The following is a 272,647-nucleotide window of genomic DNA, read 5'->3' as shown; positions in this document are numbered from 1 at the left end:
TCTAGCATAAAATAACTAGAAGAATAGATGTGGAAGAAAATGTAGTCTTGAGACGGAATACACGCAGAAAGCTGTGCGGTTTATACCTCCCTTGTCCAGTAGTGGACGTCATTTGGCTAAAACGAACGACCGAATCATACGCTATGATGAGGGTAAAGAGCTCTTTCTCTCCATAAGATCTCCAGGATCTACAGCTAGACCGCCAATAAACACCCAACCTACGAAAGGTCAATTTTGTTCCGGGTATAGGTATCTACGGTTCTGTTCCCACCTCTCGTTCCCACCGCTGCAACTCCTGTGTAGCCAGGATCTACAGCTTGACCGCCAATAACCCAACCAGTGATAGCCAAGTTTGTCCCGGGGTACCTATATATATTGCATGATCTATGGTGACCTAACTATAGGTCATCCGTCAGATTATCCTTGGCTTCGCCCTTTCTTCCACCCACAAAATTCGCGGCGCCCACACTCTAATAAAAATAGTCTCAAATTACACGTCATCGGTTTACAGCAAATATTTTATCGCCATTGGCAGCGTATGGTGATTCTATTATGTTCAGCAACGAGTATATAAAATTTACAATTGGCTCGATTTCAAGTTATTATTTCTCATTATTTCTTTCTGTTCTCCTTGCGATAAACATCTGACGTAGAGAGACTTACGCTTAAAACGTACGAAACCAAAATCGCATGCATCAGACTCCGTGAAAATACGTTACAGTTTTCTAGATCCGTATTTTTTGGCTCTAAGACTGCGTTTCCACCAGAGATGTGCGAGGATGCGTAGCGAGGGATGTGTTTGTAAAGAACCAATAGAATCGCTTCATTTACCTCGCTTCAGCCTAACTCCTGAAAAGCAGTATTCAAAAGTCATTCCATGACCAAGCGGTCGAAAGAACTAATCCCCCGCCAAGTCAAGCACAGAAGCGGCACGGGTCGTAGTTCGTGCCATCCTTTTCTCGAAACAGTTCAGGTCATTATTGACCCCCTTAAAACTTCGTTGTGGATAGACAATAAGCCTGAAGTTTGGTAACAAAGCAGGTGTTCACAAGAACATCACTACGCCGCGTGCCCCACCGCCCGCGCCCGCGGGGCCCCGCGCGCGCCTGTCACATCTCTTTTGTTTTTACATCGTTCACATCAGAGCAACTACGCAATTTTAATGTATTTCCTTGTAACAAGATATTCTTGGTAGTAAACCGTTTGAAACACGAAACAGCGTCTCCTTCATCCATGAGAATCCCGAACAATTTTTGGCGACCGTGACAGGACTCCGCAAAAAGGAGAAATTCGAGGCGATGCACGGACTCGACGTGGAAGGCTTGGACAAAATGGCGGCATAGAAGAAAATGAGAAAAAACGGCGGAGGCTTGGCGTTTGGAGCGTTGAACTCGAGGATAGTGCTCGTTCCAATCCTATCATTTCATCCAAGATCCGTGTAGCTTTTTTCTGCGCAATTTTCACCGTTAATTTGCTCATAACGTGTATTTCCCAAAACATTTCTATGTAACATTGGATTCATATAATTTATTTCTTTTGCATTTGTCTTCAACATCTTTTAAACCCTAGTCAACTAGCAGTGCTGCTAAGTCAAAGTGCTTATCCACCCGGCTGAAATTTTCAGAACCGGTGCGCGCGCTCGCACCCAACGCTTTGGCTCGGACCCCACGCTTGGGAACCCCTTGTGTATGCTACGGCACCCAGCAATTATCCTCAACCTTCGCTACTTCACAGCTGCTTCAAGGGTTTGCTTCAAACAGAGGTATTTATAGTGCCTTTTATTATTTTGTTGTGCAAAGTGCGGTGAAGCGTTTTTGTTCATTTCATTTTCAAGTGCAAGTAATTACCAAAGTTTGAGTTGTTGTTTAATTTGTTGCAATGGCTGACGCTAAGGAGCTTAGGATAAAGAGAGGGTCGATAAAGGGCAGGTTGACAAATTTCAAAGGTTATTTGCAATTGTTAAAAGGTTTGACAACGTTGACTGCGCTGCAGACTAAAGAGTTACAAAATAGACTAGCAAAGATAGAAGAGTTATTCTCTGAATATGACACAGTGCAGTCTAATCTAGAGCTTAAAGAACATACTAGTGAAACTCCTTCAGAGTCTATTTTTGCTGAAAGATATGAGACAGAAAATATATTTTATTCAGTTATTGCAGAAGCCCAAGAATTAATTGAGAGAAATATTGTAGATTGTTCAGGAAACTCAGCGACTGAAACTATAAATAATGCAAATTTTCAAAATTCAATGGTAAACAATGTTAAATTACCCATTGTTCAGTTGCCTACATTTAGTGGTGATTTAAACAAGTGGTTGGAATTTCATGACGTTTTTGCTTCTCTAATTCACGAAAATGTTACTTTGTCAAAAATTATTAAATTTCAATATTTAAAGGGCTCATTGATAGGAAATGCTGCTTCAGTAATTGAGTCACTGGAGCTTTCCGATGCGAACTATGATATTGCATGGAACTTGATTTGTGATCGCTTTAACAATAAACATCAATTGGTTCACTCACATCTTAGGTCATTATTTGATATTCCCATAAACAACAAGGAATGTGAGCAATCATTGAGGTTTCTAGTTGACCATATTTCTAAAAATCTAAGAGCATTGAGTAGTTTGGGGGAGAACACAGACAATTGGGATTCTTTAATAATTTTTATGTACTCTGCCAAGTTAAATAGTGTTACTTGTAGCAAATGGGAGGAACACAAAATTAACATGACAAACAAGCCAACATTAGAAGATTTTTATCAATTTTTAAGGAAAAGAGCAGATCTAGTTGAATTGCTCTCAGCGGGAGGTAGTGACAAAGGTTTCAAGCCACCCAACAAATTTCAAAGGGCTTTTGTTGCTGCGTCTTCTGATAGGGCCATGGCAGGCCAACAACAGAGGTCATGTATGGTTTGTGATGGTGAGCATTTGGTTTACTATTGCAAAAAGTTTCTAAATATGTCACCGGAGAACAGACTTCAACAAATTCTCAAGTTAAAAGCATGCATTAACTGTCTCCGTAGCGGGCATTTTGTTCACCAGTGCAAATCAGGGCCATGCAATATATGTAAAAGAAAGCATAACTCTCTTTTGCACTCAGATAAGTCCAATGAACCTGTACAGGGTGCAGAAGAGAGGTCAACAGTTACTAAATCTACTTCACTATCAACATGTATTTCAAATCAAGTATTGTTGTGTACAGCTAATGTCATATTAACAAACAATGAGACAAATCAAAGCCATCAGGCTCGTTGTCTACTAGACTCGGGGAGTCAGTCATCATTTGTTAGCAAGGATCTGAAAGACAAATTAGGTATAAAAGGTGATTTCATGAATTCAGTATGTGTCACTGGTATCCCAACTAATATTATAAATGCGAAAGTAACTCTGTCTGTCTGTCTGTCTGTCTGTCTGTCTGTCTGTCTGTCTGTCTGTTACGCTTTCCCGCTTAAACCTCGCAACCGATTTTGATGAAATTTGGCATAGATATAGTTTGAGTCCCAGGAAAGAACATAGGATAGTTTTTATCCCGGTTTTTGAAACAGGGACGCGCGCGATAAAGTTTTTCTGTGACAGACAAAATTCCACGCGGGCGAAGCCGCGGGCGGAAAGCTAGTAAATAATATGTCATTTGAAGCTTTGCAGCGCTGTCAGTTACAGGTACAATCTTGCACAGGCAAGTTTAAAATTCAAGTTAATGCATTTGTTCTTAATGAAATAACTAGTGCGCTGCCAAGTCAGGAAATTGATGTATCAAGTATTAACATTCCAAATAACATACAGTTAGCAGATCCTAACTATTATCAACCTTCCAAAATAGACATGCTGTTGGGAGCAGATGTGTTTTGGGATGTCATAAGTACAGAACAAATAAAGTTAGGAAAGGACAAGCCAGTTTTACAAAATTCTATATTTGGCTGGTTAATAGCAGGGCCAGTCATGTGCAATGCAAATTCTAACAGTAGGATTGCATGTAATTTCAGTCAAGATATNGTTCACATCAGAGCAACTACGCAATTTTAATGTATTTCCTTGTAACAAGATATTCTTGGTAGTAAACCGTTTGAAACACGAAACAGCGTCTCCTTCATCCATGAGAATCCCGAACAGCAGGCATTGTATAAAAACGGTATACCTATTTCAAATTTCATTTAGTTTGAAAATAGTTCGGCAACCGTCGTTTCATTATGCTTAATTTTGTCTTAAAATTAAAACTTTGGTTCGTCTGGATCTTTAAAGTCCGAGAAATCAAGTACAATCTCGACTGTTTCAAAAATACACCATCCGATCGTACGTCGATGACCTTATATTTTTTCTGCGGTCACACCACTCCGCGTCATGTGTAAATAGTCTCACTCTTTGCCAAAACCACACCCTCTTATATACCTATGTATCTATGTAATGTACACTTGCGAGCAAAAGTATGGAATCACTTACATGAAGTTGTTTCCACGCGATCTTGTGTACAAACCAATTTGTTAATAACAAAAAAAGTAGCACCATTTTAAAGATTAAACTTTTAACTTTAAATTGATACCAAATTCATTTAAATCACACCAGTATTTAAAAAGATATCCCGGCTGATGTAAAGAAGTAGGGAAAAAGACATGTATCAACTGTTTGATACGTCGCGAGTTGCGGCCTANCTGCACAAATCGCTCCCCAGGCCGTCTATAGACCCGACCTCTTCGACTGCTGCACTGCAAAAACAGTCTGCATTCATCGGAGAACAAAACTCGCCTCCATTACTCGCCTTCCGAGTGCGAGCTAATTGAAAGCGTGCTTGTCGGCGACCTGCCGTCAGTTTCCAGCCTGTGGCAGGCCTTTTTGGAGTCAAATTTTATTGCTCATATCTTAGACGAACTGTCCACTCGCTAACAGCTATCCTACGAACATTTCTGAGCTCTTGCTGGACGTCGATACCAGTCAAATGACGATTTCGTAGAGAAGTTGACATGAAAAAACGGTTTTCCCTCTGCGATGTGCACCGGCAATGTTCAGAACTTGGTCTCGGGATAAAGCCACCAGTCTCCCGAAAGCGTCTTAAAACTTTTGAAACCCAGGACTGGCTTATGTGGAGCTGACGTGCTACAGCCCGCTGGCTTAGCCCTTCTTGCAATAGTGCAACGATTTGTGCTGATTCTGAAGGTGTAGAATCCCAGGTAAAGTGTCAAAAGAAGCCGAGATGTGTATGGATCAACGTGTGAACGCAAAAATCCGAAAACACGTGCTTTTATAGGGGGTAAATAGGCCGCAACTCGCGACGTATCAAACAGTTGGTACATGTCTTTTTTCTTACTTCTTCACATCAGCCGGGATATCTTTTTAAATACCGGTGTGATTTAAATGAATTTGGTATCAATTTAAAGTTAAAAGTTTAATCTTTAAAATGGTGCTACTTTTTTAGTTACTAACAAATTCGTTAGTACACAAGATCGCGTGGAAACAACTTCATGTAAGTGATTCCATACTTTTGCTCGCGAGTGTAGAAGAAAAGGCTTGTCTTACTGATGTATGATTCATCAACTAACGCTCAGCTTTCTTCATCATCATCATTTTAGCCACTGGACGTCCACTGCTGAACATAGGCCTCCCCCAATGACTTCCACATCGCACGGTTGGTAGCGGCCTGCATCCAGCGTCTTCCTGCTACCTTTAATCTTTATGAGGTCGTAGGTCCACCTTGTGGGTGGACGTCTTTCCGGTACGTGGCCTCCAATCCAGAACCTTGCTGCCCCATCGGCCGTCAGTTCTGCGTACTATGTGCCCTGCCACTTCAGCTTGCTAATCCGTCGGGATGTCAGCGACTTCTGTTCGTTTACGGGTCTCCTCATTTCTGATTCGATCTCGCAAAGAAACACCGAGCATAGCCCTTTCCATAGCACGCTCTGCAACTTTGAGCGTCTTTATGAGCTTTCACGGTTCAAATTCAATTTATTTTTGCAAGTAGGCTTTTAAAAAACTCTTTTACACGTCCCAGTGTCACTTTAACTCTACCACTGCTTCGGAACAACAAATAGGCCGGAGTAGCTCAAGAAAATCAGTCACTATTGTCAGCAGGTGTTATTTTCAGGATATGAATTTTCAGATTCATAAGTGTAGAAGGTGAAAGAGGAGCTGAAAGTTTGTACGGAAGTCCGTAATTATTAAAGCTACAAGAGATAGAGAGGAGAACACAAGATAGAGAAATAAAGAAAGGGGTGGAACGGTGGTTCAATCAAAGTTTCTTTGAAATAAGATAGGATTCTCCCACTAAGTGGAAAGACGATGGACTGGAGAAAGTCACGGGAAGTAAACTGATACGGGCAGCGTAGCACCGATCGTTGTGGAATTCCATCGGAAAGGCCTTTATCCAGCTGTGGACGTCATTTGGCTGAAATTAACGAACAAACTCTAAGGCTGGGTTGCACCATCTTACTTTAACTTTGACAAACGTCAAAAAAGTGTCAAACTCCATACAAAAAACACCGGTGTCAAAGTTAGGTGGTGCAACTCAGTCTAAGAAAGTTGTCAATTTAACGCGAGTGAAGGAGCGAACATAGCTTGATAAGAACTATAGTCTACATAAATAGAAGGTATATAAAATATTGATATATGAACGGAAAGGTTTGCCCTCCACATAATCTGTAACATTACATCATTCTACTTTATCCAAACAAAAGTCAAATTAGCACGTACGCCAGTCACGTTTGCTATCTTAAAATAGCTTTCTAACCTGTAACCTGTCACCAGGAGTGTCAAAAGTGCTGACCTGGCGACCTCTTATCAGTCATATGTTCTGTGCGTGAATCACATTCAGGAAAACAATATATTACAATATAACTGATAACAGACACGGTGCAGATGTGTGTGAGCAAAGTGCTTATTACAATCATGTTTGTACTCTTTTTACTAGAGTGGGAACCCGTGTGATCACGCGTCCTCTTTTGAAACAAATCTGGCTAGATTTGGTCATATTTGGCACAGTTGTTATCAGACGTGGACATAACCACAAGTCCACGAGGGACAGTGTGGATTCGTTGACCTGAGGGCAAGAATTGCAAGTAAGATCGTGATGCAATTACATCGGTCCAGTACCTACCCATCAGTATTTTCTTTATCTTTTAGAGATAGGGTAAGGTGGAATTTTACAGCATTGTTGTTTTCCGGCAGTTAGAAGTAAGATAGCCAGTTCCTCTGCGGTTGAGGATTCCGGGTGAAGCTCGCTTCCACCTTCGGCCTGATCAACACGTTCCGGTGAGAATCAAGCCAAGAGCTTTATCGTTGAGGATAAAAAAAACAGATTCGCTGATCCTATATGATTAGGACTGCAGAATATTGATCATCATCATCATCATTTCAGCCATAGGACGTCCACTGCTGAACATAGGCCTCTCTTGATCAACAGAATATTGGCTTAGGAAAATTAATAACCTTAATTGACCTACGCTTGTTGCTTACGGAACACTTCGTAATGTTGCGTATTACTTTATAGTAAACAGGAAGCATATAATACCTACACATGGACTGATTATTATCATCATCCTCTTTCACATTCTGATATGTATTTCTTACGTGAGATGACATACGTGCGTATTCACAAACATTACTATGAGGTCTCCCAGTGCGCGTGAACGCACAGAGTGACACAATGAACCAATCACAGAGCTCTATTCAACGCTGTGCGTTTGATCTGCTGCTTCACTTAAGTGTGCTTAAGCAAGCATCGCTTGTGAATAAGATGTTTAGTTCCTTCCGCCACTTCTCAGCACCAGCCCATAATGTTGTTCCGAAGTGGTGGTAGGGCAAGCTATATTTGGGACGTTTATAAGCACCCTTACAGGGCCTGAGTACGTAGGGAGTAAAAGCTTTTGACTTTGACTGATATTTTAGCGTGGGGAGTGTAAGTGTAAGTCGATTCCTCCATTTGCCTCTGGTATAACGGGACTATTCCCACCTCTCGTTCCCACCGCTGCAACTCCTGTGTAGCCAGGATCTACAGCTTGGCCGCCAATAACCCAACCAGTGAAGGTCAAGTTTGTCCCGGGGGAAAGTTTTAAACTGTCATTGGACCCGCAACGAAATTAATCAGAAGAACATAGGAGTTCGAAATTAAGGTTCGGCTTCCCTCCATTGCAAAGCGGATGACAGGTGACAAACAAAGGTTGCCTCTGGTATAGTAAAGAGCTCGTGCTCTGGCAGTGGAGACTAACTGACCTGATGTAAACTCCACGCACTCTGTCATTCAAAGGTTAATTAATTAATTCTGAAAGGTCTAAAGTCTATCTTCTATCTGAGACAAATATTTACAAACACCCAAAAAAAAGTGTTTATAAATAGTTTAACATTGATATACTCCAGACAAGGTTATTCCAATTTAAAAATACTTTGTTTGTACACTCGCCCGATTGCAATCATTGTAGGTGTCAGCTGATGTTTCTAGTTGGAAATAATCAACGCAATACTATCAGTTATTACGAAATACACACAGAATTTACCTTCTTATGTACATATTTCGTCATCATCAGATCATTTTAATCTCCACTCCAAGAGCATGCCTCTCTCTACTATACCAAAGGCAACCTTTGTTTGTCACCTGTCATCCGCTTTGCAATTTTTATGGCGGTCAAGCTGTAGATCTTGGCTACACAGGAGTTGCAGTGGTGGGAACGAGAGGTGGGAATAGTCACGTTTTACCAGAGGCAAATGGAGGACTTGGCCTACACTCCCCACGCTGCTGCGCTGGTCAGATTGATCTATTTCATCATCATCATCAGTTCAATTAATCTTTACTGAAGGTACCTACTGAGGAAAATGGAGGATTTTACACTCCTCAGTCCTCACGCTGGTCAAACCGATTAACCTATTTCATTATCATCAGATGAATTAGTCTCCAGTTTCCACTGCTGGAGAACCACGCTTTCTATCTAATTTAGAGGCAAATGGAGGATTTGCCTACACTCCCCACGCTGGCCAGACGGGTTGGGGAGACCTGATGTTCGCATTTTTGTCCTTTAATCGCCTCTTATCTCATTTCATCCAGGGTAAAAGTCTATTTTATTATGCCACGCTTCGAATGTACACTAAAACTCACATAAAATTATGTTTGTAGCTATTGATAAATAAAAAGACGCGACGATATTAAAGTTGTAGATACATTACGTATGTGACTTCCTTAACTTTGACTCCCTTTCCGTCTGGCCAGCATGGGGAATGAATATTATTATCATCATCATCATTATCACCTCAGCCATAGGATGTCCACTGCTGAACATAGGCCTCCCCCAATGCTTTCCATGTTGCCCAGTTGGTAGTGGCCTGCGTCCAGCGCCTTCCTGCTTCCTTTAAGATGTCGTCGGTCCTCCATATGCCTCTGGTAAATAGGAAGTCGTGCTACTGCAGTGGAGACTAAATGACCTGACGATGCTGATCTTTATAGAACATCGATTTTTGTTAATACAACAGATAAGTATAGACACGATGCAATTAATAATTGATAAGTATAGCTACATGCCAATACACTGCGCCGCGCGTGATTGCAAAGAGAGCTGCATTACGTGTGTGTTGCAGTCAAAACTCATAATCGGTCAAAACCACTTTTGACTGCAAAAATCAGTCAAAAGTGGTTTTGACTGATGCCCTTGGTCATTAACACTTTTGACAGATTTTTCCAGTCAAAAGTGGTTTTGACCAAGCGCGTTAGTCAAAACCACTTTTTAGTGCAAAGATTTTATTTATCCGACCGAACAAATTGATAATCTACTTATATTTTACCTGACGAATACCCAGATATCTTAAAAGTAGTAGGTACCTAAAGTAGGTGTGATCATTTTGTATGCACAAATCACAAAAATGTTACACTGTAAAGTGGTTTTTTAACACATTTTTATGATTTCCGAGTAATTTTCACTAATCACAAGCAAGACTTTGTATGAATTTTGACTGATTGTTAAAATTGTTTAAATCAGATGAAACCGCTTTTCATTCGTTTTTTGCACTCAAAAATGATTTTGACTGACGCCCTTGGTAAAAACCACTTTTGACTGGAAAATCAGTCGAAAGTGATGACCAAGGGCATTTCAGTTAAAACCACTTTTGACTGATTTTTGCAGTCAAAAGTGGTTTTGACCGATTATGAGTTTTGACTGCAATATTATGTGTATTATCACATTATGCGCAGTGGTCATCGCGTGCGGACAATCTAGGACGTAGCTGCTTGAAATAGTTTTAAATCGTCATCAGGTCATTTAGTCGCTGCAGGAGCACGACCCTCTCCAATTTTAAGAGGCAAATGGATTTGGCCTAGAAGAGTAAGCCAGAGATGGCCTAAAAACTAGTTTAGTCTTCAATCAACTGTGGATTTGGATTTTTAGATGGTTTGACATTAATAAATACTAAGGCTGGGTTGTACCATTTTACTAAACCGTAACTATAACCTTATCTGCCCCCCTAGACAAAACGCACTTTTTGATCGAATCGAAAATCGAATCCGTCAAAACTCCATACAAAAAAGGGGCTTTTCGACCAATTTTTGACTGGTTTGCGATTAATGTGTTTTTTGTATGGAGTTTGACAAACTTTTGACGTTTGCCTATTTGAATTGGAGAAATGAAAATTGGTCACCCAAAATCTCGGTCACTTTTCAACAGCTAATAAAAAGTAAGTACGTATTGACGTACAGTCGACAGCACATCAAGCTATACATTTTCGTTGCAAACTCGCCCCTATCGCAACTACGTAAGATACCGCAGTGTTTACGTTGACGTGCTGTCGACCGTACATAAAGTCTTTGTTCCGGAATTCTAAATAACTAGGTACCTATACCTAATTCAACTAACTACATAAAATAAATCCACATGTTCACCTATGTTTTTACAAATTTAAAATGATTTGATTTTGATTGATTTGAAATCACAAAAATATGTTAATTAAGACAGCAAGAAGAACAAAAAGTATAGTTCTGTCGCCAACACAATCATCATATAAAAAGGTCACGTTAGCCCAAAGAGTTGCAGTCACGAATACCGCCCACTTTCTCTTACGACAGCGTTTCGTGCTACGTTTTTCAGCTCTTATTTTGTAACACTTTGTCGGCTAATTGATGTTATTAGCGAATAGTGATGGAACATCCAGCACAACGTCATCATCGTCATCATTTCAGCCACAGGACGTCCATTGTGGAACAATGCCTCCCCAATGACTTTCATATCGCCCGGTTGATACCGGCCTGCATTCAGCGGAAGGCGCTACGATTATGAGGTCGTCGGTCCACCAGCACATTGTAACAGAGAAGAAATGACCGTAAAAATACACAGGTCTTTGCCAAAAATAACGTTAAGTATGTTTCGGCAGTTGGAGATGAGTGAGCCAGATTTTCTAAGTTGAGGATTCCGGGTGAATCTCGCTTCCACATTCGGCCTGATCGTCACTTACCAACAGGTGAGATACAGGCCAAGAGCTTTTCCGTTGTGGTTAATATACTTGTATTTAACAACTTCTGGAAGGACTTGCGGATAAAAAGATTTCTGTATCCTCGTTCATCTCTACATTATTTTCTTCCACTCTTCTATAATTCTCCACATCGCTTAGAAAACAATGTCTTTACTTTCTGAAATAGTAAGACACGGGTTTTACTTTCTGAGTCCATAGGTCATTGATTATTATGTAAATGTTAACTTGACTTCACTTTCGATCGATCGATTGACTTTCGAATAATATATTCTACACGTCATACATCTGTATGTGCTGTGGTAGTCACATCACTATCGTTTTTTGTCCATTTTTTCAGTCTTATACACTTCACTAAACCAATACTGTTCGAGTCATGTGAAGCCTTTCATAATTACTAAGTACTTTGTATGATAAATATCGAGTGTAACGGCTACTTTTAATAATTTCAGTAGATTAATAATCCCACCAAAAACATTCTGTAAAAAACTAGCCAAGTCTCGATGGAGCTGCTTGTTTATCTCTAAAAAGTAATGAAATCTAGACAAAGTCGTGCCAAGTCTATGGTTCCTTACTGCGATTTCTTTATTATTATAGTTAATGTATTGTGACTTGGCCGTTGAAGGGTGACAAAACCAGGTGCTCCATAACACCATTGCACCAATCTGTCGCCAGAACCGCTACCCATTGACGATGGAAAATTGCCACTTGGAAAACGTTGATTTAACAATAACCAGTCAATTGTAGGTTCAGTAAAGCTGCGTATTTATAATGTATGACGGCCATTCTCAGATGAGCTAGTTTTTGCGTGTCCGGGCTGTTAAATCGTTGAAAATGACAAATTAGAGACATGCAAGTATTTTTATATGTTACTTAACAACCCTATCCAGTTGTGCATTAAATCATAGGCCTCTATTTTAAGTATTTGTGTCTAAATTAATTTCATGAAACCCTGTTCTCTAATTACCGTTACGCGTCCGCACACCGACTTAATGTTAAAAGTTGGCTGTAATTTTTATGTCGTAAAGATTTGGTTTACTCCATTCAACATTTTAAAGAGTATAAAAGATTGTCTTATGCATGGCAAAATATCTATTCAATAGAACCATTCTGTAAATAATTAGAATTAAAAAACTGCTTGTCCGAGCGAAAATCCTAATTCCCGTGACGTTTTTTGTTTTTGGGCACACAAGCCTAAATAATAATATTTGACACATCATTTACGCGAAATGCAAATTACACAACATTCAACTTAATCGACGGGGGGCTCTAGGAAGGAAAAAAATCTGGACACCGCTTGCTAGTGCCATCTAGCGGTGAGCGATACAGGCGAACACCACGCGGTGCCGGAGTAGTAATGATTATGAATGTGGTGTTACCCCAGATCTTCGATTTTCCTAGTTTTTATAGTTTTCCCTTTATGTGGCCATTAAACCCTAACTCTGTACCAAATTTCAGCTCTCTGAGTTTATGGGAAGTACTAGTTCTATTTTGATGATCATCAGTGAGTGAGTGAGTGTCGTAAATGCGAAACTTTGCTTTCGCTTAACTTCGAAACTAAATTACCTACAGACTTGAAATTTTGGATTTTAAGTATGTGATTATAGCTTACTAGATGACGAAAATTTCTGCGTTCTGGTCTTATCCAGAGGTTCTCAAATAGGGGCCTGAAAATGCGGCGAAATGGTTCCAGTAAAGGATGGTACGGCAGTGTTTGCTTCGCGCTCGACTTGGCGGGGGCACTGCCGTGCCCCCAGATGGATGTTAAAAAAATTACTTGACGTAAAACCTAACGGCTTAGGCATTGGACTGGCTGATGCCTGATTCGAGATTACGTTAGTAGCGCGTACTTACGTCATCCGTGCCATGGTATGTCAATGTCAAGGGCCAAGCCACCCCTGGAAAAGAACCCTAGATACGCCAATGTTCATCCCGGTACACCCATTCCCAACACTAGCTTTTAATCTGATTAATTTCGAATGTGAAAGATTCTTCTGATTAATTTCGTTCCGGGTCCAATGACAGTTTAGCTTTCCCCGGGACAAACTTGACCTTCACTGGTTGCGTTATTGGCGGTCAAGCTGTAGATCCTGGCTGCACAGGAGTTGCAGCGGTGGGAACGAGAGGTGGGAATAGTCCCGTTAATGCCAAATGCCAAATGAAGGATTTGGCCTATACTCCCCACGCTGGCTGGACTGTTGGGGACATTATAGTGTTGAAATAAAATATTGAGTAGGTATAGATCTCAGATCATAGAAGGGAATAGATGTGAAATGGGGGCGTGGCGCGTGTCTCCGCGATATGCCCAGAAACGAACATCGCCCGCGACGCCAGGTTAGTCGCGATTCATTCGTACTGAGGAAATGTTCTCCGATATTGTTGGATAATGCGTCGTAACGTGCAATAACATAAGTGAAACGAAGAACTACAGGAACAATGAAGTCATTTACCACATGTAAGTATTGCAAATCCATTGGTATTTTGCTTATAAATAAAAAAAACTAAACATTTTTACGAACGAATTCAGTGCCGTGACATTTACTGCGATATCGAAATTAGTGGTGATAAAAATTCAAACACGTTGTACATTGACGATTTAGTTAGCAACCACTTTATGTCATGCGTAACTACTGCGCAATGTATTTTATTTCTTCCGATATCCACTGACGCGTGAAAATACACAGTACGGCCGCATGTGCCGGTCGTAACATAGTGCAGGGCTCGTGTTTCCTATTATCGATAAATAGAAGTAAATTATTATTTTCTATTTTCTAATTTTGAATGAAAAAATCATGAGTTGCTTGCGATTTTTAAGTTTTTACAAAAACAATAACAATAGTAGAAGGGATTAGTAACTGTCAACTATGTAATTACTATAAGAGCTAGTTGAAAGCCTAATATAGGCATTATTTTTGATAAACATAGGCGGTACGAATTTCGCCATAATTAAAAAGTTAATGCGCGATAGTAGTTAATAATAATTACAGTGATCCTGTTATTATTATTAAAGTAAATAATAATATATTACCAATATTGTAAATACTGGTAAAAATCGCAAGTACCTACTTAACCCATGACTTTTCATACAAACTTTGTCAGTCTATAACTTCTATACTCCATCGATAACGACATTGAGCTTTGGTTGGGGTAAATTAATATAAGGTAACTTCATTTAGTCCCAATAATTGATTCTGAGTTTTTCGTCCATACAAAATGGAACTGACTCCTTTATGCAAAAATCGTTAAAGAACATAATAATAACGTATAATAATAAAAAGGTTTTCATACAAGCATTTTTTAAACCAATTTCGAGCCTTGCCCCCAGGATTTAAAGTATCGATATCTTATCGACTCCATTTTATCTTTCTTCTCTCTAATTGCTTTTTTCAAAGTGTGCGTCACGTCACGCGGCCATTGATTGGCCATAAGGCACGCCTTCTGGCCAATCACAGCACTTTTAAGCCGGTTGCACATGTTGTCGTAGACTCCCAGTCGCTTTGTTTTTACACAGTTGAATGTGTGTGTGGGAGCTGTGGTGGGGGAAATGTGGGGACACTGGTTCTCGTTGTAGTTACGCGCGACTTCATATCTATTCTCTTTCTATGATCTGAGGTATAGATCGTTTCATCCACAAAGACGCGCCCCCCAATCTTTGGTCTCGGTCGCGTGGTGTGCGGGGAGTTTGATCCGTGCAATCCGAGCGTCATTATTGTGGTGTGGGTTTGCTCTCATGGATAATAGCGTGTACCGATAACACTCAAACATTAGCGGAAGAATGGTGGGGCGCGTCTTCGTGGATGAAACGATCTAGATCAGTCTTTCCCAAAGTGGGCGATAACGCCCCCTTGTGGGCGCTGCAGGCTTAAAGGGGGGCGGTAAGAGACCCAGAAAAAAAATCGGGACGTTGTGTAGAGGCTTGGGAGGCGTCATCTACTAGGAGGACTCTTAGACATCGACTGAGCTCGACTCTTGACTACAAAAATGGGGGGCGCTAAAAATAATTAACTCCCAAAGTGGGCAGTAGACTAAATAAGTTTGGGAACCACTGATCTAGATATTGAGTCGTTCTTGAGTTCCTTCGCACTCAATTTTAAATGTAACTCACTATCGCTTGAGCTCATTAATATTCTTTATGGGCACATTATACTTGTCCTATATTCAGTATCCGAGCACGTTGTATCGCACTGATAAGAACACGCCATTGTTGGTATTAAAATGATAACAGCGTGCATTTCTTCAAACAGAAAGCATGAGGTTAATTCTTATTGTTCGAGGATAGTTCTTAGAGCCTCTGCTGTAGAATTGCAATATGGCTGCGATGTAACTTTTTTAATCTATACTTCATGATCATCATCATCATCACTTCAGCCATACGACGTCCACTGCTGAACATAGGCCTCCCCCAACGATTTCCACAAAAGCCGGTTGGTAGCGGCCTGCATCCAGCGCCTTCCTGCTACCTTTATTACGGTCGTCGGTCCACTTAGTAGGAGGCCCACACGACGTCTTCCGGCCCGTGGTCGCCACTCGAGAACTGCCCCAACGGCCATCGTCTCTACGAGCTGCGCCGTAACTTTTATATTTTCTATACTCATCTTTTTAATCGACAACGAGGAAAGCCTGCATCTCAACTGATGTTCAGGCCGAAGGTGTAAGCGAGCTTCACCCGAAATCCTCAACCATGGAGGAACTGGCTATCTTCTTACCTCTAACTGCCGGAACACAACAATGCTGTTAACATTGTTGTTATGGCGGCCGACTTATGTAAGATGGTGGTAGCTAGCCAGGCGGACTTAGAACAAGCCCTACCCTACTTTGACTTTGACTTTTACTTAACTCATTCTTGTAAAAGTGGTAAAAGTAAAGGTTATCACTTATCACCTCATTAGAGAAAATCACTTGTTTTTAATTTAAGAATATCAGACAGTCAATTGACTCAAATCGTTGAACTGTTAAATCGCTGCACAGCTCAAACAAAATTGAACTTTAGTGTCGAAAACGCACGTGTGGTTATTGCTTGTTTCAATCTATGGACATTATCGAACGAAGAAAAATGGCGCCTGAAAGTTAAATAAAGAACCTTGACATTCAATTTTTAAATGTGGAATTTTAGATAAAAGTTCGTTCAACTGGTTATCTTATCATCACGATATTATTCATGGTATTTTCTTGTTTTTTTATTATTATGTTTGTACCTCAGATCATAGAAAGAGAATAGATATGAAGTCGCGCGTAACTACAACGAGAACCAGTGTCCCCACATTTCCCCCACCACAGCTCCCACACACACATTCAACTGTGTAAAAACAAAGCGACTGAGAGTCTACGACAACATGTGCAACCGGCTTAAAAGTGCTGTGATTGGCCAGAAGGCGTGCCTTATGGCCAATCAATGGCCGCGTGACGTGACGCACACTTTGAAAAAAGCAATTAGAGAGAAGAAAGATAAAATGGAGTCGATAAGATATCGATACTTTAAATCCTGGGGGCAAGGCTCGAAATTGGTTTAAAAAATGCTTGTATGAAAACCTTTTTATTATTATACGTTATTATTATGTTCTTTAACGATTTTTGCATAAAGGAGTCAGTTCCATTTTGTATGGACGAAAAACTCAGAATCAATTATTGGGACTAAATGAAGTTACCTTATATTAATTTACCCCAACCAAAGCTCAATGTCGTTATCGATGGAGTATAGAAGTTATAGACTGACAAAGTTTGTATGAAAAGTCATGGGTTAAGTAGGTACTTGCGATTTTTACCAGTATTTACAATATTGGTAATATATTATTATTTACTTTAATAATAATAACAGGATCACTGTAATTATTATTAACTACTATCGCGCATTAACTTTTTAATTATGGCGAAATTCGTACCGCCTATGTTTATCAAAAATAATGCCTATATTAGGCTTTCAACTAGCTCTTATAGTAATTACATAGTTGACAGTTACTAATCCCTTCTACTATTGTTATTGTTTTTGTAAAAACTTAAAAATCGCAAGCAACTCATGATTTTTTCATTCAAAATTAGAAAATAGAAAATAATAATTTACTTCTATTTATCGATAATAGGAAACCGTATTAGAACACGAGCCCTGCACTATGTTACGACCGGCACATGCGGCCGTACTGTGTATTTTCACGCGTCAGTGGATATCGGAAGAAATAAAATACATTGCGCAGTAGTTACGCATGACATAAAGTGGTTGCTAACTAAATCGTCAATGTACAACGTGTTTGAATTTTTATCACCACTAATTTCGATATCGCAGTAAATGTCACGGCACTGAATTCGTTCGTAAAAATGTTTAGTTTTTTTTATTTATAAGCAAAATACCAATGGATTTGCAATACTTACATGTGGTAAATGACTTCATTGTTCCTGTAGTTCTTCGTTTCACTTATGTTATTGCACGTTACGACGCATTATCCAACAATATCGGAGAACATTTCCTCAGTACGACTGAATCGCGACTAACCTGGCGTCGCGGGCGATGTTCGTTTCTGGGCATATCGCGGAGACACGCGCCACGCCCCCATTTCACATCTATTCCCTTCTATGATCTGAGGTTTGTACGCTTTGGAGCTCACGGGTCAAGAGTGGCCCGGTCCTTTATAAGGCTTGCGTGGGGATACAGATCCAACACGTAGAGGCCGTTTTAAGCGAAAAATAATCAACAAAAGTGAAAGTGGTGCACATGCTGGATCTAGTCTCTGACTATATCATGGGATGTAGCCAGAGACCATCCCCAGCCTGTGCACAGGCAGGAGCTATTGCAGTTATTGGAGAATGGACTAGGGTTATGGGTGAAAGGTGGTGGACTGGTTACTGGGCTATGGATGGAGACTACGGGACACCTGCCTGGTTCATAGTTACTATTAATCACTCAATATTTACAGTAGCAAATAAAATATATAGATAAATAAATAAATAGTTTAAATATTACAATTCATAATAATATTTTGTCACATACATAACATCAGGCGGGAATAGGTCAAATACCTGCCATGTTCTGCATACATTTTTTTAAGTATCCGACTTTATATTGGCGGTAATATAATTTATAATAAAAACAAGTATTTTGTATTTTTATTATTGATAAACATTTTTTATTTTATGCAATATGTTTTTTGCAAGGAAAAACTTGTTGTACATTTTTATTATTTGTAAAGTACATGAAACTCTCGTTTTTTATGTTAATTACTGTTAATGAACACAAAAGTAACTTAATTTCGTTTTTTTATGTATTGAGGACATAAAAAAACGATCACAAACAAATAACGCACTTAAAAATAATAAAAAAAGAAATAAAAATAATAAAGGAAGAAATAAAAATAAAGCAGGCTCGTCAAAACGTTTATTTATATTTTAAAACCTTATCTTTTATTATACCTACGTTAAACACTCGACATACACATCAATAAAGTTATTTATTATTAAGATAACTGGCCACTTGTTTTTAGTTGCTGGGCGCCATTTTTAATCTGAAGACACCGTAAGGTCATATTTTGCTGTATACTTTATTATTTTTTATTGAGGGGTAACGCGTGAGGTTTGATTAGTAGACTATCGTATTCCATCGTTGGATACACTATGCCACTCACTCGTTGGTACACACACTTGCATCAAAAGCCAAAAGTCAATAACTCACTCATCACGAAATCTCAGAAACTACAAGTGCTAGGAGTCTCAAATTTTGCATGGGGGTTCCTATTAAAACGTAGGTGCTCACTAAGACGGGATTTTGCAAAATTCAACCCCTAAGGGTAAAACGAGATCCACGTATACAAAGTCGCTGGCGGCCGCTAGTTCAAATATACCTAAATAAAAAAATAGTTTGCGATGTGGATGTAGAATTTGACTGGACAAAGATGAACGTAAATGAAACGCTACGCCTCCAACGCTCCTCATTTTAACGTATTTTAATTCCATTTTACTCCTCAAAAATTGAAGGGGTAATTGGACAAAGGTATTATCAGACAAAACAGAAGAATACACTTTTTAGTGATGATAAAATCGACTAATGAGCTCAAAACACGCAAATTTTAAAAATGCAGACCTTAACAAAGGTGTTGTCTGACAAGCATTCATACATTTCAGGATTCAAATGTGGTATGAGCAGATTAACATTTTCAAACACTCATAACTCATTTTGTTAGTTAAGACCTTTGTCCACTCAACCCTTCAATTATTATAGTTTTTAACTATGATTTTATGTAGTTTCTACCTATATTTAACCCTTCCAAGGTCTATCGTAGATTTAGACACAATCATATCGAAACACGCACTTGACCGATTTTGATTAGGTACTCAATACAATATTAACACGGAATGCGTGCGTGATACCCGCGTGTTGTCTAGACGTGATAACGTATCGGCGTATTTTTCTGCGTGTTTTTTTTTAATCTCACCTGTATTTTTCACTCTCTTTTTGAGTTGGATCATCATTATCATCATTTCAGCCATAGGACGTCCACTGCTGAACATAGGCCTCCCCCAATGACTTCCATATCGCCCGGTTGGTAGCGGCCTGCATCCAGTCCCTTCTATAATCTGAGATCCAGTGCCTTACTGCAGCTAAAGTGGCATTGGGCAGGGCACATAGTACGCAGAACTGACGGCCGATGGGGCAGCTAGGTTCTGGAGTGGAGGCCGCGTACCGGAAAGCGCAGCGTGGGACGTCTACGAGATGACCTGATAAAGGGTGCAGGAAGGCGCTGGATGCAGACCGCTACCAACCATGCAATGTGGAAGTCATTGGGGGAGGCCTATGTTCAGCAGTGGACGTCCTATGACTGAAATGATGATGATGATAAAAGGTAAATCTTACCCACCAGTGAGATACTTTGTATTACAATGACTAACCCAGTTATCAGTGTTAACAAAAACACAACTTGGGGGAATTTGTCCAATAAAATATTTAATCTTTTTCTCATAATAATAATGTAATTGATAAGTGATAAGAACTACATGTAGGTACAACTCGAAGTGCCTAAAATTGTTGTCATATTGATAAAAAAAATCGGCTAAGTGTGAGCCGGATATATTTACCAAGATCCCGTATCCGTACATACATGTCATAAACGATCTAACTTTAATTCGGGCCTTTTTTAAGGCGAGAGTGAATAGGCACTTACAGGGCAGATAAATGTACAATCCTAGACTGCATCTCACTTAACACCAGGTGCGATTGCGGTCAAATACCTGCCTTTATGCAAGGTTCGACACACTAGAGCGTGTGTCATAATGACTTCTGACGTGTCACATAATGTATGAAACCTATTCCGTTCTGATGCGTCACGAGTCGTGACTCACGTGACGACACTACACGGTTCGATACACTAGACTGGAGTGTTGTGTAGTGTCAAGTTGACTTTTGACGTGTCGCATAATGTATGAAACTGATTCCGTTCTGATGTGTCACGTTGTGTGTTTAGTAGTATACGTGTTTTATTTATTTTTAACGTTGACGTTCACCGAACATTCCGCTTGCAGTGTCCCGCATGTTCACAGGACAGTCCAGTTTTGCGGGATGTTGCATTACTGTATCCCAGCAAAATTTAAACTGGATTGCCATTGGAACGAGCCCTAACCTGCATGTACGGAATCCTAAAAAGCCTAAAATGTTCACATTGATAAATACGGCATATCGGCACGTATATGCAGATTATCACCTGTTTCGTTAAAAACACTGTTATTTTATGCATGACAATAAAACGTGATAATCATGTTTGTATACAGGCATATCAAGCTTTCCACTGTAGATCTTATTTAATTGTAATAGATGCGTCTTTTCAATAAAAATGTAACTCTTGACGTGCTGTCACTCTAATTCGATGTTTTATATGCTATCATGGGCCATTGCACCGTCAATCGACTGATCTTGTAAACGATTGCAACTTTTGACACCACTATTGTTCATGTTGTAATTTATTTTAATCTAAATACAGTATGAAACACTCATTCATGAAATGCATTAATCACATTTAGACTTTGATTGAGTTTGTTGATTCGTAGTTAAAATAACCAATGGTCAAATATTATTAAAAACTATAAACCTATAGTTTATTTTATTTCTCGTAAATGCACCAATGTTGGCAGTTTGGCAGAACGTCAATTTTTCAGCGCCAAATGTAGGTACCTACCTAATTCATAAATCACGCTTTTCTATAAATCTATTTAATTACGCAATAGTACGTCTACCCCGTGTTCGTACAACATCACATACATGCTAAATAATATTAGCATCTTATGTACCTTGTAATAGGTAATATTTTATAGGTATTATATGTAGGTATACTGTACGGACAAAGAAACTATTTTGGTGAGGCATGCAACGTGAATCATCATCATTGATGATGAAAATCGGGTGATATACCCATCACCATTATGGCGATCTTACCTGGGTATTATTAGGTAATTGATTGTAATGTATTGTGTGTGTGATATTTTTTCTCGCTTCATTACTCGCGTGAATTTCTATAACAAAATTGAACAAAATTCTTCTCAGCCATAGGACGTCCACTGCTGAACATAGGCCTCCCCCAATGCCCGATTGGTAGGGGCCTGCGTCCAGCGCCTTCCTGCTACCTTTGGTCCACCTTTTGCGTGGACGTCCCACGCTGCGTTTTCTGGTAGGTGGCCTCCACTCCAGAACCTTGCTGCCCCATCGGCCAACAGTTCTGGGTACTATGTGCCCTGCCCATTGCCACTTCCGTCGGGCTATGTCAGCGACTTTAGTTCGTTTACGGATCTCCTCATTTCTGATATAAAATCAATTAGTCAACGATGATTATACCTACACACTTTTCAGAATGTTAGGTTTACTAACATACTTGTATAATTTTCAGAAACACTAATCCATAAATAAATCATACGGATACAATACGAGTACTTACCTAAGTAGGGAAATCAATCAATATTAACTATTTTCCTTTACGTTCGGGTATTTTATGTTTTTATGTATTATTTGTTGACGCAAATAAATTGTTGACATATTTGTTAAAATCATTGATGAGTATGTTCTAATGAAAGAATGTAAACGAGAGTGAAATAAATATCTTTTATACTTCAGTTACTAGATTTTGCTCGCGACTTCGCCTGCGAATTTCGATGTCACTGACAGCTTCACGCTGATCCGTTTTAGATTAAATCTACACTAATATTATAAAGGGGAAAGATTTGATCGTTTGTTTCTATTGAATAGGCTCCAAAACTACTGGATTTATTAGAAAAAAATATTTTACTAGTAGAATCCTACGACATTATTTCCAATGGACATAACTTAGGTACGACGGGTAATATAAATTCAATAATTCCTCAAATAATGGCTCTCAAAATGCATATTTATTCCTTTAGTAACAAATCAAGATTGTTTCAATACAATTTACATCACGACCTTGTTTTATCGCGCGATACAGACTTTCTGTGGCACAGAAAGAAGTCAGTAACTCCATAATTTATTCGATGACATTTATTGAATCAAGTTACAATAGCCCAACAGTGTGGGCATCGGACTGCCAATTCGAGGATGCTAGTTCGATTCCTACCCTACGCTGGACTATTGTGAGCCCATTCCTGACACAAGGGTGTTAAGGTTTAATACCTTTTCTTTCAGTCATATACTCGTATATCTCCTACTTTGCATCGAAGAAAAGTCGATTTTATATTTAAAACTTCTATATTCATCTGATTAAATTCTTTGCGGATACCAAGAATATCCCCCGGGAGTATTCAACCTTCGTTGGTTAGGTTTAATTGGAGGCCAAGGCTATACCTACAGGAGTTGCTGGGATGGGAAAGAGAGGGGATTAATTCCGTAAATTATTTTGAATATTTTGAAAATATTTTGATAGGTCCTTTTCAGGGCACATCCCAAATATAAATTGCCCTACAAACACTTCGGGGCAACATCAGCTGGTGCTGAAAATAAATGTCCGCCATTTCTCTTTCATTCATTCTTTCAGAAACCCAGTCATCTTTGTTTATTAATTTCCTTCACTTGCTGTATAACGGGACTATTCCCACCTCTCGTTCCCACCGCTGCAACTCCTGTATAGCCAGGATCTACAGCTTGACCGCCAATAACCCAACCAGTGAAGGTCAAGTTTGTCCCGGGGAAAAGTTAAACTGTCATTGGGCCCGCAACGAAATTAATCAGAACAACATACGAGGAGTTTGCTGCATAGTAACAATTTAAAATATTATCGAGTTATCAACATTAAAAATCTGCGGCCTATCAGCCTACGAAAACGTCTAAAACATGTGGACAGACGGCGTCTGTCAAACTTGTTATCGGCTTCCGAAATCCGACTTCCTAGTGATCATGCGCGTGCGCCGCTCGCTCAGCTGATGGCCGCGTGTTCGGTAGGGCGACCATGGGGTAGGCGAGAGTCGGGACTGGTCCTGCTTCTAGTAGTACTGTAATTGAATATTATTTTCGTTAAAGAAAAAATTGAGACGTTTACAGCTGAAGGCCGCGTGCTCGGTAGAGCGACCAAACCAAGCGGCAGGCGAGAGATGATTTTTACGATAGTTATTACTAATGAATGAAATTCTTTTTTACTGTTCAAAGTTACCCATGACTGTGTTCGTAAATATAGATTTAAAAAGCCAGCTCTGCCTAGTTTGGGGCTTGGTGCCACTGCCACCGTGTTAAAACGTCCTAAGATGAACCTATTAAAAAACAACTAAATCACGCAAAATTATCCCTTGGACAGTTTCGTCTAAATTGATAAATCTTTTACTGCGCAAAGATAAAATACTCGTAGTGAGGAAATGCAGCCAGAAACCTCGCCTCATGCCTCGTGGACACGCATTTTGTTTTTGAATCAGTAGGATAGATTTAATTTATTTTATTGTTCTGTTGTAGTTGTTTGTACATTATGTTTAAACAGTATTTATTCACCGTCATGTCTCCTCATTATTAAACATGTCACAGATCGTAAAATCCCAAAATACCTCTCCCAAAACTGAACAAGGGCAACGCAATAACGTCCACGCTAACAAAGGACACGCCCCTGACCCGTTTCCACCCAGTCAATAAACTCCCTCTTTATCCCACACATTCCTCCAGCATGGTCGCCCCAAGTTTATTCATATCAGCGTATAACATGCGCGCGCGTCTATATAAGCCGTGCGCGCGCTGTTCGAGGTTTAGTTCGCGCGATTGCCGCAGTAACATACGCGTTCTTACAGATATGGCCGCAATCGACATGCTGGCCTCGGAACAAATGTTTTACGGCCACAGCCCGCCAGCTGGCTTCCTCGCCGACTACACACCACCAGTCAGAAGACCAACGAAGCTGACGTCTCGAGGATATTCGGCGCCATGTCTGACAGCTGCAGCTCTCAAACCAGTCCAGTTGAGCCTTAAAACAGCTACGCGGTCTTGCATCAGAATGCCGACGGAGAAGAAGAAGAAAAAAGTGGTTTTTGCTGATGATCGAGGGTTAGCGTTGGAACAAGTGAAATTCATGACGGAGCCGTCGCATGTGCCGCCGTATTGGGCTCTAAAAGTGGTAGCGAGTCCTCCACAGGAACGAAAACCGCCTCCTCAACCGGCGGTGGATCTATGGGAAGCCAGGTTTGTTCAGCCAGCGTCAGATTATGTGGAATTCCGGAGGAGGATCACGGAAGACTGTGTTGCTTTGGAGAATGTGATAGTGAAACAGAATGAATGTGCCGTAGACGGGACAGTGAAAGTTAAGAACTTGGATTTTCTCAAAGAAGTGTTTGTCAGAACCACCTCTGATGGGTGGACGACGAGTGAGGACACTTTCTGTGCGTTCGTGGAATCAGGGCCTCTGAACAAGAACGGCGCGTCTCTGTATGATACTTTTGGGTTCAGATTGCAGCTGCCAATCCATTCGAGACGGCTGGATTTCTGCGTGTGCTTCAAATGCAAAGGGGAGGAGTACTGGGACAACAATAAGGGACAGAACTACACGATAGAGAAGTCTTCAGTCAGGAACTTGCCAGCCGTTTCTACTGCTAGAATAAAGTTTGGAAACTCTTGGATCGCGCGGTCGGATGGAAATGGAACTGTGCCGTACTGGTGAAATTAATTTGTCCAATGTTGGTCCAGAATTCCAAATATGTTGGTTTATTTGTGATTGTTAGTGCCATACCGTTGTGTGTGCCAAAGGATACACTTCAGTAAGTCGGGACTTGGAATTTATTTCTTACATTCGAGCCGAGTGCTCAAACGGTGCTGATTCGATCAGGTTCTGATACAACCTGATAAAAACGGTAGCTAGATTAATTTGCATGGTAACTAATGTAGGTATGTATAAAAACAGCATGCGAATACTAGCATTGAGAATACGAAAGTCTATCTTATGTATGTTCATTTAAGGGTCATACTCGAGTACGAAAACAACGCTGTTTGCCAAAATCGAGAAGTTATTTTGAAGTTACGAGTTTTCTCGAATATAACTTTAATGTTATTTATTTCTGAGATATAACTACTAATGTCAGTTAACTGTGAGACAGTGATAGATAAAATATACGTTCACTGACTCAACTCATTGTCATTTTAATTTATTTGTTAACTATACACATTAGCTACATGATAATGTACCTACTTTATATTATAAGTTGCTAATTCACTTACAGGGACTATTATACTTATCTAATTAACAATCGGAACAAACGTTTCAATGTCGTTAACAAATTTATTACTTATTACCCGACTACGCCATAAGGGTTCTGTTTTTATTATTCTCAATTTTGGCAAACATACCGTTTGTTAGTGAGAAAAATATGTAAATAATATTAAGACTGAGATTAATTTCTGTTAATTTGGTTAAATGTAAAGGTGATCGCAATCTATAGGTCTGCTATTATTAATTATATTTGATTATACATGCCGTCGATAAATTAAGTCGAATATATAAATATAATTATTATTTATAAATCAATTATAATTGTAATATATTTCACTTAATATGCATAAATGAATTTATCTGATAATGAAGGAAGTAAAAGTATACAAGCCATATTGTCCTAATTTAGGCAATATTGCCACTATATTGTCCTACTAATTTAGGAGATATTGACACTATATTGTCTTCTTGTATATGTTTACTTATTGTCCAATATGTCTTTGATATTAAAATTTGTACGTGAGAATGAACAAGTGTGTGTAGGTATATGACGTTTATATACCTACGTCATGTTGCGTCACGTCATATTATTGTCTATACGTCAATATGTGTCATCGTCAATACACATTATTTCACGTATGTGACTGGTGTCTGACGTTTAGTACTCTAATTGTACCTTACTACGGTTAACTATGATTATTTTTGACGGTTTGAAACGTCAAATTCCTAATGTGCCAAACGATGGAGATTATTTTGAGAAAATATTAATTTAATCTAGTCATTTACTGAAATTATAGTCATATTTCCACTTCGAATAATAATAGTGATATAACTATACATGATGTAAGGGGATGGCTAATATTGTGACTTTTATGAAATAAAAATCACTATGTTATACAGTGTGTCCGGGCATGTAGTGATCAAACTTTAAGGGCGTAATCTATGGACAATTTTATCGGTGAAAATACTTTAAATTTGGGGCTTGACCCATTTCTCGCATATTTACAAGGATTTAAGTTTTTAATTTTAAGTTTTCACCTCTTTCTTCAAAAACAAGTGATAGTGTGGGTAGTTTAACATTAATAAGCAAAAATTTTATATCATGCGATAGCCAATAAAATTATCTATTAGTAGAAGTAGAAAACAGATACAAGTTTCATACATTTTAAGGGTGTAAGAATGGATTTAATTAGAAATAAACATGACTTTTTTCACATCTTTTTCAGTTATTTCCCAACACAAGAAAAACCAGGTCGTTAAGGTATGTTTTATTTGCATTGTATTATTAGTATTTGAGCCATTCTACAAAACGAATGTAAATTTATTAGTCTACGTCTATTAGTTTCGACGTAATTGTTGAACAAAGATACCCCTTCCCAGCGGTTTCCATAGTAATCGGAATAGGTTGTGTGATTCTTTCAGGCAGTGCATTTTCGTATGTCGCGTGCGCTATGGAAACCGCTGGGAAGGGGTATCTTTGTTCAACAATTACGTCGAAACTAATAGACGTAGACTAATAAATTTACATTCGTTTTGTAGAATGGCTCAAATACTAATAATACAATGCAAATAAAACATACCTTAACGACCTGGTTTTTCTTGTGTTGGGAAATAACTGAAAAAGATGTGAAAAAAATCGTGTTTATTTCTAATTAAATTCATTCTTACTCCCTTAAAATGTATGAAACTTGTGTCTGTTTTCTACTTCTACTAGTAGATAATTTTATTGGCTATCGCATGATATAAAATATTTGCTTATTAATGTTAAGTTACCCACGCTATCACTTGTTTTTGAAGGAAGAGGTGAAAACTTAAAATTAAAAACTTAAATCCTTGTAAATATGCGAGAAATGGGTCAAGCCCCAAATTTAAAGTATTTTCACCGATAAAATTGTCAATAGATTACGCCCTTAAAGTTTGATCACTACATGCCCGGACACACTGTATAAAGTTCCTAAGAAAATGACAGGTTTTAAAAACTTTGTCATAAATTGAACTATATTTGAGACACTATTCAGACATGTTCCTAATGAACTTAATTACTTTTTTTCTTAATCTAAAGTAGTATTTTTGTGTCTATTTCACGCTTATTTTGATATAACTAATGATAAATTGGACCAAGCGTAAAAACCCAGATGTTTGAAAAATAGGTCTTTTGGTGGCAAATAAAATTCACGATAAAATCATCTGTGATAACCCAAAATTAGCAAAGGCCAAGCCACGTGCTTAAAGTATGTAGTAACGAGAGATAAGACAAATTGCCTATTTGTTTGGTAATTATGAAGGTATTCATCTCCTTATCTCCGGAAAGATAACAGAGTTGCAAATACTGACTTTGTAATTGTGTTACCATGAATATTAATTTTAATAAGATCATGTTCAGACTATAAACTATTGCAAATATTTATAAACAATCAGAGAAGAGGCAGGGGCATGTATTACATAGTTGCTGGCTGTTTATCAGGTTATTGGGGTCAAGTAGATCCTGGCTATCAACAGAAGCAGCAGTAGGAACAGTTTTTCATCTAAAAGTTACTTAATTTTATTAAAATAAATAAAATAATAATAATAATAATGTTTTCTCCAAATGATCTCCTATTAATTTGAGATTAGAATATTGCTCAAGAATGTAAAAAAAATCAGTAAGAGTTAATTAAATTGAAGAGATAGCTAGCTAATGTGAAAGATGAACGAACATTCTTATGTTGTACATAATTATTAATATTGTTTCTGTATTAAAATTCTTATTTTACTAAACTTTCTGCTCTATACGCAGCAAATCACAGTTTCAAATATTGTTTTTTAAATAAATATTTATTTAACTATTATCTTTTGATTCTTTTTGAGGCTTATAGCGATGCTCTTAGCAATTTAATTAACTCTTACTGGAACACTATACTCTGTATCTGTGCTATTTCAATGTAAACATTTCTGTGCCAATATAGTGTAAGGCTACTACTTTAAACCGAGTCTGAATATAGTGTACACCGCATTTTTGTCATAATATACAAAATTGTGCTAGTGTATTATTTATATTCTATAACAATAATCACGCTACAGTGAAATGTCATTATAGCGATGGATTTATTTGATAAATATACAAATAAACAGCGAAATTATCTTAAATAACTTATTATTATAATTAGTGTATAAGTAATAATGATTGTATATTTCCAATAATTGCGTTCCGTTGTTTTTTATACGAATTATTTGAAAAAGATGATGAATGGAAGTAAATTATTTTTGTCGCGAAAGTTTATATTTAAACGAATTATCATTATTTGTAAAGAGGGTTGTATAATGATTTTAATGAAAGAACTGATTAAATGTAAAACATTTATTTTGTAGATAATGATTATGTTTAAGTAAGTATGTTGAGTTGTAATTATTTTCTACGTGAATCAGTTATGACAGATCCCATATTTTTAAATACATTTTTTATTAATTAATGCTTTTGTTTCATTATAAAAAGTTTACCCATACCACAGAATAAATATTGGCAAGCTACTGCCCTATACATACACACATGTTAACAGCTGATCAGTCAGTAAAAAAACTAAAAAAAATCCCCATACAAAGTACTTTTTTTAGTTTTCCCATATAAAAAGCACTAAAATCACACACAACTTTTTATACTATCGCTGCCTCACCGCCTCTGTGGTCTAGTGGAAAGATCACCTGCTTTAGATGTCCCGCCCAAGGGTTCGATTCCCAGTGGGGGCAGATATTTCTTTTCAGTTTGGTTGATGGAAGGGCTTGTTTAAGTCCGCCTGGCTAGCTATTCTCAGGTTTGACGTGAAAAATCCTTTTTTTGTATTAGATAGTCCATTTATCGAGGAAAACTATACCTACCTACCTAGGCTATAACATCACGTTGCGACCAATAGAATAGAGACAGAGCATCTCTGAAAAAATTTGCAAATATGAGAAAAAGTATTCAAACAATTCAGACAGTGGTGACTGAGTTTGTTGCGGCGCTTCTTCTCAGAACTTACAAATGTTTGTCTCGAAGCGCTGGTAGGGCAAAAAAAAATGAGACATGTATAGGCTCCTTAAGAGAATTTGATGATTTGTTTACTAATTTAATTAGACTACACAAATAAAGATAATTTTGATTTTAAACCTATTTTCACGCGTTTCGCACAGCAGTTGATTAATAAGTATGTTAACTGCCTTTGTATAAAATTTACGATGCGAGCTTACTCGAGGAAGCTCAAAATAAGCCCGTTATTTATTAACTATGCAGTAAGGTTCACAATCTGGCCTTAATACTGACCCTACGGCCACGGAAGGGCCTTGCGCTATTTCGGTGCGGATCGACTCACGCGCATGTAACGTGTCTCGTGTGCTAGTGTTGCCGAGATATCGATGATTTATATCGACAGGTCATCGATAGTTCTGCTGTCATGACAGCGTAGTTCACGGTAGTGTGAAAAGCAAAATATCGATAAAATTTTACAATACCAAAAATAGTGATTTAACCCTTCAAGTATCAGCGAATCACGACACGATAGAAATCAATTACTGCGGTCTCATGCGGATGCGACGATACGACCACTTAGGGTGAGTTGCACCACCTAACTTTAACCGTAACTATGACGATAACCGGTGTTACTGTATGGAGTTCGACAGATTTTTGACGTTTGTCAAAGTTAAAGTAAGATGGTGCAATCCAGCCGGGGTTCATGTGTTAAAGAGCATAAGAGTCCTAATTTAACAATAGGTTTTTTTTTTACTTACTGAGTCAATGTTGCAGTTTTGTTTTGTCTTCAATATCGTGCACTTTCACGAACCCTTCTTAATTACACATTAATATTCACTTCACTGCACTTTAGAACACAAATTAACACCAGATTTGAACGTAACTGAAGTTTATCAAATAATAAAACAGTTCGAACATGCTTTCTGTTCAACTACCCTCCATGGCGACATAGTTAGACAGTTAAACTATAGTTGTTTTGTTCGTTACTGAACCGTCCCAGCTATGACATTGACAGATCAATACAGGGTTCTTCTTCTTCATTTGTTGATGGCGATGGACTTGTGTTTTTTAGCCACTGGGGGCACACAGTTCCGCCAATGTCACGTGCGCAGCTTTTACACAATGTTATGAATAAAATAAAAAAAAAGATAATAATTCAACTGCAAAACTAAGCGGACATATCGTACCTAAAACAAAAAAGACATCACACACAATCGAATACAGGGTTATTAAAGTTCCGATTTTTTTCCATTTGACATTTCAGAATTGACATGACATGGATTAATTTGTTAAGTTTTTATAAGTAAATGGTTTTAATGGTGCACACTATATTCGCCAATGATGGTGTTGAAAAATATTGTGATATTCTGAGATATCGATACTATTCAACAGGCAACACTAGCGAGTGTGAACTGCGACAGGTTTGTTACGTCGTTACGTCTCGTCAGCTCAGTAAAATTAAAATTGAATACCTACCTACTTACAGATGTTATGACATGGTATGCTGATTACCTAAAGGTAGGTAGGTACTACCCGTTTGCTTTAAGTTTTGCCGCTGGCGATATGACGTCACTCGAAGAGAAGCGTCTATAACTATAAAAAACTATATTTAAATCATTTTTTATTCATTATTATTGATAAAAATTGTGTATTTGCGTAAAATAAGACACATTAATTGCATTTAATCACAAACTAATTGCGTTTAATCGCGGTTGGGGGAGAGGACGCGCATTCCACGGACCGGCAAACTTAGCGCGGACGGCTAGTACAGGGTGCTTTTGAATATTTGTATTTTAAACTTTCGCAGAGTTTTACAAAACGAATGATGCTCGCAAAATGAATGAATGAGCACTCGACTGAAATATTAATATTAATTTGAATATGTCGGCCTCAAGCTATCTAATATTGTGCAGCAAGGACATTTATTTCTGAGTTTGTGGTCACGAAAGTAATTTAATACAAAAGTTACAAATGACAGATGAATTATTAGAAGACAAATAAATATGACAAGTTCGATGCTTCCGGACACGAAAGTTACAGGTTTGGTTCCCAGATGTGACATATAGTTTGAAATAAAACACTGCATAAAAAAATAACGTGATTTCAAATTTTAAAAGGCTGCCCTGAGATTCGAACCCACTCTCATGTGCTGGCGACTGCTATAATAACCACTGGGCCACAGACATTGGTCACCCTAAAAAGCGGTTTGATACACTGTAAGCCAGTCGTGTAGTGTAAATAGGATGATAGCATCCCACCAAAAACATAAATATAAAAAAGGAGAGCCAAGTTCAATACAAAAATTATGCTTGGCTGTGGGCTTCGGCGCAAAAAAAAAATGGGAGGTCTAAATGAGTGCCAAGTTCTATACAAAATCCATATTGTTTTTAAGGAACAAAATAACTTTAACAAGGTTAGATTCGACTTGGCCAGTTTTCATTACATCAGTCATTTTATAAAGCTATTCAAAATTACATATTTTTTAATTCTGATAAAAACTGGCCAAATCTGCAGCTTCCACCATTAAGTCTGCAGCATCCATCCATCCTTTCGTGTTTAGCGCCAAAGATTTCTACGATACTTACGAGTAGGTAAGTATTGAATTCAGAGTAAGTATCATAGTGGACCGACGACCTCTTATAGGTAGCAGGAAGGCGCTGGATGCAGGCTACCAACCGGGCGATGTGGACATCATTGGCCTATGTTCAGCAGTGGACGCCCTGTGGCTGAAATGATGATGATGATTGAATCTCACCCGCAACTCACAGGTCGGTCTGTGATCTGTGAGCCAGTATCAGTAATTCATACAAATATAGTCTGCCATTGAATCCGCGGTCCTCGGCCTCACGTGTTCCCACAACGCTTCTATTGATGTGCGATAACAAGCCACGTGGCATGCGTTTGCGCATGGAACGCACGCACGGGCGAAAGTCAGAATGGGTTAGGTCTGAATTACAAAAAAACGGTCAAAACTCGGGCTTATTCCACTATTCCCCATTGACAATCCCCGTCAACGGGGAATAGTGAACTTTTTGTTCACTAATCCCCGTTAACGCCAATTGGAGCTTAATGGGGAATAATGAACAAACAAGTTCATTAATACCCGTTATATTAGGATTTTATTTTTAACATAATGGGGATTAACCCACTTGTTACGTGAACTTTTTAGTTCATTATTCCCCATTATAAGTTTAATAAGTTCCAATTGGCGTTAACGGGGATTGTCAACGGGGAATAGTGGAAAGCCAAAACTCGCTAGAATTAAAAATGTCAATTCAGAAACGGGGGAAATTTCGATTATAGATGACCCACGCTGAACTGTCCCACCAAACTCAATGACAGGAGGGCGCTACCATCGTTCAACTATATGGTTTCCAACATGGCAAAAATCGGAACCAGCGATTCGGTATTGACGGTGGCGCCCCGCTGTCAATGTCATCGATAGGACAGTTCAGTATTTTGGAACTATAATTTCAAGTCCAATGACAGTTTAACTTTCCCTCGGGATAAACTGACCTTCACTGGTTGAGTTTTTATTGGCGGTCAAGCTGTAGATCCTGGCTACACAGGAGTTGCAGCGGTGGGATTTGGGAATGAGTGGTGTGAGTCCCGAACCTTTTGAACCTTACCAGACAATCATTTTAGGGTAGCTGCTAAAGCCATATGACCCAAACTTCATGATACACCAACGTTCTTACCTATGTTGGGAGCATGCGCTGACAGACTTTCAGCTTTTAAAAATAACGTAGGTCTGGCGTTCACTAGCTCTTAGTCTATAAGTAAAGTGCACACAAAAAATAATTTTAAATTTTATTTTATTTATAAAAGTATCAAATCATTTTTATCATTACACAATAAAACAGTTCTTTTCATTCTATAGGATTTAGCTTTTAGTCAACTTTTGGGAATTTTAGTCCAAGACATGGGATTGGGGACATTCTAGCCTAGGAGAGGGGGGCATTCTAGCTTAGGAGAGGGGGGCATTCAAGCTTAAGAGAAAGGGGCGTTCTAGCTTAGGAGAGGGGGCATTCTAGCTTAGGAGAGGGGGGCATTCTAACCTAGAAGAGGGGGGCATTCTAGCCTAGGAGAGGGGGGCATCCTAGTCTAGGAGAGGGGGGCATTTAGCTTAGGATAGGGGGCATTCTAACCTGGGAAAGGGGGCATTCTAGCTTAGGAGAGGGGGGCATTCTAACCTAGGAGAGGGGGGCATTCTAACCTAGGAGAGAGGGGCATTATAGCCTAAGAGAGGGGGGCATTCTGATGCAAGGGGTGCAAATCAGTTTAAAACTTCGGGAGAGAGGCATGGTGGGGGGATGATCAGTTTTTAGACACTTAAAGACAAAAACAAGGAAGATTATCAGCATTTTATTTTCCAGGAGGGGGCTACCCTCCCTCCGTCTAGTTACATTCCTCCCCTGATCCCCTTAGTTGGGCCACACGATCCCCTCGATCCAGTCCACGTAGTGCGCCACGCGCGTGTAGATCCCCGGCTCGCCCTTGTTCCCGCACTGCTTCCCGAATGACGTCACTCCCGTCACCACGTACATGCAGTGCAGCTTCTTGCTCTTGAGCTGGATGAGCCATTCTAGTCCAGGAGAGGGGTAATTATAGTGCAGGGGTAAGCCACACTCTGACACTGAGGACAAATCAAAGGCGTACAATGAGGGCTATCGTTTTAGCGCTCACCAGTTTGCGCCACTGTAGAGTAAGGTCCTGTCACTTGCTAGTAGCGAAGACAGTGGCACCATCTGGTGAGTGCTAAAGTGGTAGGAGGACTATCGCATTTGCACTCATCAAGATGGCGCCACTGTAGAGTAAGGTCCTGTCAATCGCCAGGGGTGCCAACTGTTAAGTATAAAAACGATAGCCCTCATTGTCCAAGGGGAGCTACTGTCTTACTCTTTACGCTCATCCTCGCCNGGGGGTTCCTAGTCTAGGATAGGAACAAGGGGGGGTCAATGTTTGGTTAAGGTCATTGTTTTAGTCAAGATACTTAGACTGTGTAGCATCATCTTACTTTAACTGGTCTGCTAAAAATAAAAAAAAATAAAAAATGTATTTATTGCCTAATTGCTAGTAGTCTAATAAGTATTTCTTTCTTTTTTATCTATTGTATGGTATAAATGGTATTCTTTCTTTTCTGACAATGAAACATAATCTAGTTTTTTTTATTTTACTTTACTTATTAAGGCTGTTAGTAATTAAAGTTTTGAGCTCCGTTCTCTGGGTCCTTAGTTGGGCCACACGATCCCCTCGATCCAGCCCACGTAGTGCGCCACGCGCGTGTAGATCCCCGGCTCGCCCTTGTTCCCGCACTGCTTCCCGAATGACGTCACTCCCGTCACCACGTACATGCAGTGGAGTTTCTTGCTTTTGAGCTGGATGGGGCCTCCTAGTCTAGGAGAGGGGGCATTCTAGCTTAGGCGAGGGGGCATCTTAACCTAGGAGAGAGGGAGTCTAGCTTAAGAGAGGGGGGCATTCTAGCTTGAGAAGGGGGCATTCTAGCCTAAGATGTGGGGCATTTTAGCCTAGGAGAGAGGGGAAGTCTAGCTTAGAAGAGGGGGCATTCTAACCTAGGAGAGGGGGGCATTCTAGCCTAGGAGAGGGGGCATTCTAGCTTAGGAGAGGGGGAATTCTAACCTGGGAAAGGGGGGCATTCTAGCCTAAGATAGGAGATTTTTTAGACAAGAATACCCATGCTTAGACACTAAAATGACTTAGATAAAGAAGATTAGTGGCATACTATTTATTTACGAGGATGAAGCTATAGGTTGAAGCGGCACGGAAGGGTGTTTTTGGATTCAAATGTCAGCGAGTCTTCAATGCGTTGTCACATTATAAATGTCAATGTCACCCCTCCCCTCCCTCTCGTTACACCCATGACCCCCTTAGTTGGGCCACACGATCCCCTCGATCCAGTCCACGTAGTGCGCCACGCGCGTGTAGATCCCCGGCTCGCCCTTGTTCCCGCACTGCTTCCCGAATGACGTCACTCCTGTCACCACATACATGCAGTGGAGTTTCTTGCTCTTGAGCTGGATGGGGCCGCCGCTGTCGCCCTGGGTGAAGAAAATAAATTTATCATTATCAGATTAAGTATCAAAGTCAAGAGTCATCAGTCCAATTTTTTTTTTTAATTCTTTTTATTTTGACTAATTTTAATTTATAATTATTTAATGCAATTTTTTTTTATTTTGTATATTTGAATGCCCCTACGTACAAAAAGGCGCCCACTGAAAATCAGTGTCTTGGTCAACGGGCCAAGACGTTACTGAGTGGGTGGCCTTTATGACAACTTTATTATTATTTTTTCCTTTTTGATGTTTGTGTTCTAAAATGAATGTATCTATTTTCTACTATTGTTGTTGTCAAATAAAGATTTTTCTTTCTTTCTTTCTTTCTTCAGAGCGAAATGGTCCACATTGTATAACTGCCTAAATTGTAAGACCTAATGTGAATGCTAATGTGGTAATAGCAATAAACGATTGAGATAGCAATAAACGATTGAGTATTGAGGATTTTCCTACACTATCCACGCGCGCCAAAGTGGGAGTAATATATTTCTGAACATTGTTTTCAAATCGGTTTCTTATATAACGGAATTCTGAGGAAACAAACACAAAAAACATACCGAATTACTTGAGAAGAAATATATTTTTTAAATTGGTTTTGAGAAAGATTCTACTGCTGGAAAAGGCCTCCCTAAAGATTTTCACAATGATCAATTCTGTGCAGCCTGCATTAAGGTGCTCCCGCGACCTTCGCTAGGTCGCTAGGTAAGTAGGTCCATAGTGTTTACGACATTTTTTAAAAGCTTTTTCATGCCCTTTTTGCCTGTGCCCCAATTCTGAAAAAGCGCCGAACTATACGCGAATAAGTCCTACTTGGCGACACAAATTGCGAAAGCGTGAATCTCGGTTATCGCGATGTGTCTGGCCCTCCACTAGAAATATGAGTTGACAGGTCGCGGGACCTGTCATTGGTCGCGCGTCCTGTCATTGGCTAATGATCGCGCCGGCGATAGCAATCTGCACGCTTTTTTTGGTTGAAGCTTTACGTTTTGACAGATTTGTCATCCATCAACTGACCTGGCAGGTATCCTTGCGCTCCATCTTGTCCCCGTAGCAGGTCTGCGTGTTGGGGTCGAAGCCCTGCTTCATGTGGCGGTGAACGGGGAACTTGACTGAGCACTCCTCAGTCGTGAACTGGTTCAGAATCACCTGGAAGACACAAGGGTTTGGTTTTACAGCAGGATTCAAAAATTCAAGGTCTGTGAACAAAATTATGGTCGCTCTTATGTCCCAATAGATTCTAACTTCATTGTCGATTTGTTGTAATAGTGTCAAGACTGCCTACAGAACTATTGATCGATACAATAGCGCACAGTAATGGAAATTACTATTGATAAGTAGGTAATTTACAATATAGTATCAATACAAGGTGACACAATTACATTTTTGTTTCCTGATGAGTTAGCTATAAATGTCGTTAAAACAAAACGAACGATAGTGCGATGTAAAATGGGACAGCGCCATCTCTTGATAGCCGTCGTAACCAAATCTATAAGTAGGTACAATCCGCTATCTAATTAATATGCTACTCATCATCATCGTCATTTCAGCCACGGACATCCACTGCTGAACATAGGCCTCCCCAATGACTTCCACATCGCCCGGTTGGTAGCGACCTGCGTCCAACGCCTTCCTGCTACCTTTATCAGGTCGTCGGTCCACCTACACCCTATACCTATGCATCTACTGCAAGTATATCTTTTAGCGGACTGCATATCTGTCATGATCCTTTATCGCCTTATGGCTAAAATGATGATGAGAACCTACCTTCTGTAAGACATCAGACGTGGACCCCCTATGCTCGGTGAGGCCCCATCCCGTGGCCAGCACTCGGTCCTCAGGCGAGTCCCCGGCGTGAACGCACGCGGGCACCAGGAACTGGGAGAGCTTGACCCTGGAAAGATACGTCATCAGGTCATTTAGAGTGGCCGCACACCGTTGATTTTTAGTTGGCCGATAGTTGTGACTTTTGCCCGATTTCAAATTGTATGAAGAATCGGCCAAATTCAATCGGCGTAGTGTGCGCACTCCCATACATGCCCATACTGATCAACAGCCCGACTTAACTATCGGCCGACGAAAAATCAACGGTGTGCGCATACTCTTAGTCGCCACCGCTTAGTTACATCACGGATAGAGAAACAGTAATACTGTTCAACGCTAGATGGCGTTGTACGTTTGTTAACTCGTGTTGGTAAAGTTTTTGTTGACTCTCTCTTTTTTTCTCAGTATACACCAGTGACAGTTTAATTACTCAACGCTAGATGGCGTTGTACGTTTGTTAACTCGTGTTGGTAAAGTTTTTGTTGACCCTCTCATTCGCAGAATACCAGTAGCCGTAACGTGCTCATAGGTGTTACGTTTTTGTTGGTAGTACATTTTTTTTACTGAGTCCACAGCTCTTCATCCTCTTCTGCTCCGCTGCCGCGCCGCTGTTTTCGAGGGCGGTCTATTTTGATTATTTACGCAAAACATTTTGCCGCCGCCGCGCCGGTGCACGCAAAATTCGAGTTCAAAAGTGTTTTCTAAGTTGTAATTATTGCCCTGCGTGCGCAAACAACTGCACGCAGGAAGATTTAATGAATGCTGTTGACAACGACACTCCTGTAGCCGAGTTTTGGGCTGACATTGTAGGTTTGTTGTCGACACGACAAGAAGAAGACTCGACTAAGTAGTCGGTATAGAAAGTATTTAGTCGCTCGGCTAGCGGTAGGTATAGCTACACTCTTATTTAGGGTTTAAATCTGCTTTATGGGTCGTCTTAACTCCGTCTTGTTGGTTTCCTTAAGGACTGTGCCCTTTTTTACTTACCATTGTCTTGGAGGATATCTTCAAGATATTTTAAGTGCGATTATTATTATTAGCCAAGACAACGATTGGAATTATTCTACTAGTCTTCAAGATATCTTCAATGCCTTTTTAAGAGAATGTGTTGCTACTTGAGTCGACTAGTAGATATAAAGATGCAGATTATCATTACAAATATTACAATAAAGAATACTTACGGGGATTCCAACTCAACCAGCGCTATGTCGTTGTACCTATGGGGCGGCTTGTAGTCATCATGGGGGATGTATCGCTTGACGCGCCGCAGCAGGTCGTTGTTGATGGGGTCCGACCGCTTGAGGGCGCCCATGAGCGCATATGTTACTGGACCGCTGGAAAAATAATTAAAATGGTGATTTTAGGGTTAAAAATTATAAAATAAATAGAGTTGGACACTCTTGTAAGTGTCATTTCAACCTATCACATTTTCATGTACAGACGTATAACGTTACGGTAAAGTCAAAAAGTGCCACAAAATACGGTCTCCCTTTCATTGGCGATCACTGCTAGCAATTTCCTTAATGACAGTGACAGTGAACAGGTAGAAATGATGGCGTTCAGTATCATGCGTGATTTTCTCTCTAATCTATAACAGCCTTTGGGGTTCGTCTTTGAGCATAGACCTCCTCTTCAACCTTCCACCGACTTCTGTCCCTGGCCACTTGCATTACGTTTATTTCAGCTTGTTTCCCGATATCATCTGTCCCTCTTTTAGAAACGTAGAGAAAAGACTGGGGTCAGCGACGTGGTGGAAGAGATTGAGAGCCGTATTTAAATAGAGATAGGGCAGGGCACATTGCACGGATGAACCACGATCGAAGGGCCAGAAAGACCTTGGAGTAAAGACCCCACAATAACACCCGTGGCAGAGGTAAACATGAGTGAGTACTATAAATAAACTATCACCTTCAAATCAGCAGCCCAAAATCCTGGAGCGGGCACCAGCCAGAATCCTGGGGTGGGCACCAGACCATTCTGGGGTAGGCACGGCCCAAACCCCACAGGGTGAAAACGATTAAAAAAATTGTATGGTTGGCATACATTTAGTATGGAAGCTGAAAACATTTAATTTTCGGATAGATTCAGCTTATTCTGTACCCTATTACATATAGATACCCTTTGATAGATCTCATAAACCACTTTAGGATCAGTAACTAGTTTTTCGTTATCTTGTATAGTTTAGAAATAATCGAGTGAGATCACTTTACGTTTCCACTCTGTATACGCACATGAGCCTCATGTCATGACATCGTCCTTTGGCTGAACCAAATAGTACGAGAGCCCACGACCAAAATTTTTGTCTCATAGCAATACGGCCAAAACCACATCAAATCGATAGATACGATTATCCTGAACTCGAAAATACCAATATCAGACATTTTCCGCGTAGCGTTTGATCTGACCGAATTTTCAAAATTGTCAAAGAATTTTACCGAACTGCATCATAGCAATATGTCTGATTTGCAGACTGTAGTTGAATGATAGTTCTGAGATACCGGAAACATTATTTTCAGACGTTAGTGGTGTAGCGCAAACCCGTAAAATCACTTAAAAAAATTAAAAATGAGACAAAAAAAATGTCTCATAGCAATACGTCTGAAAATCTTTTTTATTAGTAAATTTTGGTTATTTGATGCTAACAAAACAATTTTCAGACGGAAATGTGAACGCATTAAATTTTGAGACCATTTTGAAAATGTTAACAAATTTTACCGATCGGTATCATAGCAATATGTCTGAAAATTGTTGGACATGATAAAATAAGTTGTCCACATGTGCAAAAAATTTATATCAGACAAATTAAGTGTAGCACCTTCTCTATCATACAACTTTTTGATACACTTAAAGTGTCTGAAAACAGGTTTTTGGTAATCATGGCAGCAATACGAAAAGTTCAAAATAAAATTTATCCGTATTGCTATGATACAGGTCGGCTAAATTTGTTGACATTTTCAAAAATGCGCACAGGCTATATGCTACGCGCAAAATGTCTGAAAACAAACTTTTTCGTAATACAATTATAAAATCTATGTACATTTTCACTATCAGACGTATTGCTATAATACCGACTGTCTTTTTTTTTTGACACGGCAGAAATGGCCTCCCACGCAGTTGCTACACTTTCGACCGTTACTACACACCTATTCGGGTTCAGAATCATACAATCTAACGATTTTATAGGGTTTTTGCCGTATTTCTATGAGACATGGTTTTGGTCGTGGGCTCTCGTACTAAAAGTATTATTTAGTCATGGAAAACAGCATGCGCTCACCCTTCCCTGCTGACGGTGCAGTGTCCCGCGGTGAGCACAAACTGTTCGCTGATGAGGGAGCCGCCGCATTGGAACTGGACGGTGGCTATGTCGTTGCCGAAGCCGAGGAGGACCTGAAAAATAAAGTATAGCTCTAAATCTGTTTTAAAAGATTGGTGGTTGTAGGACTCGTTTATGTTTTTCAAATAAAGAAAATACTTAGGCCCGATTAGACTAAACTTTTTCCGAAAAATAACTCCTGGTATAACTGGCACATTGACAGTTTCAGTATGGGAAATATGTCAAAACTGACGATTTATTCTGAGATTAATAATTACAATTACTCTTGTTTGGTCGAAGACTTAAAAATTATATCTTCCATTGAAATATGGTGAATCACCAATCCAATGATTGTTTAGGCCTTAGGAGGTAAGTATTACTTAATTGGTTAAATCATCAAAAGCCAATCAAATAATGTAATAAACAATTATTCATTAACCCAAAAAACCGATCAAGGACATTATGGGCAATCATGGGTAGGTACGCGGCGTGGGACGTCCACCTACAAGGTGGACCGACGACATCGTAAAGGTAGCAGGGAAGCGCTGGACGCAGACCGCTGCCAATCGATCAACATGGAAAGCATTGGGGGAGGCCTATGTTCAGCAGTGGACGTCCTATGGCTGAAATGATGATGATGATGATGATGGGTAGGTACAGTCAGCGTCAAATAGTTCGTGACACGCGAAGTGGCCAAAAAGCTGATAACTAACACAACGTTATTCCAATTTGGGTGTCAAGAACTATTTGATGCTGAATGTACCGAATTTGACCAAGTTCCTTTAGATTCTAGAAACCCTCTCTTATTTAGGTACCAGAGGCAAATTGACCTACTATGTACCATGAGTAGTTTTAGTTTAAAAGGATGCCAACGATTTTTATGTCATTCTGTATAGTCTGTGGGGACGTTTAAAAAACATTATTCCCAAAAGTCTTAAGTGTTCTTACCATGTGCGGGAACTCGTCCTTCTTCGCCGGGTCCCCGCCGATGATCAGGTCTTCGGCGTTGTGGTGGCACTGGTGAGCCCTGGTGAAGTCGCCGATCAGCGCCACTCCCTTCTTGCACGGGTAGATGAGAGACTGCTGGTACTCCACGCATTCTGGGGAAGGTTTGGTTAATAAACATTAAATTCTAGTTTTAAAATAAACTGCGTGGATGGCTTAAAAGTAAAAACTATTAGCCTATGCGCAGACCATTGATTTTTCGTCGGTCGATAGTTAAGTCAGGCAGTTGATCAAATCCCACCACCACCCATGGCCATACCAACCTCGCGATTATTGTGGCCGAATCTTGAGAGATGCGCGCGGAATTGCGGCTGCCTACGGCAGATTGCACTCCACCGCGCGCAATTCTTGACTCTCTACAAGTTCTTTAATCTTTGTCCATTTGTCCCTTGCCACTCTCCCCCTTCTGGGGCATGGACTCTACTAGCACGTTGGCACCATCCGGTGCCTGGCCGCTAGGCGTCTGTCCGTTCCGCCTCCTGTGCCACGCGTGCGCGAAACATCGCAGCCGCGCGAAGTTCGCCTCCGAGCTGACAAGATCGGGGTACCACGCAGGACCGTAGCCCTCCGAGAGCGCTATCCCACTCAGCATCTCACACCGCAGGTCTTCATACAGGGGACAGTACCACAGAACGTGGTGCCTGTCCTCCTCACTCTCGCCGCACTCACACATACTCCCCTCTCGCAGCTTCATGTCGCTCAGCCTTTTATTGAAGCACCCGTGTCCAGTGAGTATCTGCGAGGTCACATAGTCCGGTTGGACCCAGCGCATGCTGAGCCTACCAGCCACCTCCGGGAAGAACTGATAGAGCTCAGAGACAGAGTGACAGAGTCAGGCAGTTGATCAGTATGGCCATGTATGGAAGTGCGCACATTACGCCGATTCAATTTGGCCGATTCTTCATACAATTTAAAATCGGGCACAACTATCGGCCAACTAAAAATCGGTGCTCTGCGCCTAGTCTTAGGGATATAATTTCACCGGGATACCATGGCGGCGCAACCAGTCGCCGGCTACCAACATGAGCCCTTACTCATGAGCTATGAGCCCTATGATACTACCTAATCGCAAGACTAAATGACTAATTAATTTTCCTTTAAAAATGGATAAATACTACCTTAATTTGTAACATAAAGAAATGTAGAGAAAAACGTCGTGTTGTTTTTCTCTCCTCGGCTTAGTGTCCAGCTGTGGACTTGTCACACTGCAAGCTGTCTGCATTCAGGTCACAATAAACACAGCCCGTATCATGCATCCAGTGTGACCGTCCCGATTAATTTCGTTGCGGGTCCAATGACAGTTTAACTTTCCCCGGGACAAACTTGACCTTCACTGGTTGGGTTATTGGCGGTCAAGCTGTAGATCCTGGCTACACAGGAGTTGCAGCGGTGGGAACGAGAGGTGGGAATCATCATCATCATCAACAACCCTTTACAGTTTACTGCTGGACTATGAGCCTCCTCCACTATAGTGGAGGGTTTTGCCATAATCCCCACGCTTGTCAGGCGGGTTGGAGATCGCAGTTTAAAATATTGATGTTTTTCAGAGAGCGCTGCTGCCCGTTCTCTGTTTGATGTGTAGTCCCTAAGTCGCCTCTTACGACACCCGCGGGAAGAGTAGGGGTTGGTGACAAATGTGTTCTACTCTGCCGTCACCACACGGCTAGGGATAATAGTGTTTAACTAATGTAGAATGAGTACTTACTGTCAAAGGCCTTCTGTCCAATCTTGGGGGAGGTCAGCTTGGGTGACAGCGGCTCACAACCGGACGGGGAGCCGTCGTTGTTGACGTAGTCATACACGGGGATGTAGGGGGTCGAGGGGCCGTTGTTTGGGGGTCTGTAAGTAAAATAGTTATTTAATTCAATTTATTTATTCCAAGACAACAATGATCCACTAAAATAGAAAGACACGGGTCTTAACGCGACATTACTTACGAATGAGTTTTAAATTCGCTGTCAAGTTCAAATTGTAATTGTATTTTTAACTGTGGAAACTTCGCTGATTTCTGTCCTATTTTTTTGTGTGATTATTTGTCTGTATATCAAAATTGTTTGTTTCCCTAATATAAATAAATAAATAAATAAATAAATTGTAGCAAATTCAATAGGATTTCGTTAGTAACTTTGGGTACGGAACCCTTTAAAAATTAGAAAATTCACAAACATTACTATTAAGTAAGTCTTACAGTGCGCGTAGACGCACAGGGTGTCACACGAACCAATCACAGAGCTCTATTCAACGCTGTACGTTCGATTTGTGAATATGGGCGTATACCCATTTTTTCCAGGCGGTAAAAAAGTTAACCAGATTAATTAAATTAATAAATTAATCTAACTTGCTCTTGTCTTGCGTGTTAAGGAAAACAATCATATAGGAAAACGAGACAAACCGGTAGAAATCGATTAACTATCATATACATAGTAGGTATGCATGTAGGCAGTAATAAATGGGTATACAGGGTGGAAACGATAAGTGATCTCACGCGATTGAATTTTCGGAAAGATCCAGTTTATTTTGTAACCTATTTATTGATACCGTTGGATAGAGCTCGTGAAGCACTTTCAGGATCAGTAACCAATTTTTGGATATCTTGTATAGTTTAGAAATAATCCAGTGAGATCACTTATCGTTTCCACCCTGTATAATGTTATGTATTTTGCTTATGTCATATCTAGGATATAAAAGTAATATGTTTTCCTTAATTTATCTTATTAATTAATAATGGTTCTAATTAATTAATTTAAAGTTATGTTTTCCTCTATAAATTAATTACTTATCACAGTTCTCTTCATTATGCTTAGGCTGAGTTACACCATCTTATTTTAACTTTAACAAACGTCAAAAGTCTGTCAAACTCCATACAAAAGCACCGGTTATGATTACTTAAGTCATGGTTAAAATAAAGTGGTGCAACAGTCTTAGTAATGCCAGTTATGATTAGTAATGTACACATTAAAATTTGTGGGTTGGGATTTCCTAAAATGCTTGTCTTACATCGCCAAGTGAGTCACGCCTCTAAGATAATTGCTTGAGTCAATTAATTGCTGTGGGAAATATAGGTACTAATACCAAGTATTTTTAAATAACCTTGTTATGAGACCAACGGAAAACCATAAGGGCTAGGAAAACTTATAAAATAACTAAGTAGCGGCTACGTAGGGTAGACCGGGTACAATAGTACCACGGGTCAATAGTACCATCGGCGATATTTCTTCATACAAGCGACGTTAGATTGTGTGCATAGCGTCAGAATATGCGCTTTTTGTGTTTCCATCCGCTCACCAGTCGGCGGCGCTTGTGCTGAAAAACGAAGGTGTACAGGAAGGATTTTCGTTTTTTGCCCAGCCGCAGTAAGTTTTATGTCAAATATATGAGCCCATAAGTTACCTAATATGCTATTTATTACCAAAGTATTGTTGTCAATAGTTTATCCAGGCTCTAAACTTTGTATCGACAGCGAATTATTGGCATTCACTGTGAAAATGACTGAATTTTAGGTGAAGTTCTCTTGACTACCTACTTGGAACAAATGTACCAGTCTCCATGGGGTCAATTGTAGCGGTACAATCAACCCCGTGGTACAATTAACCCCCGGAACCTTATTTTATACTTAATATTTTAAATTGGTTTTAAAGTACCTATACTTATAATAAAATAGGTTATTATAAAACATTCACGTGGTTATTTTACATTTTTACAATTATATTTTTATAATTATAGGCATACCTACCTACTGAAAAAATAGTTAATGTGTTTTATTAAATAAGTAGGTAGATGTCGATAAAAAGGTGATATAAGTACCTAAATGCCTACTTAAAATATTTTAATATATGTTTCTAAAACCCTTCTGAATATGTACATTTTAGCTTAATTCAGTTAGTAACTAAGTATTTGAACGTTTGGTTTTAGATGCCTCGACGTAGAGTTAAAAGTACTGATCACGGATCAACGGATCTATTCCTTTATGAACAGGCTTATGATTTTTTTTTAAAAGGGCGAAGCATTAGTAGGTATAAATAAATCAGGGTCAATTGTACCAGGGGTCAATTGTACCCTCATACAAAAATAGATTTTTAAGTTTTGATTATTCTATCATTGTTATTATGCTTATTGTTGTTTCAGGAGCAATATCCGAGCCAAATAAATGACATATTATGTAGAAACAGTTAGCTTTTTCGTTTTTATGGAAGAAAAGTTATTATTTTGTTTTTAAACTTTAGTGTTGATTTTTCATACTTGTTCCTAAATATTTTCGATCTCAATTAATAAAGAATAATGATTGTGGGAGATTAAGAGTACAGAATACCAATAAAGGTGATGATTAGATAAACATAACGACTTTTATAGCCTCATATATTATTGGTACAATTGACCCGTTGTAGGGGTCAATTGTAACATGAGACATCGTACAGTTCAAACTCGTTTTTCATTAAGTATTCGAAAGAATAGTTCAACTCTGCATGCTTAAAAAATTTGTAGCTTAGGAGTCTAGTTTTTACAGCATACTAACAGAATAAGTTATATTTCATTAGATTTCTCAATATTAAACAATTTCCAAAAAATGGTACTATTGTCCCCGGTCTACCCTACGCGTGAAAATAGTTTGAACAGTATTTCCCGTTTTTGCAACATTTTTCTTTACTGCTCCGCCCCTATTGGCTGTAGCTATTTAAGTAATTGGTCATGTCATATAGCCTAAAGCCTCGGTAAATGGGCTATCCAATGCAAAACTGGGTGTCCACGGAAGACCAGCATCGTGGCATTGTCTACTGCAGTGGTTCCCAAAGTTGTCTGGGCTACGACGCCTACGACTCACCTAATACAAGTTCCCAAACTCGGGACCCCCACCTAAGTATAGGAAATTTCGCCCGCTGCCCAGCGGTTGTATCGGCAGAGTGGTAGGTGTCGTTTTACAGGCAGGGCCCACTCAATGTTCGCTCGCGACCCACCACTGGGTCGTGACCCATAGTTTGGGAAACCCTGGTCTACTGTAATGCTTACGACACCATGCTGAGTAGATAGGTACCTTTTCAGTATCATTGTAATTACCTTGTAAGTAAGTAAGTTGTGTATTGTCGATGATACTGAATAAACATTTCTTCTTTCTTTCTTCCTTTCAGTTAGTAAAAGTGCTTTTTTCAAGCCTATTTACAGAAATAAATGACTTTTATGAGTGTTTATGAGTTTTCTTTCAAAAATAATTTTTCAAACCGGACTAGTAAGTAATTCCTGAGATTAACGTGTTCAAGCAAACAACAAAACTCTTCAGCTTTATAATACCTGTTAGTGGTGATGACTGGTGGTCGACTAGTGGTGGTTGTGGTGGTGGTGGTGGTGGTGGTTGGTGGTGGAGGAGGAGGAGCATTGTCGACGCAGCACACCACTGGGTCAGACCCGATGTAAGAACAGATCTGGGAAAAGAAAGAAAGAAAGAAAGAAAGAAAGAAAGACACATTTATTACAATGGACATCACACAAATACAGGCAATTACATAGACATGACAGTGGCACATAATAATGGAAGAAGAAAAAATAAAAACAAGAGTAAACTGAGCAGTGCCACCCATCCACCAACAAGATGCCCACTGCAACGGGACCCCACTCAGCATATGCCGTGGCCCACGGTGACGAAGGCCACGGCGCTGGTTTTCAGTGTGCCCCACAAGAATAGGCAACAGTTAAGTAGGAAATCAGTATGAAATGTAGGCTTATGTATGTAATCTTTACTTCATTCATCATCATCATCATTTCAGCCACAGGACGTCCACTGCTGAACATAGGCCTCGCCCAATGATTTCCATAATGACCGGTTGGTAGCGGCCTGCATCCAGCGCCTTCTTGCTACCTTTATGAGGTTGTCGGTCCACCTTGTGGGTGGACGTCCTTACTTCAGAATATTTTAATCCATGTGGTGGTTTTAGCAGAATAATAGAATAGAATCGCGAGAGTCGGCTAAGGAAGGGATAAACGTGCGAACATCAGCAATGGAGACTGAATCACCTGACGATCATCATTTCAGCCACAAGATGTCTACTGCTGGACAAAAGCATCCCCCAAGGATTTCTACAATGTTTGGTCCTGCGCTGCCTGCACTTCCCGCGATCTTCACCAGATCATCGATCCGTCTAGTGATTCTAGTGGGAGGCCCACCCTCACTACGTTAGCCAGTCCGTGGTTGTCACTCGATAACTTTGTCCAAGTGGCCATCAGCTCTACGAGCTATGTGCCTCGCCCACTGCCACTTAATTTGGCAAATGGGTAGTTAATAAGCCAGCTATATTTAGGCGGGTTTTAGAATCGCGCTGACCGCTCGCTGATCGTCGGCGCTGACAGATCAATATGTAAGTATGTAAGTAATTAAAGGGAACGTTCCTGAGTGACGCTGATAGCTCGGCGCCGACGCTTCATACATTTCGGCTGTCAGCGCTGACGGTCAGCGTGCGTCAGCGTGACTCTAAAACCAGCCTTACTGTCATGTTCCACCTTCGTAGGTCATTACTCCGTATAACAAGCTCACCGACAGGCCCTCGGTCAGGTATTTTTAAAACCTGTTACATTTTCTTTTTATTTTGATGAATAAAATCAAATTGCATACTTCTGTTGATTTGCAAAACCTGATCGGTACATCTCATTTATTTTGCCCATTTGCTTAAAAATCAACCAGTTTTTTAAGACTTATTATTTCGTAATGATTCTTACACGAATTTAAAATCTATACTAATATAAATGCGAAAATAACTCTGTCTGTCTGTCTTGCTTTCACGCCTAAACCACTGAAGTGATTTTGATGAAATTTAGCACAGAGATAGTTTGAGTCCCGGGAAAGGACATAGAGGATAGTTTTTATCACGGTTTTTGAAACAGGGACGCGCGCGATAAGGTTTTTCTGTGACAGACAATATTGCACGCGGGCGGAAAGCTAGTTTATGATAATCTTAAGGTTTAGGGAGGTTTGATGTTCGCATTTAGTCCCTTAGTCACCTTTTACGACATCGTCAGGAAGAGTGGGGGGATCCTATTCTACTCTGATGAAATCACACGGCTAGTGCTAGAAATCTAGAATCAAATTATAAACAAATACGAGGCGAACTTAATGCCATGTGGTATTCTCTTCTAGTTAACCTTTGGGCCGAATAGAGAGTAGCTGGGGTAGGAATACTGTGAATTATATCATTATTTACTAACCTGAGGGAATTTCTTGTTCCTCAAGTCTTCCCTGGCAGATTTGCAGTCCTTGATGTTAATGCACACTCCTGGAGTCCCATTCTTGTTGCAAACTTCGCCTGGACAATAATAGATGGGTATTAGACCAAAATTATAATCCCTCCAGACTACAAACTTTCTACTTACTTAATTTGAAAAACTTATGCCCGTTTTCACCATCATTCCCTAATTTTAAGTGACCCCTATGGTAACACATAACAGGAACTTTGTTTTCATGACTTACTTGACTTAAGCACAGAATAAGTAATAGTACCAAGGTACTCAAGGTCCTATGTCCCCTAGATGGGGCAGAGGGCGTTCACAACAGTCCTCCATCGCGTTCGGTCTTGAGCTTCGCGCTTGATCTCGCTCCAGGTCTTGCCGATTTTCTTCGCCTCGTCTGCTTTTTTTCTTTGTTTGCTACTTTGTTTTGATAGGGGTCACTTAAAATTTAGGGATTGATGGTGAAAACGGGCATTAGTCTACGGAGGCATAAGGAGACCCTATCGTTGTAATTATTTAAGTCCGTGCGCATTCTTTTTACTGATTTGAAGTACCTAATTATTATTTTTGAACAGCTTTTCTAGTAGTTAGTTCTAGTAGTTAGAAGACTGATAAGTTATGTAGCTAGTAGTAGGGGATCAAGGATGTACTTAACAGTCGAACGGGTTAATTCAAACCGTTATCTGTAGTAAACAATTTGATTTCTAACTTTTTTAAATGTTATGCATCATGTTAAAAGATGTATTTGTCTCATGAAAAAACCCATCTACTTAACTTACATGGTAGAAAAATACCATGACTAATACAAAAATTAAGCTCGTATGGAACTTATATCTATCTTAATAAGAAATAATTAAATAAAATAACATTTAACTTACCCTCGTCTGCTCCGTTCGAAAAAACACACAACAACAAACAAAATGCAATTTTATAAATCATTTTTACTTTAAAACTAAACTTATCTCATTTCACAGTATAAAATCTGTTTTAGGCGGTAGTTAATAATCTTTTTTGGTGGGTAATTTAAAAACTAAACCAGTTAGCGACCGGTCTACACGCCTTTACGAGCGTGACTGAGAAAATGTAAGAAACACAGCTGATTGTATAGAACAATGATGATACGTAAACATGGTACGAATGTTGTGGAGTTTTAGCTCTTCTAGAGTTAAACTTCTACTCACCGTTTTGTTTTAAATCGTATCCTGAAATTCAATTCTCAATTCGTTTGCATTCGAATTCAAAAAATGATTAAGTTTGTTAGACATTTTTTTTATACTTCAATGTTTTTTTTTCTTTGTTTATAGTTAAGTTAGCGTTAAATAGTAAGAAACATAGTAACTTTAAAACATGAAAAAGAGCTTAAAAATTTGGTACTCACAAAAAAAACGTTTTATTAAATATTAATAAGCTTTTATCATCATCATCATCATTTCAGCCAAAGGACGTCCACTGCTGAACATAGGCCTCCCCCAATGCTTTCCATGTTGATCGATTGGTAGCTGCCTGCGTCCAGCGCTTCCCTGCTACCTTTACGATGTCGTCGGTCCACCTTGTGGATGGACGCTTAGTCGGTATCCACAAATATTGTACCGCGCTATAGTCCGCAGTGTTTACGCGCGCTCTTTTCCTCAAGCAATGACCTCAACCGGTCGAGATATTATATTGAGCAAAAATACGTCTGTATACATTATAATATAATAGTCTGGGCGCCTTCTGGCTTAATTTAATTACTTATAAAACGAGTTTTTAATTGGAGATTTAGCTTTACTAAGATTTAACTGTAGGGTAAGCGTAGGCTTGAGCTCGGCATCCATCCCATACTTTGTCGACAACAGTTATGCATTATCTTGGCTCCCATTTTTAGTGGACTTCAAAAAGCTTTGGTACAATTAATTAAGGTGTAAAGAATTTGTTCCCATAAAAGATTACAAAAATCCACTTACGTGGGAAATCTTATTCTTTTCTTTTTATGTTGATTTGTATCGCTCTATTTTTGGTATAAGAAAAAAGCATTTTTTCTTTCTTTCAAAAGGGATATAAAACATTTTATACACAAAGCTATCTAGTCTCAAACTAACCAAAACTCGACCTGGTAAGTTTGTTCTCATAAAAGATTACAAAAATCCACTTACGTGGGAAATCTTATTCTTTTCTTTTTATGTTGATTTGTATGGCTCTATTTTTGGTATAAGAAATAGGGGAACCTGTTGTACTTACTTAGGCCAGTTTTTCGAATTTTGATTTTTTGAAAAATAATGGTGATAGTTAAACTTGTCTAGTGCAGTTATATTTAAAGATCATTTAATTAACTACATAATTCATTCATAAAATTGTGTATAATTTTAAAAATTTGGGCATACTAGCTGCTAGAAAAAAAAAGGGAAAACTGTCCTAGGTACAACAAACCAGATGTACCTTGAACCGTGTACGTTGTACCTATTTAAATTTAAATAAATGCTTATATTCGCTTCAATTTGTTAATTTTCTGTTAAATTATTATTTGAAATACCAATTATTACAGTTATTAGCAACAATATCTAAGTAAAAGTATTTTTTAAAAAAGATCCTCATCCATATTTTTTGTACTAATTATTTTTCACAATTTTTTGGCAACAAATCACTTAAGTTTAAGCCGGCTCTCCAGTCCATGTTTAGCCTTACACAATCAACAAAAATATGACAATATTCAACATTTTTTCTAGAAAATTTTGTTGAATGTTGATATGTTATGTCGTGTAGGACAAAATACGCGCTGGAGTGGCTTTAACTTGCAATCTAGTTTTTTTTATTTCTTATCATTTAACATAAATTCTNAAATAACTAAACTATACAACGTGGTAGTACAAAAATGAGTCACAGTAGTTGTTGTGCACAGATGTTTGCCTTATGATGAGAGCGTGAATTATTGAACTCTGCCCTTGTTTTGTTCTTAATTCTTCTACATCTCGGACTTGTCCAGCCAATACCAACAACTTTCCTTTAAATACGGTTTGTGGTTGGAATTTGATATTGTAACTCTCACAAACCCGGTCTTCAAAACGATACTCATTTCGATCTGAAAACGATATTTAATTTATTACTAGCGATACAGAAACATTTAAATATATTTACTGTTATATAATGAAACCGTTAAAGTAGCTTTTTCTTTTTGTTTTACTGTAAAACTACAACTATAAATGAAGTAAACAAACCCTGACACAATCAAAATTAAACACACTTTTTGGACTTACCTCATTTGATTTGAATGACCAAAATGATTTCAAAACCTTTTTTCCACCCAAATCGTGGTATCACAACAATTTATTAGTGGAAAATATTTGTTATTTTTTCATTTCGATATTTTTTCACAAATATACGACCTAAATGTCAATGTGACAGAACCCACAAAGTTGTGGACGCTAGTTGGCGCTGTAATCGTGTACGGAGCCAATAACCGTTTTGTCAAACATGCAACATTTTTCATAAATTGACATGAAGTAAACCTCCAAAAACTCACTGCGTCAGTGTAAAATATTAAATTACCATTTTTTCTTGTACTTGCACGGCGTCGGCGAATCTTAGCTAACTTCACGTTAATGTTGACAAATAACGTATGTAATACCCTAGACAACTTTTCATAAAACCGCATAATTTAAAAAATATATACAATTGTTTTAGGTACAACTCTGTCCAAGGTTCAACAGGTTCCCCTAAGCATTTTTTCATCTTTCAAAAGGGATAAAACATTTTATACACAAAGCTATCTAGTCTCAAACTAACCAAAACTCGACCAGGTAGGTACACCAGACGGATCAAATACATTTTTTAAATGCATAACTACATCGTAGAATAAAACCCAGACAAATACAAACAGATGTGTTCAAGTACACCTCAATTATTGCGCGAAAATCGAACCTGCGATCTCTGCCATAGTCCAAACGCGAACTACTAGGCTAAGAAGTAACTAAATTTTTCATGGGATTGGATGTTACCATCTTCCTTTAACTCGTATTCGGGTTTCACCTTCATTTAACCAATTTTGCCTGTATAAAAACAAAATATGGTAATACATAAAAATAATCACGATAATAACTTAAGAACACATATTTTCCTTATGGCCCAAATTAGAGATTTTTTACCTCCATTTTGCAATTCGATTTTCTGAACTTTATTTTCGTGACCAATTTTTCCTCTAATATTTTTGGTATGGTGTGTTATTAAAAATGTACATTTGGAGTTTTGAGAGCTAACGCCCGTATCCACAAACGATGCTTGCTCAACCGAAACAGCAAATCGAACGCACAGCGTTGAATAGAGCTCTGTGATTGGTTCGTGTGATATTTAACTTACGGAATACCTACCAGTATTTTTCTTAATAATCCTGGGGTAGCCGTCTTAGTCATTAAAGACAGGAAAGAGAACCGCTAAGAAATAATTACAATTTTCTTGCTAAATAGTAATAGAAGGTAAAAACTTGGGGTAAAACAAACAAACTATAATTTCTCGAAACATTTATTTATCCTTATTAATAAAACAATGTACGGAATAAAAATAAACAACACAAAATGCAAAAACATACATGTATGTATACAAAATGTACATAAGGCTCTATTGCGCTCTTCTATGTATAGAATAATAGTAAATACAAAGATACTAGTTAAAAGAGCTGTCAATTTGATTGAGCTGACAATGTAAGCAATATTACACAGCAGCACTACTGGCAATATTGCCCATAATATAGGCAATATTGCCAAGTACAACTGGCAAGCAATATCTTCCAACAGCACTGGCCATATTGCCTCATTAACATAGGCAATATTGCCAAGGCTATAATATTGCCCAGAAAATGTGGCAGTATGTCCCAGAAATATTGCGTCGAAATGTCAGGCATATCAGACACCAATGGCAGCTCAAAAAGTCTGATATTTGTGGTTTTAATTGTATGTGTGTTAAAATCAAGTGATTCTATAACATAGAAGAACGCTATAGCAACGAAATAATCGTCAAACAATTTGAAAATAGTATTATTTCATTCGAATAAATATTTATATGTACACTCATAGTATAGGTATATACCGATGTATTATAAAACATCAATTGATTTAGAACCTTGAAGTAAAAGCATCCAATTCAAAATTAAATGGCTAATAATTCTCTGTTAAAAATAAAAAATACACGTGAAAGAATTATTTCGATACGTCAATTAGTTTCCAAGATATTGAATTTTAAAAGTGCGGGCGGCGGCCGGCCCGCCATTATATGCGCGTGACGTCATATTACAGTGACTGGCTCATATTTGTATGGGTGGAATCTTGCAAGCTGAATTAAGACCCACTTCCAGGCAACCGATTAAGCTGAAATTTCGCAAACACATGTGATTTGGATGACCATGCAATATTATGATGACATGGAGCTGATCTGATGATGGAGCTGGAAGGTGGCCATAGGAACTCTATAATAAAACGACTTAAATCCATCGAGTTTGGGCTCGTTCGTTTTGTATTGATGAGTACTTTAATTCTATATAGTAATCAGGGTCTAATGATGGAGCTGGAAGGTAATTCGCAATAAAACGACACAATCGCATTATGTTTGGGTTTGATTCAATTTTAATTTCTGTGATGGGTCTGGGTGTTAATATGTATAATAAGTTTGTATTTACAAAAAAAATGTATTTAAGTATGTTTATATCCGTTTTCTAGTGAGCGACCACTGTGAATGTACGTCACGCGGGGTCACGTGACCGTCGGCGGGACTCAATATTTAAGCGAACTTTGAATGCCTATAAAATCATAACTACTGGGTATTTTTGAATGAAATAAAAACTAATGTATTTGTAAATGTAAAAGCCTAACTGTAACATAGATTTCAAGTGATTTTGCATACCTAGTAACATTCTCAATTAGTAACTCAAAATATACAACTAATACAATTTTTTAATATTACGATCTTCTCAATGCCTTAGGCTGGTTTTAGTGTCACGCGGACCGTCCGGTGCGGACCCGCTCCGCACGGCCAATCTGTATGAACTTCTAGGGAGCGTTTTAGAGTAATGCGGTCCGCTCCGCTCCCTAGCAGTTCATACAGATCGGCTGTGCGGAGCGATCCGCACTGGCAGTCCGCGTGACACTAAAACCAGCCTCTTAATAAAACAGGACGTTCATACGAAAATTTTAAACCAAGCTGTCTATCGCCGGTTTTCTATATTCAATCCAAATTCAAATCCGTCCGTCAACTGTAATATTTCAAGATGTTTTCGGTCAAATATCTACGGTTTTCGATGTTTTTACATTTCCATATTGTTTACAAGACTATTTAAACAATATTTAAGTGTAACAGCATCGAAAATTATTGATATTTGATCAAAAACAGATTGAAAGACAGTTTAAGGACGGATTTGGATTAGGCTAGATTTTATAGCAACCCGGCCTATGTATGTTCTATCTATCTATGATTTATTTTTAATTAAAATGCATTTACTAAATTATCATATTCTTTTGGCGTATACTGTAGTAGGTATTTGTAGCTGATATAATTTAAATAAATGATTTCCATCAGTCTAAAGAAAAAAAAATAGTCACAAACACAATTTTGAGCGATACTTTGTTGTATTTATTAATATGTTGGTCCAAACATACGTATTTAAGTTAATAGGCCATTATAGTAAACAAATCCAAGTACTAATAGAGTACTAATTTATACAGACTGTGCACTAAATCCAAACCAACAATCAACACGACGTGTCGTGTAATTGAAAACCGGTACCACTGAGAAACGGTACCACTAAGAACCGGTTAAAGTACCGGTATCACTGAGAACCGGTTAAAGTACCGGTATCACTGAGAACCGGTTTATGTACCGGTATCACTGAGAACCGGTTAAAGTACCGGTATCACTGAGAACCGGTTAAAGTACCGGTATCACTGAGAACCGGTGTAAGTACCGGTATCACTGACAACCGGTTTATGTACCGGTATCACTGATAACCGGTACTTAAAATAAATGGATCTATGAGAACCGCTATTAACAGTACAGGTATTTTGAGGATCGATTCCGAAAGAATAGGCACCATGTTACTTTGCTAGTATTATCCGTTTTGGTAACTTATTAGGAGCACATTACCCAGTTGTACCCAGCGTTGTATATTTGTATTGGCCTGGCACATAATCGGTATACAATGTTGTATATTAGGCAAGGTGAGCACAAACTAAAGTCTGGTCCGTGAGCACGTAGAATTTTGTCCAATGACCCCAAGCTACCCATCCTTATCGCTCGTGCGTTATTATGTTCCTATCGCGCTCGCACACTCACTACGGGCGCCCGTCGCACAGTCGCGACAGCAATATAATTACGCGCGAGCGATAAGGATGGGTAGCTTGGGGTCATTGGACAAAATTCTACGTGCTTGCAGACCAGACTATAGGGCTTGGTCATTGCCCTATCTACAACATCAATTGTCATATAAATTCGTTACAAATACATAATACCTTTCTTCTAATCAAGATGGCAAAGGTGTAGTTCTTACACTACTTTTCACGCATATTTGTGTACTATGTTTTCATACTGAATAGGGAAACTACGCAAAGGGCGCTACTAGCACAAATAGTGAATAACGCCCGTATTCACAAACGATGCTTGCTTAAGTGAAGCAGCAAATCGAACGCACAGCGTTGAATAGGGCTCTGTAATTGGTTCGTGTCAACCTGTGCGTCCACGCGCACTGTGAGACCTCATAGTAATGTTTGTGAATGCGAGCGTAAACCACGATGTGTCATGTTGTATTTATCAAATCAAAATAATATAAAGCAGTCATTAAAACACATATTTTCCATTTAAATTATTAGTGCTATTAAAAAGAAACCATTTTCCGCTAAAATTATTTGTGCTATTTTCTGTATAATTCAGAAAACACGTCTCCGCTCCGCTAAGACTTAAATAAATCGGGCTTTAGCGTAAACGCGATTTCGTATTAGAATTACGCCATCTAGTGACGAGAAACTAAACTATCACTAATTGTGCTAGTACCGCATTGCACTGTAACGCGTCTTACGTCTATACGAATAAGGTCGACAATCGCCACTAGCGGCACCTACAGCTTGCAATGCGCCCCCTTACGAGGCAGGTTTGTGAAGGGAATAGGGTGGGGGTAGAGAGGCCTTCGGGACTTGAACTCCACCAGATCTGTGATTATCACCGGCTGGAACAAAAACAGGTACTTATATTCATTTATAAGGCACAGCTTCAGAGAACAAACTAAAATAAAATACATTTGACTCAATAATATAAAGCAGGTTGTTACAAATAATTGATGACACTCCGCAGATAACAGACTTAGTTGGCCGATAGTTTGGTCGGCTTCGGATTTGTATGAAGAATCGGCCGATTATAAAAATGGTGTAATGTGGGCACTTCCATACATGTCCACACTGATTAACAGCCCGACCCAACTATCGGCCAACTAAAAATCGGGGGTTTGTGGGGTCTAAAGGGCCAAAAACGTTCATAGCTTATAGATAAAAAAAAACTGTTTTCTACCGTAACACTTAGAGCGGTTTCACACTTCGTCCGTTCAAAGTCATCAAAATACAGATGTAGAAAACTAAAGCCCGGTCTCTGAGCACGTAGAATTTTGTCCAATGACCCCAAGCTACCCATCCTTATCGCTCGCGCGTAATTATGTTGCTGTTGCGCTCGCACACTCACTGTGGCCGCCCGTCGCACAGTCGCGACAGCAATAAGTAATTACGCGCGAGCGATAAGGATGGGTAGCTTGGGGTCAATGGACAAAATTCTACGTACTCAGCGACCAGACTATAACTAGAGAAAGCCTAGTGCGTAAACCATATCAATAGTTCTAAGAGTAGTTCAATTCTTCACGGATATAGATTTGAACGTAGTGCCAAACCGCTCTTTTACAGCGTCTCAAAAAGAATGAATTTGAGACATTGAGATGTTTTCTGACTGCTGTTAGGTTACAAAATGTAAACATTTAAATATTTTCTTGATCTGTATTTTGACGGAATCGCTCGGACGTAGAGATACATAGCTCTTATCAGTCTAGCTAGGGGATACCTACTTAAGGGAACGGGTATGATTTTTATTTTTGTTGACAGGCCAAATAGCTTTGAAGTAATAACGTTAAGAAAGTGTCTATTAACCGATTGGTTGTAGAACAACACGCTAGCCAGTATTTGTGTGGCGAGCGGCCGCAGTCTCGGCGAGTAAAGTCGCAGCAGCGGCGACACGAAAATGGCAGCCAGACCGAAGCCCTACACACCGAGCACGAATGTTCACAACAATAAAGAGGATAGGCTAGTTTCCTAAAAAAAATTTTTTAGTCCGTCATGTTTAATATCAAAAAATATTGGACACACATATTTTTATTTGTCAATCTAACAAATAATTACATAGTTATGGTGCGTTGAAGTTCCGCACGACGTCACAACGTGCGGCACTTTTATGCACGCATTGACGTCACGGGCCTCTTCTTATGAACTTTGGCGTGCTTTATCTCTTTAAATTTTCATTAGTTTGAAAAAGTGAAAAATACGTGTAGTAGTGTAGTATTTTTTGATAAGTTAACTGACGGACTAATTAAAACTCTTGCTTTTTGACCCAGGAAACATCCCTATTATAGGTCGCAGGTTATGGCGCGAGAGAGCCGATCTCCCCTGCCCTTTTGTCCCTGTGTCTGAGAGTCCTCCACCTGGACATGAGCTCCCTGGCTTACCTGGAAGTCTTTAAATAGACTTCGGACGCAGGTTGGCCGTAGAAAGGACAATCTGCTCAGGTGGGGATTCTTGGATGGCTTGAACATGGAGTGCAGGTGCGGTTTTGTTCCCCAGTCGACGAAGCACCTGATGTCGTGCCCAAGCAACTGCACTCAGGAGGATTTGATGAGTGCTGCTGACAACGCCACTCTTGTGGCGGAGTTTTGGGCTGACACTTAGGTTTGTTGTCGACACAAAAAGAAGAAGAAGATAGGTTGCTCAGCGAAAGTTGAGACACACACGTATGAGGGGCGTCTTAGGCTTAGACTACGTATGCGAAAGTAAGTTTTCTGCTGCCCCACTGGAAATTGTAAGCCTCTACATATTGCCAGACTAAAAAAGACCTTAAACGTTATAAATTGGGAAACTTACATCACTATAGTAACTTAACTGATTGAACTTAGCCTTTAAACGGACAAGCTGTAGATCCTGGCTACACAGGAGTTGCAGCGGTGGACACGAGAGGTGGGAATAGTCCCGTATATTGCCAAACTACCCCCCCTGGCCCAAAAGCTGGACACGCCCAAAACCATAGACTACTGACCTCCTTTCCCAGCCTCCTTCTCTTCTTTGTCGTTGGCTCCTACCTTCTCCTTACAGGCCTTCTCCGGTTGGGTTGTTCACCTCAGCCATAGGACGTCCACTGCAGAACATAGGCCTCCCCTAATGCTTTCCATGTTGCTCGATTGGTAGCGGCCTGCGCCCAGCGCCTTCCTGCTACCTTTACGATGTCGTCGGTCCACCTTGTGGGTGGACGTCCCACGCTGCATTTTTCGGTACGCGGCCTCCACTCCAGAACCTAGCTGCCCCATCGGCCGTCAGTAACGACCATAGACCACTGACCTGCTTCCCAGCCTTCTTCTCTTCCTTGTCGTAAGTGCTAGACCTGTACGCCTTCACTGGTTTTATTGGCGGTCAAGCTGTAGATCCTGGCTACGCAGCAGTTGTAGCGGTGGGAACGAGAGGTGGGAATAGTCCCGTATGTTACCAGAATACCCCCCCTGTGACTATATTAAAGCTGGACACGCCCACAACCATAGACTACTGACCTTCTTCCCAGTCTTCTTCTTTGTCGTTGGCTCCTACCTAACAGGCCTTCTCTGGTTGGGTTTTTATTGACGGTCAAGCTGTAGATCCTGGCTGCACAGGAGTTGCAGCGGTGGGAATAGGCCCATATTTTGCTAGACTACCACCTTTGACCTTAAAGCTAGGTTAAACCATGACACGCCCTAGATACGCCTGTTGGATTCGATGGATCGACCACAATAAGGAAAGCTAAGGTGTTAGTTCTTCCATCCGAGCGGGTGTTGTGCTCGATGACCAAGGTCCAATTTACTTATCTTGGTTTTCCTACACAGGGTGGAATTTTGTAATGCCACCTGGAGGAAAAGCACTCTTAATAATGTAGATAGAAAATTCTACTCAAAGAAAACATTCCTTTATTTTTGAAAAGAAATAGAACCGCATTTAAAGATTTCCGAAATTTTTTCGAAAATTCTCTACCATGCCATACAATTTACTGTAAATAGTTAAAATAATGTAAGATTTCATGGTTTTCCTTTCACTTGATTAATCGAGTTTGTTAGAGAGATTTCATCCTTATACCTCACTCTAACGATCGATGCAATAAAAATACAGGGTGTAATTTTTAACAGATTTTAGTTGGTTCGATTCTTGGATATGGAAAGCAAATTTTTGAAAATCTTTGAATGCAGTACTATTTTTTTTAAAAAAAAAAAAAAGGAATGTTTCCTTTGAGTAAAATTTTCTATCTACAGTATTAAGAGTACTTTCCCTCCAGGTGGCATTACAAAATTCCACCCTGTATCGTCAGTTGCAGGTTCACTTGGGGTAACTGACAAAATACGGTTTTTGAGTTAAATATACAGTTTTTCTTAGTTTTTTCTGCTCTTTCGAATGGTATATGTAAAAAAATTCTAGCTTTAAAAAAAATACAATTACACGGACATTTTCAGGTGTGAACTTTTCAGATTTCCTTCACAATTTTGGTGTAACTGACATTGTAATAATTTTACCAGGTTGAATTGGTGTATCTGTATTAATGTAAAAATTTTGCTACAAAACTTTGCAATTACACTGATTTGCTAAGGTTTATAACATGAAATAAAATAGGAATTTAGAAAGTTTTAAGGCATATTACATTATTATTATACCAGCAGTATCAGTTAAAGAAGTTAAAGTTAGCTCAACAATTTTTTTTATTGAAATTGAGCAAACTATCCAGCCAACTAGGCGTCACTGCGCGTTGCTAACATTAACCTATTGTTACTCTGTTACTTTTACTGTTGTAGTACTCATGACCTTAATTCAACATTGCTATAAAGAGGTGGGAAATTAAATCCATTTTGTTTTCAGTTTAAGTTGCCCCGTAGAGCTAAATACGGTATTGGTAAGTCAAAGCTTAAAAAAAAACTCAAATTACTTAGTTTCACAGTAATGCTTTAGTTATTTCAATATTTCTGTCTTAAAAAAAATAATTACACATATTTTCTTGAGTTTCGTGGCTTTTTTAACATTTGTAATGAATAAAATAAAAGTAACTCTCAAAATGTTATTTTTTTCATGAATTCTCTTATTTTTTAATACTTTTACATAAATTATACAGCAATTAAGTAAACAAAACCCAGCAAATACATCAAATTATTGTAACTTTGGGCATACTTACACCAATTTGACCTATACTTTTTCCAAAAGTTTGGTGTAAAATTAGTGTAAGTGTCAAAAGTACAAAAATACATTGGTGTAACTGCAATTTATTTCCTTAACTAAGACATATTAGATAATTCTTTTTATTTAATCTAAAACCGCGTAGAATTCTAAGCATTTCTGTAAAAACAGATCCAAAAAAGGTTAAATAGGAAAAAAGTTATGTCCGATTTAAGACGAAAAAAAACTTTAAACGGCTCTACTGAAAAACTGTATTTTGTCAGTTACCCCAAGTGAACCTGCAACTGACGGTATATGCTGGGCAGGGTAAAAAACCACCGCGATGCAGGATTGTACGCGCGGTGGTGTATGCCATAGTGAAGTCGTAACAGCGCCATCTGTTGGTGCACTAGTTTGTAGTGGCGTATCGTAGATGTCGCTACACGCCACAACCATAGACCACTGACCTCCTTCCCAGTCTTCTTCTCTTCCTTGTCGTTGGCTCCGTCGCGGCCGGCGCCGCCTTCCGCTGTTGATACCACGTGCACTGACAACTTCTGGCGGTCGGCCGAGTTTTCGCTGATGTGTTTCTGGAATTATATTCGACATTGAAGTATGTAAGAACTATTTGTGAAAACTCTTTTGGCAAATGTGAAGTTTAATTGGTAACTCTATATGTGTTATAATATGTTGTTTGTTTTCCTAACAATAAAATAAATAAATAAATAAATTATACCCTGACGCTAATAGTTATAATATTCTTCTGTTTGAATAAAATTTGTTGCGGTTTCCAAGACATTTAGATATACCTCGGGACTACTCAACCTTCACTGATTGGACTTCATTGTAGTTGCAGTGTTGGCAAAGGGTAATAGCTTCGTTTAAATATTTTTAAACAGTATAAGGCTACCAAACCTAGACACTTGTCTTGTATTACATGCAAGCCACCAGTCTGATTAATTACGTTGCGGGTCCAATGACAGTTTAACTTTCCCCGGGAAAACGAGCTGTAGATCCTGGTTACACAGGAGTCGCAGCGGTGGGAATAATCCAGAGAAAGCCGCCAGTGGATATCTAATTTTTATATGTATAAATAATCAATACCAAATCAGCCAGTTTTAAACACTTTTTTGTGTCCAATCGCTTCCACTTGAAACATACTTGTTTCCGATTAAATTGTTCGGTGTAGATAACTAGAAACTGATTCGTCAGTAAAAGACACAAGCAACAATAATACATTTCTGTGCCGTGTCGACAACAAATAATATCTACATTTATGCAGCTCGTATAAGTAGGAGAACCAACTATAATCTATATCATACTCCAGCCAGATGCCATGAACCAACTAATCTGTTGATGATAACAATGAAATGTCTTTCTTCTTCTTCTTACCTTATAGAACTGTATCAGCTCTTCTTTTGTGATCGTATTCAACTGCTCCACTTCCACTCGCGGCCTGTCAAAGTTGTACACCTGAGGAATAAAATGCATTATTATTATCTATAATTATAATTTATTGTTTTAATGTAGACTTTTTGTAATCTGCTTTGTGCAGAACTGATAAACAATATAAACTGACCTGTGTACAACTGATATAGATCATTCGTTTCATCCACTCGGCCGTGTTTGGTCCCGGTCGCGCGGGGTGCGGGGAGTGTGGTCCGAGCAAGCCGTAAGGCATTACTGTAGTGTGCGTGTGCACTCATGGATCACTTAGCGTGTACCGATAACACTCAAACATTAGGAAGAATGGTGGGGCGCGTCCGAGTGGATGAAACGATCTATATTAACTGACCTGTGCCGTAATCTCGCTCCATAGCTGCGAAGCGCGGGTAGACATGCGCTTAGGCTTCTCTAACTTGTGCGCCGCGAGCGCGGCCCTGTGCTTTAGGAATTCCTCATCCGTCATCTTTTCTAAGTATTCCTGTGAAACATAAAGTATGTAAAAACAATTTGGGAAGGTTTTGGTGCTTAGGTGAATCAATTTTAAATGGACTAATGATACGGACGTTTACTTTTCAAAAAATCTATTAATTTCTCCATATACAGAATGTTGATTTCAATCCTCGCCTTATTTATTTAGGTGATCTATTATGACTTATATAAACGTATTATCCACCAAAAAATACATTACAAACGAAAGTGGAATTTTTTGCGAATATTTTCCGTGCGACAATATCACTGTACTGTGGCTCGCAATATGCAATACGTTTACACTGCGGCACCTCTCAAGCTCCGCAGATCGCTCGCTTATCATGTCGGATAGCCTACTGACTTACTTTCGCATTTATAATATTAGTATAGATTGTCGTAATAATAACACATTTTAAGGCCTTCTGTAAAATTTATTTAACTATATGATTTTTTTTATGTGACAGGAGGCAAACGAGCAGACGGATCACCTGATTGTAAGTGATTACCGTCGCCCATAGACACCCGCAGACCCAAGGGCGTTACAGGTGCGTTGCCGGCCTTTAAGGTGAATGAATTACTGTAGCTAGATAGAAATGTAATTAAAAACATCGTAGCTCATTGTAGCTTATACGTCAGCTCATAATAGCTACAGTGAGATTTCAGCTCACTGTATATTATTGTAGCTCCAGGGATGTTATGGATATCCGTAACCGTAACCGAAGCCGGTCTAATATTATTCCTATATCCGTAACCGTATCCATAACCGAAACTACATATCCATAACATCCCTATGTAGCTCCCTTAACATGATTGTTTCTCACCAGTGAGCCCTGCAGGAAGGCTTCGATCCTCTCCTCCACGAAGGCGGGGTGGCGGTCGCTCTGCAGCTCTCTATACATTACAATAACTCATCATACGTTACCGTGGCTGACCATACGTCACCGCAGCTCACTATATGTCACCGTAGCTCACAATACATCACCCGTAGCTCACTATACGTCACCGTAGCTCACCATGTGTTACCGTAGCTCACTATACGTTACCGTATCACACTATGCGTCACCGCACCTCACTATACGTCACTCGTAACTCACTATACGCCGTAGCTTACTTACCAGTGAGCCCTGCAGAAAGGCCTCGATCCTCTCTTCCACAAATGACGTCACTCTACAGTTCTCTGTACTTCACCGTAGCTCACTATACGTCACGGTAGCTCACTATACGTCATCGCAGCTCCTTCCTGCAGGGCTCACTGGTAAGCTATGTCACGTACGGTGACGTGACATAGCTTACCAGTGAGCCCTGCAGGAAGGCATCGATCCCCTATTCCACAAATGAGGTCACTCTACAGTTCTCTGCACGTCACTGTAGCTCACTATACGTCACGGTAGCTCACTATACGTCACCGTAGCTCACCGTACGTGACATAGCTTACCAGTGAGCCCTGCAGGAAGGCATCGATCCCCTATTCCACAAATGACGTCACTCTACAGCTCTCTGTACTTCACCGTAGCTCACTATACGTCACGGTAGCTCACTATACGTCACCGTAGCTCACCGTACGTGCCATAGCTTACCAGTGAGCCCTGCAGAAAGGCTTCGATCCTCTCCTCCACGAAGGCGGGGTGACGGTCACTCTACAGCTCTATACGTCACCGCAGCTCACTTACCAGTGAGCCTAGCAATGGAGGGAAGTCGAACTTTAACTTCGAACTCCTCCTATGTTCTTCAGATTAATTTCGTTGCGGGTCCAATGACAGTTTAACTTTCCCCCGGGACAAACTTGACCTTTATTGGTTGGGTTTTTGGCGGTCAAGCTGTAGATCCTGGCTGCACAGGAGTTGCAGCGGTGGGAACGAGAGGTGGGAATAGTCCCGTTACCAGTGAGCCCTGCAGGAAGGCTTCGATCCTCTCCTCCACGAAGGCAGGGTGGCGGTCGCTCTGCACGATCACCCTTAGTCCTTGCACGCCGTTGGAGCGACGTACGCCGCTGAACACGATGTAGCCGAGTTGCTCCTGGAGAAAAATGAGGGTAGTTTAGTATTAATAAATAATAAAAGTTATAAATATCCTTGGACATTTTACATTGCACCATCTAGTCCAAACTATGCAAAGTTGATATGCCTTCTGGACATGAGGAGGGGAGTGGAGGGTAGCTCACGCATCTAGAAACTCTTTCTTAATAGTCTAAAAGCGGGTTACACCTGGGGATGGCTGCTACACCCTGGAAACCCTTCTTCAAGTGTCTAAACGAGCGAGCGAGCGCGGGTTCTACCTATTACCAATCTGATTCACCTCCTCTGGACCAGACGGGAGTAGTCTGGTCAGACTGATCCCCTGAGGGGGGGCAGGGGAAGGCAGATGCTCCTCCTGGATACTTTACCTTAAGTGTCTATAAACCGCAGGTCCTCCCAAGGTTCAGACTGTCCCCCCTTGGTCAGACAGGCGCCCTTTGCTCCATAAGTAGGTTACGCCCATGCTTCTAGATATTGTTGCTCGTGGTTACGTGGACAGTTTCACTCTCTCTCTCTGTCTCTGTCACTCCTAGCGCAAGAGACATCTCTTCGGACCCTGACGATGCTGCTGTCTCACCTTGGTCCTCAGCACGCTGAAGGCCGGTTCGGATAAGGTCTGCGCGAGCAACTCCAGCGCGGCGTTGGGGCGCGTCGCGCGCACGCCGCACGAGTAGTACAGCGACGCGCACGACGACTTGTGCACGCTGTTTGAGGACCATGTACCACGGGCATGCCTTCTAGACATGAGGAAGGGAGATCAGCTGATCACCTGGAAACCCTTCCTTAAGTGTCTAAAAGCGGGAGACCCTGCCTAAAAGTGTGATTATCCCCCCCTTTCCAAACTGCTATATACTACACGCCTAGCCTTCTAGACATGGGGGGGGGGGGGAAGGGGAGCATAGGAAAGCTCACGCATCTAGAAACTCTTTCTTAAGTGTCAAATAGCGGGTCGTACCTGGGGAGAGCTGCTGAACCCTGGAAATGGTACTTAGAAACCTGCCTAATATTACACATTTTTACGTGTCTAAAAGCGGGGACCTAAAAAGACACATTTTCACTGACCTCTGCTCATCAGAAGAACGCAGCTGCTCTCTCTTGAAGCTCTAAGTGTCTAAAAGCGGCCTCTACCTAGTACAAATCTGATACTAGCCAAACTACCAGTCTGCTTGCTGGGTCAAGGGAGCGGAGCTCCCCCTTGAAAACTATTCTCTACACACATCTGATTTCCTCCCTCTGGATCAGACCGTCCACCCCTCTAGGTTGATCTTGATGATGATGATGGATGGTGTTCCGGGTGGCTTCCTTGGTAGCTTCTCATAGCATCTGCCTCTATTTAAGTTCCTTAGTCTCTCTAGGAACCATCAGCAGCTCTCACAGTAGACTAAATGACCTCTGTCTTCTGTCTTCAGACCTGATGATGATCTGATGGCCTCACCTTGGTCCTCAGCACGCTGAAGGCCGGTTCGGATAAGGTCTGCGCGAGCAACTCCAGCGCGGCGTTGGGGCGCGTCGCGCGCACGCCGCACGAGTAGTACAGCGACGCGCACGACGACTTGTGCACGCTGTTTGAAGTCTATGTACCACGGGCCTACCTTAAGGATATGAGGAGAGGCAGTTGCCTCTTAGGTAGAAACTCTTCCTTAAGTGTCTAAATACGGGGGATCCTGTCTAAAATACGGGGGATCCTGTCTAAAAATCTAACTATCTCCCCCATTTCTAGACAGCCCCCAGTAGGTAGTCTTCCCTCCCCAGGGGTAGTCCATACCCCATTTGGGGAGGGAAGGTGCCCCCTGGAATTATTCTTAAGTGTCTAACTGCGTCTTCCTCTCACTGGCCAGACTGATCCCTCCTCCTGGTGTCATCTCCCCTCCAATGGCCAAACTCCCCTCCTTCTCCGCTAGACTGCTCCCTGCTAAGCAAGACTGACCAACAAATGAGTCATACTCTTTCTCCCCGCCACTGTACACCGTTGCTCCATCACGTATTGGCGGGTATTGACACATGGTCATGAGGACAAATGTTTTCTTTCTCTCTGTCTCTGTCACTCCTAGCGCAAGAGACATCGCTTCAGACACTGATGATGATGCTATTCTCACTTTGGTGGCTCAAGGAAGGCTCTAAAAGCCCCCTATCCCAATCAAAAAATCACCAATACCTTGGTCTGCGTCTATTTTGGTTCCTGAGTCTATCTTAAAGCCATCAGTGAGTCACCAAGCCAGATTGGGCTGCCTTTTTGGGACTTTCAGTTGTCCTTTGTCAATCAATCCCTGCTGAATATGGTGTCAGTCTCACCTTGGTCCTCAGCACGCTGAAGGCCGGTTCGGATAAGGTCTGCGCGAGCAACTCCAGCGCGGCGTTGGGGCGCGTCGCGCGCACGCCGCACGAGTAGTACAGCGACGCGCACGACGACTTGTGCACGCTGTTTGAAGTCCATGTTCCACGGGCCTACCTTTAGGATATGAGGAAGGGAGATCAGCTGATCACCTGGAAACCCTTCCTTAAGTGTCTAAAAGCGGGGGACCCTGCTTAAAAAGTGTGATTATCCCCCCCTTTCCAAACTGCTATGTACTACACGCCTAGCCTTCTAGACATGGGGGGGAAGGGGAGCATAGGAAAGCTCACGCATCTAGAAACTCTTTCTTAAGTGTCAAATAGCGGGTCGTACCTGGGGAGAGCTGCTGCACCCTGGAAATGGTACTTAGAAACCTGCCTAATATTACACATTTTTACGTGTCTAAGAGCGGGGACCTAAAAAGACACATTTTCACTGACCTCTGCTCATCAGAAGAACGCAGCTGCTCTCTCTTGAAGCTCTAAGTGTCTAAAAGCGGCCTCTACCTAGTACAAATCTGATACTAGCCAAACTACCAGTCTGCTTGCTGGGTCAAGGGAGCGGAGCTCCCCCTTGAAAACTATTCTCTACACACATCTGATTTCCCCCCTCTGGATCAGACCGTCCACCCCTCTGGGTTGATGATGATGATGGATGGTGTTCTGGGTGGCTTCCTTGGTAGCTTCTCATAGCATCTGCCTCTATTTAAGTTCCTTAGTCTCTCTAGGAACCATCAGCAGCTCTCACAGTAGACTAAATGGCCTCTGTCTTCTGTCTTCGGACCTGATGATGATCTGATGGCCTCACCTTGGTCCTCAGCACGCTGAAGGCCGGTTCGGATAAGGTCTGCGCGAGCAACTCCAGCGCGGCGTTGGGGCGCGTCGCGCGCACGCCGCACGAGTAGTACAGCGACGCGCACGACGACTTGTGCACGCTGTTGGAGGTCTATGTACTATACGCCTAGCCTTCCAGATATGAGATGGGAGGATGAGTAAGGCAGCTGCCCCATCTGGAAACTCATTCTTAAGTGTCTAAAAGCGGGGGACCCTGCTTAAAAAGTGTTATTTTCCCCCCCTTTCCAAACTGCTATGTACTACACGCCTAGCCTTCTAGACATGGGGGGGAAGGGGAGCATAGGAAAGCTCACGCATCTAGAAACTCTTTCTTAAGTGTCTAAAAGCGGGTTACACCTGGGGATGGCTGCTGCACCCTGGAAACCCTTCTTCAAGTGTCTAAACGCGAGCGCGGGTTCTACCTATTACCAATCTGATTCACCCCCCCTAGGCCAAATTACTCTCTCCTTTTGTTCAGACTGAGCCCCTGACAGGGGGGGGGGGGGGGGGAAACAGAGGAGCTACTCCTCCTGGAAAACTAAAATGTCTATAAAGCGCGGGTTCTATCAAGGGTCAGACTGTCCTCCTCCAGGATAGACTGTCCCCCCATGAGCCAGATTCCCCCTTCCTTTGGTCTAGACTCTCCCGTCCCTGGTCCAGACTCCCCTTTCCTCCACTGCACACAGTTACTCCGCCGCGTATTGCCATATTATGGCTATGAGGACAAAACTTTTCTCTCTCTGTCTCTGTCAGTTCCAGGTCATGAGAAATCGCTTGAGGTCCTGATGCTGCTGCTGTCTCACCTTGGTCCTCAGCACGCTGAAGGCCGGTTCGGATAAGGTCTGCGCGAGCAACTCCAGCGCGGCGTTGGGGCGCGTCGCGCGCACGCCGCACGAGTAGTACAGCGACGCGCACGAAGACTTGTGCACGCTGTTTGAGGACCATGTACCACGGGCATGCCTTCTGGACATGAGGGGGAAGAGGAAGGCAGCTGCCCGGTCCCTGGAAACTTGCCTTATGTGTCGCTTTTAAGTTTCTAAGCGCAGAGGACCTAAAAAACTGAAAGAATGCAGCTCCCAAGGAAACTTGTCTTGAAGTGTCTAAATGGGGTCACCCTGCCTGAAAAGTGTGATTATCCCCCCCTTTTTTAGACACCCTATGGGTTATCTCATTTGATGCCCTCCCTGGGCTAGATTGCCCCCCCCCCTGGTTGCCTCAGAAGCTGGGTTCACCCTTTCTCCTGGATATCTATTGCCACATAGACATGAGTGATAAAGACGGTGCTTTTCTCTCAGTCTCTGTCACTCCTAGCGCAAGAGGCATCTCTTCGGACACTGATGATGATGCTATTCTCACTTTGCTGGCTCAAGGAAGGCTCTAAAAGCCCCCTATCCCCATGCTGGCTGGAGGCTGAAGACCACATTCTGCGTTTGCCTGTGGTAACTAAGAGAGGGTCGTACTCCTGCATTGCACTCTAAATGACCCCTTGATGATGCTCTTACCTTGGTCTGCGTCTATTTTAGTTCCTGAGTCTATCTTAAAGCCATCAGTGAGTCACCAAGCCAGATTGGGCTGCCTTTTTGGGACTTTCAGTAGTTCTTTGTAGGTATCAATCCCTGATGATTATCTGATGGTCTCACTTTGGTCCTCAGCACGCTGAAGGCCGGTTCGGATAAGGTCTGCGCGAGCAACTCCAGCGCGGCGTTGGGGCGCGTCGCGCGCACGCCGCACGAGTAGTACAGCGACGCGCACGACGACTTGTGCACGCTGTTTGAGGACCATGTACCACGGGCATGCCTTCTGGACATGAGGAAGGGAGATCAGCTGATCACCTGGAAACCCTTCCTTAAGTGTCTAAAAGCGGGGGACCCTGCTTAAAAAGTGTGATTATCCCCCCCTTTCCAAACTGCTATGTACTACACGCCTAGCCTTCTAGACATGGGGGGAAGGGGAGCATAGGAAAGCTCACGCATCTAGAAACTCTTTCTTAAGTGTCAAATAGCGGGTCGTACCTGGGGAGAGCTGCTGCACCCTGGAAATGGTACTTAAAAACCTGCCTAATACTACAAATTTTTACGTGTCTAAGAGCGGGGACCTAAAAAGACATTTTCACTGACCTCTGCTCATCAGAAGAACGCAGCTGCTCTCTCTTGAAGCTCTAAGTGTCTAAAAGCGACCTCTACCTAGTACAAATCTGATACTAGCCAAACTACCAGTCTGCTTGCTGGGTCAAGGGAGCGGAGCTCCCCTTGAAAACTATTCTATGCACATCTGATTTGCCCCCCTCTCTGGGTCAGATCGTCCCCTCTAGATTGATGATGATGATGGATGGTGTTCCGGGTGGCTTCCTTGGTAGCTTCTCATAGCATCTGCCTCTATTTAAGTTCCTTAGTCTCTCTAGGAACCATCAGCAGCTCTCACAGTAGACTAAATGGCCTCTGTCTTCTGTCTTCGGACCTGATGATGATCTGATGGCCTCACCTTGGTCCTCAGCACGCTGAAGGCCGGTTCGGATAAGGTCTGCGCGAGCAACTCCAGCGCGGCGTTGGGGCGCGTCGCGCGCACGCCGCACGAGTAGTACAGCGACGCGCACGACGACTTGTGCACGCTGTTTGAGGGCCATGTACCACGGGCATGCCTTCTGGACATGAGTGGGGGAGATCAGCTGATCACCTGGAAACCCTTCCTTAAGTGTCTAAAAGCGGGGGACCCTGCTTAAAAAGTGTGATTATCCCCCCTTTCCAAACTGCTATGTACTACACGCCTAGCCTTCTAGACATGGGGAGGAAGGGGAGCATAGGAAAGCTCACGCATCTAGAAACTCTTTCTTAAGTGTCAAATAGCGGGTCGTACCTGGGGAGAGCTGCTGCACCCTGGAAATGGTACTTAGAAACCTGCCTAATATTACACATTTTTACGTGTCTAAGAGCGGGGACCTAAAAAGACACATTTTCACTGACCTCTGCTCATCAGAAGAACGCAGGTGCTCTCCCTGGAAGCTCTTCTTAAGTGTCTAAAAGCGGGTTATACCTCGGGAGGGCTGCTGCACCCTGGAAATCTTTCTTCCAAGTGTCTAAACGCGAGCGCGGGTTCTACCTATTACGAATCTGATTCGCCCCCCAACCCCCTGGGCCAAACTGTTTTCCCCCCTTCTGGTCAGATTTCTCCCCCCTTCTGATTAGACTAAGTCCCTGAGGGGGGGCTCATCAGAGGAGTTACCCCTCCTGGAAACTATAAAGTGTCTATAAAGAGCGAGTCCTACCAAGGGTCAGACTGTCCCCTCGAGGCTTGACTGTCCTCCCAGGCTAGACTGTCCCCCCATGAGCCAGATTCCCCCTTCCTTTGGTCTAGACTCTCCTGTCCCTGGTACAGACTCCCCTTTCCTCCACTGCACACAGTTACTCCGCCGCGTATTGCCATATGGCCATGAGGACAGAGGTTTTTTCTCTTTTTCTGTGTCATTTCCAGGTCATGAGGAATCGCTTGAGGTTCTGATGCTGCTGCTGTCTCACCTTGGTCCTCAGCACGCTGAAGGCTGGTTCAGACAAGGTCTGCGCGAGCAACTCCAGCGCGGCGTTGGGGCGCGTCGCGCGCACGCCGCACGAGTAGTACAGCGACGCGCACGACGACTTGTGCACGCTGTTTGAGGTCTATGTACTATACGCCTAGCCTTCCAGATATTATGAGATGGGAGGATGAGTAAGGCAGCTGCCCCATCTGGAAATTCTTCCATAAGTGTCTAAAAGCGGGAGACCCTGCCTAAAAACGGATTATCCCCCTTTCTCTGGCTGCCCCCCCTAAACCAACTGATTTGCCCCCTATCCTGGGTCAGACTGACAAATGTTGGTCTCGAAGCGCTGGTAGGGTAAAAAGATTATGAGACATGTAGAGGCTCCTTAAGAGCAAAATGACGATTTGTAAGAACTATTTATTAGTCTAAACAAATAAAGAAATTTTGACTTTGACTTAGACTACCCCCCTGTACCGTCTGACTTTCTCCCCCCCTCTGGACTATCTGATTTGCCTCTCTCCCTGGTCTAGACTACCCCCTTGGACCATCTAATTTACCACTTCCCTGGGCTAGATTGATGATTGCCCTAGAAGCTGGGTACACCCTTTCTCCTGCCATGTGGCAATCTCATGGCTCATGGATATGTAGCCATGAGTGATGAAGACGGTGCTTTTGTCTCTCTCTCTCTATCACTCCAATCACAAGGCAAGGCTCGGCCAGCGACAGCGCGATCAGTTTCTGATCAGTGGAACCATCCCAAGATGTCTGTCTACACCTAGCTTAGATTGGGCTTTCTCCTTGGGATCTTCCAGTCGTCCTTTGTCAATCAATCCCTGATGATGTTGCTGTCTCACCTTGGTCCTCAGCACGCTGAAGGCCGGTTCGGATAAGGTCTGCGCGAGCAACTCCAGCGCGGCGTTGGGGCGCGTCGCGCGCACGCCGCACGAGTAGTACAGCGACGCGCACGAAGACTTGTGCACGCTGTTTGAGGACCATGTACCACGGGCATGCCTTCTAGACATGAGGAAGGGAGATCAGCTGATCACCTGGAAACCCTTCCTTAAGTGTCTAAAAGCGGGGGACCCTGCTTAAAAAGTGTGATTATCCCCCCCTTTCCAAACTGCTATGTACTACACGCCTAGCCTTCTAGACATGGGGGGGAAGGGGAGCATAGGAAAGCTCACGCATCTAGAAACTCTTTCTTAAGTGTCAAATAGCGGGTCGTACCTGGGGAGAGCTGCTGCACCCTGGAAATGGTACTTAGAAACCTGCCTAATATTACATATTTTTACGTGTCTAAGAGCGGGGACCTAAAAAGACACATTTTCACTGACCTCTGCTCATCAGAAGAACGCAGCTGCTCTCTCTTGAAGCTCTAAGTGTCTAAAAGCGGCCCCTACCTAGTACAAATCTGATACTAGCCAAACTACCAGTCTGCTTGCTGGGTCAAGGGAGCGGAGCTCCCCCTTGAAAACTATTCTCTACACACATCTGATTTCCCCCCTCTGGATCAGACCGTCCACCCCTCTGGCTTCCTTGGTAGCTTCTCATAGCATATGCCTCTATTAAAGTTCCTTAGTCTCTCTAGGAACCATCAGCAGCTCTCACAGTAGACTAAATGGCCTCTGTCTTCTGTCTTCGGACCTGATGATGATCTGATGGTCTCACCTTGGTCCTGAGCACGCTGAAGGCCGGTTCGGATAAGGTCTGCGCGAGCAACTCCAGCGCGGCGTTGGGGCGCGTCGCGCGCACGCCGCACGAGTAGTACAGCGACGCGCACGACGACTTGTGCACGCTGTTCGAAGTCTCGCGCATGTACCATACACCTGTGATTTTTTACCTAGATTTAGCGATAGGCTAGTTTCGTAAAAAATGCGTTATGTTTGACAGCACTTTCACATTTAGGTAGCTTTAGCAGCGCGACAAACGCGCTGCCGAAAATTCATACTATGTGACAGCGGATATATGCCTTCACATTATAAAAACGCCGCTGCTGCGCTGCTGTCGCGCTTCAAACGCCCTAATGTGAAAGCGCTCTAATCTCAAGAAATATTGGACACGTATATTTTTAACTAGCGGCCGGCCGCGACTTCATACGCGTGGATCCCTTTTTTACCCACTTAGGCCCAGTTTTTTGATTCATAGTTAAAATAACAAATTGTTAAATTTTGCTACTAATGGTTAAATATTAACAAAACGTTAGCTAATAGTTAAAAAATTTACTAAAAGTCAAGCTAACCATTGTTCGAAAAACATTTTTTTCTGATTCTTAACCACTTGTCATTTGACATTGTCAAATTTGACCATTGGTTATTTTAACTACGAATCAAAAAACCGGGCCTTAAAGGTTGAATTTTGCAAAATCCCGTCTTAATGAGCACCTACATTCTAAAAGGAACTTCCCCATGCAAAATTTGAAACTCCTAGTTGTAGTTTCTGAGATTTGGTGATGAGTGCGTCAGTCAATCAGTGACTTTTCAATGAAACAAATAATTTCAAAGATGTGGTGCGTCCGCGCGACGTCACAAAGTGTTGCACTTTTGAACACTAATTGACGTCACGGGCCTCTTCTTTTGAACCCTTTAAATTTTCATTATTTGGAAAAAGTGAAAAATACGTGTCGAGTATTTTTGATAAGTTAACTGACGGACTATGCCCGTTTTCGCCATCAATCCCTAATTTGAAGTGACATTGCATGACAAGGATTTTGTTTTCATAGGGGTCACTTAAAAATTAGGGATTGATGGTGAAAACGGTCATAATTCTCTTGCTTTTTTACCCAGGAAACATCTTAAGCTCAAATTCGTGTCAAAGGACAGTGCCAATCCATGTATGGAAGTTGGACCAAGTGCTGCCCAGAATGAAACCATAGTGCATTTTGTTTCTCAGACCAATACTAATGTGTAAACCGAAGCGCACTGAAATCTATCCCTGGAGTTAAGAGAAAAAAAGAGTTTTGTTTTGAATAATTTACATACCAAATATCATCGATGTATACGTACTACGCATAAGATTTTGCGATTTTGGCATTAAATAACACTCGATATGTTGAACTAAACCATACTGCATCCGTACACCTTACTTTAGTGCGACTTAGACATTCTTTATAAGCGATCTAGCGCTGTTGCAGTAGTTTGGTTAGTTGACAGAAATCATTATTTCCAAAATGAAGCAAGAAGTTTTAGCTTACAATAACTTCAATAATCGATTGTAATACACCAATAAATTGATTTTTCGCAAGGATAGAGAACTAAGGACAAAACAGGACACAGTATGTAAATAATCAAATATCTCACCTTTTTCTAGTTCAATTTCTCTATGCAGCAACAGTTGTTGTGCTAGCAAGGGTGTAGCATCCTTCGGTAACCTGAAAGTTAAATAATTACAAGGATAAAAACATCCCCAAGGATAAAAACTGTAGTTAATTTATAGTACACAAAATCCTGAAAATATTTGACTGGCATAACAAAAGAGAAGGTTCTTATACCAGGATAAAAAATATCCCCAAGGATGAGTGTAGTTAGTCCACAGTAAACAAAATCCTGAAAATACAGACAGAAGCAGAAGAATACCAGGATAAAAAATATCGCCAAGGATAGAAAGAAATGTGAAGTTCATCTACAGTATTACACAAAATCCTGAAAATATCATACGCCTTGTTGACAGGCAGACCAAACAGAAGGTACTTATACCGGGATAAAATTTATCCCCAAGGATATAATGTATCCCTAAGGATAAAAAGTTTAATTATTTAATCGACAGTTATACTTCTTCCCAGCACTTGCCAAATGTTTGTCTCGAAGCGCTGGTAGGGCAAAAAAAGAATGAGACATGTATAGGCTCCTTAAGAGCACTTGACGATTTGCAAGTACTAATTTAATTAATCTAAACATTTTTTTTTTACTTTATTAGGGTAAAAAAACAATGTTGAATACAATGTTGCTTAAGAAATCGAATTGCAAAAAATCAGTAAATTCAACATCAGCATCATTTACCACAGCTTACTTACTTTATATTATAACACTAGCTGACCCGGCGAACTTCGTACCGCCTTAGCGTAGAGATTTTCTTAATATTTTTTTCCGTAAGAACCATCCTTGGCCTTCCACAAACATTTAAAAAAAAGAATTATCGAAATCGGTTCAGCCGTTCACACGTGATGCCGTGACAACGCGAAACGGGTTTCATTTTTATATATATAGATAAGTCATTGAGAGTGATAAAATGTGCAACAGACTTTACTTAGAAGGATCACACATTAGGATGATATTATTTATTAACCTAAATATACAGTGGCCTGCAAAACCAAGCATCACACCTTAAAAAAACCCTTCAAATGCTTTACTCGCATATTACAAAAGTACTACAAATAAAGATAATTTTGATTGATTGATTACTCACTTGCCCTCCAACATGTCAGCTACCTTCAGCGCCCTCTCGCGGTTGATGTTTCCATACATCATACCCTCGATGTGGACTTTCTTCATCATACGTGCCGCGAAGTCATCTAGCATTTCTGGAGTCATGCCTATGGAGGATAAAGATAGAATAAATAAATATCTTTGGACAATTTCACACAGCACCATCTAGACCCAAAGTAAGCAATTAATATGCTTGTTAGGCCTCAGCCTCGAACTTAGCGGGCAGCGGGGCGGCGGCGGCGGCGCGGGAGCGGCAAGATCTTATGCGTAAAATCAAATAGACCGGTTCTCGAAAACAGCGGCGCGGGAGCGGGGCGGGAGCGGGCAACGAGCGGGCAGCGGCGAGGGAGCGGGCAACGAGCGGGCAGCGCACTCCTTCTTTTGCCCACAATAAATCGAGCGTTAGGAATAAATTTGAATCGAAATAAAATTGTCGCCGTTGTTCAGACATTTCGTTTGCGAATAAAAACAAATATCTCGACAACACAACCCCGAACACAACACTTCGCCGCTAAAGCGCCGCGCGAGCTGCCCGCTTGTTTCGAGAACGGGTCTGCGTTGCCCGCCCCGCTCCCGCGCCGCCGCCGCTCCCGCCCCGCTGCCCGCTAAGTTCGAGGCTGAGGCCTTATGGGTGCTACCTTAACGGATATCCTACTAATATAATAAATGCGAAAGTTTGTATGGATGTCTGGATGTCAACATGTTTGTTACTCTTCACGCAAAAAGTACTGAACGGATTTTGATGAAACTTTGCAGTATTATACTTTATAACCCAGAATAACATATAGACTATAATTTATGACAATCTGTGACAAACTAAATTTCAGGCAGGTTAAGCCGCGGGCAAAAGCTAGTACTACATACAGGGTGAACACGATAAGTGATCTCACTCGATTATTTCTAAACTATACAAGCTTACTGATCCTGACAGTGAAGTGGTTCACGAGCTCTTTCAAACGATACCAACAATATGTTACAGAATAAATTGTAACTATTTTTTTTTTTTATGTGATAGGAGGCAAACGAGCAGACGGATCACCTGATGGTAAGTGATTACCATCGCCCATAGACACCCGCAGACTCAGGGGCGTTACAGGTGCGTTGCCGGCCTTTAAGGTAAAGATACGCTTTTAACTAACCGAAAATGCAATTTTTCCAGCTTATATTGATGTTACTGACAGTGTCTAAAATTTAAAACTTACGCTCAGCTGCTTCCATGAGTTGACAGCGGGTCCATACCACGTCTGATAAGCAGAGAGCCTGTTGGTACACCGCGTGCTGTAACAAAATGGAAATATTATTAGTATGTTGGCACTTTCCAGGGCGCTTATTATACAGTGTGAGTCACGTTAAAGTGTACATATGAAAATAGATGAAACTAGACCTATTTTTATCGACAAAAAAGAGGTCAAAATTTTTTTGAGATTTTTTTTAATTTTTTATAGAATTTTCTTTCTTCCAATTACTTATTGCAAAGAAAACGTANAGAACTAAGGACAAAACAGGACACAGTATGTAAATAATCAAATATCTCACCTTTTTCTAGTTCAATTTCTCTATGCAGCAACAGTTGTTGTGCTAGCAAGGGTGTAGCATCCTTCGGTAACCTGAAAGTTAAATAATTACAAGGATAAAAACATCCCCAAGGATAAAAACTGTAGTTAATTTATAGTACACAAAATCCTGAAAATATTTGACTGGCATAACAAAAGAGAAGGTTCTTATACCAGGATAAAAAATATCCCCAAGGATGAGTGTAGTTAGTCCACAGTAAACAAAATCCTGAAAATACAGACAGAAGCAGAAGAATACCAGGATAAAAAATATCGCCAAGGATAGAAAGAAATGTGAAGTTCATCTACAGTATTACACAAAATCCTGAAAATATCATACGCCTTGTTGACAGGCAGACCAAACAGAAGGTACTTATACCGGGATAAAATTTATCCCCAAGGATATAATGTATCCCTAAGGATAAAAAGTTTAATTATTTAATCGACAGTTATACTTCTTCCCAGCACTTGCCAAATGTTTGTCTCGAAGCGCTGGTAGGGCAAAAAAAGAATGAGACATGTATAGGCTCCTTAAGAGCACTTGACGATTTGCAAGTACTAATTTAATTAATCTAAACATTTTTTTTTTACTTTATTAGGGTAAAAAAACAATGTTGAATACAATGTTGCTTAAGAAATCGAATTGCAAAAAATCAGTAAATTCAACATCAGCATCATTTACCACAGCTTACTTACTTTATATTATAACACTAGCTGACCCGGCGAACTTCGTACCGCCTTAGCGTAGAGATTTTCTTAATATTTTTTTCCGTAAGAACCATCCTTGGCCTTCCACAAACATTTAAAAAAAAGAATTATCGAAATCGGTTCAGCCGTTCACACGTGATGCCGTGACAACGCGAAACGGGTTTCATTTTTATATATATAGATAAGTCATTGAGAGTGATAAAATGTGCAACAGACTTTACTTAGAAGGATCACACATTAGGATGATATTATTTATTAACCTAAATATACAGTGGCCTGCAAAACCAAGCATCACACCTTAAAAAAACCCTTCAAATGCTTTACTCGCATATTACAAAAGTACTACAAATAAAGATAATTTTGATTGATTGATTACTCACTTGCCCTCCAACATGTCAGCTACCTTCAGCGCCCTCTCGCGGTTGATGTTTCCATACATCATACCCTCGATGTGGACTTTCTTCATCATACGTGCCGCGAAGTCATCTAGCATTTCTGGAGTCATGCCTATGGAGGATAAAGATAGAATAAATAAATATCTTTGGACAATTTCACACAGCACCATCTAGACCCAAAGTAAGCAATTAATATGCTTGTTAGGCCTCAGCCTCGAACTTAGCGGGCAGCGGGGCGGCGGCGGCGGCGCGGGAGCGGCAAGATCTTATGCGTAAAATCAAATAGACCGGTTCTCGAAAACAGCGGCGCGGGAGCGGGGCGGGAGCGGGCAACGAGCGGGCAGCGGCGAGGGAGCGGGCAACGAGCGGGCAGCGCACTCCTTCTTTTGCCCACAATAAATCGAGCGTTAGGAATAAATTTGAATCGAAATAAAATTGTCGCCGTTGTTCAGACATTTCGTTTGCGAATAAAAACAAATATCTCGACAACACAACCCCGAACACAACACTTCGCCGCTAAAGCGCCGCGCGAGCTGCCCGCTTGTTTCGAGAACGGGTCTGCGTTGCCCGCCCCGCTCCCGCGCCGCCGCCGCTCCCGCCCCGCTGCCCGCTAAGTTCGAGGCTGAGGCCTTATGGGTGCTACCTTAACGGATATCCTACTAATATAATAAATGCGAAAGTTTGTATGGATGTCTGGATGTCAACATGTTTGTTACTCTTCACGCAAAAAGTACTGAACGGATTTTGATGAAACTTTGCAGTATTATACTTTATAACCCAGAATAACATATAGACTATAATTTATGACAATCTGTGACAAACTAAATTTCAGGCAGGTTAAGCCGCGGGCAAAAGCTAGTACTACATACAGGGTGAACACGATAAGTGATCTCACTCGATTATTTCTAAACTATACAAGCTTACTGATCCTGACAGTGAAGTGGTTCACGAGCTCTTTCAAACGATACCAACAATATGTTACAGAATAAATTGTAACTATTTTTTTTTTTTATGTGATAGGAGGCAAACGAGCAGACGGATCACCTGATGGTAAGTGATTACCATCGCCCATAGACACCCGCAGACTCAGGGGCGTTACAGGTGCGTTGCCGGCCTTTAAGGTAAAGATACGCTTTTAACTAACCGAAAATGCAATTTTTCCAGCTTATATTGATGTTACTGACAGTGTCTAAAATTTAAAACTTACGCTCAGCTGCTTCCATGAGTTGACAGCGGGTCCATACCACGTCTGATAAGCAGAGAGCCTGTTGGTACACCGCGTGCTGTAACAAAATGGAAATATTATTAGTATGTTGGCACTTTCCAGGGCGCTTATTATACAGTGTGAGTCACGTTAAAGTGTACATATGAAAATAGATGAAACTAGACCTATTTTTATCGACAAAAAAGAGGTCAAAATTTTTTTGAGATTTTTTTTAATTTTTTATAGAATTTTCTTTCTTCCAATTACTTATTGCAAAGAAAACGTAATAACTTTTAAACTAAGCGGTATATCCTGATAAAATAAAAACAGTAATAATGCTAAATAATAGGCAATACTAAAACAATACAAAAAATACACAAAAAATGCCAAAAAATAATAAAAAATGATGCTTTTTGAAAAAAATCTGCTTAAAAATTCGTATTTTTTTGGTTATTTGATAAATTTCTCCAAAAAATGCCCCTATAACAGATGGTTTTTATTACTTTTTATTATTCTCTATCGTATTACTTTTGTAAAACCAAAAATCACATGGTCTCTATCCCTATCACAACATTTGCTATGATCGTTTGAACAAAGGCCTGCCACCACATTTTTCTCCGCTACAGGTAGAGACAATTTTAATTTTAACTTAAATGCTTATTTTACTTCGAAATCTTTTGTTTTTATTTGAAATCTAACTTGTCTTTATCAAAATTACAAATCTAGAGCCATTTTCAGTTTCGTTGTTAACGAAGCGTTGAATGGCGTGCCCGGAGAGGCTTAGTTCAAACGATCATTGCAAACGTTGTGATAGGGATAGAGACATGCGATTTTTGGTTTTACAAAAGTAATACGATAGAGAATAATAAAAAGTAATAAAAACCACCTGTTATAGGGGCATTTTTTGGAGAAATTTATCAAATAACCAAAAAAATACGAATTTTTAAGCAATTTTTTTTCAAAAAGTATCATTTTTTATTATTTTTTGGCATTTTCTAGGTATGTCATGTATTTTTTTAGTATCGCCTGTTATTTTGCGTTATTACTGTTTTTATTTTATCAGGATATACCGCTTAGTTTAAAAGTTATTACGTTTTCTTTACAATAAGTAATTGGAAGAAAAAAAATTCTATAAAAAATTTTAAAAAAAATCTCAAAAATTTTTTGACCTCTTTTTTATCGATAAAAATAGGTCTAGTTTCATATATTTTCATATGTACACTTTAACGTGACTCACACTGTATACACGTCCCAAATAGCTTGCCCTACCACCACTTCGGGACAATATGACCAGGTGCTGAGAAGTGGCACAAGAAACTCATGCCCGTTTTCACCATCAATCCCTAATTTTTAAATGACCCCTATGGTAACACATAACAGGCATTTTGTTTTCATAGAGGTAACTTAAAAATTGGGGATTAATGGTGAAAACGGGTATCAGTCACCTTTTTCAGTCCATATTTAAATTCATTTATATTGTTTATGTAGGCTTTTAAAGAGTACTTTTAATAAGAAAACTTGCCATTTTCGCGAAATCGCAGCGCGGGTCGTCCATTCACAAGGTGGACAATACTTAAAGGTAGTAGGAAAACCGCTACCAACCGGTCAATCTGGAAGTCATTGGGGGAGGCCTATGTTCAGCAGTGGACGTCCTGTGGCTGAAATGATGAAGATGATGAAACTATGTTATACTATACTAGCGGCCGCCCGCGACTTCGTACGCGTGGATCCCGTTTTACCCCCTTAGCGGTTGAATTATCTATCTTAGTCAGCACCTACGTTCTAAAAAGAACCCCCATGCAAAATTTGAGACTCCTAGCACTTGCAGTTTCTGAGATTTCTTGATGAGTGATTGAGTCAGTCAGTCAGTGACCTTTCGCTTTTATAGATATAAATTAAACTCCTCCAATGATTCCCATATTACGTCGGCAGCGGTCTGCATCCTATCACCTTTACGAGGTCGTCGGTCCACCTTGTGGTAACTGACCTGGTAAGGCTGTTCCGCCTCGAAGTTCTTGATGGCGCGCACGTAGTTCTCCTTCATTATGTCGAAGCGCTGAGGATCAGCCTTGAAGTGCACCATCTGGTCTTGATGAGGTCGTCGGTCCTCCTTGTGGTAACTGACCTGGTAAGGCTGTTCCGCCTGGCATCTCTATGGTACTTTTACTGACCTGGTAAGGCTGTTACGCCTGGCATCTCTATGGTACTTTTACTGACCTGATAAGGCTATTCCGCCTGGCATCTCTATGTTACTTTTACTGACCTGGTAAGGCTGTTCCGCCTGGCATCTCTATGGTACTTTTACTGACCTGATAAGGCTGTTCCGCCTGGCATCTCTATGGTACTTTTACTGACCTGATAAGGCTATTCCGCCTGGCATCTCTATGTTACTTTTACTGACCTGGTAAGGCTGTTCCGCCTGGCATCTCTATGGTACTTTTACTGACCTGATAAGGCTGTTCCGCCTGGCATCTCTATGGTACTTTTACTGACCTGATAAGGCTATTCCGCCTGGCATCTCTATGTTACTTTTACTGACCTGGTAAGGCTGTTCCGCCTGGCATCTCTATGGTACTTTTACTGACCTGATAAGGCTGTTCCGCCTGGCATCTCTATGGTACTTTTACTGACCTGATAAGGCTATTCCGCCTGGCATCTCTATGTTACTTTTACTGACCTGGTAAGGCTGTTCCGCCTGGCATCTCTATGGTACTTTTACTGACCTGATAAGGCTGTTCCGCCTGGCATCTCTATGGTACTTTTACTGACCTGATAAGGCTATTCCGCCTGGCATCTCTATGTTACTTTTACTGACCTGGTAAGGCTGTTCCGCCTGGCATCTCTATGGTACTTTTACTGACCTGATAAGGCTGTTCCGCCTGGCATCTCTATGGTACTTTTACTGACCTGATAAGGCTATTCCGCCTGGCATCTCTATGTTACTTTTACTGACCTGGTAAGGCTGTTCCGCCTGGCATCTCTATGGTACTTTTACTGACCTGGTAAGGCTGTTCCGCCTCGAAGTTCTTGATGGCGCGGACGTGGTTCTCCTTCATGATCTCGAAGCGCTGCGGATCAGCCTTGAAGTGCACCATCTGGTCGATTATTTTCTCGAGAAGCACGTGCTGCTTGTCGTCGTAGCCGTCTATGGTTACCTGCGGAAGTAAACCAAATAGGAAAAATGAAATATGTACACATCTTGAAAAAAAATCTGAGCAATATTTCCAAAGTTTCCGGGAAATATTCACAAAATTCTGAGCAGCATTGCCAAAATACGCAGCGTGGGACGTCCACCTACAAGGTGGACCGACAACATCGTAAAGGTAGCAGGGAAGCGCTGGACGCAGGCCGCTACCAATCGATCAACATGGAAAGCATTGGGGGAGGCCTATGTTCAGCAGTGGACGTCCTGTGGCTGAAATGATGATGATGATGATAGTTTTCGGGCAATATTGCCAAAATTTCCCGGACAATATTCCCTCTTTTCCCAAGCAATATTGCCAAAGTTCTCGGGCAACGTTTCCTCTTTTCCCATGCAATATTCTATCTTTTCTCGGGCAATATTGCCAAACTCGGCCGATATTGCCAATATTTTCGGGCAATATTCCTTATTTTCCCAGGCAACATTGCCAAATTTCCCAAACAATATTGCCAAAGGACATTGTCAGAAACCGCCTTAGATTCCTGGGCACAGCAGTAAAGTATCAAAATTAATCTCTTACTTTTTGAATACTTAAATATTAATTAGATTGTAACGGACACTTGAGGATTAGAAAATGAAATAATAAAAGTCTTTTATATGTATTCCATAATACTATGACGACATCCGGACATTTTAGGGCGTGGCCTGCTCCATATCCTATGAAGTTCCATAATTTGTGTCGATAAAATCTATGTAAAATCGGCACAAGGCAATGCCGTACTTCATTGTTAGGAATCCATGTAATAGTGATGTTGACTGCGGTCATCATAGACAATATGATACCGATCTTGTAAATAAAATAAATCGTCCAAATTGCTACAGTATAACTAGATTTTAATTAAAAGTTAAAAATATATTGCACGATACTACAAGAAGCTATCTAATGTGTCCAAATGGTCGAAGGTCATGAATAAAATAAAAAGAATTGTGATCATAAAACACTGATATAGACAATGACAACAATATGGGATCATCTTTAATATATCTGTAACAGTTTCAAAATCCGATGAAAAATCCAATGCCGCTTAATATGTTACTTTTACTGACCTGGTAAGGCTGTTCCGCCTGGCATCTCTATGGTACTTTTACTGACCTGGTAAGGCTGTTCCGCCTCGAAGTTCTTGATGGCGCGGACGTGGTTCTCCTTCATGATCTCGAAGCGCTGCGGATCAGCCTTGAAGTGCACCATCTGGTCGATTATTTTCTCGAGAAGCACGTGCTGCTTGTCGTCGTAGCCGTCTATGGTTACCTGCGGAAGTAAACCAAATAGGAAAAATGAAATATGTACACATCTTGAAAAAAAATCTGAGCAATATTTCCAAAGTTTCCGGGAAATATTCACAAAATTCTGAGCAGCATTGCCAAAATACGCAGCGTGGGACGTCCACCTACAAGGTGGACCGACAACATCGTAAAGGTAGCAGGGAAGCGCTGGACGCAGGCCGCTACCAATCGATCAACATGGAAAGCATTGGGGGAGGCCTATGTTCAGCAGTGGACGTCCTGTGGCTGAAATGATGATGATGATGATAGTTTTCGGGCAATATTGCCAAAATTTCCCGGACAATATTCCCTCTTTTCCCAAGCAATATTGCCAAAGTTCTCGGGCAACGTTTCCTCTTTTCCCATGCAATATTCTATCTTTTCTCGGGCAATATTGCCAAACTCGGCCGATATTGCCAATATTTTCGGGCAATATTCCTTATTTTCCCAGGCAACATTGCCAAATTTCCCAAACAATATTGCCAAAGGACATTGTCAGAAACCGCCTTAGATTCCTGGGCACAGCAGTAAAGTATCAAAATTAATCTCTTACTTTTTGAATACTTAAATATTAATTAGATTGTAACGGACACTTGAGGATTAGAAAATGAAATAATAAAAGTCTTTTATATGTATTCCATAATACTATGACGACATCCGGACATTTTAGGGCGTGGCCTGCTCCATATCCTATGAAGTTCCATAATTTGTGTCGATAAAATCTATGTAAAATCGGCACAAGGCAATGCCGTACTTCATTGTTAGGAATCCATGTAATAGTGATGTTGACTGCGGTCATCATAGACAATATGATACCGATCTTGTAAATAAAATAAATCGTCCAAATTGCTACAGTATAACTAGATTTTAATTAAAAGTTAAAAATATATTGCACGATACTACAAGAAGCTATCTAATGTGTCCAAATGGTCGAAGGTCATGAATAAAATAAAAAGAATTGTGATCATAAAACACTGATATAGACAATGACAACAATATGGGATCATCTTTAATATATCTGTAACAGTTTCAAAATCCGATGAAAAATCCAATGCCGCTTAACCTCGTAAGACCGAAGAGCAAATTTTGTCGACTTCTAAGTATCGCCGAATGTGCTTTCGGAAGAACGAATAATTTGAAGTCGTAAACGCCGAGCACTTCGAGTAAAAAAATTTCTATGTTAGAAATTTTCTTTTGCACCCATATTTTCAGGGACCCTATATAATACTGCATAGAGCTTATTTTAGGTAAAAAATAATAAAAAAATGGTTTNCTAACGGCGAACAATGTATGGAGAACGAACATTGTCCTTTCCGAGGAAAATTGGCCAAAGATCCTGGGAAATATTCTTAAGATACCCAAAGTTCCCGGGCGATAATACCTCCACTACTTACGCTAAGACCACACTTGGCGTTTCCCACGCTCCACCGTAGGCCCGCCAACTCTGCGGCATATGCGAATTGCTGCAAGGCATCACGGAGGAGCAACACCCATACTGATGTCAGATTGCAGTTTAGAGGATCCGCGTAGGCTAGCTGATATCAGACACCAGCAACTAAGGCAGTGTCTACTCAGTCAGAAGTAACTAGCTCATTTGTCACTTACGGTGTCAGACACCAGTGCAGTGGTTAGACGGGAAGGCTGTGTCTATATCAGACGTCAATATATACGGTACATGTCAGTATCTGATGATGTCAGACACACGCCTCAGTCTCTACAGTGGTGTCAGACATTAATATAGAGAGCATCCGCTTCGTTGTCTTGACAATGTCAGATACCAGTAGACCAATAGGTACACGATGAGCCTGTATATTCAGCACCGATCTCAGTATCCTGTGATGTCAGACACTGTTACTTACGCTGAGCCCACACTTGGCGTTTCCCACGCTCCACCGAAGGCCCGCCAACTCTGCGGCATATGCGAATTGCTGCAAGGCGTCCCGAAGGAGCAACACCCATACTGATGTCAGATTGCAGTTGAGAGGATCCGCGTATGCTAGGGGGCTGGAAATAAATAACTATAAATAAATAGTCTAAAAAACTATAAACACACTTTTAATTACTGCACTAAAGTACTCGAAAAGACAAATACAATGAACCCAAACTCGATGCGATTCTGCCGATTCGTTTAGGAGTTCCTATGGTCACCTTCCAGTCACATCAGCAGACCAGCTCGATGGTACCATAATATTGTATTGTCATCTGATCTACATAATATAATTGCCAAGTTTCATGATGATACAAGAATTAGAAGTGCGTGTAATTCAGATTCTTAGATTCCATTTCATAGTTACATACACGACGACCTAATGAAAGCGTGTTAAAAATATTCATCGTCATCGTTTCAGTCAAATGACGCGGCGAGCCATGCGACAAAAAAAGGACACAAAAGAAAAAACTACACGTTATCTATGCTTCTTAAACTTCATTCAAAATTTAAGATTTTAGACTTTCGCGTTCCATTTCAACTAAAATAGTAAGACACGGGTCTTAACGCATCCGCACGTCAAGCCGTGAGTACATAATGTAATTGTACATTAATAAACGTCGCGTTAAGACCCGTGTCTTACTGTTTTAGTTCATTCAAAATTGACTAAAGCTTCAGTCAAAATAACGCGTTCAAATTGCGGCCACGATAGCGTGCACGGTGGCGATCATTGCGCGTGCAAGAGTTGATTATTGTTGCGTTTGCGTTCGTCTAAATAGCAAACGCGATCTGACCGCAGCTGCATGGGACGCCGCGGCTAATGACAGCTAAAGCCCGGCTCGCACACTCACTGCGGGCGCCCGTCGCACAGTCGCGACAGCAATATAATTACGCGCGAGCGATAAGGATGGGTAGCTTGAGGTCATTGGACAAAATTCTACGTGCTCATGGACCAGACTATAACGAATTCATCATCATCATCATTTCAGCCATAGGACGTCCACTGCTGAACATAGGCCTCCCCCAATGATTTCCTCCCACAATGGCCGGTTGGTGGAAGGCGCTGGATGCAGGCCGCCACCAACCGGCCATTGTAGAACGAATTCATTTAAAAGATTTCTGGAACTACTGAGGTGAGCCAACTTTTATGGCTATAAAACTGTTAAGTTGGGATTAATCGCTATCCATCTGATAAAGAGACACGTGAGATTATTATTTGGTTTTATAACCATAAAAATTGGCCTAATTGATCCCAGAGGTGAGCCCAAAGTGAGGTCTTTTTTCAAGTTTTTCAAGTCACATTTATTGTATATGTTAATCGTTTATTAGGAAATTAAATGTGTTTTTCTTTAAGGATATTTATTGGGCTTTCAAATAACACCAATATTGTTGGGGTACCAAGATTGTGTCAGTAGAAACGAGTTTTCCTGTAAAACGTAGGTGGGCCGATTTTTGTGATGACCAGTGTATTTATGTTGTAACTTATAATATAATGTACTCACCTAACCAGATCGAACGTGAGGATGGCTTTGGGCAGGTGGAATTCGTTGTCCCTCTTGAACCATATCCTCATCATAGGCGTATCCTGAAAACATTGTTTGATGTAATATAATGAACACAGATACAGGGTGACCTGTAATTAGCGAAAATCTTTGTACAGCAGGTAATTTGCAACTCTAGTTTCAACATTTACAAGATTTTTTGATTTTAATGAGGTTAAAAAGTCGTGGAAATTAACAGATAGTTTTTTTGTTTTATTCATCAAACCTAAAGTTGACTTCTTTTAATTTTTACAAAAACAAAATTTCTCTTATATGGTTGACTTTTGCCTAAGTAAATACAAAACTAAATTGGCTGCAAATGACCTGTATTATAATTCGTTACAAGTCACCTGTATACATGCTTGAATCATAGGCTAGTAGTATGTGAGGGAGGATGTGAAAATACTTAAGGTCGGATCCCAGTTATGCGGCGCTACGCGTCATTCATTGCACTGCGAGTCTAAATATTCTGTCGTAAGCATCTGTACTGAGACGCGCAGCGACGCTCATTGCAGCGCCGCCATAATAATTTGACGCTTTGTGTCGCGCTTTACAGTGCCGCGCTGCGCTGTGCAAATGCGGTCCGACCTTTAAGTGACATACCTTGATGATGGCGGGCGCTATGACGTCCAGTGTCGGATCGTCACCGGTCTCCAGCTGTAGACGTGACGGTATGAACTCGTTGGGAGGCGGCATTCGTAGGTCCGGATTCAGTTTCACGGACTTCCACTCCTACGGTAGAGAGAAATCATTTAGCATGAAATCAAATCAAAAACATTTATTTCTTAGAAAGTGGTAACAAGATATTAAATAAGAACGGGTTCAGCACCTTCTGCCACTTGTGGCGTGGAAATATTTACATTATAGCATTAAGTATTTACGAGTCAAAGTCAGTCAGTACATGTCAAAGTCTTTACGAGATCCGTAAACAAACGTAAGTCGCTGACCTAGCAAGACGGATTAGCAAGCTGAAGTGGCAATGGGCAGAGCACATAGTACGCAGAACTGACGGCCGATGGGGCAGCAAGGTTCTGGAGTGGAGGCCGCGTACCGGAAAACGCAGCGTGGGACGTCCACCCACAAGGTGGACCGACGACATCATAAAGGTAGCAGGGAAGCGCTGGACGCAGGCCGCTACCAATCGATTAACATGGAAACATTGGGGGAGACCTATGTTTAACAGTGGACGTCCTATGGCTGAAATGATGATGATGTCAAAGTCAAAGCTTTTATTAGTACATAGGCTCTTTCCAGGGCGCTTATACACGTCCCAAATACAGCTCGCTCTACCACCACTTCGGGACAACATATGGGCTGGTGCTGAGAAGAAGTGGCGGAAGAAACTCGGTCACCTTTTTCATGAATAGGGTTCAATTGCTTTAACTAAGAACGTCCATTGCTGAACAAAGGCCGCCCCCAAGGTTTAACATAATAAGCGGTCGCGCTGCCCGCATCCAGGTAATCTTCACCAGATCATCAGTCAACTGCCAACACTCGCCACTAAAAACTTTTCTGCCCCAATGCAGCAATGGCCATCAGTTTTACAAGCTATGTGCACCGCCCAGTTAATTTTTAATAGGTTACGAACTCACATGGACATACCTAACTTAACTAAATAACCTATATTTCTACTTTTTCTTCTGTTTCCCTTCACCCCGTTTTGCGAGGTGGGCTTCTAATCTAGCCATTTAATTATATTTCAAAAGTATTGTTAGTGGAATCCCAAAGATTTCATGTCCTTATTAACCAACTAAATTTCCTTAATAAAGAAAAATAAAATAAAATAAAATAAAATAAACTATTCATATTTAGGATAACATAAACCTATTTCAGAATTAAAATAATTATTTTGATAAACTCACATTGATTTTGGATTCTTCGATGTCCTCCTGCAGATATTTGGTCCCGTACCACGGTTCTGTCTGTGTGCATTTATCGCCGAAGCATCTGGAATAGAAGAGGCTGTTTTAGAGAAAGAAAGAAATAAGGAAAAAGTGTTTATTTGGCACTAAAGGCTAAGGACAAAGTTCTAACAATTTTCTGGACAATTATAAGATGAATGCAGAATAATTTGCCCAAATTCAGCTCAAGGATTGTGATGCAGTATGGTGATGTCAGACAACATCAGTGCCCCGTAATTATCGATCTCTCAGTGATAGGGGAACGGACGGTGTCATGTCAAATGTTAATGGGTATCAGACATCATCAATTATTCCGTGACCTTGCCTTAGTGTACGGTGTCCAATGGTGTCAGATGAGTGGCTTCATAACGCGCTGGATGTCAGACACCAAACAATTTGATGTCCGGCTTTAATATGCGCTGTACTATGCGCTTAGAACGTCTAGCTCAGTGTATTGATGTTAGACATACGCTAACTTACTATACACGATGTCAGACACAGGACACTAGCAGTACTACTAGCACTACCATTTTAATGCTCGGGAAAGGTGATGACAGACATCAGCAGTTATTAAGCCTGGCTCAGTGTACAGTGTCCAATGGTGTCAGACACCAACACGCCTTAATATAAGTGTCCGGTGGTGGCAGACGTCCACAATTTGACTTGTGTGGTGTCAGGTCTGCATCCGTGCCCGTCTACGTCCAGCGATGTCAGACAATGTAGCATTTGCCATACAGTGTCAGACACTAGTTGCTATCAGCACAGAATAGAAGAAGGGTCAACCATTTTGTTGACAAACGTCAGTGATCGGCATTGCGCCGAAGCTATAGGGCTGACTTCGGTAAAATGATGTGACGTGAGATGCCAAACTGCAGAAAATGGCGGAGGAAATACATGATTTAGCATGAATTATAATGAACTAGCTTTCCGGCCGCGGCTTCGCCCGCGTGGAATTTTGTCTGTCACAGAAAAACTTTATCGCGCGCGTCCCTGTTTCAAAAACCGGGATAAAAACTATCCTATGTTCTTTCCCGGGACTCAAACTATCTCTATGCCAAATTTCATCAAAATCGGTTGCGAGGTTTAAGCGGGAAAGCGTAACAGACAGACAGACAGACAGACAGACAGACAGACAGACAGACAGAGTTACTTTCGCATTTATAATATTAGTTGGGATAATATTAACTACTTCAGTCAGCTACTATCTATTAACTTCTCTGCCCAGTGTCCAGTCGTGTCAGACACGAGCTCACTTGACTAGCGCGGTATCAGACACCAATATCACTTGCATCCCTCCCTATCAGTGTCCAATGGTGTCAGACATCAGCAGCACCCGGCTTAGCATTTTTTTGCAAAAGGGTGTCAGACACCAGAATCGCGAGCTCAGGTCGACTCAGTGTATAGTGTCCCTCAGTGTACAGTGGTGTAAAGCCCGGTCCGTGAGCACGTAGAATTTTGTCCAATGACCCCAAGCTACCCATCCTTATCGCTCGCGCTTAATTATATTGCTGTCGCGACTGTGCGACTGGCACCCGCAGTGAGTGTGCGAGCGCGATAGCAACATAATTACGCGCGAGCGATAAGGATGGGTAGCTTGGGGTCATTGGACAAAATTCTACGTGCTCACGGACCAGACTATAGTGACGTGTGCTCATTTTCATTGGTTGGTGTCAGATATCACTTACTTGGCCACGACGCCCACTCTAACGTTTTCAGGCACTAACAACGCTAGTAATTCTTCAATCAGTTCCGGACGCCATTCCGTCATCAAGTAGTACGCGCTTAGTACGTCTTCCATTGGGAACTCCTGGAGAAGAGAAAAATCTATGGTTTTTAGGATTTCAAGATGATTAACTACATCATATCATCAGCAGTTGGCCTAAAATGCTCGCCTCGATAAACTTTTATCGACTTTTCACGATAATCCCATACATTTGTCGTCTAAAATCATAGATAAAATATTATAGCATGCATCCTTGCCCTGAAAATTGAGTTGGCTCTATAATTCAATCAACAAACAACACTTTTTAGAACAAAAATAGTCACCTCAATGGCAAAATGTGACGTCATTCTTAGAATTCCAATACAATACGTGGGATTAGTGCTTATTGACAGCTCATAAAGGTATGTCAATTAGTGTGTTAACTACCCTATTGTGGGATGATTTTTCAATAGTCAGACGTCTTCTAACTAAAGTAATTTATGATTAATTTTAAACTTTCGCGTTGCATAATTGAACTAATTTAATTCAATTTCAATGTTACCTATCCGCGTATCGCGTTAAAAGCAGTTCTTTCTTCTTCTTCCGAGTTGAAATGTCGCGTGACGTCACTTTTGACTAAAAAATCTACTCAAACGTGACTTAACGCGCCGTTTCAACTCGATGTAGCACAGTTATTATTTAATTATGAAAGAAAATAAGAAATATGAGTCTAATATTTTCGAATTATGTGTCTGATGGACAAATAATTGAAATTTTGTTATCTAGCCTCCATTTTGCAACGGACAAAATCTTTTCAAAGTAAACATAGACAATACAAGCTAAGCTATACCATTAACTAACAATGTTGCCAATGTAAATGTACAGTCGACAGCACATCAAGCTATACATTTTCGTTGCAAAGTCGCCCCTATCGCAACTACGTAAGATACCACAGTGTTTACGTTGACGTGCTGTTGACCGTACAATATACTATAATATAATAACATTATCCGACGTTGAAAAATCAGCCCTTAATAAATTAGAGCAGCGGTTCCCGAAAGGTGGTCCGCGGAACCCTGGGGTTCCGTGGAACGGCCGCAAGGGTTCCGTAAAAAATATTATCCCACGTTTCGTGACTGCCGTTGTTCGCGCGCACCGACTTGTTTACGCACAAGGGAGGGGCAGGGCGTGCGGGCGGAGTAGTACGGGGGTTCCGCTAGGAAAAGTATAATCAATTAGGGTTCCACGGCAAAAAAAAAATTGGGAAACCCTGAATTAGAGAGTCATGTTCCTCAGTGGAGCCTAAATGACCTGATGGCGTGTACATACCTGCAATAAATGCACGTGTCCCGTCACCAAGCTTCTGGGTTCCAGCGCGTCTTTAAACCGGAACTCCATGGCCATCAGGTCACGTTGCTCCTCCCACACCCAGCGCTGCGGGCCAGCCGCTCGCACCATTGAGATGTACTGGAAAAAGAACAGGGGATCACTAAAGCCCGGTCTGCGAGCACGTAGAATTTTGTCCAATGACCCCAAGCTACCCATCCTTATCGCTCGCGCGTAATTATGTTGCTGTCGCGCTCGCACACTCACTGCGGGCGCCCGTCGCACAGTCGCGACAGCAATATAATTACGCGCGAGCATCAAAAGGCATCTGGGATCACTGGGGGAATAAGGGATCGCCAGGGGAACATGGCATTTTTAATTGAGTGGGAATGGGGGACTAATTTCCCAGATTCAGCGCTGCGGGCCTGCCGCGCGAACCATTGAGATGTACTAGAAAAAGAACAGAGGATTATTAGGGGTACGGTGGATCATTAGGGGTACGGTGGATCAATAGTGGCGAGAGGATCAGGGATCACAGGGGATTTGGAATACTAGGGGACAAGGTATCAGTAGGGAAACAAGTTATCTGTAGGGGAACAAGGTATCACTAGAGGTACAGCCTGGGTGTTACTAGGGGGTACATGGATTATTAGGGGTACAGAGGATCACAAGGGTACATGTATCATTAGGGGTACAGGGGATCGCTAGTAGGTAACGGATCGGGGCAAATTTTATTGTGACAAAGACGTGTTGCGGACTTTATGGCTACTTTGAGTGTCACAAACTATTTGACTAGACGCTGACTGTACTTCAACTATCTGATGATTGATGATGTCTCACCTGGAATACCATAGTGATGATGTCATCGATATGCTCCACGCCGTCTTCAGTCAGGTCCACTTGCACCCCGAAGAAACCGAACCCGCGCGCGCCGATACGCGTACCACCTACTAAGCTGTTGGGTAAATAATAAGGTTGAGTTGGATCACTTTAACCGTAACTATTACCATAACCGTTATTATGTTGTGTTTTTTTGTATGGTGTTTGACATACTTTTATTATCATCATTTCGGCCACAGGACGTCCACTGCTGAACATAGGCCTCCCCCAATGACTCCCACATCGCACCGACATTCTTTTGACGTTTGTTCAAGTTAAAATAAGATGGTGCAAGCTAGCCTTAGATTTCAGTAAAATTCCGATTTCTTTTATTATAGAGTCGTGACACCCAATGTAGCCAATAAGTTCGCAGCACGTCTTTGTTACAATAGGGATGATGACTGGGTAATGAAATCGAAATTCTGTTTAATCCGTCAGACAGATAATAACAAAATTTTGAAAAATTTGGTTCTTTTTCATAATCGAATAATTACAGTATTATATTGAGTTAAAATGTCGCGGGACGTCACTTTTCAGTAAAAATTCTACTCAAGCGTGACGTAACGCGCCATTTCAACTCGATGTAGCATTGTTATTATTTAATTATGAAAGAAAATAAAAAATATGAGTCTAATATTTTCTAATAAAATTATCTGTCTGACGGGCAAATAATTGAAATTTTGTCATCTAGCTTTTTCCCCACTTTGGGTGTCACGAACTATTTGACGCTGACTATACAGGGTGGAAACGATATGTGATCTCACTCTATTATTTCTAAAGTATACAAGATATACAAAAACTGGTTACTGATCCGGAAAGTACTTCACGAGCTCTTTCTAATGGTACCAATAATAGATTAAAGAATAAAGTGAATCTATCCGAAAATGCAATACTTCCATCTTCACATTACATTTTCAGTCACCCTGTGCGTCCACGCGCATTGTGAGACCAGTAATGTTTGTGAATACGGGCGTGAATGACCTTTTTTATGCTAGACAAGGCAGGTATTTGACCGCAATCGCACCTGGTGTTAAGTGAGATGCAGTCTAGGATGGTACATATCTGCCCTGTAAATGCCTATTCACTCTCGCCTTGATAAGGCTCGGATTATAGTCTTTGGGAAAGACAGCAGCAGACAGCGAATCCAGATGACTTACCTGTTACACCAACCTTTAGCCTTGAGCGCTGCCAGCAGACTGCCGGGGCCCTCGTGACCCAGCAGGTGAGACAGGTAGTGGCCTGGCTATGGACAAAACGAACTCATAAATTACATTCTATGGCTACATTCGAAACGAAAGAAGAACGGTCACGCCCCATACAAAAAAAACCCAGACCCGACAGAAACGAGACATACCTCAGTTTTTTTGTCATGTCTTAATTAGTTATATTACATATTTTTTACATTCGAAATCTATGTTTAAGACCAAAATATTGCCCTATGTTTTTGTTCCGGCGTTACACAAAACCTAATACAAAATGCCTATTTATCTACAATGTATCCTAAATGTCTACTACAGATGCTATGGATTGTATCTAGGTGACCTGTAGGCCTAAGATGCGCGCCGCGATAAGCGGTTATCACGCCATTTTATCGATTTTGCCCATACATTTTGACGTCGATAAAAGTTATCACGGCGCGCATCTTAGGCCTACAGGTCAAGTTAACCACGCACTTGGTCGCCGTGACGTCACATCGCCGCTCTGGTACAGACGGGGCGAACACGGGGAGCGAGGTAAGCAGTTAGCTCGATCGATCGTATATTTTTATAAATTTATTTTGGCACAAACAGTCAAAACCTAATCAGTTGGAATTTACAATTTATGAATACGTTAAAAAGACAATGCCGGAAATTGGCGTCTTTTTTTTTTCGAGCGGCCATCGACCAAATCATGTTTTTTAGATACAAAATAGTGTAATAAACCAAACTTACTATGACATGTATACCTCTAAACTCAGTCTGAACTGAGTTACGAGCATTAGAAGTTTGATGATTTACATACTAGATTTGCTTTTTGCGCGCAAGTTTTGTAAGAAATTGCAACAAAATAGTGACATTTGAAATGAAACACTCTTGTAGGTTGTTTAACTTGTATTTCAGCACCACTGATTTACACAATTCCGACATTATGACGTCAACCTAATAGTACCTCTCGCTTCGAACGCTCAAATCGAACTGACTGTCCAGCGGCATGCCAGCGATAAGGTAACTTCCCCTTCCATCAGTGAAAGTCGACCGGTTCAAAACGACTTATCGACGGCATGCCCCGGAACTAGTCAAATGCAATACTTATTTCATAATTAGCTGTTTTTTAATTTTTAAAATACTAAAATGTATACAATAAAAATCTAAAATAATTAAATTAAATAATAAATATACAGGGTGTCCCGTAATGTAACGTCAAGCCGGAACTGGGTGTTGAGGCAAGTTATGCTGGTTATCAGAAAAATATAAAAAAAAATCTATGTGGCATATTTTCAAAATAATGGGCATTTAAAAAAAATCAAAAATTTCTACTCCAGGTGACGGTCTTTTTACTCGTGTTGCCACAAATCTTCACTTTTTCCAAATTTTTTTTTTGTTATGTAACCCTGAATAATGCTTCTCTAAATTGTTATCAAAATTACAAAACCAGCTGCTCCAGCTTGGATAAAAAAAATACATTATTCCCAAAAAAATTTTCAAAATAAAAATTTTGTCTAGTTTAAACTGACTCCAAGCTGGAGCAGCTGGTTTTGTAATTTTGATAACAATTTGGAGAAGCATTATTCAGGGTTACATAACAAAAAAAAAATTTGGAAAAAGTGAAGATTTGTGGCAACACGAGTAAAAAGACCGTCACCTGGAGTAGAATTTTTTGATTTTTTTTAAATGCCCATTATTTTGAAAATATGCCACATAGATTTTTGTTTATATTTTTCTGATAACCAGCATAACTTGCCTCAACACCCAGTTCCGGCTTGACGTTACATTACGGGACACCCTGTATAATAATTGGATGTAATACAAAATAAATTCTAAAATCATTCTAATGTCTGCAAAATGCCTAGGAAGTAATCAAATAAAGTATTTTAATTTAATAATGGGTTTTTGGGTTCTTCTAAAATACAATACAAATACTAAAATTGTTACAATAACTATTTAAAAGTAACCAATAATCGTATAAAATACAATATAAATTCTAAAATCATTACACATTGTATGTGTAAACAAGCAATACCATCCATTAAAGGCTCCAGACATCAGTGTGGAGCAGAATCAGCGCAATAAAAAATTTGCGCAATATTTTGTTGTAATTTCTTACAAAACTTGCGCGCAAAAAGCAAATCTAGTATGTAAATCATCAAACTTCTAACGCTCGTAACTCAGTTCAGACTGAGTTTAGAGGTATACATGTCATAGTAAGTTTGGTTTATTACACTATTTTGTAATCAAAAAACAAAGTTTGGTCGATGGCCGCGCGAAAAAAAAGACGCCACCTTCCATACAAAATCTGGCATTGCCATTTGGATCTAGAACAAGTTTATAGACACCCCGTAGACTGCAGACTTTTTGTCGACCGATAGTTCAATCGGTCTGTTAATCAATCAGTAAAAAAGTACACACATTACACCGATCCTGAATATAAGCCGACCCAACTACCGACGAACTAAGTCTTTATTCTGCGGGGTCTTAGGCCCAAAACACACGGTGAAACGCAACTGCAACGAAACTGCAACTGCTAGTTACTTTTGAGTTGCATCTAAGTTTCTGCCATAGCGTCCGTTGAGAGACCACACATGACGCGACCAGTTTGAAACTTTCAGCTTCAGTTTCATTCATAAGAATCATCAGAAAGTTGCAGTTTCGTTGCAGTTGCGTTTCACCGTGTGTTCTGGGCCTTAAAGTTAGTAACCTACCAACAAATTGATGTTAAGTACTGTCACAAAAACCACACTCACCCCGCTCTTATAATGCTTCCTCGTATCCGGGATCGGGAAGTCAATGGACAAAGACCTCAGGTCCTTAACCGGAAGGCAGTAGGCGCGCTTCCGGCGCAGTTCCGGCGGAAACGGATGCTCGGGCCAGGTGGGCGCGTCGACGGAAGTGTTTTCGACCGCCGAGAAGAGAGGCACCACCATGGACTCTAGGTCGTCTAAGGATTCTGAGGATGGTATACAAGAGTATATTATTATATGCTTAATTGTTTTAAACTTTCATGGTGACTGACTGACTGACATAGTGATCAACGCACAGCCCAAACGACTGGACGGATCGGGCTGAAATTTGGCATGCACGTAGATGTTATGACGTAGGCATCCGCTAAGAAATAAACAGTGCCTAAATATTTGCTATGATCGTTTGAACAAAGGCCTGCCACAACATTATTCTCCGCTACAGGTAGAAACAATTTTAATTTTAACTAAAATGCTTATTTTCCTTCGAAATCTTTTGTTTTTATTTGAAATCTAACTTGTCTTTATCAAAATTACAAATCTAGAGCCATTTTCAGTTTCGTTGTTAACGAAGCGTTGAATGGCGCGCCCGGAAAGGCTTAGTTCAAACGATCATTGCAAACGTTGTGATAGGGATAGAGACATGCGATTTTTGGTTTTACGAAGGTAATACGAGAGAAAATAATACGAAGTAATAAAAACCACCGGTTATAGGGGCATTTTTTGGAGAAAATTATCAAATAACAAAAAAAAACACGAATTTAAAAGCATATTTTTTTCAAAAAGTATAATTTTTTATTATTTTTTGGCCTTTTTTGTGAATGTTATTATTTTATGTATTTTTTTTAGTATCGCCTGTTATTTAGCATTATTACTAAATAACTATATTTTATCAGGATATACCGCTTAGTTTAAAAGTTATTACGTTTTCTTTACAATAAGTAATTGGAAGAAAAAAAAATCTATAAAAAAATAAAAAAAAAACTCAAAAATTTTTTGGCCTCTTTTTTGTCGATAAAAATTTTGAGTTAGGAATGGTGTAACTAAAGGCAGAGTAGAGTATTTACTCTGCTAAAGGTCTAGGGTTAAGCAACGGCAAGGGAGTGTTTTTGTAACGTCAAATGTCAGCGAAACTTCAGATCTTCATTTTTATATGATCTGTCACAATAAATATAAATTTCACCCCTCACCCTCTCGTGCCGCTTCCACACCTCAGGCACTGACTGAATGAAGCTTTAGAACAATATTTTGTTAATTATTTCAATTAGTAAGCAATTCCTACCTTTCCCCATAACGACGAGGGTCATGATGTTGGCGGAGTACCACTGGTCGTGGAACTTCAGCAACTCTGTTCGCACGTCGATGCCTTTCGTCTTCGGAATGGTCTCCAGGGTCTCCCGGTTGCCTGGGGAAAAGAAAAATACATAATATACAGGGTTACGGTATAAAAATTTCAGTGTTCTGAAAAAAAGGACTAGGTGGACCGACGATCTGGTGAAGGTCACGGGAAGAGCCTGGATGCGGGCAGCGTAGAACTGTTCATTGTGGAAAACCTTGGAAAAGGCCTTTGTCCAGCAGTGGACGGCATTCGGCTGAAACGAACGAACGACCGAAAAAAAAAAACTATTACAACTGCTTTTTTTTTTATTTAGATTAGATGATGTTTTCTGATGATATACTCAGTAGCCAATAGGCATTTGGGCAAATAGTTATCGATGTAAAAAATGGGGACCATCAGATATAGGGGGAGCAATCTGATCAGGGAGGGGGATGTCTAACTAAAAGGGCCTAGTCTGACTCAGGGGGTGTTCAAATTCAGGGATTGTCTCATTCGGGAAGGGAATCTGATCCCTGGACTTCTGATCCAGTGAGGGATCCGGGAGAAGGGGTCTTTTCGAGTGGATGGGGGCAACCCACCACCACCCATGGCCGTACCAACCTTGCATTTATACTGGCCGAATCGCGGGAGGTGTGCGCGGAATTGCGGCTGCCTAGGGCAGATTGCATGTGGAGGGGGGCAGTTTGAGATTTAATCCGGATGGTATTATCTGATTCGAAAGGGGGGCCCAGTCTGAAGCTTGGAGGGCTGATATCCCACTCACCGGTGCCGAACTTATGTAAGGGATACGTAGGAAACGCTGTAACATTTGTTCAACTGGTCCAGCCTCTGAAGATGTGTTCTTCTCATGTCCCAAGTTGACGACTCACATAGGTATAAGTAGGGGGAGGGAAGTCTATCCAAGGGCGTTATCTGCTCCAGAGGGAATAAGTCTGATCAGGGTAGGTTGTCTGATTAAGAACGGACCGTCTGATTTGGAGGGTAGTGTAGTGCCATGGGGAACGTTAATCATGGAGAGGGTCTGATATAGGGAAGTTTTCCGATTCGTGGAGGGGGGTCTTTTGGGATAAGGGAAGTAGTCTTATCCAGAGGCGTAGTCTAATTTAGGGGGGGGGGCGTCTGAACCATTGGGGGGCAGTCTAATTGGGGAGTGGGTGGGTGTATAAACTGTGGGGGATAGTCTGACTCAGGGGGCTAATCTAGGGGGAGGTATTGTTTGATCCGAAGGGAGAGAGGGGGGGGAGCAGGGTCTGATCCAGGGGAGGGGGGTGTCTGATTTAATCTGATCCAGGGAAAGCAGCTTAATATAACCACTCACCAGTGCCAAACTTGTGGAACGGATGCGTAGGCAGCGCTGTACTCTTATTGAGCTGGTCCAGTCGCCACGTGTCGGAAGAAGTGTTCTTCTCATGTTCAGAGTTGACATCTGACAGTTCCCGACAGGCAATAGGTAGAGGGGGGATAATCCAGGGGAGAGGGTGCAGGACTCTAGGGGAGGCTGTCTGATCAGAGGAGGGAACTAGTCCGAGGGAGTGGTTAATTAGGAAGAGTGGAGATCCAGGGAGGCTGTCTAAACTGGAATAGGGGGTCAAAGGGGACTGTTTGATTCAGACTCAGGGGGGTCTAATCCTGGGAAAGATGTTGTCTGATCCGAAGGAAGTATTATGATGGAGGACTTCCGGTCCGAGGGAGGCAGTATAATCTAAGGAGGGCAGACTGAACCAGGCGGGTCTAATCTTGGGGATGTGTTGTCTTATCCGAAGGGAGGGGGGAGTCTTATCCTATGGTGGGCAGTCCAATCCAAGAAGGGGGGTGGCATCTTACTCACCAGTGCCGAACTTGTGGAAAGGATGCGTAGGCAGCGCTGTACTCTTATTGAGCTGGTCCAGTCGCCACGTGTCAGAAGAAGTGTTCTTCTCATGTTCAGAGTTGACAGCTGACAGCTCGCGACCGGTGGCCGACTCCGTGAAAAGAGGCGCGATAAAGAACTGGGCGAAACTGCGGGTGTAAGGATAATCATCAGCATCAAATCAAATTTCTTTATTTGCGTAATTCCAGGTACATAAGTGGTCTTACATAGATTTGGTAGGTTTCACTGAAATTTGCTCAAACTAGGAAGCGTGCAAATATTAAAAAGAGTAGTAGACTTTATATCGAAAATAATACTAACATGTCATATTACATTAATTGATTAAAAACAGAAAACTAATACATTATCATTAATTAAATTATAAACTAATACAGAATGTCATATTGAATAATTATTGTCATATCATAATGAAAATGTCACCTCAGGATAATAATGTACTTATTGTATGTCACTTAACATTACAATTAAAATATTCATTTAATGAGTAGAACGACCTCTCCACAAGCCATGCATGCAGTTTGGTTTGAAACTGAGATCCGCTAAGCCCTCTTAATTCCGCGGGCAATGAGTTAAAAACTTTAATGGCCATATAATAACAATTTTTCTGGACCATTGTCAACAATCAGGTCATATGGCAGATTAACTGGCTTTTCTACAGTGGGTTTTCTGCAATAACTGAATCATAGACCATTTAGCCTAGGCGCAGACCACCAACTTTTAGTTGGCTGATAGTTGGGCCCGATTTTGATTTGTATGAAGATTTGGAATCGGCCGTCCAAATCGGTGTAACATGCGCACTTTCATACATCTCCGTACTGATTAACACCCGAAAACTATCGGCCAACCTCAGAATACAGAACAAACCAGAAGGAGTGTTCGATAACATTTCTACGCGGCAACTTGTGTCCAAAATACTTCCCCTCCCGCGCCCCTCTACCCCCTTTAGTGTTACTAGTGCTGTGTGACACCCCCATTTTTGGGGTAAAATTATGTAATTTTTTAAAGAGATGTTAAACAAGTAAAAAATAAGTAAGTGAAATAAGTACATACACGGCCAGTGTTAACTATCCATTTCCGTTTTTGCTCTCGCTCTTATCAAATGGTGATTCTTTGCGATAGAACTAGACGACATGACTGGCCATAGGCATAGATAGTACCTACCTACCTATGAATTTAACTTGTACTCCTAAGTAACTAAGTAGATGATTATTTATTTCTATTAAATAGTGTAATATACTACATGTAGGTATAATAATATGTTATTTAAAAGTCAATTACAAAAGTCGAATATTAATTTTAGAATGCCAAGTAAAACAAAAAAGAAACTTAAGGTTCTTTATTATGTAAACATATCGACAACAAAACATTTGTTTACGGCGCAGTAGTGCTTTTAGTTTAACTTTTCTTGAAGTCAAAAACAGAATCCAAATCAAAAACATCACCAATACTTAAATTTGATTGCGAGGCAACTCTGGTTGTGTATTCTGAAAGAAAATCAGAGTAAGTATGTAAGCAATAATTAATTACTTAAAATTATTATTAAATATACAAATATTGCTGCTGCTGATCTGTTGATACCAATGCCTTACTTTTGAATAAATGGGAAAGTATGAAATTCACGATAGTAATTTATTATCTCCTCATTATTAGGGAGTAATATTATAAATTAATTCAATATATTGAAATCAAATCAAAATCAAAAATATTTATTCAGTTTAGACCACAAGTGGCACTTATAATTTAATTAATCAGGTTGTCATGTCATGGATGAAATTACACTAAAAACTAATTAAAACAAAAAGGATGGGGAAAATATTCCATTATTCTGTGGTAACGCTAACAAAATTAACGCGTGAATTTTTTATAAGTAGACAAATGTAATTCAATATAAAAAAGTAGGGTAAAATATTCCGTTGACCTGTGGCAACACTTACAAAATACAACCGTGATTTTTTTTGAAAATTATTATTTAATTAAAATGAATTGGAAATGTGCTACTTACGGATAAAACATGATCCCATGCACTTTCTTCGTAATTCCAGTAGCATTCTTACATGTTGGAACGGCACAAGACGGCATAATTTAATTATAAAGTGTCAATCTGACGGATATGTAAACAATGCGCGTGCCGGCCATTGACTGATTGCTCTAAAGTCAAATTAGTGCGATTTGGAGTACTTTATATGAATACACATTTACGCCCGTTGACGGTTTCTGGTTTGTTCCGTATTCTGAGCGGCCAACTAAAACTCGGTGGTCTGTGCTTAGGCTGAGTCTCATACCACTGTTGTACACTAATAGCTTGTAATAATTGCTACCTGTTTTGGGAATAATAAATTCTAGCATCCTAGACTGTCTAATCTTTTCTTAAAGGTTTTAAACCTTTTTTTTGTCACCTGTCATCCGCTTTGCAATGGAGGGAAGTCGAACCTTAATTTCGAACTCTTCCTATGTTCTTCTGATTAATTTCGTTGCGGGTCCAATGACAGTTTAACTTTCCCCCGGGACAAACTTGACCTTCATTGGTAGGGTTTTTGTGGCGGTCAAGCTGTCGATCCTGGCTACACAGGAGTTGCAGAGGTGGGAACGAGAGGTGGGAATATTCCCGTACTACTCACATGTCCAAAGCGCCGGCCAGATGTGCTGGTAGTACGTCGAAGTAGTAGGTGGTGTGGTCGGATGATGTAGAAGCGTTGGATGAGCCCCCGTGTTCTGATAGGAACTTGTTGTACTCGTTTTCCTGTAAATAACAGCAATTTTGTTAAGGTTTTGTACCCCAAGGGTGCCAACGGGACGCTTTTAATACTACTACAGTTCGCGAGGCCTAAGCTGAACTGAGCGAAAGCAAAGCTAAGCTTCATCATCATCAACAGCCCTTTACAGTCCACTGCTGGACTATGAGCCTCCTCCACTATAGTGGAGGGTTTTGCCATAATCTCCACGCTTGGCAGGCGGGTTGGAGATCGCAGTTTAAAAGATTGATGTTTGTCAGAGAGCGCTGCTGCCCGTTCTCTGTTTGATGTGTAGTCCCTAAGTCGCCTCCCGCGGGAAGAGTAGGGTTGGTGACAAATGTATTCTACTCTGCCGTCACCACACGGCAAGCTAAGCTTACCCCTCGGGAAATGGGGGCGTAGTGTGAGTTTACGTCAAACGTATTTGATGTCGACTGCATAAAACAGTGACATTAAATGTATGACGGATTGTACAGCGCCCCTAGCGGAAACTTTCAAGAACTAAAATCTTCATATATTTATTTAACGCTATTATTAGTGACGACGTTTGATGTTAATTCGCACTAAACCCTATGTACGCGCCTAGACAGGTTGCTCGCTTTTTAGGGTCGCTTTGAGTAAGAAGATAAACCACATATCACCCACAATGACCTATTCGTGAGGCTACAACGCGATCTAGCTAACTGCGCACCTCACACGTTAATATTGGGACGTGTAAAAGTGCTTTTTAGAAGCCTATTTGCAAAAATAAATGAATTTTATTTTATGAATGCGACTCTCCCTCGCACTCACCCGCACACCTCATGCTCGCCCCGTCCGTACCAGAACAGCGATGTGACGTCACGGCGGCCAGATGCGCAGCAGACNCCCCCCCCCCCCCCCCAAGCATTAGGCAGCCAGGTCGCTGTCTCGCTCATAAAGATAGCAGGAAGGCGCTGGATGCAGGCCGCTGCCAACCGGGCGATATGGAAATCATTGGAGGCCTATATTCAGCAGTGGACGTCCTGTGGCTGAAATGATGATGACGATGATGACTAACCTCTGGATACTTCTCAGTGCCCAAAAAGAGCATGTGCTCGCAGAAATGCGCCAGCCCTGGTAGCTCGGCGGGGTCGCTCAAATAGCCTGCAACAATGTGGCTTATTATCAACACACTAAGGTTCATTATAGAACGAAGCTCACTTGGTAGAATCAGAACCGTCTTTGACTTACTGAGAGCCCACGTTATGCATTTATTAAAACAAAAGGAATATTAGATAAGAAAAATTACAGCACAAAACTTCAGGTTACAGCTGAGTTAGTACCTGAGGTACGGGAAGAAGTAGTTGTGACGATAAGTAATGAATTATATTAAAAATAGGCGATATAATATGAATTTAATTATTATTACTGACGGGATTGCTACCATGTACCTTAATTTTGAGTTTCCGATATTTCGGCACTTTTGCAAGCGCCATGGTCACGGAGTAACTGAAGAAACTTGCGGGTGAGATGTTATGGGCATTGGGCAGACATATCGGTACATGGTAGCAATCGTGTCAGTAATAAAAAAAAAATGTATTTATTGCCTTCGAACCATTAGACAGGTACAGGTAGTTAGACTTACAACTATAATAATATGAAGTACACCGAAGGCAATTGGACCTGGCTCAGTCTACGTTGTAAGGAGAGATCCTTGCAACACTGGTTTTCAGCCATGCCCAATTCTCTAGGATGTTGAGCGAGAATAAAGTAATAATTATTATGTTATGGCGTGTCCACACATGCCGCCGGTTTTCAAAATGCCTTGCCAGTGTGCCGTCTTGGCCGCCGCGTTGATGAGATGATATCTACCGGCCTCTAGGGCCCTCGCCCACAGCGACTTTTTGTAGCGCTGCAGTCGCGTTGCTGTAGCGCGTTAGTAGCGCGTTGGCATCACTTCTGTAGTGCGTTGCAAATGCGACTAACGCGCGTTAGTAGCGAAACGCGCGACAAAAAGTCGCCGTGGGCGAGGGCCCTTATACTACTTGTGTAATCAACTGATAGTATTTACAGGCAGGTTTATCAAACATTTTTTTGAGCAGACGGGATGATTCTAAGTAAAGCATAAAGTAAAGGCATTCGATTTTTTAACAAAAATTGTATTGAACAACACGTTATCTTCTCAGAATTAAAGTGTTTTGATAACATAGATAAATACACTAATTTATAAAATTATGATTATTTGGTTAGTCGTCACTTACGACACTTACTCGTAATGATCTTATGCCGGGACAATCGGACGTCTGTAGTGTATTTCAGTATTCCATTTGTATCAACTTAAATTGAATGTATTCCGGGAAATTTTTAACATTGTCAGTATATTCAAGTGGCGTATTCAAGTCAGAGGAGATAACCTCACAAAACAATCGTTTTATATAATGAACAGTGTTTTTGTCCATCTATTCGTTTAAGGCCCAGAACAGACGGTGAAACGCAACTGCAACGAAACTGCAACTGCTAGTTACTTTTGAGTTGCATCTAAGTTTCTGCCATAGCGTCCGTTGAGAGACCACACATGACGCAACCATTTCAAACCGGTTTCAAAGTGGTCGCGTCATGTGTGGTCTCTCAACGGAATCTATGGCAGCAAGTTAGATGCAACTCAAAAGTAACTAGAAGTTGCAGTTTCGTTGCAACTGCGTTTGACCGTGTGTTCTGGGCCTGAGAAATAATTTTATAGACGATAAAAATAGGCGTTGTATGAAGAAGAATCCTTCATTTTAGATATGTACCATCCTAGACTGCATCCCACTAACATCAAGTGCGATTGTGGTCAAATATCTGCCTTGTTATGCATAAAAAAAAGATATTGATATGAAAGTTTGTTTTATACTATAGGTACTTGTCCAATAAAAACAACAAACAATGGTAGGTACATTGTTCTAAAGACAGTAAACTTCAGACAAAACGATCTGCCTTTATAACTCTAAGGGGCACTGTGAATGCTTCACTTGTGCGAGGTAACTTAGCACAGCGCCATCTGTTGGCAGGTTTAGGAACTTATAAACACTCGTACAGTCAGCGTCCAATAGTTCGTGACACCGAAAGTGGCCAAAAAGTTGACAACACAACCTTATTCTAATAGGGATGATGTCTGGGTAATTAAATTGAAATTCTATTTAGTCCGTCAGACAGATAATTAGAAAATATTAAGACTCATATTTTCGTACTCATATATCGTAAAGGTAGCAGGGAAGCGCTGGATGCAGGCTGCTACCAATCGATCAACGTGGAAAGCATTAGGGGAGGCCTATGTTCAGCAGTGGACGTCCTGTGGCTGAAATGATGATGATGATGATGATGAGACTCATATCTTTTAATTTTTTCCATAATCCAATAATTACAGTATTATATTGAGTAAAAATGTCGCGAGACGTCACTTTTGAGTAAAAATTTTACTCAAGCGTGACGTATCATTTTTTTCAACTCGATGTAGCACTGTTATTATTTAATTATGAAAGAAAATAAAAAATATGAGTCTAATATTTTCTAATTAGGTATCTGTCTGACGGACAAATAATTGAAATTTTGTCATCTAGCCTATTGTAACAAAGACGTGTTGCGAACTTTTTGGCTACTTTGGGTGTCACGAGCTATTTGACGCTGACTACATTAATGATGATGATGACTCACCAACGTTGACGTCCAGCGCCGCAGCCGACTTGTCTGTGGTCGGGTCGCTGACCAGCAGGACTTTGAGGTGGTTTGACAGCACCAGGCCTCTGGAGAAAGAACATTCATATTACAACAAGTCAACTATACATCTTCTTATTCGTTTCGCTATTGGCAGAGCGGTCGTGGTCACGTTGAGGCGTTGTTCACATCGGTTGTAGAAGCGGATACAACTCTCCGCACAATCTCCCGCTATCTCTCTCTATTGGCAGACTGTCTGGTGCAGTCATATACGCCGTCTCCCACTGCCGATTTCACTTGGTCGGTCCAGCGCATAGGTGACCTGCCACGCGATCGGGTTCCACTATAGATAGTGTAGACAGCAATAACTTTATAAATAGTGCGTTGAGTTATGTACGAGTATTTATAGTATTCTTCATGAGTGGAAACCTGTTGAAACCCATCAGGTTTCGTTCTCTGAAAATTATATGCTCCTAAATACCTACCTTTTGTTTCTTCTTCAGGATATATGCATGGAGGATATCTAAAATACTGATTTGATTTGATAATGATGAACAATCTTTGTAGAAACGGACCTACAACCAAACGGCTAGTTTTTAAAATCAGATTATAGTAACAAGAACATCATGTTCGAAGTGTGGTCCGTTTAAATCGAGAACATTCACTGGTTTTACAAATGCTCCTAGGTCTAGTTCATCATCATAGCGACTGAGTTTCTTGCGCTGCTTCTTCTCAGCACTGGCCCATTTATTGTTCCGAAGCAGTAGTAGGGCTAATACTGGGACGTGTAGGTGCTTTTTAAAAGCCAACTTGCAAAAATAAATGAGCCTGCTGCCTAGGAGCCCCCCAATGATTTCCACATCGCCCGGTTGGCCTATGTCAGGGATGGCGAACCTTTATGTAGCAACGTGCCACTTTTCAAAAACAATTTTGATGTAGTCGTAGACGTGCCACTTAAAATGCTATCAATGAGGGACCATCGTACAAGTGGCTCCTGGCGAATGACAGCATTATAGCACCTTACTTTACAATAGCGCCAACTGATGTGGCACAATACAATAGATGAGGGAGGGTTCAAAACAATTATTTGCTATTTTATTTCATAGTGAATTTTGGGGTCATTGGTGGAGTGCCCTAAATATTGTGGCGCGTGCCATCAATGGCACGCGTGCCATTGGTTCGCCATTCCTGGCCTATGTTATGAAACTTTCAATATTTTATTTTATTTTATTTTATTTATTTTATTTTATTTTTCTTTATTCAGAAAACCACAGCTCTTTATAATAATAATACAAACAGGTATTTTTGTTCTTACAGCCAATAATGGATTCTATATATTATTACAATCTCGTAAAAAACAGTCAAAGGGGCAAAAAAAAAGAAACATAGGCTTGCATGCAGGTTGTGTGTGTGTGTGTGTGTGTGTGTGTGTGTGTGTGTGTGTGTGCGTGAGTTTTCATTTACCTAATAAGTCGCAAATCTCCCTCTTGAAAGAGTGCCTGGACGTGCAAAACGAATCGACTTGACTAAACTTTTACCAATGACGTACCTGTATTCCCGCTTATCCTCCTGCGACTTGACGATGTCGTCGTATCTCTTCAGGACCGCGGGCGCGGCGGGCGGGGGGCGAGGTTCGCTCCGCCCCGGCGGGTGCCGCGGCGAGCATTGCGGTGACGTCATGTTGGAGTGCCAGCGACGGTTGAGACTGGGGACAACGGGCGTTTGAAGTACTAAATTGAATATTGCACTGCTAAAGAAATGATACAACACATGATTTTAGTACAGGCAGTGGCACTGTGGTGATGTCATGTTGAAGTGCCAGCTGGTCTAAGCAGGGGACAGTGAGCGGGACTCTATTCATCATCATCATCATCATCTCAGCCACAGGACGCCCACTGCTGAATGTAGGCCTCCCCCAATGTTTTCCATGTTACCCGGTTGGTAGCGACCTGCGTCCAGCGCTTTCCTGCTACCTTTATGATGTCGTCGGTCCACCTTGTGGGTGGACGTCCAACGCTGAGTTTTCCGATACGCGGCCTCCATTCCAGAACCTTGCTGCCTCATCGGCCGTCTGTTCTGCGTACTATGTGCCCTGCCCATTGCCATTTCAGCTTGCTAATCCGTCGGGCTATATCAGCGACTTTAGTTTGTTTACGGATCTCCTCATTTCTGTTTCGATCTCGTAAAGAAACACCGAGCATAGCCCTCTCCATAGCACGCTGTGCAACTTTGGAGCTTTGGGACTCTATTACGCTAGCTGATTTTGATTTTGAAATGTTTGTCATGGTGAGAAAGTTTAGGTGAGAAAATAGTCTGTAAAAGAGAAAAATCAGAGGTGTAGCACTAGACTTTTAACTTTGTTTTTTCATTTCAGTGTTATCCACAATAGCTATGGTAGTTTATAGACAGTACCCACTTTTTAAGATCTTTCTGAGTCCAAGTCTTTGAATAGCTTTCATTTAACAATAAGGACCTATGATGTTATTTATTTTTCAACTCGAATTAATAAATGAATAATTCCTGATTATAATGTAACTTACTAAAATCCTATTTCTTTGATTAACTGAAACCCATATGGTCTTTCAGGAATAATATTAAGTGTATTCAAAAGAGTTCAACCTTGGAACTAGAAGCAACGCAGTTAATATTAGAACCATATTTGATATTTCATTACTTTGATGGAAAAATCAATACTTGATAGAAAATTTATGGTTTACTCACTGAAAACTACTAAAGCTTTCATTCAGAAGGACATACAAGCTTTAACACTTAATTTAAAAGGACATAAAAGCTTTTTAATTTGGTACAGAGACAAAAACAATGAAATAAAAATGTTTACCGTTTTATTGATAATGGCTCTCAACAGGTGAACACTGATAGTGTATTGATTTGGAATAGAAGATGGTGACTGAACCAAAATCAAGTGCATGCAACTGTCAAAGTGAATCTTGAATATGATGTATCAGCATTTAACTGAAGTGAGCCACAAACATGTTTAGTTAAAGTTAACTATTTTACAATGTTAACACAAACGTTTTTTGGTTAATATTTGCCTTAGAGACCTATAATATCTTGCGTGAGTTTAACAAAGGAAATTAAGTGAGTTTATTCTTAAAATTTAAGAGAACATAGAATATTGTAAATGTTAGACATAGATGATGTTAGATGTTATTACTGCAGTTGTAGGAATAGAAATAGGAAAGGGTTGGCCTTACCTCAAATTTTAAACACTAGGGTAAATAGTCTACGAGCACAGAACGCACTAAAGTACTAAAAGCACACAAAAGATTTAAAAAGTTATACTTTTTCAAACTTGAAACATAAATCCTAACCTATTAAATGGAGCGCGATACGACAAGGTCGGAGAAAAGCTGTGGATGCCCACGAAAAGAATCCTTCTTGATGCCAGCTTGGATAATTTATTATCTAGTTACAATTTTAAATTATCTAATTTGGATTGAATTTTGTAAATGAATGACGAATTAATTCTGACGAATTGACGTTTCATTGACAGACTGACAGTGACAATAAGTTAACAAAATGTATTGATCATTGCGTTCCTATAGAAATGAATGAATGGTGCTACTTTTAAATTCGGTAGCATTATACGTGTCCGTCGTGTCGTTCAACGCATGTTACGTTTCGAAATCTTTATGGCCTTGGAGATGTTACTTATCGTAATCTTCATTTCCCACCGTGTTTTTTCTTTGTTTCTTGTATGTACGCACAAGCTAAAAATCACAATTATTATAATTTTTAATAAGCAAATAATAATGAAAATCATTTTCAATTTATAAACTAGGGTCTGTACATATTTGTAGCTTCATGGTATCCATATCTGTGTTCATGGTACTTATGGACGACTCACTATGGAGCGAAATTGAGATTTATGGACATAGCGATTTTTTTCACAATTTCTATTTGAAAAAAATACCTATCGATAGGTTACGTTATTCTGATGAATAAATGCTGCACAAGTTTTTCTCTAAAACCAATAGTTTGACTGGAAAAAAATATTTTCCATTTTCGTTGTATGGAATGAAACATAAAGTGGTCGATTTCGACTAAGCCTTGACAGATCTTGCTTTGAAACTACTTGAGCCTTGTTCTATGGCTTGTTGACTGTAATCCTACGCTATCAGCGCGCATCCAAAGTTGCCCGTTCACAAGTTATGAGGTTCTGAAAAATTAAAAAAAAGTAAGTAAAAGTGACTTTTTTTTGGAATATCTTTAAAGATTTAACAAAAATATAAAGATTTTATACGTTAATAATGTAAATTAACCTTAAATTACTGCTAAAAACACATTTTAATAAACTTAAAAGGAATTAAATCAGCGATTTTTTTTTCACAATTTCTGTTTAAAAAAAATACCTATCGATAGGGTATGTTATTCTGATGAATAAATATTATGAACGTTTTTCTCTAAAACCAATAGTTTGGCTGGAAAAAAATATTTTCCATTTTCGTTGTATGGAATGAAACATAAAGTGGTCGATTTCGACTAAGCCTTGACAGATTTTGCTTTGAAACTACTTGAGCCTTGTTCTATGGCTTGTTGACTATAATCCTAGACTAACAGCGCGCGCACAAAGTTGCCCGTTCAGAAGTTATGAGGTTCCGAAAAATGAAAATTAAAGTAAGTAAAATTGACTTTTCTTTAGATAAGACGACAAGAGAAAGGTTAATTACATTACTAAAGTATATAATTTTCATGTTTTAGTTGAATCTTTAAAGATTTATACCCAAAAAAAGATACTTTTACTTACTTTAATTTTCATTTTTTGGAACCTCATAACTTCTGAACGGGCAACTTTGGGCGCGCGCTGTTTTTGCAGGATTATAGTCAACAAGCCATAGAACAAGGCTCAAGTAGTTTCAAAGCAAAATCTGTCAAGGCTTAGTCGAAATCGACCACTTTATGTTTCATTCCATACAACGAAAATGGAAAATATTTTTTTCCAGCCAAACTATTGGTTTTAGAGAAAAACGTTCATAATATTTATTCATCAGAATAACATACCCTATCGACAGGTATTTTTTTTAAACAGAAATTGTGAAAAAAAAATCGCTGATTTAATTCCTTTTAAGTTTATTAAAATGTGTTTTTAGCAGTAATTTAAGGTTAATTTACATTATTAACGTATAAAATCTTTATATTTTTGTTAAATCTTTAAAGATATTCCAAAAAAAAGTCACTTTTACTTACTTTTTTTTAATTTTTCAGAACCTCATAACTTGTGAACGGGCAACTTTGGATGCGCGCTGATAGCGTAAGATTACAGTCAAAAAGCCATAGAACAAGGCTCAAGTAGTTTCAAAGCAAGATCTGTCAAGGCTTAGTCGAAATCGACCACTTTATGTTTCATTCCATACAACGAAAATGGAAAATATTTTTTTCCAGTCAAACTATTGGTTTTAGAGAAAAACTTGTGCAGCATTTATTCATCAGAATAACGTAACCTATCGATAGGTATTTTTTTCAAATAGAAATTGTGAAAAAAATCGCTATGTCCATAAATCTCAATTTCGCTCCATAGTGCGACTTGTCCAAATCTATAACTTTCATTTAAAAAAATGCAACTGTCAAATTTGTGATTGCAAATGACCGGTGTTTTGTTTGTTTGTGCAAAATAATTTGAATTTACAATAATTTTTGCGCTAAGTTTTCACTTGTATTTGTGCTCCATAAAAAGCGTTGATTTTAAAACATTATTACCCATGTGAGTAGTTAAGGAAACATGTTTCAACCTGTTTCAACTAACATGAAAATATTTTAAACTTCTAACACAAGTTTCAACTTGTTCTTAGCATTAAAATTACTTGTATTACCGAGTAATTAAGTTATCCAGCACTTAATGATATTATTATGCGGGTAGGTAAAATTAAAAGATAACTTTTTTAATTCGCACCATTGAAGCCATTAGACAGAATAATAATAATACATTAGACATTTAAAAAAGTATGTAAGGTAGGTTACTATTTGTTTTTAAATCTGTAATACTGGTCTCAATGTTATTTTAAATTTTTATCCTTTAGAAATAGGCGCTCCGTAGTTCCAAAATATGGAGGAGTGGGAACGACTAGTAGACGGGTATCCGAAGAACCCAGACGTTAAGCTCTTCATCAAAGTGCTGAAGACTGCAGAGGTTGCGTTGAAAGAAGACCTGGCTCCGTTTGAATTGGGTTTGTATGAATATGTTTTTTAAATAGTTTATTTGACCCTTAACCACTTGGGAGTCTCTCAGACTCCGGTGAATTTGTTTCTTGTTGTAATTAGTTGCATTGCTGTAAGAGATTTAGTTTTTATTGTTTTATATATTTTTTAAATAGTTGTTGTTAGAAAGAATTACATTTTTTAACTTAATTTACCTTTTGACAACTTAGTTTTTTATCTAGAGTCCTGAGAAGAGAGGAGTCTGAGAGACTCCAGGTAAGAGTTAGGTGGTTAAGGGTTAAGGATGGATGAACACTGTCAACCAAACATCCAACAAGACATTTTTGCTGTAAAATCCTATCTTTTAATTACTAGGCCATACAATACAATTTGTATAAATATATGTAAAATATATATTTTGTTTTCAGATTGGGTAACCAGCACACTATTCTTCAAGCCAGTGTCTCTGTTCGATACCATATCTGCTAAACGTAACGATGCAGCTTGGAGCAAGCCTATAAGTGATGCCTTCAAGCTAATTGGTGAAATTGTTGACAAATGTCAGCCAGAGCATCTGTTTGAAAACATTGTCACGGTAAGTGTACAGGTTCAATGATGATGATGATGATCCATCCGACCGATTTCGGCCATGGCGACCACTCCGACTCCTAGCTGTCTTGGCGGCGCTGGTGTGCCCGAAGATGGCTTACGTAGCCTATTTTCGCGGTAAAATCCCTCGCGCATTGAGGGCATCTGAGCACGCCGCCAACATAGTTATAGTGAATGGCGGCAGATGGACGGGCCTTCAAGTCATCGCGCTTCGCGTCGAGTTCAGTCGTACGCTGCACCTCGAACTCGTGGACTTGCCTTTTCACAATCTCCCGCCATTCTGGACGCTGTACTGCCAAACCTTCCCACTGAGAGGGCTCAATGTTGCATCTTTTCATGTGCCGCTTCTGTACATCTTTGTACCTGAGGAGTTGACCGCCATGTTTCCGCTTACCCTCCTCATCTCTCTAAACATTATGCTTGGTGAGGATGTACTGAAACAGGTGGATAAGTTCCGATATCTGGGGAGTACTATAACATCCAAATGTGACCTTGATGCCGAGATCAGCAGCAGGATCAGTGCTGCAGCTGCAGCATTTGGGAAGCTGCGTTCCAAGGTTTTCTGCTCGCATGACCTAAAGCTGGCTACAAAAATTTCAATATACATGGCGGTTGTGCTGCCAAACCTACTGTACTCCTCCGAGGCGTGGTGCGTGTATCGCCACCATATACGCACACTGGATCGTTTCCACCTCAAATACAGGTTCAAATAATGTATTTGAAATAAAACACTCAAATGCATAATTATAAATCACATAATTCACACTGGCGCCATTCCGTGCAGTGCATGTTGTGTCCTTGTGTTACAGACGTGTCTCCTTATGTTACAGCTGTGTTAACTTGTGTTACAGCTGTGTGTCTCTTGTGTTACAGCTCTGCCTCCTCTCCTACACGCCAAACATCCGCAAGGACGCGCTGTCGTGTTTGGCGCGCGTTGCACGACAGTCGGCGGAGGGAGCGCGTGACGCGCAACGACTTATCACAGAACTGCAAGACTCGAGCACTAGCAAGACACAGCTGGCTGTGCTTGTGGGTACGTAATGCCTGTTTTCACCATCAATCCTTTTAAGCGACCCCAATTGTAACACATAACAGGAATTTTGTTTCCATAGGGGTCACTTAAAAATTAGGGATTGATGGTGAAAACGGGCATAAGACTAGCTATCCATACTTTAGCTAAGTGATTTTCCAATGACAGTTTAACTTTCCCCTGGGACAAACTTGATCTTCACTGGTTGGATTGAGCGGTCAAGCTGTAGATCCTGGCTACACAGGAGTGCAGCGGTGGGAACAAGAGGTGGGAATAGTCCCGTTTCCTCTATAATGTTAAGATTTTTGTAGGAGGATGCTAACTGCATACAGTATAACGTAGTATGTTAATTACAGGTGTAATAGCAGAATTCCACCCTGAGCTGGTGACAGAGTCAGCAACGAGGATATGGAGGATATATCTAAACTTACTGGAGTCCAACAAGAACACGGTACGTTACATCATTATCATATCGACCGAATCTATACTCTATACTCTATACTTACTAATATTATAAATGCGAAAGTAACTCTGTCTGTCTGTCTCTCTTTCACGCCTAAACCACTGAACCGATTTTGATGAAATATGGCATAGAGATAGTTTGAGTCCCGGGAAAGGACATAGGATAGTTTTTATTCCGGTTTTTGAAACAGGGACGCGCGCGATAACGTTTTTCTGTGACGGACAAAATTCCACGCGGGCGAAGCCGCGGGCGGAAAGCTAGTTGATAAATAATCGATTAATTTGTTATTTTAGGTCCCTTGGAAGCCGACCAAACTATCGGACTAAAGCATTCGTCACATTGGCTGCATTCTTCGGTCTGCAGTCAGGTCAAGTGAACGCAGCCCGCAATTATCAGTTTGCGTTCTTTGATCGTGCCCGCACGGTCAGATCGCATCAATAAAAATGTATAGAGACCGACCTGACTGCAGACCGCAGACCGCAAAACACATCCAGTGTGGCAAATCCTTATCAGTCTTTAGTCTACGGTCTTACGCACCACCTGAATTTAACCGTCACTATAACCACAACCGGTGATTTTTGTGTGGAATTTGACAGAATTTTGAGATTTGTTAATTTGAAGAATAAGATGGCACAACCCAGCCATAAGTCTATACAAATAAAGGTATTTTTGACTTTAAAGATATACGTAATTTTATTACAGGACACAGTAATAAACTCGGTGCTGCAAGGCCTGTTAGGCCTCTTCAAACACTTTGGGGTGGACCTACCCATCATGGAGTTTAGAGATCTCTATGAAAGGATCTCGAAAGAATACATTTTCAAGAGCAAATGTGAGGAAGGTGGGTACATCTCTCTCTACTCTTAGCTTTCTCATGCGGATTTGCCTTCGTGAAAATCAGTTTGTTTGAAAATTATAAAAAACTTGAAAAAATCGAACTGCCTAAGGCGGGAATTGAACCCACGACCTTCCGCTTGCCGGGCGCCTGCTCTTTCAACTTAGCTACTTATGCCTGTTTTCACCATCAATCCCTAATTTTTAAGTGACCCCTATGGTAACAAATAACAAGAATTTTGCTGTCATAAGGGTCACTTAAAAATTAGGGATTGATGGTGAAAACGGGCATGAGACACTGGATGAACCCATCGAAATTTTCAAGTGTAATACGCTGTTACGGCCAGCTTCATTTTGTTATTGAAAAGTACGACTTACTTGACACTTAATGTTGTAGTTTGGCTAATTAACTCATAGGCTATAAAATAATTATTTTGATGTAAATGATAATATGGTAGGTATAGCAGAGGTTCCAACATTTTATTAACTACCGAACGCTATGTGAAAATTAAAAATCGTTGAACTTGATTTATATTCCCAGTGTGCCTATCAATATTGGAGCATCACGCCGACCTATTCAAGGAGCTACTGGCCAAAGACCCTCGGCTAAGACTACAGTTGTGGGCCTCACAGGCCTCAGCGGCCTTACGGGCTGTTTACGCTGCTATAGCCACCGCAGTCTCTAGAGAACAGATGATGGTAAGTCTTTATCATTATTCAAAGAGTTATTGGCTAAAGAGACTCTGCTAAGACTACAGCTGTGGGCCTCACAGGCCTCAGCGGCTTTGCGGTCCGTATACGCTGCTACTGCCACCGCAGTCACTAAGGAACATATAATGGTTAGTTTTATTATCATTATTTAAGAGTTACTGGCCTCTTTCTGACACTTCGACTTTAAGGGCTGATTTTTCAATCGTCGGATAACTTTTAACTGAAGAATAAACTTGTCATTTTGACATATTTTCCATACTGAAACTATCAATATGCCTTTATTGTTAAGTTATAAGTTATCTGACGATTGAAAAATCAGCCCTAAGTCTCTTGTCTGAGGCTGCAGCTGTGGGCCTCACTGGCCTGGTGTCCTTACGGACTAAAACTATTACTACTAACTAAATTAACCTATAAATATTTCTTTCCAGAAAATTCTATCATCCGAAGTCTACCCACGCGTGCAATCAGTGCAGATCCGCACGAAATACATCGCTCTTCGTGTACTAAAGTACTGTTCTGTAACTAGTGGGACTAGTAGTGACGTCGTAGCTGGGACTAGTAGTGACGTCACAGCTGGGACTAGTGACAGTGCGGCTTCTGAATGCGACTGCTGCGCGTTGGCGTATGAAGTGAAGCGAGGCGGAGTGTCTATTGATAAAGCTGATGCGGTGAGTCATATACCTACTTAAGAACTAGTTATCTACATAAGTGTGTGGGACTAAGGGGGACTAGTTATAGGTGTACCAGAATCTCATGGCAAATAGGGAAAATAAACTTTGTTGAGAGCAATACTGGGGAAATTGGAATAAACGATCTTGATACTGTGGCGGCCATCCGCCACATTCCTAACTTGGACCACCGCCTTAGATTTCGGAGCGATCCGCTTCCGCCTATGAGATTGGGCCAACCCCGACTTGACGGAACGTGAACGAATCGTTGGCGCATGCGTGCTGCGGCCGTCACAATACATCTGCGTCACTCGCACACCCGTGAAGACGTATGCTGCCGTCTCGCTTCAACGCCGGTCACCGATCTCCGCTCACTCATCGCCGTTGAAGAGATTTGAAAGATGTCGTCGTGACACTTCTTTCGCGATCGCTTTGCTCTCAACATTTAAATAATTTTATTGCTATTGTATCCTAATCAATCCCTTGCTATTCCTGTTGTTAAATATAATTTCCAATCCGCTAATAACATTCTTCCTTCCACCGTGTTCTTCCTACCTTTATTTCCTGACTCGAACTGCCTAACAATAATCTTAACGATTAAGAATCGGAATAGGATTCCGAGGAAAACATATGGTGGGTTGTTGGCAAGTAACCCCCATATCTGGTGACCCCGACGACGGAGAAGGAGAATTTTCAAAACAGTCGAAGTTTGGAAAAAATCTACAAAAGGATAAGGCCGCGGTGTGGTCATAAGCGGTGAGCGATTTTTCGAATTTGTAACAATGGGCAATGAAGAAATTTTAAAAGTCAGCGTAAGAGTCCCGCAAGTCGCCAGCACTTCCTCTGCTGCAGTTCCCTACAGCGACATGAAACACCGGATTGCAGAGTTGACCAAGCAAGTGGCTATGCTGACTAGCAGGATTGAGGAGTCGGAGAACCGATCGCGTGCGAGATCTCAAATTAACAACCGGTACAATCGCTATTTAATTTTTTACTTTTATTACTTTAATATTAATGAACATGAAGTACGAATATACATTTTAGGTAGGTATGTGTATGAAGAGTGTTGTTAGACATCAGATTTTTAACATAGATAAATGTTTTGGAAATTGAATAAATCGTATATTACTTTAAGTAACTAATTTTATTATGCATCATACTTCTAATACGTCGGGCTATGTCAGCGACTTTGGTTCGTTTACGGATCTCCTCATTTCTGATTCGATCTCGCAAAGAAACACCAAGCATAGCCCTCTCCATAGCACGCTGTGCAACTTTGAGCTTCTGTATAAGGCCTATAGTGAGAGGCCACGTTTCCGAGCCATAAGTTATCACTGGTAACACACATTGGTTATACACTCTAGTCTTCAGGCATTGAGGTAATTTGGACGAAAAGATGTTGTGTAGTTTCCCGAACGCTGCCCAGCCGAGTTGGATTCGACGATTGACCTCCTTCTCGAAGTTGGACCTACCTAGCTGAATCGTTTGTCCGAGGTAGACATACTTGTCGACAATCTCGAGAATTGAGCTCCCAACTGAAACTGGGTAGGGCGTAACATGGAAACTGGGTAGGGCGTAACAGGTCTTCGAGCATTGGGGACGTCCACCTACAAGGTGGACCGACGACATCGTAAAGGTAGCAGGGAAGCGCTGGACGCAGGCCGCTACCAATCGATCAACATGGAAAGCATTGGGGGAGGCCTATGTTCAGCAGTGGACGTCCTGTGGCTGAAATGATGATGATGATGATGATGATCATACTTCTAACTTATCACTTCATTCAGAACTAGAAAACGATTCCTTAAACTCCACTTGCATTTCTTGTTTTTCAATAAACAGATGATCAAGATAAAGAGGTACTGTAAATAAATTGCTCTTCCAGCATTTCAATGGAGAAGTTCCTGATGTTAAAACACAATATTTCTCTGAATGGGATTAAAATATATACCAAAACTAAAAAGACGGTGAAGTTTTTATTTAAATCGATCAAGAAATGTCTGAGAAATAAATTATTTATATTACCTACATATTTTCGCGTGGAACTGAAACATAGGCGGTGCCGTTCTTTTTGTATATGGCCAGGTCTGGGATATTTTAAAAAAAGGTTACAAAATTTTACTAAGAAAGAATCTTGAGTGACCCTAGCTGAAAAATTAAAAACTGCTAGATTTAAAAAAAATAACCTGTCAACAGCACTGGCTGGATCAGGGGTGATTTACTGTTTGTACTCCGAATGACTGTCGTGAATACACCGATCAAAATGGCGTGAATAGTTATGCGCAACTTTAGGGCCCTGTAACTTATTTATTTGTAGAGATATTTTCATGATTATTTTACAATTATTATTAGTTTTACTTATATTTATTTCAAGTTTATTTAAAAGAAAAAAATTGGAAACTTCTTCATTATTCAATCTTGCTTTGATGAAATCTTTTTCAATTTTCTTTACATGGTCATAACATCTGCACCAATTTGTGAGATATACCTGAAAACCCCGATAAAGCAGCTATTAAGTAAGAATAATATAAAAAAACCCAACCCTCCTTCTGACGCAGTTGGGTAATAAACTAAATGTATCAAAACATTTCAGTCCAACTTACTGTCAACTCGACGACGCGCTTTAGAATCAAAGATTGACTTTGAATTATGCCTTATTTTACAATTCACATTGAAAACAATATGCTTTGCTTGAACTTTTTCGACTTTTTCAGAAAAATAACAAATAGTCAAGAAGAGATTACAAAAATTTTGCAGCGGCTGACAGATTTCATAATTTTCTTTGACAGGTGACAGTTAAACCATATACAATTGCCATATGAAAAACACGCTTTTCCAATATTTTTGTTTGCCATGAGATTCTGGTACACCTATAGTACTATTATTGTGACACTAGTGGCACTAGTTGTAGTGTCTAAAGACATAGTTGATGAGCGGGATTACTACTGTGACTTGTGGGACTAGCACTACTAGTTAGTTAGTTAGCACTGACTAGTGGCACTAGTACTGAGTACGTGTCTAGTGGGACTAGTAGTGACGTCACAGCTGGGACTAGTGGTGACAGTGCGGCTTCTGAATGCGACTGCTGCGCGTTGGCGTATGAAGTGAAACGGGGCGGCGTGTCCATAGACAAGGCTGAAGCGGTAAGTTCGTTAGTTGCTGTGACTATAGTCCGGTCGCCGAGCGCGACTGCAATATAATTACGCGCGAGCGATAGGGATGGGTAGCTTGGGGTCATTGGACGAAATTCTACGTGCTCGGCGACCGGACTTTAGTAGGACTAGTTGGATTTAAGATGAAGGCTTGTGAGTTATAAACTACTTCGGTCTTACGTAAAGAAATCTGTCTATAAAAAAATGTATATAAAAACTGAATTTTTGAAGATCTTTGGGCGTAGTGTGAGTTTACATCAAACGCATTATACATCGACTGCGTTTAAAATATGCATGAAAATTTTAGTTCTTCAATGTTTCCGCTAGGGGCGCTGTACAATCTGTCATACATTTAATGTCACTTTTTTACGCAGTCACTAGTGAAGATCTATGATGTAAGTAAACTCACACTAAGCCCTCTGGAAAAATAATATTACTAGTCAATGTTTTAGTAATAATGAAGCATGTATACTTCTTCTGCTCTGTGTTTATCAAATAATAAATATTTATTCAATTTTGTCCAATATTTTGGCACTTAGGAATGTCAAACAATAAAAAAGTAGTTAATTTTAAATTAGTTAAGCCGTGAAGCATCTTCATCAACCTTTTTGGTAATACCTTCAGTCAGGTGTGGTGCTGTATCATAAAGTAGGCGTTTTTGGATGCACACTATTCTAAGACTTGGTGATTTCAGATCCACTGGTGCCTAGAGTCATCAGCTCCCGGCAGCGACAAGCTCCTCCAGACTTGTCTGCTATTCCACCACAACATACCCTCGTCCAAGAGAAGAGACATCTCCGTGCATGGACTGCTGAACGCTCACGAGGATGTTAGGACTGTACGTATAACTACGGCACTATTCCCACCTCTTGTTTCCACCGCTGCAACTCCTGTGTAGCCAGGATCTACAGCTTGACCGCCAATAACCCAACCAGTGAAGGTCAAGTTTGTCCCGGGGGAAAGTTAAACTGTCATTGGACCCGCAACGAAATTAATCAGAACAACATAGGAGGATTTCGAAGTTAAGCTTTGTATGGTCTGTCACGTCATAATATATCAATGCTCCAATACAACATACCCTCGTCCAAGAGGCGATATATCCGTGCATGGACTGCTGAACGCTCACGAGGATGTTAGAACTGTACGTATAAATAATATCGTCCAAAGGACGTCCATTGCTGGGCAAAGTCCTTCCCCAAAAAAATATGTACAAAAATATACAATATTTCCATAACGACTGGTCCTGCGTTACCCGCATCCAGATACTTCCCATGACAATAAAACTATTTTATTTAATGAAATGCAAGAAAAACTGATTCTTTATTCCGTCTCTAATCTCAATCACATTCTTTTTTCGTTCGTTCTAACCGAATAACGTCCACTGCTGGACAAAGGCCTCCCCCAAGGATTTCCACCACGACCGTTTCATCTTTAGTCCAATAAAAATGTATTATTAACTCCTAACTTAGTACTTTTTTCAGACGGCAGTATCACTTCTAATAAACGAATCGACGTCATCACCCATAGAGGAATCCATAGACAAGTTCTTGCCTCTTTGGAAGGAGATTTTTGACTCTAAGAATGGCACAGACTCCATCGTCTTGATGAAATCTAAGCTGGTATTTGAAGATATAATGGAATATTTGTTCGTGGTTATGGAAGCCGTGATAGAGGAAGATTTGGAGGTATGTGTAATGTTCTTTTTTATTGGATTGTCGCCATTTTATATTGCAGTGAATTTTCGTTAGTTTGTGCAGTAATAACGCCATCTACATCCATTTAGGTGGACATATTAAAAAAAATTAGACAATTTGTAAGTGAGTATTAATTCTTATCATCAGGTAATTTAGTTTCCACTGCAGGGGCTCATTTACATTTATGGAGGATTTGACCAGACGGGTTGGGGAGGCCTGATGTTCGGATATTTGTCCCTTAGGCCCAGTGTCAACCAAGGCGGAGAAGAGCGGAGAAGTGTCTGGCCGTCTTTTTCTATATAATTTGACAACCTAAAAAAACTGGCAAGGAGTTGGAGCTGTCAAAACTATCTGGCTTATGTGGAAACAACCTCTAATCATTGCCCAAATATCATGCATAAACATCATATTTTTTGGTATAACCAGGCCTGTTCATCTCCGCGAGTTTACATCGAAAACAAAAAACGCACGATGGCCCACCTACAGGATACTATTCGACAAGGCCTCACATACGAGCGAGCATTGACTCACGCACGCGTATTCTTGTGTATGATGGAAGAAAATAAAGAAAATGGTGTACTAAATACTGTGCAGTATTTAACTGCCTAAATAATAATAAAAACACAGAATGTACTTTTTTAAGTTGCCTCAAGACACTGAAAGGTAAATAAGTAGTTAATATTATTCATGATAATTCATGCTAAATCATATAATTTCTTNGCCGGCGGCCGGCGCGGCCCTGGTTCAGAGGCACGCGATAGAAAGAGACAAAACTTGTAGGTGAATAAAATTGTAGGTACGTAGTGCTGTGCGAGCTGAATTCCACTGTATCGCGTCGTAGCAAGACTCGCATTTATTTAAATCGTCTTGCGGAGTAATCCTTCTGTACCTGTACTATTACTTATTCTGTGCTGACGCGTGAAAATACACAGTACGGCCGCATGTGCCGGTCGTAACATAGTGCAGGGCTCGTGTTCTAATACGGTTTCCTATTATCGATAAATAGAAGTAAATTATTATTTTCTATTTTCTAATTTTTAATGAAAAAATCATGAGTTGCTTGCAATTTTTAAGTTTTTACAAAAACAATAACAATAGTAGAAGGGATTAGTAATAAGTCAACTATGTAATTACTATAAGAGCTAGTTGAAAGCCTAATATAGGCATTATTTTTGATAAACATAGGCGGTACGAATTTCGCCATAATTAAAAAGTTAATGCGCGATAGTAGTTAATAATAATTACAGTGATCCTGTTATTATTATTAAAGTAAATAATAATATATTACCAATATTGTAAATACTGGTAAAAATCGCAAGTACCTATCTCATGGCAAACAAAAATATTGGAAAAGTGTGTTTTTCATATGGCATTTGTCTATGGCTTTATTGTCACCTGTCAAAGAAAATCATGAAATCTGTCAGCCGCTGCAGAAATTTTGTAATCTCTTCTTGACTATTTGTTATTTTTGTGAAAAAATCGAAAAAGCTCAAGCAAGTCGTATTGTTTTCAATGTGAATTGTAAAATAAGGCATAATTCAAAGTCAATCTTTGATTTTAAAGCACGTCGTCGAGTTGACAGTAAGTTGGACTGAAATTTTTTGATACATTTAGTTTATTACCCAACTGCGTCAGAAGGAGGGTTGTGTTTTTTTATATTATTCTTACTTAATAGCTGCTTTATCGGGATTTTCAGGTGTATCTCACAAGTTGGTGCAGAGAAATGGTGAAAATTTTATGACCATGTAAAGAAAATTGAAAAAGATTTCATCAAGCAAGATTGAATAGGAGAAGTTTCAAATTTTTTTCTTTTTATAAATCTTGAAAATGTAAGTAAAACTGATAATAATTGTGAAATAATCATGAAAATATCTCTACAAATAAAGAAGTTACAGGGCCCTAAAGTTGTGCATAACAAATATTCGCACCATTTTGATCGGTGTAGTCACGACAGTCAATCGGAGTACAAACAGTAAATCACCCCAGTGCCCCGATTACGCTAATTTTTAACGTCTCCAATACATACGCGCTTCTTCGCCAGTTGCGCTCCGTTTTTCATTCCAGCTGAGGTGCAAATTCGGTATCACGATAATGGACGTACCTAACGTACCTTCCTAGTATTTTCATTGTCACATGAGATATTTAGCTTTACGTTTACGTCTATGCTTCGTTTCAACTATAGGTGTACCAGAATCTCATGGCAAATAGGGAAAATAAACTTTGTTGAGAGCAATACTGGGGAAATTGGAATAAACGATCTTGATACTGTCACAAATACTGTTTAATTTTTTACTTTTATTACTTTAATATTAATGAACATGAAGTACGAATATACATTTTAGGTAGGTATGTGTATGAAGAATGTTGTTAGACATCAGATTTTTAACATAGGTAAATGTCTTGGAAATTAAATCGTATATTACTTTAAGTAACTAATTTTATTATGCATCATACTTTTAACTTATCACTTCATTCAGAACTAGAAAACGATTCTAAGAACTCCACTTGCATTTCTTGTTCTTCAATAGACAGATGATCAAGATAAAGAGGTACTGTAAATAAATTGCTCTTCCAANAGAATATTAATAAATAATGCAGTTATACCGACCTAGGTTGTTTCAAGTCACGATCTAGCAGGTCTTCGGAGAAAATTAGCACTTTATGTCTCGTTTCATACAAAAAAAACACAAATTATTTTTTTTAAGCTAAAGTATCAGGTTTAGAGAAAAATGTGATATGACATGTCGTGATGAGTGAGCAAAGGACTATCGACTGGCAATTTTTAAAATTCGATTTTCCGGAAAAAATCCCTATGTCCACTTTAATGCCATTTCGATCCACCGTGCGCCAGGGCCTATTCCCTATCCCTTGCGAGTGCAAAATAGCAAAATATGTATTCCCTATCCCTTGCGAGTGTTACTGTATTAAACTATTTAATATATTAATAAAGAAACTCATTTATATGGCTTTATTAACTATCCCTTGTTCTGTGAATGTGAGTATCATAATGGGGAAGTTATTATTTCAAAAGTTATGAAGCAAAAACGAGTAAATTCTGGAAACCGGACACTCCTTTTTAGGCCAAATTTCCCCCTTTTTTGATCTTTCGGATTTTTTTACGGCGAGATGTAAAACCTGGCGGTCTTCTAAATATGCTCTCCATCAAGTCAAGAGTCCTATAAATATGTGTGATTTTTTTCAAGTCCGTATTTCAATTTTAAAGGTACTTTTTTCGCCCCAGTAGGTCGATCGGTCGTCCCCGTAGAAATGCCCAAAACAACTAAAACGAGCTAAGTTGCACCATTTTACTTTAACTTTTAGCTTATTTTTTTTCCTTAATTTGTGCTATAAGACGTTGCTTCGTAGGTACCCAAGATTCTGCATGACTTCACGGGAAGTCCTACCCTGTAGGTTTTTTTGATTCCCTATCCCTTGCGAGTGTCGAAAAATATGCGGAAATTAATAATAGTAAGTTTAAAAATATCTATACTTATAATAAATCTGTAGAGAGGCCAATTCTGTACATGAAATATATTTTCAAAATAACTATCAGGGGGTGATTAGTGATCGATACTGATGCCAAAAATGCAATCAGTAAAATTTTTGTCTGTCTGTCTGTCTGTCTGTCCGTCTGTATGTTCCTTATAGAAACAAAAACTACTCGACGGATTTTAACGAAATTTGGTACAATTATTCTTCGTACTCCTGGGCAGGTTATAGGATACTTAGGAATTCCCACGGAAACGGGAATTAGCGGGAAAATCCTTTTGTATGAAAAATCTAAACCGCTTAAGTTAGACACTTTAAATTTGGCATGCAGGTAGCTTAGTAAACTTAAAGCTTAGTTACAACAGGATATTGCAAAATTCCCAAAGGAACGGGAATTAGCGGGAAAATCCTTTTGTGTGAAAAATCTAAACCGCTTAAGTTAGACGCTTGAAAATTGGCATGCAGGTATCTTAGTAAACTTAAAGCTTAGTTACAACAGGATATTACAAAATTCCCACGGGAACGGGAGTTAACGGGAAAAAACATTTGTATGAATAAATCTAAACCGCGTAAGATAGATGAAGGGGGTAAAACGGGATCCACGCGTACGAAGTCGCGGGCGGCCGCTAGTTAAAAATATTTTTTTATATAATGGAACTAACAATATTTACGGTTTTGGCAAGGGCTATCTATCTATACAGGGTGTTAGGTAAATGGGTATATGAGCCGACACTAGCCCATGTTAACATGGACATATAAATGGTATGGTGAAGTCAGAAATTTGATATCATCATTTTAATTTTTTTAATTTTCATGCAAAATAAATTTTATAAAATTCGATTAATATGAAAATTAAAATAATTAAAATGAAGATATCGAATTTCTGACTTCACTATACCATTTATATGCCCATGTTAACATGGGCTAGTGTCGGCTCATATACCCATTTACCTAACACCCTGTATATATAAAAGAAAGTCGTGTTAGTTACACCACTTATAACTCAAGAACGGCTGAACCGATTTAGCTGAAAATTGTCAGGGAGGTAGTTTAGAGCCATGAGAAGGACATAGGACTTTTTATCCCGTTCGAAATTAAAAAAAAAGTCTGCTTNATTAGCGGGAAAATCCTTTTGTGTGAAAAATCTAAACCGCTTAAGTTAGACGCTTGAAAATTGGCATGCAGGTATCTTAGTAAACTTAAAGCTTAGTTACAACAGGATATTACAAAATTCCCACGGGAACGGGAGTTAACGGGAAAAAACATTTGTATGAATAAATCTAAACCGCGTAAGATAGATGAAGGGGGTAAAACGGGATCCACGCGTACGAAGTCGCGGGCGGCCGCTAGTTAAAAATATTTTTTTATATAATGGAACTAACAATATTTACGGTTTTGGCAAGGGCTATCTATCTATACAGGGTGTTAGGTAAATGGGTATATGAGCCGACACTAGCCCATGTTAACATGGACATATAAATGGTATGGTGAAGTCAGAAATTTGATATCATCATTTTAATTTTTTTAATTTTCATGCAAAATAAATTTTATAAAATTCGATTAATATGAAAATTAAAATAATTAAAATGAAGATATCGAATTTCTGACTTCACTATACCATTTATATGCCCATGTTAACATGGGCTAGTGTCGGCTCATATACCCATTTACCTAACACCCTGTATATATAAAAGAAAGTCGTGTTAGTTACACCACTTATAACTCAAGAACGGCTGAACCGATTTAGCTGAAAATTGTCAGGGAGGTAGTTTAGAGCCATGAGAAGGACATAGGACTTTTTATCCCGTTCGAAATTAAAAAAAAAGTCTGCTTAAGTATTTATTGCCATTAAGGCGGAACAAAGTTCGCCGGGTCAGCTAGTAGTATCTATTATATAAAAGAAAGTCGTGTTAGTTACTCCACTTATAACTCAAGAACGGCTGAACTGATTTAGCTGAAAATTGTCAGGGAGGTAGTTTAGAGCCAGGAGAAGGACATAGGATACTTTTTATCCCGTTATTTATTGCCATTAAGGCGGAACAAAGTTCGCCGGGTCAGCTAGTTTTTAACTAAAGTTATGCGGTCGTCAAGTCCTTGAATAAAACAAATTGCTTACACAAAAATTCAGGTACTTACTCGTACCATTACCGAAGTATTTGAGAGCTTCTGCTGTTTCTTCCGGTCCTAATTCTTTGATTTCATAAGGATATTCTTCCGTTGACATTTTTGATTTAAAAAGAAAACGAGTAAAGTACAATAAATAAAACTTTTCCGCGTAGCTCCGTTTACCGCACAAACGTCTCTTACTGTTTTGATTACGACCTAAGTTATCACTCAGCATTTTAATAAATGGTATCGTTTGAATGTAGGTATGATAACAAACGTCAGCACATAAGTACATAATCAGTAATGTAGATAAAATTTGAAACTGACTGACATATCAGAATGTAGCCCTATTTGGATTACAAGCTTGGAATTTACAGATCCTAGGATTTTCTAAAATAAGTATTGAGAAAATAGGTACTTGTTTCCAATTATCATGATCCATTATCATGCGACAGTAACTGATGGTGTCGAAGTCGATGTCGAACTGCGACTGGTAGAATCCAAATCCGAGGAGCTCGGTTCGAACCCCGGCGCGGTGCGCCGCTGGCCTTTGTGGTAACCCACTCAAAGCATGCCTACGCATATTTAGAAGAATGAAAGTAATTAACTAGTTTTTTAAATTAATTTAACTACCTACTTGTGCGTTAATTTCGATCATTTCTTAAAAATTTACCAAGATTCAAACAAGAATGAATTTTCTTATATTGCTTTAAAGTTTCCAATTAAATCCTAATTTAGGTGGTGGAGATCTAAATACAAGAAAAAACTCGGTGAAATATTATAGTATTTTTACTTACTAAAATAATGTACAATATAAGTTACGATGGCATGGATATGGGAATAAATTAACTAGAACTAAACGTAGAGATCAGGAGTTACGATGAGGCTGGGACGACTTCGGGCGTTGCGGCGGGTTGTTCCGGTTCGGTCTGCGCTTCGGAGTCGGCGTCCTGGGCGGGCGAGGCGCGCGCGCGGCACACCAGCGTGACCGGGTCGCGCTCGCGGTCCGGGCCGCACTGCTCCGTGGCGCCCAGCAGCTTCATCTCGTCGTCCTCGGCCGCCGGGCCGGGCCCGGGCCGCCGCCGGCCCGCGATCACCACCTCCACGGCGCGCCCGCTCTCCGCGCCGATCTCCACGTGGTAGGGCGTGCTGGGCTCCACGAACGCCTCCATCACGTGCACGTCGGCGCGCTCCTGCACCTCCGCCTCGCGCGCCGGCTTGGCGCTCTTCAGCCAGCCGTCGAGGATGCTGGAGGGAAACGGCGTCTTCTGCGGCAGCGCGACCAGCAGCACCACATTCTGGACGTCGGCGCGCACGTTGAACTCGCCGTCCTGCCGCTCGTCGTAGGTGGCGGGCGCGGCGGCGGCGGCCGCGAGGATCGACAGGGCCAGGGGCAGCAGCATGGCGCGTGCGGTCAGGACTCCTGTAGCTCGGCGACTGCGCGCCGCATACTCCGGCGACGCTTTTACCGAGCACCCGCCAACCAGTCGGCCGGCCGAATCGGGCACACTGTAACGGTTAACACGACACCACGGGTCAAGCTTCACATACGGGACCTGATAACACCCATTATCATTTAAATTTAATGCCATCGACCAACATACGAGTATCATATCGGTAAAGCTCGATAGAACTTTCTGAAAGTTCGCCGTGATACAAATTAAGTCAGCATTTTGTATTTCATGTAAATGGTCGTGTTGTTATAGGTGTGTACTTTTTGCATCGCCGTCGCTGTCACAATGGAACCGAGTCTTCGGGCCCAGTCAAGTCCGATGGCTTATGACAGTGACCGCGGGTCACCGGGCCGATAACCGAGTTTCGCTTTTTGCGTATTAAGTGCTATAAATAGAGACTAACTAAGTAGGTGTGCCTACATATGCGTGCATGTAAAGATGCAGCAGTCGGATGCATGGCTCGCGTTCCGTTACTCAATCAGCATATGACCGTTGCTTCCATAAACGAACGAACTAACCAGATTGTTCCATGATTTACGTCAAAGATTTTGCTTAGTCATCAATTTCTAATTTTCTTAAAAACGCTTTTATCAGATGTCAGATAATATGATATGAACACGTAGTGACGTAGGTGGTGAACTACCTACTGTTGGCGAAAATGGACTGATATAGAACCAAAACACTATAGGCATAATCTGACAGATAATTTACTGTTGGGGTTTCATAGTCAACAAGGAATTATTGTAATAGTTTCATTCAGTCCGCAGCCAGCTCCAGAGACTCTTGGTTATTTGATTAGGAAGCTGTAATTTGGTATATACCTAGCATTGCACAGTAAAAATACACCTTGATAACAATATTGTCCTGTACTTTCGTCTCCGGTTGCTAACCAGCGGAAGGAACCGTTTTTAACCGACTTCAACAAAAGGAGGAGGTTCTCAATTCGGATGGTTTTTTTATGTATGTATAATTATCAAGAAAGATCACTAACAAGGCTACATAGATACAAACTAAATTGCGAACAATAACATCACCGTAATACGTTGAGTGCGTTGATATAATATTGAATTTAAAATGAAAACTTTACCAAAGAGACTTACGAGTAAAACCACAGGTAAAACGTATAAAAATTGATTAAGTAGGAAGTTTTTTTTAATTTACTACGAAATTCTAATGCACTCCTAGTTTATATCAAGGTATTTTTCTACCTACCCTGGTAAACGTAACCATGGGTTCACATTTCAGTACCCTATCCACGTACCAGGACCTGTTGAGGGTAGGTAGAGTAGGTAGGTACAGAATACCTACTTACGTAATGAACCCAAAATGATTTGACTATTCACATAGGGACACATTAAAAACATTGTCTTAACACATCTACACTAATTATAAAGAGGAAAACTTTGTTTGGTTGTAATGTATAGGCTCAAAAACTACTGGACCGTTTTTAAAAATTCTTTCACCATTCGAAAGCTACATTATCCACAAGTAACATAGGCTAAATTTTATTTTGGAAAAAATAGGGTTCCGTAAAATATGTAGTAGATAATGTAGTCCACGCGCGCGAAGCCGCGGGCGGAAAGGTAGTGTAAGAATTTAACCCATCATGATAAGCTACAATGTATTATAATTATTAGCAAATTGTTAATTTATTTAATTACTATTTAACGTGTGAGCTTTTTTCGCCTGAAACACAGGTTTTTAACCTAGCTCAGCTACAAAAGACTAAGAACTATATGTAAACTCTAGCATAATAAGTTCTTATAATGCTCTTATTTTAATGAATAAATTATTTATTTATTTATAAGCTTGTATTACGAGGAGGATTCGCCACAAGGGATTCGAACCCGTGTTCCTCAGATCTCGATTGGGCCTGTCCGACACTGACACCATTAGATCTGTGCCATTAGGCCACTGTATGTCGCTCAGAGTAGTAGATAAAATTAAACAAAGTTGTAGGGATTTTTCAATAAAAATTCTTATATTTTATTTTCAACGAAACAATACATTATTTTACAACCTTACGTCTATAACTTAAAATTAAATAAATACATCTACGTAAATGCGATTTTATCACCCATGGTCACATAATATTTATCTTTCTTTAAGTGTTTACTTTTTACTTACATCTCCTTACTTATACAATAGGTACAGATTAATAAACTTGTGTTATACAAACACTCTTTATGGGCTCAATTATATTGACATATTTATTTGCCTTATCAAGAACTATTTTATGTACCTAAGCACAATAAAACTTTCTACTTCTACATAAGATGAGAACAATTCGTTTGTCTTAGTAATGGCAGTGCCGTTGGTCTAGTGATGCCGATTTCTTCGCAGCAGCGGTAGTAAAAGATGTGCGATCTTGTTTTTCAGTCTGCGGACAAAAAAACAGAAATAATTTATTACAAGAATCGCATACATTTATCACTTTTAATTATTACAGCTAATGATTACTAATAATCGTGTCTATTAATGAAATTGTGTTACAAAATGACAAACTTAACAATGAACTGTTAATCAGAACTTTTAACTACCTTTGAGCTTTTTCTTGTTTTCTAGTCGTTGCGTCCTTTTTCTGGCTTTTGAGATTGGGGGTGAGGCTGACGTCACTGAGCGGCGCCTCGGCGGGCGCGTCGGGCTTCGCGGGCGCTTCGGGCTTCGCGTCCTCGGGCTTCGGTTCGATGTGGGGTTTCGGCGGGGAGGTGGTACTGGGCGGCTTCGGCTTGACCTCGTTGAAGTCGTCGAGGTCGAGAAGGTCGCTGATGTCGATGTCGGAGGCGGCTGCGAGCAGCGAGTCGGCGGGCGCGACGGCGATGACCACGCCGTCGATATTGAGCCGGTAGTTCTCGGAGCCGTTCTGCCGCTGGTCGTAGTGGCGATCGCAGTCGGCGGGCGCGGCCGCGGCGATCACCACCAGCGCCGCCAGTAGCGCCACCTCGCACACCACTCTCTTGTAGTTGACCATCGTGGGAGCTGATCGACGCCGCACTGAGCCTCGCCCGGTTTGAGCCCGCTATGTACCCGTTCTCCGCTGCATCTTTTATTTATTCGCGGAGATAGCGGTACAGCCGCCGCAGCGCCTAACCGCGCACTCGTCCCGGCTAAACTGGAATTAACACAACATCGGCGCACAATAAATACAACTATTCTCCACGTTTCGATGCTAATGCTAGCAATTACGAATTAATGAATATTCCGGCTTCGTCTATTCTAGAGAGGATTCTATTACCTACCAGAAATCAAGTTTAATGTTACTTAGATGCATAAGTAAATAAAGCATATTCAAATGAAAGTTTGCTGAAAGCTATGTTGTAAAGGGTAAAATTATAATTACTTACCTACTTACTTACTTAAATATTTTGGTCAAATTCAATCACGACTCTACCATCTAATAAAATATTCTGAATTTGAATCCTCTCAATTAAACTTTTGTTCATCATCTTCTTTGGGTTAATGGCGTGAACTTGCGTTTTTTCGCCACTGAGGGCACACTGTTCTAATAAACTTTTGTTATAAACAACACCATCATTTTTTCTGTTCATAAGTCCGCTGAAACAGGTTTTCTCTTAATTTGCGAACTGGTTTCACCTAAATACATATCTAATGACTTACCTAGACCCGTAAACTAGGTAAGCTTTCGTTCGGATAATTAAATTTGTTTTCTCTAAAGCTTTCCGTAGCATAAATACACTTGGTATGATTGAGACTCCACCTACACTACGTAGTGTAGGTAGAGTCTCAATCATACCAAGTGCTCCCAAAGAGAAACGGTGCTTCATACTTACCTATTTAATGTTTCAGAACAACGAGTCCTTAAAATTTACCGTACCAATCCTTTTTCGGTTAGTAAAATTCGTTCTTAACAACTGTAAAAACAAGTTAAAAAAGCTCTGGAAACTTGAAACGCTATATTTTGTCAGTCATTGCGCCATATCATATAAAGCTAACGGGTGTTTTCAAAAGCTCTCACTCATATTCCAACACCGTAACCTAAACACGATGCGTAAAGTTGAAATATGAGTAAGTACTTATACTGCTTATACTAAGTCTAGCTAGATATTCGATTTAACGAGCATCCTTTCACATAGGTTTACGCCCGTATTCACAAACATTACTACGTGGTCTCACAGTGCGCGTGGACGCACAGGGTCACACAAGAACCAACCACAGAGCTCTATTTAACGCTGTGCGTTCGGTTTGCTGCTTCACTAATGCAAGCATCGTTTGTGAATACGGGCGTTACTTAGTTCTCATAGAAAAACCCGCACGAAGGCCGTCGTCTGGCACAGTTGTAGACTTGTAGCACCAAAACAACCTGCCGCCCCGTCCGGGCTTTCGACTAACTGTACCGCCCACTCGGAAGGTAAACGGTACGCCGATTACTTTTCGTTTTATTTGCCCTTATCTACGGATTGGGCCAGAAACGCAGAAATTCGTAACGGGAAATATGGTTCTTGTTTATACTTAAGGCACGTGGAAGGAATTGATAACTTTGTCACAAAGATATAAGATTAGATACAAAATAAATTAGCTAAGTAGTTAGGTGTAGTGTAGGTATTGTCTTAGTTACAATTCGATAAATTTAATCACGATAACGATTTTAAGTTTGGTTGCCAACAACTTGTAATGATGAATGGATGATTTATTTATACCTATCTAGAGAAATAAAGAAAATCGCTTGATTTACACCACTGTTTGTTATTCAGTCATACATACCTACTCAATAATTGACTGCGTATTGATAATAATCATCCATCAACATAAACACCGAAAAGAAAAAAATGTAAAAACAAATCGTAAGTCAGTTAAGCGCGTTCTGAAAGCACAGAATTCGTAAGTCTCTTATTTATACACTTTTTAGTGGGTATTTTTGAGTATGTAAAACTTTCGGAAACGCAGTTGGTACCTACTGCTAGGCTTGGACATTGATGAGACGTGCAAAAGAAAAGAGCTTTTGAGAGGTCAAAGGAAAAGAAATAACTTTTCGATAAATCTATTTAAGTACGTTGGGACAGAAAAGTTCTCGAGTGGCGACCACGGGCTGGAAGACGTAGCGTGGGCAGACCACCTACTAGGTGGACCGAGGATTTGGTAAAGGTCGCGGTAAGAGCCTGGATGCGGGCAGCGCAGGACCGTTCATTGTGGAAAACCTTGGGGGAGGCCTTTGTCCATCAAGAGACGTCATTTGGCAGAAACGAACGAACATCTATTTAACTACAAAGTATAGAACTGTCACTGAACCCTACCTGCCACTTAACCAGATGATCGGTCCCGATAAAATACACATCAAATTAAAGCCCGAGTGGCATTAGCAGTTTATGTTAATAGTGGTCTCGACGAGCCGAGAACAGGAAGCGAACGGGACCGCAGAGGCCGCGCGCCTTTCTAAAGCGGGCCCGACCAGTCGCTGATCTGCCCTAATTTGGAACTAGTCTGATAATGATAACCATCCTCAGAACATCTAGAAGTGTTAAAGATAAAAAAAATGATAGCACAGTGGCCAATGACTTTTAGGATACGAGGACTTTTAAGCCTCGTCTAGAATAATTTTATTTAATAAGGAAGGCACAACGAATTGGGGTTATTTAAGGAGGGTAGTGAATTTTATACTCTTCATTACAAGGACTCTTAAATTTTCGTATTTAAAGGCAGCATAATAGACAATTATATTGTGTGGGAATAGAAAATGCTTTTTATAAAGAAGTTTATATTTAATAATACTGTAGGAAAACTACATTGTTTGTTAACACGACTTAAATCTAATTTAACACTTATTTATTATTCTAGTTCATTAAACATAATGCAACTTCTAACCGCTTTAAAACCAAAACAAGTGCAATAACAATGAATGATTGATCACTGCTGTTGATGGAAAAAATAAAATGTTGTTTGTTTAGTGAAAAAAGAAACCGTTTTACTTTCTATGAATAAATTATGTTGTAATAATAATAATATCATCATTTCATTAAAAGGAATACTATTTCTGCGAAAACAATAATTAAGAAATAACATTAAAATTTGTAACCAATTTTTCATTTTATAGCCATGTGTAATGTGCGTTCCGACTATCTCAACAATAGTAAGTTTAAACAAATGTAAATTACTAATAAAAACATTAATAGATCAAACACATAATAAATTGTATTGAACAACCGCATAAGGCACTCGGGAAGACACAAGTCTAAAATATCTATTGTCTAAGGCACTTTTTCATTAGGCTTAAAAACTATAAAACGTATTGCTATACTTTATTAATATCGTTAAATAAAAGAAATATCATTTAAGCAATTCTTTTGCGCCTGAGTGTGGAAAGCCGTATCAACTCCCGTAGTGGCATTCCGTCATCATAATACTAGCAGGCGTTAGTGACAATACGCCAAGTAAGATTAAAAATTCCTCACTGTCCTTCTAAGTAAGCTGCAAAGAGTGTAAGAAGGCGTCTGCAGTTTCGGAATCATTCAGCATCAAGGTAGCGCTGCTCTATGCCCAAGATTTCCATTATTTTCTATTGTCTCATTCTGAACTGGCACTAAATGGGTTAACAAAAGTATATTACGCTCACGCTACGTCACTATACCACAAACTATACTCGTCGCAGTTATAGAGTGCCGCCATGAGGTTTAGGAGCCCTCTGTAGCATTCACCGCGGCTTACAAGAAACAGTGCCGCGTCGAGGTAGCGTTGAACTGCGCCCAAACTATTTTCGCATTCGGCACTGGCACTAGATGAATTAACAAAAGTATATTCTCACGCGCCGTCACTATACTCGTCGCACTCTTTATAATGAGCAGCCACGAGGTTCAAAAGACCCCTATAACATCCACCGCGGCTTACACGGAACAGAGCCGCATCGAGATAGCGTTGAACAGCGCCCAAACTATTGTCGCATTTGGCACTGGCACTACATTATTAACGAAAGTATACTCTCACGCGCCGTCACTAGATGAATTAACAAAAGTATATTCTCACGCGCCGTCACTATACTCGTCACAATCCTTGTAGTAAGCTGCCACTAGGTTTAAAAGACCCCTATAACATCCACCGCGGCTTACACGGAACAGAGCCGCATCGAGGTAGCGTTGAACTGCGCCCAAACTATTTTCGCATTCGGCACTGGCACTAGATGAATTAACAAAAGTATACCCACCAAAAACATTCTGTAAAAAACTAGCCAAGTCTCGATGGAGCTGCTTGTTTATCTCTAAAAAGAATCAACGAAATGCAAATTACACAACATTCAACTTAATCGACGACTTTCTCTAGAAAGGAAAAAAATCTGGACACCGCTTGCTAGTGCTAGCGCCATCTAGCGGTGAGCGATACAGGCGAACACCACGGGGCCGGAGTAGTATTGATTATGAATGTGGTTACTCCAGATCTTCGATTTTCCTAGTTTTTATAGTTTTCCCTTTATGTGGCCATTAAACCCTAACTCTGTACCAAATTTCAGCCCTCTGAGTTAATGGGAAGTACTAGTTCTATTTTGATGATCATCAGTGAGTGAGTGAGTGAGTGAGTGTCGTAAATGCGAAACTTTGCTTTCGCTTAACTTCGGAACTAAATGACCTACAGACTTGAAATTTTGGATTTAAAGTATGTGATTATAGCTTACTAGATGACGAAAATTTCTGCGTTCTGGTCTTATCCAGAGGTTCTCAAATAGGGGCCTGAAAATGCGGCGAAATGGTTCCAGTAAAGGATGGTACGGCAGTGTTTGCTTCGCGCTCGACTTGGCGGGGGCACTGCCGTGCCCCCAGATTCTCACGCGCCGTCACTATACTCGTCACAGTCCTTGTAGTAAGCTGCCACGAGGTTCAAAAGACCCCTATAACATCCACCGCGGCTTACACGGAACAAAGCCGCATCGAGGTAGCGTTGAACTGCGCCCGCGCACGCACCGGGCCCGGCGCCGGAGCAGAGGTCACGTGATGCGTTACATAGCGTCACCGCCTGCCGCCATATACGTGTGGTCACTGTTGACAATTAAAACTAATATTAGACGAACATTCTCAAGGGGCATTGACCTTATTTTCTAGTTAGCCTCAAGTCATTTTAGTCTCAACTGAAGGAGCAAGACCTTCTCTATACATATTATTAGAGGCATAAGGAGCACTTAGGGAACACTTCTTGTTCTGGTTGGATTGGGGCGGCCTGATATCCACATATTGTCGTCTTACATCTACGGAAAGAATGCGAGTGGTCCTATTCTATGCTGCTGAAATTATATTTCTCTTAAGGCCGCTTTCACATTAGGACGTGAGAAGTGCGACAGCAGCGCGGCACCGGCGTTTTTATAATGTAAAGGCAGGCATCCGCTGTCATATAGTATGAAATTAACAGCAGCTCGTCTGTTGCGCGTTTGTCGCGCTGCTAAAGTCGCCTAAATGTGAAAGCGCTATAATGAACTTCTGAGGTCTGAAAGTCGTCGTGACTGTCATTTAGCTCCCGTATTTGGAAATCAATCTTCAAGCTCTTGTTGCTTTCTCTTAATGTTATTTGCTACAGCCTCAGCTCCACCACCACCTACAAATACTCACAGAAGTGCTGCATATCGAGGTCACAGTGCTGCGTGAGCTGCTGCAGGCAGGCGGCGTCAGGCAGCGCCACGCCCTCACCGGCCACCAGCAGCGAACCCGGCGCCGTCGCGCTCAACACCAACTCGGCGATCTCCGCTTGGAGGGACTGGCCAAAGAATATTATGTCAAATGTAGGGTAAAATAAAATAGACTTCACATTCAAGAGTTTAAAACCATAAAAGAGCGCACAACGGCTCAATCGAGGAATAAGTGAGCTGCCACACTAGCGGATTGCAAGCGTTTTCTAAGCGGAGTGGCGACCCGGCAAACACGAGGCGGAAACGTTGCACATTCACGACATGTTCGCCGCGGACATGCGGCGTGTTCGCTGCGTTGCCGCTCCGCTTTGAAAACGCTTGTAATCGCCAGTGTGGCAAAGCCTTATGTGCGACCTGATTGCCCTGCAAAACTAACAAACCATAATACATAGTTCAAAAAGCTATTTTATTATTACTATTGCCAAGGCCCGGGTACCAAGTTTATTTATGTAATAAATTTTACATCTATCAATTTGCTGTAAAAAGACTCATTATTTACCTGATGGTTATGTGGACCTGTTGACTGCTTCTTCAAGTCATCTCGTATCACATGAAGTTTGTATGCTGTTGGGATATGCTAAAACAAAACAAAAGAAAATTATATTAATTATTTTTGTGTAAAATGTAAATGCAGTACTAGCTCTACTTAGTTCAAGGGAACTTGGTAATTAGTGTGAATTCTAGAAGATATTTTAAAATAATTATAGATCACTAGGAAAAAGACTCACATTTGTGTCAGCAAGCATCAGTATTCTGTGGACATGGGCTTGATCTGTTGTATCTGGCGACAGGCGGTTCAAGCAATCCGGGTACATTTCTGCCAGGACTACACTGTTTTCTCCACCGAGGAGCGATTTGCTTTGTTCCTTCACAGCTAACTCATCCAGTTTGTCATAAATCATAGTAGCTACTTTCTGTTTTACACCTGAAACAGTTAATACACAATATAAATAAAAGATAATAGAAGATGGAAGAAAGAACATTTGTTATCCAACTCACCTTACTATTGTGACAATGTTAGCATGAAAAACAGTAAAATATTAGGAAGTTGTTTAATTACAGCCTAAATAATACTAATTTAGCAGACCTAACTGAAATAATAAACTATTTTGTTGTGAATTAGGCCTTGTCCAGGAGGGCGAATTGGCCGCGAATGTCTTCGCGCGAACGCGAGCGTATGTTGCGTCAATTCGCGCGTGTCTTGTGGACGCAATGAAGGTATTGGCTGCTAGTACTCGTATCTCGCTAACGCGCATAGGATTCGCGGCGATTGGCCTTCCTGGACAAGGCCTTAAACCTTATTGCCGAGTTTTATTTTTATTTTACTTACCAAAATACTCAGCTGCATGATAGCAATCAGCATCCTCGCACCAGGCCAGCATCATCTGCAGGGCCTGCTGCAAGGAGCATTGCAAGCGCAGGAAAAAGGAGGATATTCGGACTGGCTGCCTCTTGCCACAGCCTTCGCAGTGCCATTGCACTCTGGAATCAATGTCAAATATAATGAGTGAATAATAGAGTAATATTGTAGCTCAATAGAAGATAATATATCTTGTGTAATAATACCTCCAAATTAATTTTGTTATTTAAAAATGGCCAGCTTTCGGCCAGGGTTGCCATGTGTATTTATTTATTTATTTTATTTTATTTATTATTCATTATTGAGCAATTACATATTTGATCCAAATAGCTATTTCTAATAATAATCTATCTCTCTATTCATTACTCTCAAAGATACCAGGTTGCTGTTTAAATAAATTATTAAATGGTATTAAGTTTGCCATTTGTACCACTTTTTTGTGTGTGCAATAAAGATTTTAAATAAATAAATAAATGTGTCAAACAATATAGTTCAAAATAGTTTTTCAGTTACCTGTCTATAACCCTTGCTGCTTTACACACTATTTGGCAGTCTGGCTTGTTCGAAGGACACCTGACTGAACTGGGTAGAAGCCCAAAAGTTTGAAGTCTCTCAACTATCTGACTCTCAAGGTTTTTATTTCCAGACGAACCAGTCAGCTCAGTGAAGAGTTGCAAATTCCTAAAATAATAAATGCACCAGTTTTAATCAAGTCTTCTTATGAAGTGTAAGTTACATAATTATGCTGTTAATATTAAACAAAATAAATTATTCACTAACCCCTTGCTAGTTGGAAATGGCACGATATCAATATCATTTATCTTTGAGCTGCCATCATTCGTAGTTGAATCAGCTTCCATTGTACCTTTTTCATTAGAACTTTAAAAAATTACTAAAATTTGTTTGATGAGGCTAACCAAAGCAGAGATGGGCAATAACTTTTTGTTTTTATTATATACTAGCTGACCCGGCGAACTTTGTTCCGCCTTAATGGCAATAAATAAGCAGACTTTTTTTTAATTTCGAACGGGATAAAAAGTATCCTATGTCCTTCTCCTGGCTCTAAACTACCTCCCTGACAATTTTCAGCTAAATCGGTTCAGCCGTTCTTGAGTTATAAGTGGTGTAACTAACACGACTTTCTTTTATATATATAGAACTAGCTGACCCGGCGAACTTTGTTCCGCCTTAATGGCAATAAATAAGCAGGCTTTTTTTTAAATTTCAACGGGATAAAAAGTATCCTATGTCCTTCTCCTGGCTCTAAACTACCTCCCTGGCAATTTTCAGCTAAATCGGTTCAGCCGTTCTTGAGTTATAAGTGGAGTAACTAACACGACTTTCTTTTATATATATAGATATACAATTGCACGCAATTTATAATTAAGTGCCAAAACTACGAATTCTATCAATAACTTTCATTTACTTTTAACTTGTGTAACTTTTATTTTGAAAGAAAAATTGGAAAACTTGCAAAAAACAACATCCGAGAACAATCAACAACGTTTTTTGACATTTTTTGTCATTTTTTTGCCTGGCCTGACATGACAGATGTAGGGATGTTGATCCAATCCGATACATTATATGTCGATACAATGGAAAATCATGATCCACTCAATATTTTTTTCGTTTCATCAACATAAAATAGTATTCGCCCCGTTGGTAGATAGAGATGGGTAGTGGGTAAAAACCCATTTCACCCGATTGGGTTAAAACTGGGTGATTTGGGTAAAAACCCGGTTTTTACCCATTATCACCCATTCTGGTGGGTGAAAACAAAAATAGAGTTTTTTAAAGTGAGAAGTGGTATTTGTTGCTAAGGGGGCGTTCTAGTGTTACGTAATGCAATCTGGGGGGAGAGGAGGTCTTGAAAAACGTTACAATGCCTTACAGTGGCGGAAGGGCGGTTCGATTTCAAGTTTTTAAGCAGAAGTACTTTGTAGTTGGTGTTGTTATTTGTAACTTTATACCGTAATGTCATTAAAGAGAGAGTTTGGCATCTTTGGCATCCTCCCCCCCTCCCCCTCTATGTCCTTGCCATGATCACAAATTATGGTGTTCCTACTAAATTTCTTCTAAATCGGTTCAACGATTCTTGAAATAACACCATTTTATAAAATAATTGGTCACATCATCATAACGTGTTCAATTTTACGATTTGGCCACGATGTAAATGCATATTAGTGTTAAATTTGACTTATTACTTATTAATCAATAAACTTAAATGAGAAAAATTCAATAAAAATAAAGAAAAGATACCAATTGAAATAATTATAAAGTTATTTGTTTTCACCCGGTGTAAACACCCACGGGTGGAATGAAACGGGTTTTTATTGGGTTTTTACCCTCATGTGGGTTTTTACCCGGGTGGAAACCCATCTCTATTGGTAGATCGATACACATACATAGATATTTTTTTGTAATATAACTAATGTTAATTTAGTTTAATGTAGATTTTGTATGATCTGAATGATCATACAAAATCTACCGTCTTTTACGCATCCGGCATCATTACACATATTTTAAAGCTCTTACTCTTAACAGATTAGGTTGAGGTTATAACACTTTGTGTAAAGTGTGTTTGATATTAAAATTCGAATTTCACCGTCTTTTATTTATTCCTACTTACACTATCTACTCGATTCGATAGTAAATCAATCAAGTATCGTTACACTAATCATGTGGTTCAACTCAGAATCGATTCAGAGTATCGATACATAGTATCCGAATCGAACATCCGTTTTTAGATCCGTACAATCGAGCGTACAGAGCATTTTTTTTATTCATCTGGTGTGGAATAAGCTATGGTCAACGACTAAGTATGTATTCTGCCTAATAATTGTTTGACTTCCTTCCTACTCTACTCTATCGATATCGATATCTTCTTTCAATTAATTGTTTGTAAAATTAATCCATTCCCAGATTAACATAATTTACTACATAAATTGCATTGCTGAAAGACCACATCCTAATACAAATTAATTATTTAAATAAAAGCACCTATATTCATTAATGCCGTTGCCTATAATTATTGTTGACTTGACATTTGTTATTTGACATTCTTTTTTTTTTAAGTGTCAAAAGTTGATTGGCGTGGTAGTAGCAGGTTGAGTGTAGCGTAGTGTGTAAAATTGATTTCTTTTATTTGTTATGAATTGATAAGAGTATTATTTATTGATGATTTTCATCCCTAAAAAACAATTAAATAATATCATAGTGAAATATATTTGACACTTTAGTTCTTGTTGTTCAACTCTTCGATTTCTACAACTGGCGGTGTTAGCAGGTGTGTATTTTTCGCTGTAATTTCTTTAATTATTACCGCTAATTACCGATAATTAAACACTTGAGTTTTATTATTTGTGAAGTTTATTCATTAATCATTTAGGTTGAAAGTATTAAATTTTTTTAAGTGACACATGTATCCTATAGTCTTTTTCACCTAAGATGATCCGTATGACGTTTCGAGTTTGAAAGATTTAGAGATGTCACATAACTAAACCATAGCGATTTATCTATCGATTTTTTTCGGAGAGTTAGTAAAACCTACTTTTAGAGAAATATTTTGTATAGGTGTTATTTAGCAAAAAGCATGTTTTTTTTTAATTACAAATATTATTGTAACAATTTTTTATTGATAATGTTCAAATTTCATGGTTCGTGTTCAAAAAAACGATTCCTAAAAAGTACTGGTTCTGTTTCTTTAAATTAAAAACTATTAATTTATTTTCAATGCGTTTATTAAAGTCAATAATCGAAAAGTATAGTTGATTTTTGTGATGTTTTTAATAACTAAGTATTCACTGCCATCGATTAATGAACCGCGGAAATAATCGATTTTATTATACAAGAAATACCCCAGCACTAAATCTATTCCGTTTCACACATTGCGTACATTAAATAAAAAATGTTTTTACATCGTATTTAATTAAAATATAACCAATAGACTCACATTTTACTATATATTTCAAGACAAGTAGTTAATTTTTTTTTATTATATTGCTAATAAAATACAAATATTTTTTCAAAAATATTCTGCATATGTAGTATGCGTAATATGGATAACCTTGAAGTGTCATACGGATCATCTTACGTGAAAAAGACTATAGTAATTTGGTTAAAGGTAGGTGATTGTAGGAAGGTAGGTCCATAACATTAGTGTACAATTACATTCTTGGAAAGTCTGCATTTATAATATCATTTCACATGTTTCAATTTTGTTGGAATGAACAGTAAGTACGAACTATGAATTTTAGATTATTTATTTTAAAAAACTTACTTACTCTGGCAAACTTCAATATCTAACAGGTTGGAATCAAACACTAGTGGTGCCTAACACACAATGTTTATTTAGTTACGAGAATCATTACTAATTTTTACAATTTTCCTTTTATGCTGTATGCCGATATTCCAGACAACATGCGAAAGTCATGTCTCGCACTGATCAGCTCTCACAGCATACAAAGAAAGAAAGATTTTATTTTATTTAGTCCTTACACTACAACATTACTTTATGTACTTATACATATAGTTTGTTTAATTTGAACCAAAATATACAAGAGGTTAATACAATGCTTTTTCACAACACATTCTTCCTACACATAAATCAATTCAAAGACCACTTGAATTCCATTTTCACATTAATTTGACTAAAAACAATTTATTTACACATTTTTTAATTGATTTTTGAAGTATATAAATTCACCATGTCCTTATTACTTGTGTAGGGGAACCTGTTGAACCTTGGACAGAGTTGTACCTAAAACAATTGTATATATTTTTTAAATTATGCGGTTTTATGAAAAGTTGTCTAGGGTATTACATACGTCATTTGTCAACGTTAACGTGAAGTTAGCTAAGATTCGCCGACGCCGTGCAAGTACAAGAAAAAATGGTAATTTAATATTTTACACTGACGCAGTGAGATTTTGGAGGTTTACTTCATGTCAATTTATGAAAAATGTTGCATGTTTGACAAAACGGTTATAGTTAGAACATAATCTTTATATATCTAGCTACTAGACGATATGAGTTTCAGATCCTAAGCTCAAATGGAAGTGGGTTTATTATGCTTATTAAGTGAAGTAGTCGTAATGTTGTACCTTGACCACCCAACTAGCGATGTACCTTGGTCACTGATTTTCATTATGTTTTAATGAGAATTTTATTGTAATAAAAAAAACATATTATACTGTTATAGAAACAATGCCCCGAAGACCTCAAAATAGCAATTTAAAGTCTGTTTTTGATATATATATTTTTAATTTCTAATGTTTTTTAAATTTACGTTTAATGTATCTTCATATGACTTTTTTAACATTATTTTTGTTGATAAAGCGGTTTTAATAGATATTTTGCTAGAATTTATGTTAAATGATAAGAAATAAAAAAAACTAGATTGCAAGTTAAAGCCACTCCAGCGCGTATTTTGTCCTACACGACATAACATATCAACATTCACCAAAATTTTCTAGAAAAAATGTTGAATATTGTCATATTTTTGTTGATTGTGTAAGGCTAAACATGGACTGGAGAGCCGGCTTAAACTTAAGTGATTTGTTGCCAAAAATTTGTGAAAAATAATTAGTACAAAAAATATGGATGAGGATCTTTTTTAAAAAATACTTTTACCTAGATATTGTTGCTAATAACTGTAATAATTGGTATTTCAAATAATAATTTAACAGAAAATTAACATATTGAAGCGAATATAAGCATTTATTTAAATTTAAATAGGTACAACGTACACGGTCCAAGGTACATCTGGTTTGTTGTACCTAGGACAGTTTTCCCTTTTTTTTTCTAGCAGCTAGTATGCCCAAATTTTTAAAATTATACACAATTTTATGAATGAATTATGTAGCTAATTAAATGATCTTTAAATATAACTGCACTAGACAAGTTTAACTATCACCATTATTTTTCAAAAAATCAAAATTCGAAAAACTGGCCTAAGTACAACAGGTTCCCCTACTCTTCTGAGGAATCATATTCACAGGAACAAATTATCATAAAAATTGAAGTGATTGTTAACAATTGCAGTTATTTTTCCTAGTCCTCTTGCTACTCAGCAATAATGTAGTTTAACATCTGTTTTTATTAACTTCAAAGATTTTTCATAGTATTTTAGAAGGGTTTTTAAGTGGCCTTTGTAGTAGTCCCTTGCCCTTAGTAGTGGTCTTTAGTCCAATGAGGTAACTGTAAATAATAAAGTGCATTTGCAACCAAATTCCTTAATAATGTTTATCAGATTTTGATGCAGTCATGAGCGTCAGCTATGCTGACTAGGAAGTCGTAACGCTCGTAACCGGGCGGCTTCGGCGGCGAAGTGCTACTGGAGCGTTGGTAAAATATTAAGTTTAAAATACATACACATTTCTCGTGTAATTTCCGCGTGGCGTGCGTGATTAAGGGCAATAGTTTGGCCAGTGACGCAACATACGTATTTTAGGCGCAAAAGAACGCATTTCGACCGTAACGGTCGCGCTGAAATGCAAAACGGCTCTGTAATGGCGCCGAAGTTTAAATTTGATTTATAACTGCTCGGCATTCGTATAAGTCAGACGTTAATTGGTCACGTGTATCCTTTTTTCATGCGCGAGCAGTATTGCTGAAAGACTGAAGGAAATATGTGTCTTATACCTATATGATAAATGAATGAGATGGACAAAATGTGTCGAAATTGCACATAATTCAGTTGAACTATTGATATCCTATGTTACCGAGCCGCCAGTCAAGGTATAGCAACAGCATAGGTACTAGAAGAAGTAAGAAGAAATACCTAGTTACATACCTACCTTTCAAAGCCATCAACAGGACGTCTAAACGGCAAAAGTTAAGGTTTTCTTCAAGTTTCTAAAATTTTACCACCATTGTTTCTAAATTAGGCTTGATTGCATCTTAAGACAGTTGCGTGGGTGACCAAACTGTTCATGAAGTGACTCAACTGTGGGCCATTACGGCGAGATGTAGTACGTACGCGAGAGATATTTCAATTTTACTGCAAAATCGTTGTCTGTCCTCACTTTCCCCTAAAATGGAACGATGCAATTAATTCGGTGTTCACAAATCAACCGTAAATATACGCGCGCCTCCCTACACACACATAAAGTTGTTGTCAATTTTTTCGCTACTAAAAGGGGCACATTCTTGTTTATACTAGGACCATACCGGCCTGGTGCGTCTTCTACTTTTAGAAACAAGTAAATTGGTCGGTTTTTCAATTGACCAGAGGTGGAATTGTGTAAAGTAATCGTAATCATTTGACAAGAATCGAACCCGGGAATGAGTCGCTTATTGATTAACTGTGCTACTATTATAATTTATGAATAACGAAATTTTGATTCTTGTCAGCATAAGAGAATGACTCGACTCGCCTTTTTGTGTGGATAGCAACACATTTATTGATCAAACATAATAAAGAACTTACTTCAGTAATACATTATTATTCGCCCAAAAGATAGATTTTATTACGAAACATATTGATTTTAATATTTTCTGTAATCTTTTGTTTTGATTTAGCAGTCTATAATGGCTATGTTGTAAAACAAACGCTGTTCTGTTTTATTTTTCAATGGTCTCATCTAATTTACTGTTGCTAATTCGGATGTTATAATTAACATCACGTGACGTCTCGTGTCCTTTCTGTGCCATTTAAATGGCCATTAGAAACTTGGTTCAGCTTCAACCGGTCTTATTTTAATGGTAAATATCCTTATTTTCCTCTGACCTTGGTACGCTAATGCGAAAAACGAGTCAAACAACACGCCATCCGACTTTGAAACAATTTTACCTGAAAGAATTGTATCGTGTCTTCTAGTCATCAGTGAAGCTTTATGACAAATATTTTTACTTCGGTCCCATTTTGCACGTAAAACAATCAAGAATAGTACAATACGTAAGTTTATTTATCTTTCTCTGTCGCCAAAATGCTAAAATAATGCACATAATACTACTTAATTTGGTAAAATACAATTTTGTCCGAAATAATGATTGGTGCTCTAGATTTTATCGAAAGTAGCAATGAACTTATTACATGAGTTGGTTACATAATTGTTGTAAGTATTTTTTGGTTCATTAATTTGGCCTACCTATACCATTGGGTGTTACAGATAAACCCAGCAAAATGACATAAATTATGCCACTCTCAGTATTGTTTTATAATTACTAAATGAAGGGAAACCGGAATATATTAAGATTTTATAAGACTTTTCAAGCAATTTTCGCCTTTCTCGGCCCAACATTTCCTGCTAATGTCCCACATCAGCCCGACGCCTCACGGCTGTCGACCTGGATTTATGACTTATTGTTAGAAACTGTAATATTTATAGGGCCTTCGCTCTTAATCAACGCCTACCGCGACATTTCCCTACGCGGAACACTCAAGACAGCTTTCTATTGTTTCTTAGTAAACTTTACAACATACAGTCGGTTCGAATTTAACTTTATTTATTTTGACCGCGATTCTTCGTGTATTTTCAGAGCCAAAGTTGTTTTTCTCGTTTACGTTTCGAGTAGTACGTTTTATGCGGGTTATAATTTCGTGTAAATTTTGTTTGTTGGCCTTGATTACATAGTTGTACTCAAATAATCGTTTTAATACAGTAGCAACAATCAGCATTGAATCGCACAAATCACGCACGTTAACATTGTGTGTGCAACTTACGAATTCTTAGCCGAAATCCGTCACGAAATGCTTTAGAGCACTTTTTGTGTCAAGTTAAATTTAATCCATCAGTTTTTAATTGAAAATTAATTTATCTAATTGCTTTTAAGTAACGGGCTGCTAAGATTGTTAAAAACATTCGCTCTCTCGAGATAGACAGGCGATCGTTCATAGGAAATGCTGAGTGCTCGAACGTAAATAGACTTGTGTTTTGTCGATTTGTTCGGCTGTCCTGTCGCCTGAAAGCAGGGTTGCTAAGGCTCTCATTGAACGAAACGAAGCTCAAAAATGTAATTATGTATTCAAAGTCAAGCTTAGATTCAAACACAATTGGCTGAACTTAAATTATTATAATAGACTCAATCTCGTTTTTAATGAAAACTCTTTATGAGTGGTCTTGTAATGTATCTGTTGGTAGATATTATGTTGCCTTACAAACAAAGCTCAAAGACCAACTTTGTATTGGAGAGTGTAGACACATAGAGTGCTATCTGAGCTGTCAACCCTCGCTGGAAGCGTAGCTATGTGCGGAACGCGGAGTCGGTCGCCGATGTTATAATTAGCGGAGCCCTTTCTGTCTTGTTTCGGGCCTGAAGTTCCTTCTGCAGCGCGTTTCGCGGAACTAATGTTCGCATATACCTACCTATCTACCGAAGAATTTATAAGATGAATTTGTAATCTCACCTATAAAAGTTTTGTAGTAGTCCTTTACTTTAGGACTCTACATAGGTTATTTTGAGATATCTAGCAATGTAGCAAGAATATTCACCTTAAACATCGCATTTCCTATAAAACCTCTAACTGTGTGATTTCACTTTTAGGGATTTGTTTCACCAAGAGCTTTCAGTTAAAGATTCGACTTGCATTTTAGAACACAAAGCCACACAGAAATTTAGATATTTTTAGCGTAGTGACAAACTTGGGCGGTGAAGTGTTAAATGTTAATTAACTGCAAACATTTTAATAGGATATTTCCCAAAACCTGTGTATGTAAATAGATGTTATATTTTTGGTCATGTACACATTAATTTATACGCTTTTGTTTATCTTTGGCATTAGATGAGTCTATGAAGTAATGTTTCTAAAATAATGAAATGTGTAGGATAAGATGTAAAAAAAAGAAAAGCCATTCAATTAAATGTACACTATTGTTCCAGAAATCTTAGCGATGCGTGTGTTGACAAACTGCGATGAATAAACCAGTGTTCATGAATAAATGTAAACACACAACAAATGGCCAATACTAATTAATGAGCCAAATGCTGAAATAAACAACGAGGTGAATGCACTTTGCTAATATTCCTGTGGCTGGTGTTTACTAATCCATCTGTTTGACATTGGCAATGACAAATGTCCATGGACGCAATAGCCGCATGAACATGTTAGTTGAATAATAAAATTGTTTACTCTAATTCACACTCAAATAGACAGAGAAGAGACCCAAACTGCAAAAAAACTACGGTTTTTCCTTTTTTATACACATTCTAGGAGAGGATCATAACAGTTTTTCTATCCTTTTTGAAGATCTTGAAATTGGCTTAAAAAGTTTGTTAACACCAATAAAGTGTAAACTATCATTAAAATTTTATTTGAGCATCGTGTTTGTAAATTGAAACTCAATATACCTACGTAAATTGAACGTAACTCTTAGAGAAAGTCGAAGACCTCATCCAAACGTCTTCGTAACGTCTATTATTTTGATTGGTACAAATACGTCTTTATCAATTTGTCTATAGGGGGTAGGGCAAGAGCACCGTGGCGAAAGGGCATGACAATCGATTAAATTCACTTTCCATCTAACTGGCTTGAGCAAGTGAAGACACTGAAGGCCACTTGCGTAAACAATATGTCCTCCGAAAGGGTATTAAGTAAAAGAATGCTAAAATTGCGATTTCGGCTTAGGAAGATGTAGAGACCCTACGTCATATTATAATTCCTCAAGGAATAACCTATTATTCCTTGAGGAATTATAATATGACTAAAATGCATTCAGTAAATATTGTCAGGAATAAAGGAGAATAAACTATTTCCTTTGATACCTAAATAGACTGTTACAGAAATAAAGAGGACCGATCAATTTAAATAAATATTAGATTGCAAATAGCTCTCGCCCGCATGAATTAGGTCATCTTCTACCCAGCTGTTGACGCTTAGGAAGTGTGAAACAAGATCTGACTAATAAAATCTTGAGTAGTTCCAAATGTCTATAGAAACTAAAGTAAATAAAGCGTTCAAACAATTTTTTCTATATGTCATATTTTAACGGCGTTACATGAAACTTTTAGCATTTGTAAACTTCATGAAAATAAAAAAGCTTCCATTATATGAAACGGTGGTTATTATTTTAATGCATTGAGAAATGACCAATATTTTTTATATTAATTAAATAATTATGCACTGTGTTTAATCGCTACTTCACTTATTATGATTATTTCATATTTATTTATGTAAAGTGAGTGACTTTAGTTTCCTGTAAAATGAATGTAGGCCTAATAAAAATAAATAAGTAAATACTTTAGTTAATAAAAATAAAAGAACCAGTATGCATGTATGCATAATTTTTAAATATAGAGAAAGCGACTTGGCAACCGTTTAGTCAAGACATGATCATACCCGGTTCTATTAATCATAGGCCCAAGTTTATAAAACACCTAAGTAGACTGTAATATATGGATCTAGAGATCTAGACTTCGAGCAATGATATAACTTTGTTTTGTACGTACAGTAAGCACATGAGGATTTACATATTTGTTTTGTTGCAAAATCGCATCTAATACAACGACATTAGATACCAGTGTTTAACTTGAAGTACTAGAGTCAGTAATTTCCTCTACGACAGGAAGATGCGCCGGCGCAAATATATCCGCGTTCGCTAATTGCTCCACTATTCGCTCCACAATAACCGCGCATTAAATTGCATGTTGGAGAAAGTGTGGCAAAAATATCAAATTATAAATCAATGACGTGCCTTCAAATGTAAAAAGTTGGTCCACTTTTAGATGCGACCAGACGAAGATCGGCGTCTCGTAAATAATTGTAATTGTAAATTAAATGTCTAGTTTGACCGGGTTTAAATAAAATATCGTAGAACCTCAAATATAGTCCATCACACAAATAATATTTTATATAAATAATATAATATGCACTTACTGGGTTTAGATAGATTTCTACGAATGCCGTTTGAAAGTCTCTAAAATTTTCTTGAAGATGAGCCTGGTAGAGCGTAAGGCTTTTTAACTTAAGTGCTTTCATGCAAAGGCAACACTACATACAGGGTGGAAACGATAAGTGATCTCACTCGATTATTTCTAAACTATACAAGATATCCAAAAACTGGTTACTGATCCTGAAAGTGCTTTACGAGCTCTATCCAACGGTACCAAAAATAGGTAACAAAATAAACCGGATCTATCCGAAAATTCAATGTTTCCAGCTTCCATAGTCCATACATTTAGTAAAACCACATAATATTAAAAAGTATACAAGATATTCAAAAGCTGGTTACTGATCTTAAAAGTGCTTCACGAGCTCTATCCAACGATACCAATAATAGGTTACAAAATAAACTGGATCTATCCGAAAATTCCATGTTTCCAGTTTCCATAGGTACATTTAGTACTGCCGTAGTCATGGCACTCATGTCTTGATAATATTATAGCAAGTAAAGCCTAAAATCAATGTTTTCCATGAATAATTTTAAATAAGAATGCACAACAAGTACTCTTTAGGAGTTTATTATTTAATAAAAAAATTAACACTTCTAATATTGTGCGGCTGGCATACATTTAGTAGGAGGCTAAAAACATTGAATTTTCGGATAGATCCAGTTAATTCTGTAACCTATTACTGATACCGTTTGAAAGAGCTCGTGAAGCACTTTCAGGATCAGTAACCAGTTTTTGGATATCTTGTATAGTTTAGAAATAATTGAGTGAGATCACTTATCGTTTCCACCCTGTATATCAAAATGAGTAACATTGTGACATGAAAAATTTATGAAGATTAAAATAAAGCTGGACTACTTTTTTGGAATAGTGACAGACTGACAGTATTATCCCAATGAGGGTTTTCGCGTATGAAAGATCCGCTAGATGGCGGGACGTGGATGTGGGGTCTGACTGCTGCGTGATTGGTGGATTTTGACATATCTGTCAATGTCATGTCAAAAATAACCAATCATGCAGCATTTGGACCTCGCGTCTACGTATTGCCATCTGGCGGATTTTTCATACGCGAAAACCCTCATTAGGAAGATTACCTAGAGGTTGTTGTCTTGGAGCAGACAAACCAGCACCGTTATGGGTATTTTGTTTTGATTTCATAAGACGTGTTAACGTAGATCATAAAATGTTACCTTCCATTAGGCACGTCTCTAAACAGGTCGTGCGCAATGTAATCGCTGCGGCTGTGACGTTTACGAAACATTAATTAATGTAGGAACAAGAACGATCTCATTTGAACTTTCACCCGTACAATAGGCGCTGGCACTAAATTGATTTTCTAATGCACCACCGGAGTAATCAATTATGTCATCAGTAATTATCGTATATAATTTCGCGGAAATGTTGTATGGGAACCAATTCTGCAATGTTACGCGATTTGTTCTTTTCATATCGCTTACGAAACGACATTACATGTGTCGTATGTACGACATCGTGTACGTGTGGTGCATATAATGTGCGAAAGTCGATAGATTGAGATCATGTAGATAGAGCAGGATTAATCCATAGCTAACTAGACTAAGAAGGTGTTTACATAATCCATGAAATGGGTCAAACGTTTAATGTGGGTAGGTACTTTATGCAAACTATGGTCAACTTGTGAAAAAGGCATCTATCGGCATCTATCGATCGATAGAGACTGCCTGAAAAGTATTAACATAAGAAATAAACTCTGCATTACACACCCGCATAATCCAACCTTCGTGTCTTGTAAGTTTTTATTCATTAACGAAACAACTAACACATTACGAGAGTTAACTAGACTGATAAATGCGTCTGTGACTTCGTCTACCATCTTTACATTTATAAATAATAAACCAGTGTACGAAATTGGCTCGGGCGGTAATGAGATAAAATTGTATATTATTTATTTGGTTAATCAGTGTCATTACATTCTTTCTCACGTGCTGGTAGCGCTTGCCTTGGTACCTAATTATCAAAATTGCAGAGTGCAAGTGTTATTTGGGCGTTTTTAAAGAGTTTACGCATTTCGTGTCACGGTCCCCAGCGTAACTTGCTGACCTCTGTCGCAGGGTTGTCAATATTCTACGTACCTTATGTATTGTTTAGGATAGAAAGATATGTCATTTTCTCTTCTAGAATCATGTATTGTTGAAGTATGAGTAATTAACTCTAAGTAGAATTTTTGTTTTAAGAATCTGAGGGTTAAAAGTTAAAACAACTTAGAATACTTATTTTTCAGGCGTTTTGTGAGCGTCTGACATGGCTCAATCGGATCGACATCACGCGGTGATTGTTTAATATCACATTGATTCATGCCAGCAGTGTCCCAACCATTTAACCTTCGTATTTTGTTCCTTATCAGACTTACAATAGGTTACCATTTGCGCTAAATCTTTTCTCACAAAGGTAATACGAATATTTGAGAATTGGCCTGCTCAGAGCAGCCCTAAAGTAGGTTCTCACTGCGGCGTACGCAGGCTCCACAAAAGACTCAATTCTCAATCCCAATTTATTTATTTGAATAAATAAATAAAAAGGAAAATTTGAGAATTGGCCTGCTCAGAGCAGCCCTAAAGTAGGCTCTCACTGCGGCGTACGCAGGCTCCGCAGGCCGGATCTGGGTCACACGGGCGCCACCCGAAAACGGCTCAATTCTCACTCAATCCCAACCGCATTTTCGCATTTTGAATACCTTCACAAAACAGTTCCGAACAAGCCCAATCAATTAATTTCTGTAATAACCAATTTACCACAGTTTAATTAACATGTAATAGCGCTTTATATCACGTAAACAGTTGTTGCCTTTTTGCAGGTTGTAAAGTTGTAATTTTTTTTATTGTTTTCATCAGAAAATCAAACGAGCGGCCTGCTGCAATCGATTTTCTATTGTGACTCTACTATTGTGCAAAAAAATCTTAGCTTAAAATTAAATTGTACGCTTAACATTTAGGCCAATTATTATATTTCCTAGTATCATCGTGAATTTAAGCAATATCTAAATCAAAATGGCACGTGTCGTGAATTAGCAATTTGTGAGATCGGAAAGCAATCATGAAGCACAGGCTAAATATAGATGGGATAAATTCGAAAACAATCATCTGTGAGCCAGTAACATTCACAAGATCCCGAATGTTTGATGCCTACCATTTCGCGATTCCTGGGAATCGTGACATATTCGCTCCAACGCGAAACTACTAACGGTCGAGCGATTTCCTGCAGTTGCTGCACCGCGTGTGCGAAATGAACGCTTTTGTTCATTACTCATACGAGTACACAATCACATTCACTCATCTCTCTTCTTTCTGACGTGCATCGATTTGACATTACCAAGTACAATAATTTTATGACACACACCGATTCATCAGTCCAAAAAGAGATATTCAATTAATATTAATTGAATATTACTTATTGTTACACATTTGTGCTTATTACCTGTTGAAATTTTCAGAAGATATTTTTGCTTTGTTCAATTAACATGTGTTTTAATGAAATTTATTTTCTGTTCAAAGAATTTCTTAATCAGTTTACTAAAAATGTCGGCTTCAAATTACAGTTTATGACCGAGTAGAAAGATTGGTGCGGATTGATTAATTGTAGATGCTAGATAGAGCTGGCTCACGACGCGCGGGCTGACGTGTAATCTGGACACGGCTGTCAAGTGTCCCGAGTAAAATTAGCCAGGGGCCTGCTCCTTGCTCTTTTCCTATTGATTTGCGCCGATAATACGTTGGAGCCACTCCAGACTCATTTATCTTATGAACTAAAACACCCGCAAACCTTTTCGCTATAATGAAAGACTGTACTTACGACGAAATGAGTCGACTGAACGGTGTGTCAATTTTAGTGTTTTATGTATCGTAATATCGATTTAACGAACTTAATATATCTAATATCATTAATACACAATAGTTTATTCCATTTTTCTTTGAGTATTTCCCGTATTTACCAAAATAACTAATTATTTAACGTTTAAATGTATTTTGATGCACGTTTTCCTGTTTTTTTAACAGTTATAATGCATAAATTCATTCAGCTATAATGCAAAAATATTCAGTTGATTTCGAATTTCGATTAATATTTACGTAGGAAACAATTTGTAATTTAAATAAAATACAGGGACAGTATTGAAAATAATTTATCGTAATTCCTTTCAAATCAACGCTCTGTGCTAGAATGGTTTTGTTTGGCATGTATAGAACAGTGTAGAGTTCTTACGCGTCCATAAATATGTGATTACAACGTTTGTTGTAGTCATTTACGGCAAACGTAATCACATACAATTAGTAGCGTTTTTACTACTAAATTAATATTCCATATCAACCAACGTAGTTTAATCAAAGCTTCAGATAATGTTTTCATTGCGTAGGCAGTAGCGACAAGCAGGGCGGCCTTTCAGCGGTAGTTTCGCCCGCGACGGAGTAAGCGCCGCACGCGCCCGCCCCGCTCGAGTGCTCGCATCGTGTGAACACCCCTCAGTTCAGCCCTTGGACTTTTCTATACCCAATACCACGTTTTTGAAGTGCATTCGGATATTTTGGAACTAAAACGCCAGTGATTATTTGTGCTTAGAGCATGTGAGTACGTAATTAGAATTAATATCGAACCATTTTGTTATCATAGATAAATACTTTGCAGATATCGGTATCGGTAATAACATGATAATTTTGAAAGTTTAAGCCATAATGCAAATAAATTAAAAAGAGAAAATTGTTGAATGACAAAATACTAATAGACTTTACTTAGATGATTTCTTAGTTATCTTTATCATTGGAAAGTGGTTAAGTTTACGATGAAAATTATCTAGATACAGTTTAAAAATGTGTCTTTGAAATGCCAGTGTCTATTTAAATATGTACTATGAAACTAGTTTTGTCCTTCTTAAACATTTAAGTGCTGTAACCAGACACGTCAATTAATAGAACTGAACATGAGCTTGATAATCCTGTCCTCGTCTGATTGCAGTCTTCACTATTATACATATTATAAAACAAAGTCTCATTGCTGTCTGTCTGTCCCTGTGTATGCTTAGATCTTTAAAACTACGCAACGGATTTTGATGCGGAGATAGAGTGATTCAAGAAGGTTTATATGTATAAAACATGCATATTGTAGAAGAGAAAAGCCGGGAAATTCCATTGCAACCGTGTGAAGCCGGAGCGGGTCGCTAGTGTCCAATAAAACATTCATGATAGTAATAATTTATTTGTATTGATTTCATATTACTGTAAATTATATGCATAAGTGCATCGTCGTGGGTATATTAGCAATATATTTGTAGCCAGCGAATGCGGCTAGTCTGGACCGGTTTGAAAGTGAGGGTTTTTGTCGACGAACCGGATCACTAAATAATGCCAGTTTATTACATGCTAATATAGCGCTAGATCTATTTTTGGATCTCAATGAGTTGACAAGAGAAAATACCAACCGAATTCAGACCCTCCTCCTTTTGTTGAAGTCCATTAAAAATATACGAAAAGCCTTTATTGCAAGGTTTAAAATATAGTTTCAATAAATATCCCACTGAAACTGCCGACGTATTCATACACGGTGCTAAATTGATCGTTTTATTCCGAACTTCGGAGTATCGAAAAGCGCCACAAAACAAATGTTTTTCCGCTCACGGCGCTTTTATAAAGTGCTAGCGATAGCCGCTGTTCACGTGAAATTAATTGACCCTTGTTCTATTTTGCCTAATAAAACATCCAAATAATTAATAATAATAAATAATAATAATAAATCCAAATAATTCCTTATCGCAATAATTGTTCTGTTAAAATCTATCTTTTCTTCACATCTTTGATGCGAGACGAGCTCTGTCTGGCACATTTACTCTACATATAAAATATTTGAAAACGAAAAATGACCGAAATCGTAATGCCTACGGCTAATAGATCACTGCGGTCTTTTAATTGGCTTTCATAAAATAACAATAATAATGCGTCTGCAGTTGATTCGCGCAGCGCAATTAGCTGTTTTATTTATTAAAAACAATGCTATCAAATCAGTTTAGCAATCGGCAAGTCTAAATAGAAGATATTTTTTTATTATTATGAATTTATTAAAAACTTCCATCTCTCAGACGTTTCTGGTACGTTTTACTTGAAGATATTTTATGTAGAGTTGGGTCACAACAATCAAGTGGTACCCAGAACAGAACCATCAGTCCATCACACATGTAGAATGAATCTATTATCTTAGCCGGAAACGAAAGCATTTATCTCTCCAATTATCAAATTCGATATTGCCTGCTTTCTATTGAGGTAGAGCACAGTAATACGTCCATTACGCGTCGCATCGGCTGTATACATTTTGTTATGTATAATTATTGTTGGCGCTATCAATCTTATCTTATTAATAATGTTCGAAGAGACTATTTGTAGCCGTTTTATTTTTGTTAACTTGTTTTATTCAACGAGAACATAAAATAGTGCTATAATTTTACGATTTGTCTATTGTTAAAAAGCATTTTGTTATAATTAATCAGTTTTATTTAGTTTGAAAAAACTTTCAATGATAAAGTGACTCAAAAGTTTTATTATACTGTATGTCAACGTTACAATTTGTGCTTCACTCTTATTTAATGCATTGATGAAAAGCCGAAAAGTAGGTTTGCTAGATTTCTATATTGTTGCCTATTTATTTTTAGTTCATCCTACGCACACTAAAATCCGTTTCATCCGAATCGATGTCATCTATAGAGATCCGCTAGCCCGTTGATAAACGCATCATTTGGTGTGTAATGCAAAAACTTGGTAATTGAATAGTCGGAAATCCAGCATTAGCGGCGGGCGACGAACCCGTTACCTCGTTTTTAGAACGACGACCTTGCACTGGTGAAGACTCAGCTTAGTTTGGACGTTATAATATGTACATTCATCAACACATCAGACTGTAATATGACACTTATTAAAAGTTCATAAGAATACGAGTAAACAGAATTAAACATGCCGGCGTCTGTACATAATAATTGTTGGAATAAGAGTATTTGAAGAATTGTTGCTGGAACTTGTAGCTTTGTGAATACTCATGTCTTATTCTGAAAATTTCGTGAAGGTTCAGAAAACGCGAAGAATTTCTATTTTATTACGACAGCATACCTGCCCTGTAATAAAATTTCTGAGCTTGAGGGCCTGTGTTTCGGATGTATGAGTAATTTAGTCAAGTCTCTGTCCATCAAGATAAAATGCTACATGGCATCTTATGTATGTATGATTTTGCAACCAAAATTTATCGACTGTCTGTGTGCTGTACAAGATACCTACAAATTACTTATGATGTAAACCCGGAGACGTTCATACATCACATTATGTTACTTAATATTAGACCACTATTTTTATTATCATAACAATACGATTACTTAATAGTTTCCTAGTCGCAAATGATCCCATCCCATATATCCCAACTAATATTATAAATGCGAAAGTAACTCTGTCTGTCTGTCTGTCTGTCTGTCTGTCTGTCTGTCTGTCTGTTACGCTTTCCCGCTTAAACCTCGCAACCGATTTTGATGAAATTTGGCATAGAGATAGTTTGAGTCCCGGGAAAGAACATAGGATAGTTTTTATCCCGGTTTTTGAAACAGGGACGCGCGCGATAAAGTTTTTCTGTGACAGACAAAATTCCACGCGGGCGAAGCCGCGGGCGGTAAGTCTGTAATAAAACTAAAATTAATTTCGTTGTAACTATTTAATTGATGCCATTTTGCTGTGTTTATCTATGACGAATTTGCGTGCATCTCTCTGACACAATGTCAAGGTATATCGCTTACTTTTTGCATAATAAATCAATTAGTGGGTTCACAAACTATGGTTTTGTGTCGCCATTTCATGGTAAATTATTTTCACGGTAAGTTGGCCAGCAATAGTCAAACTCGTTAGATCCAGTTGTACAGTCCATTCAAGCCTTTTAACTCTACCTTTGCTGCCAGTCTTTTAAAGTTTATCAAGATAATGCCACTATAATCCAGATCACAAAACTATGATATAATTTTTAAAATGCCAAGTGTTAATCTTCATTCTTCTACTAAACTCGTAGATTATGCAAATAGGACTTTAGATACTTAACTTAAAGTTAAGTTTTCATTCTATTTTTTTCTTTTATAATATCTCAAATTTAGCACACATTGGCAATTCTAAAAGATGAGCCTCGTTGCCGGCGATTCATCAACGTTACCTACAATAATGGCCACAAAAAAATGCCGTTCTGAGCGATGACGCCATCCAGTGCCGCAAGTCCGATTTTAATTTTTTTGCTATTCAGCAACAAAGCGAAATTATCATCAAACTGTAAAATCGTAATTCTGCAATTCAAGACTGTCAGTTTTGATGCAATATTATATTTTTCTTTGGATGACCAAATTCAATGTTTAGGTTTAATAAAATGCTACAGTGCGTGTTAAATAACGAAGGTCGTTTTCAAGCACAGATAAGAGGCTTTAGATTGTTGAATTCCATAACAATCATAGGATTCATAGGTCAGAATCTGACAGCATTTTAGCGTTGTTTTCTAATGCAAACCTACGTGTTCCTATTACAGTCTCAAGACAGATTGTTTTCATAAATACTTAGTAACCTACTTGTGTAAATGACATCTTGAATCTCCACAAGCGAACACACCTTTCTCAGCGATTCTCTACATAGCTGCAACCTTCCTCGGTCCTTGTCCTATTTCCCATTCGAGCACATTCAAGCTAGGCTTCCGTCGCCTCTCTGTCTGCGGTTCTATTTACCCTTTCATCTCCACACACTATTATACTTAGTTGTTTCAGTTCTTGCGAATTTCGGACAGGACATTTAGAAGTTGTTATTGAGTTAGCCCCGATCTGAAATATGATTTATCTTACTAGTACTACTTTATAAGCCTTGGTGTGACTGAGCGAACAATCGATAGCAAGTATAGCAACACAGACAGACAAGTTAAACTTATAACCTCCCTCTTTTTACGTCGGGGTTAAAAAGGGAACTACTTAGGCTATTTAGGTTCGGCTACCACAGTCAATTTAAGTAACTAAGTACTAAAAATATGGACACAAACAAAAACTCGCACGCATTCCACCTGCATATTAATTATTCCAAAATCTAGTTAATTAAGTTGCCGTTATAATTATGAGATTTTATAGCGCGGTAATTAAATATGATATTTACTGCAAGTCTTAGCATCTTCTTGGACTCTGTACAAGTGTAATGGGGTTTATTATCTTTTTATTTCCTTCTTAACCTTTAATTTCCTAAGAAGTTATCCTGCATGCCTGCATGCTAAATGCATTGACTGATCTTAAAAAAACTCTTGGTATAACTGGCACATTGACAGTTTCAGTATGGAAAATATGTCAAAATGTCGAATAACTGACGATTTATTCTGAGGTTAATATTTACTAACTACTGTTTGGTCGAATTTTTTATACATGTACAGTTTGTACAGCATTGATGGCTGCAAACCGGGCCAAAACAATCTATGCTAACAAATTCCATTCGCAAATTACCATATTTCAGGGTTTCGAACTGCTAAGTGGATTTTGAAACTGGTGGAACAATTATTTTTGTTGAGCAAAAGCTTAACTTTTGGGGCTTTTGCCCTAAATTGATTTGTATTGTTAATACATATAATAACACAAACGCATGTTTATTTTATTTTATTCAATTTTACATGTCATATACTTGGTAGGTAAATGTAAAATATAGAAACTTGAACCACCGTGACTCTACTAGCTCATTCTACAATACATGTAACATAATAAAAGCATTTATAAAAACAGTTATTACCCGACTGCGCCAGAAGGAAGGTTATGTTTTTCAAATAAGCATCCATTGCATGCCTATAAGTTATAGAAACACGTGCGATGGTTGCCCTTTCCTCCTTCCGTTATGGAACCCATGACCCAATGCCCCGTTCATCTCACGAGACACGCTCTCTACCGAACCGTTAGATTATGATAATTTTGTTATTTATCACCACGTAAATATTTTTTAGTATTTTTAGTATTAAACTGATTTCTTTAAAATGGTACTGAATACTGGTAATGAAAGTAAAAGTTGATACGTAACTAATAATTGTTGGTTAATATTAATTTATGAACTTTTCTTACGGAGGTTTTCTTTTAATAGGGAAGTATCATTAGTGAAAACGTATAATTTTATTCACACCGAACTGCAGTATCTATTACACAAGCATCGTTTGATGAATGCGGCTTTTCATTCTGCACTGGACTTTTGCCAATGCTAGAAAAGTCCACGATTTCTTTAATACTTTTTTTTGTCTGGATATTCTCAATGTAACTGTTTCCAGGAGTTAGTTTATTTAAGGACTGTTATTTCGGGCGTTTTGTTGTTGAGTCCGTGTTTATGGTTCAAAACTGATGTGTGTAGTTTCAGCTAGTTTCAGTCGTGCAACTTTCCAATCTGGGAGAACTTGCAGCCTCAGGATTAGTTTCCAACTGCGGAGGTTAATTTGGCTCTACCAGACTCACTTTTACCAAACATGCTTTATTTTATTATACCACAAACAACTTGAAACGATGCCAGCTTACTTTGATAACTTATGTTGAGAAGTATTCTGTAGTTAATCGTAGTTTTGCGGAGTTCAACTTTTTAATTAAGGCTAGAGTTCTTATGGTTGTGTTGTCGTGCGAATCCGAATTTATTTTACAATTTTTTTCTGAAATAAATTGTATACCTACTTAATTTTCGTTTAGTACTTTTATTTTGAGGTAGGCCTGCAGTATCTGCAGTGTCTTTGCAGTGCTGCTTTCTCTCTAGAGTCTAGCTAGTGTGTATCTAACTATCTACTAACTGCAGAAAATTACTACTATGGACGTCTTACACGCGACTAAGTGCTAAGTTGCTAACTGAAACGAGAGACTAAGCCAACACACGAAAGTCTAGAAGAAGCTTTACATGTCCCAAGAGTCAATTTAGTCTAATGTTACAATGACATTCTATAGTGACAACGTCGGCGCCGGATTGTCGCGACCGCGGTGTTGCGAAACTGCCCCGCGATATAGGTTATATTGTGCTCGACCTTTGCCTAAACCTCTCGGGACGAATATTTCCGAGCCTAGCCTGGCAACAAAGGCTGTCCCTACAACGGCTTCAGTAGATTTATGACACTATTAAACTCTATCAACAATATAATAAATCGTTATGGATACCGTTGCGTGTGCTCAAGATATAATTTCACGGAACTTAAGAGGGCTTCGCTTATTTTTGCTTGAAAGTTGATCGTGAATTGGTAGGTATATTCTTGAGTTGATTTTTCTCAACGTATTGGACCACCATTTTCCTGGCATCTTTTTCTAACACGTCTATAAACATGTCTCATTTTTCTTCTTGCGGTGTGTTTTAGTGGATAGCATATGACGTGATTTATGAAGTGCACAACGCGAAAGAAGGCTTTTCTTGCTGGACCAATATCGAAAACTTTCCCAGGAGTTTTGTTTTTTTACTTCAAGTTCAGAGAATCTATCTCATAGATATTGTAATTGATTGCCCCTTTTCGTTTGTGCTTTTTATAAATCATTTGTAGTGTAGCAAGCACTATCTTGGGCATTCCTCCACTATACCCAAATAGCGTCATTCTTTTACATCCATCGTGAGTAATGGATGCGATTGAATCGTTGGCCGCTTTCCCGGATGTCGGCGGCGATTTTGCGCCTTCAGCGCGGTCATTGTATGCAGCCCTCGTAACCAATCTGTGATCGCTCGTGACGTAACTAACGAGCCTAACTCACTCGAATATATTGCCTTTGCCACCGTTTGGTTACGAAAAATTCAGAACGTTTCAACGACACTCAAGGAAAGCTCGGAGGGAGAGCACAGAAATAAGCAGTGGTTACATAAAATAAAACATATTTATTAACAAATTCGAATAGTACTAAATATACCTACTTTTGTTTATTTATTAAATTAAATTGATTATACAAGTGATTTTGATATGGTAAAACAAAAAAAACATGCGTGACATAGCACACAAACAGTCCCGCAATTTCATAATGTTGTACAGTCATTCTGGGGACGTATTTTTGAATCATTCGAATTCCGTTTAGCATACGAATCAGCACCAATAATCGTACGTGTCCTAAGCGTATACCTTCCACTTAAAATATTTCTGAAACATCTCTGTATAATTTGCTTAATAGATTTTTATGCTTAGCATTAGAAGCCGGCGTCGAGCTAATGGTTTAGTTTCCGGACGCTAAGTGACGCGTCTAAAAGACTAATCGAATTGTTTTGAAAGAGGAAAAACCTCTTATTATTTTCTGTGGTTTGTTTGTTTATGTCGTTATACAGTGTCCCAAAATAGCACTGTACATTTTATTCTTGTACACGCACAGACAAAAGATGACTCCAAAACAGGCGACATCTTGAAAACCATGATATTTTGAAGTGTAATTTATCTGCCAAGTTAATCTTCTCTTAGTTTTGGCACATTATTTTTGGGACATTTAACAAACATACGCTTTTGGCTGCAAGACAAGTTTAAGTAAACATCTTCACTAAAATGATAGAACAACCAAGTCTAGATGTCGAGGTTATCTCGCACTTACGTCAGCGTCGTCAGCCAGCATAAAACTAGTAGTTAGGGGGCGTCCATAAATTACGTGAGACTTTTAGGGGGGGGGGGGAGGGGGTCAACAAAAACCTCACTAAATCTCACGTGGGGGAGAGGGGGGGTCTCAGGAAATATCACGTATTTTTTTCCACAAGAAAAAGAGAAATAGAGTTTGCCAGAAAAATGGATTTAAATCTTAAGTAAAAAAATTGGCCAAGTGCGTGTCGTGCCACGCGCAGTGTAGGGTTCCGTAGTTGTCCTTCGTTAGCAAAATATATTTCAGAAGCAAGCAATTAATTCATCTAAAGTCGCTTTTAATATTTTCTTCTAATGATTTTTTATTAGATAATTATGAAATTTTATAATACATGAGTTAAATGACTATTACTCTTACTAACTGACCTACCCTAACCGTTATAGTTTTCTTGAAAGTTCATAAAAAGCAGTATTATGAATTTATCCAGATTTTTCAAGCCAACAGTCTAGTTTTTAGAGGGGGGGGACACGCCCTGCTCGAGCAAAAATTGGCACTTTAAACTTTAATAGTTTGCAAACGGATCCCTAAATCGAAAAATAGTCTTTGAAACCCCCAAGTCATCCAACGATATCCTACACGATGAATGGTGTAGAAGATGAAAAAAAATTCATCCACACTTTACATGTAGGGGAGCTACCCTAAAAAAATGTTTTTTCAAAATTTTATTCTACCGTTTTGTCGGCGTTATTAATATACATACATACATACCTCCACAAAATTACAGCTCTCTAGTGCCAATAGTTTCCAAGCAAAACCTCGGACAGACAGACATATCAAAACTATAAGGGTTCCTTGTCAGCACTACGGGACCCTAAAAAATTATATTATCTATGATGATAATGACATTTATTCTATATCGTCTAAACAAATAAAACTAACAATGCTTCCGTCTGCATGTGTGAATACTAAAATGCAGAATAAATGACGAAATTAAGAAAATTATAAAACAAGATTTTTTTTATCAAAATCGATTTTGCTAGATTATGTAGAAAGGAACAATAATTAGACTAGGTACTTCTGTAAAAAAAATAATAATGAGACCCTAGTACTAACCGCTGTCACTACACGTATTTTCTGGATCTATTCGTAATCAGTGGGCTTAGTGCGACTTTATATAGATCGTCATCCGCTAGCGACTGCGTAAAAAATGATATGCACTGCGATACAAGCTTTCTAGCTTAGTGCAGAGACCGCCAGAATAAATTGTACATGTGAAATCTTTGAGAAATAAATTATACTAATTAAATTAAATTAAAAATGTACAGCAGCGGCCCTAGCAGATACTTTCAAGAACTAAAATCTTAAACTTTATAGATCTTTTTGATGCACTCGTTAGCGACAACGGTAAATGCAAACTCGCACTTAGCACTCAAAAAAACTTTCTCAGTTAAATTACTCCAAAACTATTAAATTTCGGATTTTTTTAAATATCACGTGAGATTAGGGGGTGGGGGAGGGGGTCAGGCAAAATCTCACCAAATCTCACCNTAGCGACAACGGTAAATGCAAACTCGCACTTAGCACTCAAAAAAACTTTCTCAGTTAAATTACTCCAAAACTATTAAATTTCGGATTTTTTTAAATATCACGTGAGATTAGGGGGTGGGGGAGGGGGTCAGGCAAAATCTCACCAAATCTCACCAAGGGGGGCGGGGGGGTTGAAAAATAGCCAAAATTGTCTCACGTAATTTATGGACGCCCCCTTATTTAAAATGTGCATATTCAGGAATCACAATTACATAGATTTTGCAGACAGTGTGGGACACAAGTCGAGTTCGATCAGTATGCAGACAACGCGGCGGGACAATGCAAAACAACGGACAACGAACTTTAAGGAACAGTCCCTGCCATAATCGATTCTCTAGTACCATATTCGATCAATCGGAAAGTGATTCACTCGTTAGATATTCTATTTTAATCACCAACACTAACCGATCTCGTTACTTAAACCAATAAATAGAAATGATGCAATCATCCATACCGCATCATAATTAATTACAGCTTTTTTACTGCAATAATAAAATTTAACTTGTTAATTTAATGAACAATGCCATTTTCATGCTTAACACTTTCATAAAAATAAATTAAGCAATCATTAACCCGTCAAACGAAACGAACATACAAGAAATTAAATTTTAACGTATAACGTATCGTTCCATTCCCACATAAAGATAACCGCAATGTCGATAAAACCAACATTTTCCCTAGAAAACAACTGTGTTTCGTAACTCTACCTACAATGGGACAGGCCTTGCCTTGATATGTTCACAAAAGAAACAAAAATAGCCGGGCCGTTATTAGGAGTCGGTTGTATGCCTTATCTAGTTCGGAACACGTGGGGGCATGGCTTGTGTATAGAGTACAGACAAACCAGATACCACGTGCAGCTGGCGAAGGAGCTTCGGCAGTTTAAATGATGAAATTGGTTTTGCTTTGTAAATAATTTACAATATTGGCCCTTGCTTAGCCATTTGAACAAGCGAACATTTCAGAAATACGTTACCAAGTAATATGGGACGTGATTTCGTAATAATAGAACTTGTGTGATCGTTGCGGAATACATAAGGAAAGTTAACAGAAAAGGAAAATAAATGTGATTTTTATCCGGTGATGGGTTTCCCAAAATTTGTAAAAAGAACTCCAAAGTTTTATGATCGATCAAACGTAGTCCACGTTCACAACGTGTGATGATTTAGTTAAACATTGAACTCTTGCCTATTGATTAGTCTTGAGTCTGATTCAACATTCAATCAAGCGATTGCAAGTTAATATTTTTCACATTATTCATAAGTGAAATGGCAATATTTGTTTTATCAACAGTCGCGCTCGTTACTCGTTATAATAAACCGACGTTCGTTTCCTGTTTTAACATTGTAATAATATAATGTTGACGTAATAATCCCCGCGGATTGTAGCTTATCGCAAACAATAAACTCATAAAAATGGCAACGGTTGGATTTGAATAAAGGACGTAAAGTTCAAGAGATCTATAAAGCTAATTGGTATTTAAAGAGCCTTATAAACTTATCGAAATTTCCAAAGTCCTTTGGAAAAGCGATCTGGCATTAGGTGGTTGTTTACCTCTTGAAGCGTACGCTTTATCAGGATATGGCGTGTTGTATATCTGCCAAGTGCGTCTAATCAACGTTTATTACAGTCGCGCTTGCCGCATCGGACCACCACATCGCGCGGAAGTTCGCTATTAGCGATTCAACTCCAACTGGATACGCTAGACATCACTTTGACTTCAGCTTACCTACTTCCACAAAAAGACTCTTCTCGCTCAGTAATAAGGCTCATAATGTTCCACTCCACTCTCCTGTGTCGACTGTGCTCGACAGTACGGCCTTCACCTGACCGTGCACAATGACAGCAGCGTCTATTATCCTATTACTACCATGTCCAGAGCTGTATTTTATCTGTAAGAGATCCTATTGATGTCAGCTAGTGTTGGTGTCACGATATTATGTCTAGCTCTCAATTGATCCAATTTTAGATCACACATCCTTCCATTAAAGTGACCTAATTTAGATTCGTTCACCTAATCTGTGGTTAGTGAAATCGATCTGACCTTCATATTTCAGCTAATATTAAAAGCTCGTGTTGTGAAATGGCACAAATTCGATTCAAACTTAAGTACGAGTAATAGCTAGCCTGTGGTTATTGGTATTCCAATATTTAACTTGAGGTTCGTTTTATATCATGATACGGGCTTAAAACAACTTCAGACATTCAAAAAGCTGCTGTCTTTTTAGGTCAGAAGAACTTTATCTACACAACTCTATCGCTGCCTCTGTTTAGCTAAGATTGCTTCTTAGTTTACTTTACCCAAGTCTACCAGTTCAGCATCCTTCAACAGTGTTGACGCGGAAATGCACCGCTCCCGAAACGATGTTTGTTAAACTTCTAAAAGTCCAGGCCAAACACCCGAAATGAAATATCGGCCGACGGAATACCCGCTTCCGACGGCGAACACGTAATATTCATATTTTATTAGTTCCCTAGCTTGTCTGTAAAAGCTTCCTTTAGTGGTGCATGGAGATTGGAGATCTTGAAACGCTTTTACGGTTACAGTATTAAATTAATTTATCAACTTACTAAATCATTTACTGGTTTTAAAACATCTGGAAATTAAGTTAAAAGTAAACCTTTATCTGGTAGGTTCGATTAAGCTGGACCTGATTTTATGACCTGAGGTAGTAGTGAATTAAGAGGTATGCGTTATTTTAAGAAATATTTTAACTAGAAATTGATTTACTAGTGTGTCTGTTTGGATTTACTTTCATAAGATTCATTCACTAGTCTCGCTGGGCTATAATCGCACAACACACTGCAGGCATCGCCACGAATAATCCGGCAATTCATTGCTGTCTTAGTTTTATTGTGTCTGCTTGGGGAAATTACCTTAAATAGATGGTCGGGATCTTTATTCAACCCAGAAAAAAACCATTAAACGCGCGTTCCGTAGAGTTCGGAGTCAAAGCTTTTTGTCTGTTGTTTCGTGACAGAAAAAAATACACAAATACGAAATTTGTTACAGTTAACAGGCCACAGCCTATTTAATATCATACAATTTGAAATGCCATCTAAAACTAAGGCATGGAATCTGTTAGCGTAACTAATTCTATTCCATTACATCTTACGAGAACGTGCAAGTAATGGGCTATGAAAAAGCCGCGATATCTAACTAGACAGACAATTACGCTGATAATAAGCGTTCTTTCCAGCCTCGGTACCCTCTAACACAGGGGCATAATAACTCCTCTGCGTCGTTTATTTATCTTGATGATATTTTATGGTAGCATATTCCTCGCAAGTGTCTCAGAATCGCAAGCACGCTAGGCACGCGACGGGGGACGAGAGGGCAGATATAATTAGAACATGCTAGCTTGATGTAAACCCAACATCTTTTAGTTACTTGCCCTAAATAATTTGATTTGTTGATCAACGCTCCATGATATACTAAAGTTGCTCTCGTTTTTAATTATCGACAGCATGTGTTTTATTACCGAGAAAAACCACTTAAACCACAGTTTTATAATTTCCTGATAATTACGAAAAATAGGAACACAAGATCCAATGCGGTTTCAGATTACAATGATCACAACTACTGACATTAATCTTGTTAAAAGTACGTTTTGCATATCATGCACAACTGCACACTCTAACAAAGTTAGCAACTCGTATGTGGTATTCATATCATGTAATAGGATTATTAATCCCATTGCATACATTACACATTACGTGTGTGATAAAAACGGAGCTGTTCTTATTAGACGAGCAATAAAAACAATATTTGAATAGTTTTCAACAGCTATGTTACCTTGTGCAATATTGCATGCTGCAGGCTTCTTTTACGTAAGTCGCTCGTCTGGGGAAACTCATTAGATGATGATGTAGTGGCGTTCTTTGCAAAAGGGCTGGTTAATATGTATGTTGGAAATGTGGCTTTTATTGTTTGGAATCTTTTCAAGATATGTTCACAATTTGACCCGCTTCTCAACTGACGTAATTTTCCTTTAATTTAACTATCTTATCATCCAACTATCAATACCAGCATGTCTAGTGATTATATTTTATTAAGCTTATCATCATCAAAATATCACTACTTTCCCTACTTTTTATTGTAACATTATTTTTATTTTCATTAGTTTCACCGATGGTGGAACGCCTAATTGAAGTTTATTAGTTTATCTCGAAAACCAATTTAGTTTTGGGTGTACGTTTATTGTTTACTTACAAACAACCCCGCATGTCGGCCTTCCCTTCGTATTGTTTACATTTTACCTAAAATAGATTAACCAACTTTAATTACCTACTTAAGTATAGATTTTTCGCAGACTTTATATTATCTACATGTATGAATAAATTTGCTAAAAATCACTCAAGATCTTTTTTCTAAGGTCTGAATTTTCATCTATATTTACATCGCCCACATCCAATAAGCTGTATCGCATTTCCTTTGACATTAAAGCAATTTTATCTAAGCATGAATATTGAAAATTTTCCAGATCGCTCGCCAGGGAAATTCTCACGTGAAGTGGCCGCTTCTTGTAAAAATCTATTAAGTAGACGTAAATCTAATCCGATATCCGTGGAGCGAGTCCAGTGGTCACGCTATCGTGCGCCGAGGATCTGATTGCAGTGCCAATGGCTCGGTCAGGTCACCACACGCAATGACACGGATGCAGTCTCGTTCGACTCCACTGTCCGCGTATCGCATTTGCGCTTGTAAATAAAACTAGTGATTAAAAGGTACGCATGAGCCGGTACGACTGTCACGCCTCCGTGCGCGCGAGTGACTCACTCAGCTCGTTTGATCGGGTGCTCAATGCTCATAAACAAAATCTAATTATTTATGTCGTCAGAAAACAATTAACTGTTAAAACATGGCAACGAATTATTCATGACGGTAGTATATTTGTGAAATATTCAAGTTTTTTCGTTAGTTACCAAAGTGGAAGCATGTAGTGTCAGAAATGCTCGTCAAATAGTAGTCTACTTTTAAAATTCTTCGCGCAAAATACAAAACGCTCTATTGACACAGATGTTCAGCGTTATGTAAGGTCGTGGTAGTTTAATTAGGTTTTCTGGTCTTTGTAATTATTTTCGACGCGTTGCAATAGCGCCAATGGAAATTCTAATGTTTGTTTGACCTCAAAACTGTAAGGTTCCAGCTACTCCGTATTTGTGTCCTCAATTTTGATCCGGTTCTACGGATTTCATGCAAGGGCGTGCTGGATGGTCACGAGGCGAGCCTTGTACGGTACTCGCTTCGCCGGTCGAGAATCAAAGCTCACCATATGGTCACTCCAGCACCGGTCAAGGCCGTGCGCCGACCATACTGGGTCGACCACTATTTGAGAAAATATACCGTGCAACAAACAACTCCATATTTTTCGAGACCCTTTTTCTTCTAGAACCAAGAAAAATCTGATTGTTTGTTATTTCCCATTGTCTTACAAAACATTTTCCTTAATATTTTTATGTAAACGGACAAAACGTTCGTTTTATAACATTATTCTTACGAGCATATCGTTCTTTTTTCTGATAGTCTGCACCTTCTAACTAATAAATATACCTAATTGTTTTGTTTATTGCTGCCAGGAAAGGCAATTGGAAAGGGTTTGGTTTCAATCAACTACCGCCTTTTCAACGGCGGCATTCAGTTTTCCCGTTCATTAGCGCAATATAAACACGGAACCGTGCTGCCAGTCGACAAATTCTCACCACTACTAGCCTCTCTGATAGCCAGAGAAAATAAATTGTACCCGGCCCTCTCATTATATTAGATCGACTGGACGGGAAATTGACTGTCTGGATACTCTGATTGCAATTTTGGAAATTGCTTGGTGATTCGATTCCAAACGCTTTAATGGATTCGGCAAAAATTTGAAGTATGAGATTTGGAGGTAGCGTGAAAGTCAGAAGATTTTTAACAAAACAAATACTTTTAAAACAATGATGAAATTCAAAGCATACAAAACTAGACCTATAAAAACAGGCCAAAATTTCACGCATTAACAAGATTAAACTTTCAAACATGTTCATGGTACTTGACTTAATATGTAAAACAATTTACATTTCCACACAGCCGAAACTCAATTGTGCTTCTCCGTACCATTTCCCACGGCCAAAAACTTATTGAGGCAATATGCTTTTGTCTTGCAGCTACTGTTTTGCATAAAAACAAATGTTCAGATACTTTCTTACTCTTCCCACTGCAGTCCCTTTAGGGTCAACGCTCCATCTGTTTCGTTAATCACCATAACAATCTTATACTCACTGGTTCTTTGACCTTTGGTGTAGGCAGATATACATAGTAGGTAGTAAGTTACTACTATGTTACTACTAGTAACAATTTGGATCATTATACCTACAAAGTTACAGCTTGAAAAACTGTATCGCATAAAAGGAATGGCATGCCAAAACCAATATAGCCACATCGAAAATTCAACATAACGGGCGTCGCCGTTTTATTGATGATTGTATCCGACGAACCAGATAATGTTGTAACAACCGACACGTAACATGCAAATAGGAGATCTAGCGGCAAATCTGTTATTGCAACCTCCTCCATAGTAAATGCAGGCCGATTCTGCGCGTCGGATCAATCTCCGCTCATTGCACGCAATATGGAATCATCCAAGCAAAACAGATCAACAATTTATGGATCATTATTGATCGAAATGAATCCCACTTACTCGTGCCCACAGACAAACGTATACTTAAATGGAAATTCAAAATTATAGTTCAGATAGCAACGAAAGATAAGTTGAATAGATGCAGTAAACCGATAATGACACGTTACAGGACATAATCAAATTTCACTTCATAAGAGTTTAATTAAGTGTGAAATGTCTCAGATGCAAATGTTAAGCACAAGCATGAAATTAACGTAGCGTAATCGCACATCGATATTCATGAATGGAACTGCCATTTAGTAATTGGTACCAAAAACCGAAGTTGTTATTTGCTACAACAATTCGAAAAGAACACAAGTAAGTGGAACCAATTGCAAGACATCGCGGCCTCGAGTCCTCGCTATCTTGATAGAATTCTTGTTTTTGCCTTCAGTGTCCACAGCTGCAAGGATGATAATCAAGCTTGGGGCGTGCGCATATAACCTTGCCACATGAAATACGCACGACATTCGTATGAAATTGCTAATAGAGAAATGAACATGTGAATCGACGGCTGTGTGGTGTGGCACACACATGGTGGCGCGCGCTCCCCTCGGGTCGTCGCCTTCAGTGGTCTTTTATTTGGTTGGTGTTGGTAGTTTCATCCGCGCCCGCTACGGTTACTGACGCGTCTTCTGTAATTTCGTTATCTATTTCAGTACGTACTAGAACTAGAATTGTTGGAACTTTTAGTGAAGAAACCAGTGCTTTTGGATTGCTCCGAAATATACCATCAGCTGATATTGGGTAATTTTTGCACACATTCCAGTTTTTAGATAGTATCTCAAAGTTTTCCTAAATTCTTATTAAATATTTGTGTGTATTTAATGAGAATGTAAGATTATGTTTGATCTTAATTACTTTCAAATTGCTAACCAACTAACCTTATTTATAATACATATTCTTCAAGATGAACAACTTTATATTGTTGTTGTGAAATCAGTAAAGTTTCAGGATTTACTGTACTGCGTTGTCCTTTATGGTAAATTGATAGATATTCTGTGCGGTACAAAGTGGTTCGGAAACGTTTAGGCCAATGTTACCTCTTAGGCTGCATTTAGATATTAATTTAAGATCATGAAGTTATAGAACTCGAAGTTATAAATAATAACTGAAACGGTTTAATAGAAATCCGTTCCTAAAGATAATAGCAGGAAATAGTTTCCTTCATGTTTCAATCAGAAAACGCTTGTTTTGGGTTATTTCGCTGAACGTGGCAAAATCAATGGTGACGAAGTAGTCGAGTATTCCCATAACGTGCACAGAAAAATGAGGGTGGGTTAGGGAGGGTGCCTTATTGGAATAATAAGAATGTACACTGTGACAGTTCAAGTTGTGGTTCAAGTCCGGTCAGTAAACAAAATGTTATCCAGATTTATTGCTTTACGAATTGTTCAGAAATGTTTACACTTACCACTGACATGCCGCAGATGGATTTAGGTACATGGGCAGCTGGACACATGAACATATTGCAAAACATGTTTACAACCTGTCGTTTCAAATAATTATACTCGCTTATTTCAAACCTGTTGTCAATACTAAATATTACTGAACAGTTAAAAGCTGACTATTTACCAAATTAAATGGCATTTAAAAATCGCTTGCGATTCTTGACCTATTTTATTGACATAACACTTTTTGCTGACTGTCAAGGTAGATTAAAATTGCGACTTCTTTCACGCAACCTTTATCCTTGGTTTTAGTCGCAATGGGTCAAGGAATAAGGGTCATCATCAATTTATTGCAGTCATCATTGTATACTGATTTATTCGTGTAACAATGTCATTGGGGTCGTTAAAATGGCGCGGGCCGTATTTAAGGGCAGGGGTGCGACGGGCGACCCGGGTCTTATACACAACAGTTTCATATTATACTCGTACCATATTTTATGAGAGTTCGCGTGTGGCTACTCAATCAACATATTCGGGCGTTTTCAGTGTAATTAGCGTACATTAATTGTAGCGAATCAGCATAAAGTCGATATTTTATTGCAAGTCTTCAACTTTAAAACCAGAAGTTGTACATAGGTCATGTTAATTTGTATTACCCTTGCGCTGCCTCCCCATCAATTATTTTACACATTTTTATAAGTGCTGACATTTGACGACCGGCTTGGTGGCATCTTTAACCGTCTCAAATGCTATCGACCTTCAGACCCTTGCGGAGTCCCGTTTTAGTAACGCCGACTGAATTAATTCAAAGTGCACCTACGTGCCTACTGTGTACCATAGACTTTTAATACGGTTACAGTCCGGCCGCCCCTTCATATCCGGTCGCGCCCTGTCTGTTCCGCTAATGGCAAGCAAGGGTTACTGCTACAAAAGAGTTTTTGTTGCCTCAGATAATAAATATCCCCACGGCACTTGTCTTTTGACAGGTTCACACACAGGTTACAACCTTACAACAGCACGTAGTGTGGTGTAGTTTTTGCTATGATGCTGCTATAGAAACCATAAGTTAACAAAATTGTAAAGGTCTAATATTGAAAGCTCTATCAACAATGTAAATCTTCAAGTTTATGATTAGAAAGATATACTATGTTACGAGAAATATACGAGTTGGCGGAAACTGAGCAGAATGGCAATCACCCTTTCCTTTCCTCTTCCGTCTTGGAGCTTATCGGTATTGTACATTTATATTTCCAAGCAGAACAGACAATTTTCACACGTCCTTTACTTGAATACGTCATGGAATACATTACAGAAAAGGAAACTGTCTTATATGACGTATCTTCAGTAGAAATGACAAAATTGAATTGGACACCTACTTTAGGTGAGAAGGGTGAAGCTCGAGAGAGATAGATGTGATAGAAAAGACTTGACAGGTCTGAAAGCCGAATAACGGTTTTCCTTCGTTTTTTATTTCAATCGGTATAAGTGTTCGAAGAAGTTAGATGAACTGAAAAAGAGTTGACAGGTCTGAATCCTTATACGGTTTTTCTTCGTGTTTCATTTCACTCGATATGAGCGTATACTCAGTGGTTATAAAGAAGTTGATACCGATGTGAGTTGCAAAAAGTATTCCATGGGCATAATTTCCTTTTATGAGTTAGACACCGATGTAGGCTGCAAAAAATGTTTTATAGCTCGCGAGCATGTTCCCAGCGCGAGTTTGCCTGTATTAGTAATTGGTGCCAGGCCCCGCGGGACGCACCGTCACGACCAGGTCCTGTTAGCCACGATGGACTGGAGGCATGCCTTATACGCACAGGCTACTTACCTATTATAAGCCAGCATGCTGTAATTACTATAATTTTGCCTGAGTGTAGAAAATCGGAGTGATTCCTCGCAAAGTTACAGGGTGAGGTCTTCCAATTCTTTTCGCGATTGTTGATTAAAATATTGAGAAGCTTATATTATTAGTGATATAGACAAGAAGGCTTGATAAGAAGGATAAGAAGAGTGCACCTATGTTTGTAGAGTAAACATATTGAGTTAAGGTAGTTGGATTTACCAATTGTCGGTAATAAAAGTGATGTTGTTGTAGTAGCCTGTTCCTTTGGAACATTCTTAAGTCCAGGCATGTTTATGATAAATGGTTGACTTCGAGATTCCTTTATAAAAACAGAGAACAGAAGTCTAATGAGGACAACTAGCCATTTAACTCCGAAGGTTGAAAACCCTGAGTTTTAACGCACGATAATTGGAATCCAATTATACAATTTAATAACGATTACGCTGTAGGCTATTTTAGCTCTAACGTTTATAAACATTGTAGAAGCAGGCCGAATCACACATCCGGCAGGCGTCGAACCCGTTCCTTTAACAGACCGCGGTGCAACAACCTTGAGATGTTAGGACATGGAACTCTATGAAAGATGAATGGACATGATTGATTTCGATGTGACAGAAATGCCGTTGAGGACAGATGTTATCGAGCAATCAAGTAGGGCAAAGCTTTTGATTGCGACATTCAGCTCCTAAAATGCATACGATTACAAAATACATAACGACTAACGAGTAAATTACATTCCCATTCGATTAACCAACATCAACATAGAATTTTAATCTCCAATAAAGTTGTCGATGAACACAACCCCTCTAATAACATTGTCGGATAGAGACGTGATGCCGAATGTAGACGCAATGCCAGTTTATTCGACAGAACCCTCGTGTTACATAAATTAAAGTGATCGTGTGCAGAGTTCACAATTTATGAGCTAAACAAGGTTGCCCTAACATTAAATAATGTTGTATATTGAATGTGCATGAGTTCCTTGTAGCGTACGGATTACATCAGGTTAAACGAAGGTTAATTGCATTCAGAATAGCCATTTGTGGTTGGCAAAAAACTAGACGTTAACTCCTTGTAATTACAACTGGTTTAACATTTTAAGCTATCCTTAGATCTAAATCCAGCGATGACGCGGGTTCATGATGAATCTCTACTGTGGTTACTTTTTGCTGAATACAAGTTTTTATTGCAGCTATACGAAGCTTCTTTGTCTCACACAAATCACTGCACTACCCATAAAACTCTCGTATGAGCGAATAATAACAGGTTGCTCTACACCTTAATAAAATTGGTCTTCAACATACCTATCTGCTGTTTTGCTGAGGAAAGATTCAAAATACAAAAACCATTCAACGTAAAAGGTTAAGTCCCTCCAGCGCTACAAAGTTGACCTTTCCCATAGACTCACATGTTTATAAATGTTTTACCGTTGAAAAGCCTATTTTATAATAGCTGTTTACTTTAGGAGCAATCTGCGGGCCAGTGGAACTGACAACCTGGGATGTCAGCGGCGGACACTGTTTGTTTAGTCTCTGGTGACACAGCTTGTTAGTGCTGGCTAACTGAATTTAATACTAGCCACATAAAACAAACGTTTACGTGACGGAGGGTGTGAGGAGGATATTTGAATCCTGCGGTAGATAAAACCACAAATAAATCAAATCACCTAAATTTGATAGTAAGCAAGCAAGCGATAATAGCTCTCAATTATGTGTCTGGACGCATGTGTCGAAATATTTTCAAGAAAATCTGGTTAGGACCAAAAAAACAGTACTCGATGACGTTATCAAAATACAGACTTATACAATTTTAACAGCAACTCGACTTACTTTCGAAAATGTAGAGTATTTTGATTAATCTCACTCACCCCATAAGGAAACTTGATTTAATAATGGGGTTTTCTCTTACCCGTTAGAATCGATAATTTGTTTACATTATCGTCTGATGTTAGATAATCATGAGCTTCATTATTTTCTTGCCCCTTGAATAGACAGCTTGTCGGCGAAGTGGAAGCAGGCATACGAGTTAACCTTAACTTACGGTTCATCAAACTATGATTAAGCAACTAATCATGGAATGTTCTAAAGATGCTAATATAATCAGGAAAAATTGACTAATTTTATTCAATACTCTTATATCTCCTAGAAGAAAATAATAATGTTGTGTTCTGTTGTTTTGGTTTAACGCAGGACACCTTTCTAGAAACTGAATAATTTATAAACTAGAAAACAAGTATTGGAAGACGACAGTCTTGAATTTGTCATTAGCTCTCACTATTTTATTCAATCGGTTCAGGTAGCTAAATAAATTTAAGATGAAATCTTTTCTTTTTACTATTGGGATCAAACGTAAACGGAGTTGAAGAAACTCCAGATAAAAATAAAAACAGAAGATAATGTAAATATTTAGATGTACGAGGCTCACAGCTGCCTTTTGAAGTGAATAAATTTCGTTTAATATTAGCTACGGCACAGTTGAGCAGACAAACCGATTAGTTTTATGGACAAAACTAAATAAATGAGTTCGTCTAGTGAAAACCATACTGGGTAAGAATAAACATTAAATATAGCGTCGACGGTCGATGAAAACCTAGCGAAAACAATATATTTCAAGATTTTATTTCTCAAGTAGGTAATTAGTTTTGACTTTGAGTCCCTGAGTAGAGCTAAACAGTAGATAGACCCTACAGCTTGTATTACCTACTTACAGGAATTTTTGAAAAGCTCTTAACAACTCTGCTATGTGTTGTCCAACGACATTAATCGGCCGATGCATGAATTGTATCTTTATTTGGAACATAAAACGCTGAGGTTTAAACGTTTCAATGCATTGAAAGCGTTAACCCACTTAACTCGGCAATATTTCTCTTGCGATACGGTAGATGCCATCGCCAAATCGGAATCCGAGCCGTATTCGATGGAGACCAGCCAAATACCTATTCTTCGGCATAATAACCAACTTGTTGTTTGGCCTTTACCCCTATTTTGTTAATACATGGCATACAAAATAACATCCTTCATCTGTGTCCTCGAATACTACGGAACAGTTGAATGCGGTCAAATAAACTGCTTTGGTTGGAAATATCCCATTTTCTAATATTCTTTATTACTTAAAAGTTCAAACAATTGTACCTACTCTCTTAAGATTATTTAGTATATCGCTTACTAAAGAGAATACCGATAAATTGTGCCCTACCAAATTTTGCATTTCTTATTGTCAGTTTTTGTGTGATGGTAATAAAGAGTTTAAATAGGCTGGTAATTTGACCAGGCTCGTCTAACGTTAAGTTTAGATTCACTAACTATACTTACGTGTATAGATTCACCTATTTATCTCGCCATAAACTTATTTTGGTCATTTATGACTTGGATGTCCGTCGTTCTATATTTACGGATTTACGATAGTGCGGTTGAACGGCCCAATAAATGTCGTTTCGTTGCCTTTATAAATAAGGAAAACTTCTAAAACTGAAGATGATCAGCTAATGACACTTGCCTTGACCCGATAAACCCATAAAATAACAAACAATAACAACATTGGCACCAATGTGAAAACATAGTTCCAATTGTTTCCAATGTGTGAACAGATCTAGTTGATCCATTTATTGAATTTTCATCAGCGAAACCGCAGCAAACGTGCCTCTCACCAACCGCAGCTTATTCAGAATACCAAACAAAGGCTTATTCTTATTTGTATTTTCAATGTCGCCTCTGGTAGAAACTTACTCAATTGGGAAATGGCGTACACTCGCACACTTACAATGCCGCGGAGTCAAACGTGTACAATACAAACTTGTTATTTCGACCAAGATGCTACAGATCGGCAGAATATTCAAGTAGCTGCTTACTTGCGCAATTTGAAGGCAGTGCACGATGAGACTCTCATACAAATTGTCTTGTAAAACTGACTTAATTAAGGCTTGATCAGTATTCAATTCAATTAGTGAAGTTTAACTTCTTTAGGTACTGCGTCTTTTGATTGTAGGTAATAATTACCCGGATAAAAACTTTTTTTTCAGGCATTTTATTTTGCAACATCATAAGAGATGGAAATCTAGTCATTTTAGCTGTGGTGTTTTATGTGGCCATTAAGCTTTCTTTGCTATACGTATAAATCTTTCTTATAGCTCAGTCATAAAATTTAAGTGTATTTAAACCATAGCATGATATCTTTCGATTTGTTTATATGGCTGTGTTGATACTTATATCTATTGACGAACTTTCTTCTTGCACTCTATTGTTCGTTCGTTTCTTTTTATAAATTAAATCGCTTCCATTTAGCCTTTCATAAATATAATCGTCACTCGTTAAACTTTGATTTCAAAGTCTTTCCCTCATTTATTCAAGTTGAAACGCACTTAAGAAACTTTCTTCGCTTTGTTGTTGCGTTCTGTTTCTGATTGATGGTGATTGTTTGGGCAACGTCAAGAGCATCTGATACATCGATACTTTAACTCGATGAAGCCGACCGGCTCGCAACTCGAGTGGCTCACGAGAGTCCGAGACCTTCGCCATGGCCTTTCTAATTTGTTTAATTTATCGGCTGGCCCGTTGTTCGGTAAAAATAAACCGTGTGATTAATACGCGGTGGGTGCGCAGACGGCGCGTCGCGGCTCCATACCATGACAAATTGAACGCTAACTAAGCCTTCATACAATATGTCTACGCCTACGTGCCATACACGAATAGATCGGATGTTATGCCCCCTAGCGAATCTCGGGCCGATGACCCCGTATCGCGGATCCCTCAGCAGGGAATCGCAGACGATATTTTAAGCAGTGTTCTCGTTTTGCACACGTTATTCGGCTTTCTTCAGCGCCAGCGCCACTTTCCCCACATTCGATTGCTTATCGTAAAACAATAAATGAACACCGATAAAGCTATCGGTGACCCACGATTCGTGTCCATACAATCAGTATTATCTGTCCTGATATCTTTGAAAGCATTGTAAATACGAAATACGTACTTAGTTACGAAATTGTTTATTATTTTCCTTTATTGTCCCATCCTAATCATTAATATTCAATGCCATTGTTTGGTTTTTATCGATTTCAAAATACAGCGGATAGCTGGGAAGGTGACGTGGGTGCATAGTTTTTATCATAGGCCACATTAAATCAAGTGTTTGATTGCGGCATGAATGGCGAGGCCGGCGGGACGCCAGCGAGCCATGGGAACGGCGCATTGTGCCATTCTCCACTCATCAGAGAAACGTTGCCTTGCAATAAAGTCTATAGGTTTTTTCTCATTGTTACTAGTTTCACTACTTGTTATTCTAAAGAGCAGCTTTTTATTGGTACTGCGATTAAACCGGTTTTATGTTGCGGAATGCTTTCTGCGAAGAATTTACGTTTCAACATGCAGTTCCAGAGAAGCGAATGCAAATAGACATGCTTATTTATGTAACTTACAGTTATACGGACTACATTTTATAATTGAACATGAATATAATGATAGGCGACATCCGGCACAATAGAAGTTAACTCCCTGGAGATTGCAGCGAGCCTCGCGGTCCGAGGACTGCTCGCTCACAATGAACATTTTGCGAACAATGGAACTGCATCGCCCTGATTATTTAGCTCCAAGCCGTTAATTTATTATTAACTCTACCATTTTATTGTTCCAGAACATGTGACGCAAAAACGCAAGATGGAAGAGGAAAGTACTACTTGCGCCGGAGACACCTGCGACTCACCCCCGGTTGAATCCCAGGTTAACGAGACTGAGCCTGATGTGCAACAGCCAGATGAAATTAAAAAAGAAGATCCAGTTGCTAGCGATAACGTAAACGTAAATGATAAGAATGAAAGTGGAAATAGCAAAGATGAAAGTGGCGTAGTACTCGACGGTTCAGAAGAGAAAAATGTAACCATAGATGTAAAGGAATCTTTTGTTGAACATGAGCCATGTGAAGGAAATGATGACGTGCGCTCACTCGGTGATCTGGACAGCCTGCCCGCGGGTGACGAGATGGCGCTGGGCGCTGCGGGCAGCGACAGTGGAGTAGAGGGGTGCGGTCGCGCTCTCAGCAGCGGCGGAGGGTCGCGATCATGCGCCTCCAGTGTCGTCTCCTGCGGGTCCGGCTGTGGCTCCGAGAGCTCGTCCATAGCCGGCGCCCCGCCGCGGCCACGACGCCGCGTCAACGTTACCGTAGCAGAACCAAAACGCAGTTCCCCCTTAGGATCGTCGACTCCGCGCCCGGTCACCGCGCCGCGAGGTCCCAACCTAGCCACCAGAGAACGAGCCCGAAGTCGAGAGAAACCCACACCGCCTGAAAAGCCCCGACCCCTAACTCCGAAGCCGCGAATCCGTCCTACCGGCGACTTGCCCAATCTCGTCCGCGAGAGCCCCGCGTTACGTGCCAAACCGACCAAAACCTCCACAGCCAGATGCCGCACCCCGAATTCGCCAAGCGAAGAGAAGAGGTGGCCGGCGAACGGGCCGCGGTTGACGACTGTCACGGACGCGAGTGCAGCGCGAGTGGCGGCAGACAAGTACGCGACTCTTCCTCGGCGGAGAAAAGAGGCTGACACAGATGGGTCGCCTAAGCACGAGAGCACTCCGCCTACTTCCAGGAGGCCGACGGTGACGCGGTCGGCGTCCTCGCGGTCGACAATCAAGACTCGCGTGCGAATTTACGCCGAGAAAACCTCACAGACTGTGCTGCTCGGGACCGATGTTGAATCGGCTCTAGCGGGAATAGTGCCAAATATTGAAAAGTGAGTATTTAAAGAGAGGGTCTAATATTGTCGATATCATCATCATTTCTTCTTGAACATATCAACCTTATTAAATGCACGATGTCTGTTAGAGGTAAGATCTAGCCAGATCCTCAGTGGTTGACTTGAGAATTCCGGGTGAAGCTCGCTTCTTAACGCTAACTTTCCTTCTTCTGCCTGATCATCACTTACCATCATGTGTTGCTTCCTCGTTGTGGATAAAAAAAAATGTCCATTCAAGAATCTACGCTTCTCTGTGACTTGTCAATTTCCTTCTTCGTGGCCCCATAGCAATGGCGAATGTTGCCTTGCTGATTCGAAATCCATCACACATTGTAAATATTTCTCCAGCCACGTAGAAGTAACCCGGTGCCATCGAGGCGTGCAGGCGAGCGCGCGAGACGTGGAGGCGGCGCGGCTGGCGGCGGCGGCGGCGGCGGCGGAGGCGGCGGCGGCGGCGGAGCGAGAGCGCCGGGAACACGCGGAGGCGCAGTTGGCTGCTGAGCGAGCCGCGCGTCTTGCCGCCATTGCTGAGCTGGAGCGCAACTCGCAACGGCTGCTGGAATTGGCTGGCGCTGGTAAGTTAAAAAAAACCTATAATTTCAAGACAACACTTTTTTTTCCCTTAAAACCACAACTTTTCTATTACCGTAATTTTACAGTATGCTATGCATAGAGATATAGAGAGATGCCAACTAATGCGCTGAGATCGATACTCAGTGTCGAATTCACACACACAAAGTAATTAAAATATGTGTTCATTATCGTTCGAATAATCTTTAGTACTACGCAAGCAATGTAAACTGTTTACATTATTATGACGTCGCTGCTGTCAAGATTGCTGTCACGAGCAATGTGTTCAGCACCCCTAGACAAAACGCACTTTTTGATCGAATCGAAAATCGAATCCGTCAAAACTCCATACAAAAAAGGGGCTTTTCGACCACTTTTCGACTGGTTTGCGATTATAATTTGCACTTTGTCTAGACCCACTGTTTTTGGGCATATTGCTGAGACATCGGCCCCGCCCCCTTGTCACATCTCCCTTTAGTTTCTGTGATCTGTGATGCTATGGAAGCCGCGCAAAGTGAAATGATCCTTCGGTCAAAAGTTTAGTTTCACGGCAGGCAATGGAAGTTCCAAAGCATTTGCCAATAGGGACTGCCTAATTATCCAACTTGTTTTGCTAAAAATCTTTTACCAAAAATAGAAATACCGCGAGCACCGGAAATAAACAGTTATTGCCTTATTGCGCACAGGCAACCATAAAAAGTCCATAAAAACTTACATTTTGTGAACAAAAAAGTTTGCAAATATCAAGTGTTTGAGTTGCGTTACATTGCGTGAGACTACATTAGTGACAGTATTATTATTATTAGAGATGGGTTATACTAGGTAAATTTGATACTAGGTGCACCTATTCCAAGTATTTATTAATACTTGATCCAAATACCTATTCCACCTAGTACGTAGTAATTATACCATACTTGACGCGACTAGTGCGGACTAATCCACGTATTATGACTTTAAAATACAATTTTCTTTGAAAAGATACAACCGTAGTAGCTATTAATAATGCAATTTGAAATTGAATAATAATGTTTTTGCTGGCTGTTGATTTATTGATATCCTCCCTTCATACTTCAACAGGCTATTCCTATCTCACACCTGCCTGCGCTCAAATTTGTTTGTCAGACAGAGACGGAATGAATCTCTACGTTCGCACATAAGTTTAGCGAGAAATACGCGGTGCGCGTAATACACGACTACGGATTATGCAATAATAACCTCTATTACTTTGATGGTAGGGTCGGAAATCGTGTAATTTAAAAAATACTAGGTGGACGACTACGGATTATGCAATAATAACCTCTATTACTTTGATGGTAGGGTCGGAAATCGTGTAATTTAAAAAATACTAGGTGGATCAAGTATTTTAAAAATTGGAATAGGTGCAACTTAGTACTGTAAAATACCTAGTGTGTGGATCTGTTCTAGTAAATACGTCTCATGTCTAATTATTATTATTTGACTTAGGGTGGATTCGACCAAACAAGAGTAAATATTATCTCAGAATAAATCGTCACTATGGGCGGGGCACATAGCTCGTAGAGACGATGGCCGTTGGGGCAGAAAAGTTCTTGAGTGGCGACCACGGGCTGGAAGACTTAGCGTGGGCAGGCCTCCTACCAGGTGGACCGACGATCTGATAAAGGTCGCGGGAAGAGCCTGGATGCGGGCAGCGCAGGACCGTGCATTGTGGAAAACCTTCGAGGAGGCCTTTGTCCAGCAGTGGACGTCATTTGGCTGAAACGAACGAACGAACGAAATCGTCACTATGACATATTTCCCATACTGAAATTGTCAACGTGCCAGTTATACCAGGAGTTATTCTCGGCTTATACTAAAAGTTTGGTCGAATCGGGCCTTAAAAGTTTGTGTTTTGTTTCCAGGTGCAGGCGCCGGCGCCGACGGCTGCTTGCGAGCGCTGGAGGAGCAGCTGCGGTCGGCCGGCGAGCTGTCCGCGCGGCAACGCTCCGAGATCGACTCCTTAAGGGCGCTTTGTGATAAATTACATGTAGTAAGTACCAGTTGTAATCAGTCATAATAACGTACGAAACGGAGACGTGTCCCCTTGCTATGGACCTCATAAGATGGTTCAAGGTCACCCAATAGGTGACCTTTAGACTTTTTTCTTTTTAGGGTAGTGTGATCGAATCAGAAATTAAGAAATCCGTAAAGCTTCAGCCAAACCAACGGGTGCAGAATCTAATCGCGTCGGCGATGGCGATTGGTTTGGCTGAAGCTTAGGTCAATCAAAATAACTGACACAGTCGGGACAGAGCTCATAATACTGATGGACGTTGGGACAGAAAAGTTCTCGAGTGGCGACTACGGACTGAAAATCATAACGTGGAAACCCAGGTTCTTGTGACGGTCGCAGGAATACTTGCTTTACTTTAGGGGAGAGGTGTCCTTTCTTCAGCAGTGGACGTCCTTGAGCTAAAATCAGGATGACTCACGTTGAAATAGATGATAATTTTTTCATGATTTTTTTTCTTTTCTTGCGTAGGAAGCTCGCGGTGCGCGCGAATCGGCTAGATCTCTAGAGGCGCGCTTAGCGGAGGCCGAGCGCGAGGCAGCCGAGATGCAGGACTTCCTAGCGGCCGAGACCGCGGCCTTAGGAGACTCGCTGCGGGAGGCTGATGCGGAGATAGCGCGCCTCTCCGCAGACCTGGACAGAAGGTAACTACTTATCCTTGTAGTAGGTAATACTTAGCGGAGGCCGAGCGCGAGGCAGCCGAGATGCAGGACTTCCTCGCGGCCGAGACCGCGGCCTTAGGGGATTCACTGCGGGAGGCTGATGCGGAGATAGCGCGCCTCTCCGCAGACCTGGACAGAAGATAACTGTTGCTTGTAGTTGGTACTGCTAGCGGAGGCCGAGCGCGAGGCAGCCGAGATGCAGGACTTCCTCGCGGCCGAGACCGCGGCCTTAGGAGACTCGCTGCGGGAAGCCGACGCGGAGATAGCGCGCCTCTCCGCAGACCTGGACAGAAGGTAACTGTTACTTGTAGTTTGTATTGCTGGCAAATATTGTCTACTGTTGGCATTTGGTAGAGCATGCTTCTTGGAAGTGAACACACAAAGCACGAATTCCCGTTTCCCCATTTTATACAGCCAACCGCTGCTATAGTCCGATAGTCGAGCACGTAGAATTTCGTCCAATGTCCCCAAGCTACCCATCCTTATCGCTCGCGCGTAGTTATATTGCTGTCGCGCTCGCACACTCACTGGAGCCACCCGTCGCTCAGTCGCGACAGCAATATTGGCAAAATAATCACGCGAGAGCGATAAGGACGGGTAGTGTACGAGCACGATCGTACATCCTGCTGCACCGTCAGCATCGACCGCCGGGCGACCCATGAACCCTCAACGTGCACCGTCGGCACTCTACACCGACGGCACACTAGCAAATACGTTTCATTGTGTACAGTAAATAACTTATGTATAAATAGCAATAGAATCATAACAATAAACAGATATCAACCGTCCGTCGTTGTGTCTCATTTCCCCCCGCTGCGGCCAAGACACCCTTAGCCGTTGCTATGATCAGTCCGGTGAGTCTGCCGGGCTGGCAGCGGGTCCCCGCCGCCTACCTGCCGTCCTAATGCTGCTGCCCTGGGCGACCTGGGCACAGCTTCCTTCCTATCAAACCTTATTATATCTATGTATCTATTGTTAGGCAGGGCTAGGGCTCTAGGGACTTAGTGTCTTAGGGAATAGGGACTCTAGGCTCACTAGGGAGTTAGTTCCCTTCCTGACCGCTTATCCCGGGCACGGGAGCGGTGCCTTACAACCACTGCCTCCCGCCCGTACAGGTAGATTGGGGTCATTGGACGAAATTCTACGTGCTCGGCGACCGGACTCTAGCTGTCTTATTACGATTTCTAATAAAATTGAGTTAAAGGATTTTTACTCATAATTTCAAATTATACAAGATTCATTTCCCCGTGTCCATTCCAGACGAGCGGAATGCCGGCAGCTGGTCCGCATGTGCGAGCAGCGTCTCCAGCGCCTCCTGGCGACGCTGCTCTAATCTAATCTTATGATACATGTTACGTTTAAGGATTTGTAGTCATAATTACATTACACAAGACTCATTTTCCCGTGTCCTTTCCAGACGAGCGTAGTAACATAAGAGTCATTTTCCCTTGCAGACGAGCGGAATGCCGGCAGTTGGTCCGCATGTGCGAGCAGCGGCGGCAGGAGGCGCTGGCGGCGGCGGCGCGCGCGCGCTCGGGCGGCGGCGCGGCGCACGCGCTGGACGCGCTGGCCCGCCGCCTGCGCGCGCTCACACACGCCGTGCGCGCCGCCTACAGCCTGCCGCGCGACGCGCTGCAGCCGCCCGTCTACCACAACGACGCCTACAGGTACATGTAGGAGCTTTAACATGTTATGCTATCCAGCCGGGTTAGGATGCTCGCCGTGATATACTCTTATCGATGTCAAAATGTATGGACAAATCGATAAAATGGCGTGATAACCGCTAGGTCTGCTCCTACAAGTTGCACTCACGCGTCGATTACACGCGCTCACTACTGTCGTTCGTATATCACAACAATATCGAATACAGTAAGTACCCTCAGAATGTTGTTGGCATTAAAATATTGCTTCAATTAATCCATAGGTTCCTGGTTCATACCCGGCTCGAAGGACCAATAAAAAGAATGGGGACAATTTGACAATTTTTATAAAATAAATGTTAAAAATAAAATCGTATTTAATGTTACCAACACCCTTCAGTACTCTATCGGAAGTGGAATATCTGTAACAACAGCCATTTTATTTCCAGCCGCAGCGACAGCGGCGAGGCTCTCTCGCCAGAGGACGAAGGCCGCGGAGGCCTACTGGCGGCGGTGGCGCGTGCACTCAGGGCCGCACCTCTCGCCCCCGCGCCCGCAACCCCCGCTGCCCCCGCTGACGACGAGCGCTCGCGAGTGTCTGATGACAATGACTCTGCAGACTTGCTTGACTCAGAAACGGAGCCGTGTCTTGTTACCGACCCTGGTGAGTGATTACGCATAACAATGTATTGTTAGCGGTAATATGACGTCACAAGCCGCGCCCGCCACCCCCGCTGCCCCCGTTGAAGACGAGCGCTCTCGAGTGTCTGATGATAATGACTCCGCTGATCTACTGGACTCGGAGACGGAGCCTTGCTTGGTTACCGATCCTGGTAAGAGATTGAACGAAGCAAATTATTGTTAGCGGTAGTATGACGTCACCAGCTGCGTTTGCTACCCCTGCCGCTCTCGCTGACGACGAGCGCTCGCGAGTGTCTGATGACAATGACTCCGCTGATCTACTGGACTCGGAGACTGAGCCGTGTCTTGTTACCGATAGGGATATTACGATACTAATAAATACGAGTAGGTACTCGATACTTTTGATTCGATACCAAGTATTTATTGTATCGAATCAATTTTGCGATACATAATCGGTATCGAGACAAAAATACTTGGTATCGAATCAGCAAAACAACCGAAAACAATAAAAAAAACCGAGAACGCATCATACAGAACTGAGAGAGCAAAAACAGTCAGCTAATCAGCTTTAATCGGTTACCGAGTTACCGGTATTCGTCGCGTGGCGGTGTGAGTGACGCGTTGTTTCGCGCTGGGCCAGCCGAATTCATCCGACTTCAGCCGAGCCCGAGCCGAAAGCTGATTGAGATGAAAGAGATGTTTTCTTCTCAATTTTGTTTAAATTATTGTCCTTCAACGTTCATTGATATCACCCTCAAAATAATAAAACAAAATAAAAGTTCCAAAAAGTATCGATATCAGTAACTATCGATACTTTAGGAGTACTTATTTAAGTAGTATCGAAAAAAGATTTGAGTATTATCGAAATGAGTAGGTATCGATACTTAGGTGGTATCGGAACATCCCTAGTTACCGACCCTGGTGAGTGGATTACTTAAACACAAATTACATAAAAAAACACAGCAACTGTTAGCGGTTGTGTGACGTCACGAGCTACAAGCGCCCCCGCCGCGCCTGCTTGACAACGACTCTGCAGACTTGCTTGACTCAGAGACGGAGCCTTGCCTTGTTACCGATCCTGGTAAGTGGTTGAATGGTAGCTGTTAGCAGTTGTATGACGTCACGCGCTACGAGCTGCGCCTCTCGCCCCCGCTTCCGCCGTGCCTGCCGTCGGCGCGCGCTCGCGAGTGTCTGACGATAATGACTCCGCTGATCTACTGGACTCTGAGACCGAGCCGTGCCTTGTCACTGACCCTGGTAAGATTTTAGACATAGTATGACGTCACAAGTTAAGCCTTACGAGCCTTACCCGTTTTACTCAGAAGCCCTTTAGATACATGTTTATAGCAGGGTTGCATGATTTAAATCAAGTTGATTTAAATCATGATTTAAATCACGATTTTTATTACATGATTTTTTAAATAAAAATCATTGATTTAAATCAATGACCGAAAATGGAATTAATGAAAGGCTGGGAGTTAATATTAATCAACTGTAATGTTCGAAAACAATGTTAATATTAGGTGTTAATGTATGAAATTGTCGTTTTGTATGGAGAATCTGAAAAATTTAATTTTTCCATACAATCACATTTGCGATTTTTCAGATAACCACATAATAAATTTTTTTTGGCGGTGTTGCCTGCTCCATACATCAATTCTACGTAAATAAAAATGTATTCCGTAAGAAAAACTAAAGAAATGATCGCAGAACCTAATAAAAATCAAAAAAATCAAATTAATCAAAAAAATCGTGATTTTTTTAAAAAAATCTGATTTTTTTGATTAAAATAAAAAAATCGTGATTTTTATCCACCCTGGTTTATAGTCATACTGCCTCCCCAACCCGTCTGGCCAGAGCGTGGGGAGGGTAGGCCAAATCTTCCATTGGCCTCTGGTAAATTAGAGAGGGTCGTTCTGCTGCAGTGGAGACTAAATGACCTGATAATGATGATGATGATGCCCTCTAGATCAGCGGTTCCCGAAAGGTGGTCCGCGGAACCCTGGGGTTCCGTGGAAAGGCCGCAAGGGTTCCGTAAAAAATATTATCCCACGTTTCGTGACCGACGTTGTTCGCGCGCACCGACCTGTTTACGCACAAGGGAGGGTTAGGGCGTGCGGGCGGAGTAGTACGGGGGTTCCGCTAGGAAAAGTATAATCAATTAGGATTCCTTGGCAAAAAAAAATTGGGAAATCCTGCTCTAGATATTAATCATTATTTGTTTTGTGCCAGAATGCGCGGAGGAGTGGTGGTCGGGCGCGGAAGGTGCCGAGGGCCCGGCGTGGAGCGGCGACGAGCTGTCGCCCGAGCGCGAGTCCGTCGACATCGACGCCGACAAAGGTGAGCCATGTTCATTCATCGAGCACGTGTAAAGATGGGAGTAGTGCTCGACTCTGTGACGTCACATTACAGGCCAATGAGGGTTTTCGCGTATGAAAGATCCGCTAGATGGCGGGACGTGGATGTGGGGTCTGACTGCTGCGTGATTGGTGGATTTTGACATATCTGTCAATGTCATGTCAAAAATAACCAATCATGCAGCATTTGGACCTCGCGTCTACGTATTGCCATCTGGCGGATTTTTCATACGCGAAAACCCTCATTTAGAAGCCACGATAGCCGAACGGTGAAGGGGACGGACTGGCCGATTCGAGATCCAAGTAACGCGGGTTCGAATCCTGCTCGGCTATTGTGGTGAGCCCACTCGTAACACAAGCATATTTAGCTTACCACGAGGGGCTAGGAGTAATTTGTGCAAAAAACAAATTAAAAACAAATTACTAATAATCTTTTAAAAAATGCTCGAGATGAAGGAGTTCGTAACTCGCAATACTACCTCTCCACTTGCTAAGCTAACGTGCTTCTGTTACGATAGTTAATTTCACCATAATAGTCCAGCGGTGACGATATTTTAACTACTGTTACTGTACTGTACTGCCATATGTTTGTCTCGAAGCGCTGGTAGGGCCCAAAAGATAAGGAGACATGTAAAGTGCCCCATAAGGGCTACCTTTTCTTTTTTATATTTGACGTTCATAAGTGCCACTTGTGGTCTAAACTGAATAAATAATTTTGATTTTGATTTTTTTGACTGATCCTCCCAAGTCCGGAATTGGGCTGACAACCGAGTTCAACCGACACCATTAGGCTTTTGGCGCCTCCAATATTGTCATCTTACTGTTACATTCTGCTAAAAAAAAAGAAGAAGTTCCTACTGTTCGAATCTAATAACATCCTGTTGTGCCTTAGACCCAGAATCAGCGTCAGCATCTGAGCGCGATTCCCTGCGCAATCTATCAGCGGCCATCGCGCAGCGGCACCGCTCCGAGGCCGAGGACCTGGAGCGCGGCTCACTACTCGAGCGCGTGCTCACACTCGACAACCGTCTGTCCGACTTGCTGCGGGCTTTGCAACTCGCCGCCGCCGCCGCTGCTACCAGTGACGACGCCGCCTCTGCCAAGCTCGCCGCCGCGCTCAAGTGAGTGTCATGACGTCACACAACCGCCTCTCCAACCTTCTGCGCGCGTTATAGCTCGCCGCCGGTGACGACGCTGCAACCGCCAAGCTCGCTGCCGCGCTCAAGTGAGTCCCCTTACTCCTCGTGACGTCATACAGCGTGGCTCGCTGCTCGAGCGCGTGCTCACACTCGACTACCGCCTGTCTGACTTGCTACGGGCTTTGCAACTCGCCGCCGTCGCCGCTGCTACCAGTGACGACGCCGCAAGCGCCAAGCTCGCCGCCGCGCTCAAGTGAGTATCCGACACTTCGCCGTGACGTCATACAGCGTGGCTCGCACACTCGACAACGTCTCTCCGACCTCTACCAGTGACGCCGCAAGCTCCAAACTCGCCTCCGCGCTCAAGTGAGTTCCCCTTACTAGCCGTGGCGTCATACAGCTTGCCGCTGCCGCCGCTGCGACCAGTGACGACGCTGCGCGTGACGTCACACAACTGCCCCTCCAACCTCTTGCGCGCGTTATAACTCGCCGCCGCTGACGACGCTGTAAGCGCCAAGCTCGACGCCGCGCTCAAGTGAGTCCCCTTACTCCTCGTGACGTCATACAGCGCGCCTCGCTGCTCGAGCGCGTGCTCACGCTTGACAACCGCCTGTCTGACCTGCTACGGGCTTTGCAACTCGCCGCCGCCGCCGCTGCGACTAGTGATGACGCTGCAAGCGCCAAGCTCGCCGCTGCGCTCAAGTGAGTATCCGACACTCGCCGTGACGTCATACAGCGTGGCTCGCACACTCGACAACGTCTCTCCGACCTCTACCAGTGACGCCGCAAGCGCCAAACTCGCCGCCACGCTCAAGTGAGTGTATACAGCTCGCCACCGCTGCCGCTGCGCGTGACGTCACACAATTGCCTCTCCAACTTCCTGCGCACGTTATAGCTGGCCGCCGCTGACGACGCTGCAAGCGCCAAGCTCGACGCCGCGCTCAAGTGAGTCCCCTTACTCCTCGTGACGTCATACAGCGCGCCTCGCTGCTCGAGCGCGTGCTCACGCTCGACAACCGTCTGTCCGACTTGCTGCGGGCCTTGCAGCTTGCAGCCGCCGCTGCTACCAGTGACGACGCCGCAAGCGCCAAGCTCGCCGCCGCGCTCAAGTGAGTGTCATGACGTCACACAACCGCCTCTCCAACCTTCTGCGCGCGTTATAGCTCGCCGCCGGTGACGACGCTGCAAGCGCCAAGCTCGCTGCCGCGCTCAAGTGAGTCCCCTTACTCCTCGTGACGTCATACAGCGCGGCTCGCTGCTCGAGCGCGTGCTCACGCTCGACAACCGCCTGTCTGACCTGCTACGGGCTTTGCAATTCGCCGCCGCCGCCGCTGCTACCAGTGACGACGCCGCAAGCGCCAAGCTCGCCGCCGCGCTCAAGTGAGTCCCCTTACTCCTCGTGACGTCATACAGCGCGGCTCACTGCTCGAGCGCGTGCTCACACTCGACTACCGCCTGTCTGACTTGCTACGGGCTTTGCAACTCGCCGCCGCCGCCGCTGCTACCAGTGACGACGCCGCAAGCGCCAAGCTCGCTACTCTATTTATGGTTTTTAGATATACTGGGATTAGGCCTCATAGCCAGATAACCCATTTTTTAATCAACTGAGACCACTGTCAGATACTGAAAAGCTTGAACAATGTCCCTCAGTAGTACTTTCTAGAGTATGTCTAATGTATCGATGCTAACATCCCCTCCCGCTAACTTCCAGAGACAAACTAGACCTGACAGAAAAGAACGTAGCAGACGTGGTGGTCAAGAAACTGGCGGAACTCGATGCCAGCAAGAACCTCATGGAGCAGTACCGACAGTCGATCGAAGTGAGTCACCCTAATGCTATATTTGCTTACCATAAGTCTAACTGAGCCACACTATAAAACTGCGTGACTTATTTAATCTGTATTAAGATCCGATTCTAATAGTTGCAGTGTTGCCAGAAATAAAAATAAAAAATTGTTACTATTTTTTTTTATAGATTATTAGAGTATCAACGAAACTGGCCTTGCGCAGCTTGTCAAACTGCTAAGTAGGCCGCAACGCATCGCAAGACCTTAAGCTACGTTATAACCCAACGAGCCGTTACAACTTCCAAAAACACACACTAAAGCGCACTATGAGTGTCGGATCAGGACTGCTAATATTGCATAACATAATTGTAATAATAACCATGATATTATTTATATTATTGACATTAATTTACAGCATTGTATTTTTATATCTGTGTATTTTATAAGTATTTTTCTGTTGTTTATTTAATTACAATAAAATAAATTATTACAAAATTGACATTTAGCGTCAGTTTTGTTAGTGCCGTTAACTGATTTAATGTGAAACAGGTATTTACACAATTCAGGCCCTGCTTGGCGATCTCGAGTCAAGAGTGAGGCGCGCAGGTTACTCCTTCTTATTGCTCGCACGCTTCTAGGCGCACCAGGCTGTGTTCTCTCTGCGCAATGCGCATTTAATGACTCTTATATTTAGTACCAAACGTCAATCGTTAGTACATTACGTAGAATAACTTTTTAATTATGGCCAAGCCAAGTTTTATGCGTTACGAAAACTGCATAATGTTTATTCTACACCAAAATTAATAATATTACCGACACTGATAATGTGACCAGTATTACATATCGTTTTCCATATCAAAAACAGAAAAGATGTAGGTACCATTATTTATGATATAACATTTTGTAGTCAGGCCGATTACTGTTATAAATTATATTGAAAATATAAAAGCATTTTAAATTGATAAATATATGATACCATGCCATTTTACTTATTTACATTTTCGTTACCCCTAATTAACTATTTAACCGTATTTACTAACGCTTTTATATAACTAATTGCTTAATATTAACCCAGTTACATCAGAGAGAACACAGCGGTTCCGTTTCAATGCTGGTTGCATTGACTCGCGACGTTTGGCACAAATGTTAAAACACTGACGAACCTGTACATACGAACGAATTGGCACAGTTTTATCAATACTTTAAACATACACTATGTACATTTATAGGTGAAATATTATAAACTTTTTGCTGGCTTATATTGTTATCGCTTCTTTGGTTATTTGTGGATTGTTTTACAAACAAATTGTTATCTTTATAGGCGCTCAAAAAGCAAGTGGCTCAATCCGGTGAGGAGGAAGAATTAGAATTTATTGAAGAGGTAAGCTGAAAAGCCTTTATTTGTTTAGTATTAAAATATACAGATGTAAATTATGACTTTTTAATGCCAGTATTAAAACTCGTATGTAGAATTGTTTTTGTCAAAAATCTATTTATTTTTATGTTGAGTTGTTCTCAATTTACTTAAGGGTCCCTAATTTTATGCTTCACTTTACTGTATGTAACAAATCCTGCGAGCTGATTGTGATTCTAGTATTTAAATACAATATCTCTTTATGGTTTTTCTTTATTTGCCGACTGTCGTCAAATAGGTCGTGACACCCAAAGTAGTCAAAAACTTCGCACACGTCTTTGTTACAATTGGAATAAGGTTGTGTTGTAAACTTTTGACCTTTTGGGTGTCACGAACTATTTGACGCTTACTGTACCAATTTCAAGAACTTAAAAAACACTTCCCCAAATTGCAACGGTTATAGTCTGGTCTCCGAGCACGTAGAATTTTGTCCAATGACCCCAAGCTACCTATCCTTATCGCTCGCGCGTAATGAGGGCTATCGTTTTTATACTTAACAGTTGGCACCCCTGGCGATTGACAGGACCTTACTCTACAGTGGCGCCATCTTGATGAGTGCAAATGCGATAGTCCTCCTACCACTTTCGCGCTCACCAGTTGGTGCCACTGTCTTCGCTACTAGCAAGTGACAGGACCTTACTCTACAGTGGCGCTAAAACGATAGCCCTCATTACGCGCGAGCGATAAGGATGGGCAGCTTGGGGTTATTGGACAAAATTCTACGTGCTCAGCGACGACTTTAGTTCTGTATAAAATTTTCTGAAGCTTCAATATTGCGTGCAGGAACTAGCGTCATGCAGCGAGAGCGAGCGTCGGGTTCGGTACGAGGCTCTCGACGCCGCGTTGCAAGCGCTGCACGCGCGACCTCGCGCCATCCGCTCGTGGCCGCGCCTGCGCCGGCTGCAGCGCGACCTGGAGCTACTTGCCTTCGCCGTAGTCGCGCCCGCGCCGCCCGCGCGTCCGCAGCCGGGTCCGCCGCCGCCGCAGCTTCCCTCCACCGCATAGCGGACACAATAGTTCAGCGGTTCCCGAAAGGTGGTCTGCCGAACCCTGGGATTCCGTGGAAAGGCCGCAAGGGTTCCGTAAAAAATATCATCCCACGTTTCAAAAAAATTGGGAAACCCTGCAATAATTACTACCCGTTCGCGATAAGTTTGCCGCTGGCGATATGACGTCACTCGAAGGAATGCATCTATAACTTTAGCAAACTATATTGAAAATATTTTTTATTTATTAATATTGATAAAAATTTTATATTTGCGTAAAATAAAACACTTAATTGCGTTTAATCACTAACAAATTGCGTTTAATCGTGGTTGGAGGAGGGGACGCGCATTCCACGGACCGGCCAACTTAGCGCGAACTCGTAGTAATAGACTGGAGTGGAAGGTCTATGCCAAGGCTGGCCGAATAGATTTTCCAAATGAGCAAATTTTCTTAGACTGTGGCTACGCCAGGCTACAGCTTTTTGAAAATCAAAGCAAAAGCAAAACAATACAAATTCATAAGGCCGTTTAACTCGCTGGCGGGCAAATTCAAATGCTTTGGCGCCCCCACTTCGTGGCCAGCCTTGGTCTATGCAATTGATGTGGTCTATTGATTCCATCTAGACAGAGACTAACAACTAAACTAGCTTCATATTGACGTGGAAGGTCTACTCGAGCGCGTCACAAGGGTCAGGGAATCACAGTTAATATCAGTATCAGCGTCATAGACCATGGACTAGCCTAGCTTCATACTTTCATAGACTGTTGATGTGGAAGTCAATGCGATTGATGTGGTCTTGATTCCATCTCCACAGGAACTAACAGGTTCATAGAATACGTTAAAGGAAGGTCTACGCGATCGTGTCACAGGGAACCACGAACTAACTATAAACTATCACTCATCTTCATACTTACATAACCTATGGTGACGTAGAAGGTTAATAGTACAGAAATTGCGCCAGTCTTTTGACTATAATGAAGAGGATTTATATGTCAGACGCGACTGTTATGACACCCACAACTAACCCTACCCGTCGCTAGCGTAAGACCACACCCCCAGTGCCCCCACTTTCGTCTACCGCTTAACGACTTTAAGAAATGAAACTACCCAGTGTCATAGAGATTGCTACTTAGTGGACAACTTACGAGGCCAAAAAACTCATTGAAAATTGCAATCGTTGTTCAAATATAGTCTAAAAATTTGATAATTACAATGTTCTGAAAAATAGTGACACCTATTTACTAATTCCATTTAAATAAGTGTAAAAATAATGAATTTATTAATAATATTAGATATGACATCATTTGCTTCTCGCAACTTGCATAATGCATTCTGTTTTTACTAAATAAAAGTTTTTTATTATATTTAAATTATACTTTTTGAAAAGTCTTTATCTGGCATATTATGCTTTTCAATGAATTACTTATAAGTACATAGAATTTCACGCTTGATCACCATGCAAGTTGTATGTACAGTCGCGGAATGAAAAGGTTCGTCACCTTAGTGTCGGTTTTCGCTTGCACTAGGTACTGTAAGAGTCAAATCTGCCAACATAACCGTGCAAGAAACAATGCTGCTAACATTTAAATAAATATGACGTTTGCTAACGAATGAGGTTTTGCTTGTTTATTTTTCTATCCCATCAGTGCAATATTGTTACAAAAATGTAGATTTTTTTTTCAATAGATAATGGCAGGTTGAACCAACAAGAAGGTTTTAGTTTATCAATCTTAATAATCTTCTTGACCAAAAAAAAAAAAAGTTAAATCGTCAAACAACTTTGATCTGAATAATTTTGAACTTTATTGACGAACAGTTAAAGATTATTTTCTCTAACTCGAGATTATTCTGTAACATAGTTTCAAAAGGTAATATGTGCTCGCGATTCGTTGAAGGAATCAATTTGAAAACTGACGAACCTTTTCATTCCGTGACTGTACTACCAATATAAAGTTCTTTCCTCTTTTACTGTCTATATTACATTATTAATTAAAAGAAAAATACTAGCGAATTCAATTCAAAGCATAGAACATGACAAATCTTAATGAAATCGTAATTTAAAAAAACTAGTTACTAAAGCCCGTCAAATTATTAAGCCTTTAATCTCCGTCCTGGAACCTCCATGACAGCTTGCCAATAGAATTTATGTATATTAGAAGTAAATGAATTTAGAAATAGCTTCATGCGCAAAATGATGAGATAAATGAGAAGTATCATCTGATGTGCCGAAAATGTGCATTTCTATTACTGTAGCGCAACGTCAACAAAAGATAGTTCGATTGTTAATATTGTTTAAACTGTGTAATATTGCATTAAAGTCACAATGTAGGTAGTAGTTGATAAGGATGTTATGTATATTGTAGGCGCGCATCGGATGGTAAAATAAATAATTATTGATTGATCTCAGCATGCGTGGAAAGTACAAAACAATAAATTATTAAATTTGTCCTTTCCCTATTGCGTTTGATGGTCCTATGAAAGATTTAAAAACAATGAATTCAATTTGTCAGAGAGAATAATAAATAAAAACAACTAAATATATTTTATTAAAATTAACTATTATTTAGGAATTTGCTTTGTAATATAGACTTATTTTTTCATTCCTAAACGCATTTAAAATGTCTTATTCATATCACTAGGAATCTTGGAAGGTCAAAATTTATTAGAGAATATGGGTTGTATAAAAATCTAATATGTATCTATAAATCTAAAGTATTTTAAGTGCCATTAGCGCATAGGACGTCTAGTAGATAATTTTATCGCTGGTTTTCGGTGTAATACTTTTTCTTATCCTTCAACCAAGTATAAACTATTTCAAATTTAAATTTATTAAACTACTATTGTGTGAAACTTCTAATCAAGTGTATTATCATCTAGTCAATATCATTCGATATTTTGTTAAAATCACTATACCTACCTATTTCCTGTAGCTCGTCTGCCTCAAGATGAAAATCAATAAATTATATTTTTATTAAAGTAAAAGAACAGAATTAAAAGAGATCCTTGCCTTTTCTAATAAATATCAATTAAGGTTATTTGGTCACTGAAATTATTAAAAATCCAATCACTTGTATAATGATTAGAAACACGAATTAAAAAGGTTACATGATTAAAAATTGTAACAAAACGAGACTGATATTGTATTTATGTTGAATGTTGTTATTGGTCGTGTTGAAGTTTGTTAAATTGAATGGATTTTGGATTGTTTGAGATGTACACAAAAGATAACGAAATACATTTGTAAACGTAAGCTGAAATGTTTAAACGCTTTTTATAATAGTAGTACAAACCGATAGAAGTGCTTTAATCAACCATAACATCGGTTATTGCTTACTAATGCTACTTATATTCTCGTAAGAAATCGAGAAAATCATTATGTATTGCCCAAGTCAGTTGATATTCAAGAAGATCCATTTGTTAATAAATCGCAAAATCGTGTGTTGTATATAATATGAATGTGTAAATAAATATATTGTGAATCATCTATGTCTTTTCTTTAGTCGACACCTTAACCTATCTTCTACCATAAGATATCCAAGTTAGCGCAATAATACACCCAGAATCTTGTTTGAGACATTTATTTGACATACTTCATTAAAATAATATTACATTTTGATGTGCGAGACTTTCGTCTTGCACCTTAGGATTTTTATAATCTTGACCTAAGCTTTAAATTTTGACATTGAACAATAAAACATTAATTGAACATCCATCTATTTAATCTACTTACAACATCAATATTGTAATTAATATGAAGTTAAGACTCCAATCAGGGAAACTATAGTAAATGTATGATGAATTACAATAATTCTATGTAATCTAACTTCAACTTGGAGTCATCGGGAGAAGATTGAATTTACTGTTAAATAACAAAAATAATATTCGGTTCAGTTTCATTATAAAAAGTGTGTACATGGTGAAAATTAAGATTAGATACACCTTATTTACCAACAATATTTAAATATTAAATCGCTTATATTTATGGTCAAATCGCAAAGATTTGCGGAATCAGACATTGTGTTTTGAAATAATTTCATATTTACTAGTTCTCATACTGAAAGTCAAAAGGACTCGCTTACATTGCCAAAAGCTGATTAAGCCTTGCAAGGCCACGCCACTACAATATGGCTGATAGAAGTCACAATGTTGTTTATTTTTTTTCTGTAACTGAATTAATTTGTCAATTCTTAATCAGCTTCTGGAAAGAGCGAGTAACCAACCTCCGCTCAAATAAACAAGAGCCACACGCCCAATGAAAATGTTTAACCTAAAATATATAAATATATCAGTCAGTGGGCTGTTAGTTATTCTATTTTCCTAACTACAAATAATTACAGCGAAGTAGCGCAATCCATAGTGGTCCATACACACAGGCTCGTCTCATTTAATACCTATACAATATAATTCTTAAATAAACAATCTATATCCACTTGTTCGATTTCATGATACTCTTAAATATTATACAACATCAATATAATATCTGATATACAAGATTAGCGAAATGCATTGTCTAATGCAATTGCGTGAACAATGTAATTCATATTTAAATACATGGAAAGCTATTATGAATAAGGAATGAATAAAACATCGTCTTAACCCGGATTAACTTATCAACCGTATCAGTTATTTACCATTACATTTATACATGTAGTAAATTCAAAGTTACACACCGCTGCAATCACTAGGCTTATCCACTAGCCAGCAACGGAGACATAATTTTAATTTAAAAGGTTTAAATAGCTTCGTCTTTAGAAGCTATTGAGTTGTCAATTTTATCCGGATTTCTCAAGATACTATCGCTTTCATACATAGCCAGTCGTCATTTTCCAACAAATATGCACAAAAAATAGAAAATTCAGACTCAATGATATTTTACTTTATTATTTACACAAAAAAAATCAAGAAAAACTTCTAAGTTGTCAAACCATTTTTCGTCAATAGAGAACAGAGTTCCCAAACCAACTTGCATAATTTAAATGTACAGTTTATGAAACGCATAATTTCGCTGTCCCATATTGTTGTTTTATATTTTTACAGAACTTGTTAAATTAAAATCACATCATTGCACATTTACATCGCATACTTTTGTTCAATGCTACAATTAACTTACGAACGGATTATGCAGTGTATTTTCTCATTGTCACTATGACACCTTGTAAGAACGAAAGCTTAGAGGACAATAACGATGACACAGATATACGAAAAGGGACAGCGATATTTTTGAAAAAATTTACTTCAAATAAAGATTACATTAATTAATGTAAGTAATTTAATTAATAATAATTTCAGTGCATATTCCACATCTTGGAATAACACAAGTTTGTGTCATGTGCTAAATACATAAATAGTGTTTTTACATTCTTGATCACTTGATAATAATCAAATCAATTGGCGTTCAAATAACATGAGATTAGAGATAATTATTTACCTACTTAACTAGCTAAGAAATATTACGAGATAATATTACATGTCAACAAAGAAGAGTTTACTTGCACTCAGGTTCATTGTTCATTTTATTTATTTTATCGAACCTGCAGCAAAGTTTTTGGGGATATTTATGACTGATTTGTCACATAAATTATTACAACTTACCAGACTTCACCGAGTCTATACTATGTTAAGGATTTATGTTAGTAGTCGTACACATAACATTAAATACAAAATTAGCACGAAACACTGACACTGGAGGTATCTGGGCCTAAGAAGCATCGAACAAACCTAATAAGTCCATAGAAAAGTTACATAAGGTTTAAGAAATGAACAATATAGTTATTAATATCCATAGAAAAGTTTGATTAGTTTTGAGATATTACCAATTTTAGTTATTAATGTCCAGAGAAAAGTTCGATAAGTTTTGAAATATGACCTATATTAGTTAGGTATTTTTTTAAATAGCCTTTTAATAGACATAGGTGTCAGTGTGACGTGCTAATTTTAGGACACCTTGTATATCAATGGTACATTTTAAGTTGTTTGACATTCACATTCAATAAATTAAAACGTGATCAAATCGAGAGTGCGTTATTGAATAAGTGTGGTCGCCAAGAAAGCGACATTTACTCGATCATGCAACACAATAAATTCACCAAAGGTTCTAAAGTGTTTTATCACTACATGCAAACAACTGAGTAGGTTCCTGCGTAGTTTCGTTACGGGAGGAGTGTTTTTGTTTAAAAACCGTTAAACTTCAGATGTGATTACAGTGACAATAGACAACTCTGATACATCACATGACATCCCTCCGTCACCACTCCACTGTCGCAGAAACTAACTTAGTTAAAGGTAGACGCTGCGTCTGTGACGCTTAGTTCGAAACGCTACCTTAAGTGCTATCCCTCTCTGTTAAGAACAGGTCACGTGTCACGTAGCCAATTGGAGCTTTCACCCTCTTACACCACGCGTCACCTCAGGAGTGACCTTACGAACTGAAGAATGTGTCTGGGTCTTCAAAACTATCCCAGAAACGTGAACTCATTGGCTAATACAGGCGCACGTAAATCGCTTTTATTATTCACTAAATCGTTAATACCTAATTTTAATAACATATTTTTTTCATTGCACACAAATGTAGTAAGACTTGAAGCCTTTAGGCGTTTTATTTTGTCAACTATTTGAAGTAAAAAATAATAATATACAATGTGTGTTTTCTCCATAATTCTAAATGTAGTACTCGCCCTTAATATTTATACCGCGTGAGACCATAATGAAAAGAAAGAAAATTCTGGATCTCCTGTATCTTTCGCTTTCGCACTTTCTGTTAAACCACGAGAGTCAACTTTACACCATTAGCTGGTTATCTTTATCAAAATCTTACATTGTAAAATATGTGATATTTTTATAAGAAGTGCATACTCGTAAACTTTGATATAAAAAGGGTGGCTCAAACGAGCAGTCAATTCAAACGATGGGAAGTGTTTTTCAAAGACGTTTTTGGAGATACTGAGGCTCTTTCGCCAGTCATGGCGCAAATAATACCCCCATCTATCGTTTTTCAGGACATTAAAACGCACAGGAATATAACACGGTTAGCATACTTTACGACGCTTGACATTGTTAATCTTAATACGGGTTTCATTTTTCATTAAAAAACTTGGGATGTATTTCAATTAAAGAGAATATTAAATATGGTTAGAAGGTTGCGTAATATACAGACATCGTGCGACACATATACGACATTCAAATGTAATATTGTTACTTATTTAACACATCTCACACAAACCGTGTGTACAACCATGTCATGTTTACATAAATCTTCTAGCTAATAAATCGGTGCGCGAGCAGTTACATTATATTGTTACCAAGGTAGCGTATGATACGTGCGTTACGTTATCACCCTGGCGTTGTGATGGTGTCTAAAGACAGCTCGAACCCCGTAACAGTACTATTACGGGGTTCGGGCCCTGTAAGAGAATATAAACGTATCGATTCAATGAAGCGTGTTACATTACCGGTCGTTTCGCCCTTTGTGATGATTTGTCCGTGTTCCGGGGTCCAGGCCCCGTATGGCCCCGTAGACCGGGCGCTTAGGTGGAGAGGTACAGGCGATGGTAGTCGTTGGCGCCGAAGGCCGCGTTGCACTTGGGGCACTTGCGCTGGCGGGTCTCGTAGCGCGTGCGGAGGCAGTCCCAGCAGAACACGTGGAAACACTTCGTCAGGACTGCGTCCTTGCGTTTCACCTGAGGAACGAACGATGAACACTTAGTTGCATGCCGCAAATCTACTTCAATGCCAATGTCAAGTCCAGTCATGTCACTTTTATTTATTTAAACTTTTTGCACAAATGTAAACAGAAGCTAAGGCGGCGCAAAAATTTACATACCTACTTACATATGAATACATAAAATAAATAACTTTTATGATGCAGTGTGGTGGGACCTGCTTGAATGGTTGAACAGTGTGAGTAACAGAGTTAACCACCTGTCTCGTCGAGTGTATACATACTCTACGTGACTGAATTTCTTCCACCACTTCATCTCAGCATTAACATTAGCAATGTTGTAAGTGGTCGTAGGACAGGTCTCGGCTCGAGGATAAGCGCTCGAAGGCATGTCTAAAGTCCTTAAAAATATATTGCTGTCGCGTTCACACACACACTGCGGCCGCCCGTCGCACAGTCGTGACAGCAATATAATTACGTGCGAGCGATAAGGATGGGTAGCTTGAGTTCATTGGACGAAATTTTATCTGCTCGGTGACCGGACTTTACATATTATGTTAACAGACATACAGTCGTGGTCAACTAATTAGGGACAGATAGAATACTAAGCAATACTAAGTGTTCATATCCTATTATTGTGAGCTTTATTCGATATTACTGACTGTTACTTTGTAAACATATTGACTATCAAGGACTCTATTTAACAGAATACAATAACAACAAAAAAAACTTACTAACTTAATAAAAAATCTTAATCAAATCACATGAATCGGTAATTATGGTACGGACGGTCTGGCCACCTACAGTCTAATTTTTTAGAAATCAGCAGAAATGTCATCAAACATGGCCAACTGACATAAAAATATTTTTAGTCTGTGAACTAGTGACGCGACAAAACCTCTCGTTAATCGCGAAGTGAAATTATTGTAGTACTTGCGTATCATCACCGGGTGATCGTCAAAATACTAAAAATATGCAACAAAGTCGCAACATTGAATGTGAACTAATTATGAAATTTTCGAGAACAGGAAACAAACTGTATGCACAGATGTAATCAAAAAACACACTGGACAGTAAAACAATCAATGATATCCGTAAAGTTATTAAACTTCAAATAGTTGCAAAAAGTTCTGTTTGACAGTGTTTCTACTAGTGACATCTCGCTCGCTCAGTTCGTTGTTGCTCTATTCCGCTAGGGAAGTAATTTAAGATGCTATCAATGAGGGTTTTCGCGATTGAAAAATCCGCCAGATGGCAATACGTAGACGCGAGGTCTAAATGCTGTATGATTGGTTATTTTTGACATGACATTGACAGATATGTCAAAATCCACCAATCACGCAGCATTTTGACCTGGCGTCTACGTATTGCCATCTGGCGGATTTTTCAATCGCGAAAACCCTCATTGATAATATCGATTAAATTTACAGATTATTGTCTATGACTCACAGGTTACAGCACTGATGTGTCAGAGACAAGTCATAGACAATATGGAGATAACACATGATTTTAAACGTCAAGTCAATTTGACAAGTCTCACAAATTTTCATCGTCACGTATTTTGCTAAAATAATTTGTTTCAAAGATTGATTTCAAACTTGTATAAACGTGAAAAGAAAGTTGGTTTCATGGGCTTGTTAAATAATGAGTATGATATTATGAACACGTAAGTGATTATGGTGTAATTGTGTATGAAAGTGTTTGTTTACATCTCTGCTGGATTCTAAAAAATCAAGGTATAATTAGGGACGCTTAAGTTTTTCCTTCTAAATTAAAAAAAATAAAAAGTAATAACTTTTATTCTGTTCATTTGTAATTTCGGCGTCAATTTGAAAAGCGATATTCTTAACTTGCGAGTTAAAAACTCATCAAATTATTAAAGGTAATGGGCTGAAAGAAAAGCAACAATGCGCTAAGTTGTAATCAATCTTTATCAGTGTGGATGGCCATACCGGTAAATTGCAGATGATCTGAAATGTTCCAAAAACATGAATCTACGATGCAGTGGCTTATTTCAAAATCATGAAGCCACAGAAAGTATGCCTAGAAGAAAGAGGCCAATAAAAACAACCCCACAAGATGATCGCAGCATGGTCACTCTCGCAAAGAGAGACCCCTTTAAGGGTTTCGTTCTAATCAAGAGCGAGATTTTTGGACCAGAACCGACTGCTGGAGTGTCTGCGAGGACCGTCAGAAGGCGACTGGTGGAGGCAAAGCTTGTAGGAAGAGTTCCTCGAAAAGTTCCACTACTGAAGATGGAACACAAAGAAGCAAGATTGGCGTTTGCAAGAAAGTATGGACATTAGGCTTTTGCTCAATGGATAAATGTGCTGTTTTCTGATGAGATCAAGATAAATCTTATTCCATCCGACGACAGACAATACGTGCGACGACCTGTAAAGTCCGAAATGATACCAAAGTAAACGAAGAAGCAGGTGAAACATACAGGCGGCAATATAAAAATCTGAGGCTGTTTTTCTGGACATAGAGTGTAACCTATAAAAAGAACTGAAGTTAAACCTGAGCAATTCCAATACCAATAAATATTGGAGAAAACGATGCTATCGTATGCTGAAGAAGTCTTACCAGTCTCATGAACATTTCAACACGATAACGACTTTGGAATAATATTTCTTTAGAAACCTGTAATGATTTGATTGCATCCATGCCGCGCCGATGTCAAATGGTTATAACCAACAAAACCAACCATGTTGGTTATAAAAATACGTTTGATGATTTTGTTTTGTATTCTATATTTATTAATGAAAACTTTTTATGTAATAAACACTTAAATAATTTCCAATTTATTTACATTTACAGTGAAAGTGTTACGTGTCCCTAATTAGTTGTCCATCCCTAGGTCAATAAATGTGTAGGTGGCAATTATTTATTTATTTTTAAAATATTGATCGCAACTAGCTAGTTTCTTTTCTGGCCTTTAAATATTTAGAATACTAGCCAAATTACTTGTTATTAATAGGCACAAGCTACAATGCCTCGTGAAGATTTTTTTTTCGGACTGGAGAGACGGTCTTGTGTTTTAGTCATATAACGTCCCTAATTAGTTGACCACGACTGTATATCATCGGATATTTTACGTAGCGCTTTCTAGACGCAAACTGAGAAAAACATGATCTTAGATAATGATTTGGCGTTTGCCTGGTAACTAAACTACCAGACCAGGCGGGCATAAAACGCAAGGAAGCACTGACCTTGCACGAGGGGCAGGTGAGCGTCTCCTTGTACTCGCGGATCTCCTCGAGCAGCACCTCGTCCATGCTGCTGCCGGCCTGCTCCATTTTCTTCATGCGCTCCGCCTTGCGCCGCAGGATCGCCAGCTCCTCCTGTTATAAAACGAATCATTAATCATTGTTTTTTAGGCAAGAAACCGCCACTAATCTGAGTGAGTGCAAGGAGTTTTAAAAATTATCACCGATTTCTTGATATTAATCGAATAGTGCACCGATGGGCCTGCCCATCCATCGGCCGTCAGTTCTGCGTACTATGTGCCCTGGCACATAATACGCAGAACTGACGGCCGATGGGGCAGCAAGGTTCTGGAGTGAAGGCCGCGTACCGGAAAACGCAGCGTGAGACGTCCACCCACAAGGTGGACCGACGATATCATAAAGGTAGCAGGGAAACGCTGGACGCAGGCCGCTACCAATCGATCAACATGGAAAACATTGGGGGAGGCCTATGTTCAGCAGTTGACATCCTGTGGCTGAAATGATGAGTGCACCGATGATAGTCACGTGTAGCGCCTGGATGGGGTCAGCACAAGATTGGTCGTTGAAGAAATCCGCGGAGGAAGCCTTTTTCCAGCAGTAGACGGCATTAGGTGGAAATAAATAAACGAACGAACAAATGATCGAATGATCTAGAAGCAAGGAAGGTAAGTTAAGTTAAGACCTAAATGCTAATGTGGTAAAGCAATAAAGTATTGAGTATTGATTGTATAGGAAAATTGAACTCACGTGTAGTCTTTTTGTTTTGTACGCTTCAGCTTCGAGCGCGCTCGTCTTCTCAGCGACGACCTGTTGCGCCTCCTTCATCTGCGCGTGGTATTTTTCTGTAACAATATCATCGATAATAAGAAATCATGGAAGCATAAAAGAAGACCGTTTGGGTTTGATTCTCTATTGGTTAAACTTACTCGGTTCTGAGGTTACTTAAATAACAAAAAGCGACTTAGTTACGGTTCCGTCGAACTTTCACGTTTTAAGTCACGCGCGCTATTTTCGCGACAGTTCCAGCTTCTTCTTATCGTGTCGACAACAAACTTACAGTGTCCAAAACTTCGCTACAAGAGTGGCGTTGTCAGCAGCATTCATTAAATCCTCCTACGTGCAGTTGTTTGGGCACGCAGGGCACGACATCATGTGCTTCATCGACTGGGGAACAAAACCTTCCAGCTAAGCAAAATGTATATGTTGGGAGTGGGTTCATAGTCCAGCGAGACATGGGGGTCTTTCCTACAGTCGGCGGCGGACTGCGCCGACTCGATGGCCTCGCGCTTGTCGTCTCCATGGCCTGTGGGCAGCAGCAGCTCCTGTTTACCTAGAAGGAGTGCTCCGAAGAATTATCCGGACTTATTCCTCCGCCACTTTTCGCCACCGATCTACCCGACAGCACTTCCACCCCCATCACTTAGATGGTTGGCAGTCCACAACAGTACGTTTCTCTAGAAACTTCCTGCCCCGTACAACCAAACTGTGGAATGGACTGTCGTCTGCGGTGTTTCCGGACGGATACGACCTGCAAGCTTTCAAGAGGAGAGCGTATCTTTACCTTAAAGGCCGGCAACGCACCTGTAACGCCCCTGGGTCTGCGGGTGTCTATGGGCGACGGTAATCACTTACCATCAGGTGATCCGTCTGCTCGTTTGCCTCCTGTCATAAAAAAATAAAAAGACTGCGCCGACTCGATGGCCTTGCGCTTGTGCATTTCCATGGCCTGTGGGCAGCAGCAGCTCCTGTTTATTTAGATCAGCGGTTCCCAAACTTATTTTGTCTACTTCCCACTTTGAGAATAAATTCTTTTTAGCGCCCCCATTTGTAGTAAAGTGCTCAGTCGGTGTCTAAGAGACCTCCTAGTAAATGACGCCTCCCAAGCCTACACAACGTCCCGATTTTTTTCTGGGTCTCTTACCGCCCTTTAAGCCTGCAGCGCCCACAAGGGGGCGATATCGCCCACTTTGGGAAAGACTGGAAAGGAGTGCTCCGAAGAATTATCCGGACTTATTCCTGCCACCACTTTTCGCCACCGATCTACCCGACAGCACTTCCACCCCCATCACTTAGATGGTTGGCAGTCCACAACAGTACGTTTCTCTAGAAACTTCCTGCCCCGTACAAACAAACTGTGGAATGGACTGTCGTCTGCGGTGTTTCCGGACGGATACGACCTGCAAGCTTTCAAGAGGAGAGCGTATCTTTACCTTAAAGGCCGGCAACGCACCTGTAACGCCCCTGGGTCTGCGGGTGTCTATGGGCGACGGTAATCACTTACCATCAGGTGATCCGTCTGCTCGTTTGCCTCCTGTCACATAAAAAAAAAATAATAAGACTGACCTAGATGCAGCTTAAGGTCGGCGGCGGACTGCGCCGACTCGATGGCCTCGCGCTTGTCGTCTCCATGGCCTGTGGGCAGCAGCAGCTCCTGTTTACCTAGATCAGCGGTTCCCAAACTTATTTTGTCTGCTGCCCACTTTGAGAATAAACTCTTTTTAGCGCCCCCATTGTGCTCAGTCGGTGTTTAAGAGACCTCCTAGTAAATGACGCCTCCCAAGCCTCTACACAACGTCCCGATTTTTTTTCTGGGTCTCTTATCGCCTCCCTTTAAGCCTGCAGCGCCCACAAGGCCCCCTGCTGCCGGACTTGTGGACTCCTTTCTCCTCTTGCATCTCCGTCAGCAGGGGTACGCCGTGACAACAGAGGGCCCCCGCTGAAAATCAGTTTCAAGACAAGCCCTGGCGGTCTTGATGTACGCTGAGCCGGGTGCCTTTTTGTCAGAGGGGCACAAGCAGTTAATTGTCCACTTGTTTATTTCTCTCTGTTTTTAATCTATGTCTTACCTGCTTGTATACCTTTCTTGCAAATAAAAAGTTTTCTATTCTATTCTATTCTACAAGGGGGCGTTATCGCCCACTTTGGGAAAGACTGACCTAGATGCAGCTTGAGGTCGGCGGCGGACTGCGCCGACTCGATGGCCTTCCGCTTGTGCATCTCCATGGCCTGCTGCCGCAGTAACAGTTCCTTCTCGACGGCGGAGAGCGTGGCCTGCAGCAGCCGCTCCTTCTCCTCCAGCCGCCGCGCCACCAGGCCCATGGACTCGATCTGCTGGTCGCGGGTTATGACCTGGAAGGAGAGATATACACTTGATCGGTAACAGGTAGGAAACGGTCAGTCCTCCTGCGTCATATTTTATTTATTTATTTATTACTAGCTGACCCGGCGAACTCTGTTCCGCCTTAAAGGCAGTAAATCAGCAAATTTTGACCATTTAGACCTACCCTGGACTACAACAAACATTTCAAAACCAAAATCAGCTCAATCGGCCCAGCCGTTCTCGGGTTTTAATCAGACTAACGAACAGCAATTCATTTTTATTTATATAGAAGATAACATTGTTTATCAATTATATCTTTGATTTAAATAGTGTCTTAAATCCTCTTGAGGTTTGTCTAGACACTATTGTTCTCTAATCTATACAAAATAAAAATAAACGTATTTATTTGTATGTGTACTACAGAAGGAACAGTGAGAGCGCCTTCAAATTGGAGGCGTGAGGAAGCGTTGCAGTAACGCCATTACTAGTTTTCATACAATTTCTAAAAGTAGTAGCTTCCTCACGCCTCTAATTTGAAGACACCCTAAATGACACGTGTCGTATACACGGCTGACGATGCAACATTATGAAATTGGCATCATGGATTGGTGTAAGCAGATTGAAATGTCAGACAGATATAAAGGTAGTAGCATCGTGTTACGCCCGGTTTCCACCAAAGAGGAGACGAGACGAGACGAGAAATGTGCGACGAAACTGGCAGGTTATTTCAACCAAAGCGTAGTGGAGACGATAGAAGATGTGAGCTATGCGTAGCTGTTAGCTGTCAATCTACTGCTGTCTACGAATCAAGATTTCCACTGCTGAACATAAGCCTCCCCCAATGATTTCCATAATGACCGGTTGGTAGCGGCCTCTATCGCGTCTTCCTGCTAATTTTATAAGATCGTCGGGCCGAAACATCGCTGGATCCATTTCCGCTGAAACTGAGCGGAAAGAAAGTATGGAAATAGCGAAATCTGCTTATCTTCAGCTAAAGTCTGTTCGCCGAGAGATGATAAAAAAAAAAATATCAGAGGTTCTAAACTCATTATAAATTGCGGCCCGCTAATTATTTTTGTCGATATAATGAAAAAGTTGGTAGATTATCGTTATCAGGGTGTCCACTGCAAATGTTCGAAAAAATTCCCTGACTTTTCCCTGACTTTCCCTGACAATTTTCTCAAAATTCCCTGACCAACTATGTATACAACGTGTCCCAAAATTCAAGGATAAGCCGACGCCACAGGATGGACATAGTCATGATTACTTTAGGAAAAATAAGGAAAAAAATATATCTCAATTATTTTTTAACTTACACAATAAATTATGAAATTCAACGAAAATTGACACCCCTTATGATATTTTACAATACCATGACCACAATTTTTCAATTATTCCTGGTTTTCTGTTTATATCGGCAACTTAAGTAGTGCTGCTGTTCACCCCAACTCTTAAAACCCCCAGAATCCTTGCAGTTTTTACACAAAAATTAATCAAAATATTTTATTTCCTTAAAATTTTGAACGATTTTTACTTTCACGTCCATCCTGCGGCGCCGGCTTATCCTTGAATTTTGGGACACGTTGACTTTTCGGATAGATCCAGTTAATTCTGTAACCTATTACTGATATCGTTTGAAAGAGCTCGTGAAGCACTTTCAAGATCAGTTTAGAAATAATCGAATGAGATCACTTATCGTTTCCACCCTGTATTAATAGCACTCACAGTGAACTGCTCACTAGTCTGCACTCAATAATCAAATCAATAAATAATTATAAAAAATATTATATAAATAAACATAAGTTATAAGTTGCACTTCCACATCGACAATAGAAAATATAATAATATCATTTTACTGAAACAAAAAAGTACAACTATTAAAACAAAAAGGAGTAATCTAGTTATGACAAAAAAAAATCATAACAGAGTGATCTATCACTCTAATCCTGAAAAAAAAAACTATATGAAAGTAATCTAATTATGAACAAAATTGTGTCATAATTTAGATCAATCCACTTCATTAGATAAAAAACTAAAAAGGAGTAATATAATTATGACTAAAAACAAAGTCATAATGTAGATCACTCCAAACCTGAAAAAAAAATGCTTCGATAGTCAATTAAATCCCTCATTTTACAATCACTGGGAAATTTCGGGAGACAAACAGTGTTTTGGTAGACAAAATCTCAATGTTTCCCTGACTTTCCAGGTGACCCCTCTATTTCACTGACTTTCCCTGACTGCTATGAGCTTCCCTGACTTTTCCCTGACTTTCCAGAATGTGGACACCCTGGTTATTATCTCTTTTAAATTTACGGGAATTATTCCGGTTAGGGCATACGTGGGGATACGGATCAAACACGTGGCGTCCATGTGTTGGACAAAAAGTATTTCATTATTATCAAGTGGCTTATAGTGTATCCCAATGTTGGGCAAAGCCCTACCCACTGTCATACCATTCATTTCGGTCTTATGTAAAATAAATCTATTCCGTTTCACACATTGCGGCCCGCCGGCCGGGGCGCTTGACGACAGCTGCGTGGCTCGTACCATGGTACTCAGTGCGCGTTGTGACAAACGACGCCCGCCATACAGAATGCGATAATTAAGCGACAGTCGCTATTGCAAGACATTTCATAATATTTATCAACTCTCGGCGAACAGACTTTACCTGTTCCTGCAGCAGCTGCTTCTCCTCGCGCAGCAGCTTGTGCAGCGAGTTGGCCTTGATCCGCTCCGACATCAGCTTGAAGTTGGCGTCGTCTTTCTCACGTAATTGCTGAATCAGCCGCGAGTTCTGCTCCTGCATGTCCTCGAAGGCCTGCCCGGTCACTTCCATCTCGTTCAGCAGGGCTTCTTCTTCCTGGGAACGAAAAAGCATATGTAATTAGATAGATAGATAAAGTCCGGTCGCCGAGCACATAGAATTTCGTCCAATGACCCCAAGCTACCCATCCTCGCGCGTAATTATATTGCTGTCGCGCTCGCAAACTCACTGAGGCCGCCCGTCGCACAGTTGCGACAACTCGGCGACCGGACTTTAGATAGAAAATACTCGTATTTATTTGTCTCAAACATTTAAAGTTTATTTAAAATTTAATAAGGGGAGAAATGATGTTCAAATATTGATGAAAGCCTAAAGGCGCTCTCAAACAAGAGGCGTGAGGAAGCGCTGCAGTGGTGCCACTGCACAGTGACACATGCGACTGCGCCTCAAGAAATTGTATGAAAACTAGTAATGGCGCGACAAACACGCCACGGTGAGCGCCACTGCAGCGTTCTTCGCGCCTCTAATTGGAAGGCATCCTAATGCCCTAATCATCCAACTATCGATTACAAAGATCACCAAAAAAATATGAACTTAAAGACTACTTGTTAGCCATAATACCTGAGATCCAGCAAACGGCCTAGAGAAGGCATGCAACGGGTCGGCGTTGGGCCGCGCACAAGACAACTGCTTCTGCAGCTCGTACTTCTGTTCCTCTAGTTGCTTGATCTTGCGCAACGCGTCTTCATCTGCTAAGCGCCGCTCACGCTTACTTTCCTGCAAATAAAATGAAATAAAGCATGAAATAAAGGTAAGAATACATTGCAAATAAGTAGATGGCGCTGTCAATCGTTTTAACATTTTTTTTATTACTACTCTTTTTCGAACTCCCATGTTCTTCTGATTAATTAATTTAGTTGCTGGTCTAGTGACTACACACACATGGTCATCTCTTTTGAACTGGAGGAACTTCGAACTGCTCCTATGTTCTTCTGATTAATTTCGTTGCAGGTGTAAATGACAGTTTAACTTTCGCTTTGACCTTCACTGGTTGGGTTTTTCTTGACGGTCAAGCTGTAGATTCTGGTTACACGCGAGTTGCAAGTGTTGCAACGGTGGGAACGAGAGATGGGGACAGTTCCAAAAGGACCTTATGATATGCGAATAGAGTTATTTCCCTCTGACTTAGGTACAGATTCACTTGTCTCGACATACCTGCGCCATCTTGGCCTTCTGGCGGTGGTCCTCGAGCTCCTGGCGCGCCTTGCGCTCGGCGGCCATAAGCTGCACCTTGTCGCGTTGTTCTTTGCTCACTCCTTGGACCTTACTACATGCGAATAGAGTACATTTCCCTTTGACTTGGGTACACATTCACTTGTTCCAACATACCTGCGCCATCTTGGCCTTCTGGCGGTGGTCCTCGAGCTCCTGGCGCCTCGGCGGCCATAAGCTGCACCTTGTCGCGTTGCTCTTTGCTCACCCCTTGACCTTACTACATGGGAATAAAGTACATTTCCCTTTGACTTGGGTACACATTCACTTGTCTCGACATACTCTGCGCCATCTTGGCCTTCTGACGTGGTCCTCGAGCTCCTGGCGCGACGAGCTGCTTCTGTCCATGCTTTTGCTCATCCCTCGACCTTACTACATACGAATAGAGTACATTTTCCTTTGACTTGGGTACACATTCACTTGTACCAACATACCTGCGCCATCTTGGCCTTCTGGCGGTGGTCCTCGAGCTCCTGGCGCGCCTTGCACTCGGCGGCCATAAGCTGCTTCTGTCGCGTGCTCTTTGCTCACCCCTCGACCTTACTACATGGGAATAGAGTACGTTTTCCTTTGACTTGGGTACACATTGACTTGTACCAACATACCTGCGCCATCTTGGCCTTCTGGCGGTGGTCCTCGAGCTCCTGGCGCGCCTTACGCTCGGCGGCCATAAGCTGCACCTTGTCGCGTTGTTCTTTGCTCACTCCCTTGTACATGTCCAGAAGGAGTTTCAACTCCTTCTGTTCATTCACCGCTTTCCTGTAGAGTGGAGATGGTGTGGTAAGTATGGGCAGAGTAAATACAAATGAGTAAATTTTGTCAGTGTGTGCGTGCGCGCCGCATACGTATTGGCGCGCTCACATACAAACCGCGCCCGGTGCGTTTCTATGAAGATAACCTACTCATTTGTATTTACTCTAGTATGGGCGTCAAATAACGCTCAGTTCACAGGAAAATCAAATAAGGGCCTCCGTTAAAACTTGCGCGGTTGTCAGCTCCAGTTATCCTACACGAAAATACAAGCCCACTCGCCGCGTTTGTGGCTGTCACACGAATGCGGGCGATCTCGCGACTTTTAGCGGAGGCTCTAAAAGTTCATTATCATAAAATAAAGCTACCATAGTATGATAATGATGTTTATGATAGCTTTGAACACCAAAGCACTGGTACACTCCAATGAAAAGGGCTATTATAAGTAAAAGACTGTATATTACATCAAATAAAAATATTATGTGAACAATTATTATTGTCGACCACTGTCTAATGTTGTATACTTTTGAACTTTTAAAAAGAAGGCAGATGGAACTGACCTCTGGTAAATTACAGGTCGTGTTCCTACAGTGAATACCTACTGAATGAGCCGACGATGAACATTAAAATGACAATCTAAAAGTATTTGATGCAAAAGTTAAAAGAGTGAAACCTTTATTCCAGTAACATTTGGGTTCCAGCCGTTTGCACAGTTGCAAAATTTCGAGGGTATACGTAAAACTATAAAACTCATTTATTTATGCAAACAAGCTTTGAAAAAACACTTTTACACGTCCCAGTATTAACCCTACCTCTGCTTCGGGGCAATAAATGGGCCAGTGCTGAGAAGAAGCAGCGCACGAAACTCAGTCACTATTGTCAGCCTCCTTTTCAAGGGTTTACAGTCTTTATAGTTTATAGTTTACAGTTTTTTAAGGGTTTCAAAGTGACCGACATAGCTTGCAGAATTGCTAAAATCAAGTGGCAGTGGGCGGGGCACATAGCTCGTAGAGACGATGGCCGTTGGGGCAGAAAAGTTCTTGAGTAGCGACCACGGGCTGGAAGACGTAGCGTGGGCAGGCCTCCTACTAGGTGGACCGACGATCTGCTAAAGGTCGCGGGAAGAGCCTGGATGCATTGCGCAGGACCGTGCATTGTGGAAAACCTTGGAGGAGGCCTTTGTCCAGCAGTGGACGTCATTTGGCTGAAACGAACAGTCATTATAAATACCGAAGTGCTGGGTACGAAATATAGAGCTTGGTACCAACTTGAGCTGCTGCTTGAGCTCCTTGATGATCTGGTCCTGCTCCTGCAGCTTGGCGCGCGCGTGCTCCTTGCCCTTGGCCTCCGCGCCCGCGCCGCTGCTGCCCTCCGACCCCTGCCGAACATACCCGAGGAGTTACGACCTTTATGTGTACAGGCGACAGCACACCAGGCGTTAGTACGTATTTCCATGGCAAGGATCCAACCCACAACTTCACTCATATTGGGTTGAATCCTTTTCATGGATATACAGTACAGGGTGTTAGAAATTTCCGACTTCACCATACCATTTATATGACCATGTTAACATCATGTTAACATGGGCTAGTGTCGGCTCATATACCCATTTACCTAACACCCTGTATATACGTCTGTACTTATAAAGGTTTGACCAAAATAAAGCGTGCAGCCTAAAGGCTGCACGCCTTGATTTGGTCGAACCTTAACAGTCAGCGTCAAATAGCTCGTGACGCACAAAGTGGGCAAACCAGCCTTACTCCGATAGGCTAGTTTCTTAAAAAAATATATGCCAGATTTCACCTTAAATTCCAAATTTTTAAGTGACCCCTATGGTAACACATAACAGGAATTTTGTTTTCATAGGGGTCACTTAAAAATGAGGGATTCATGGTGAAAACTGGTACTAGGGAGTTTTGAAGTTCCACGTGACGTCACAAAGTGCTACACTCACGACGTCACGTGCCTCTTCATCTCCTTCCATTTTCATTACTTTGAAAAAGTGAAAAATACACGTTGATTATTTTTTTCATAAGTTAAATTGCTAATTCAAATTCTTACTTTTTAACAAAGGCTTTTTATACCCAGGAAAGATCACTATTGTTGGCAACTTATTGGCTACTTTGGGTGTCACGAAATATTTGACGCTGACTGTACAACCACGTAAATGCCCCAGTGTTTGCTTTGATGTGCTGTCGTCTGTACTAGGGAGGGTGATATGGGTGATGATGACCGGGATACGTCAAGCAGTTCTTTGGAGATGAAACCTAACAGCTAACACGTTCACATTGCGACATTGATACTAGGTCACGGAGGTCAGGGCATGCACTGGCCTTTCTAAATAATGGGATTTGAATTAGGCGTAGTTTTAGTAAAACGTTTACGATTCCTTGCGTTGTCCTGGTATTCCTAATAATTCTAGCCGAAACTTTAGTGGATTAAAAACTCTTAAAGAATGTTACAAGAGAATTACCACCACCACCAATACTTAAAGCACAAAACAACTTTTGGGAATCGAATAAGGCTAGCTAGGTTATTAAGTTAGTAGTTTTAATTATCACACCAATGAACTTTACCCCAAATCAATCGTACTTGTTAGATGCAACTAGGAAGTACAGGGCTGGCGCATATGTGAGTCAGTGGCTCAGTTATGGGAGCGACACGTGAGTGTTTTTGTGACGTCAAATGTCAGCGAGACTTCAGCTTTAGATTTGTATGCTCTGTCACATCTTATATCACCTCTCCCGTGCCGCTTCCATATCTCAGACACTGATTCATTTATGCGCTAGACTTGTAGTTACTAATTATATAGGTATTAGTAATGTATGTTTGCATGTATATTGAGATCTAATAACTAAGACCAATACAACAGACCATTCACCATGAATTCTAACAAAATAACTACATTAAAATGTGATAGTAAATTGTTAATAATCTGTGGTAAATGACTGATAGATAGATGTCAGAACTAGTTTTATGTCATTAGATACCACTTGCCCACGACTTTCTGAAAAGCGGCAAGAAAATAAGCAGAAACGAAACGCGGCGTTGCTCATGTTCAAATTGTATATTAAATATAGAAAGACAAAACAAGCGTAACGTTTAGTTACTGCTGGTAGCGGTAAGTTCGCGGCCAAGCGGTAATTAGCGATGCCAAATCTGCACTCCTCCAGTTGGAGTCAGTAAAAAAACAATTTAGTAATTTGCATTTTGTGACAAAATTACAAATTTCAAATTACTGATTCTTATTATAAACTGGAGTACCGCACTCGCACGATTTCTATGCCGCAAGTGTCGCCACTTACACAACGTATGTTAACGTGACAAACGAGTCTAAGCACTATTGACGGTACACTAAATATAATTTCCCAGTACTCACTACAGACTACTCGTGCCACTCTGGCTTACCTCGGGATCGGGTTCTTCCTTTTTAACGGCCAACGGTTTTTCCTCAGTGGCTTCAGTCCCCGCCACGCGGCCGGCCGAGTCTTCCATCTCTTTCCGCAACTAGGCAAAACATCAAAATCCAAATCTAACTTTATCATGCTGCCGTTCTCTCGGTGTTCCACCGTACAACGTCTGTTCTTATACAAATCTTCACATAATTTTCGCGTACGACAGCAATATTGTCAACTCGACGGTTCGCAAACGACGGCGACGTATGACAGATGTCTGTTTCGTGGCATCCCTTGATGAGTGACAGAGATGGATAGTGCATACATCGACATCGTTTGGCGCCGGAGGACGTCTCATATTGTCCGCGCCTGTGGTGACAGGGGACTGGTAATTCGCACAGGTGTAGGGATGTTGCGGATGTGGACTTTTGTGGACGATTGACCGTAACATCCCTGCTGCCGACTGATCAATATAATATCGGCACGTGACAGCACGCCGATTGTCATGGTCCTCAAACTAATATCCTCGTGCTAGGAAGTACCAGACGATGGAATTTTGTCTGAGCTACTTCTACACCGCCGCGGGTCAATGTAGAAAACGTCGTTTCCCAAATTGACCCGAGGGAATAGTCGCATCACTACCTCGAGACGAGTACATGCTAACTCGCCCGATACTACTGTACTACACAGACATGAATTACCTTCGAGCCTGGAGTCTCCGCTGGTCCAGTGAACTATAAAAACCTGTGTGGAATCAATAGTCAATAATATTTCACGCAAGAGTAGCGTGTAATACCTTGTTGAGTTCTTGGCTGGAGTCCTTATACTTCCGCTTATACCGGTGCACTTCGCCTTTTAGTTGCTGGTTGTGGTTCTGCAGCGAGGTGATGAGGTGTCGCATCTCGCGGTTGATGGGCCCGGTCTGCTCGTTGGCGGCGAGATTCTGCTCGAACTCGATGCGCAGCATTTCGTACTCCTTCCTCAGCTGGCCGAGCACGTCTTCCAGCTGGATCATCTCGGCGCGGAGAGCCTTTTGGCGCGCTAGCTCCTCGCTCTGAAATGGTTTTGAAATTTTGTTATTAAATAGCAACAACAGTAATAGGCCAGTAGAATTAAACACAAAAATTGATTAAATCGGAAATAATTCCTATAAAAGTTTTTTTTGCTTTAATTGCTTCATTGGTTGCCCATTAAGACTCTCCTAAGTTTTCGACTTCGAAGGAGTTGTGCTTAAGTGGTGGGGGCCCCCGAAAGCGGCGTTTTTTCGGTTTTCCGGTTATACCGCGTAAAGGACTTACCCTATCGAAAAGTGGTCTTCATGACGGTTAAAGGGCACTTAATCCTGCATTGAATAAGACCAAATTCATATGTTTTGGACAAACCGTTCTCGCGCTAAAGTTCGGCAAAGTAGAAAATATACGTATAATTAATGACCCTCTCCACGTCCAATGGCTTGTTACCCACATGCTTCCAAGCCTTGTAAAGGGTCGCCTTAACCAGTGTAACCCTAACAAGGCTCACGAGTTTGATTCGCTTATCCTTGTTCGTCCCAGCCGTTCCTTAACTGCGGTTGCTGCACCTCTTCCTGACACTCTCCTGAACGACTCTGTGTTACCTAATGTGGCTGCATCTCTTCCTTGTACCCTCCTGTACGATTAAAAACTGCAAGGATTCTGGGGGTTTTAAGAGTTGGGGTGGACAGCAACGCTACTTAAGTTGCCGATACAAACAAAAAAACAGAAATATTTGAAAAATGGTGGTCGTGGTAATGCAAAATATCATAAGGGGTGTCAATATTCGAAGAATTTCGTAATTTATTGTGTAAATTAAAAAATAATTGAGATAGATTTTTTTCCTTATTTTTCCTAAAGTAGTCATGACCATGTCCATCCTGCGGCGCCGGCTTATCCTTGAATTTGGGGACACGTTGACTTTTCAGATAGATCCAGTTAATTCTGTAACCTATTACTGATATCGTTTGAAAGAGCTCGTGAAGCACTTTCAAGATCAGTAAGCAGTTTTTCGATATCTTGTGTAGTTTAGAAATAATCGAATGAGATCACTTATCGTTTCCACCCTGTATTAATAGCACTCACAGTGAACTGCTCACTAGTCTGCACTCAATAATCAAATCAATAAATAATTGTAAAAAAAATATAAATAAACAAAAGTTATAAGTTGCCATTACACATCGACAATAGAAAATATATCATTTTACTGAAACAAAAACGTACAACTATTAAAACAAAAAAGTGTAATCTCGTTATGACAAAAAAAAATCATAACAGTCTATTAATCTATCACTCTAATCCTGAAAAAAAAACTATATGAAAGTAATCTAATTATGAACAAAATTGTGTCATAATTTAGATCAATCCACTTCATTAGATAAAAAACTAAAAAGGAGTAATATATCCTATAGCCTTCCTCAATGTATGAGCTATTCAACACAAAAATAATGATTTCAATCAAACTAGTAATTCTTAAGATTAGCGCGTTCAAACAAACAAACAAAAAACTCTTCAGCGTTTTAATATGAACTTGTTGTTGTTGATTTTTGGCGTCGAACCTTAGACCAGGCATACGGCTAGGCAACGTAGTCATGCAGGAGGATACAAGGAAGAGGGGCAGCCACAGTAGGTAACACAGAGTCGTTCAGGTGAGTGCCAGGAAGAGGTGCAGCAACCGCAGTTAAGGAACGGCTGGGACGAACAAGGATAGGCGCATCAAGCTCGTAAGCCTTGATAGGGTTACACTGGTTGAGGTGGCCCTTTTCAAGACTTGGAAGCCTGTGGGTAACAAACCATTGGACGTGGAGAGGGTCATTAATTATACGTATATTTTCTACTTTGCCGAACTTTAGCGCGAGAACGGTTTGTCCAAAACATATGAATTTGGTCTTATTCAATGCAGGATTAAGTGCCCTTCAACAGTCATGAAGACCACTTTTTGATAGGGTAAGTCCTTTACGCGGTATAACCGGAAAACCGAAAAAATGCCTCTTTCGGGGGCCCCCACCACTTAAGCACAACTCCGTCGAAGTCGAAAACTTAGGAGAATCTTAATGGGCAACCAATGAAGCCATTAAAACAATAAAATCTTTTGTAGGAATTATTTCCGATTTAAAAGCTAATTCTACTGGACTATAACAGACTCAGGTCGTCCGTGGTAAGGACAATCTGTTCAGGTGGGGATTCTTGGATGGCTCAAACTTGGGAGTGCAAGTGTGGTTTTGTTCCCCAGTCGACGAAGCACATGATGTCGTGCCCAAACAACTGCACGCAGGAAGATTTAATGAAAGCTACTGACAACACCACTCTCGTGGCGGAGTTTTGGGCTGAAACTGTGTGTGTAGGTTTGTTGTCGACACGACAAGAAGAAATAACAACAAATTATTGAAAAAATATCACATCAACAACTATCTTCTGGTACAAAAATATCCAAGAAATTTGTGTTGGGACCTTAGGTATAAACAACACTATGTAGATTAGTGTTGTATGTATAGAGTGGTTGTAATATGAAATACAAATCATACAAGTGCACGTTAAGTTGAGATATGTTTCCTCTTTCCACTCTCCCAGTGGCGCCTGTATTGTAGTATTGAAGACAATCGTATATGTAATGCTAAGCAAGTGGCTTAGTTCTCAACTAAGACAGGCCACATAACTTAGTAAACAGTTACATTTAAAAATATAGCCCTAATTCTGACGCGTAAAAAATTTCCAGTAGAGTAAAAAACCCGTAACTAACATAATATGGTTGTGCAAAAAAGAACTGAATTTTTACTTCGAATAATAAATAAATAATTTAAGAGCAGCCATGCGATACGATATCTCCGTTTAGCATAAGAGGTCACCTTGCGCAAATCTGTCTACTTAAGATGGGCATATGATTTGAATAATTGCACCTTTCTTACGACGCATATCCTGTCACAATAACGAGACAGTAGGGATCTGCATTTCAGTTCAGCAAACAAAGACAAATTATACTTTTGAAATACTGTTCAATAATGTAGTAATGTAAAGATATTGACGGCATTTTAAATGCATAATATGTTGTGTATTTCTTCACCACTAAATTCAAAACGAACTTTTGACTAAAATTCATCATCAGCCTATACCAGTCTTTCCCAAAGTGGGCGATAACGCCCCCTTGTGGGCCCTGCAGACTTAAAGGGGGGCGGTAAGAGACCCAGAAAAAAAAATTGGGACGTTGTGTATAGTGTCCGACCGAATATGGATTTTCAGCCGAAAACGGAAACGAAAACGAAGCTTCGGCTGCAGTCTCATTTTCGGCCGAAAACGAAAACGAAAATGACCTTCAACTCTCAAATTTTAATCTGAAATTATGTAAAAACTTTAAAAACCGTTATTGTTTTGACCAAAAACATAATGACGTTTGACAGTTGATTTTGATAAGGATTGATTAAAGAAAACCGGCATTAAAACACAAAAAATTTAATCATGAATTCTTAGTAGAATATTATATCCGGTGTATATTGAAATATTGGGAAGTGAAGAAGAAATAAAGGGTGTCCAGTGGGAATTTTTCAACTTCAAAAATGAATACAAATAAATTAATGATTGTAACGGCCCTCCAAACACTAGTATTGTATAATCTGTGCTCTGACGCTCGGATTCGCATTTGGCGGGCTTGAGTTTCGCGGGTTCGCGCGCTCACCAGGCGCGCTCTTTTCAACGGCCGCCGCGCTTTGTGGTCCGCGAAACTCGACCTTATTGGCCGGTCGCGCCCATTTGCCTCGACGCGTGCGAACGAGCTATCGGTTTAATGGTTATAAATAAATTATAAATGTAAATCCGCCATTACAATTGCGCCCAACGAGTGGCCTCGCGTTCTAACTTCGAGAACGTTCGAGAGAAACCACAAGTACCGCGACCCCAGTGAGTCGTGTTGATTGAAAATTGTGTTGAAGTGAGAAAATGCCACCGAAGACACGCCGAGGCACGGCGCTGCCATCAGGTTCGCGATGAATTCCGCTGTAACGGCGAGTACTGGACATTCACCAGCTTACCTCACCTTCGGGAGAGAGCTGCGAGCCCCGTCTGACGCGGTGGCTGATATGAAGGCCATCGCGGAGAGCGACAACTTCGTGGCGAGCATCACACCCTACCTGCGGAAGCTGTCCACCGCGCTGCTGGAGGCCCGCGACGTGCACGAGCGCGCGCAGGCCACCCAGAAGGCGTGCGCAGACGAAGGTAGGCGCGCACCCCCGGATTATAAGGTGAGTGACCTTGTTTTGTTAAAGACCCAAGGGCCCAACGACGCCGCACCTGGCCAGACCGCTAAGTTCATACCCCGCAGGGATGGACCCTATCGCATTCGCGAGGTTGTTAGTCCTACGACTTACCTGCTGGAGGGGATTAGGAACAGCGAACTCATAGGTCGCTATCACGCATCCAACCTAAGCCCATTCATCGGTGACGTAGAGGCCCCTGTTAGGGAGAAGCGTAGGCGCGGACGCCCACGCAGGTATAGTCCTAGTCCGAACGCGAGGACGCTGTGTTCGAACTAGAGGGGGAGTATGTAACGGCCCTCCAAACACTAGTATTGTATAATCTGTGCTCTGACGCTCGGATTCGCATTTGGCGGGCTTGAGTTTCGCGGGTTCGCGCGCTCACCAGGCGCGCTCTTTTCAACGGCCGCCGCGCTTTGTGGTCCGCGAAACTCGACCTTATTGGCCGGTCGCGCCCATTTGCCTCGACGCGTGCGAACGAGCTATCGGTTTAATGGTTATAAATAAATTATAAATGTAAATCCGCCATTACATGATTTTTTATTATTTATTACAAATTAATGCAAACTGGAGTTTAACAATGCGAACTTAATTTTTTATAGGCAATGTCTTAGATGATTCCCGTTTTACTATAGGCACTCTCACAGCCGGACCCTTACATTCACAACTATGCGAGAGCCAATCGCGCTAATAATTTTCCTGCAACTTCACGGCGGATATTTTCTTACAGAACCTGAATTATTTAAGGATTGTTTGCTGTAAACTATTGACTTGAGATATCCCCACAAGAAAAAGTCGCATGCATGGTGTGAGATCTGGTGACCGAGGCTACTAGGGCATGTACCCCTGTACTTGCTAATCATTTATTTGAAAAAAAAAATAGTCCTAAGTGTCTCCATCGAGGTAATCTCCGTGTGTGGTGAGACACCTTCTTGCTAAAATAGAGCTACGTAGTTGACCGGGATGCAGTTGCAGTTGTGGTATCAGACATTCATCGATCATTCGACAATACATTTCAAATACTTATTGCTCAACTGCGAACGCTCTGTAGGCTCCCGCCCGACCAGTGACTCATGGCGTATTTCAAATCCGCATTAGACTCTATTTTGAAACAATTAAACTTAATGAAAACTCTTTGGTTTTATTTGTATTCAATTTTGAACTTGGAAAATTCTCACTGGACACCCTTTACAACGTAACCTCACTTCACAACTTCAAAAGAGTGTGACAATACCACGTCCGTTCAAGTCTGATTGGAACCATGAGTGCACCAAATTCACTCCCGAAGATATCGGAACGATAAACGTCACCATCTTATTCAAGTATTTCTGATATTCGGTTTGGCCGAAGCTTCGGCTGGTTTTTGGCCGAAAACGAAAATAGGCCGAATGTCCATTTTTTGGCCGAAAATGGCCGAAAACGAAAACGAAAACGAATATTCGGTCGGTCACTAGTTGTGTAGAGGCTTGGGAGGCGTCATCTACTAGGAGTCATCTTAGACACCGACTGAGCTCGACTCTTGACTACAAAAATGGGGGGCGCTAAAAAATTTTTTATTCTCAAAGTGGGCAGTAGACTAAATAAGTTTGGGAACCGCTGGCCTATACCAACGTCCTTTTGCAAGCAGTCCTTCACTACGCATGTGAAGTCGAAATCTCTCCTCATGAACTCATATACGTTTTTTAATTCGGTCCAGTCAATAATATACAGGGTGTAAAAAAGTATTGACCAAATTCTTGGGGGTGGTTCAGAGTCGAGTCTAGAATACTGGAATTTCGAATAGGATTATTATAGGTCACGCACTTAACTCAGCCTGAGGTATTGGAGCAGCACGGGAGTAGTGACATTGACATATTATAACGTGCCAGAGCATATAAATCTGACTGAAGGGGATCTGAAGTCTCGCTGACATTTGATGTCTCAAAAACAGCCTCCCATGCCGCTCCCATACTAGGCACTAACCTATAATATTTCGTTCGTTCGTTTCAGCCAAATGACATCGACTGCTGGACAAAGGCCTCCCCCAAGGTTTTCCATAATGAGTTTTCTATAATATTTACCTCCATCATTTCAATCTGCCTCATATGCAGGTTCTTGGCGTTCTGAAGCTGCAGCCTCGTCTCGTCGAGCGCCGTCTTCATCTGCATGGACTCGTTGTACAGCACCGAGAACTGACTCTGCAGGCATTTGTACTCCGTCGTCTCCACTATCACAGACTCTGGCAGCTGGCGGATCTGGAAAATAAACATACATGGCATATATTTTATTGGGGGCGCACGCGCTACTCTGGAAGGCTTGAAGGAGCAATTACGTTTGTAAATACAGGGTGCGCGACTAGCTCAAGGGCGAGCTAGTTCACGAACGAGCTAAATCACTGGCGAACTAGTTTACAAACGAGCTAACTCACTGGCGAACTAGTTCACAAACGAGCTAACTCACTGGCGAACTAGCTCAAGGGCGAGCTAATTCACGGACGAGTCAACTCACTAGCGAGCTAGTTCAAGGGCGAGCTAGTTCATGAACGAGCTAACTCACTGGCGAGCTATCTTAAGGGCGAGCTAATTCAGGAACAAGCTAATTAACTGGCGAGCTAGTTCACGACCGAGCTAACTCACTGGCGAACTAGTTCACGAACGAGCTAACTCACTGGCAAGCTAGTTCAAGGGCGAGCTAGTTCACGAATGAACTAACTCACTGGCGAGCTAGTCTATGAACGAGCTAACTCACTGGCGAGCTACTTCAAAGGCGAGTTAGTTCAGGCACGAACTAACTCACTGGCGAGCTGCTCCTTGGCGCTGACGACGGAGTGCGGGCGGGTCACTACTCACGTCCATCTTCAGCTTCTCGAGCTCCTTGAGCGTGTCGCGGTGCTGGCGGTGCAGGCGGTCGAGCTCGGCCAGGCGGTTGGTGGCCAGCTCGCGCTGCTCCTCCAGCTCGGCCGCCACGTCCTCCAGCTTGGCGCTGGCGGCGGAGTGCGGCGCGGGCCCGGCGGCCGGCGCGGCGCTGATCGTGGCGCCCGACTGGTGGTAGCTCTTCAACTTCTCGATGGCCTCGGCGAGGTGGTTCTCCAGCTTGTCGTTCCGCGACCGCACCTGTGGAAATTGGAGATGTGAGTCCTGGAGGTCGTCACTTGTTTCGCCTAAAGTTTCGTGCCGCAATTAATACGCACATAGACAATGGTTGGTAATAGCTTTCAAAGAATACAAAGGGGAGAGAGACTACAGAGGGGTTAAGTTTAAACCAAGTAATTCTTCATGACCCACATTAGAGGAGACTGACTGATCTGAGACCACAGAAGCGTTTAGTTCAAATCATTCATTTCATACCTTCATGAGCTCGCTGCAGGTCATGGATCTGATTCTTCAGCTCAGCGTTCTCTGTGTCCCGGCTGTTGACGGAGTCTTGGAGCCGCGCCACACGCAGCGTCATTGGCATGTTCTTACCACAAGGTTAGTCTTAGTCTAAATCAAGCCATACCTTCATGAGCTCGTACTGCAGGTCATCAATCTGGTTCTTCAGCTCAGCGTTCTCATGTCCCGGCTGTTGAGGGCATCTTGAAGCCGCGCCACACGCAGCGTCATGGCATGTTCTTACCACAACATTAGCTTAGTCTAAATCAAGCCATACCTTCATGAGCTCATACTACAGGTTCTTGAGCTCATCGTTCTCCGTTTCACACCTGTTGATGGCATCCTGTAGGCGCGCCACACGCAGCGTCATGACGTAGTCTTACCACTAGATTACAAGACGGTTAGTTTTAGTCAAGTTAGTCCAAGCCAAGCCATACCTTCATGAGCTCATACTGCAGATCGTCAATCTGGTTCTTCAGCTCAGCGTTCTCCGTGTCCCGGCTGTTGACGGCGTCTTGAAGCCGCGCCACACGCAGCGTCATGGCATGTTCTTACCACAAGATTAGTCTTAGTCTAAATCAAGCCATACCTTCATTAGCTCATACTGCAGGTCGTCAATCTGGTTCTTCAGCTCAGCGTTCTCCGTGTCCCGGCTGTTGACGGCGTCCTGGTAACTGACTGATCCAAGACGTAGTCTTAACTAAACCAAAGAGCGATGCCATACCTTCATGAGCTCATACTGCAGGTCGTCAATCTGGTTCTTGAGCTCAGCGTTCTCCGTGTCCCGGCTGTTGACGGCGTCTTGAAGCCGCGCCACGTGCAGTTGACTGACCTGAAACGTCTTAACTACTAAACCACAAAGCACTTAATACCTTCATAAGCTCGTACTGCAGGTCATCGATCTGGTTCTTCAACTCTGCGTTCTCCGTGTCCCGGCTGTTGACGGCGTCTTGAAGCCGCGCCACACGCAGCGTCATGGCGTGGTGTCCTTCGTGCAGCGCCGTGCACAGCGCCTGCAGCCGGCGCGACTCCGCCGTGACCTCCGCGTTGGTCGCACGCACCACCTCATCGAGAGCCGGCGCGGGCGCACCCTCTGTGGCAAAGATCATCAAGGCTGCTCAACCTTTTGAGTGGATACAGTCGTTAACGACGGGCCACTTACATAACATTTCCTATTTCAGTTAAGTACTCTTAGGACATGTATAGGCTCCTTAAGAGCATTTAACGATTTGCAAGAACTAATTTAATTAGTCTAAACAAATAAAGATAATTTTGATTTTGATTTGATTGATTTTTGAATTTGGACAATCGCAATAAAAACTCAATGAGGGCTATCGTTTTAGCGCTCACCAGTTAGCGCCACTGTAGAGTAAGGTCCTGTCACTTGCTAGTAGCGAAGACAGTGGCACCAACTGGTGAGCGCGAAAGTGGTAGGAGGACTATCGTATTTGCACTCATGAAGATGGCGCCACTGTAGAGTAAGGTCCTGTCAATCGCCAGGGGTGCCAACTGTTAAGTATAAAAACGATAGCCCTCATTATTAAGATCAAACCATACCTTGTGCAGGGCACTTAAAATTCTTTCTGGGGGCCTGGGGTTGAGCAGACTTACAGCAGATTAGACAGCTCTAGCGCTCAACTAAGAGAGTGCCTGATGTATGGGAGCAGCACGGGAGGGGTGATTTTGACATATTATAATGTGACACTGACAGAGCATACAAATTTTGACGTAATAAATATCATTCTCTGCACTAAGGTAAGCGCTAGAGCTATGTTATATAATACTTTTGTTTAATGGCTTCAGAAATAACTAGCGTCTAGCCTGGGAGAGGAAAAGTGGAATGAAATGGAAAAGGCTTTCATTCAATCAGGGATCCCACAACTTTATGTCATTGGCAAACTTTGTAAGCCATTCAATGGGGTGTATTTGAAGAACAGTTGTTTTGCTTATGTCTAGTGTTTCAAGAGACACAGTGGAGTTTGAATAATTGCCCCAAATATTGAAATTACTATTCCTGCTTGAATATTATTATTCCAGTTATCTTTGCGTAAATGTTGCTGCATGTGTTGTCTGAGATACATTATTACGGATTCTATGCGACATAAGTTCATCTCAATAACAAAATGGGCAACATTGTATCGTCATGCATTATGTAAATAAAGAGCATTGAGTGAGTTTTTATTGTTGGAGAATATCTTGTATCCAAATGTTTAGGTTTAGCATTATTTTACATGACATGTTTATTTTGTGTGTAACTGATTTATACTTTTTTGCTATAGGAGCATTCCACGCGAAGCGGACAGGTAAAAAAAGTCGATGTTTCCGATTTCAGTAATATTTGAGTATGTTCTACCTATACATATTATTGATACGTGTACCAAATATTTTTGTAATATAATGACTAGTTTAAGAGTTATGGGTCTTCGAAGTTTTCGGCAACCGGTTGGCATGCAGTAATTCAAAGCCGATTATGGAGTCATAAAATTACATATTAAAATAATTAAACCACGGGATTTATTACTTCATTTACCGTGCTTTTTAACTGTATTTTTGGAAACGAAAAAAAAATTATTTTTTCCTAAAAAAAATGCAAATTAATTTTTTTTCCTTGATTTTCACAAAGTTCGACCCTTTCGATTTTTTTAATTTTTTTTTATTTAAATAGCTAATATTGTGTAGAACATTCATGCCAACTTTCAAAGTGGGCGTGGAAGTGGATTCGGAACTAGACTGAAAATACTGCCGAAGGGTGGCGTCCAGCGCCGCGCCGTCGCGCTGCCGCGCCTGAAGCCCGCCGCCTGTGCGCGTTTAGTGGAACTGACAAGCAAATAAAATCACTTTTGACGAAATGTTTTTTAGATTTTTAATAACACCAATACATTTTTAGTACCTATTAAATACTAAAAAATTCGTTATGGCCAGGCTTGTTCTTACTCGGACACTGAAAGGATCGCTCCGAACTCCGAAAATCGGTCAAATGAACTAGTTCGGTCTTCTAGTACTATTAACTAGCACATTTTAGTACACTGATTCTATTAGGTAGATCGAACGAAAAAAGTCTTTATTCATATGCATTTATGGTCCGATATCGAAAAATACTCGCTACACACTCACAGAGCCGAATCCATCTCGCTCGCGCGCGGTTGTCACCAATTTCACGTCTCGTTCACACCTATTCATTAGTGATCGGCTGTACTAAAGTGAACTAAAAGACCGATTTGAACGACCAAGACGGAATAGTTCGTTCTCGTTCACTTAATTAAAGGAATTGCTTCCTATTAGTACATAGTACATGTACTACACAAGCCTAGTTATGGCGTATCCGCACATGCCGGGCGGCACGGCCGGTTCGGTTCGGTTCTGGGTATTAGTCCTGACCTAAATTAACTGGTGGATCTATTAATCCGGTCCACAATATCTTCTAATTACCAATAATTTACGACCTTTCAAAAGACTAGATAGAATGAAAGGTCTAGTATTCATTATATCTAAAAATTATTATGAGCCACTTAATTTCATAGGAATAGGATGAAAGCACTGACGACCGTCTGCCTCCCACATAATCGCCTTTTGTAACTCGAAAGGTATAAAAATAACAGCTCATTCTATTTTTGTTAGGAAATATTCACAGTTACGAGTAATGTAATTTATTTTTCACGATACGGAAAAACGCAACTTTATTTACTACTACTACTTTATTTTATAACGTATTTTAGTATTTAATAGGTATTAAAAATGTCTTGGTGTTATTAAAAATCTACAAAACATTCCGTCAAAAGTGATTTTATTTGCTTGTCAGTTTCACTAAACGCGCACAGGCGGCGGGCTTCAGGCGCGGCAGCGCGACGGCGCGGCGCTGGACGCCACCCTTCGGCAGTATTTTCAGTCTAGCTCCGAATCCACTTCCACGCCCACTTTGAAAGTTGGCATGAATGTTCTACACAATATTAGCTATTTAAATAAAAAAAATTAAAAAAATCGAAAGGGTCGAACTTTGTGAAAATCGAGGAAAAAAAATTAATTTGCATTTTTTTTAGGAAAAAATATTTTTTTTTCGTTTCCAAAAATACAGTTAAAAAGCACGGTAAATGAAGTAATTAATCCCGTGGTTTAATTATTTTAATATATAATTTTATGACTCCATAATCAGCTTTGAAGTACTGCATGCCAACCGGTTGTCGAAAACTTCGAAGACCCATAACTCTTAAACTAGTCATTATATTACAAAAATATCTGGTACACGTATCAATAATATGTATAGGTAGAACATACTCAAATATTACTGAAATCGGAAACATCGACTTTTTTTACCTGCCCGCTTCGCATGGAATGCCCCTATAACCAAATTTGACAACAAGGAATTAGTTTCAGCACATAAGTATTAAAACGATAAAATAGACTGTTATTCATACCTTCGCCTTCTCCCTTTATAGCGCGCCATATCTTATCGTTCCGCTGCTGGAGCCTGTCAAACGCCTGGAGGACTTTTGCCACTGCTCGTTTGCTCACTTGCACTCGGTTCGCTAGCTGAGCGTCAAGCTCCTCTTTGTCCCACGTCGACAATTGCATTAAAAACGAAGTGGTCGCTTCATTTTCATCTAAAATATTAAATGTCTTTTTATAACTATGATTGTACTTTAAATATTTGTATAATGTTCAGTTATTCGTTTAATTTAATCATGATAGATGCCTATAGCAGCTTGTGATTCATATAACCTAAACTTTCATAACATTTTGTTTGATTGTGATTAACAATTTTACTTTTAATTAAAGATTAAAACAGGTACAACTGTGTGAGGAGCACTTATTTATTTGCTATGATTTTAACAAACATTTTTTTCTTTAAATCTAACCATACTGTGTAGGATTATACAAAACCAACACTGTGAACACTGGAACTGTGAAAACTAACCACAAATGCATTTGTAGTATGTGTACGCGCCAAACCTATATATTTGACGTTGCTGCGTAAACTGACTCACACACAATATACTCGCATCGTACAGTATAAACTACTTTCATTGACAACTCCCGGTCCCCACATTACATGGCGACCCTGCCAGTGCTGCCTTAGGGCAGTGCTGTGCAATTAAATAATGAATTAATTGGTGTTAAAAAAAAGGAGGTACAAAACGATGTCGAATCCTTCAGTTTGATCATGGTGCAAACGAGATTTCTCTGTGTAAGCTGTTGGAGGTCAAAAATACCTTAAAAGAGGACTCGTTTATAAAAAATAAGGGCACAAGGTACAGTCAAGGGTATCAGATCCTTCATTTGATCATGGTGTAGACGAGTTTCTCTCTGTGAAAATAGTTGGAGATCGAGTGATCTTAAAACATGACCCTTAATAAGTCTATGCATAGCAACAAAGACTAAAATGTCTTATTATAAAAAGTCGACTATAAAATAAACAGACTGTACCTAAAATAAAATAAATAAAAAAGTGTTATGAATAAAAAATAGAGCTGGCCAGCCTAAATAAAAAATATGTGTCCATATACCCAATAAGAGGTATATAAATAAATAAATAAAAATAGTACCTACCTAAATAAGTGAATATGCCAAGTAAGAAGATATTATTATTATGCCCAAGAGGTAATAAATATAGGAGAATGTAAGAAAGATTATGTTTATTGAGATGTGTTTAAAAAAAAGTTAAGATTGTGTTGTGTGTGCAAAACCTTTTACAGGCAATGTTATATGATTGAGAAATATTTATCATTGTTAAATATGGAAAGTAAATGGCAAAGTTATAAATATTTTAGTTTCAATTGTTTCGATACAATTTTGAAGTTATGGAACTGATATAGTAATAATATGTTTTAACATTTGTAGAATTGATAATTTGAGAATAATATTTTGAGATAGTTTAAGAGTAATGTTATATTAAGTTACCAATTAATTAGGTTCCCACTATACCATTTTTTTAATTGTAAAAATAATGTTGATCTTTAATTATGAAAGATAGAACTCTTGAATTAAACTAGAAAATAAATATTTCATTTAAAGGCAAATTGGTAATTGAATATTATGAAACAAATTATGTCTAATGAAATACATTTTTCTGTTAAAACTGTAATTATTAAATAACTGTAATAAAGTAAATACTGTACTGGAATAATTACATACGCCAATAAGTAAAATCAATATGTAAATGTAATTTGACCCGACTACTTGATTGATTGATTTGACTTTACTATTAATTATTATTATAAGTACATTTTATGACTATTAAAAAAAACGTTATTTTTGTGTAACGTAAGAAAACTTTGCGATGTGTAATTTTTGTGTTGATGTTTGATTGAACCTTTGAAACAATTATTTTTTTAAAAACATAAATATTGACTGTTTTGTTAATTTGGAAATAATGAAATTCTTTTAATTAATTTTGAAACATCTTTACAAAATGTCATTCTTTAAAACTGTTTTTCTGTCTGTGTAGATGTTTATGTTTGATAGTCAAAAATCATCCTATTCAAATATCAGTTTAAATTGAATTTTCTAAATTAGTCTCATTTATTTATTCACTCAGTATTTCTTTTTCTCTAAAAATATGAATGTTTAAAAAAAAATATTGTGGTCTGTAAACTTTTGGACTTTTTATGTTCAATTACTTTTTACAAAATTATGGTTTGTAATGAAAATTATGATCATTTGAAATTAGATTTTTTTTTTCTCTTAATGTATTTTTGATATTTTGTTTTGAACTGTTGTAACTAAATTTAATATTTGAAAAAATATTGTAAACCAATTTTTTTCTTTTAAAAAGGGGGGAGGTGTAGTATGTGTACGCGCCAAACCTATATATTTGACGTTGCTGCGTAAACTGACTCACACACAATATACTCGCATCGTACAGTATAAACTACTTTCATTGACAACTCCCGGTCCCCACATTACACATTTTTGACTCAATTGAACTATGAAAATATGTGAATAATAATAAATCATAAAAAAATAAGAACTTACTTTTATTTTCAGACTCATCAGCAGTCTCAGCATCAAAACGTTGCAATAGAACTCTGATATCCTCATTTAGCAGATTCCAGTAGCGATTCACTACACAAAGAACCGCATCATCTTGTGTTTGCCGTTTTTCTAGCTGTTCTATTCGAGCCCGAAGCTCCGCTTCACATCTGTGGCGTTGTTCAATGCGCTACAAAAACAAAATTATTAGTAAAAATTCCTTGTCTCCAGTAAAAAACATTTAATTGTGAAACAACAAAAGAACATAAGTTTATTAAGATTGGAGTACAATCTTCATGAAAATAATTGAAATATTATGTTCAATGCTTATTGAGTTGACCTCAAACACTAAACAGTTGATGAACAGCTGATTGTTGTAGATGTTACATTATAGCAATCTATTTAACTAGTTACAAAAATCTTGTAAATAGATCATTCTTATTAGCAAACAATACCCAGTTGGTACATCACCTGTGCCAACTTCTTGTTCTGAAACTGTAGGACTTTGATGTCCATTTCTTCCAGTGTGGAGACGGGCCCGATGAGATGGGGTTCAAAATGAACTTTCTTGATAGCAGGCTGGCTACTGCCATTGCCGCTCTCGTCGGCTGTACGCTTCGACATTTTAACCTGAAAACATTTACTTTTATGTACTTAGAACAACAATAATTAGGCCTAAACACGAAAAGATGCTATTGATCCTAGACAACCCGAACAAATTAAAATGATATGAGGTGATAAAGGGAATCCTTGTAATCAACGCTCACACAATTTTGCCGAGTCCTACATACCTGCTTGTCAATATTGACAATCTGGAAAGCTGAATTTTAGTTCCAATTAACAATACCGCTGCAGATACAATGTAAGTAACTAAGTAAATCGATCATTTTGCTAATTATTTACATGAATCAAGCAAATTATTTCATAAAACAACCAGAATTTCGATTTCCCAAACCACCTTAGCTCCACCCTCCACAGATAAAAAATAATAGTAATAGTGTGGCAAGTATCGATATTTTTCTCCTGTTGATTCGATATCGATATTGGCGGAGAAAATAATACGTTATTAACTTATCGAGTGTTATTACTAAGCGTTGGAGAAACCAGCTAATGAAGGATCTAGAACAAAATTATTTAAAGTAATATAACTTGAACAATGTATCAATTTCCAGTATTGGCTCCGTGCACGATTACAGCGCCAACTAGCGTCCACAACTTTGTGGGTTCTGTCACATTGACATTCAGGTCGTATATTTGTGAAAAAATATCGAAATGAAAAAATAACAAATATTTTCAACTAATAAATTGTTGTGATACCACGATTTGGGTGGAAAAAAGGTTTTGAAATCATTTTGGTCATTCAAATCAAATGAGGTAAGTCCAAAAAGTGTGTTTAATTTTGATTGTGTCAGGGTTTGTTTACTTCATTTATAGTTGTAGTTTTACAGTAAAACAAAAAGAAAAAGCTACTTTAACGGTTTCATTATATAACAGTAAATATATTTAAATGTTTCTGTATCGCTAGTAATAAATTAAATATCGTTTTCAGATCGAAATGAGTATCGTTTTGAAGACCGGGTTTGTGAGAGTTACAATATCAAATTCCAACCACAAACCGTATTTAAAGGAAAGTTGTTGGTATTGGCTGGACAAGTCCGAGATGTAGAAGAATTAAGAACAAAACAAGGGCAGAGTTCAATAATTCACGCTCTCATCATAAGGCAAACATCTGTGCACAACAACTACCTACTGTGACTCATTTTTGTACTACCACGTTGTATAGTTTAGTTATTTCCAAATTGTAAACGGCTATTAAAACAGCCCTATCGAAATACAGTCCACTCTTTTATTTAAGTTCCCAGTAGGACCCTTTTCATGCGATTAATTAATGATATTAAAATGTATTATGTAGAATCGCTTTGCCATTGACAGATACATCTGATGACAGAGCTTACATTATTTCTACTTTTGACCACCATGAGCGCTGCGATAGATTATGGCCCCCCCACCTAGTACTTCGCACCCAGCGAATATATAAAAATTAAAACAGAGAATCAACTGCAAGAGCGCCATCTACATGATAGATCTTTTTATTTATTGATTTTAGTGTATTAATTTAGATATTTTTTAGCATTCTATGATGAAAAGTTGGCTGAAGCGACAGAAGGATGATGGCAGCTAGCTAGGCGGGCCTAAAACAAGCCCTACCACCAACCAGAGTAGAATATTTTGCCCCTTCTGAGAATCGAACCTGAGACCTTTGGGTACATCTGACTGGAGAAAGGAGGTCATCATCATACAAAATGTTACTATTATTTTTTCATGTAATTTTTTTCACTTGACAGTCAATGGTCAACAGGCAGAAGGCGTGGCCTTTACAAGTACCGCCTTTCTCAAAAGGCCACTTTTGCCTGTCTGTCCGGTCCGGAGTTTGGGGGAAACGGAAGCTACTACCCGTTCGCGCTAAGTTTGCCTGTCCGTGGAATGCGCGTCCCCTCCTCCAACCGCGATTAAACGCAATTTGTTAGTGATTAAACACAATAATTTTTATCAATATTAATAAATAAAAAATATTTTTAATACAGTTTGCTAAAGTTATAGACGCATTCCTTCGAGTGACGTCATATCGCCAGCGGCAAACTTATCGCGAACGGATAGTAAAATTATGTATAAATAAAATTAATCTTTCGGATATTTATTTAATAAAATAAAGTAATAATTTTCTAATAAAGGTAATATTATTAATGGAAGACATTATTACGAGTATTTCAACATAAAATAGTAAATTAGGAATAATAAAATAATTAATAATAAAAGAAAACATATTACTCAATATAATAAAACTTAATAAATCATACCTAAACTTGATGATTCATGAGTTCATAATATTTCTGTATTTTAATTGGTCCTGAAACATCCTTAGGAAGACCCTATATTTTTTATCATGATAGGGTTTCAGAGCAGGATTTGGAGAGATAACTTCAGCTGTACCACCCATGTTTTGAATAGCATCTTGGACGTTGTTAAAGTACTGCGAGGCACAAGCTCCTAGTATAGCTGAACCAACCAGCACAGATTCTTTTTCGTGCGGTTTCAAAATAGGTAATCCAACTGCATCTGCTTGAGTTTGCACAAAGAGAGGATCCTTTGTGATACCACCACATATTAATAGTGACTTAAATGCATCATAACCAGCCGACACTAAGGCGTCCATGATGTGTCTCGTGCCATACTGGAACGAAAAACACAATTTTAGTACCGTTTATGAAGTTCTAGGCCTTTCAATTATGAAACAAACTTGAAGGTATTAGAAAGCATCAACTCTGTTATCAATATTAGGTACACTTGACAACACTCACTCAACTCACTAATTACATTCTACAAATCCTGTGGAACTGGGACTGTTAAGGACGAAGCACACCTATCAACCCGGAAACGGATCGTAACCGTATCAACATGAGGCGGTCCATAACGTAAACGCCTCGCCTCGCGGCGAAAGGCGATAGGGTGTTGATCTATGTATTTAAAGTTTGATAAGTGTGCTGTGACCTTTATGCTTACCGACAAACCCTGCAATGTGGCTAGATACAATAATGCCAGATTCTCTTCACTACTATTAATAGTGAGTCCTATTACCATCCCCTTCATGGTAGGGTCAGCCAATGGTGATCTATTACCATGAAAATCAGGCCATACATGGAAATCTTTAGTCAACAAGCTCACATCTTTTAGTCCTTGGGCTTGTGCCATTTTCACAAGCAGCTTCCGTAAATGGCTGCGAACACTAAAAACATTGTAGTCATAGTTCAATTCTATTACTATTGTCGTTTACTGATGGATATTAAAATAGATATGTACTTACTCTCCAGTACTGTATTTCTTCAATAGCTCAATCCCAGCTGGGTGACTTGATATTATATAGTCTAGCAACATACCAGAAGCGCTTTGTCCGGCTTCATTAAGCCACATGTTCGGCACCATTGCACTGAAATAAGGACCCCAAATACCTTCAACCATCACAGCATTTTTATTCACAGCCATGTGACATGTGGAAGTGCCACATATCAAGCTCAGTCTACTGGACATGTCTTTGTCAATTCCTTCACCATTTGTGCCTATCATACCGAGACCACCAGCGTGAGCATCAATGATGGAAGCTGCTACAGGAGTGCCTGCACACAGCCCCAACACTTTAGCAACATCGTCTAACAGACCGCCACATTTTTCTCCTGGCATCAAGACCTTGTTTCCAAGTTTTTGGAAGTCATTATGTGCAAGGTCTTCTAATCCAATTTCACGCAGGTAACTCACATTCCATCCCTGTTTGCCATCTATAGAACATTCATAGTTCCATTTGCACACAAGAGAGCAAAGAGATCGAGTCATTGATCCCGTAGCTTTCCATGTCAGAAAGTCAGGTAAATCAAAGAAGTAGCCAAAATTTGACCATTTTTGAGGGAGATGTTTCTTCAACCACAGCAGCTTGGGTATTTCCATTTCTAAACTGACTTTACCTCCTACGTACTTGAGAATTTCATGATTGGCTTTATTTATCAAGTCTGCCTCTGCTTGAGCTCTGTGATCCATCCACATAATGATATTCTGCTCATTATTGTTTGAGTTACTTACTGCGATAGGGTTACAGTTTGTGTCCAAAGCCACCAAAGAACATGTAGCATCAAACCCAATACCTTTTATACTTTTTGGGTTCACATCAGCCACTACATCCTTAAAATAATATTCAATTTTAGTAATATTATCAAAGGAAAAAAACTATTTAACATTTTTTTTAAATTAAGAGACTTACTTTAATTACATGGATACAGCAGTTCCAAACATCTGTAGAGGACTGCTCATAGTAATCTGGTTTTGGTTTCCATGTTTGCAATTCTTTCACACTGGAGTTTATCACATGTCCCTTTTGATCTACAAGGGCAGCACGAACACTACCAGAGCCCACATCCACACCAACAAATAATATATCACTGGCCATGTCCGGTAAATAAGGCTGAAATTTTTTTTCATTATGTTTTTAAATTTGTAAAGTGTTAATCATAGTTGTGATAAATTATTAAATTGGAACATACTTACTTCGTCTGAATTGCAAATTTATATGTTTAGATAGCAGAGTTCTCCTCACTAATAAGCTAAGATATAAACACGGCAATAAAGTAATGACCTTGTTATTTGTTTCATTTATTAAACATAAGGCCGACAATCAGATATCTTGGAGCTACATCGCAACTCGCAAGTACTCGTGACTCTTGTGAGATAACCTCGTCGTCCTTTGAACTGGACTTTCATTTAATTTGAATTGTAAAGATATTGATCAACTTCGTGCAAAGGAACTTCCATAAAAGGCGATAGATAAGTTTCAATTCAAAATAATTATTACTAATTTATACTTAATTTAAGGATTTTCATAATTTATAATCATTCATTACTGTATGATTACTTTTCTTTGTTTATTTTTGAAGCAAAATAATTACCTACCTACTAGACTGGCTAAAATTGAACTAAAAAAATGACAGTTATTTAAATTTTCGCGCGGTTAAAGACATTTATTTTAACGATCGATCAAATTAACCTGTCTTCTTCTTCTTCATTTATTGATGGCGATGGACTTGTGTTTTTTCGCCACTGGGGGCACACTGTTCCGCCCACAGATATGGATTAGAGTAGATACAGCAAGTTGCTAGTCAAAGCGTGCCATTCCGATATGTCCAAATGGACATACATGGTCGAGTGATGTTCATGTAATCCGATTACAACAATCGGTTACGATAATTTTACGAGAACAGTAGTACGAACACGGTAGAAAGAAGAAATTATTTACGGATTGAGAATTGTAATTAACAGCAACGAGTAACAAATATGTAATTAATTAGAATAAAGTAGCAGTAGAAGAATTATAAAACAAGTTAGATCAGTGATCGCGGAAGACAGAGTGCACTGTACAACGTCGAAATATACAATTAATCAAGAAGTTAGGTCAGTGATCGCAGTATACACTATTACTAGTCTATGTATACGACGGCCGAGATTTTGCCGTTTAGAAATATCTTCAAAACTAGGTACCTGACTTAGCTTTATGAAAGAAAACGTATTGGCAAAACTACGCATTTTTACATTTATTAAAAATAAAAAGCTTGAGTAAAATAGTTTTTATTTTATGAAACTAGGTCATTTATAGCCTGACCAGGAACATAAAAACCCTCGCCATGTTGCGGAAAACTAATGGTACTAATTTCTTTTAATGGCAACAGTAACTGAAAACTTCATTGACATGTCACCTTGCATGTCAGTCTATTGTTGTCAAAGTGTAAACGAACTTTATTTTAAATGTGTGCAATTGATTTTGTGAATTNCAAATATTGTACTTCACTTCCTCAAAGTAGAGCACGGTGAATGAATGAAATAGTAAGGCCTCCGCAGTCTGTAGAGAAAGCGTGCAAAATCTGGCAACATTTATGGTACCAGATATAAAGCATTGATGTCTTTTTCGTGTCGCGTGGTTAAATATTCAAGAGTCAAGACTAATAATAATTCTGATGTGTTGACAAGACTCTTCTTCTTCTTCTTCTTCATTTATTGATGGCGATGGACTTGTGTTTTTTCGCCACTGGGGGCACACTGTTCCGCCAATGTCACGTGCGCAGCTTTTACACAATGTTAAAAATAAATATAAAAAATAATAATTCAACTGCAAAACTAAGCGGACTTATCGTACCTAAAACAAAAAAGACATCACACACAATCACAAAAAGACATCACAAAACAAACAATACACAAAAATTTTGTACAGCATGGATTGGGATAAGGGGATAAGGGAAAGGGTTGGGAAAAGCTTTTTGTGACACAAAAAAAAAAAAAGTCACNCTGTCCTGTTCAGGTCATACGTATATAGGCTGTAGAGCAGAGGGCTAAGCACTGAACCTTGCGGGAGACCTTTCCAAACCAAACGAGGGACAATAGAATCTTGACATCTCACTGCAATTGACCTAGACATCAATGAGTTACAGATGAGACGTACCAGTTTCTCCGGGATACTCAGATGAAGCAATTTTTGCCTGAGTAATGGGAGCAAAACATTGTCGTACGCAGAGGCAATGTCCAAAAAAACCCCAACTGTTGTCAAGATACTCAAACTATCTAGAGTGCTTAAACCTTTGCGGAAACCAAATTGGGATAAAGGAAGGATTTTGTTGGATTCCAAATGCCACTCCAGACGGTTTCTTATCATGTGTTCTAATATTTTCAGGAGAACGGAAGAAAGGGCTATAGGGCGGTAGGAGTTGGGATCTGAAGGATCTTTTCCTGGTTTGGGTATTGGAATGACAATCTGTTGCTTCCAAGCTTCCGGAAGAGAACCTTGATCCAGGAACGAGTTAACAATTTCAAGGAAGTATGACTTAGCTTTTTCTGGGGATTTCATTATAAAAGAGTAGGGGATACCATCTGTCCCAGGGGATGAATCCTTTAAACCATCTAAAGCTAACTTAAGTTCTTCAAAAGAAAAGGGCCTATCTAAATAATTTACATGGGGAAGGAAGCTACTGGGAGATGGAAAACTATCTATAAAGGGAACAAACGGAGGAGCCAATTTATCAGCGAAATCATTAAGCCAAGTAGAGGGGTCGTTTGACGGAGAATTTAATGGGATTAAAGATACACGGTAACGTTTTATTTGTTTCCACACTATAGAGGAAGGGGTCCTTGGGGACATGTCCTCACAGAACCCAATCCACCCTTTTTTCTTCTTTTTAGCCAGGAATTTCCTAGTTTGGGCAGCCGTTTTTTGGTATCCAATGTAATTCTCCATAGTCATTGAACGATTGTACCTTTTTTCAGCTTCTTTTCGTTTTTTGACACTGGCAGTACAATCAGCGTCCCACCAAGAGGGAGAAATCTTATGAGACGGGTTTTTCAAAGGGATGTGCTCGTTTGCAGATGATTCTAAGATGTTTGCGAAATCAGGATAGACAGAAAGGGCATTTTCATTAGTGATGTTGGGAAGGTCGATAAGTTTTTCGTTGACTGACCTATAAAAACCTGGCCAGTCAGCGTTATTTAATTTGTATTTTATAAGAGGGGGGAGTCGGCTAGTTGAAGTGTTATTATCGGGAAGCGAAATTAAAATAGGGAAATGGTCGCTACCACGAAAGGAGCGAAGATAAATTTGGGGAACAAAAAGAAACATCTACGGCGGAAGCTGGATTTTGATTAGGAGCACACCTTCTGGTTGGACAGCCATTGTTCAAAATACAAAGATCTAAATCATCCAAAAGGTCCAATAGTAATGATCCAGAAGAGTCGGAGTGATACGCGCCCCACGAGACATGGTGAGCATTAAGGTCGCCCATAATCAGGACAGGAGGAGGAAGGGATAAAATGGCAGAGCGCAATTCATTAATGGAGGAAGAGTTAGGACGGGGAATATAAACGGATAGGAAGGATATGTCAAATACTCGCACGGCCACGACATTAATATCTTGGCTATGCGAGGGGAGGGGAAGTTGGCTATAGCGGAGAAAGCGCCTTACAAGTAAGGCACTGCCCGCGTAACCATCACTTCTATCATCCCGGAGGCATGAATAGCCTGATACACGGAAGTGTGAACCAGGCACCAACCATGTCTCCGAGACGGCTAGAACCGATGGAGAGAATTTATTTAATAAAAAGATTAATTCGTGCTTTTTACGTCTAATGCTTTGGCAGTTCCATTGAACTACCTTTTTGTCCATTATTAATATCAGTTAATTGCGAGATTGCGAGANTCCTGTTTTTTTAGGTTTCTTTACATGGAAAGTTCTTGAGAATGTACAGGAATAATGGTCCATGTAACCGCATTTTTGTGTATTAAAACATATGGGATTCAACTTACAGATTGGGCAGGGCTCAGGATAAACCTTAATTATTTGACTACCCCGACCTTGATTACCCCGACTTTTGTCACCGAGTAATCAATAATACTGTAATTTTACTAATGAATGATTAACTAAATAACGTTTAATAAGCAAAATTACCCTTTACTAAAATGAAATCCTATCTTCTTGGTGATGCGAGGGGTTTGTTACGTATTTGTTTTAAGAGAAATTAAATAGAAAATGCGATGCGGGAATAGAATAACTGTGTGAGTTGCCGAGGAAGGAGTTTACCCGATATATTGGGATTATGTGAGACTCATGCACTGACCTGGTAACAGCGACACCGGGCTCCCTTTCCCAGTTCCAGCACTCCTCGTGGCAATCCAATATCAGAGGGCGTCGTTCGAACAGCGAAAAACACTGCACTTCGCACAAAATCACCAAACGATAAAATAAAATAGTTTTTTGTAGCGGCGTAGATGCACACGTGAAAAATGGAGTATGGGCAACGGGCAACTGTCTTTTTTCTTTCAAATGTTTGATAGGCGGCACAACAGTTTACGCCGCGGAGAAATAGATGGCGTTAGACGCCAAGGAACTTTGGCGAATGGTCGGGAAGATGCACGCATGTATACCAACAGTAGAACATGAGAACTCTTTGTTGCCAACATAAGCGCGCAAACATCCCCCCCGGCTTGAAAATACTAGGGATTTTCAAAGAATATGATGCAGAATTACTAAAATAAAGTTAAGATCAAGATTTAAATGTGACGGAATATAATACTGGTTTTGGAGGGCAATTAAAGCAAAATATATAAATATAAGACAAAAATGTGGTATGTATAAAATATGATATAAATATGAGGTTGTATGCGATTATAACTGTGTTTGCTATTGAGTAGGAAGTGGGCATAATTTAACAACAGGACGCTTATAAGTTCCAGTTGTTGTTCTTACTGAAGCGACGCGAATAATCCCATCCTTACCAGGATATACTTGTTCTATTATGCCAGTGGGCCAACGAAGAGGTGGTGTATCATCATGATGTATGAGAACAAGAGTCCCAGGACTGACTGGAACAGCAGGTGTATTCCATTTCTGTCTTACTTGTAAAGTATGCATTTAATGTTAGAGGGACGGGGGAAAGCTTTAGGGAGAAAATCGTACAGTGAGGATCCAATTTTGGGACAGTTAAAAAAGATGTGGTTGGTTGTTCCTTCATCCAGGCCGCACTCGCAGATGGAGCTATCTTTAATGCGCATTTTCGCAAGGTGGACAGGGGTGCACGCATGACCAAGACGCAGGCGACATATGACGGAGACAGTTCTTTTAGGTAAGTTCTGTTGTTTAAAAAACCAGGGTCTTGAAGGAATATCCTTCTGTACATCCGCGTAATATTTGCCAACCATTCTTTTGGAGTTTTGCCAATGGGTGTTCCACGACTTGTACAAGTGGTTACGTGGGAGAGAGGAGGCATCATGGGCAAATAACTTATAGTGTTCAAGCGAGCCAGTTGTTGTAGCAAGTTTAGCGCAAGAATCAACCGTTTCGTTGCCTGGGATACCTCGATGGCTAGGGATCCACGCCAAGACGATATTTAAACCCTCTTGTTTACATTTAAAAAGGGCTTCTCTGATTTTAAAGATAATAGGGAATTTGGTTTTTGATTTAAAGGGGTTAGCTAAAATAGATTGAAGACAGCTTAGAGAATCGGTGAAAATCAAAGAATTGTTAAAACGATGGGAGAATGAGTACAGAATAGCCTCCAATATTGCAACTGATTCTCCGGTGAAGACTGAAGTTACTGGGGGACATTTAAAACTTAATGCTATTTTGTACGCAGGTATCCAGACAGCTGCGCCAGTGCAGCCACCTTCGTCCAGCTTGGAGGCGTCAGTAAATATCTTAAGCCAGCCTTGCCAGTGCTCGGAGACAATATTAATAAATTCTTGACCTGCTGAACACGAGTCCTTATTTATGCCAAAGTTTAAAATAATTGGGGGTTGATAAAGAAGGGATTCAAAGCTGTTAGTGAAAAGGGGATTTAGTGGAATTTTTTCAATCGGAGTAGGCAGACAGGTAAATTTTTGGTGACTTAACAGAATGCATGGCAAATTTCGAGAGGGATCAGAGCTACTCAGTGAGGAAAGGAGGACTAATTTTTCATTTAAAGGATGAGAGGAGTTTTGAGAAACTTTTATATAAAATCTGTCGCTAAGGTACTGTCTTCGCAAATAAAGGGGAGGCTCCACGCACTCGACTTGCAGAGCATTGATAGGCGAGGATTTCATGGCTCCCAATATTATACGAAGGCATTTAGACTGAGTTTTGTTGAGTTTCTCAAGTATGGCTTTGTTACATGGGTCTAATAGGAATGAAGCGTAATCAAAATGGCTACGAACAATGGCATTATATAGAAGTTTTTGGGAGTATGGATGAGCGCCCCACCAGGTACCTGAGAGGGCTCGGAGAATATTTAACCCTTTTTCAGCCTTTCCGAGAATATAATTAAAATGCGGGATGCCTGTCAGTCGGGTGTCTAGAATTAGGCCTAAAAACTTAACTTTGTTATCACATGGGATTCTGTTACCGTTTAGTGATATGTCTAAATCTGGAATAGAACGTTTTCGTGTAAAAGTGACGCAACTACATTTTTGAGTAGATATTGATAGCCCATGTTCTATCATCCAATTATTGAGGTACTCTAAAGCTGTATTTAAACGAGAGCTTGCTTCGCGAATAGAGTTAGAGGAGTAATACAAGGCAATGTCGTCCGCGTACTGTAGGATGTTGCAGAAAGAGTCTACTGTCCTGTTTAGGTCATACGTATATAGGCTGTAGAGCAGAGGGCTAAGCACTGAACCTTGCGGGAGACCTTTCCAAACTAAACGAGGGACAATAGAATCTTGACATCTCACTGCAATTGACCTAGACATCAATGAGTTACAGATGAGACGTACCAGTTTCTCCGGGATACTCAGATGAAGCAATTTTTGCCTGAGCAATGGGAGCAAAACATTGTCGTACGCAGAGGCAATGTCTAAAAAAACCCCAACAAGATATTCTTTATTTTTAAAGGCTACTCGGATATCTGTTGTTAAGATACTCAAACTATCTAGAGTGCTTAAACCTTTGCGGAAACCAAATTGGGATAAAGGAAGGATTTTGTTGGATTCCAAATGCCACTCCAGACGGTTTCTTATCATGTGTTCTAATATTTTCAGGAGAACGGAAGAAAGAGCTATAGGGCGGTAAGAGTTGGGATCTGAAGGATCTTTTCCTGGTTTGGGTATTGGAATGACAATCTGTTGCTTCCAAGCTTCCGGAAGAGAACCTTGATCCAGGAACGAGTTAACAATTTCAAGGAAGTATGACTTAGCTCTTTCTGGGGATTTAATTATAAAAGAGTAGGGGATACCATCTATCCCAGGGGATGAATCCTTTAAACCATCTAAGGCTAACATAAGTTCTTCAAAAGAAAAGGGCCTATCTAAATAATTTACATGAGGAAGGAAGCTACTGGGAGACGGAAAACTATCTATAAAGGGAACAAACGGAGGAGCCAATTTATCAGCGAAATCATTAAGCCAAGTAGAGGGGTCGTTTGACGGAGAATTTAATGGGGTTAAAGACACACGGTAACGTTTTATCTGTTTCCACACTATAGAGGAAGGGGTCCTTGGGGACATGCCCTCACAGAACCCAATCCATCCTTTTTTCTTCTTTTTAGCCAGGAATTTCCTAGTTTGGGCAGCCGTTTTTTGGTATCCAATGTAATTCTCCATAGTCATTGAACGATTGTACCTTTTTTCAGCTTCTTTTCGTTTTTTGACACTGGCAGTACACTCAGCGTCCCACCAAGGGGGAGAAATCTTATGAGACGGGTTTTTCAAAGGGATGTGCTCGTTCGCAGATGATTCTAAGATGTTTACGAAATCAGGATAGACAGAAAGGGCATTTTCATTAGAGATGTTGGGAAGGTCTATAAGTTTTTCGTTGACTGACCTATAAAAACCTGGCCAGTCAGCGTTATTTATTTTGTATTTTAGAAGAGGTGGGAGTCGGCTAATTGGAGTATTATTATCGGGAAGCGAAATTAAAATAGGGAAATGATCGCTACCGAACGTGCTATTAAGGACGCTCCACGAAAGGAGCGAAGATAAATTTGGAGAACAAAAAGAAACATCCACGGCAGAAGCTGGATTTTGAGTAGGAGCACACCTTCTGGTTGGACAGCCATTGTTCAAAATACAAAGATCTAAATCATCCAAAAGGTCCAATAGTAATGATCCAGAAGAGTCGGAGTGATACGAGCCCCACGAGACGTGGTGAGCATTAAGGTCGCCCATAATCAGGACAGGAGGAGGAAGGGATAAAATGGCAGAGCGCAATTCATTAATGGAGGAAGAGTTAGGACGGGGAATATAAACGGATAGGAAGGATATGTCAAATACTCGCACGGCCACGACATTAATATCTTGGCTATGCGAGGGGAGGGGAAGTTGACTATAGCGGAGAAAGCGCCTTACAAGTAAGGCACTTCCCGCGTAACCATCACTTCTATCATCACGGAGGCATGAATAGCCTGATACACGGAAGTGTGAACCAGGCACCAACCATGTCTCCGAGACGGCTAGAACCGATGGAGAGAATTTATTTAATAAAAAGATTAATTCGTGCTTTTTACGTCTAATGCTTTGGCAGTTCCACTGAACTACCTTTTTGTCCATTATTAATATCAGTTAATTGCGAGATTTGGGAAAGCATTTGTGCAACGTTGGACGGTAGGGCAATTCTGCGACTGGAAATAATACCGATGATGAGGGAGAGGACCATCTCCAGGAGGCCCTCATCACCAGGGGGATAGGAAGAGGAGGAGTCATTATTCAAAGCGCAACCATTAGGAAGGGAAGAGGCACAATTGCCAATTATGGCTTGGTGTGCCTGCTTGTCGTAACCCTTATCTAACGGAGCGTGTGTGCGGGGAGTACGAGGGATGGACTTTCTGTAGGAAGTGGTTTGGGTTGAGGGAGAAGAGTTGGGTTGGGAGGATTGGAAAGTGGAGCTGATGGTTTGTGAGGATGGAGATTTTGTGGCATCTGCGTAAGACTTGCGGGCTGGCGGAAATTGGGAGGAGGCCTCGGAGTATGAAATATTGTCCTGAGACATGGATATTTTAATTGCTTTTTGGCGGGAATGTTCTGGACAGGACTTGTTAACCGCAAAATGTGGGCCTAAGCAATTGACACAAGAAGCTTTACTTTCCACAACTTCACATTCATCTGCCGAGTGGGGTTGGGTACATTTGAAACATCTGGGTTTCGACCTGCATTGTACCTTAACGTGGCCAAAACGGCAACAGTTAAGGCATTGTATTGTTGGAAGCTGGTACGTCTCCACCGGTATCGAGTTGTGACAGCTAAAAACTCTCTGAGGAAGGACTTGGCCCTTGAAAGTCACCACGACAGATTGTGTGGGGACCCAGGATGATTGGCCGTCTCTTACTAGTTTCCTGTTCAGCCGGCGGGCCTTCAAGAGAATGCCGCAACCGTCTGGAACTGTCAAGGATTCCGCGAGCTCCTCCATGGTCCAGTCTGTGGGGATATTCCTGATGAGACCCATGCGGGTCACATTGTAGGTCGGAATGGAGGCTACGTATTTGTATAGGGAAAGAATGTCGTTATTTAAGAAGTTATTTGCCGCGTTGGGGGAAATGAACTCTACTGAGATTCTATTCCTGCCTATTTTTTTAACCCCATCCAAAATAATGCCCTGAATTCTGTTCGTCACCAAGAACTTTCCGAATCGCATGGGTTGAATAAACGCTGGAGAAGAAGGCTCCGATTCCACGTGGGAAACATGTACTAAAAATGGGCCTTTGTCTAGGTCACTGTACGTCTTGGGTGCAATGACAATCGAGGGATGAGTGTAAACCTGTTGATTTGGTTGGGTTATCGAACCATCCGTGATGGTTCTTTTGGCCGGCTCGGAGTCAACCGCCGTATCTAGACGACGTTTGGTTGGCGCTTGTGAAAAAAGAGGTTGTGATAACTCCATCGGGGCGGCCTGGTCTGGAGGATCAGGCGGGTCGGGAGGAATAACCTCCATGCTGTTTTACTTACCAAAAATACAACAAAATGTGTTTACCACCACCTTAGTTAGATTAATAAATGAGCTTAGAGTTGGTTTCTAGTGAAAAAGAGCAATAGATTTTCAAAATAAACGATTTTTTTCCTGACACACGTGTAGCCACTGACACTCGCGAGACGGAAAGAGCGCCTTTTTGTTATAAGACGTTATTAATGTCTCACAATTAGTGATCGAACAATAAAAGCATTAGTTTTTGAAATAGTAAGTGTATGTGTGTGCGTGTGTGATATACTTCAATTGTGCACCGTTTTATCATCGGTCGTTGAAAGAACAGGTATGTTTTCATGTCAATAATTTAAATTGGGGAGGCTAAATCGCGACGCCGTTTTTAAAGGCGTCGTGAGCTAGCCTTCCCAATTTATTTACTACTCATAGTGATGTTTGTTTATGGTTAATATTGCTAACAACAGTATCTATTACTTCTAGAACAGCGTCCTCAGTTGACTTACCATTTCTGAACCCGAATTGATTTGGAGCAAGTAAACTTTTAGAATCTAAGTAATCAATAAGTCTTCTGTTTAAGATTTTTTCTAAAATTTTGGAGAATATAGACAATACAGAAATAGGACGGTAATTAGTGGCACTGCATCTGTCCCCACTCTTATAAATTGGGTGAACTAATGCCCTCTTAAAGGCGGATGGGAAAATGCCAGATGAGAGACAAAGGTTAAAAACTTTTTTCAAGACTGGAATTAGGACGTGTCTTGCATCAATGATAAAAGAAGTAGGAATGGAATCCCAGCCCGTAGCACAATCCCGCTTCAGACTGAAGAAGAAGTGCCATGGAGTCCTTCAACAAAACATCTGGTTCCTTGGGGGAATAAACAATAGATGTATTTGGAGAACTCACAATAAGTTCGGCTACTAATTTTCACCCTACGCTAGCAAAGAATTTATTAATGTAATTAACTGATGCTTGTGGATCATTACATGTAGAAAGAAGCTCATTTCTGACGAAGGAGTCCTCTTTTTTAAGTTAGAAAGGTTCTTAATAAGATTCCATACTTCTTTAGGCTTATTTTTGTGTTTTTGAAATTCCGAACGCTCATAGTCAGTCTTAACTTTTTTCAGTAATTTGTTACAAAAAGTTTTGTAACGTTTATATGAGACTTTCACGACATCATTATCCGGCTGCCTTTTTGCCCTGCGGTATAGTTTGTCTCTATGCCGTATACAACGAAGCAAACCAGGTGTTATCCAGGGCTTGATAATGCGCTTACTACTCGGTACATGTGCGGTTATAGTGTTCGAGATGAGAATTTTGAAACGATGATTGAGATGAATGAGATTAGAGATTGGGGTAGGAAAAGGGTGTTAAGGAGCATGGGATGCGTCTGACCATTTCCGTTACGTCTGTTTCATAGGCAACCAGACCAAAAACAGGCGGCAACCACGAGAAGGATAACAGTCAGGCTTGCCTTGAGGATCTACACAACCAGCGCTCTCCCTCAAGGCCAACACCAAAGCAAGCGGCCGGGACAGACCGTGCAATGAGCGAATTGGCAGCGTTACAGCGTTAAACGCATATAAGTAACACACCCTTTCGCTCGCCCAAAGTTGTAGGGTTACGCCCGAAGTTATACTGTATCCAGTCTGAAAACGGTACGTTAAAAAAAGCCAAAGGCGTGAAAAAGTGTATTGTCCGAGAAATGCATAAATCTGACTATGAAAACACTTTGATTAGAGGTAACTTAGTGCGTAAACAGAATCTCTTATTTAAGTCATTAAATCATGAGTTATTTACACGCAGCGTCAACAAAATTGTACTGTCTTCAAATGATGACAAGCGATTTATATCAAAAAACAAAATTGAAACCGTCGCTTGGGGCAATTGCTCAATTTTATGTTAAAGGGGCTGATTGAAATGTATGTTGGTTTTTATTAAAAAAAAATAAAACAATCTTAGATATTAAAGGATAAACTATACTAAATAGTACAAGAAACGTAAAAACTTATAATTACTTAAAAACTAAACTTTGTAACACGGCGCGCCCTTTTATTTACTTCGAGCGACCAGCGCCGAGCCTGCCACTACGTCACAGCACGTCACAGCGAGATCCACGCGAAAAAAAAAAAAAAAAAAAAAAAAACTAGCAGTCAGTCACAGATTCGCTTCGCATCGCTCGCACGGTACGGACGTGCGCTCCGCCTCGCCCGCCCGCTCGCATGCGCTGCGCTCCGAGTTCCTCGAGCTTATCGCCTTCGCTCTGCGAGTCTTATTTCTGTGGTGTTTTGTCACAATTACGTGGCTTGCCCGCGGCTGCGCTTGGGATACCTAACGGTGTTAACGAACAAGCGTAGTTAAACGCCTCTCTACCCCTCCCTATTTTCCATCCCTGAAGGAGCGTATCCCTGGTTGTTTTTGCGACCGGGGCCCTTCTGAAGGACTGCTAGGAGTAGGTACTCACCCTACGTCGCGGCGTTGCTACGTTGCGGCGTAGNCGAGACGGAAACCAAATTAACCTGTATAGAATAACAACTACAACACGAACTGTAACCCGTGACATTGACAGGGGGACGCCACCATCAATATGATGACCCACGCTGAACTGTCCCACCAAACTCAATGACAGGGGGGCGCTACCATCGTTCAACTATATGGTTTCCAACATGGCAAAAATCTGAACCAGCGATCCGGTATTGACGGTGGCGCCCCACTGTCAATGTCATCGACAGGACAGTCCAGTATTTTGGAACTATACCGGATCACTCACTCACAGATATGGATGGATCCACAGATATAGATGACCCACGCTGAACTGTCCCACCAAACTCAATGACAGGGCGGCGCTACCATCGTTCAACTATATGGTTTCCAACATGGCAAAAATCTGAACCAGCGATCCGGTATTGACGGTGGCGCCCCACTGTCAATGTCATCGACAGGACAGTCCAGTGGGTCTAGACAAAGTGCAAATTATAATCGCAAACCAGTCGAAAAGTGGTCGAAAAGCCCCTTTTTTGTATGGAGTTTTGACGGATTCGAATTTCGATTCGATCAAAAAGTGCGTTTTGTCTAGGGGGGCAGTATTTTGGAACTATATGGATTAGAGTAGATACAGCAAGTTGCTAGTCAAAGCGTGCCATTCCGATATGTCCAAATGGACATACATGGTCGAGTGATGTTCATGTGATCCGATTACAACAATCGGATACGATGATTTTACGAGGACAGTAGTACGAACACGGTAGAGAGAAGAAATTATTTACGGATTGAGAATTGCAATTAACAGCAACGAGTAACAAATATGTAATTAATTAGAATAAAGTAGCAGTAGACGAATTATAAAACAAGTTAGATCAGTGATCGCGGAAGACAGAGTGCACTGTATAACGTCGAAATATACAAATCAAGAAGTTAGGTCAGTGATCGCAGTATACACTATTACTAGTCTATGTATACGGCGCCCGAGATTTTGTCGTTTAGAAATATCTTCAAAACTAGGTACCTGACTTAGCTTTATGAAAGAAAACGTATTGGCAAAACTACGCATTTTTACATTTATTAAAAATAAAAAGCTTGAGTAAAATAGTCTTTTTATTTTGAGAAACTAGGTCATTTACTTACTAGGATATTTAAAAGTATGGAATTAAGTATGAATAAAATTACTAGTAGTACTATTTAACATAATGGAATAACGATCATTACTTTCATAAACATTAGGCACAACAAAAATATTATTTGCAAATTAATAATGTAGAATTGTAGAATAACGTCTACCGCTACAAAATTATTTTAATCCACAGTCAGACTAGCTATAAATTTAACAAAATATCAGTTTTATCGGAATTAATTAATTTTTGAATTGAGTCACACGATATCATTCGATGACTTTGCGAATGCAGTACGATGATACGATTACTTTTACGTTGCGGCAATCACTAAAATTCGCTAAAATGACACTAATGACGTTTAAAAAGTGGCACGCTCAGCTTCATACAATTTTTGACACATGCTGCATCTATCCATATCTGTGGATGGATCACTAGAACGATTGTGGTTGCAGTGTACTGCAATGTCTGTCACATCACTAATATAGATGACCCACGCTGAACTGTCCCACCAAACTCAATGACAGGGGGGCGCTACCATCGTTCAACTATATGGTTTCCAACATGGCCAAAATCGCAACAGGCGATTTCGTAGGGAGCGACTGATAGGATGCGATCCGGTATTGACGGTGGCGCCCCACTGTCAATGTCCTGCACAGGACAGTTCAGTATAGTTCCAAAATACTGGACTGTCCTGTCGATGACATTGACAGTGGGGCGCCACCGTCAATACCGGATCGCTGGTTCAGATTTTTGCCATGTTGGAAACCATATAGTTGAACGATTGTAGCGCCCCCCTGTCATTGAGTTTGGCGGGACAGTTCAGCGTGGGTCATCTATATTTTGGATGAGAATGTCTCCAACTTCCTCATTGGCCCTAGAGCAATTCCAATGACCTCATGCAGCTAAAGAAAAAATGAAGGCCACACTTGGAACAACAACTTGAGTCAAATACCTACTTATCTCTATCTCGCTCTCTGTGGGCCGACCTCTCTTTTTAGTGTGGACTATAGTATTGCTATCTCCTTATTTAAATCTCCTAGTAAATTCTTCGAAATAGCCAATTCACTAACCAAATCAGAAACAAATAAATAATTGGAATCGGTACCATGTGGCAACATCGGACCAATCTGGCCCATCATGGCGGTTGTTTACTATGCAGTTAATTTCGTTTGAGATTTTTTACAGGACCTAATCATTGTTTTATCACAAGAAATGGTGCATAATTTTGTAGTGCGTGGTTGCGGTAGTACGTGGTGCAAGTGACTTAAGATTCCACGCGTAAGTGTTTATTTCGTGATTTCCGACATTGGATCATTCTAAACATTTTTCACGGTAAGAAGAACGGTCACGCCCCATACAAAAAAAACCCAGACCCGACAGAAACGAGACATATCTCAGTTTTTTTGTCATGTCTTAATTAGTTAAATTATATATTTTTTATATTCGAAATCTATGTATAACACCTAAATATTACCCTTTGTTTTTGTTCAGGCGTTATACAAAAACTAATAAAAAATGCCAATTTATCACCAAAATTGGTAAATGTATGTACCTAAATGTCTATTACAGCTGCTATGGAATGTATCTAGGTGACCTGGAGATACAGCCGGATTATAGGGTGGTCATACATATGGAACGATAAGTGATCTCACTCGATTATTTCTAAACTATACAAGATATCGAAAAACTAGTTACTGATTCTGAAAGTGCTTCACGAGCTCTTTCAAATGGTACCAATAATAGGTTACAGATTATGGAAGCTGGTTACATTGAATTTTTGGATTTTGTAACTTCTCGTTTCCGCCCTGTATAATCCGGCTGTATCTCNCCCCCCTACCCCTCCCTACTTTCCATCCCTGAAGGAGCGTATCCCTGGTTGTTTTTGCGACCGGGGCCCTCCTGAAGGACTGCTAGGAGTAGGTACTCACCCTACGTCGCGGCGTTGCTACGTTGCGGCGTAGTTACATTGGTTAGGGCACACTTTTCCCACTCACCCCGCACGGTTTACACCGACTGTGCGGGACTTACACACCGCTATAACCACCGAGTTTCTTGCCGGCTCTTCTCGGTGGTTGCGACTTGCGAACCGGCGTAGATTCACGCGTCGCGGAACTCAACTCCATGCCATGGACACGGAGGAACTCTTAAAGTTCCTCCGGGCCACTCACCCGGAGGTCCTCTCCGGGTTTAAAGCCCACATACGGGCAAAGTCCCTCGCAAGCTCCATCCATGAGGAGCCTGCTTCCCCATCATGTCCCGAGGACGCCATGTGCGATCCTAACTCGGCCCCGCTACCAATTCCGCTCACTAACGAGCACTCTCTTACCATAGAGCACCAATCCCATGCTCCCAATAGGGACATGGAATGTGACTATGTCTCAGACGCCGATGACAGTGGCTTCACCACTGTCAGTCGTTCAAAGAGGACCCGCAAATCCGCGGCCTCTCCCCCTCCTTCCCCCTGTAGTGTGTACGCATCCTTTCCCCATATTAGGCATAAACCACTAGTATATAAGCTTAGGATAATCTTCATTCTTACGAATAAACCTACAGTGCGCACATCTAACTGTTTTATTGTGTCTCCCGAACGTCACACATTACATCGCACCTTCGGTAGAACAAGGGCACGATTGCACTTTTTGCAATTTTACAGGAGAGCTATTTTAAGATTTTTATTGGATTTAATATGGTCTAGCTCTGATAATATTGCTGTAAAGGGGTCCACCTTTGCATGACATAAACTATATACTATACTAGCTTTCCGCCCGCGGCTTCGCCCGCGTGGAATTTTGTCTGTCACAGAAAAACAATATCGCGCCCGTATTTACTCATCGTTTAGACCTGGACTACGACAAAGATTTTAAAACCAAAATCAGCTCAATCGGCTAACAGGCAATACTAAAAAAATACATAAAATACACAAAAAAGGCCAAAAAATAATAAAAAAATATACTTTTTGAAAAAAAATTGCTTTTAAATTCGTGTTTTTTTGGTTATTTGTTAAATTTCTCAAAAAAATGCCCCTATAACCGGTGGTTTTTATTACTTTGTATTATTCTCTATCGTATTACCTTNCTAGGTGACCTGGAGATACAGCCGGATTATAGGGTGGTTATACATATGGAACGATAAGTGATCTCACTCGATTATTTCTAAACTATACAAGATATCGAAAAACTAGTTACTGATTCTGAAAGTGCTTCACGAGCTCTTTCAAATGGTACCAATAATAGGTTACAGATTATGGAAGCTGGTTACATTGAATTTTTGGATTTTGTAACTTCTCGTTTCCACCCTGTATAATCCGGCTGTATCTCCAGGTCACCTAGATACATTCCATAGCAGCTGTAATAGACATTTAGGTACATACATTTACCAATTTTGGTGATAAATAGGCATTTTGTATTAGTTTTTGTATAACGCCTGAACAAAAACAAAGGGTAATATTTTGGTGTTATACATAGATTTCAAATATAAAAAATATATAATTTAACTAATTAAGACATGACAAAAAAACTGAGGTATGTCTCGTTTCTGTCAGGCCTGGGTCACAGATGACCGTTCTTCTTTCTTCCTAAAACGTTTTATCAGTATTTACACTTATTATTTAATGATACCTATGTCAAGATGATAAAGATTTTACATTGAGTTTCATTGACTTTGAGCTGATTTATATTTTTTGTTTATTTAGAAAGAGAGTCTGCCCACAAAGAGCGAGATAGTGATATATAGGTTGTGCTTCAAGTAGGGATTCCAAGTGTGGCCTCCATTTTATCTTTAGCTTCATGACTGACCTGAATTATTTAATAAAAAATTGACTGTCAAAAACTGACAGATTGATGTTGCAAAGTGGTTTGTTGTTTTGTTGGAATATAAATTTTTAGGAATTTATATGTATTATTTGTTCTGAATCTTTTTAATAATTAAATAAAGGATATTATTCATTAAATACATTATTATCTAATACGATTATGGTGCGCTTTAAACATAGGTGATGAATTAATCAATGGTAAATATTATGTATTAAGTAGGCTAGTATTAAATACCATCATATATTTACATACTTTTACAGGTATATCACCATTGAGATTGAATCTCCAGCAGTTCCTGATAGTAAGCCTCTTAGCCTGAAGCCTAGTAAATTCCACGACTCTGTGCTCGACAAAATACAACAACTACACGGAGATTTTGGAGTTGCTTCTATTAGAAATGGATTCCTAACCAAATATTGCAATGAAAACACTCGAATAGCATTAATCAGGGCCAGACATGGGCCTCACCGCTTTGTTACTAGCAGTCTGCCTTTTGTAACTAAAATTGAAAAACTAGATGTTAGATTAAGAACATTACATGTGGGTGCAACATTGAAACATAGTTTTAAATTTATACAAAGACATCAAAGGGCATATTTAGACTCCATGTGGTCGAAACTAAAAACGGATGAAGAGAGGAAGCGCTTGGAAAAAGCTGTAATGGATTTTAATAACACAGATGTTGCAATAAATCTTGAAAATATAGCTTAAATAAAATTTGTCTTTTATTTCCATCCAAATACCAGTACCTACATATTTGGGGCTTATTCCACTATTCCCCATTGACTATAAGCACAGAATAATAATAAGTTCCAATTGGTGTTAACGGGGAATAGTGAACAAAAATAAAATCCTAATATAACGGGGAATAGTGGAATAAGCCATATTTGGGTGTATCATCAGCATTATATGTATTATTATCTTGATGATGAGGATTTGAAATACATTCAAGACTCAAAAAAATATTATTGTGATTTTGTTATTTCATTAGCTACCAAAATTGCAAATAGGGTAGTTCAAATCAAATCGCATAATTAAGTATAGCATATTATTTTATTAATAAAAAAATGCACAGTACCATTAAGACAACACGGCGGTAAAGGTGGCATCTTAAACTATTGTAATAGATGCTATTTTGCAACAAAAATGTGCTAAGTAACTAAAAATAACTTCATTTTTTATAAAAACAATATTTAGCCATCAACCACATACTTATTTGACGTATTTTTTATGCTGTGAGTAGGTAATAAAAATAGCATAAAAGATAACAGAATAAAATTGTAGTAAGTACCTACATACCTACTCACAACTTGATAAAATCCACCAATAAATCGTAAGATAAATAAAACATAAATTATTATGCTTTTCCGTGACTCGACTCGTGGCAAATTCTGTGCATTGGGTATCTAGGGCGGGGGCCCGTGATATTTTGGCAACAACTGGAGAAAGGGATTGCGCGTCCCCTGAAACCGAAGTGGCTCCGTTCGAGAGAATCATAGAGAAAAGTAATGAGAGAATATAGTTGAGACGGAACTGCGGATGAATGTACAAAATAGAGGACGACAATAACTCCGCGGCTCCGTATCTCTAGCACGAAAAACATTCGACTTCGAATATCGTTTGCGTATTCGAATTGCCATCAAAAGATTAAGTATGAAAACTTAAACAGCGCCCCTGTGAACGTGACCTAAAGTTAACTCAGTATGAACGAAACTAATTTTAACAATCGAGATCGTGACATTATCGTTGAATTCAAAGGTTTTTTGGCACTTTTTCGAATACGCAAACGATTCGAAGACGAGAGTTTTTCGTGCTGGCTACACCGTTTCATGGACACCGCGTGTTAGTGGGTATAGGCCCTGGGGCGGGGAAAGTCCCACCCCACATAGCCCACCTGGTTGTCCCCATCGGCCACGTACCTATGCGCAAAGCATTTCACGATGAAAAAATTATAAACAGGTACTGTTTCGAGACCAATTCGAGAAAATGGTTCCTCCTACTTACCTACTAACATTAGTTATAGATCTATGTGTTTACTTTTATGGATATATAAGAAACACTTTTAAACACCAGGAAGCATGCAGCTATATTTTTTAGCCCAATAGTCCTTTAGCCCCTCGCCTCGTGGTAAGCTAAATAAGCTTGTGTTGTTACGAGTGGGCTCACCACAAATAGCCTACCCTTTCACCCACAGCTTTCACCGTTCGATCGTGGCTTCATTCTTTCGCCTGTTTATTTACCAGTCTATTTATTGTAATAATAATAATAATATAAGCCTTTATTCAGACATACAGAGTTTAAAATTGATTGAGTTTGATTGATTGAGTTTAAAATTAATTGACACTTGTCTGTGTGCCTTTTTTGGCAAAGGCCTCCTCCAACTGTTTCCACTCTCCTCTATCTCCTGCAACTGTTGCCCATCCACCTCCAGCTGTGGCCTTTATTTCATCTACCCATTTTCTTGGTGGCCTTCCCCGTTTTCGCATAATATGCCTTGTGAACCAGTTCATTGTAGATTTAGACCTTAACTAGTTCTTACTCTATCAGATAGATAGAGTAAGAACTATTTATTGTAGTGGAGGATAATGTGTAGGGTAGTTGAACGGTAGGTTTCAGTCAATATCATTTTTCAGTTCATCTAAACTTAACTGATTAAAAAGTTCAAATGTATCATTAAAATCATGGGCATATTTTTTTTCAAAAAGGTCTCGGTTTTGTTTCTCATTGGATATTTTTAAAGGACTCTGAATACTATCTTTTATTTTATAAAGCTTTTCGAAAACGCTCTGCATTTCTTGAGATTTCCTGCAACCTGGAATTTTTTGTAAAGCATTGATTAACTTTTCGATGTCACTAATGCTAATTTGGTTTCCCCTTTCTACAGACGAAAAATAGCCACAACACATTAATTCCAAAAAGAAAAGTTCACAAATTGTATGATCTGGAACATTTGGATTTACCTTAATGAGATTTTTGAAATGTTCGTAACTTTTAGAGTCTAAATTTTCACACACCATATAAAATATTTTCTTCATCGGATGAAGGTAGCTGGTTTCAGTGCTGTTTCTGGTACAACTTCTAGTAGCGGGTGTGTCAAACCCAAATTTTCTTACTACAGTATTTAATTGACACGTTGCCAGTGCTTCCACGAGTTCGGCCTTCCAAGTGCTGCGAGTCTGCGCATGCGATGCCCAATCTTTCAGCAAGTTGCAGGTGCTGCCGCCTATATCATTCGAGACCCGTAGATATACCGTGAGATTTCGTAGCGCCAAATGAGGATCTTCGTATAACAGGAACATTATTGAAATCATGTCGCAGGGATCAATTTCATTCCCAATATCTGATATAGCAGCAAGATTTATATTATCCAAAAATGATGAATTATGGTTATATGCTGACATGTTTTGATACACAATTAAGTAGGTATAAACACAGTAGGTACCTACAATTTTGTACCAATTAAGCACACCAAGTCCAAGTTACAGTACACAACTTTTGGTAAAAATATAGTGGGAGGTAGATAGTGATCGCACTCACTACTGATAAGTAACTATAAGGCATAAGGAACTTATTTTTATCTGCCACTGCTTATACTTGGTTTACAAAATTGTATTTGCTCAAACCAAGTTTGGTTGGAGTTACCTACGTAGCTGTAAAAGTATTTCCCTTTTTCTGGGGACTCTTAGTCGCGTTGGATTTGGTTGGTATGGTGATGAAGATCTAGATGCCCGTTCACATAAAATAAGTAGGTATTCCCAGTCGCGCGCGCGGAGATTGGAACTGGAAGCCATTGCTCCCATTTCAGTTTCGTTAAGTATGTAGGTACCAGCGTTGCCAGTTTTTTTTTACGCCAAGTCGGGACTTTGGTACTTTTTGAGTGAAAATAGCGGGATTCTTCCGTCAAAAGCGGGACATAGTAAAAAAACGTATAATAATCAAAGGTTTTCAAATATTTATCTTTTTATTTGACTTAAAATTACGTTTACGTGACAATAGATAGCAAAAGTAGCCATAGAAAATGTATTTTAACAAAAAAATAATATTTTAAATCAGTACGGCTAGGACGAAAATCTTTCGAGTTCAAATCGTTTGCGTACTCAAATCGCCATCAAAAGATTTAGTACGAAAACTACAACAGCACCCTTGTGGACGTGTCGTAAAGTGAACTTAGTGTAAGAAATGGTTGCACGAAACTTATTTTGAGAATCAAAATTGTCACGTTATCGTTTAATTCGAAGGTTGAGTATCGAATTTTATCGAATACGCAAACGATTCGAAGACGAAAGTTGTTCATGCTAGAGGTACAGATTTACTCTATAATTAAATTCGTCTTTAGAATAAAAAAAGAAAAAATATCGAAATTAAAAAAGTTTTATTATTTACAATAATATGGCGTTTCAAACAATAGTCTGGTGAAGTGAGTGTTTCTCTCCGAAAAGCGGGACCGAGCCTGTCCCGCGCGGGACATTTAAATTTGATTAAAAAATCGGGACGTCCCGCCAAAATCGGGACGTCTGGCAACGCTGGTAGGTACCTATGTACATTGCTTTCATCATCGTAGAGAATAAAAGGATGTGTTGATAAAATTATGGTGCCCATTGTTATTAAGTTTTCCTCATGACTTCAATTTTTAAAATATTTTTATGTTGAAAATAAACGCAAGTTATTGGTTTATTAAATTTCACCACTTAGCTTCTCAATCTAGGCAAATTTACAACTCTTTTTATGGCAACATTGATCACACCCGACCTTTTGATGAAAAATCCCCTTCCAGAGACAAATTGTTAAAAGATCGTTTAGGTTTTTAGGTCACCGAATCTAATAGCTAATTAGCTACTTACTCTATAAAATACTTACAAAAAATAAAAAATTTGACATTAAATTAAAATGACTTTTAATTTTCGCAAGTCGGGCGAGACGAAATGAAATGAAGTGCGTGTTTATTTATACCAACTAGATGGCGTTAAGAAAAGTCCAGTTATTTTTTTATGCAGTCGCCGTTCTTCTCGTCACGAGTAAAATATATATTCTTTGGTTTATTTATACTCGTACTACCTAGCTAGCTACTTCGCGAACGCGAATAGCACCGGCCGGCAAGTAGTCTATCAATAATTTTCATACATTTAATGAATTTTTAGATACCGAATCCTTCAAAAACCACCATGTAGATTTATCCATCATAGCCACCTTGCGGGACCTAATACATCTAACTGAACTATGTACAAACAAACATACCTATGTACCCTATGTAGCTCTAAAGTATTTTGTGGACTGTACTTAAGTGTTTGTAATACTTTTTTGTTATAAACAATGATATTATATAAAAACAAAATCTATAATATCATTGGTTATAAATAAGGCAATAAATAAAACCAAATAATTGTAAATAAAGTTTTATTATTAAATGACATAATTTATAACTTTTTCTAAGGGTAAAGATTACAAAAATATACAGTTGAAATAAAATATTTTACTTAGCAGATAGGTTCTTTTCTCCTTTAAGTTAAAATTATTTCTGACTTTTTTCAGGAATTTGTAAGTACAGTTTTTTCATTAGAGTATGTTCCACTTTCGGTAACTGGTCTCGTTTGAGACTAACACATATTCTCTTAACCAAATAATTGACTCTAGTGAACAAATCATTAACATGGTCTGTTCCAGAGTAATGCTTTAAAGTTTCACAAAGCATTTGTATAAAAATTGAGCCCATCTCTTCATGTCTGAAGGATTCATAGCCTGGTGCAGTTGCCCAATAAATGATGAAATCAGACTTCTTTATGTAGTGCCGGTAGACAGGTCGTGGGCTATCTGCGACCATGGGGATATATGGATCATCATTATTGTCTTGACATGCTTGTAGGATTATTAATTTTGGTTTATGTCTCAGCTTAGTAAATTCATCTGAGTCTAGTAAACTTTCTATATCTTCAACCTTGACTTTGACAGAATCAGCTGCATATACATGTCCTTTTGTGCCATGTGACAGAATGCATAACATAAACATGCTGTGGTTGTCATGGACTCTGTACTTAACCACATCTTTGATTTTCTCAAACATTTCCTGATGATTAATATTGTCATATGTTATTACTTCAAAGTTAAGGCCTGACATAGTACTTTTAAGAGCTTCTTTATCTTTAGTTGAGCCAAGTCGGTCCCCCAATGGGTTGCTTTGAACATTTCCTGTTATACTTTCTTTTGAAGGATGAAACTTTTCTTGGTTTATTATGAGACATACACCAACATTTTTGGAATCTTTTATTGGATATGCATCTGTACTAAGAAGCTTTGTGTCAGATTTTAATTCTTTATCTGGTATATCATCCACATTAAGCCCATTAAACCATTTAAAGACATCACTTAAATCATTGGCATATTTTTTGGTATTGTCTTCTTCTTTAGATACATCTTTCACACTTGCAGATGGAGTACTAGTAAACAACACATCATTTACTTTTGATTTATCAGAATGAATATCTTCAATTCTTCGCAATTCATCAGCAAAACTTTGAACGTCAGAAAAGTTGTCAATAATTTTTGCCAGATTTTCTATTCCACAATCACTATTCCCCCTTGCATTTTGCTTACTAATAGAAATAAATCTTTGACACATTAAGTCTAAAAAGATTAGCTCACATGACTCATAATCTGTACAATCTATTTCATACGTCAGTAGTGTCTTTTTTAGTTTATAAATGTTTTCTGTATTCATATGTTCACATAATTTGTAAAGTGCCTTTTTCATTGGATGTATCAGAGTATTATTTACTGAATTTTGGTAAAATTGTTTGACAGCTGATACATTTAGACCCAATTTTCTTATGATGGAATAAAGCTGACAAGTAGTTAAAGCTTCCAAGAACTCATTTCGCCAGGTGGGTCGGGATTGCGAATGAACTACCCAGTCGTGCAAAAGGTTCGTGTCGTTCCCGTCAATATCCATCGAGACACGTTGATAAATAACAAGACGTTGCAGGGCTGTATCGGGATTTTCGTACAACAGGAATACAAGCGATATCATATCATAGGGATCTATCTCTTTTTGTATCAGCGCTATCATTTCAATGTTGAGCATATTGATGCTTACTGAACTGTTCTGCTGTTGCTGAGCGTCTGATCGAAACATTTTGATTGAAGAAATAAACTCGCTGAAGAACTGGGCCGAGTTTCGAGGAAAGTTTAGGACACTTGTGATTTTAATAGAGGTTCTTTACAACACTAGACTTACAATAAATTATAATACAACTAATCTTTACGAATTAACCCAATACACACAAGTTATCACAAGTATTCGCCAAATATAAAATTTCGCGAGATTTCGCACAAAACAAAAAGAAAGAAAGATTTTGTTTGACACTTTGATAGCAAAAGCGGAAATCCCCTGAAGCCGTTTTATTATTTGTAAACTTACATCAAAATCTAGATTAAATTACTGTTAGGTTTTAAGTTTATTTCGCAAAAAATATCATATTTTTATTAAACAAGTAAAATGCTGCGTACATTTTTATGAACAAATAACATATTTTCTTCTGTGAAACGATTAAGCTACAGTGAAATGTTAACTAAACGCTAATGTCAGAGAGACAGTTATTTGACAGTTAGGGTCACAGGTTAGGGAATTACTTTTCTCTATGGTTAGGGAGGGTAAAAAAATTTGACATTGATGATTGATGAGCTGATGAAAATATTATTGGGGAAATTAATTTAAATAAAATATAAATTAGATTGTATTTTTCTATAAATATCACAAAGGTAGGTGAGCCACAAATAGAGCTCAGATTGATTACTTTTTCTTGATTCGGATATTTTAGGTTATGTACGTTGGATTTGATATCCAACTTGGATTTGATATGTTCAAAAATTCATTTTTTCTCATTTTTTCCTTACAGATTCATGTAACTTGCTACTATGTCAATATCCAGATTGGAAGTGTTAAGACTCTACAAGAATTTAATTCAGTATTCAAAGAACTTGACGCTTACTGACCCTGCCTATTTTAGGAAAAGAGTAACTAGTGAATTTCGGAAGAATAGGAATTTGATCAACGCAGAAGACATAACTTTTGCTTATCAGGTTTGTTTTATTTTCCTTGTTTAGTAGTAAGTATTTATGTAATTTAAAAAAATAGAACATTAGCAATTTGTGATATGTGGTGATTAAGTTTTTTCTTTCAGAAAGGTGAAGCTTTATTGAGGCGAGGATCTGTCGTTTAAAATGTTGAAATGTGTGACAAGATTTAGAATAGATACGATACCTCTAAGGGCTCTCAAACATACAATAGATTATTCCCGGGTGCCCAAAGTTAACGAGCATGAGTTATCGGAGCAATTTGTTAGAGGTGGAGGTCCTGGTGGCTCTGCTGTGAATAAAAATGCCAACTGCGTCGTGCTTACACATGTACCAACAGGTACTTTACTTTTATTAGAGTTTATAATATACCTAATTTTAAAATTATAAGATATAAACAATGTCCGTTTTATTACAAATAAGTAAAATGCAGTTAAACACTGATTTAAAATAACACACTATACTAACGCCCGTATTTACAAATTATTACTATGAGGTCTCACAGTGCTTGTGGACGCACAGTGTCACACACAAATCAATCACAGTGCTCTATTCATCGCTGTGCTTTCGATTTGCTGCTTCACATAAGCAAGCATTGTTTGTGATTACAGGTGTAAATGTCAATTTAAATAAGTGTTCAATGCTAAAATATAAATTAACTAGCGGCTGCCCGCAAAAATTTCACAGGAACGGGAGTTAGCGGGAAAAAACATTTGTATGAAAAAATCTGAACCGCGTAAGATAGATGAAGGGGGGGTAAAACGAGATCCACGCGCACGAAGTCGCGGGCGGCCGCTAGTTTAAAATAAAAAAAAATTAACACTCTAATATTGTGTGGCTGGCATAGTGGCATACATTTAGTATGGAGGCTGAAAACATTGAATTTTTAGATAGATCAAGTTAATTCTGTAACCCATTACTGATATTGTTTGAAAGAGCTCGTGAAGCACTTTCAGGATCAGTAATCAGTTTTTCGATATCTTGTATAGTTTAGAAATAATCGAGTGAGATCACTTATCGTTTCCACCCTGTATATTTAGATGATGTAAGGATGTTAATTGGTTATTTTTTGTCATTTCAGGAACAGTAGTGAAGTGCCACATTAGTAGATGTCAAGATGAAAATAGGAAGCTAGCTAGAGAAATGTTAATTGCAAAATTAGATGAAGATATCAATGGCCCGGAAAGTGTTGCAGCCCAGAAGAAGAGGCTAGAAGAAAAGAAGAGCAAAAGGAATGAATATAAAAAGAAGAAAGTGGCACAACTCAAAAGTGAATGGAAGAAACGAGAAGGCTTGCAGAACTTAAAATAATCAAAAGATATACATAGTTTGAATTGAAATTTTGAGATATCTATGAAAGCTGTTCAATGGATTAAATCTATTTCATTAATTACTTTATTGTTGTTCATAAATAACTTTCCATGCATGCTGTAACATAAAACTGTGAATGTAATAACAGTGTGTTGACGAGCCGGTTTCTATCCGATTCGGCGCGCGCCTCGTAATCGAACTGGCGACGAACCGGGTAACAAACGGATCGTTTACACGCACGCCCGATAGAAACCGGATCGTGAACACACGCACGCCCGATAGAAACCGGATCGTGAACACACGCACGCCTGATAGATACCGGCTCGTGAACACACGCACGCCCGATAGATACCGGCTCGTGAACACACGCACGCCCGATAGAAACCGGATCGTGAACACACGCACGCCCGATAGATACCGGCTCGTGAACACACTGTTATTACATTCACAGTTTTATACGCACGCCCGATAGATACCGGCTTGATGCTGCTGTAACAAATAATTTCAGTAATAGTCGTATTATTTAGCGACAATGATCTCTAGCTAGGTAATAGGTATTGGACTGCCGATCCGAGAACACTCGTACGCATTGGTGTAATTTTAAGATTACATGGGTTAGCGGAAAAAATAGTAATTTTAATAAGAAAATAAGAGTAGATATAAAAAAAACTATAATCCTAGGTACTAGTCCACCCCTCACCATTTTGTAACAGATTCCGAAGGCTAGTAAATGGAATAGCTTTGCCAAACAAAGGTTCGTCGGGTATCCTTCCAATCCTAAGTCCGATCTCCATTTTGTATGGCAACGTTAATTCCATTATCAAACGTTAATGGCGAATGCTTAGTGAGATTAGCGGATTGCGGGATATAGGTAGGTAGGTACCTACATTTTGGGTGTTGTGAACTGAGGTAATCCTCTTGAATATTGGAAAGCTTGTTTCGTAATGTTTGCGGAATATCTAAGTAAGTATGTACCTCTTAATACCTATTTGTTATTCGCAATATGCCTTTAGTCTTCTCTACAATAACATGTTGCCCTAGTACTCAGAGATTTTTTAAAGACCACTTTAAGATCATTCTGAAAAAAAAAGTTTGATGAAACGATTTTTTATTTTTCTTGTTACTGCGCTATGCTATCATAGGTGTGGGTAGACAAGCTGAAACGAAGGTAACATAACGTAGCAAGCATCATACAATCCACACGTTCTATTGAGTGTGTTCTCTAAGTGGGTAGGTAAATCAACTAAGTATAATAGCAATAGATACTTCTGTTAAGCAGGTATTGAGTAGGCACAATATTATGCGTGTTATTATGAAGTAATTATTTAACATCGACGCCCATATACAGGCTGGATCATTCTCGTTAGATTCGCTACTCTATTGGACAAGTTACTCGTATAGTTAATGTGTCGTAATTTTAATCTTCTGTATGCATAGGTAAGTATTTGGGAAACAGGAAATAATGTAATCAGCCTGCTAATAATGTAATGTTACACCCGTATTTACAAACTATGCTTGCTTTAGTGAAGCAGCAAATCGAACGCACAACGTTGAATAGAGCTTTACTCTGATAGAGCTCTGTGATTGGTTCGTGTGTCACCCTGTGCGTCCACGCGCACTGGGAGACCTCATAGTAATGTTTGTGAATACAGGCGTTAGTTTGCTAGTAAGATATTGTTCACTTACATCAATCATCCTGTATGCGAAGCTATTAAGTTTCTATTATTACCTTGTCTGAGCTATGCAGATCGAATGAACCGGACATTTGCGATAATAACTACGTTTTGTTTTTACATTGACATGTAGGTATACTTAAGTACGTACAGTTCACTTTGTACTTTTGTTACCTAATCTATTTTTTAATCTTTACTTATCTTAATATGGTGGGAAGCTATTTTTTAGAAAGTGGGCGTGTTGACCTGCGGACAATCTAATGTAATATTGTGGTGAAAAGCGGTTAAAATCTCCCGCCCCATTTCAACAGAAGGGGAGTAGGCCCACATGCTATAGGGGTATTTTTGTCGAAAATTGGCATAATAACATCGCCTTAAATTATGGCTAGCCCTATCCCAAACACACGCCTCTTTTAATCCTTAGATTCTACATTGTTCACAAAATTGATTGGTACGAGTACAGCTAAATAGATATAATTACATAAACGTACAATTTTGCGCGAATTATTTATTCATAAGTTGTTTGATAGATACGTAAAACGCGAAGGTTTTTAAGAAGCAGCTGAGGAATAATTACAGTGCAGACTGAAACGGATTTCGACATGAACGGTGTTGTAACAACGTGCGTTCTTTTCTTTGTTTTCGTGTTAAATTATGGACTGTGCTGTGAGACTGGAAATGCCACTCTACAACCGGTGCAGCGTAAGATGTGCGAATTCAAGATCATGCACCCGGTTTGTATTTATTTATTTTCTCATTATTTAGTAATAAAACAGGAACTTGTATTTTTAATATCTAGAACATCATTTACCTAGCAACAATGTACTTTACTTACCTGAATAAAACTCAAATAAATAGACTCGGTATTTCAATTTGACTTCTTTCGATTAGCAGGGGAAAATACTCTATACTTACTGGAATATTTTTTGTTGCAGAAACCGATAGGTGTTCTTACAACAACTGCAGGAAGGCCTGTGGAGGTGAGAGAAACAATCACTCTGAACTCTGATATCATAGCCAATGAATACCTGCTGGATTCTATGCTGCATTTCGTGCGAGAGAAAGTGCCAGAGCGAATGGTTCACGCGAAAGGCACAGCTGCATTTGGTTATTTCGAAGTGACACATGATATTTCTAAGTACACAAAAGCTGAAGTTTTTAACGGTGTCGGAAAGAAAACTCCATTAGTGGTTCGTATGTCAACAGCAATTCAGAGTCTTGGCGGCCCCGATGTATCGAGAGAGCTCAAAGGCATGGCCATAAAATTTTATACCAAAGAAGGTAATTTGGATCTGCTGTGCCTGCAAACACCCGTATACTTGTACAATGATCCGTTATTCTTCCAATCTCAAGTTCACGCATTCAAAAGAAATCCAGCTACCAATGTATTTGATAGAACCACCATATGGGATTTCTTGACAAAACGACCATCAGCATTCAACACCTTTTTTTGGACTCAGTCAGATTTTGGCATTCCAAGTTCGTACAGAAATATGGATGCCTTTCCAATACATACTTATGAAGTTAATAACAAAAAAGGCGACAGATACTACATCAGATTTAACTTCAGAACCGAGCAGGGCTTGAGTAATCTCACAAGTGTAGGAGTGGCTAATGCAAGTCAAGATATAGATTATTACACTAGAGACTTGTACAACGCTATTGCTAATAAAGAATATCCGTCTTGGAGATTAGAAATAGATATAATGACACAGGATGGTATTAAAAATCTTGACTTCAATCCTTTTGACGTCACAAGATTGTGGAAAAATGGAACTTATCACACTATAGAAGTGGGACGTTTGATTTTGAATAAGAATCCCGATAATTTCTTCAAAGTAAGCGATGTGAGTGCATTCAATCCGGCCAGTTTAGTGCCTGGTATTCCCGGGCCGGTCGATACACTATTCAAGGGCCGTAGGCTTTTCTACCGGTCCACCCAGAACTACCGCTTGGGAATCAACCATAATAATGTTGATGTAAATATGCCGTTCTACGCGAAGACTTACACGCGCGATGGCGTTGCGCCAGTGAATGAGAACATGCGAGATGCGCCAAATTATTTTCCGAATTCGTTTAGTGGGCCGGAGGCTGTTGTGGATGAGAGCAAGCCGTGGAAACGACTTTTGGTGTTGGACAGCAATGCGGTGGACTTGTCGCAGCCGAAGCACTTCTACAACCACGTGTTGACGAACGTCGGCCAGAGGCAACGTCTCGCCGATGTATTCGCGATGCAACTGGCGACAGTGACCCAACCAATTCAGCGCAGGGCGCTTAAAATGCTTACTCTAATTGATAAAGATCTAGGAAATCGTGTGCGAGTGGGTGTAAGAGCGGCGATAGCGAATCTCGCGTCACAACAAACTCGCAAACCTAAACAAAATTATTAGTGCAATAGCGAATTTGAATAAATCATTTTTTAAACAATTATTACATGCTGCTGCTATGGATTTGCCCTGTAGTTTCATTTAAATTAACTTAGGTGAAGATAAATACGCGACTCTGGAAAAATGGAGGCCAGTAGGTAGAGGATTTTCCCTGCCGATTTACTCAAGTGATGATACTGATATTATATGATCTTGGTACAACAATTTGAGTATGATGCAAAGCAAATATTTTTACATAAATGTTTGTAACATTAAACGATTTCGATTCAAAGCCTCATCGGGAAAGCTACGCATTGTCATCCTTGACCCAGATGTTGAGTTGTAACACTGGTTCAGTACTCACATTTCTCGCTCTGTTTCGAGTTGCTTTCGAGAAGCACTCGAAAGCAACTCGCTCGATGTACCTTTGTAATTGTAATAGATACGCCGTTGATACTATAAGTTATTGCAGTATTAAGAAAAGCCTTGTTCGTACGCACCCTTTCTCCTTTTCATTGTATAATGTTAAAAAAATATAAGTTTGAGAATATCGTGAATTTTCTGAAAAGTGATTCCTAACTTCAAGATTTTCATAACTTAATTAATAAGTCCTCTTTAAAACCTTAAAGAGGTACTACAAACAAACTCTTGTGTTGATGCTGAAGAGCCCTATAAGACTCTTCTAAACTGTTAACAGAGATGTAAATAAATCTATCTTGTTAATCTATCATGTTAAATATTAAGATCATCGTTTCATCAAAATTTCTTATTTACAATAGGTAAGTTATAATATTTCAAAATCTATTTCATTTCGATATGTTCATACTTACACGAAATTAATGTAGGTACTTACAAATTTTCCCATGGTTGGGCCAGACTAGGTCACGGTGACGTCACGCTTGCAGCTTCCCCGACCGTCTCCCCATCCTGTAAGCTGTAACAGGATCGGTTCTCTGTTGTGTAGCTAAATACACCACTTTAGTTTATCTTTGTTGAAAGGATAAAATCTTACCAAGTTAAAACTGAAGCATACCTACCTCTATGCTCATCTCGGGCGCCTGGGAAGTCAAAATTAATTAAAGGAACTTGGACGTATAAACCTTAATCTTTACATTGAAGCTACTTTACGTAACATGAGTGAGTGACGTAGGTAGGTACATAATTGTATTGCGTGAAACTAATTTCATTTTATGTAGAGCTAAGCAACCTAAATCATTCAAAATGTCTGGATTTGGTATACCATCTTAGAAGTTAGAGTGTCAGCCAACCCTAATTTAGAGTACCTAATTTTCTTTAGTCTACGATTCTACTTTAGCTTTTTTATTTTATTTTAATATTAACAATTTAGGTAGTATACCTACCAAAACTTAGTACATTTTTTTATCGACATCGTTATATTTTTTCTTAACAACATTTTCATACAAAATGTTGATGATAAAATACTATTTGTTTTTATTAAAGTGGAAATCGGTGGCAATTACGAGGGTGGTTTTCAATTTGCTGACCTGTATTTGTCACTCACCTGACCACAAATTGCAGAACCAGTTAATTCGAGGCTTCCAACGTATTAACGGGCAAATTAACCAGTAACTGCTGAGTATTAATGTTACGTATAATTTAATTAGCTTAGGATGGCTATAGCTGACCCAGAATATGGAGGGTTAACTTGGTCTGTGTATCTAAGTAAAAGTACTTTTAGATTTTTTTAAATCTTATAATTTCAGCGCTAACTAAAATGTGCAGGCTTTGGTAATAATTAAATCGTTTCGATAATCTTTTTAGAATTTAAAAAAGAAAATATGTAACTTTGCAGCACTTATGTTTTAAGGTTCCTATTTTTTCGTTAAACGCAGAAGCGTAGTAGGTACATGTTAAACAAAGAGTTGAGCTCTTTTGTGAACAGAAAGAACTAAGTTCTGGTTTATAATACGTTGTACGTTGTATGTTGTAATGTATCAGAGTTTAAATATATTCTGGTCCATTCTAGAGCACCCAGGTGGGAGCGGTGGCTGGACAAAATAATACAAAATTCACGTTTAAATCAGGAAACCTACACAGTTCCACAACATATGACAGTTTGCTGCAATGATTTATTATTCCATTCAACTCCCCGGGACAAAACATGAGGTGGGGAAGGTCATTAGCGCAGCCTTAATTAGTACGGTCGGATAGTTTGTTGCTATGGGCGCAGTATTTCATTTACATAGTGTTTGAGATAGCAGACAAGGGTCCTCTAAGGATACTGACTAGAGAATTTTGATTAACTTATCTTAAGGATCAGAGGTGAGAGTGCTTTTTTAAAAGTAATGTACGGCACCAGCAAATATCGATTTAATAAATAACCGAAAACAATAATTCCACAAATCAAATTAACGTAATAAAGAAATATGCTTATGGCAGAAATAATGATCTAGGTCACAAATATCACAGTCCCTGAACCGAGAGAACGTCCGTCACAGCCAAGCGCTCGAGCAAAGTGTGGCGGCGCGCGGGGCGGCCGGTTTCTCGTGCCTTCCCTCTCTAAGACAGAGACAACAGGATCGAACGATATGACGTCACGCTGACGTAGCGGGTGTTATTTCTAAGACGGCCGTTCCTGATCGTGCGGCGTCCTCGACCGCTGCCTGCTCCCCATCAGCCACGGCTTCTTCAGCGCGCAGCATAACCTCGCCGACGTTTGAAAACTGGTCTGCGCAGCTCGAACCCGCCAAAGGCTGGTCATCGCAGCCCTGGTCCGCAGGAAGCTGATGCTCGGAGTCCTGAGGTGCAGCTTGAGGCTGACCCTCACCAGGTTGGTTCACCCATGTTCGGTTCCATGGTTATCATCTGGAATGTCAGTGGTGTATGTTCAATGTATGACAGTTACAAGGAACCGAAGTGAAACCGTCGTTTCTTGAAGTTAAAATTCACAAATATTAGGAAGATCACAGCCTTTTAGCACAATCCCATGCG

General features: G+C 39.9%; 15 protein-coding genes across 30 annotated transcripts; 6 read left to right on the top strand and 9 right to left on the bottom strand.

The window, feature by feature from the left end:
• Positions 1-24,569: 24,569 nt before the first annotated feature.
• Positions 24,570-26,927, top strand: Gbs-70E (Glycogen binding subunit 70E). Its single transcript, XM_028307643.1, has one exon. The coding sequence runs from the start codon at positions 24,630-24,632 to the stop codon at positions 25,488-25,490; it is 861 nt and encodes a 286-aa protein (XP_028163444.1). The 5' UTR covers positions 24,570-24,629; the 3' UTR covers positions 25,491-26,927.
• Positions 26,928-34,385: 7,458 nt separating this feature from the next.
• LOC114355003 (clotting factor B) lies at positions 34,386-50,526 on the bottom strand. 3 transcript variants are annotated; one of them, XM_028307647.1, is made up of 11 exons: positions 50,319-50,526; positions 49,420-49,517; positions 47,515-47,645; positions 43,937-44,070; positions 42,175-42,326; positions 41,188-41,300; positions 39,095-39,247; positions 37,857-37,983; positions 37,107-37,238; positions 36,021-36,077; positions 34,386-34,556 (listed from the first exon to the last, which is right to left on the bottom strand). In XM_028307647.1, exons 1-11 carry the CDS (start codon positions 50,377-50,379, stop codon positions 34,443-34,445), a joined length of 1,272 nt encoding a protein of 423 aa, XP_028163448.1. In that variant the 5' UTR covers positions 50,380-50,526; the 3' UTR covers positions 34,386-34,442. The 3 variants fall into 3 exon arrangements, with proteins under 3 accessions (XP_028163448.1, XP_028163446.1, XP_028163447.1); XM_028307645.1 differs by having other exon boundaries at positions 34,448-34,466; positions 35,909-36,077; XM_028307646.1 differs by lacking the exon at positions 34,386-34,556 and adding an exon at positions 35,136-35,253 and having other exon boundaries at positions 35,911-36,077.
• A 6,570-nt stretch (positions 50,527-57,096) lies between these two features.
• On the bottom strand, positions 57,097-111,543 carry Ide (Insulin degrading metalloproteinase). Of its 2 annotated transcripts, none has more exons than XM_028307642.1 (26): positions 111,228-111,542; positions 109,562-109,717; positions 108,013-108,101; positions 105,398-105,483; positions 104,245-104,366; positions 101,585-101,754; positions 99,700-99,822; positions 98,424-98,626; positions 95,641-95,726; positions 94,445-94,559; positions 93,608-93,745; positions 92,262-92,383; positions 90,538-90,622; positions 89,279-89,407; positions 88,637-88,719; positions 87,067-87,211; positions 85,038-85,193; positions 80,746-80,821; positions 79,524-79,650; positions 78,419-78,489; positions 74,130-74,287; positions 65,652-65,786; positions 63,652-63,780; positions 63,249-63,329; positions 62,324-62,446; positions 57,097-57,616 (listed from the first exon to the last, which is right to left on the bottom strand). In XM_028307642.1, exons 2-26 carry the CDS (start codon positions 109,690-109,692, stop codon positions 57,509-57,511), a joined length of 2,991 nt encoding a protein of 996 aa, XP_028163443.1. In that variant the 5' UTR covers positions 109,693-109,717; positions 111,228-111,542; the 3' UTR covers positions 57,097-57,508. The 2 variants fall into 2 exon arrangements, with proteins under 2 accessions (XP_028163443.1, XP_028163442.1); XM_028307641.1 differs by having other exon boundaries at positions 57,509-57,616; positions 111,345-111,543.
• Positions 111,544-113,616: 2,073 nt separating this feature from the next.
• LOC114354991 (uncharacterized) lies at positions 113,617-123,482 on the top strand. The gene is made up of 11 exons (XM_028307621.1): positions 113,617-113,734; positions 114,051-114,197; positions 114,597-114,763; positions 115,651-115,810; positions 116,164-116,258; positions 116,973-117,111; positions 117,646-117,803; positions 118,244-118,483; positions 122,327-122,470; positions 123,114-123,317; positions 123,474-123,482. The coding sequence occupies exons 2-11, from the start codon at positions 114,077-114,079 to the stop codon at positions 123,480-123,482; spliced, it is 1,437 nt and encodes a 478-aa protein (XP_028163422.1). The 5' UTR covers positions 113,617-113,734; positions 114,051-114,076.
• Positions 123,483-129,692: 6,210 nt separating this feature from the next.
• LOC114355006 (uncharacterized) lies at positions 129,693-130,416 on the bottom strand. Its single transcript, XM_028307649.1, has one exon. It carries the CDS (start codon positions 130,322-130,324, stop codon positions 129,797-129,799), a length of 528 nt encoding a protein of 175 aa, XP_028163450.1. The 5' UTR covers positions 130,325-130,416; the 3' UTR covers positions 129,693-129,796.
• A 2,124-nt stretch (positions 130,417-132,540) lies between these two features.
• LOC114355005 (nucleolar and coiled-body phosphoprotein 1) lies at positions 132,541-133,535 on the bottom strand. Its single transcript, XM_028307648.1, has 2 exons — positions 132,916-133,535; positions 132,541-132,755 (listed from the first exon to the last, which is right to left on the bottom strand). Exons 1-2 carry the CDS (start codon positions 133,344-133,346, stop codon positions 132,695-132,697), a joined length of 492 nt encoding a protein of 163 aa, XP_028163449.1. The 5' UTR covers positions 133,347-133,535; the 3' UTR covers positions 132,541-132,694.
• A 3,875-nt stretch (positions 133,536-137,410) lies between these two features.
• Positions 137,411-141,989, bottom strand: LOC114355008 (uncharacterized). 2 transcript variants are annotated; one of them, XM_028307655.1, is made up of 9 exons: positions 141,830-141,989; positions 141,136-141,220; positions 140,869-141,036; positions 140,326-140,477; positions 139,724-139,920; positions 139,495-139,572; positions 138,919-139,063; positions 138,141-138,354; positions 137,411-137,524 (listed from the first exon to the last, which is right to left on the bottom strand). In XM_028307655.1, the coding sequence occupies exons 2-8, from the start codon at positions 141,213-141,215 to the stop codon at positions 138,143-138,145; spliced, it is 1,032 nt and encodes a 343-aa protein (XP_028163456.1). In that variant the 5' UTR covers positions 141,216-141,220; positions 141,830-141,989; the 3' UTR covers positions 137,411-137,524; positions 138,141-138,142. The 2 variants fall into 2 exon arrangements, with proteins under 2 accessions (XP_028163456.1, XP_028163455.1); XM_028307654.1 differs by having other exon boundaries at positions 141,136-141,234; positions 141,782-141,854.
• A 1,455-nt stretch (positions 141,990-143,444) lies between these two features.
• On the top strand, positions 143,445-196,272 carry corn (microtubule-binding protein cornetto). 6 transcript variants are annotated; one of them, XM_028307637.1, is made up of 13 exons: positions 143,445-143,641; positions 181,831-182,923; positions 183,275-183,501; positions 185,377-185,504; positions 185,997-186,169; positions 187,642-187,854; positions 188,277-188,429; positions 189,489-189,550; positions 190,702-190,809; positions 191,719-191,947; positions 193,677-193,785; positions 195,074-195,133; positions 195,950-196,272. In XM_028307637.1, the coding sequence occupies exons 2-13, from the start codon at positions 181,854-181,856 to the stop codon at positions 196,169-196,171; spliced, it is 2,754 nt and encodes a 917-aa protein (XP_028163438.1). In that variant the 5' UTR covers positions 143,445-143,641; positions 181,831-181,853; the 3' UTR covers positions 196,172-196,272. The 6 variants fall into 6 exon arrangements, with proteins under 6 accessions (XP_028163438.1, XP_028163436.1, XP_028163437.1 ...); XM_028307635.1 differs by lacking the exon at positions 189,489-189,550 and adding an exon at positions 193,224-193,345 and having other exon boundaries at positions 188,277-188,491; positions 191,719-191,825; positions 195,950-196,261; XM_028307638.1 differs by lacking the exons at positions 143,445-143,641; positions 189,489-189,550 and adding exons at positions 173,572-173,718; positions 193,224-193,345 and having other exon boundaries at positions 188,277-188,491; positions 191,719-191,825; positions 195,950-196,261.
• A 3,443-nt stretch (positions 196,273-199,715) lies between these two features.
• On the bottom strand, positions 199,716-234,523 carry Bre1 (E3 ubiquitin-protein ligase Bre1). Of its 6 annotated transcripts, XM_028307630.1 has the most exons (16): positions 234,366-234,523; positions 233,898-234,084; positions 231,341-231,526; positions 227,801-228,021; positions 226,407-226,670; positions 225,639-225,812; positions 219,121-219,378; positions 218,338-218,436; positions 216,198-216,307; positions 214,785-214,938; positions 213,529-213,684; positions 212,812-213,003; positions 209,977-210,169; positions 207,788-207,882; positions 207,023-207,154; positions 199,716-203,829 (listed from the first exon to the last, which is right to left on the bottom strand). In XM_028307630.1, exons 1-16 carry the CDS (start codon positions 234,516-234,518, stop codon positions 203,677-203,679), a joined length of 2,727 nt encoding a protein of 908 aa, XP_028163431.1. In that variant the 5' UTR covers positions 234,519-234,523; the 3' UTR covers positions 199,716-203,676. The 6 variants fall into 6 exon arrangements, with proteins under 6 accessions (XP_028163431.1, XP_028163426.1, XP_028163425.1 ...); XM_028307625.1 differs by lacking the exons at positions 227,801-228,021; positions 231,341-231,526; positions 233,898-234,084; positions 234,366-234,523 and adding exons at positions 214,123-214,223; positions 227,366-227,486 and having other exon boundaries at positions 214,886-214,938; XM_028307628.1 differs by lacking the exons at positions 227,801-228,021; positions 231,341-231,526; positions 233,898-234,084; positions 234,366-234,523 and adding exons at positions 214,123-214,223; positions 227,653-227,770 and having other exon boundaries at positions 203,636-203,829; positions 214,886-214,938.
• A 2,187-nt stretch (positions 234,524-236,710) lies between these two features.
• Positions 236,711-239,329, bottom strand: LOC114355007 (FGGY carbohydrate kinase domain-containing protein). 2 transcript variants are annotated; one of them, XM_028307650.1, is made up of 5 exons: positions 238,986-239,329; positions 238,702-238,902; positions 237,757-238,622; positions 237,456-237,678; positions 236,711-237,126 (listed from the first exon to the last, which is right to left on the bottom strand). In XM_028307650.1, exons 2-5 carry the CDS (start codon positions 238,885-238,887, stop codon positions 236,767-236,769), a joined length of 1,635 nt encoding a protein of 544 aa, XP_028163451.1. In that variant the 5' UTR covers positions 238,888-238,902; positions 238,986-239,329; the 3' UTR covers positions 236,711-236,766. The 2 variants fall into 2 exon arrangements, with proteins under 2 accessions (XP_028163451.1, XP_028163452.1); XM_028307651.1 differs by having other exon boundaries at positions 236,767-237,126; positions 238,982-239,328.
• A 10,228-nt stretch (positions 239,330-249,557) lies between these two features.
• Positions 249,558-256,995, top strand: Pop5 (POP5 ribonuclease P/MRP subunit). The gene is made up of 3 exons (XM_028307620.1): positions 249,558-249,577; positions 253,730-253,744; positions 256,539-256,995. The coding sequence occupies exons 1-3, from the start codon at positions 249,558-249,560 to the stop codon at positions 256,987-256,989; spliced, it is 486 nt and encodes a 161-aa protein (XP_028163421.1). The 3' UTR covers positions 256,990-256,995.
• Positions 256,996-258,963: 1,968 nt separating this feature from the next.
• LOC114354996 (uncharacterized) lies at positions 258,964-259,930 on the bottom strand. Its single transcript, XM_028307632.1, has 2 exons — positions 259,239-259,930; positions 258,964-259,090 (listed from the first exon to the last, which is right to left on the bottom strand). Exons 1-2 carry the CDS (start codon positions 259,677-259,679, stop codon positions 259,037-259,039), a joined length of 495 nt encoding a protein of 164 aa, XP_028163433.1. The 5' UTR covers positions 259,680-259,930; the 3' UTR covers positions 258,964-259,036.
• A 1,845-nt stretch (positions 259,931-261,775) lies between these two features.
• Positions 261,776-263,811, bottom strand: LOC114354995 (caspase-8). The gene has a single exon (XM_028307631.1). The coding sequence runs from the start codon at positions 263,402-263,404 to the stop codon at positions 261,788-261,790; it is 1,617 nt and encodes a 538-aa protein (XP_028163432.1). The 5' UTR covers positions 263,405-263,811; the 3' UTR covers positions 261,776-261,787.
• Positions 263,812-264,213: 402 nt separating this feature from the next.
• LOC114354989 (probable peptide chain release factor C12orf65 homolog, mitochondrial) lies at positions 264,214-265,656 on the top strand. Its single transcript, XM_028307619.1, has 3 exons — positions 264,214-264,351; positions 264,440-264,685; positions 265,427-265,656. Exons 2-3 carry the CDS (start codon positions 264,493-264,495, stop codon positions 265,654-265,656), a joined length of 423 nt encoding a protein of 140 aa, XP_028163420.1. The 5' UTR covers positions 264,214-264,351; positions 264,440-264,492.
• A 1,664-nt stretch (positions 265,657-267,320) lies between these two features.
• LOC114354993 (catalase-like) lies at positions 267,321-269,724 on the top strand. Its single transcript, XM_028307623.1, has 2 exons — positions 267,321-268,063; positions 268,265-269,724. The coding sequence occupies exons 1-2, from the start codon at positions 267,932-267,934 to the stop codon at positions 269,717-269,719; spliced, it is 1,587 nt and encodes a 528-aa protein (XP_028163424.1). The 5' UTR covers positions 267,321-267,931; the 3' UTR covers positions 269,720-269,724.
• Positions 269,725-272,647: the final 2,923 nt, after the last annotated feature.

Source organism: Ostrinia furnacalis, unplaced genomic scaffold (assembly GCF_004193835.3).
Source record: "Ostrinia furnacalis isolate ACB-3 unplaced genomic scaffold, ASM419383v2 OfSCF2306, whole genome shotgun sequence".
NCBI classification, from domain to species: Eukaryota; Metazoa; Arthropoda; class Insecta; order Lepidoptera; family Crambidae; genus Ostrinia; species Ostrinia furnacalis.
The sequence above is the reverse complement of the archived record's forward strand: the minus strand, read 5'-3'. Positions and strand labels throughout refer to the sequence as shown.

What these genes read in the sequence shown, in the direction of transcription:
- LOC114354991 (XM_028307621.1), top strand. Translation starts at nt 114,077, where the DNA reads ATGGAGGAGTGGGAACGACTAGTAGACGGGTATCCGAAGAACCCAGAC. An exon ending in CTATTGATAAAGCTGATGCG is followed by an intron (nt 118,484 to 122,326) that starts GTGAGTCATATA and finishes TGGTGATTTCAG; the next exon opens with ATCCACTGGTGCCTAGAGTC. An exon ending in CTCACGAGGATGTTAGGACT is followed by an intron (nt 122,471 to 123,113) that starts GTACGTATAACT and finishes TACTTTTTTCAG; the next exon opens with ACGGCAGTATCACTTCTAAT.
- LOC114355007 (XM_028307650.1), bottom strand. Translation starts at nt 238,887, where the DNA reads ATGGCCAGTGATATATTATTTGTTGGTGTGGATGTGGGCTCTGGTAGT. An exon ending in GCTGTATCCATGTAATTAAA is followed by an intron (nt 238,623 to 238,701) that starts GTAAGTCTCTTA and finishes TATTATTTTAAG; the next exon opens with GATGTAGTGGCTGATGTGAA. An exon ending in AAGAAATACAGTACTGGAGA is followed by an intron (nt 237,679 to 237,756) that starts GTAAGTACATAT and finishes CAATGTTTTTAG; the next exon opens with TGTTCGCAGCCATTTACGGA.
- LOC114355006 (XM_028307649.1), bottom strand. Translation starts at nt 130,324, where the DNA reads ATGCTGCTGCCCCTGGCCCTGTCGATCCTCGCGGCCGCCGCCGCCGCG.
- LOC114354989 (XM_028307619.1), top strand. Translation starts at nt 264,493, where the DNA reads ATGTTGAAATGTGTGACAAGATTTAGAATAGATACGATACCTCTAAGG. An exon ending in GCTTACACATGTACCAACAG is followed by an intron (nt 264,686 to 265,426) that starts GTACTTTACTTT and finishes TTGTCATTTCAG; the next exon opens with GAACAGTAGTGAAGTGCCAC.
- LOC114355003 (XM_028307647.1), bottom strand. Translation starts at nt 50,379, where the DNA reads ATGATTTATAAAATTGCATTTTGTTTGTTGTTGTGTGTTTTTTCGAAC. An exon ending in TGGACAGAAGGCCTTTGACA is followed by an intron (nt 42,327 to 43,936) that starts GTAAGTACTCAT and finishes AACCTTCCCCAG; the next exon opens with AATGCGTGGAGTACCAGCAG. An exon ending in AACTCCACTGCATGTATGTG is followed by an intron (nt 34,557 to 36,020) that starts GTGACAGGAGTG and finishes TGCATGTACGTG; the next exon opens with GTGACGGGAGTGACGTCATT.
- LOC114355008 (XM_028307655.1), bottom strand. Translation starts at nt 141,215, where the DNA reads ATGGAAGCTGATTCAACTACGAATGATGGCAGCTCAAAGATAAATGAT. An exon ending in TCATGCAGCTGAGTATTTTG is followed by an intron (nt 139,921 to 140,325) that starts GTAAGTAAAATA and finishes TAACTGTTTCAG; the next exon opens with GTGTAAAACAGAAAGTAGCT. An exon ending in CCTCGATATGCAGCACTTCT is followed by an intron (nt 138,355 to 138,918) that starts GTGAGTATTTGT and finishes AATTGTCAACAG; the next exon opens with TGACCACACGTATATGGCGG.
- Pop5 (XM_028307620.1), top strand. Translation starts at nt 249,558, where the DNA reads ATGCCAGATGAGAGACAAAG.
- Bre1 (XM_028307630.1), bottom strand. Translation starts at nt 234,518, where the DNA reads ATGTCGAAGCGTACAGCCGACGAGAGCGGCAATGGCAGTAGCCAGCCT. An exon ending in ACAAAACAAAAAGACTACAC is followed by an intron (nt 207,155 to 207,787) that starts GTGAGTTCAATT and finishes GTTTTATAACAG; the next exon opens with GAGGAGCTGGCGATCCTGCG. An exon ending in TCACCTGCCCCTCGTGCAAG is followed by an intron (nt 203,830 to 207,022) that starts GTCAGTGCTTCC and finishes TTCGTTCCTCAG; the next exon opens with GTGAAACGCAAGGACGCAGT.
- LOC114354995 (XM_028307631.1), bottom strand. Translation starts at nt 263,404, where the DNA reads ATGTTTCGATCAGACGCTCAGCAACAGCAGAACAGTTCAGTAAGCATC.
- Ide (XM_028307641.1), bottom strand. Translation starts at nt 109,692, where the DNA reads ATGACGTCACCGCAATGCTCGCCGCGGCACCCGCCGGGGCGGAGCGAA. An exon ending in TCATCACTATGGTATTCCAG is followed by an intron (nt 93,746 to 94,444) that starts GTGAGACATCAT and finishes TTCTTTTTCCAG; the next exon opens with TACATCTCAATGGTGCGAGC. An exon ending in GGAGCGAGATTACGGCACAG is followed by an intron (nt 63,330 to 63,651) that starts GTCAGTTAATAT and finishes TTTATTCCTCAG; the next exon opens with GTGTACAACTTTGACAGGCC.
- LOC114354996 (XM_028307632.1), bottom strand. Translation starts at nt 259,679, where the DNA reads ATGTCAGCATATAACCATAATTCATCATTTTTGGATAATATAAATCTT. An exon ending in ATTTCAAAAATCTCATTAAG is followed by an intron (nt 259,091 to 259,238) that starts GTAAATCCAAAT and finishes AAAAAATTCCAG; the next exon opens with GTTGCAGGAAATCTCAAGAA.
- corn (XM_028307637.1), top strand. Translation starts at nt 181,854, where the DNA reads ATGGAAGAGGAAAGTACTACTTGCGCCGGAGACACCTGCGACTCACCC. An exon ending in AGTACCGACAGTCGATCGAA is followed by an intron (nt 193,786 to 195,073) that starts GTGAGTCACCCT and finishes TTATCTTTATAG; the next exon opens with GCGCTCAAAAAGCAAGTGGC. An exon ending in AATTAGAATTTATTGAAGAG is followed by an intron (nt 195,134 to 195,949) that starts GTAAGCTGAAAA and finishes TATTGCGTGCAG; the next exon opens with GAACTAGCGTCATGCAGCGA.
- LOC114354993 (XM_028307623.1), top strand. Translation starts at nt 267,932, where the DNA reads ATGAACGGTGTTGTAACAACGTGCGTTCTTTTCTTTGTTTTCGTGTTA. An exon ending in AATTCAAGATCATGCACCCG is followed by an intron (nt 268,064 to 268,264) that starts GTTTGTATTTAT and finishes TTTTTGTTGCAG; the next exon opens with AAACCGATAGGTGTTCTTAC.
- Gbs-70E (XM_028307643.1), top strand. Translation starts at nt 24,630, where the DNA reads ATGGCCGCAATCGACATGCTGGCCTCGGAACAAATGTTTTACGGCCAC.
- LOC114355005 (XM_028307648.1), bottom strand. Translation starts at nt 133,346, where the DNA reads ATGGTCAACTACAAGAGAGTGGTGTGCGAGGTGGCGCTACTGGCGGCG. An exon ending in AAACAAGAAAAAGCTCAAAG is followed by an intron (nt 132,756 to 132,915) that starts GTAGTTAAAAGT and finishes TTTTGTCCGCAG; the next exon opens with ACTGAAAAACAAGATCGCAC.